Source organism: Canis lupus, chromosome 36, assembly GCF_011100685.1.
Source record: "Canis lupus familiaris isolate Mischka breed German Shepherd chromosome 36, alternate assembly UU_Cfam_GSD_1.0, whole genome shotgun sequence".
NCBI classification, from domain to species: domain Eukaryota; kingdom Metazoa; phylum Chordata; class Mammalia; order Carnivora; family Canidae; genus Canis; species Canis lupus.
This window is the reverse complement of record NC_049257.1, coordinates 29,125,936-29,414,293: the sequence shown is the minus strand read 5'-3', so window position 1 is coordinate 29,414,293 and position 288,358 is coordinate 29,125,936. Positions and strand designations below refer to the sequence as shown.

The 288,358-nt window shown below is 45.9% G+C and overlaps 5 protein-coding genes and 2 long non-coding RNA genes across 19 annotated transcripts in view; 3 read left to right on the top strand and 4 right to left on the bottom strand.

The window, feature by feature from the left end:
- LOC119877903 overlaps positions 1 to 5,069 on the bottom strand; it is an 8,234-nt gene extending 3,165 nt beyond the window's left edge. Inside the window, exons 1-2 of the long non-coding RNA XR_005384893.1 lie at positions 3,461 to 5,069; positions 2,348 to 2,456 (exon numbers count right to left, since the gene is read on the bottom strand). This is a non-coding gene — a long non-coding RNA (uncharacterized LOC119877903). The remainder of the gene's footprint in view (positions 1 to 2,347; positions 2,457 to 3,460) is intronic.
- Positions 5,070 to 7,127: 2,058 nt separating this feature from the next.
- On the top strand, positions 7,128 to 38,009 carry ZSWIM2 (zinc finger SWIM-type containing 2). Its single transcript, XM_038584524.1, has 9 exons — positions 7,128 to 7,280; positions 8,914 to 8,990; positions 11,001 to 11,041; positions 16,696 to 16,906; positions 23,585 to 23,836; positions 27,243 to 27,327; positions 28,006 to 28,118; positions 35,698 to 35,851; positions 36,765 to 38,009. Exons 1-9 carry the CDS (start codon positions 7,128 to 7,130, stop codon positions 37,575 to 37,577), a joined length of 1,899 nt encoding a protein of 632 aa, XP_038440452.1. The 3' UTR covers positions 37,578 to 38,009.
- Positions 38,010 to 66,186: 28,177 nt separating this feature from the next.
- Positions 66,187 to 126,027, bottom strand: FAM171B (family with sequence similarity 171 member B). Of its 2 annotated transcripts, none has more exons than XM_038585062.1 (8): positions 125,811 to 126,027; positions 91,254 to 91,487; positions 84,478 to 84,570; positions 81,113 to 81,271; positions 78,096 to 78,266; positions 74,325 to 74,441; positions 68,573 to 68,696; positions 66,187 to 68,328 (listed from the first exon to the last, which is right to left on the bottom strand). In XM_038585062.1, exons 1-8 carry the CDS (start codon positions 126,025 to 126,027, stop codon positions 66,984 to 66,986), a joined length of 2,460 nt encoding a protein of 819 aa, XP_038440990.1. In that variant the 3' UTR covers positions 66,187 to 66,983. The 2 variants fall into 2 exon arrangements, with proteins under 2 accessions (XP_038440990.1, XP_038440991.1); XM_038585063.1 differs by lacking the exon at positions 125,811 to 126,027 and adding an exon at positions 123,484 to 123,501.
- Positions 126,028 to 138,250: 12,223 nt separating this feature from the next.
- Positions 138,251 to 225,921, bottom strand: ITGAV (integrin subunit alpha V). The gene is made up of 31 exons (XM_038584523.1): positions 225,908 to 225,921; positions 223,009 to 223,161; positions 213,403 to 213,533; positions 192,441 to 192,532; positions 190,780 to 190,894; positions 184,921 to 184,982; positions 182,933 to 182,978; positions 180,071 to 180,196; positions 179,444 to 179,488; positions 178,221 to 178,264; positions 178,064 to 178,120; positions 175,771 to 175,823; positions 175,197 to 175,399; positions 173,175 to 173,366; positions 170,366 to 170,411; positions 169,029 to 169,136; positions 166,740 to 166,798; positions 165,094 to 165,248; positions 157,101 to 157,238; positions 154,920 to 154,987; positions 154,116 to 154,263; positions 153,478 to 153,570; positions 152,545 to 152,624; positions 151,358 to 151,438; positions 150,723 to 150,828; positions 149,949 to 150,107; positions 149,034 to 149,144; positions 143,199 to 143,312; positions 142,987 to 143,094; positions 142,310 to 142,432; positions 138,251 to 142,019 (listed from the first exon to the last, which is right to left on the bottom strand). The coding sequence occupies exons 1-31, from the start codon at positions 225,919 to 225,921 to the stop codon at positions 141,924 to 141,926; spliced, it is 3,126 nt and encodes a 1,041-aa protein (XP_038440451.1). The 3' UTR covers positions 138,251 to 141,923.
- A 17,873-nt stretch (positions 225,922 to 243,794) lies between these two features.
- Positions 243,795 to 263,969, top strand: LOC119867857 (collagen alpha-1(I) chain-like). 12 transcript variants are annotated; one of them, XM_038585060.1, is made up of 4 exons: positions 243,795 to 244,063; positions 249,727 to 249,834; positions 250,309 to 250,491; positions 250,824 to 251,733. In XM_038585060.1, exons 1-4 carry the CDS (start codon positions 243,854 to 243,856, stop codon positions 251,004 to 251,006), a joined length of 684 nt encoding a protein of 227 aa, XP_038440988.1. In that variant the 5' UTR covers positions 243,795 to 243,853; the 3' UTR covers positions 251,007 to 251,733. The 12 variants fall into 12 exon arrangements, 1 of the variants encoding a protein (XP_038440988.1); XR_005384888.1 differs by having other exon boundaries at positions 243,796 to 244,063; positions 250,268 to 251,026; positions 251,337 to 251,733; XR_005384886.1 differs by having other exon boundaries at positions 243,796 to 244,063; positions 249,724 to 249,834; positions 250,309 to 251,026; positions 251,337 to 251,733.
- A 16,738-nt stretch (positions 263,970 to 280,707) lies between these two features.
- LOC119867858 overlaps positions 280,708 to 288,358 on the top strand; it is a 12,093-nt gene continuing 4,442 nt past the window's right edge. The window contains exons 1-2 of the long non-coding RNA XR_005384892.1: positions 280,708 to 280,756; positions 286,348 to 286,416. This is a non-coding gene — a long non-coding RNA (uncharacterized LOC119867858). The remainder of the gene's footprint in view (positions 280,757 to 286,347; positions 286,417 to 288,358) is intronic.
- ZC3H15 (zinc finger CCCH-type containing 15) overlaps positions 284,265 to 288,358 on the bottom strand; it is a 13,674-nt gene continuing 9,580 nt past the window's right edge. The window contains 5 exon segments of the mRNA NM_001114605.1: positions 284,265 to 285,070; positions 286,827 to 286,869; positions 286,871 to 286,951; positions 287,879 to 287,980; positions 288,143 to 288,289. Coding sequence (NP_001108077.1) covers positions 284,880 to 285,070; positions 286,827 to 286,869; positions 286,871 to 286,951; positions 287,879 to 287,980; positions 288,143 to 288,289 — 564 coding nt within the window. The 3' untranslated portion in view covers positions 284,265 to 284,879.

The window sequence follows — 288,358 nt, the reverse complement described above, 5'->3', positions numbered from 1 at the left end:
TTAACAGAGCTAGGGATGCCTGGGTGGCTCAGTAGTTGAGCTTCTGCCTTCAGCTCAGGGCGTGACCCCGGGGCCCTGGAATCGAGTCCCACATCGGGCTCCCTGCAGGGAGCCTGCTTCTCCCTCTGCCTGTGTCTCTGCCTCTCTCTGTGTCTCTCTTGAATAAATAATAAAATCTTTTTTAAAAAATTAACAGAACTAAAAGGAGAAATAAATAATAATACAATATAGGTGAGGATTTTGTATCCCATGCTCAACAATAGATAGTTCATCCAGAGAATCAATAAGGAAATAGTGGATTTGAACAACACCATAGACCAAATGGCCCTAACCAACATATACAGAGCACTCTACCCCAAAATGGCATAAAACATATTCTTCTCAAGAGCACATGGAAGATTTTCTAGCATGTTAGGTCTGTTTTCTAGGATATTTCTAGGCTATGTTAGGCCACAAAACAAGTCTCGGAAAATTCAAGAAGATTGAAATCATACCAAGTGTCTTCTCTGAACACAATGGCATGAAACTAGAAATCAATAAGAAGAGGACAACTGGAAAATTCATGAACTCATGGAAATTAAATAATACTCTCCTGAACAACCAATGGATCAAAAAATAAAGAAGAAATTTAAAAGTTTCTTGAAACAAATAAAAATGAAAACACATACTAGGACTTATGGGATGTAGCAAAAGCAGTTCTAAGAGGGAAGCTCAAGGCAACAAATGACTATATTAAGAAGCAAGAAAGATTCTAAATAAACAACCTAACTTTTTGTCTTAATGAACTAGGAAAAGGAAAACGACATGAGTCCAAAGTTATCAGGAGAAAGGAAATAATAGAGAAAAAAATAAGTGAAATAGAGAACAGAAGAATAGAAAAGATTACCCAAACCAAGAGTTGGTTTTTTGAAGAGATAAACAAAATTGACAAACCGTTAGCTAGACTAAACAAGGCAAAAAGACAAAGGACCCAAGTGCCAAATCAACAAAATTGTAAATGAAAAAGGGGACATTGCAATTGATACCACAGAAATTCAAAGGATCCCAAGAGGCCAACAAATCATACAACCCAGAATAAATGGAGAAGTTCTTAGAAACACAATTTACCAAGACTGACTCAGGAAGAAATAGAAAATCTGGGTAGAATTGGTACTATCACTACAGAAAATCCTCAGTCAGTATGGAGAATCCTCGAAAAATTAAAAGTAGAACTACCATGTGATTCAGCAATTCCACTTCTGGGAATACATCCAAAGGTGACAAAAGCACTAAATTGAAAAATGCACTTTTGTGTTAATAGCATTATTTATAATAGCCAAGACATGGAAACAACCTGAGTATTCACTGATGGATGAATGAAAGAGGTTGAAGGATACAGATACAATGGACTATTATTCAGCCACAAACTGACAAAAAACACAAAGAAATCCTCCCATTTGTGACAATATGAATGGATGGACCTGGAAGGCATTACGCTAAGTGAAAAAGTCAGACAAAAAGAAAAATACTGTATGATCTCACTTGTATGGGGAATCTTAAAAAATAAATATATATCAGACCTCAGACCTGTGGTTAACAGAAATGGGGAGGTAGGTGGATAGGAAATTGGAGGACGGTGCTCAAAAGGTACAAACTTCCAGCTGTCAGTCAGTACTAGGGATATGACGTACAACATGATGATGACAGCAAACACTGCTATATGATACATAGGACAGCTGTTGAGAGAGTAAACCCTAAGAACTCTCATCACAAAGAGAAAACATTTTTTCCCTTTTTTCTTTTTTTTTCTTTTCCTTTTACTGTGTCTATATAAGAAGATGGATGTTAGCTGAATTATTATTGTGGTTATTATTTCAGAGTGGACATAAATCAAATCATCATGGCATATGCCTTAAACTTATACAGTCAGGTATGTCAGTTATGCCTCAGTGAAACTTGGAAAAGTAGAGCTCTGCCAGAAAGAAAAAGAAAAAAGTTGAGGGGGAAAAAATGATGATGGGCAGCCCGGGTGGCTCAGCAGTTTAGCGCCTGCCTTCAGGCCAGGACGTGATCCTGGAGTCCCAGGATCGAGTCCCACATCAGGCTCCCTGCGTGGAGCCTGCTTCTCCCTCTGCCTGTGTCTCTGCCTCTCTCTCTATCTGCATCTCTCATGAATAAATAAATAAATAAATGATGAAAGAGTAAATAATAGATAAGAATGACCAAAATCAAGCAAATAAAACCAGATACAAAATATAGATGATTGGTATTCTTTAAGAAGAATCTGAAGCAATGGAACAGAAACAGTAATGTCACGTACTAAGACACTGGGTTGATCAAGTGCCAAAAATATTAATGAAAAACTCACGAAATGATCCTGGTTGAAGTCTTAACTATAAAGATTTGTTGTTAATGTCAGCAACACATAGAGAATAAAAAATTAGATTCAGGATTATGCCTTCGATATCACAGATCACCTGCAAGATATATAGCAATATTTTTAGAGTTAAAGGAGAAAGATTTTTATCCAAGTATTTTATAGCCAGCCAAACTGTCATTCACCTGTGAAAACAATTGTAAGATAATTGACGTTATTCAAGGCTACATTCCATTCACATTGTCTTCCTGCAAAAAGTATTCAAGAAATTATTCAAACCAACCAAAGAACGAATCAACTACATAAAGAAAACAGAGAAGCTATGTCATAAAAGGACAGGTGTTGATTAATAGGAACCATTTAAGCATAAAATTAAACAAAAAAAAAAAAAACATAAAATTAAAATGACCCTGACTTTTCTGATACGTGTCCTCAAGTTCCTCTCTCATTCATTAATCACGCATGGGCCATATGCCAAGTCCTACTTAGCTTGATATAAATGCAAACAAAAAATCGATGCTTACCTAATTTTTGCCTCTTTGTATCTATATTTTTTTATTATTCTGCAAACAGCGTTTCTCATTCTCTTTAGTATTCTGAAATTTATTAACTACATATCCAAGCATGGCAATAATTGCAATTAATTTCATCCTGTAACATCCGATAAGCTCTTTCTGCTTGAGGTACATATCCCTTTGTAGTGGGAACTTTTTTGTTGACGATAATTTTTAAAAACAAGAAGCTCTTTCCGATTCTCTGCTCCTTTTAGCTGGCCATCTATTTTGACCTCCCTCTCTTAGCCATTTTTCACCCGTCCAGTTTTTGTTTTTAACCATCTTTCCATAGTTCCCAGGTTTTTCTTTCTTTTGGCCTCTAGATTGTAACACATTATTACTAGCTTCTGCCCAGACCTGAAAAGCAAACGCAGAGCTCTTGAGACCATGAAGCCCAGTTAAAAATTCCAGATATGAAGTTCTTTGGTTTTCTGCAACCACAGTGGAGGCACTGAGGTCTGGTCCCTAGCTTCTTGGGTGACTCAGAGGTATTTCCACTGAAAAAAAAAAATCTCATGGTATGAATGAGCAATTTTCCTGAGTTCCTCACCTTAGTACATGGTCAAAGCCTGGTTTCTGTGGTCTTACTGAACATTCTGCAAACCTCCTTATGTCCTGTAGTACATGACTTTATACTTGGAACCAGCCAGAGTGATTCTCTTGTCCAACCCTGTGCTAGCAGATAACAAGGGGTAAAACTTTCACGTTCATATTTTTACTTATTCCCCCGAGACGGTCAGTCAGCACTCTCCATTCATATTTGTTCCTCTAACAGTTTCTGTAAATTTGTCAATGGCCGCATATGCACCTGCTAGTGGCCCTGTATATTCCTTTTCTATTGATATTTTAAAAATTCCCACAAACAGTGACTTAAGACAACACTCATTATGAGGGCACAGTTCCGTAGGTCAGAGGTCAAGGCGGGCCCAGCCGCGCTCTCTGGTCCGGGTATTGTGAGACCCAAGTCCAGAAGTCAGCAGGACCTACTCTTAGCCGGAAGCTCCAAGGAAGAATCAGATTTCAACCTGACTCGTGTCGCTGGCAACATCCGGTTCCCTGCTACAGGTGTACCCCATTACCTTTCTGGTGTCAGCCAGAGGCCACTTTGCTCCTCCTGAGGCCCCCAGCCTCCCTTCCAGGTGGCCTCCTGCACCCTCAGTGCCAGCAAGGAAACTGGGTGCTTCGCTCCGGGCCTGGCCCCCTGCCCGAGCCAGAGACGCTGCTGTGATCTTACAGGAGTCGTGTGTGTAGCTCAGGACGCCCCGACTGACCTCAGCAGCAGAGCCCTGGGCCCGCCCTTGGGTTTGCTTCTGTCGCATGGACACTGCTGAGTCTCCGCGGCCCCAGCCAGACGCCGGGGTGCGGCCTGCGGCCCTGGGCCGTGGACACACACCCCTCTCCGCAGAAGCAGCCCCCTGACCCGTGTGTCCTCAACTGGCCCCTCTATGTGCGCCTCCGGGAACACTGGGCCAAAGGCCGGGGCTCCCAGGAAGCTGCACCGCCCTGACGCCCTTCCCGAAGCAAACATCCGGAGCCACCCGCCTTCCCTGGGTGCCCTCGGTCCTCCCAAACCCGCCTCAGCGTTTCAGTCCGTGCCTGCACCTGCTGCCACCCTCACCCGGCCCAGTGCACCCTGTTGTGAGCAGCGCGACTTCCTGCACCGACCTCTGTGCACCGGCTTCCCGCACCCCACGGCCTTGTCTCCCACAGTCCAGCGACCCGGCATTCCAGGCCCCACTTTTTCTCTCTTAACCTAGGTACTTAAGATTGATTGATAAAATGTATTGGTTCTGGTCTTTATGGTGTATGTCTTTCTGGTGACATACAGCTAAACTGTCTTGCCGAAGGGACAACAACTTAATTCATGAAACTCCAGGCTTAGCAACGACTCCTTTCCCGGTCTCACCGCCTCCCTCGTCTCTGGGGCAATATGCTTCCCACTATGACTTGGAAGGGAGCACAACAAGCTGAAGGGAGAAATTTAATTCCCTGATTTACTATTTGCAAATATTACTCATGTCACACAGTCTCAAGAGATGAAGCAAACATATGGGACAGTCACCTGGCTATGAAAACGTTTGAAAGTCTCAACTGACAGACATAAAAACAAACGTCTTACATCTAGACCGAAGTTCTGTCTAACAATCTGTGCTTTCTCTTTTTAACCTCCATGAACGCATGAATATTCCGACTTTTATCACCCCCCAAAACGGAATTTGTGAGCTTTCCTCTAGCTTCCATAAAGCCTCGTGCGCCTTGAACATGTGGCCTTCCCGGAAATGACGCCTCGCACTTACAGGGGAGCAAGCTGCATCTAATGACAGTGAGTGAGCGTTAACAGGCCTAACAATTATTTGCTATTGTTCACTTCTTAAAGTTCTCTTCAAGGTTAATTCTTTAACTATATACGCTCCATATGTATGGAATGTATAGGGGAATATATATTGTCCATATATGGAGAGAGAGGGAATGACAGTTGAGTGAATGCTTTGCTCTGAAGCCCAACTCGTTCTATAGAAAGTGGAGACTGTCAGTCATTTATCTGGATTTTTTAAAAATTGTAAGTGTGGATGATCTAAGTGAATTCAGTTTATGATTTCTGTGGGTCTGAATATGAGGTTACCGCGGATGTAGGGTATTTTGCCGCAACACCCGGAGCTCACCGTGGCCGGGTCGCGGCCCTAGTCTGCTCGGCGGCCGTCGTGGACGCGGGAGGGTGGAGCCGGCAGGTAAGTGGGCGCCTCGGACCCCGCGGAGGGCGCCGCCCCCGTCCGCAGCCCCGTGGCCGCCGCCCCCCCCCCCCCGCCTCCCACTGTGGGTGCCCCCGGCTCTGCCCAGGCTCGGCGGTGACCCGTCTCGGTTTCTCGGAAAGGCCGCGGGGGCCCCGGAGCGGCGCCCGACAGGCGTCCCCGAGGCCGCGGTCACAGGCCTGGGCCGGCTCAGCCCCGCGGTCCGGGGAGGTTGTCGCCCGCAGCGCAGGTCCGCGAGTGCACGACGCCCAACAGCCGCCAACACGCGGCCTAGATGCTAGATGCGCCTCGCGCCGCCCGGCCTCGGACCCGGGCCCTGGGCTCCTGCGGGGGGGGGGGGGGGGGGGCGGGCGGCACCGGGGGCACCTGGGCACGGCGCCGAGGGAGGGGTGCTGACGGCAGGGGCGGGGGTGCTGGGGCCACGGGGGAGGGGGGAGGCCGCGGGGGGAGGAGGAGGCCGCGGGTGAGAGGAGGCGGCCACGGGTGAGAGGGGGAGGCCGCGGGGAGGCGGGGGAGGCTGCGGGGATAGGGGGGAGGCCGTGGGGGAGGGGGGAGGCCGTGGGGAGAGGCCGCGGGGAGAGGGGGGAGGCCGTGGGGGAGGGGAGAGGCCGCGGGGGGGAGGGGGAAGGCCGAGGGGAGAGGGGGAGGCCGTGGGAAGAGGGGGGAGGCTGCGGGTGGGGTGCTGACAGCGGGGGCGGGGTGGGAGGCCGCAGGGGACAGGGGAGGCCGCGGGGAGAGGGGGGAGGCCGTGGGGGAGGGGAGAGGCCGCGGGGGGAGGGGGAGGCCGCGGGAGGAGGGGGAGGCCACGGGGGAGGGGGAAGGCCGAGGGGAGAGGGGGAGGCCGAGGGGAGAGGGGGGAGGCTGCGGGTGGGGTGCTGACGGCGAGGGCGGGGTGGGGAGGCCGCAGGGGACAGGGGAGGCCGCGAGGAGAGGGGGGAGGCCGCAGGCGGGGAGGACGTGGGGGAGGGGGGAGGCCGCGGGGGGAGGGGGAGGCCGCGGGAGGAGGGGGAGGCCACGGGGGAGGGGGAAGGCCGAGGGGAGGGGGGAAGGCCGAGGGGAGGGGGGAGGCCGTGGGGAGAGGGGGGAGGCTGCGGGTGGGGTGCTGACGGCGGGGGCGGGGTGGGAGGCCGCAGGGGACAGGGGAGGCCGCGAGGAGAGGGGGGAGGCCGCAGGCGGGGAGGACGTGGGGGAGGGGGGAGGCGGGACGCCGTGGGGTCCCGGGTCCCTAGAGACAGGTGTGGGGGGGGAACCCTGACGCCGGGCGGAGGGGGGAGGCCACGGGTGGGGGGCGTTGGCCGCGGAGGGGGAGGCGGCGGAGGGGGCGGCCTCGGCGGCGGTGGGGGCCTCGGCGTCCCGGGCCCTGGAGACAGGTGTGCGGCGCCCTGACGCGGGGGGCGGGGGCTCGGCTGCCGTCACCTGGCCGGGGCCGTCGTCAGGGAGACGCGGGCGGGGCGTGTGGGCGGCGGGATGCTGCGGCCGCGGGGCTGCGGGGGCCGCTCCCGGGAGCTGGTGGGCGGGCGGCAGGACCTGGCCCTGCGCGGCGGCCTCTACCTCCTGCGGCAGATGGGCCCCACCGGCTTCCTGCTCCGGGAGGAGGAGCCCGAGCGCGGGGACTTCCGAGTAATCACCCCCCTCGCCTCCGGTCCCCCTGGACCCCGCCCTGACCCCCGGGCCCCCCTGGCCCACCCCCGACCCTCCTGACCCCCCTGACCCTCCTGGCTCCCAGATCCTCCCGACCCCCCGGAGCCCCCTGGCCCCTCTGACCCCCCTGGCCCACCCCCCTGACCCTCCTGACCCCCCTGACCTCCCTGGCCCCCCCGGCCCACCCCCCACCCCCCACCCCCATGACCCCCTGTCCCACTTTCCTGACCCTCCTGATCCCCCTGACCCCCCTGGCCCCCCTGCCCCCCGGCCCTCCTGGGCCCCCCGACCCTCCTGACCTCCCTGATCCCCCTGACCCCCCTGGCCCCCCTGGCCCCCGGCCCTCCTGGGCCCCCCAACCCTCCTGACCTCCCTGATCCCCCTGACCCCCCTGGCCCCCGGCCCTCCTGGGCCCCCCGACCCTCCTGACCTCCCTGATCCCCCTGACCCCCCTGGCCCCCCTGCCCCCCCAGCCCTCCTGGGCCCCCCGACCCTCCTGACCTCCCTGATCCCCCTGACCCCCCTGGCCCCCCTGCCCCCCGGCCCTCCTGGGCCCGCAGGGGATCCAACCACCCTCAGGATCCCTGCGGATTCTCACTGCCACACCCACGCACTGCGAGTTCCAGCCTCTAAAGACCCGCAGATGGCACAGGGATATAGTATGTGTTAGAAATGAGTGAAAAGTTTCGTGTTTGGAAGTCAGGACTCCAAATTGCATCAACTCTTGTAAGGTCACGGCCCTCGCCTGATCTTTAGGCTTGAAAATATGAGACGTTTTATTTAAATATAGGGTTTGTGTTGCGCCGGTCTTGGGTCCTCACGTACCTGTAACTTACTAAATCAATAAAATCGGTTTTTCTTTCTCTTTAGTTACTCTAAAACTCCAAGGAGATCCTTTGAAAGTGCTGTTTAGATGACAATTCCTTGGGAAGGCCTTAATAAAAATTATTTTTGATTTTTCTGAAAGACAACAATATTTTATATTTGCATATCCCACTCTTGCCCCTCAAAAGTCAGCCAGGTGTTGACTTGGAAAATTTTAATTCAGTGTCCTGCATCTTAAGCACCGAGTACAAATTACTAGCCTATGCTTATTTAAGATATCCTTTTTTTTTCCTTTTACGTTGTCCTTCATAACACTTACTGTAGTTAGTAATTTGTTTTAGTCAATATACACTTGGTGAGTAAAATTATTCTTCTCAAGTAAAATTATATGCCGATTTAAATGTGCAAAACGAAAATCCAGGATGAGCTACTGTATGAAAGATCTTTAGCTCCCCTGCAAGGCAGAAGGAATTTTCAGTAAGAAATGTGTAGATTTTTTTTTTTTTTTTTTTTTTTTTTTTTTTTAGCTCTCAAAAAGTGAGTGTAGGTCACCTAAAAACAGTCTTAGCTGATGATGCGGATCATTAACCCGGACAAAGAATATGAAGAGGCTGGTGTCCAAAGTTAAGATGTCTCCATCCACTATATGCAACCTTTGGAGTCACCTAAACTAAATTACCTCTTGAAAATCTCTTTTAATTCTATTATCTATTAAATTAGTTTTATTCTAACTCTAAAAATTAGCTCAAGAGTTTTTTTTTTTTAAGTATGCATTTTTCTTTTAAAGGTTTTTTTAGGAAATCCTCATGTTTGTAACTGTTCCACATTTCTGAAAGGAGGGGAACTTTGTAAGCATATATGCTGGTAAGTAACTGTAATAAAGGTCGGCCTCAAGGGGACTTCTTACAATATTGCCTTTTTTGTGATTTGAGTACCAGATTAAAGAAATTTGGCATTGGGAGAATATTAAGGTAAAATGGCTGTAGTTTTTCAGTATATTTTGCAGTATTTTATTTCATCTTGAAAATTAAGTAAGGTCTAACTTGAGAAACATATGACCACCTCTGCAACTTTTGAATGTTTATGTTTTTATTAAGAAAAAAATCACTTCTGAGGGTCTCATTATGTACATACAAATGTGAAATCTAACTATAAAAAAGAAAAACCTCCCTGATTCATTCACATCACTACTGTTACTTATGTTCTGACTATAGGATTTCTATTTGTGGTCAGTTAAAAATAAATCCCTTCATACATTTTAATTTTTATTCTAACTGATGAATTGTTTGTTTTCTTTGTAAATACAGTACAACAAATGACTTAAAACAAAAAAATCCATTTTGATTTTTTCATTATGATGTATTTTTAACGTATTATTTTTGTTTTCAATAAGCGTTTACTATGACTCTTTCAAGACGGTAGTAGGACTCCACTGAAGGTTACTTCCGACGAACCTGAAATTTCTCCTCTAGTCTGAGAAGCTATTTGTAGAGGAATCCTAGGAATGGAAATTTAAAGACTCTTTCCACTTAGTGTTTGGAAATAATTTGGAATTTTTTCCATGTTTTTCATTCTTTCAAACTCATTTTGTTTTATTCACCTATATGTACACAAACAAATCATGAAATATACTTTTATAGAAAGTCTGATTGATCTTTGAGAGTAAAACAAATCAAACAAAAAATTGAGAGGAAAGTGTATCCCACATTTTGAGTGCTTTTCTTTATAGGTTGAACAAAACAAAACAAAACGGTGTGTATTTGTCATTTCCAAAACTTTCATTTACCTAGTTTTTGTTGTTTTGATCAGTTTCTATCCAGCATTGCTAACATAATTTGCTTTAGTTAGCATAGAAGATATAAAATATGAACCTTTCAAAACTTGCAGTTTGGTTTTATTATTAAAAATAATTACATTTCGGGATCCCTGGGTGGCGCAGTGGTTTGGCGCCTGCCTTTGGCCCAGGGCGCGATCCTGGAGACCAGGGATCGAGTCCCACGTTGGGCTCCCTGCATGGAGCCTGCTTCTCCCTCTGCCTGTGTCTCTGCCTCTGTGTGTGTGTGTGTGTGTGACTATCATAAATAAATAAAAATTTAAAAAATAATAATAATTACATTTCTTAAAATAGGTGTTTTTTTTTGTTTGTTTCTTCTTTTTTTTTTTTTTTTTTTTTTTTTAGTGCTAGCTTCCTCGGGGCAAAAACCTTCTGTTCTCATTTTTATATAATGTAACTCGTTTTTTACAATACATTAATCAAACTAAATGGAAATATTCAAGTCCTTATTATACTAAATATATTTAATATGTTTAAGAATTTTAAATGTATTTCTCACTTTAAAAAAAGCCATAGTCCTTTTTAATTGGTGATATTTTAAGTATTTTTTCTGTCATATGTTAAAGTGCTATATGTAGGAAAGCAGCCACTTGGTACTCTCCAGAAAATTACTCCATTTCCGGGCGTAAGAAACTTCTAGGGAAGTTGAAAGGAAGTACTATGAATACCTCAATTCCCTCACTAGCCTAACTCTGTGAACATCTGTATTTCCTAGAGAAATACATGGACTGACTGGCAAATCTCTTTATTATAAATGTTTTTATGTTCATTCATCACACTTTTTTCACAATGCTTACTTTAAAACATGTATTTAACTATTATTTTTGTCTGAATTTTTTATTTTAATTTCAGTATAGTTAACATATTTGCCTACTATCATAACAAAATCAGTAAGTGTTAAGTTTATTTATAACGCTGTCAGCAATATAAGTTCTGTAATGCTGTCCCTATCCTAAAATTAAAACAAAATACATCTTTTTAGGTTCTGTCAGAAATAAATGTTTTTGTTTGTTTGTTTGTTTTTGGCCTGTGAATATTAGGGTCTTGTTGAAAAAATTCAAGCTTCCAAGGAATCATGAATGTAAGTTGTGTTTTTTTCTTTTATTATTTTGAAGTTAACATTGTTAGTAATTTTTTGTTTGGACATATTCTAAATTTAAAAAATTATTCTCCTAAACAATCTGACAACTATCTATAGCTCAATTTGTTACATTTAAGACAGTTGGAACAATTTTCTTCCTTAACAAAAAAAATGTAACTTTATCATTTCAAATTCAGTAGGACTTTTTAAAAGGGTGAAACAATGACTAGTTATTCAGAAGGCAAAATTTCCCTCATGCGTTGTAAGCAAAGATTCACAGTGGTTTCTGTATTTTAAATTATTTTAATTACAGGAAAAATAAGAAATGTAATTTTTTAGGTCCCATCAATAGACAGTTGACATGGCACATAATTTCATTTAAAAATGTCTACTGACTGAAACTTGTATGCAAATATGTATATGTAAATCTTTTAAAAAATATACAAGTATACATATTTTAAGGATAAAATATTTTTATGACAGTACTTAAATTGAGTTTAGAGTCAAGCATATAGCTGTGTAACTTTAAGTTCTGGGGTCTATCAAAATTAAAAGAGAAAAATAATTTTGTTGCAGGTCATCTGGATTTGCAGATTTTATAAAAAAAGATATTGTCACGATGGAAGGGTTGCTCTAGTCATGTGCTTATTTGGCCTACAATAAACCCATCTAAGAATTGCAATGACATTTTAAAATTTATTAGCAAATGTTTATAATATTCGTAAAGATTAAAATGATAATAAGTGTTCGATTTTTTTTTTTTTTTTTAGTTCTAAGAGTATTGGTTTTTTTTTTTTTTTTAGTTCTAAGAGTATTGGTTTTATTTAGCCAAGTTAAATTCCCCTCAACTATCACATAAGAATAATTACAATAAACCTTTAAAAGTTGTACTAAATAGTAAATTAATGTCAGTGTTTCACAGAAGTTTATTTTTACTCTTCTCTCACTTGACACTTTCTGAGGAAGGTCTCCCATTTTCCGCATCTGCTGTTTCCTCTGTACCAGTGATTTCAGGGTCTTCTCAACCAAGAGGTATTTCCAGCTGCCTTCGGGGCAGATCCGTTTTAGAGGTTCCAGAGGTAGATATTTAAATATCAAATTTCTTCCCATTTGTGCTCCCATCTTGTACTCCCCACCCCATGTATTGGCTTTGCTGCTTCTTTAGTCTCCAAAACCAGAAAGGAAGGGACTTTTCCTGCCCCAGTTTCTTCCTTCGTATCTCTGGTCGGAGCCAGGAATCCCGTTCACGCTGTATCTCGCCTTCTTCCCCACGGGGCTCTCATCTCTCCGCCCTCTTTCTCGCTTTTCTCCAACCCTCAGGAGCTCTTCATAGTGCTGCCAGTAGCCTCCTCCTCTTCAGGGCCTGCACTTCAGGGCTTCCTCCTTCACATTGTAGACAAAAGGTTCTTCCTGAAGTGTCCCTTAATTCTCTACTTCATCCTCTCTCCCAACCCCTTCATACACCATGATTAGGTTCTATGATCTATACATATTGTTTTCTTCTCTATTCCTTCATTTTATCCACCTGAAGTTAAATGTTTTCATCCTCTCCAAGTCTTATTTGTTCTCCCCACTGTTGTACAAATCATTTCCGCAAGCGTCTATGCTAGCGCTGTCCAACGGAGACATCATGCAAGCCACGTATGTAATTTCCTAGCAGCTGCATTAACAAAAAAAAAAAAAAAAAAAGCAAGAAAAAGGGAAATTTAATTTCAATCATATGTGTTGATTTAATTCAATACATCAAAACATTATCACATCAAGAGGCGATGAATATAAAAATTATGCAGTATTTAGTAGGCTGTCCTCAAAGTCTAGCAGGTATTTTATACTTACAGAGCATCTCATCTCAGACGCTACATTTTCATTGGAAATATTCGCTCTGCACTTAGATTTCAAAAAGTAATCAGTTGGTGAAAAGATTCATATGACACCCAAATTGTTGCAAATATAAATTTTTTAGTGACTATTATCAGTTTTCAGTTTCAATTTAAATGAAGCAAAATTAAAAATTTAGTTTTTCAGCCACGTGAGCCACATGTCAAGTGCTCAGTAGCCACATGTGGCTGGTGGTTGGCCAGTTAGACAGTGCCCCTCTGTACCACCAAAGTCAATGAATATTCACTGTACTGTGCATTAACCAAGAGCCTCTGCTTGGTCCTTTATATAAATCAAAACCTATGAATACTAACATTTCTGGGTGTTAGTATTTACAAAAAATAGCAATTTGATATGGATCAACATAACATTTAACATTGTGTTACCCTTTGTACTTCTTGAGGACAGAAACCATTTTTTGTTCCATAAATATGAGTCTACCATAGTAGGGAATTTTTTTTAATGTTCAATCCTTTATATTCATTTTGAAAAATGAATGCTTCCTACTAAAATAAAAGATCTCCCATGTTTCCTATATTTAAAAGAAGTTTTAGTCAACTTTGAGAAAATCCTATTTGCACACCTTAAAATTTATCATGTAAATGGAAGCTAGAACAAACATCCATGAAAATTAATTTAAAGAAAGCTATAAACAGTTATTCATTAGGATTATGTGACGTATGTGCATAATGGAGGAGATGGTTACTAGTGATGAGGGAAGAGTGTTCTGTTTTGTTTTGTTTGGGAAGAGTGTTTTGAATATCATTCCCAGATTCTTCTAAAACACATCAGAAAACAAATATTTGGACCCTAGTGTTGCATATCAAAAATATGACTTATTTTTGAAGACTTACAAAGATGATTATGCAGGAATTGTATTACAAAGATACCAGGCTTTGAGCATTGGACATTTCTTTTTTCTTATCGTCCAACAAATGTTTTTTTTTATTTTTTTTATTTATTTATGATAGTCACACAGAGTGAGAGAGAGAGAGAGGCAGAGACACAGGCAGAGGGAGAAGCAGGCTCCATGCACCGGGAGCCCAACGTGGGACTCGATCCCGGGTCTCCAGGATCGCGCCCTGGGCCAAAGGCAGACGCTAAACCGCTGAGCCACCCACGGATCCCCAACAAATGTTTTTAAGCAAAACCTACATTTATCAACCTAATAGTTCCTTCTAAATACAATGTCTGCTTTTTGATAGTTTACTTTTTAACAGAGAGCTGAGGGACAAATAACTAAGAGCCAGAAACTTCTCCTCCTCTTCATTTTACAAATGTTGGCATAGAAAGACTTTTAGTCTATCCGGCTCCCCTCTCCTCTTTATAAGGGGGATTCTGAAAGGTCCACTGCTAACAGCAGACAGAATGCAAAGTATAAACCAGACTTTTTGAGCTCCTCTCTTCTCCCTTTCCTCTATTTCTTGTCTACTAAATACCATCTGTTCCTTTTTTAATAAAATATTTAGATAAAGTAAAAACCACATTTAAGGGAATTTTTTAAAATTCCCACTGCAAAGATATCATAAACTTTTATGCTTTCTTATTTCCTTTTTGAGTTTATATTTATGCAAACCCAGTACTCCACGGGCACCTTGTCTTCTGCTTTTTTTATCAAACACTGTTGCTTTGTAAACATTTTCAATGCTGTGTAATCTATGTAATTAAAGTCATCAATGGCTAACATTATTCCACAGAATATAGTAAATCATAATTAGCTAACATTCTTCTACCGCTAGTCATTTAGTTTATTTCTAACTACGGTTATATTCCTGGTACATGAAGCTGTCTCTTCCTTCAACTATTTCTTTAGCCCAAAATCTCATGAATTGGGTTTTAGAGTAGAAGTATTGATATTTTTAAGTCTGCCGCCCATATGGATTGCCAAATCAATCTTTAAAATACTTTTAGTAATTTGCAATTTGAGCGGTGTATCAATTTTCTGCAAGTTTTGCTTTGGAATTCATGTGTTAGGTACATATTATTACTTAACCATAGTGTGAAAGGCATGAACAGAACACTTAAGTCCCCAAAGAAAATAACTTAAAAATACACAGAAATACTCTGAAACATTAATAATATTTCCATAGTTTTAGAAAAAAAAAAGAGGCTAGCCTACAAAACACGAAAAAATGCCAGATACAAGGTCCATGATAATCGGTAAATTTGCATAAGAAAATAGTTTCCATTCTCCCATGTATCTAACACACCCTTAGAAGATCTAGAATGCCTTCATATGACTTTTCTAAATATGAGAAACATAACATTTCATTTATTTGTCATTACTTATTCAGTAGCAATATTCATTCTGTGTCTGTGCCTCATTCTTATTTCAACTCACTTGTCTTTGATGTTTAATGAAATTGAACATCTTCCATAAGGTTAGCTGTCTTGCTCTTCTCTATAAAAGAATGTTCTTTCCTAGTCTCATACATTTATTTTTTCCAAATTGATCTCAGAAGAGTTTGTTTCTCCCTTGTATCTTCCAATTCATATTACACCACATAGGACAGCTTCTGGCCAGCTCCTCTTATGAACTCCTGTATTCAGTGATTCTGCTGCCCTAGAAAATCTCTATTCCCAAAAGCACAATTTTTTTTCTTCTTTTTCCTCCCCATGTTTTGTTGTTGGTGGTGGTGGTTTTTTTTGTTTTTGTTTTTGTTTTTTTGTAGAGAGCAGATGTTGCTCCGTCTCTGTGACAAATAGCCATCATCCCCCAACGTAATGGTTAATTACAGTATGTTACCCTCTTACATTCCACCTGCCACCCCATGGCATGCAAAGAACAGAGATTTCTGTACTGAAACGTATCTATGATGTTTTCAGTATTTTTAGTGTCTAATCAAGAGTCTTTCCAGAAAAAAATGAAGCTTTTCATGACCTTGTGAATGTTTTAAAAATTTATTAAAGGATGTTCTAGATATAATACAGGGTATATAACAGGAGTAGAATTCAGGGCACCAAAAACAGACGGCATTTAAATTATGGCATGTTACAGAGAGAGAAAAGGAAAAGAGCCTGAGATGAGCCAGGGAATGAAGAATCTAAGATACCCTGGTCAAAACCATATGTATTATTAGAAAATAATTTCTTATCAGGACAGCAAGATGGAGAAAATTCATAACTCAAAGGATGCATATCCCCAGGTAATAAGCAACATAGTTCATAATAGATTGTCCTGAGGAATACTGACCAAATCTGTGAAAGATGTGGCTACCAAGATCCTCTGACAGACCCTCTCCCCTCTTAAACCAGGACGGGAGAGTCGGCACCGTCAGCTGAGTCTTGCTCTCCCATTATCCATCCATTCTTTACTCATCCAGCAGATACTAATTTTACTGGCTTCCCAAATATCCCTGTTTCCCCTTTCTGCATTTGTGCCTGTTTTTGTTTTTGTTTTGTTTTGTTTTGTTTTTAATTCTATGTTGTAAGTATGTGTTTATGGAGAAGGTGAACAGGTCAGATTGTAAGATCGTGACACCGATCCAAGGAGGAACACGATCATGTAATCAGTGTAAAACCTTTATAACCCTATATTTGCACTCTTTCCGGTCACAAGGGGAAAAAAAGATAACTTTCATTCTTCTTACAAATGACTCTTTCCTGCCCTTTTGGTTCGGAATAAATACAAAAAGTGGTAAATGTAGGTATAAAAATTCAATCACAACAGCCTTTCCGATATTTGGACAAAAAATTCTAACTTTCAGCATAATCTGTTACATTTCTGTATCTCCAGTTTTGCCACCGAATTTTAATACTTTGGAATTTTTCACTAGCTGCTTTGCGGTTAGGTCTCGTGGAGAGAGAAATCAGTGACTTGCTCCAAGGAATACATCGAGTTCAAACTCCCCAAAAAAGAACAAATGGCGAAGCTGTGCACATTGAGGAAGACGGGTACATCAAACAGAAGGAAATTGGCTCAGATGATATGTGCTCTATTTGTCAAGAGTTACTTTTAGAGAAAAAGCTTCCTGTCACATTTTGCAGGTGACAAATGTTTCTTTCTTTCTCTATTTTATTGAAGTATAATTAAAATACTGCATTTATATTAGTTTCAGGTGTACAATGTAATGATTCAGTAATTCTGTACATTACTTAGTGCTCATCAAGGTAAGTGTACTCCTAACCCTATTTCCCCCGTTCCCCCGCTCACGTCCCTTCTGACAGCAACCCTGACGATTTCTGATCTTGACCATCTCCCTGTGTGTCTGTCACCCTGGTGTGTGACTGCTTTGGAAAAATGTCTATTCAGATCCTCTGACCATTTTTAATCAGATTATTTAGGGGCTTTTTGGTGTTGAATTGTATAAGTTCTTTATATATTTTGGATATTAACCCTTATCAGATAAAGCCCTTGCAGATATCTTCTCCCCTTCCGCAGGGTGCCTTTCGGTTTTGTTAATTGTTTCCTCTGCTGTGCAAAAAGCATTTAATTTTTAGGTAACCCCAATAGTTTAATTTTGCTTTTGCTTCCCCCTTGGCTGAGGAGACAAATCTAGAAAAATGGTTCTATGGATGATGTCAAAGAAATTACTGTCTGTGTTTCTTTGGAGATTTTTATGGTTTCAAGATCTCACATTTAGGCCTCTAATCCATTTTGAGTTGATTTTTGTAAGAAAGGGGTCCAGTTTCATTCTCCTGCCAATAGCCGTCTAGTTTTCCCGGCACCATTCATTGAAAAACTGTCTTTTCCTTGTTGTCTATTCTTGCCTCTTTTGTCGTAGATTAATTGGTCATCTGTGTATGGGTTTCTCTCTGGGCTCTCTCTTCTGCTCTATTGATCTGTGCATCTGTTTCTGTGCCAGTGCCGTACTGTGCGGATAACTGCAGCTTCGTGTGTATCTTCAGATTTGCAATTGTGATACTCCCAGCTCTGTCTTACTTTCTCAAGTTTGCTTTGGCTATTTAGGATATTTTGTGGTTCCATACAAATTTTAGGATTATTTGTTCTAGTTCTGTGAAAAACGTTGCTTGTATTCTGATAGAAATTATATTCACTGTGTAGGTTGCTTGGAGTCGTATGGACATTTTAACAGTATTGACTTTTTTCAATCCTAGAACACGGACTCTCCTTCCACTTGTCGTGCCATCTTCAATTTCCTTCATCGGTGTTTTAGAGTTTTCAGAGTACAAGTCTTTCACCTCCTTGGTTAAATTTATTCCTAAGTATTTTGTTCTTTTTGATGCCATTCTAAATGGGACTGCTTTCTTAATTTCTCTGTCTGCTACTTCGTTATCAGTGTAGAGAAATGCAGCAGATCTCCGTATGTTGGTCTTGTATCCCATGACCTTACTGAATTTATTTATTAGCTCTAGTATTCTTTGCTGGAGTCTGTAAGGTTCTCTATGTATAGTATTATGTCATCTGCAAATACTGAATGTTCTATTTCCTCCTTACCCATTTGAATGTCGTGTATTTATTTTTAGTCTGACGGCTGAGGCGAGGACTCTCAGTAATGTGTTGAATAAAATTGGTGAGAGTGGACATCCTTGTCTTGTTCCTGATCTTAGGGGAAAAGCATTTAGTTTTTCACTATTGAGTATGATTTTAGTGTGTTTTTTTCATATATGGCCTTTATTATATTGAGAAATTATTTCCTCTAAACCTATTCTGTTGAGAGTTTTTATCATGAATGGATGTTGTACTTTGTCAAATGCTTTTTCTGCATCTATTGAGATCACTTTCGTTGGTCCTAACTCTTGCTAATCTGATATGTCTTGTTGATTGATTTATGAATATTGAACCACACTTATATCCTTGGAATCAATCCCATTTGTTCATGGTGAGTCATTTTTCAATGTATTGATGTATTGTTTGATTTGGTTTGCTAATTATTTTTAAAAGATACTATTTATTTATTCATGAGAGGCACAGAGAGAGAGGCAGAGACACAGGCAGAGGGAGAAGCAGGCTCCATGCAGGGAGCCCGACGTGGGACTCGATCCCAGGACCCTGGGGTCACTCCTTGAGCCAAAGGCAGACGCTCAACCACTGAGCCACCCAGGTGTCCCAGGTTTGCTAATATTTTGATGAGGATTTTTACATCTATGTTCATCAGAGAGATTGGCCTATACATTTTTTTTGTAGTATCTTTATCTGGTTTTGGTCCCAGGATAATGCTGGCCTACTAGAATGAATTTGGAAGCTTCCCTTCCTCTTCTATCTTTTGGAATAATTTGAGAAGAATAGATATTCTTTAATTATTTGGTAGAATTCACCTGTGAAGCCATCTGGTCCTGGACTTCTATTGGGAGTTTTTTCATTACTTATTCAGTTTCCTTGCTACTAAATGGTCTGTTCAAACGTTCTATTTCTTATTGGAAGTAGATTCAGTTTAGGAAAGTGTTATGTTTCTAGGAATTTATCCATTTCTTCTACATTGCCCAATTTGTTGGTATACAATTTTTCATAATATTCTCTTTTAATTCTTTGTGTTTCTGTGGCATTGGCTGTTATTTTTCCTTCTTCATTTCTGATTTTATATATTCGGGGCCTCTCTCACTTTTTCTTGATGAGCCTGGTGAAAAGTTTATCAATTTTATTGATCCTTTCAAAGAACCAGCTCCTGGTTTCATTGATCTATTATAATGTCTGAGGAGAGGGTTTTTTGTATCTTTTCATTTATTTCTTCTTTAAATCTTTATTATTTCCTTCCCTTTACTAGCTTTGGGTTTTGTTCTTTTTCTAGCCCCTTTAGCTATAAGGTTATGTTGTTTGTTAGAGATCTTCCTTGCTTCTTGAGGTATGTCTGTATTGCTATAAATTTCCCTCTTTGATCAACTTTTGCTGCATCCCAAAGATTTTAGACCATTGTGATTTCATTTTCATTTGTCTTCACACATTTTTTTATTTCTTTTATATTTTGATTAACCCGCCCATTGTTTAGTAGCATGTTATTTAGCCTCCATTTATTTGTGGTTTTTTCTGACTTTTTTCTTCTGTTTGATTTTTAATTTCATAATGTTATAGTCAGAAAACATGATATGATTCCAGTCTTTTTGAATTTATTGAGACGTGTTTGTGGCCTAACATGCAATCTATTCTGGAGATTATTCCATGTGTTCTTGAAAAGATTGTATATTCTACTGTTTGGGGATGGAATATTCTGAATATCTATTAAGTCCATCTGACCCAACGTGTTGTTGAAAGCCACTATTTCCTTGTTGATTTTCCATCTGGCTGATTCATTCATTGATGTAAATGGGATATTAACATCCTCTACTATTATTGCATTACTGTCAATTTCTTCTTTTATGTCTGTTAATAGTTCCTCTATGTAGTTAGGTGCTCGCATGTGAGTACACAAACATTTACAGCTGTTATATCCTCTTGTTGAATTGTTCCCTATATATATGTAATGTCCTTGTTTTTCTCTTGTTACAGTCGTTGTTTTAAAGCCCATTTTGTCCAATATAAGTATGGCTACTCTGACTTTCTTTTCACTTTCATTTGCATGGTAAGTGGTTTTCCGTCTCTTCATTTTCAATCTCCATATGTCTTTCAGTCTGAGGTGAGTCCCTTGAAGGTGGCATATAGATGAGTTGGTATTTTTTATCCATCCACTCACCCTGCCTTTTGATTGGAACATTTAGTTCATTTACTTTTAAAGTAATTATTGATATTTAGGTACTTATTGCAATTTTGTTACTTGTTTTATGCTTGTTTTTGTAGTTCTTCTCCATTCCTTCCTTCTCTTGCTCTCTTCTGATGTGGTTTGATGGCTTCCTTTTGTGTCATGCTTGGATTCCTTTCCCTTTATTTTTTCTATATAATTTATAGTTTTTTTAAATGTATGATCGCTATTAGGTTCATATATAACATCATGGATATAAAAGTCTATATAACGGGCACCTTGGGTGGCTCAGTTGGTTAAGTGCCTTCAACTCCGGTCATGATCCCAGGGTCCTGGGATGGACCCCCTCTTTGGGTTTGCTGCTCAGGGGGGAATTTGCCTCTTCCTCTCCCTCTGCCTCTGCCCCAATCATGCTCTCTCACTCACCCTCACTCATGCACTCTCTCTCATAAATAAAATAAGTAAATAAATAATATATTTTTTAAAGTCTATATAAAAGTATATATTAGGGCTTCCTGGGTGGCTCAACAGTTGAACGTCTGCCTTCAGCTCAGGGCATGATCCCAGGGTCCTGGGATCCAGTCCCACATTGGGCTCCTTGCATGGAGCCTGCTTCTCCCTCTGCCCGTGTCTCTGCCCCCCCCCCCCCGCCCGTCTCATGAATAAATTTTTAAAAATCTTAAAAAAATAAAAGTATATATAAGTTGGTCACTTAAGTTTGAACCCATCTAAAAGCACTACCAGTCTTGTAGTTGGGCAGTATTAGTGGTCACACTGGATGCCTGCCCTCATCCTACCTGTTGGGACTGCAGTCACACTGAACTCAGGGCACTCTCCTGTGTTGTCACTTGAAAGACTTTCATGGGTGGATGGGGCCAGAAGTCAGACCTCATGCCTGCCCCCAGTCTGCGAGCCAGCACTGCAGTTGCACTGGCTGGCAGGGTGGTGTCTAAGCTGCCTGCTGTAAGGTTTGGCTGCTGAGACTGTGGGTACACTGGTGTGTGTAGTTAGCTGCCTCTCTCCCCAGGGTAGGCGTCACTTTGCAATGGTGCTGGTCCCTGCTGGGACAGCTTGCAGAGTGTGTTAGACCAGGAGCTACTTTGGTGGGACACCTGCTAAGTGGGGCAAGTTGGTTGGTCTGGCTCCACAGGATAATGTGGGGGCAGGAAGCACTGTGATAGCAAAATAGGTGGAGAGTGTGTATGCTGGTTCCTGCAGGTATCTGGCTATCTAGCCTCTGGGATGGGGAAAGATAGAAATGGTGCCCACTAGCTCTTTTGTTCTTGGAGAAGTCTCCTAGTGATCCTTACTCCTCTGAGGCACGTTCTGAAATTAGTAAATCAATCTCCTTCATGATAACCCCAGTGCTTTTCAAACTGCTGCTTTTTTGCTGTATTTTGGCTGGGGCTGGGTTTTTGTTATGCTGCTCTTTAAGGGTGGAGGGTCAGTTTCCTATCACCCTGTGGCTCTCCTGGAGCTAAGCCCCGCTGATGTAAAAACTGGTAAGCCCTACTGGTTTTCAAAGCCAAATGTGGTGACTCCTCTTCCCCACATGTTCCCTGTGCCTTGGGTGCCTAGGGTTGGGGCCCATCCTGCCAGTTGTCCATGCTTGTGGTGTCCCTCGTATTTGTAGTTAGTCTCCCCAGGGGTTTAGTTCCTGAGCCTATCTCTGCTCCTCTTATACTTTTCAATGTTAAATTCCCTCCACAATTAACTGTGAAAAGCCCGTTCTGCCCATGTTCCAGGTGAGAGTTAACTGCACTTAGGTGGCTCTTGTGTCAGTGTGAGTGTCTGTTAGTCAGGACAAGGTGAGCTCAAGATTCTATTTTGCCATCTTCTCACACTTCTACATGTTTTTCCTTTGGATATTTGAAGCTTATGAAAAAAATTCTAATTCAATATGTTTGTAACTGATTCTTCTAAGACGTATTGATAAACAACAAAAAGCTTTACCTATTGCTTATTATTTAATTGTCCTTCTTTTGTTTCCTAACATAGCCATTGTAGAAGGTCCTGTTCTTATTCTAAACATTTCTAGGCTACATTATAAAGGGCGAAAATTAAAGCCTAACTCCACTTCACTCCCCTCTCTACCTTAAGTTATTAAAGTAGGATAATTTTCACATTTTTGTTTTATACACATGAATAAATGTCATGGCTTAGACCAGTTACAAAGAATTTTCTGAGAGTAAAGACAGTACTTTAATATTATAAAAATTCTTTTCAGTTTCTCAAAATTCTATCTTTAAATCTAAATAATTGAAATTTTTAGCCATACAAACATTTGTTAAGAGTGTCATATTCATACTATTCTTTGAGGCACTATAAAGTTGGACTTGGATATTTGGGTAACTATTTACTATTGAACTTTTCATTTTCTTACTCCTGATTATTTGTCAAAATTTTCATTCACGTAGTTTTTTTTTTCATGTAGTTTTTCACATGGCTGCTTCTACTGCATATTTTTAAGTTGCTAACTATTTTCCAAAATATTATTTCTCTCAGTAGATATTTGTCAGGTACTACTACATACTGTGTGATTTCTAGGAAAATAAGGTAATACCCCAATCTCAATGATGCTTTTTATTTAAAAAACAATAATTATTGCTATAATTTTCCTTTTGTTAAGATTATATTTGTTGTCTCTTTAAAAATGAAAAATATTGGGGTGCCTGGCTGGTTTAGTCAATAGAGCATGCAATTTTTGATCTTAGAGTTGTGGGTCCAAGCCCTGCAATGGGTGTAGAGATTACTTAAAAAATAAAATTTTTTTAAAAATGACAAATATTTTGATGATGCAGAATTGTTTACCACCATTTCATCAGAATGGGGGAGAGTTTATTAGGAATCCTAATGCATTAAATTAAAGATGATAGATTGGGTAGGTAGATAAGATAGTGGTTATGTGTATAATCAAGCTTTATTTGGAAAATCGGTTCAGAATCTATTTTTATGGGAAATAATGATGGTAGCACTGAAAGTGCTATATATATAGCACTTATATATATATAACTTATATATATATATATGTATATATATATATATAACTTTGGTGTATACAAATGGTAAATTCAGATTTTATTTCTGACAGGTTTGGCTGTGGCAATAGCATCCATATAAAATGCATGAAGATCCTGGCTAACTATCAGGATCCGATTTCAGATACTTCCATGTTGAAATGTCCTCTGTGTAGGAAAGAGTTTGCACCATTAAAACTTGTTTTAGAAGAATTCAAAAACTCTAGCAACCTTGTGACTGCAGCTGAAAGAGAGCGACTGGACAAACACCTTGGAATTCCCTGTAATAACTGTAAACAATTTCCAATTGAGGGGAAATGTTATAAGTAAGTGTCATCAGTAAAATTATAAACATGTATTCTGACCTTTTTTGAACTTTAGGAAACTTGGAGCACTAGGGTACTAGTCATTGAGACGGCCTCTTTCCTTCAGTGTGTGTGTATATATATAGTATGTTTGCCTTACGTGATGGTTACTTATTTAGGATTTCCAGACTGGTGATTTATGTCAGCCCAGTACCTCCAAAATTCTGATTGTTTTATTTCTTCGCTTACACAAAGACATTGGCTTTGTACTCCAGCGTAGATTGAGAGTCTGAAGTAGCATCCTGCCCTGGAAGCTCTGGACACAGGCCTGTTGCTTTGGCCTAAATGAGTTTCCAAATTCAGAAGCCTCAACTTCCAGATCTCTCAACTTCTATGACTTTCTTTGAACCATCAACTGCCAAAAGCTCCTAGGATTGAACTGGAGGGATATTGACCAGATGGACTGAATATTTAATCAAGTTTCACAAACTCAAAACTGCAATGAGTTCATGCTTTTTTCTTTAATCCTATGCCTCAACAACAATAAGATAAATATTAGAGAAATCAATTTTTGTTACTTTTTAAAGTAATCCCCAAACTTTCCCCCAGTTGCCATACTAAAACAGCAATTAATTGCTATGCTTGGGAGATTGCATTTTAATTAAAATTTTAGCTTAACTGTATGTTAAGAAAATATATTCTTCTTTTTTTTCAGTCTTCCTAGAAAAATACATTAGGATGAGCCCAATTAATATATATTTTTAGAACCCTCTCATAAAACCAAAAAACTGTTTTTATCACTCTCATCAGCAAATGATAACTCTTCTGCTCTGAAGTGTTTTAGTTCTGTTTTCTCTATGTGTCACATGGGATAAAATCAACTGGATCACTATAAGTAAAAGTATTGGAAAATGAGTGGCCTGAGAAGGCTCCAAAGGAGCATTTTAAATTGAGGAAGAAAGGAAGAATTTTGTAAAGGTTTGGCAGGTGTTCAGCTAAAGTCAGGAGTGTTGGTTAAATAGAGTTCTTGACAAAGGAAAGACTTGATCTTCAGTTTTAGCAGCCATTGCTTTTAAGAGGTATGGATTCCAACAGTAAGGAGCCAAGATAACGTGTGGAAGAGGGATTAGGAGGAACAGCTGTGGGGGATAAGGGCAAGAAGCGGCCATGGTGCAAATTTCTCCATCCTCATTGTTGCCTATTCCTCAAATGATCAGTGTGTGGCTTTAGTAGATTATTTCAAGTCTTATTTTAAGTCTTTTGTTGATGGCAGTGCACTCCACCATCACTCTGAGCTCTCTGACTGCTCTTTGTGTCTTAGTGGATGATTCTTCTTACTACCTCTTGCTCAGGAGGAAAAAATTTTCTGTAACTTTCTAGGTTCTTCTTGTTAGTCTGTTACTGTAACTGACATAAAACAGATTAATAGCAGAAAAAAATTAAACTTGTTCCTGTGGGAGCCTCCCATTGACATGAGAAGTTCACCTGAGGCTTATAAGCCATCTGGAGCTAGAAGGGGATAGGGGTCTGAGGCTTCAAAGGGAAAGAAGACTATGGGAAGATGGAAAGAGCCAATGTCTGCCATGCAGAAACAATGGAACACAGAGGGAAATTTGGACAAACAGGTCCTGCTGAGCTCCCTCCAGCTTTCCACAGTGAGCTCACACTTCTTTGCAGTTCTCTCTCCTGAAAGGTCTCTTTCTGCTAAATTCCTTTAGCAGTTGAAGGGGAGGCAAAAAAGCTCCTCCTGAGTCTTTTGGGCCTTGATGACTTCAGCTCAAAATAATCCGCATGCCAAAGTGGCACATTCTGGGGAGAATCGTTCCAAACTCAGGCTTTCTCCACTGTTTTGCTCTCTGCCCACTGCTCTACACCCTCCTTTGAGAATAACTTCTCCTCTCTAGGTTTAGCTCACAATTATTTACCTCTATATCAGTCTTTTTTACAAATTAAAGAATGTATTTCAACATCTGTGACTTCACCCTCATTGCGTTCCCTCAAATACTGACATTTAGTCATTAGACTGAAAAACTATTCCTAGTAGTTTTAGGAATGGATTGAGTAGGAGACAAACTAGAAAGCTTTTCAGTTCCTTCTTCATTAGAGTTTCACAATAGAGCTAGTTATCTTTTAAGTAGCTAATTTCACTATATATATACATATATAAAATATTTTTATAAAAATATAAAATATTTTTTTCTTGCCTAACAAAATTTGGTGTATCAAATAAACTGCACCACTGCTATGATCAATTGATGAGGATTTCTAAGAACTTTCATGGACATATAAATAGTAATAATAAATAAATTCGTGCTTGTGCCTGTAAGATATCTGAAGGATATATTTTCCCAAATTTCTCATGGAAATAGTTTTCTAAATCTCTGATAACTTGAGTAAGAAAATAAGCTCATTTGATTACTGCTCAGAATATGATTTGTCTCATGAATATTGCTGCAAGTAAATTAAAATTATCTGCTTGTTGCAAAATATTTATAAATGTAAGTTTTAGATGGAGCTTTTGTGGAAAGTGATGTTTCTGTTTATCAGCTTAAGAACTTTTTATACATACACCTTTTTTACATGTTGTGAGCAAAGAGAGGGAATATAATTCCTGTTTTCAAAAAGTATTCTGCTAAGTATAATTCTTGCATCCATGAAACAATTGGAAAACACTGGATAATCAAATGATACAATACCTAAGAGGTTACAAATCCTACAGGAATTTAGAGAAAGAAATAAAAGGAAAGCTGAGGTAATAGGGGAACACATCCCAAAGGGGATGCATGGTAGGCAAAATAATGCCCTCCCAAATATGTCGTCTGCATTCTTATCCTCAGAACCTATATATTATGTTACGTGTCATAGAGAAACGAAGATTGCAGGTGCAAATGAGGTTGCTAAACACTTGACCTTGAAATAAAGGGATTATTCTTGATTATCTGGGCCCCGTGTAATCACAAGGGTTCTTAAAAGTGGAAAGGAAGCAGAAAGAGAGTCAGAGGGAAATGTGACTTTGGAAGAAAGGCCCGAGACCAAGCATTCCTTGCTTTGAAGATGGAGGAAAAGGCCACGAGCTGAGCCCAGGAAGGTAGACGGCCTCTAGAACATGGAAAAGGCGAGGGAACGGATCCCCTCTAGAACCTCCAGAAACGAATACAATCCCGCAGACCCCTGGATTTTAGCCCCTTGAGACCCGTGTTAGACTTTTATCCTACAAAACTCTAAGATAATAAAGTTGTGTTGTTTTAGCTGCTAAATGTGTTATGATTTGTTACTGTAGCAGTAGGAAGCCAAGATGGGTGAGATAAAATGGGCCTCGTCCTATTTGCCTAGTTCTCAGGAAATTCTGGCAGGAATTGTTCACCAAAACCACCAAAAATGACTGGATTTGTGTTCTTGTCTATGTCTTGGTCTTCTGTGTTTGTAGGTGTACCAGATGCATAGAGTATCACTTATGCCAGGAATGTTTTGATGGCTGCTGCCACCTTTCTCACCCATTTGCATTTCGTGAGGTACCGTATCCATCTTGAATTTTATATGGCGCTTGTGTTTGTGCTGTTGGAAATCTAAGTGAAGTCAATCTAAGAATAGATAACACTTTCAGTAGAGCTGATTGTTTTTTAATAAAAACCTAAGACCATATTTTTACGAGAATTCTTTTTCATAGGAATGTACAAGGCAACCAGTTCTCACATTGGTAGTTTATAAAACTAACACAGTAACAAAATCTGGTGATATTATACATAAATCAGGAATTACAGCTACTAAGCTGGAAAAGTCATTCAAAGAAAAAAAAAACCTCAGTGTTTCAAATTGATATAACTTATTGACGACCACTTGTGGTTTTAAAATTTCTGACATCAACAACAATGAAATTTTATTACAATCATTTGAACTGTATACTTAGAAGTTAGTATCTCCTGTTGCTGAGATACTATTTGTTACACAAGATAAAACATCCACAATTACCATTGTTGATTAACATTTTTACCTTAAAAGTCAAGTTACAGTAGCTATGCAATCGTATATTAGACTCACTAATAACTTGTAAATTTTTTAATATTGAAAAAGGTATATTTTCAAATGAGTCTTTGTTATTCGCACTATGTTGTTGCTATGCAACTGATTTTAATGCACGAAATTAAAATTTCCGTGATTTGCAAAGTAACACCAATTTTTACCTATTACAGAAGAGAAATCAAAGATGGAGATCACTAGAAAAAAGATCAGATGAAATTGTAAAATGTGTCAATATTAAAAATGAGATAGAAGAAAAGATGCCACGTTTTCAAGGAAAGGAAGGGTGAGATTCTCAGTCAAGCTTACATTTCATTTATGATATGAGACATTTAAATAATTTTTCAGTTTGAATAAGTTTTATTCTTTCCTTTTTCAGTAAGTATGAATCATCTGCTGAGTAACATTATTATACAAGCAAAGATGAAGGCTCTAGAGTCAGATTGCCTGGATCCAGATCTTGTACAAATTGGCTACAAGTGACTTTTGGGCTCATTACTTCACTTCTCTCTGCCACATTTTTTTCATCTTTAAAATGTGAATAATTATAAAACCAGACTCATAGGAAGTTTGTGAATATAAAATGAGTTAATACACACAGTAAATATTCAAATAATGTTGTCTATTATTATTAATCCTATCAGAGATTCTACTAGGTGTTAGGGATATAGTAGTTCCCTCGGTAAATAAATGGTTGTCTAAATAAATGCAAAATTAAAACTGACATAAGTTATTTTTAAAAAGTGCAGGGGGATCTGATATTTGCTCTGAAGTGATTGACCTCTAGGGGAAGCCAGTCTTGCTCCTGATGCCCCCACTGTTTCGCCCTCATGGAGGAAGAATGCTGAGCAGATTGGTTGTATTTCACGACACTGACGGGGCTGTTTATTAGTGGATAGGCCTCCAGATTCTTTTGTCATATTCTTTATTAAAGAAAATTAAATATGCTGTGTATTATTAGCCTATTAGGTACACTATAAAACATATACAAAAGAAGATCATTTTGAAAGGACAGGATAAAATTAATCTTTAAGAAAATAATTTCAGTGAGTTATCCAAATAAAAACTGTGCTTGTTCTCGGAGCATAAAATACGTCGTGGGTGTATAATAAACCTACAGGATAAAATTAATCTTTAAGAAAATAATTTCAGTAAGTTATACAAATAAAAACTGTGCTTGTTCTCGTAGCATAAAATATGTCGTGGGTGTATAATAAACCTACGCAAAGCTCTCCATCTCCATTTCCTCTGGCTCTGGCTAGGTATCACGCCAACCCACGAGAGCGACAAACTGTATAACTAAAGGTTTTGAAGAATTTATAGGTGAAAGTGAGAGAACATTAGGGTAGAAAAGAAAAGCATTCTAGGCAGAGAAAGTAGAATGAATAAAAGATAATTTCAAGATAAAGTATGGTTACCACCTTAAATAATAAAAATATACAGTTCTTTTTGGGGGGGGGTCGACAATTAGACGACCTTGGTAAAAGCAACCGTTGTAGTGTGATGGAAGTATATCTGTAGAGTGATAAGAAATATAAATGCTTCTGAAAAATATAAGCATACCTTGTTTTTTTTTTAATTTTTTATTTATTTATGATAGTCACAGAGAGAGAGAGAGGCAGAGACACAGGCAGAGGGAGAAGCAGGCTCCATGCACCGGGAGCCCGACGTGGGATTCGATCCCGGGTCTCCAGGATCGCGCCCTGGGCCAAAGGCAGGCGCCAAACCGCTGCGCCACCCAGGGATCCCCATACCTTGTTTTATTGTGCTTGACTGTATTATACTTTACAGATATGCATTTTTTTTTTACAAACCAGGGGTTTGTGATAACCCATATCAAGCAGGTATATCGGTGCCATTTTTCCAACGGCATTTGTCTCACTACATGTCTCTGTTAACATATTTTGGTAATTCTTGCAATATTTCAAACTTTCTCAGATAGTTATATTTGTTATGGCGATCTGGGATCCGTAATCCTTGACATTACTATGTAATGTTGTTCTCGTGCCTGCGAATACAACATCCATTCTTCACCCTGTGAATTAATGAATAATTTTGACTTCAAGTCTTATTATTATTTTTTTATTTATTTATGATAGTCACACAGAGAGAGAGAGAGAGAGGCAGAGACATAGGCAGAGGGAGAAGCAGGCTCCATGCACCGGGAGCCTGACGTGGGATTCGATCCCGGGTCTCCAGGATCGCGACCTGGGCCAAAGGCAGGCGCTAAACCGCTGTGCCACCCAGGGATCCCTCAAGTCTTACTATTTAAGAAATACATTTAAGTAAACCTCTGATTCTGGGAGAGTCAACATAGAGCGTTAGCTATGTTAGTTTCAGGTGTACAATAGTCTGCACTGAGCGCTGAGCCTGACGTGGGGCTGGATCTCAAGCCCCTGAGATCATGACCCAAGCAGAAAACCAAGAGTCTGAGGCTCAACCGACTGAGCCACCCAGGCACCTCCTACCCATTTTCTAATTAAATTATTTGATTTCGGGGGATCCCTGGGTGGCTCAGCGGTTCAGTGCCTGCCTTTGGCCCAGGGCGTGATCCTGGAGCCCCGGGATCCAGTCCCACGTCGGGCTCCCGGCATGGAGCCTGCTTCTCCTTCCGCCTGTGTCTCTGCCTCTCTCTCTCTTTCTATGTCTATCATGAATAAATAAATAAAATCTTTAAAAAAATTATTTGATTTGTGTGGAGTTGTATAAGTTCTTTACATATTTTGGATACTAACCATTAATCAGATAAGTTATTTGCAAATATTCTCTTCCATTCAGTAGGTTGTCTTTAGTTTTGTTGGTTGTTTACTTTGCTGTGTAGAAGCTTCCTACTTTGCTGTAGTCCTAATAGTTTATTCTTGCTTTTGTTTCTCTTGCTTCGAGAGACGTATCTAGAGGGGCCCCTAAGTGGCTCAGGCAGTTAAGCATCCAGACTCTTGATTTTTGGCTCAGGTCAGTCCACTGGAAGTTCTCTCTCCCTCTCCCTCTGCTTCCCCCTCCCTTGTGCTCACTCTCCCTCAAATAAATAAACAAATCTTTAAAAAGAGAGAGAGACATATCTAGAAAAAATGTTGTTACAGCCAGTGTCTGAGAAATTACTGCTTATACTTTCTTCTAGCACTTTCATGGTTTCAGGTCTCACATTTAGGTCTTTAATCCACTTTGAGTTGACTTTTGTGCGTGGTGTAAGAGAGTGGTCCAGTTTCATTCTGTTGCATGACGCTGTTCACTTACCCAAACACCGTTTATTGAACAGCCTTGTTTCCAGTGCATATTCTTGCCTCTTTTGTCGAAGATTAATTGGCCATATACGTGTCGGTTTATGTCCAGACTTTCTATTCTGTTCCATTGATCTAGTATGTCTATTTTTCCGCCAGTACCATACTGTTTTGATTACCACAGCTTTGTAAGACAGCTTGAAATCTGGAATTGTGATACCTTTAGCTCCTTTTTCAAGATTGCTTTTGCTATTCAGGGTCTTTTGTGGTTCCATTCCAATTTTAGGACTGTTTGTTCCAGTTCTGTGGAAAATGATGTTGGTATTTGTATAGCTCTATAAAAATCTAGAAAAATGCATTAAATCTCTAGATTGCTTTGAGTAGTGTGGACATTTTAACAATATTTGTTATTTCGTGAGCATAAAACGTCCTTCCATTTGTTGTGTCATCTTCAATATCTTTCATCAATGTTTTCTAGTTTTCACCCCCTGGTTAAGTTTATTCCTAGGTATTTTGTTCTTTTTGGTGCTGTTGTAAATGGGATTGTTCTTAATTTTTCTTTCTGCTGCTCATTATTAGTATATAGAAATACAATGGATTTCTAAATGATTTTATATCCTATAATCTTACTGAATTCATTTATCAGTTCTAGTAGTTTTTGGTGTAGACTTTAGGGTTTTCTGTATATAGTATGTCATCCGCAAATAGTGAAAGTTTTACTTCTTCCTTACTCATTTGGATGCCTTTTATTTGTTTTGCTTATCAGATTGCTGTGGCTGGGACCCTCAGTACTCTGGTGAATAAAGGTGGTGAGAGTGAACATCCCTGTCTTGTTCCTGACCTAAAGGGAAAAGTTCACAGTTTTTCACCATTGCGTTTGATGTTAGCTGTAGGTTTTTCATATATGACCTTTATTATGTTGAGATATGTTTCCTCTAAACCTACTTTGGTGAGAGTTTTTATTATAAATGGGTTTTGTACTTCGTCAAATGCTTTTTCTATATATATTGAAATGATCATATGATTCTTATCCTTCATCTTGTTGATGTGGTGTCTGATGTTGATTGACTTGCAAATATTGAACCACTTTTGCATCCCAGGAATAAATCCCACCCGATCATGTTGAATAATCTTTGTAATGTATTGTTGTAAGTGGTTTGCTAATATTTTGTTGAGGATTTTTGCGTCCATGTTCATCAGGGATCTTGGCCTGTAGTGTTTTTTTGTAGTGACACTGTCTGGTTTTGGTATGTGATTGATTCTGGAGAATGTTCCATGTGCACTTGAAAAGATGTATTCTGCTCTTTTAGGATGAAATGTTCTGATTATATCTATTCGATCCATGTGACCCAACGTGTTATTCAAAGCCACCGTTTCCTTGTTGATTTTCTGTTTGGATAATCTATCTGTTGATGTAAGTGAGATGTTAAAGTCCCCTACTATTGTATTACTACCAATTATTTCCTTTATGTTTGTTATTGGCTGCTCATGTTGGATTCATAAATGTTTATAATTGTTATATATATATTTTTGGATTGTTCCCTTTATGATTATATAGTGTCCTTTGTCTCTTGTCACAGTCTTTGTTTTAAAATCTATTTTGTCTGATAAAAGTACTGCCTTCTTTTCACTTCCATTTGCACGATAAATGTTTTTCCATCCTTCATTTTCACTCTGCCTGTGTTTTAGGTCTGAAATGAGTCTCTAGTAGGCAGCACATAGTTCTTGCTTTATTATCCATTCCATCACACTATGTCTTAATTGGAGCATTGAGTCCATTTACATGGAAAGTAATTATTGAGAGTGTATATTGCTGTTTTTTAACTAGTTTTATGGTTGTTTTGTAGTTTTTCTCTGTTCCTTTGTAATCTTGCTCTCTCCTCTTATAGTTTGCTGGCTTTCTTTAGTGATATCCTTGGATTCCATCCCCTTTATTGTTTGCATATCTATTACCAGTGTTTGATTTGTGGTTACCATTAGGTTTATATATAACATCTTGTGCATATAGCCATCTATATTAAGGTGATGATTACTTAAGTTTCAACCTATTCTAAATGCACTAAATTTTTACCCCTCTCCCCTCTGCATTTTAGGTGTATGATGTCATACTTTATATCCTTTTATTTTGCGAATTCCTTGACTGATATTTATAGATATACTTAAGTTTACTGCTTTTGTGCTTCCTACTTTTATTACTGCTGCTTATGGCCTTTCCTTTTTACTCAAAGAATCCCCTTAAGCATTTCCTGTAGATCTAGTTTAGTGATGATGAATTCTTTTAACTTTTTTTTGGGAAACTCTTTATCTCTCCTTCTATTCTGAATGATACCTTACTGGATGGAGTATTCTTGGCTATAGATTTTTTTCTTTTACCACTTTGAATACATTATGCCCCTCACTGCAGTGCCTGGTTTGGGGCCTGGCCCTTCCCCTCCCCACACTAATGGCATTTCTCCCTCCTGCAGACAGTCTCACAGGTCAGTTTGGCTCCCAACTTGCATCTCTGCCCTCCCTACCCTCTTTGATGTAGTCTTCTATCATTTAGCTGTTGAGAGTCTGTTCTGCAAGTCTTCAGGTCATTTTCTGGGTTATTTAATCTGCTGTCAGTTTACCTAGGTGTAGACATGGGATGCAGTGAGCCTGGGATACTCTTGCTCTGCCACGTTCCCTGGAAATGGAAATTCATTTTGTAAGGCTCTGGTTGTCATAATGAATCTTCTGGTGGATCTGGGCAAAGTAAATTAAAAATCTTCTGGAAAAAATTCACCATTCTAGATGCTATTAAGAACATTATTCAAAAAAAAGAACATTATTCATGGAACAGATCATAATATTAATATTAACAAGAGTTAAGAAGAAGTTGATTCCAGCCCTCACGAATGAGGGATTCAATATTTCAGTGAAGGAAGTAACTGCAGATGTGGTGAAAACAGCAAAAAAACTAGAATTAGAGGTGGGCCCTGAAGATTGACTGAATTGCTGTAATCTCATGATAAAACTTTAATGGATGACGAGTTGCTGCTTATGAATCAGCAAAGAAAGTGGTTTCTTGAGATGGAATCTACTCCTGGTGGTGAAGATGATGTGAAGATTGTTGGAATGACAACAATGGATTTAGAATATTACATCAACTTAGTTAATTAAAGTAGCCACAGGGTTTAAGAGAATTTACAAATTTTGGGATGCCTGGGTGGCTCAGTCAGTTGAGTGTTTGATTTTTGGTCAGGTCATAATTTCAAGGTCATGAGATTAAACCCCATGTCAGGCTCTGAGCTCAGACAGGAGTCTGCTTGAGATTTTCTCTCTCTCCTTCTCCTTCTGCCCCTCCCCCTACTCACACACACAGACACACACACAGACTCTTTCTCTCTCTCTCTCTCTCTCTCTCTCTCTCTCTCTGAAATAAATAAGTAAATCCTTTTTTTAGAAAAAGACTATTGACAAATTTGAAGGAAGTTCTTCTGTGGGTAAAATGCAACCAAACAGCATCACATCCTATAGAAAGGAAGCATCAATTGATGAGACACTAGCTTTGTTGTTGTCTTATTTTAAGGAATTGCCACAGCCATCCCAGCCTACACCAACTAGTACCTTGATTAGTCAACAGTCATTAACATTAAGGCAAGACCAGCAAAATATTACAACTCGCTGAAAGTTCAAGTAATGTTAGCATTTTTTAACAGTACTGTTAGCATTTTTGAACAGTACTCTTAGCATTTTTTAGCAATAAGGTATTTTTAGTTAAAGCATGTACATTGCTTTTTCAGAGATAATGTTTTTGCATGCTTAATAGACTACACTATAATGCAAATATGACTTTTATTTGCCCCTGGGAAACCAAAACATTCACTTGACTTGCTTTATTGTGGTTCTCACTTTATTGTGGTGGTCTGGAGCCAAGCCCACGATATCTCCGAGGTATTCCTGTATTTGAACTTTGCTCTCAATGACTTTTAAATGATAGGAATGTGTCTAAGCTTTAATCAAGTTTTGTTTTTAAATATTTGTTTTATCTGCTTTATTAGTTGTTAATGGCATCAAAAAGCAGTTAATTTACATTAATCTCAATTTGGTTAGTTGCTACTTAATGGTACAAAAATAGGGTTGGTACTTCTAGAGTAATATTAACATAGTCTAACAATACTAAAGTAGTGAGCATATACTCTAAGGGAAAATGAGTTTCCTCCTAGATTCTCATCTACCAATTTATCACAGTAGCCCAGAGTATCTAATGTGGCTTACCATGCACCAAATGGCATCATGAATTGGATTGTATTTTTCTAAACACAAGGCGGAAGTGTTGGGTCAGACTGAAAAAATTTGAGTATACGGTTCTCATTAAAATATTGTTCTTGTTTCATAGACATTAAAAACTACAAATAAAAAAATTTCAGTTTAGTATTTTTATTTGAAATGACTAAATTTTGTTATTTATGAAGTTGGTGTTGAAATTGGATCCATCTTGTTCAACATCAATACAATAGATTTTTTTAACTTCATAATGTATGAGATTTATTACCTTCAGTTCAAGAAAATATTGAATTCATTTACATTATTTATATGGAGGTTATTTACCTGTGCTATTGATTACTTCCTGATCGATAAACACATATAAGTATTCATGTCTTTCTGCTCATTTTCATTCAGCCCAGTTTACACACCAAAACAAGTGGTGAAGTCACTGCCTCTCTTACTTATTACAAAGAATAGTAAGATGCTTGCTCCAGGCTATCAGTGTCGACTCTGTTTGAAGGCATTTCATCTCGGTCAACATACAAGATTACTACCATGTACTCACAAGGTAGCAGTCACATCATATTAGTTTGACTTTCCTTGTAGGGCCAGTTTTTGTGAATTAATTGACAATTTAAGTGTCTCTTTTCACTTTTTATTTGTGTTATGTGCAGAGATGTTCATATTGAAGAGTGTGTAAGGTAGAGCTGCAGCAGAGACCATTGAGAAGGCAGCTCTGTCCCTTATGGATGGATTTCTATTGGTTAGGACTCATTTCTGTATACTCTATCCAGGAAAGACAAAATAGCTCTTCAAATTAGATTATCTACTTTATCTACTTTAGTTACCCACAGAAAAAAAAAAAGCTTGCAGAATAATAAGGTGTTTTTGTGACTCTTTGGATGAAACAGAAATGTTTAATTTGACATAATTATTATTTCAAGTGAACTCACTGAAATTAAAGTCTAATGTTGTTCAATGACTATTGGCAACCAGGTTTTTTCTGAAATAAAGTTACTTTAAATAAGTATTTATAGCTCTAGAGTCACCTTTACTTAAAATGTCTGATAGTTTGCTTTCTTCCCAAGAATGTGATTTATTATTTTACACCTTACCATCATCAGATCCATTTCCAACTCTAGTTGGTTGTGACTATTTTTGTCATTTAATAAATTTAATTCATTAGAAAGGAACAGTGAAATTAATGGCTTGAATAAGTAATGGGATTTAATGAGGTTACAAAAATGATGTCCATAAAAGCCTTTCCATTTTAAGGTTGAAAATGGAGATCAGTCCATAACCCATTCCATTTTTCTCTTCAAATTGTTTCCATAAAACTTGATAAATTATAATTATCTTCCATTCTTGCTAAATAGTTTTAATAGTAACACAATAATGAAACTGGGAGAAACTTGCATAGATAATACACATCATAAACAAGATAATTGTATCTCTGATTAATTTATAACCTTTTTTTTAAGTTTCATAGGAAATGTATTGACAATTGGTTATTCTACAAGTGCAACTCATGCCCTATTGATGGACAAGTTATATATAACCCTTTAATCTGGAAAGATACAGCAGTAAATGGACACGCACATCAGTCCACTTCAAATGCAAGCATCACTCATCTGTCAAAACAGGAAGAACCAGAACTTTTTATTCCTGGTACTGGATTAGGCTTAAAACAAAATAGACTTGGAATTTTACCAAGCATACCTCAATGTAATTCTGGAAAACTGGATACACCTGAAAGTTCAGCAAATACCTATCAGAATATAACAATAGATGATCAATTCTCTATCAAATCAGATGATTCAAAGTCAAGGAAATTAATCTATGAATATAAAATTAGCCAACATTTTCCCAGGTATCTTCAAGATTTACCAACTAGAACTGTTGGAAAAATGTCATCTCAAACATTTCTTCCTTCTATTGCTCACAAGAATATGGTATGTTCCACTGGAATGGAAAGCCCATGTATCAGTGAAAAACACTACACTGGTCAAAGCCAGAAGATGGCCAAAGACTGTAAACGTATTAACCACAATCCAAAGAAGACTCTTGGTACTAGAATAAAAGAAGAGAAGAAGAGATCAAGTACTTTCCTCCCAGAAGATTTAAATCTTGATGTCAATCGGGGTACAACTAAGATTAGTTCGCCCAAAAGATGCAATAATTGCATGGGAAAAATTAGACAAAAATGTAGTAATCTGTCAAGAAGGCCTGAATCTCATCCTCTAAAGACAAAAAGTCCTGAGCTATCTTTAATATTGGAAGGAATTCAGTTATGAAGATGTATTTTTATTAACATCAGAAAATATTTGAATATTGAACATAAAAGTGCTTCATTTGTAGAATATAAATACTGTATACTCTTGACAAATGTACATAGACTTATTTGTCATCATTTTACCTACTTGTCTATAAATTACTAACTACTCTAAAAGAAATGACCACATTCTTTATAAGCCTTTAAGCATTAGGTGTTTTGGTGAGTATATTCGGGATGTTGTTAATTATGAATAATTTTTAGAAATTTTATTTCATATTGATAAAAATAATTATTTTTACTTAAATTAAGGAAATAGATTTTCCTTGCATTGAGCCACTGTTTTTAAATATTCCACTTGATAACATGTAATATAGAAGAATTCTTTTCAAGATCTTGTATATTTTTTGCATCTTCTTATATTAATATTCACCATAAACCTTAAGAAAATCCAGAGGGTAGTTGTCTTTTTCACTTTATTTCTCTAAAGGTATTGCTTATACATTAAATGAAAATAAAGTATTTTATAATGCTATAAGTTATGCCACATTTAGAATGGTTTTGCTGATTTTAAAAAAGATAGAAGTATAACCAAATTTCTACTATTTGTACTATTTTTGAAGCCTGAATACAATTACTTAATCCCCTCACCCCCCTTAAAATATATTTGGGGGCAAGGACCTCATTGTCTAGTTCACTGCTGTATGGTCGACATACAGTGCTTGACAAACATGGGAATTCTATATTTGTTGAACTACTGAATCAAGAAGACAAGTGGCCACATAGCAGGGAGGCAAAATGAAAAAAATACGTGATATTAGAAAACCAAAGAAAGAAAATGTCTTCAACTAGGTCAGGTAAGATCAAGACTGAAGAATGCAATTTTGCTTTAGCAATAAGGAAAATAGTCGTAACCTCAGCTAGGAGAGTTCAGTGGAGTGGTGGGAGCCAAGTCTAGGTCAGATTGCGTTGGAGAGAAAATGGCAGGTGAGCACATGGAAACAGGGAGTATATACAACTCAGCACAAGAGATTACGAAGGAAAGAAAAGTAACTGGAAGATGTTCAGGGTTTGTTTGTTTTTTTGTTTTTTTGTTTTTGTTTTTTAAGCTGAGACTTGAACCCTTTTATATGTCACTAAAAATACAGCCTGTGTGTGTGATAATTGGTATCAGGCAGATAGTGCTGCTGATCATTGGTAATAACAGAAGGGCCCAGAGCATAGGTGTCAGGAGCCTACAGTAGGATGGAGGGACAGATCCACTATAACAAGGGAGGTTGCCGTCTAAGTCAGCAGACAGTGAGTAAAAAAGAAAGAGATTTGAGGTCACTGGAAAAGGACTCAAGAAACTGTCTTCTGAAGGGAAATGGCAAGTTAAACTAGTGAAACATGATGGCAATTCAGGCCATTTTGAAGTCCTTTTAAGTTTGGGGGCTACGGATCTATGTAATGTTACCAATCTGACTCATTCGGATGATGTTTAGCTGCAAAAACAGACTCTACGTCCACGGTAGAGAAGATGGAGCTTTACATTCATCATGGTTGCAGCTCTGGGGGGCAGTCACAATTAAAGGAAAATGAACATGCCAAGTTTGGAGCCTCAACAAGGGAGAGGTCGAAGACTCAAAATAGACTCAAAATCTGAACAAATTAGAAAAGATTTATAGGAAAAGTCTGACTCTAAGGCAGGATGAAGGAGTAAATGAGTCAGAAGACCAAGATTGGCCAAACAGGAGCAGTAGGCAGGCAAGCTGCAAAAATAGGAAGTTGGGGTCAGAGAAAGTAGTACCTGAATAAGAGATTTCAGAGGGGGGAGGCTTCAGAGAGGTTCCGGGCAGGTGGGTGGAATGGCAGAGGGAACCGACGAGAATGAAACGTGAGGGGAAGCGAGAGGCGATGGAATAACTGGGTCAGACATGGACAGTAGCATCCTTCTTCCTAAGAGGGCTGGGGAGGGAAGGAAGTGTGTGGGTCTATTGCCAAACATCCTCCGCGGTGGTGTCTAGGAGGTCTAAGAGGAAGGGGAAGGAAAGGAGAGGCAGCAAAGGAAAGGAGGTGACCAACAAATGGAAATTAGAGGCGCAGTGAACAGGTCATTTCAAAGACTGAGTTTCGGGTGCTGCTTGGCTGTGGCCAGGTGGCTGCGGCCTCCAGCCGAGGCCGCTCCTCACCTCAGCCTCTCCGTGGCGGGGGGCCAGGGTCCCGGCAGCAAAGGCAGACAGTGAGGCGAGTCTTCGTCGCGGGGGGGCTGCTGGGCGGTGGGCTGCCCACTGGTGTAGGGTCACCACAGCTCGGGGGTGGGGGACGTGGCTGGAGGCTTGGGCCCAAGGAGGCCGGAGGCTGGCGGGGCTCGAACCCTTTGTCCATGTCCCCCAGCGCTTCAGCAGAGGCACAGTGTGCAAGAGCTGAATGCTTGGAAATCCTGGGTTTTATCTAAATGAGGAAAATAAAGTGTAAAGGGCTTGCATGTCTCACCCAAGGTGGGAAGCCAAAACAAGAACAGAAATGCACATTTTCTTGCTCCTAGTCTGACGCGAGAACGCAGTGCTGCTCCTTCTCAGACTCTTTCCCTGAATTTCGCTCAGCTCCCCACTGAGGGAGTATCATATCATCCCATTTTAAACCTTTTTTTTTTTTCCTGATTCTGGCTAGAGAATGCCTTCTGGAGCTTGCAGAGGCAGAAGGCTGTTCTTACCAGTGGAGTGTGGCCGCGGAGTTGGTGTTACACTGAGCAGACACCTTCGTGAGTACGATGGTGACTAATCGCCACGCGTGTAATGTGTTGCTTGTACACACGGTGATAAATATTTTATTCAAAGCAGGCATCGTGATGAAATATTCAGAGGTGGGCATTTGCAGGAACATTTTCAAAGGCGATTAGAAGATTAAAAACTGATGAACTGTTTTCTAAGTGATGTCTACTGGGAAACAAGTTCTACTTCTAACACGCTCCTTGAGGAGGAGGAGGACCGATTTTCTTTAGGCTAAAAGGTCATGACGGTTGGATGAGTGAATGATCTGATCTCGCCGGGGCAGAGGCAGCATTTTTCAAGTCGGAGATGGAAACATTGATTAGTGGAAGACAGTCTGGCCTATCAGAGGAGTGTAAGTCACTGGGGAGGCTCTCGTGTCTGAAAGTTGGATTTCAGCTCGTGAATAAATTGTACTGCTTTGCGGCCATCTGTTCCACCCTGGAGCACACGCGCACACGTAAGCTTGTTCAAACGTTTGAGATCCTGAGAGTAAGGATTTGTGCTTAAATCGTGCTTCAGACACAACTCTAACTTGGTGATGATAGGCTAGTATGTTATTCTTAGTACAAAGGAGCAAAGTAGCAAAGGACACTTAAATATTTTAAGCAGTTGCTTTTATTTAAAAAAAATGTCAGCAATGGACCAGAAGTATGTTTCAGTGAGATTTCAGTAATATCTGGATAAGACTAGCACGGTATGCTGACAAAATTTCCTCTTTCAAAAAATACCATCAGGAGCTCCCAGCTGGCTCAGACAGTAGCTCTTTGGGTTGTGAACAAGCCCCACGTTGGGTGTAGCGACTACTTAAAAAAAAAATTAAAATTAGAATTAAAAAATAAAGAAAAATAGATAATATGAATTGAAACTTTCGGAGAAATATGTGCAAGCTAGACATAATAAAATAGATCTTTTTTTATACTTTATAAAACCACTAAAATACGGCAAAGTTAATTTTCCAAAGTTCACACACCCATGTAACTGATTATTTAAAATAAGAATAACAATTTCCTCATTAGCTTTTCATTATTATGGATAATCGATGATTTTGAAATGCTTAAATTCTAGTGTTCGCTTCAGCAGCACGTATATAAAAGGCTAAAATTCTAGATGTTCATTACACAAGAAAAAATAAGACTCTAATGGTCATGGTTATCAACTACAAAATTTCTAAAAATAAGTCATTTTGAAGAAAAATCAAAATTATTAAAATACTTTGATCCTGATTGTTTCAATATATTTCGTAGTATTAAATATATAATTTTAAATAACATAATGAGGGGTGCCTGGGTGGTGTGGCTGGCTGAGAGCCGACTCCTAGTTTTGGCTCAGTTATCTCAGGGTCCTGATCTCAGGGTCGTGGGATCAAGCCCCAGGCAGCACTCCACACTCAGCACAGAGTCTGCTTAAAACTCTCTCCCTCTCCCTCTCCCCCCTCACCTGCTTGCAGCTATCTCTCAAATAAATAAGCCTAAATTTAAAAAATAAAGTAAAATAAATAAGGAAACCACATTAAATGTGGCGTAAGTTTTGAAATTAAAAATACAGTACTAGCGCTGGTTTACATTATTTTCTTAATAAAAATTTTCTTTTAACCAATATAATTTTCAAAAATTCCTTTTCCTAATTTTACTATAGACTGTAGAGGGCTAACAAATCATGTATGAGAAATAAGACAAGAATATAATAATGATAATTCTCAAATGTAATATGTATAACCTTCAATGTATTATTTTTGACAATAGGAAGCTTTAAAATATTTTATATTGTTACCAGGATAAAATTCACTCAAATTCCTTCTGAATAATATTTTATATGATCTTAAAAGAATTTAACGGGCACCTGGGTGGCTCAGTGGGTGAGCATCTGCCTTTAGCTCAGGTCCTGATCCTGGGGTCCTGGGAGGGAGCCCCTCATTGGGCCCCCTGCTCCATGAGGAGCCTGCTTCTCCCTCTCCCTCTGCTCCTCCCCCTGCCTGTACTCTCTCTCTCTCTCAAATGAATAAATAAAATCTTAAAAAGTATTTCAAAATTAAGTCTGAAGTGCATCATATCTACATGTATCCTTTAGCTTTCCAAATGCCTTCGTCATTTCAAAGGATGATATAAAAACCACAGTACCTTATTCCCTAGAAAATAGTCATAGAACTGAATGAGGGTATTCCATAATTTAATGAAAACGAATATTTTCTAGAGAAAAAAAGTGACCAAAAGAATATGAAAGAACGTATCTTTAATGTTCTATATGAGAATTTATACAATTTTTTAATAATTTTTTTAAAGAATCTGAGAGAGAGAGAGAGCGCGCACAAGCAGCAGGAAGGGGCAGCCGGAGAGGGAGACGCACAGTCCCCACCAAGCAGGGAGCCCCGGGCAGGGCTCCACCCCAGAACCCTGGGATCATGACCCAGGCCGACGGCAGATGCTTAACCGACTGAGCCACCCCAATGCCCCCGGCTATATAATTCCCAGCAGATCTCCACACAATGTACTAAAGACTGACTTTTTTTAGTTTTATTGAAGTATAATTAAATGAAACTGTACTTGAATGCGCACATCATGGGGATTTGATACATGCACACATGGTGAAAGGATCCCTCCTATCCAGTCTGCAAGTTCTAGTCTTTGAGCGAATTTCAATTCTGTAAAACAGCGCTACCAACTAGAGTCGCCGCCCCATGTCATCCTTGACGAACCTCCACACTCTTCCATACTGGTTGCACCAACTTCCAAGCCCAGCGTGACCCAGTCTAGTGTTGGTCCCCACCCCCCATCCTCACCGATGCTTATTATGTCTTGTCTTTTTTCCTTTTTCTTTTCTTTTTTCAGTATAGCTGCACATTTGAAGTACGACTCAGTGACTTGACAAGTGTATTCATTATGCTGTGTTCACCCCACGTCGAGCTACCGTCTGTCCCGTCCCATCGCTGTTACATCATTGACCGTTCCCCATATGCTCTGCTTGTTGTTCCTGTGACTTACTCATTCCAGACCTGGAGGCCTGTGTCTCCCTTTCCTCTTCATGTCACCCAACTCGCCCCTGACCTTCCTCTCAGTTCATTCTCTGTATTTACAGTCCTGATTCTGCGTTTTCTGTGTTTATTTTAGATTCCATTGAGGAGTGGAATCACATGGTATTTGTCTTTCTCCGTCTGACTTACTTCTCTTGCCGTGATACCCTCTAGGTCCACCCATGTTGTCCCAAATGGAATGGTCTCACCCTTTTTGGTGGCGTGTATATTCCGTCGTGTACGTATACCACATTTCCTTCTCCATTCATCTATCAGTGGACATGTCAGCTGCTCTCATGTCTTGGCGACAGCAAATCCTACGACAATACACATAAGGAAGGGTGCGTATATCCTTTCGAGTTACTGTTTTCACCTTCCTGAGGCAAATACTCAAGAGTAGAATTATTGGATTATTCTTTTTCACAGTCGCTATACCAACCCACGTTCCTCCCGGCAGTGCACGTGGCTTCCTCTTCTCCACATCCTCACCGACATTAGTTATTTGTCTTCTTGATTTTAGCCACTCTGACAGCTGTGAAGTGATATTGCAGTTTTGATTTGCGTTTCCCTGATGATTAGGGATATTGAGCGTCTTTCCATGTGTGTCAACCATCTACATGTCTTCTTTGAAGAAATGTCTATTCAGGTCTTCGGCCCATTTTTTAATCAATTATTTGATTGTTGGGGTTTTATTTTGGGGAAGGTTGGGGCTTTTTTTGGTGTTGAATTATATAAGTACCTTATATATTTTGGATATTAACCCCTCATTGGATATACTATTTGCAAATATCTCTCCCACTGAACAGGTTGCCTTTTGGTTTTGTTGATGGTTTTCTCCATGGTGCAAAAGCTTTTAGTTTTGGTACAGTCTCAATATTTTATTTTTGCTTTGCTTTCCATTGCCAGAGAGGATATATCTAGAAAAAAGTTGCGAAGGTCAAAGTCAAAGAAATTACTGCCTATATTTTCTTCTGGGATTTTTATGTTTTCAGGTCTCACATTAAAGTCTTGAATTTGGGATCCCTGGGTGGCGCAGCGGTTTAGCGCCTGCCTTTGGCCCAGGGCGCGATCCTGGAGACCCGGAATCGAATCCCACGTCGGGCTTCTGGTGCATGGAGCCTGCTTCTCCCTCTGCCTGTGTCTCTGCCTCTCTCTCTCTCTCTCTCTGTGTGTGACTATCATAAAATAAATAAAAATTAAAGTCTTGAATCCATTTTGAATTTATTTCTGTATATGGTGTAAGAAAGTGATTCTGTTTTATTCTTTTGCAAGTAGATGTCCAGTTTTTCCAACACCTATTTGTTAAGGAGACTATATGTTCCCCATTGTATATCTTGCCTCCTTTGTCACAGATTGACCATATAAATTTAGGTTTATTTCTGGGCTCTCTATTCTGTTCCACTGATTTGTATTTATTTTTGAGCCAATATTTTACTGTTTTGATTACTACAGTTTTGTATATATTTTCAAATCTATAACTGTGGTATCTACAGTTTTTTTTTAAGATTGTATTTATTCATGAGAGACACAGAGAGAGAGAGATCGAGAGAGAGACGCAGAGACACAGGCAGAGAGAGAAGCAGGCTCCCTGTGGAGAGTCCGATGGGGGACTCGATCCCGGGACCCACCCCATTTTTGCAGACCCCAATATTTATTTATATTTATATATTTTTATTTTATTTTATTTTAGGGAGAAAAAGTGTGCACAAGCCGGGGGAGGGGCAGAGTGAGGGAGGAGGGGAGAAGCGGCCTCCCTGCTGTGGAACCTGATGCAAGCTCAATCTCATGACCCTGAGATCACAACCTGAACTGAAATCAAGAGTTGGATGCTTAGGGACACCTGGGTGGCTCAGAGGTTAAGTGTCTACCTTCAGCTCAGGGCATGATCCTGGAGTCCCAGGATCGAGTCCCACATCAGGCTCCCTGCAAGGAGCCTGCTTCTCTCTCTGCCTGGGTCTCTGCTTCTCTCTCTTTCTCTGTCTCTCATGAATAAATAAATAAAATCTTTAAAGAAAAAAAAAAAGAGTTGGATGCTTAGCTGACTGAGCCACCCAGGGGCCCCCTTGTGGACTTTTTAATATTAATTCCTTCGATCCTAGAGCGGGGAATATCTTTCCATTTGTGTCATCTTCAATTTCCTTCACTGGTGTTTTAAGATTTTCAGAGTACATCTTTTTGCTATTTACTCCTAGGTATTTTATTCTTTTGGGTTCAACTGTAAGTGGAATTTTTTTTTCTAATTTCTTTGCTATTTCATTATTAGCGTATAGAAAAACAGCTCGTTTCTGTGTACTGATTTTGTATCCTGCAACTTTGCTGAGTTTACTTATTAATTCAGAAGGTGTGTGTGTGTGTGTGTGTGTGTGTGTGTATGTGTGTGTGTGGACTCTCTAGGGTTTTCTACGTATAGTACCATGTCATCTGTGAATGGTGACAGCTTAACATCTTCCTTACCAGTGTGGATACCTTCATATTTCTTTTTCTTGTCTGATCAATGTGGCTAGGGGTTCTAATATGTTGAATAAGAGTTGCAAGAGTGGGCATTTTTGTCTTGTTCCTGATCTTAGAGGAAACACTCTCAGTTTTTCACCAATGACTATGATGTTAGCTGTGGCTTTTTTACATATGTTACCTTGAGGTATGTTCCTTCTAAACCCCCTTTGTTGAGAGTTTTTATCCTAAACTGGTTATGAACTTCATCAAATGCTTTTTCTGTACCTATTGAAAAAATATGATTTTTATCTTTTGTTCATGTGATGTATCACATTGACTTATTGGCAAATATTGAACCATTCTGGCATCCCCAGAATAATCCCCTTTTGATCACAGTGAATGACATTTTTAATGTATTTTTGAATGCAGTTTGCTAATATTTCGTTGAGGATTTTTGCATCTATGTTCATCAGGGATAATCATATTTTTAAATAAATATTTACTAATATAGTACGATTAATACTATTAGGAATTACTGCAGGGGAATTAAGCAAATTGACCTGGATCAATTCACAAAAGAAGATGACATACCTAAGGTCACATGAATTGATTCTTGTCACCATTACATGTCAAACAGTTTTGACCTTTGTTACTAAAGGGAAACCAACTGACGTTGAGTCGAGGTAGATCACGCACGACGTTAGGAAGTTCAACATGCTGGAGTCTGGGGAACAGGTCGGGAAAAAATACAAGAGGTGAGACTACCAGTGAGGAGAGCGTTGCCATAGCCCAGGTGAGGCGAGAGTCAAGGTACAACATGGCACAATTAGCAAGCCCAGGCACTGGCTTCAGAGCGACTTTAGTTCCGATGTTGGCTCTACCACTTAGCAGCCATGTAGCTGTGAGGGGTTCGCTTCTATTTTCTCAGGGTCAATTTTCATTATTATAATGACCTTCTTTTCTGTTATCACTTTCTCCTAGAATCTCTAAGTATAACCCTCTCAGCTTCCTTCTAGTTTCCATTTGCATGAACAGCTATCTCCATCGTGATGCTTTTAGTCTGTGCGTTCCGTTGACCTATGTATTGGTGTCTGGGCCAGCACCTGCTGTTTTGATTACTCTAGCTCTATGATATAGCCGAAGTCAGGAAGTTGGTGCCTCCTGCTTTGGTTTTCTTTCTCAGGATTTTGTTGATTCTGTCTGGATGATCTTTCCATTATTGAGAATGAGCTGTTAAAATTCATATTATGGTATCACTATTTCTTTCTCCTTCCAGATGTTAGTTTTTGCTTTATATGCTTAGGTGCTTTGTTATTGGGTGCATAAGTATTGACAATTGCCATTTCTTTTTGTTAGTTTGACCCTTTTATCATTATAAAATGACTTTGTCTCTTTTTACCACTTAAAGTCTATTTTGTCTGAAGTAAGAGTACTACCCCTGCCTTTCACTGAAGGTCATTTACTTAAAATATCTTTTTTCCATCCCTTTGCTCTCAGTCTATGAGTATCTTTAAGGCGAAAGTGAGTCTGTCATAAGCAGCATATGGTTGGATCTTATGTGTAATCCATTCTGCCATTCTCTATCTTTTGGCTGGAAAATTAAATCTACTAAAGTATAAAGTACTTTATACTTTATATTAGCAAACTGATACATGTGGACTTGCTGTCGCCATTTTGTCAATTTTTTTCTGGTTGGTTTGTATATCCATTGTTATGTTACTGTTTTGGTCCTGCGGTCTCTTTAGATTTGGTGTCTTTTACTACTGGTATGCTTTAGCTTATTGTGTTCTTTTGTGTAATTTCTACAGGTTCTTTCTTTGTGGTTTTTGTGAGGACTGTATGAAATAGCTTAAAATTGTAACACCCTATGTAAAAATGATAAATTCAATACAATTCCTAAACTTTACACTTTTGCTTCTCTTCCAGCTCACATTTTAGGTTGTTGATGTTACAGTTGGCATTTTTTTTAAAGATTTTATTTATTTATTCATGAGAGACACACAGAGAGAGAGCGGCAGAGACACAGGCAGAGAGAGAACATGGGACTCGATCCCAGGCCTCCAGGATCACACCCTGGGCTGAAGGTGGCACTAAACCACTGAGCCACCCGGGCTGCCCTAGAGTTTGCATATTTTTCATATCGTGTAATAACAGATTATTGTAGTTATGGTTCTTTTTACTATGTTTGTTCCTTCACTTTTAACCTAGTTTCAAATGGACTGCATACCACCATTATAAATTATAGGATCCAGTTTTGACTATGTATTTACCATTATCATAAGTTTTACATTACTTAAGTTTTTGTGATGTGACTTAGCATACTTTTATTTCCATTCCAAGAAATTCTTTTAGCATTTCTTATAAGGCAGGTCTAGTGATACAAACTTCAGCTTTTGTTTGTTCAAGAAAGTCTTTATCTCAGGGCACCTGACTGGCTCAGTTGGAGGAGTATGCAGTTCTTGATCCCAGGGTGATAAGTGCAATCTCCATGTTGGGTGTAGAGGCTACTAAAAACAAATAAAAAAATTAAAAAAAAAAGAAAGTCTTGACCTCTGGACAAGTTTAATGTGTATAGAATCTATATTGATAGTGTTTTTCTTTAATATTTTGAATATATCATCCCAATCTCTCCTGGACGGAAACATTTCTGTTGAGGAACACCCAATTGTCTTATGTGGGCTTCCTTGTATATAATTCCTTTTTTTCCTCTTCCTACTTTCAAAACCCTTTCTTTGTCTTTGTCTTGACAATTTAATTATAATGTCTCAGTGTAATCTTATATGAGTAGAATGTATTTAGGATCCTTTTTGCTTCATGGAACTAGATGTCCATTTCATTCCATGTTAGCGAGGTTTTCAGCTTTAAATATATATTTCTGTTCCTTTCTCTTCTCCTGGAATTCACATAATGTGGTTATTCTTTTGATTGTGTGCCATACATCTTATAGGCTTTCTTCACTCTTTTTCATTCTTCTTTCTTTCTGCTTCTCTGACTAGATAATTTCAAATATCTTCTAGATTATTGATTCTTCTGCATGATGAGTCCTCATGTGAAGCTCTCTGTTTAATTTTTCTTTCCAATCATTGTATTTTTCAGCTCTAGGATGTTTGTGTTTCTTTGTTTTTGATCCTGTTTCTTTGTTGAAATCATTCTGTTCATGCGTTGTTTTCCTAATTCTGTTTAGTAGTCTGATTGTTCTTATAGTTCAATAAACTTCTTTAAAAGGATTATTCTAAATCTTTTGGCAGTTCACAGATCTTCATTTCTTTAGGGTCAATTATTGGAGCTTTATTAGTTCCCTTTGATGCTGTCATGTTTCCCAGATATTTAATGATCCTTGATTCCTTAAATTAGTATCTGCATATGTATGCAGTCTTCTCATCTAGACTTTACAAGTTCACCTTGGCAGAGACAGTTCATCAGTCAGTGCAGTGTGGGTTTCTGGGTAAGTCTGCTGATGATGTCCTTGGTCAGGTGGAGCTTGCTAATCTTGGTGTTTTGCAGGGCAAGGTAACTGCCCAAGTTCTGAGGTTGGAGGAGTAATACTGGCCTAGAACAGTTGGCTAGGACCTGTAGCTTGGTTCCAGCCTATGTGAGGCTACAGCATGCGTTCGGTAGTTGCTTGGGTTCCTCGATCAGGCTTACTAGCTGGTTAGAATTGGTACTATACTCAGCAGCAGGGTTCGGTTATGAATTGGTTTTCTTGCCTTGGCTGGGCAGCAGAATGTACCTCAGGGTCTGCACAAATCTGGGAAGGGTGACCCAAATCTGGCAAGACTGTCTACTGAATCCCTTGGCCATATTGGGCCATCAGTTTTGCTCAGAAGGGGAAAGCCATGGGCTGGGCTCTATTCAAGTGCCACTTGAATGGAAGGCTAATATAGGCTGCAATATAAGGCTGTTAGGGCGGCTGTACGGCCTCCCCAGGGCTCTGATGGGTTCCCTGGCCCAGGTACCGATAGCTATATTCAGCAATGGGTGGTGCTGTGAATTATTTTCGCTGCCTAAGCGCAGTGGGAGGACGAGCTCCAAGGCCAGTAAGGCTATTTGTGGCCTAGACTCGTGCCACTCTGTGTCCTAAGTTCCCTGGCCAGAGTCACTGGTTTTGGTCTGCAGACAATCGTCTCTGCCTGCTGGACTCAATTCAAGCATTGCTGGCATTTTGGCCGGGCTCTTTGGTTGGGTGGGGCTAAAAATTTCATTGAGCATTGGGTGGGAATATGAATTTGTTTCCCACCTGGGTGGGGTTGGGGAATCCTCCATGCCTGCCACTGGCTTTATTGGTGATCAGCTCTGCCTACGCTGTTTGGGGTTTGCTTGGCTGTGCTGCTTCCAAATGTTCCTGCCAGACTTTCTGGTGGGTCAAGCTAGGAGCTTTCCTCAGCAGTATGTGAAGGTTTTGACACAGCTTCCCTGTGGGTGCTGGGGGACGAGCCTACGGGACCAGCAAAACCCTACAGTTGAGGACCAGAATCAGAGGACTGTTTTTGACGGTCCTCTTCTCCGACTGTGCTACTGACGTGGGGCTGCCAACGAGCAAATCTGCTGGTTACAAGTACTGCATGGGTGCCGCAGGTAGGAACTCAGTCTACCAAGATCTGAGTGCTGGCTACTGCAAGCCCCTTCCCTTCTCCATCACAATCATATTCCTAATTTTAAAGCCCTGTGGATTCTTCTGTAATCCTTGTGGGGGAGACCAGAATCGGGGCTCCCAAGAAGTAAGCAACAATGCTGAAGGAGCTGGTTGTCCACCCTGGGCTCTCTTTTCTCAGGGGAGCTGTCTCAGGGTGTTGCTGCACCCTCCTGGGTAGAAGGCAATATAGTCAGCGTGTAGCCACTCCCCTTACCCTTCCAAAGCAGGCTGCCTTGGTCTTTGTGCTACAGGGAGGTGCTTCAGCTTCACCCTGTGTTCTAGGATTCTCTTGGTGGTACCTTGTCCATGAATAATTATTAGTTGTTCTTGTGAGGGTGGATGAAGCCAGGAACAGCCCGTGTTCCCATCTCGGTGACAACACTTTCCTGTTGAGGATTTCTGTATCTGTGTTCATTAGGGATATTGGCCTGTATTTCCTTTCTCGTAGGATCCTTGTCTGTTTTTTGCATCAAGGTAATGCAGGCCTAGTAAAATGAGTTTGGAAGTATTTCTTCCTCTTCTATTTTTTTGGAAGAGTCTGAGATGGATTGGCTTTGTTTCTTCTTTGAATGTTTGGAAAAATTCACCTATGAAACTGGTCCTCGACTTTTGTTTGTTGAGAGGTTTTCAATTATTGATTCAATCTCCTTCCTGGAAATCAGTCTGTTCAGATTTTCTACTTTTTTCATGATTCAGTCTTAGTAGATTTTATGTTTCTAATAATTTATCCATCTCTTTTAGGTGGCCCAGTTAGTTTAGTAGTCTCTTATGCTCCATTGTATTTCTATGTTATCAGCTATAAATTCTCTTCTTTGATTACTAATTTTATTTATTTCAGTCATATCTCTTTTTTTTATCTGGTAAGAGTAGCTAAAAAATTTTCTATTTTGTTTACCTATTGAAAAATCCAGCTCTTAGTTTTATTTATGGTTTCTAATGTCTTCTTAGTCTATTTCACTTATTTCCTCTCTGATACTTGTTTCCTTCCTTCTACGAACATCAGGCTTAGTTTGGTCTTCTTCTAGTTCTTTGAGGAGTGAAGTTAAGTTGTTTATTTGAAATGTTTCTTGCTTCTTAAGGTAGGCATTTATCACTATGAACTTTGCTCTTAGAATCGCGTTTGCTGGATCCGATAAGTTTTGGTATGTTGCTTTTCCATTTTCATTTCTCTCAAGATATTTTTTAAATTTCTCGTTTGATTTTTCCTTGGCACATTGCTTATTCAGTAGCATGTTGTTTAATAGCTACATATTTATGAATTTTCTAGTTTTTTCATGTGATTTCTAGTTCCATACCACTATTGTCAGAAAAGATGATTGATATTATTTCAATCTTCTTAAATAACAAAATGCATGTGACCTAACATATGCTCTATCCTGGAGAATGTTCCATGTGTGTTTGAGAAGAATGTATGTCCTGCTCCTATTGAATAGAATGTTCTGTAAATGTCTGTTAAGTCCATCTAGTCTAATACATCATTTAAGTCCAATGTTTTCTCACCGATCATTTCTTTGGATGAAATCTCCATTGATAAAACTGAGACTGAAGTTCCCCACTATAATTGTATTGCCATTTTTCCCTCCCAGTGTATTAATATTTGTTTAATATATTTAGGTTTTCCTGTGTTGTTGCATAAATGTTTTTGAATATTCTTATTGGATTGGCATCTTTATCATTGTATATTGGCCTTCTTTGTCTCATAACAATTTCTGGCTGGTAGTGTATTGTGGAGAGGTACAGAGATTTACCATATACCTCTTGCCCCCGTGCATGCATAGCTTCTCCAATTATCAACATCACTCACCAGAATGGAACCTATTTTATCAAGATGATCCTATATTGACATATCATAATCGTCCAGAGTCCACAAATCACCAAAACCCATAAAAATGAAATTTAGGGTTAATTCTTGGTATTGTATATCTGTGGATTTGGACAAATTTAATAATATATATCCTTCATTATAGCATAATATAGAATATTTTCACTGTACCAAATGTCTTCTGTGCTCTGCATTTTTACCCTCCTCACCATAACTGGTCTCCAAGGTTTTGCCTTTTCTAGAATGTCATATTTTTGGAATCACACAGTATGCAGCCTCTTCAGATTGACATCTCACTTAGTAATATGCACTTAAGGTCTTTTTATGGCTTGATAGGTCCTTCTTTTTAGCTTTAAATAATATCCCACTGTCCATTTTATCCATTCACCTGCAGAAGCCATGTAGGACATCTTGGTTGCTTCCCAAACTTCCTCTTTATACAAGATGACATTTCCAAGAATTATTTTAATTACAAAATGGGTTATTTGTGGTTACTTTGTTTCTCTTAATTTTATAAAATTTTTGCCGTGGTTAGACCCTTTCTATGGATTCTGAAGGGTTTTTTTTTTTTTTAGAGGTTTTATTTATTCATGAGAAATACACAGAGAGAGAGGCAGAGACATAGGTGGAAGGAGAAACAGGCTCCCTTCCTGGAGCCCCATGAGGGACTCGATCCTGGGATCCCAGGATCACGACCTGAGCCAAAGGCAGATGCTCAGCCACTGAGCCACCCAGGTGCCCTAAATTCTGAAGGTTTAAAGAGTTTCTCTTCTACAAATATTATTCCATTGAAGATCTATTCTTTTTCTTTTGAAAAGGCACCTCAAATCAGACAAAATATTTTTTTCCAAAAATATTTTTATTCAATTTATCACACCTGGGTTCTAAGCTTTTGACACTTAGAGTCCAAGAGACTGTGTGTGTATATGTGCGTGTACACAGGTATGTATCTTTTGAAAACTTTACTTTGAGCTTTCAGGAAATTGTTAGTTTCAAGAAGTAAACGAGTAACTACAGAAACAATTCAAAGTTGATATAATTATTCAGAAAACTAATTACTCACTATGTTTTTGAATTTCTGCTCCAAGGGACAGCGAAGGTCCTCATCCTCCAGAAGCTTAATATCTAAGGTAGATAAGTAGACAACCTAGGTAATTTTAAACATGAAAACGAACAAAACAGTAGGAGCAGAATCATAAGGTGGAAGCGTCTAAGGATTAAGGGTCAGAAGCCAACTCAGATGGGGTAAGAGAAGGTCTAAGGAATTCAGCAGAGACCTTTTTATAAGATTCATTTATTCATTTATTTCAGAGAGAGAGAGAGAAAGCACATGCATGGGTGTGCATGTGTGTGCACAGGGAGGGGGGCAGAGCGAGCCCTCCAGCAGACTCCCCGCTGAGCGCACAGCGGGGCGGGGCCCCATCCCAGGCCCCTGCGACCTTGACCTGAGCTGAAATCAAGAGTCGGCGGCTCAATCGCCGGAGCCACCCAGGCGCCCCTCCGCAGAGACCAATGTTCCAGAGACAGAAAGGCAAATGCAATATTCCAAAGCCAGAAACATCTTAGAAATTTCAAGGAATTAGATAGGGCGGCGGAGTGGGGGGGGGGGTGGACAACCGTGAATTTAAAATACACTGTTCCGGTGTGAGGAGCAGTAGTAGGAAGAAAGGTTTTTATACGGGCAAAGGGGAGGACGGAGCACAGAGGCGCAGCACCTTTTCCAGGTAGTTGATGAGGTTCCCGTAACATGTAGTTCAGATCCTCAAAGATTTTACTTAGCAGAGGTGAGTATTGGGGTTGTGCTTCTCAAGACGCCGGGGGGCTCGGGGGTTGAGCACCTGCCTTGGGCTCAGGGCGTGACCCCGGGGTCCCGGGATCCAGTCCGAGGTCGGGCTCCCCGCAGGGAGCCTGCTCCTCCCTCTGCCTGTGTCTCTGCCCCTCTCTCTGGGTCTCTCATGAATAAGTAAATAAAATCTTAAAAAAAAAAGAGTCCTGCTTCTCAAACTGCATTGCTTACGCATCGCCTGGGAGATCTTATTAAAATGCAGAGATGAGGTAAGTGTGTCTGGGAGCAGCGCTGCAGGGCCTGCAGTTCAGGGTCGCAGGCGCTGCTGGAGCTGCAGGTGTGGGGGCCACATTGCGTCGGGGGAGCGTGAGGTGTTCCACCTGTGAACCCTGCTCATCGTCGAAATCACCCGTATCTGCTGGTGACCGTGTTTGTAGTGGACGTGGACTCGCCCCCTTGGAATTTCTGATAAGGGGACCCAAGAACGGGACGACAGAGACAGAAGTCCCCGGGTGGGCCAGCTGCAAAGCTTGCAGGGACCGACGAACTACGACAGGCCGGGGAGCAGCATCGGTGACGGAAGGTGTGTGCACAAACCGAAGGCTAGAAGCGTCCGTGGTGACAGGCTGCGTCGCCGTGTGGACTCGGTCAGACACCCTCCGGCAGCAGCCAGCCAAAGATTACGTTGAAACGGGACGCTACGAGGCCCTCCCAGCTGCACCAACAACCAGATCGACGTGAGGCAGGTTCACGGGAGAAGACAAGATGCAATGGTGTGCGTGGGGGGCCTGGGCACGCGTGGGAGCTCCAGGCGGTCAGGCAGAGCGAGGCCTACGGTCCTGGACAAGGAGAGCGGCCTGGAGGCCTGGGGCTCAGGGGCAAGGGGTGCACCTCACAAGGTGACAAGAGCAGGTGTCGGGTAGGGAGGTGTCCGTCCTGCCACACAGACGGATCACTCGGGGAAGAGGTGTTTCTGTGCCCAGCGCCCCTCCGGGGAAAGGCCTCCAGCCCTCCTGCCTCTGTGGGGTCAAGGGAGGGACACAGGTTTCTCTTGAGCCCACGAGGCCTCAACCGCCTTCAACTCAATATTTCTGTGAAGACGAAGGGTGGCCCGTTGGGGTCCTGCTGATGACAGTTACAACCCATGCACCCTCCGTGTGTGTCCTCCACTGCGGACATCCCCAAGCTCCGCCAGGGACCCTCCCAGTCCCACCCAACGTACTGGAAGGAAAACCAGTCAAGTCTCCACCAGCACAGAAGGCGACGTGGGGGGACGGCTCCCTCCGCAACCCCCACCCCCACCCCCACCCCCAGAAAGGTCTCGTGTGCTTCCCGGTCTTTCTCTTATATTAGCAGGATCCGGGGCGGGGGGTGAAGTCAGCCCCATTCTGCTGAGGGCAGGGCCCGACGGCTGAGCATGCTGAAGGCACGGGCAGACTCGAGTTTCCGGGCTGGCAGGGAAGCTCCTATATTCCGATACATTCTCTTAGAAGTTTAGAAATATGTGCAAAATAGGAGTAAAGACATCAAGAAGAAAATTCTCAAGGAGTATTTTCTTTGTTTCTGAAGAAAATCATGTCATTAAACATACTTTAAAGTTGTAGGACTTACACTTCGGATTAATAAAAATTTAGAAAACAAAAACAAAAACAAAAACAAAAAAAAAAAGGACTGGGGTGAGGGAATGTCAAAAATTACCCGGGTCTCCCTGATCCCGCAGCCGCTGGATACCAGGCTCCCCGGAAGGTCCCCTGGATGCCCTCGTCCGGCCTCTGGTCCAGCCGTCCTGGAGAGCGGAGCCAGGCCTGGGGCTCCGGGAGGCTGAGCGGCTCCATCCCAGCAGCCCCCCGCATGACACCCATCGACGGACCATGTGTAACTTGGGGAGGCTGCGCTTAGGCCAACGGGCTTGAGCACTGGATCGCAGAAGGGGCCACGGAGCCCCGCTCAGGTGGCGCCTCATCCCCCCGGGGGCCCTCGGCAGCCAGTGGCCTACTGGGCCCGCTCCCCCAGAAAGGAGAGCTTCCACATGCAGCCCTATGTCCCCAGCTTCTCCCTTTAGGAACAGCCCCGGCCCCGGCCCCCTGCAGATTATCCCACTAATTTTATCTCCTTTGTTCGGCCTGCGGTGAATTCCTTCACGGCCTGTGCCACCCGTCCCACTCGATGGTCACCCTCCATTTGGGGCCCCCACCCGATCAAGAGACACCCCCATTCAGGCACCACGTAATCGACTCACAGGAGGATATCAGGCTGCGACAGGGGTCCAGGGGTCCCATAGCGTTGAGCACTGTGGAACCGTCACCCCCGTGGTCCCATTCACTCTCTACCACGTCGTTAGAATACGGCTGGGCACCTGTGCTTCTGCCTGGGACCCCTTCACCTGTCCCCCCCCAACCCCATGCCCTCTGGCTACCAGAACTTGATTCTCTGATCTGTCTCTGCTTTGTTTGTTTTTTAGGTTCCAAGTGGGAGCGCAACTGCACAGCCTTCGTCCCCCCCTCCCCGGGGTGAGAACTCAGCAGAACGCCCCGAGGGGTCACGCGTGCTGTCACAAACGGCAACACGTGCTTCTGTGTCGTGACCCATCTCCCCCCGGGTGTGTACGGATGTCTCTAGCCATTCGTCTAGCGACGGACACATTCCATCAAACCACGGCCGTTGGAAAAATGCTACGGAGAACATGGGCTCCGTGGACGGGTTGAATTAGTGTTTTCATGCTCATTGAATAAACATCCAAAAGTAGATTTCTGGGATTATACGGTATAAGTGTAAGGTTAGTTTGGGATTTTTCTGGTTTCTTCAGCTAGGCCTCTATCACTATAAACTTCCCTTTTAAGAACTGCCACTGTTGATTCTTTCAAGTGTTTTTTTTTTTTTTTTCATTTCAGTTGTGTTCAACTCTGATTGCTCCTTTTTAAATATATTTTCTCTTTGTTGAAGTTCTCACTGAATTCCTCCACTCTCCTCTCCAGTCCAGTGAGCCTAGTTATGATCATCACTTTAAACTATTTATCAGACATATTTCTTATCTCTATTTCATCTAGTTACTTTTCTCATGTTTTATCTTATTCTTTCATTTGTAGCATATTCTTCTGTCTCATTTTGCTTGTTGTTTCTATGAAATAAGTAAAATAGCTACTTCTCCTAAACTTGAAGGAATAGTTTTCTTGATGGTCATCCCCTGTGTATACTACATGCACCTGGTGACTTTGGCTGGCTGGAACTGTGGCTGGTGTGGACTGGGGCCCAGAGTACTTCATGCTGGGGGTGCCCTTGTAGGATGGCTGGAGCTGAAGTGGACATGCCTCAGGTGATCCTGAGGCTCTTCTCATAGAGAACGCCCCGTCAGGACAGCAAAAGCTGAATTGGGTATAAGCCCGGGTCCTGGGGTGATCCACACAGGGTATCCTGGCAGAGAGACTGGAGCCAAGCTGGCATGCAGGCCAGGGGCCACAGAGTGCTCCGTGCAGGGGTTGCTCTGGCAGGGCAGCTGGAGCCTAGGTGGGGCACCAGCCAGGGGGTCCTTGGGTGTCCTATGCAAGCAAGACAGCTGCAGTGGAAGTGGGTAGGGCAGGGCAGGGTGTCCCAGAGTGCTCTGTGCCAAGGGTGCCTCGGCACAGCAGCTAGAGCCAAGGTGGAGCGCAGGCCAGGGTATCCCAAAGTGCTCCATGCAGGGTGTGCGCTGGTGGGACAGCTGGACCAGAGGAGGACACAGGTTATGTGCAAGAAGCACCCTGGCAGCGTAGCTGGATCTGAAGCAGGCATGAGCTAGGTCTCAGAGCACACTGCACTGGGGGTGCCCTACGAGCCAAAGTAGAGCGGGCCTGGAGTATTTCAGGTGCTTTGCCCGCGTCACCTTGGCAAGACGGCTGGAGCTACAGTGAGCACTGACCAAGGGCGTCCCGGATGTGTCCTGCTGAAGTACCTTGGTGGGATGGCTGGGGCTGGTACGGGCTGGTGCCCGGAGCTCACTGAGGCAGTAGGCCAGCCAGGGCCCCCGGCCCCTGCTCCTGTCCATGTCATCAAGGAGAAGAAATGTAAACTGTGGTGTCTCCAACCCCTCCAACCTGGAAAGAGTTCCAGCAGCTTCCTTATCTTTGGGGGGGGGCGGTTCTGGGACATGGTTCCCTTCCTTGCTGTGTCTTTGTCTCTCTTGCCGTCCTCTATCTCTGTGCGGTCTCTCTAGCTTTTGTTGTTCAGAAGCAGTCCAGTCAGCCCTCAGTTCTCCTTCAGGAGGATTGTTCTCTAAGTAAGTGTAGGTTTGGTGTGTCCATGGAGGAGGTGAGTTAATTTACCTTCCAAGATGGAAGCCCACTTCCATCTTGGAGGGGAACCCACATCTTCTACCTTTTATTTTTTTTTCCTATCTTTTAATTTTATGTGTCTCATGTATTCTTTAACTATCATACTTTTTAAACTTTACTAATTTGTCTCTTACCCTTCATACTGGCTTTATAAGTGGTTGATCTACTACCTTTGTTTATTTACCTTAATAAAACTTAATATATTTTATTATTAATTAGCGCCTTTTCTTTTTAGCTTAGCTTTAACATTTCTTGCAAAGCTTGTTTAGTGGTGAGGAGCTCCTTTGGCTTTTGCTCGTCTGGAAAACTCTTAATCTCTCCTTCAATTCTGAATGGTAGCCTTGCCTGGGTAGAGACTTCTCCGCTGGCAGTTGTTCCCTGTCAGCACTCTGAATATGTCGTCTCTCCCTTCTGGCCTATGAATTTTCTGCTGAGACATACACTGACACCCTTATGAAAATTCTCTTAGCCATATGTTGCTTACCTCTTACTGCTTTTAAGATTTCCTCTATCCTTTACTTTTACCATTTTAACTATATCGTGTTTCATCATGTTTCTCTTTGGGTCCATCTTGTTTGGAACTCTCTGGGCTTCCTGGACCTAGATGTCTGTCTCCTTCCCCAGATCAGGAGAGTTTCCAGGCATTATTTCTTCACATAATTTTGCTGGCCCTTTTTCTCTCTCCCTTTTGGGACATCTATAATGTGAATGTTATTTCCCCTTGATGTTGTCGCAGAGGGTCTTTAATGCATCGTCACTTCTTTTCTTTCTTTTTTTTTTTTTCAGTTCGCTGTTCTGTCTGGATGTTTTCCATTGCTTTGCCTGCCAGTTTGTTGGTTTGTGCTTCTATTTCATCTGTTCTACTGTATTTTTCAGTCCGGTCATGACTTCTGTTTGGTATTTTCTTATATTTTCTATCTCTTTGTTGAAGTTCTTTCTGTGTCCATCCAGTTCTTCTCCCAAGATCAGTGAGCATTTTTATGACCATTACTTTGAATCCTTTATCACACAGGTTGCTTATTTCCAATTCATTAAGATCTTTTTCTGGGGGTGTGTCATGTACTTTGGTTTGGAGCATATTCCTCTGTCTCCCCATTTTGCCTGTTTCTCTGTCTATACTATCCGGCAAAATGGCTACCCTCTCTTAGCCTTTAAAGAGTGGTCTTGTGCCGAAGCTGTCCCATGTGGGCCAGAAGTACAATCTCCCTTGGTCACTAGAGCCAGCCATTGCATGGGCATCCCCATGTGTTGCATGGTGGGGCTCAGGATGCTCATCCAGCTCACTTAGGGCACAGGGTAGGCCGACCATGCTCTGGTGCTAGCAGGTTAGAGGGAGGAGAGCGCCAAAAATTATGCCCTTTGGCTCTGTCACCAGCAGGTTAGAACAAGATTATAAAAACGGTATCTTCCAGAACTTCTGTCCCTGAAAGTCCCTGAAGATTCCTGCCTCTCCAGCAGCTGTTTTAAAATTAGTAAGTGGGTCTCCCTTGCTTACGGCTTAGATACTTTTCAATCTGTTGCTTTTGTGGCTGGATCTCAGGGAAAATGAATTCATGTACAAGCCTTATAAGGGTGGGATTTCTGTACCCTATGATTCTCCTGATTTTTATTGCCTGGATTTTCTTTTTTTTTTTAAGATTTTATTTATTTATTCATGAGAATACACAGAGAGGAGAGAGAGAGAGAGAGGTGAAGTCACAGGCAGAGGGAGAAGCAGGCTCCATGCAGGGAGCCTGACGTGGGACTCGATCCCAGGGCCCCAGGGTCATGCCCTGGGCTGAAGGTGGCGCTAAACCGCTGAGCCACCTGGGGTTCCCTGCCTGGATTTTCAATACCAGACATTTTGGGGTCTCATCCTTCCAATACCAGCTCAGCGAGTTGGGTTGCCTAGTGTGGGAAATAGTCCCTTCACTCCTCAAAAGAGAACTACACATTTTGGGGATCCTTCCCAGTTGTGGGGTAGCTACGTCAGCAGTGGGGTCCAGAGCAAGGTCATGTCTTTGCCTCTTTTATTCTTCTTAGTGCATCTCTTGTCTTTTGTTGTGAATATATTGAATTGTTGTAAATACATTGTTCATCTAATTCTCTAGTTCCTCCTTTTCAGAGGAAAGGTATACTATAATTTTCCTTACAAGCTGTTAAGTTTGTTGTGTTCCTGAGAAGAGGTAAGTTCAGGGTCATCCTACACCACCATCTTGGATCCCTTCCTCCCTAATTTTACTGGTCCTCTTTTTTATCCAAAACCTGGTGATCCTAATGAAAAAGCACAACAATAATGGCTGTAATAATTCAGTTATCAAAGGCAGCCTTCAAATGCCAGTTAGTTTGCAGTGCTGATCATGAGTTCTTAAATAGAGATACATTTGGTTAACAAGGTTGAAACATAAAAGCAACCCCTTATCATTTAAATTCATCAAATTTAGTGTCAAAAAACAATAATATTTGCCTAGCCTGTGTTTTTCCTCTATACCACCTTAAGTTTTCCATCAGCCATGTAAGGGAGGTACATGAGAAATCTAGATGCCCCACTGATCCTTAAAATTCAGAATAGCTAAAAGAAAAGGACTGATCTCCCCCACTCATCCCAATAATCAGTAATAAACCTAAATGAAAACAATTAGTAACAATAAATTATCTATTAAAGTCCATGTTAATAATTAAGCATTTCTGTATCTAATGGACAAAAATATCTGGATATTGGGGTAAATTTAAGCTGAATAAATATACTTTTTAAAAATGCTTTCCATGTAAAACAAAAACTTATTTTTCTAGACTAAAATATATAACTATGTAAAATAAAAATTATTCCTAGCTATTTATTCCATGTTGTTTAGCAGCCACAATTACGCTTTTCAACATTGTACGTAAGAAAGGTTTTTAAGCTTTTCAAGTGGAATAAGCCCAGAGACTCCTGGGAATGTAATTATCTGGTTTGTTTTGAATCAGACTGTGTACAGTTAGTCTAGTGTTTTAATAAGGTCTCTAAGGATTAGAATCAGTCAACATATGAATTATGAAACTTCTAGTCAATCTGAAGTACAGAAAAAAAGGCTAAATCATGTAGGAAATTGGGTGTCCCTACAGGACTGTGATATGTTAGTTACAAGTGAGTATAGGTTTGAAAACTAGGAAATGTAAAATTCAATCAGGAAAGGTCACTGAAGGGAAAAAAGTATCATATACTTCTCAACTTGTAAACTTCCCCAACAGAAGCAGATAGGTATTTATCTACTATAGCTAACAAAGTGGAAAGAAGTGTTATTGCAGTTTTGACAAACCCAGGTAACTTTAAAATGTGATCTCTAAGTTTATCTAATTTAAAAAGAAAATTATCACCATTCTCTGCCTAAGAAATTGGCCATATATATTTTAGTGAAATTTTTTTCCATCATTTGCAACTTTTGGTATTTCACATTTTAAATTGATTATAATCAATGTATTTATTTCTAGATGACTTTTTTCTAATCAAACTCTGAAAATGTTTTTATTAAAAAAAAAAAAAAACCCAGTTGGACAGAAGTCCACAGACCCAAAATAAAGGAAAAAAAGAAGAAAGTCAAGGAAATAATGTATTTTGATGGAGCAAACAAATCCAAATTTAAGACAATAGAAAAGTTCTCAAAAGAATTTAACCCCACTGTTGATTCAGAGAGAGCTTACTGATAGAATTAATCTATCTCCCTGGAAACTGTACTAGAGAAATCTACCTATAAAAAGGCCAAAGTGATTTTGAGAATCCTTGATAAAGCAACACTGTGGTATAGTTTTAACTAGTGCTATATCAACAGCATGTAGTTTAGGGAAAGGTCTTTAATTAGCTGATAAGTAAATCGCTTCTGATAAATTCATTTTAAAATCTAGCTCCATCCGACTATCTTTCCTATAGTTCTTTCCTATTAGTCTTCCCCTATTAATTTCCCTTCTGAGATGAGAATGTGATGACTGGTTCATGAACATCATTGTTTGGCAACCATGTTTCTGATCGTGATTTATGAAACCTATTTTCTATTATAATCAGTTCCATGTGAGCTTGGATGAGTCCAGAAACTACATTATCTCTGTCAAGACTCTGGGCTATCCGAGTGGGAGACCAGGCCCTGGAACAGAAGTAGCCACACAGCCTGGCTTCCATTCTATAGGGATCCAAATGGGAGTGTCTATCTCAAACAACAGTGCTGGGGTCATAATCTGCACTGTATCTGTAAGCGGATTCAGGGCCCAATTCCCATTAGAACTAACCACAGATATTTCTACTACCATATTAATTTATGTAAATTATACAAAATGTCTGAAAACACAGCAGCCAAGCTAATGGCTCCAAAAAGTATCCTAGGGGCGCTTGGCTGGCTCAGTCAGTAGAGCATGCAACTCTTGATCTCAGGGTTTTAGGTTCAAGTGCACATTGGGTATAGAGATTACTTGAAAATAAAAAAAATATATGGGCATGTGGGTGGTTCTACTGGCTGTGTCTGACTCTTGATCTCAGCACAGGTCTTGATCTCAGGGCTGTGAGTTCAAGACCTGCGTCTGGGCTCCACCTTGGGCATGGAGCTTACTTAAAAAATAAATAAAATTAAACTAAATTAATAAGAGGTATTCTAAAAGCCCAAAATACAAATTGCCTGAACTTGAGTATGGTTCAATTAGGTGAGCAGAAGGGCTCTTGAAGGAGATCTAGCACTCTAAGTGTGAACAGCCTTTGTGTGATTATATTGTGTTAGGTTTAAAGTCCAAATACTTTAAGTGGAGGTGGGGAGAGGATATTGTATCATTTTCTCACTCAGGTATTTTGAGTACCACAATTTTATTTTACATTCTATCACATTATCTTAACAAGTCTTTTCATTGAATGGAAAAATAATTTGTCTATACTCAGCTTTAACAGTAAAAACGTGAACTTTGGAGAATATGAAATACAGAGAGAAATCAAGTTTATTATATAAACAAAGGGTATGCAAATAATATTCATTTTGCCACCGGGAGTGTAATAATGGAAAAAGTAATCATTGATTATTTATTAGATTAAATGACAGTTTAGGCAGGAATTTTTTGTAGTTTACCCAAAATTAAAGAATATATTAAGGGGATGCCTGGGTGGTGGAGTTGGTTTAATGTCCGACTCTTGGTTTCCACTTGAGTTGTGTTCTCAGGGTCATGGAATCAAGATCAGAATTAGGCTCCAGGTTCAGCATGGGGTCTGCTTGGGATTGTCTCTCCCTCTCTCTATGCCCCTCCCTCCCCTCTAAAATAAGTAAAAAAAAAAAAAAAAAAAGCATCAAGGACATTTTTAGATTTATTATCTTTAATGAACTATGTTTAACATTTTACAAATCTTCAGATTGTTACAGTTTTCAGCAGTAAATATAGTAATAATGGCAATAAATACAGTGAAATGTGAGATTCCTCTGTTGAAATACAAAAGATAGAAATACTTAAAAACAAGAGGGCAATACGTCAACTTAGGGTCTGAGATGGAAATCAGCATGGTCAAATTCTTTACGGTGCCAATACATGGGTGAACGCAGGACTCATTCCCTACAAGTGAATACGAACTTTGAGCTTCACCTTTGTGGGAAGTTTTGAGGGACAGTATTTGACCCACGGATTCCTAAAACTCTGTATGTATTGATATCAGAGGATCCAAACACAGAAAGTGATCTGAAAATGATTGCCAAAGCAAAGAAGTGCTTTTATTCCTCAACATTTGTGACCTTCGTGGTATACTGCATATTATAAAAGGGCGTAAACCCTATACAACTGCATAAATGCCATAAAAATTGATTTTATAAAGTCTCAAGATCATAATATGTATTCAAAAATACATATAGCTGTGCTTTAGTAAACGAATCCATCAGTTAATTGAGGGATAATTTTGCTTTTAAGATATATCCAAAGTATATACAAAGGATCCACAAATGTTAACAATTTGTGATCAAAATTCCCAAGAGTTACATTTGCAAAAAACTGTTGGTTTTCCATTTAAAAATTTAAGAAAGTTGTGAACACCGTCGGCTTATTATTACTTGGGTTAAGAAAAAGTAGATGGCTTCAGCTTTTTAACAGGAAATTTGTGAACTACTCACAAACGAGAAGTTACACATTTTTGATCATTAAAAAAGGTAAATTGCCGATACTTCCCCATTGAGAACAGAATGTGCAGCGTATAAAAGAAAGTAAGATTTTCTCCTGAAACCAAAAAAATTTCTAGCAAAGACCCTGGGGATACATCTTCTCGTTTCCTTTATAGGAGAATGAGTACGTGGCATAGTTGAACGGTATACCCTTCTATCGTGTGTATTCCATTACCGAGCTAAAAGGTGGAACAGTTTTATTTAAAGGTGGGGAAAATATAAACTTAATATATCGAAGTACAACATTTTACTCTATAGTTTCTAGCTTCATTCCACCATAATTCATCAATATAAACTGGATCCAAAAAAAAAAAAAAAAACCCACAAGCGTTACCTGCATGCAAAATTCATTGTTCCAACATGAAACGCGAGGTCTGTATTTTTTAATGAACAAAAACTGCACATCCGCTTAATTTGGCCAACAGAAAGAAAACGCACATTAAAGAAAGATGCTATCATATCCTCCGATAAAGCAAGTCTGTATCAAAGGCACTTCAGCAGAGCACTAACTCCGTAACCTTTTCCAAGTCATCGTCGTGTATGCCACTTTTAATGCCTCTTTCTGTAGACAAATAAGAAACCTCCTCCTCAAAAAACTAAACCTAGGTATTACCCCAAATATTTCTCTCTTCTATGGATTGGGTAAAATATGGCAAACTTTTACCTAGGTTTTTAGGTTCTTTGGGTTAATACAGAAAGGAGTATGATCTGACAGGTTTGGTGTTATAGGAAAAACTGAAGTAATTCTAGGAAAAAACTGGCTGAAGTCTACTATCCTGGGGGGAAAAAAAAAGCTGTTGTCTTTCATGGACTATCCAGGTGTAGTTTGACTAATGCTAATAGGACCGACGTTGATTCTCTCAACTTGTTGATGCGCCTTGGTTGTCTATGTTGAACGAACACGGGTTCCCATGTTGAATAGAAGAAGATGAGAAAGAAAGTCATTTAGTTTTACTTTTCCCCCCAAAGGAAAGGGGAAGCTGCTTCAGATATTTGCCTTCATGGACATTTTAAGGAAAATGGGATGAGTTGATTTTAATTAACAAAGAGCTTTATTTTTAGGACGTATGAATGATGACTCAGAGTTGAAGACAATTATAATTAAAAACAGCTGTTGAGTGTGTTCATTCTGAATCCTTTGCTATGGTGAAAAGGACATGAATATATTACTTCTAAAACTAGGAAGAAATTTGCAAATGCTAAAAGTGATTTTAAAAAGACTTTTTTTTTTAAGATTTTATTTATTTATTCATGAGAGATGCAGGGGGGTAGAGAGAGAGAGAGAGAGAGAGAGGCAGAGACACAGGCAGAGGGAGAAGCAGGCTCCATGCACCGGGAGCCCGACGCGGGACTCGATCCCGGGTCTCCAGGATCACGCCCTGGGCCGAAGGCAGATGCTCAACCGCTGAGCCACCTGGGCGTCCCTTACTTCTCCATTAAATTGAAACATTTTCTAAAACATCTTTTAAGAACGTCAAGAGAAAAACATCTGGATACATACCTAATATTCTGAAGGTGTTTCTGAGTCTCAGGGAAATAGAATTTCTTTTCCTGCTTGTCGACATTAAAAAAAATAATAAATGTTTATTTCCTTTAGTTTCACGTGTTTTGTTAATAAACTGAAAGGTCTTAATGAACACAAAAGTATTAATTTTTTAAATGAAGTTTAAAAGTCTTTAAACAGGTGAACTGGGGGTGGGGGGGAGGAATAGAAAAAAATATCTTAAAGCTGATTTTAGCCTACATGTACCAGTGACTGTTAAATTCAAGATACGGTGTTTGATTGTTGTTTTTTTTTTTTTTTTTTTTTCAGATCGATAAAAGTTTTCCTTGACGGCTAAGCTCATTTCACTATAGAAGCAGGGAAAAATAGAAAATTCAGGATGACTTATAAGTAACAAGTTAACCCCTTATCATTTATCCTGTGAAGTCATATCCCAAACAACCAAAGAGCTGGTGTTTCCCTCTCTGACAACCGAGTTGCTTCTTGCCCATCTTGCAGGAGTTAAGATTCGTTTGGGGGGTGACACACATGCTGTTCACACAAAGCAGGGAATCGTGGTTGGCCTTTACATTCTAGGGCAACATCAATTCAAAACACGTGTGGTTACTTCCACCTGCAGGCAGAGGAGCACACGGGGCAGCGTTTCACGGTGACGCTGCCCGGAGCGCAGCTGCGGTCCCGAAGGGTCCGCGGGGGCAGCATCGAGGCAGAGGCCACCTTGGGAGTACACACTTCACGGTTATTCTTAAGAGAGGGCTACGTTGGCTACGTGAGCAACATCTTCAGAGAACTAACGTCTTGAAACTATTTTACATTTTGAACTCCTGGATCCTTCCAATTCACCCCGCAAAAATAAACGAACAGGCCAGAAAAAGCATCCCTTGGTATCTTCGTCTGTCATCAGTGAACTGCCAGTTTGCTATTTACTCCCCTTGAGACGTGTCCAGGGCCCACGGGACGGCTCGGCCTCCACGTCCTCGGAGGCTCACCCAGCAACGTGCAGGAAGCGAGACCAAGCGAGGCGGCAGGGACACGGCCACCCTCGCGACTGGCTAATTTATGGGAATCAGGGGGCGTTCCTCCCGCCTCTTCCAGATATTAGTCTTGCTGTCTCTTTTGGCTAGTGCTGGTCTGCCCCTTCTTCTGGTGGGGGAGATACTGGCCTCAAGGTCTTCGACGGTGCCTCTCCTTCCCGGAGACTCCTCCCCGGGGTGTTCCAGGATGGCTCCACTCCCTGCATCGAGGATGTGCCTTAACGCTGGGTCCTCGGGGGAACACACGGTAGTCCCACTCTCACTACTGCTCAGGTCTAAATCTTCTAAGTAAAGGATCTTAGGCTGATGCATGCTCTTGATGAAAGTCTTCTCCCTCTCGAGCTTTCTGCTTGAGTGGTGCTCATTCATGTCCACCCCAGAGTCCAAACTCGTGTCGTTGCTCTGGGCTCTCTTGCCCTTTTTCAGGTCTATAAAGGAATGTCTCACTTGTGCGACCGGTTTTCCATCGAGAGACACAAACCACGCTCTGGGATGCGGGGACGGCTTTCCCCTGGACAGCTCCAGGAGGGTCTGCTCCGAGATCCCCTGCAGCTCTGATGAGAAGGGAGTCATCACAACAGCCTCGTTCAGCGTTCCGGGAACAGAAACAGATTCGAGTAAGCTGCTGGAATACCGGCTCCAATCGGAAGTCTGGGATGGCAAGCTCTGCTGGCCTTCCAGTGGGATCTTTTCTTCCCTGGCGTCCGGGGGCTGTGCATGAGAATGCACCGGCATTTTGGGTAATGTCTGTGTGAAACTCTCCCTACTGACCGGTTCCATCAACTGGCCATAGACCAGCTGTCCCTTTCGTGGCAAAGTGGCTGACTTGGCCGTAGGTAACTGCTCAGGAGTGGCGAAAAGGTCCGACGTTTGAAGGATGGCAATGGGTTGGCTGTAGATATGCATAAGCTGTTCGGGGATGTGGGAATGTCCGTATCCCTCTTCCTTACCTGTGAGATACCGCTTTTCCTCCTGAGCCTCACCTAGAGATGAAGCCAGATTGCTGTTAATATGTCTCGGCTGTTTGGACCCTACGCTGGGCTCCAAAGACTGTGCTGGGCTCCTCGAGTAACTGTTTGGATTGGCGGATAGAAATGAAACATCCTCATTGTAGATCTTAAAATTGTCCCGAGTCTTTACCATGGAAACTCTTTCTTCCGCTTCTGCCTTCAATGGTTCCTTTTTCTGAGGGCTATAGGAGGAGTTTTTGGCATTAAATAACTGTGACTTGTCCTCGGCTTTTAACGCGACTTTGACCGAACTGATGTGATTTATGTGTGTTGTTGAAGTTGTCTGGTCTCTCTTGAGTACTTCGAGTTTAGTGATATTTCTTTCTCTTTTCTGTGGAGTACCACACTTATCCCTGGAGTAGAAGAGGTGGCAAAAAGTGTTTAAAACTTACGGTCTAGAAGACTCATTTTTTTAAGAATCTCAAGATACGCGTGTATATAGGCAATGCCACTGTTGAGTCTATCCTCTTTTATTTCAATCTACATCTTGAAAAGATCCAAGTACTGACTTTCATACTTTGTGATTCCCAGAACACACAGACATGAGGCTGTAATTGGATAGTTTTCTGTGTTTATACATAGTAGTATTTTTCTTACCTGCAATAACAAAGAAGTACAGCAAAGAATCCAATGACAATGACGATTGTTCCTCCTAATATGGCTGTGAGAAACACCGTGTGGTAGGCAGTTATGTCCCTTGAGTCTCCATTTATACCTGAACCTAAATATTTCAATATAAACAAATGGAGAAAATACATTATTTTATTTTTTTTAATTTTTTAAATTTATTTATGATAGTCACAGAGAGAGAGAGAGAGAGAGAGAGAGGCAGAGACACAGGCAGAGGGAGAAGCAGGCTCCATGCACTGGGAGCCCGATGTGGGATTCGATCCCGGGTCTCCAGGATCGCGCCCTGGGCCAAAGGCAGGCGCCAAACCGCTGCGCCACCCAGGGATCCCAAAATACATTATTTTAGATCAAATTTTCAACCAGGTCCTATTCTGGGAAAGGCGTATGTGTACACAGTTGTGTTTGGTGGTTCCCATCCCAATGGCGGGCTTCCCTGTGGGTGGAACGTCTGTTCCCTACGTTTTGGGCTTCATCAGTTGACTTGTGCTCAATGAAATGTGAGCACCTTAACCAAGGCTGCATGACACGGCCCTGCCATCTTGCTGAGATCCTCTAATTATGGACAGTGTATCCCAAAGTGCTGCCCTTCCTTCAGCCTATACGTTCTGGAAGGAGAACAAATGATGCACAAAACCAGGCCAAGCCCAACAGTCTTGATATTGGCTTCCAGGCCAGACAGTGAGGGAAATTTGCTTCAGGAGGCAGCAAAACTGACCCAAGTTGTACGGTAGCAAAATATCTGGCAGAATAAAGTAGGAGAAAATATTTCTGTGCAAAGAGGTTTTAGAATAGAATGTTAGTAGGGAGGGTCGACTCATTAGCTATATGCAATTTATTATTTTTTTTAAAGATTTTATGTATTTATTCATGAGAGACACAGAGAGAGAGAGATTGAGAGAGACAGAGAGAGAGAGGCAGAGACACAGGCAGAGGGAGAAGCAGGTTCCCTGCAGGGAACCCAACGTGGGACTCAATCCCGGGTCTCCAGGATCACGCCCTGGGCCGAAGGCAGGTGCTAAACCGCTGGGCCACCCAGTCCTCCCAGCTATATGCAATTTAAAAATAAGTTATTTTTAAAGATTTTATTTGAGAAAGAGACAGACAGAGAGAGAGAGAGCACAAAGGGAGAGGGAGAAGCAGACTCCCCGCTGAGCAAAAAGCCTGACCTGGGGCTCAATCCCAGGACCCCAAGATCATGCCCGGAGCTGAAAGCAGAGACTTAACCAACCGAGCCACCCGGGAGCCCCTAAAGAGATGTTTTAAAGATACATTCAAAACAATTTGCCAAGGTAAGTAGGTAAGAAAGAAAGAATCCAAATGTGGGGGACTTGAAGGATTCGGGGTTTGCTCTTCCTTCAGCCTGGCCTGCAGATGGAGAAGACGCCACGCCGAGGCACAAAGGACCGTCTACCTTCCCGTGTGAGAATTCGGATACACACTGCGGCCGTCGTCTGCCGAACTGCAGTAAAGGCAGGTTAGTGCACTGGGGCGATCAGCTGCAGGCTATTAAAGATTCTGCACGTAAATAAAGGCAACTAATGAGGAGGCAGCCAGTTTTGGCGTCACCAAGACGGCCCCCGTGTACCACAAGGCTACCGATGGTTCTCAGCCCGAGCCTAGGACGTGCTCAGGATGATAAGGTGACGAGAACGAGGAGACAACTGGATTTCTAGCAACCTCTGCCATGAGAAATGTCCAGAATGAGGCTTTCAGCTTCACCAGGGACACCAGGAAAGACTGAGGATCACAAGGTCTTCAGATCCTTTAGCTTTTGCATCATCCAATTTGATAAAAGTAAAGTACTAATGGGAGTTGTACGGGTTTGGGAGAAGCAGTGTTTGGTTATGCAACAAACTCTGGAGCCAGAATCCTAGGCTCACTCTTCTTTTTTAAGAGAAACTTAATAGTAAAGTTTAATTTTCTTTAAATATATACCTTTCTCCCACCTTCATCCCCCTCTGGGGAGGAACAGAAAGCGCCCCCCCCTCCATGCAGGAGACTTCATGTATAAAGCCTGATGTGGTGGGGAGGAAGGAGGAAAATACTACCAACAGAGGGGAAGAAGGTACGTGCTGCTACCTTAGCCTTCAGACCCCCCCGCCCCCATCCCCACGTGACCCTTCAGCGCCTTGAGGAGCCTTTAGGAAACGTCCCTGGGACTTCACGTGAGTGTAGAGCAAGCCCTTCCTCTAGAGAAGCACCCGAACCCCAACATCACCACTTATTTCTCTGTAACTTTCTTTTTTTTTTTTTTTTTCTTGGGCAAATTGGTGTCTCGGTTCCTGTCAGGTCTCACCTACGGGGGTTGTTGCAAGGACTGAAAAGGTAGCACAGGTGCTCAGCACATGAGAAGCAGCCGGAAGGTGTCCGCTGTAGGAACACCACTGCTGCTGAATGAAACTGGGAGGTCATGCAAGAACAGGCCACACTTTCCTACACAGCCGGGAAGTGGTAACAAAGGGCTCATCGTGTCTGATGGACAACCGGGGGCCGCGCTGAGCAACAGGGCATTCCTTCAAAGAGAAAAGAAAAAGGGGAACAGTTCTATCTGCAGATCCTTACTCAGGATCCAGAGCTGCAACGGAGTGAAGTTTGAGAATAAGTGGGTGAAACTCAACTTCTCCTAAGGGCACATGAACATATGTTTCCCCGACAGAGTGACGCTAACAGCTTTTCACTGCACAGGATTCCAATGGAAATGTGATGCTGATACTGTTGGGTTTCCCCCCAAATTTTATATGTATGACAATAGCAAAAAGTACGCATCTCCGTGTGTGTGTGCATGCGCGTGCGTGCCTAAAAAGAGAAAGGCAGAGAATTATATTTTCACTTAAATATATTTAAGTGAAATATATTTGAAAATGTGTATTTAAATGTGTATTTAAAAACAGTCGTAAGTACCTGTTTATTAAAGTCTACTATAGCAATCTATGAAAAACTACTTGATTTTAATTTCTTCTACTTATTTTCCAAGGAATTCTGTTCAAGATTAACTTAAAAAACAGATTTAGTATATTATCAACCGAATTTTAAGTAGCTCTAGCACAACAGACACTAGTCCATCAGAGGACCAATTTTTATTTTACAAAATGTGATTTTACTCATAATCTAAAATCGGGGGGGGGGCGGGGGATATTAGAGATCATCATACGCAACTCCTCAATTTAGAAATAAGAAAACTAATATTAAGATGGGTAAGTACCTGTTTTCAAGCTCAGCCAGATATTTACTGGCAAAGCCAGAGCTACAATAAAGCTACCTATATTTCTAGTATAATGTTCATCTGACCGTGATGCACTTGCAGGTGGATTTTTCAAAAGCATCACCAGAAGCTACTTAATTCACATTAAATGGGAATCCCACACTTGCAGTTTAGTACTCTGATTCACACAAAAGCTCTTCTGACGTATAAGCTAACACAAAACTTCCACCTGCTTTAGAAAATTATTTAGCTTTTGTAATTCATAGTCATCTTTTATAAATTGGTTTCAGGTATATTTATATATATAAGAACTTTAATGTAATTTATATATATATAATGCAATTACATGTAATTTGATAAAATGTAATTATATGTAATACTATTACAGTATATGTATATGCAATAGTATATGTAATACTATTATATGTAATACATTTACAATATATGTAATATGTAATAATGTAATTATATGTAATTTAACTTTAATGTAATTTATGTATGTATATATATAAATTATATATATATATATGAAATGCAAATGTTCCTTAGGTTATTTTATTAGAAGTGAAATCACTTGGATTTAGTTGAAGTATTAAATATTAATTGCTCTTATTCATCAATATTTCATTACAGTTGCAAATCTAGAATGAAATAAGGACAGACAGCTGGCACGACTGCAGGATATTTTGCATCATGAAGAACAAAAGTAACCACCCTCTGGTTTCTGAATAAATAATCTCATAAGCACGAAGTTCAAACAAAAACCGGGACAACGTCCCTGTTATGATCCTTGATCATAATGGTTAAGGGCTCATGTTTCTTCTATCAGAATACTAAATTTTGGTTTCACTGAAATAAGAAAACATCTCATTACCTGGCATGGTTTAAAATTCAGAGGTTGCCAATATAAAATGGAAAAGAAAAGAAACTATTAAAAAAGACATTTTCAGAAAGAACTGAGACCCTTCAAATTATTAACAGGCAGCCATACAGTTAGAGGCTAGAACGCTGCAGAGGAACGAACGTATGTAAAACGTCACCCACATCCTGGGTCAGGGGGTGCAGGGGGCTGTCCCCAACCAGCACAAAACAGCCAGGGTGCAGCTGCCTCTCAGACAGGAGCCAAGACCCTCAATAAACCAAAGGAAATTTCTTGACACGTGATGAAAGATGTAGGAACTGGGCGGCCCGGGGGGCTCAGTGGTTTAGCGCCGCCTTCAGCCTGGGGTGTGATCCTGGAGACCCGGGATCAAGTCCCATGTCAGGCTCCCTGCATGGGGCCTGCTTCTCCCTCTGCCTGTGTCTCTGCCTCTCTCTCTCTCTCTCTCTCTCTCTGTATTCTCATGAATAAATAAATAAAACATCTTAAAAAAAAAAAAAAAGATGTAGGAACAACACACACATTCAACCCTCACTCCCCCAACGCTTCACTAAAGTGAAGGTTTTGCTTTGTTTTGTTTTGATAAATAAACCAACTCACAGGTTAAAGGAGAAAAGGAAAATGAGATAAAAGAGCAAGAAGATGCCGAAGGCTGCAAAGTGGGTTTAGCAAAGCCGGCAACAGGGAAAGCCAAGAAGCAACTCAGATGATGCCTTCGAGCGCCCAAAAGGCCCGTCAAGCGGTAGCAGGCCCGTGCCGTCACCAGTCCACACCAGCACAGGTTAGAAGACCTTACGGCATGCGACGTCCGAGTATTTTGGGAGTTTGAGAGCTTTATACAACTCAAGATGCAAGTGTGATTTCCTTATGACAAATCCTATAGATAATCTGACAGCGTGTTAAATCCAGGAAAAATAAAATATTCATTTGTCCTAGAATACGAACAGATCATTGCCAGCGGACAAGTCTTAGTCTTCGCCCACCTTCAGTTCTGATGTCAGGCCAACCTTCACTTGGGGTATCACATGTCCTATCTTAAAAACAGTATGGGGACACAATTTTTCAACAGCCCCTACCCCAGGGGAGAGCTCAAGACCCAAGTCTAGGCCAACCTAATTCTTCATCCCTAAAACAAGGGAACAGTGTGAGGAAAAGACCGCAAAACGTAGTCAGCCACGTGCACAGCAGCAATCTTGCAAAGACAGTCAAGGAGGCCTGCTGCCTTGGTTCCCTAGGACCCCTGCCTTTTAGAATCTAGTTCTTCAGCCTTCCTTGGGATCCTATGAACTCTCTATATCCTAATATATTTCATGTAATTATCCAAGATCTGTTCCTGTTGCTCGCAACCCAAGGCTCTAACTGATGTGGGTTGAATCCTTGGAAAGTTAAGACATTCGACTTGAACAAAAATCTATACTTTACAGATTCATCAGACATCATAGGTATAAAGGACCTTAGAGTTCACTGAGCTTAATCTTTTCCTAAAGCTGAGATCAAGAGACTAGAAGCTTTTCCTAGCATTATCCGGTTGGTAAGCGGCAATGTTTAGAATTAAAATCAAGACCTGGTGATATCAATTCCAGTTTGACTATGTGGATTTTTTTTTTCAAATTACTTTTGTTTCATCTTTACAGTACCTCTAGTTCCTGGAAGTGGAGCTGCTATCCAATAACCCAAATGTGGTGCATCGTACGTCCAAATTAAGTGATTATTATATGCCTTGACTGTTCCCCGGCCATGATTCACCCAAGCACCTAAAATGGCAAGTAAAAAATACCAATCAGTTAGATTATATAGCTTTAGCGCTGACAGATAGGAGTTTGCTGACGTTATGTATAGAATACTTTGTGGGACTCTTCCAAAAATCATGAAAACTCTGGAAATACATTATCATGGGATAATATACATTATATATTATATCATAATACAGTGCATATTGGGGCGCCTGTGCGGCTCAGTCGGTTGAGCATCCGACTCTTGGCTTTGGCTCAGGGTTGTAAGATAGATCCCCACGTCAGGCTCTGCGCTCGGCGTGAAGTGTGCTTGAGCTTCTCTCTCTCTCCCTCTCCTACCTCTCCCCCATGTTCACACGTGTTCTCTCTCTCTAAATAAATAAGCAAAATCTTCAAAATATACATATAGTGCATATTATAATACCTACAATAGAATGGTTTGAATGCTTGTTATGACTAAAGGAAATAAAATCATTATAAATAAACTAAGAAAGGACACATATTTGGGAAAATCATGATGCTCCAAATAATGTTTAAATTGGGCATATTGGGATAAGTCGTAAGGATGTGTATAGTGAAATCCAAATTTATGAGTAAGTGGTTATTTGTCACCTGTCCTGGAATTCTGATTAAACGCATAATGTTTGCTTTACAGTCTCATTAATTTTTTATTAAATACTCTTCCGGTCTATTACTGTGGGCATGGCTCTTTTAGAACCAGATTCTTAAGAATATTTTTAAAGATGCGATCTGATCTGGGGTGCTTGGGTGTCTGGGTCGGTTAAGTGTCCAACTCTTGGTCTCAGCTCAGGTCTTGATCTCAGGGTTGTGAGATCAAGCCCTGCATTGGCCCAGGGTGGAGCCTACCTAAAAAAAAAAACAAAAATCAAAAAAAATAAATTATATGCTATCTGATCTAATAAAATGCCATCCATAGAGAAAAGAATTCAGTAAAACCCAGATCTTTCATAAAGTTCAGCATGACAAAGCTTTTTAGAAGTTCAGTGTATATTTGTACACTGGTTTATCAATGCACAGTAAATCTACAACATGTACAACAGTGTTTTTAATAAGGAAGACAAACTTGATGGAAATGGATCAACTTATTGGTTTTTAAACAGTCACATTAAAATTCAGCATTACCTATACCTGATAGATGAATTCAAAAAACTTGTTACTGGAAGGTACATTAGAGACAAAGGCCTTTGTCAGGATGAACAATCATAAATCAGAACTCAAAACAGATATTCTTTGAAGTGTTTTAAAACAACTCCTTTATTCAGCAAATTAGGAAACTCAGGCCCAAATAAATGATTTGTTCAGAATCACACTGCTGGTAAATGGACTAGAATCTGGGACTTAGAGCTTTTAATCTAATGATTGTAATATACTGTATGTGGTCGTAGACCCTAGTCCTGGCACAGAGCTTCTAAAATCATTGGAGTTTCCTTGTGATAAAAGATGGAAAGGGTGCTTCTTGTGGTTCCTAACAAGCCACTTTCAACCACATCTGAGTCTATATTAACCAGGTGATTTTTGGAAAGTCCCCTGGGAGGGAGGGGGGTGCTGGTTGCCAGGGAAACCCTGTGTGATTAGAGGGTTGGAACTTTCACTTTCAGCTCCACCCTACACACTCGGAGAGAGGAGGGAGATGGGTTGAAGATTAAGTTCAATCACCAATGGTCAATGACAATGGATCATGTCTATATAATGAATATATAAAATATTATATATTTTATATATATAATATATATAAAAATCCCTGAACTACAGGGTTCAGAAAGCAGTTAGTCAACACGTGGAAGTGATGGGAGGGTGATGCACCCAGAGGAGAGGATATCCTTTTATATCCTTTAATAATAAACTGATAATCTAGTAAGTAAATTGTTTTCCTGTGAGCTGGTCTAGCAGATATCAAAGTTCAGGAGACGGTCATGGGGACCTCCAATTTCTAGCCAGTTGGTCAGAAGCATGGATGACAAACTGGACTTGCAATTGGCCTCAGAGGTGGGGGTAGGCGACAATCTTGTGGGACTGAGTCCTTAACGTGTGGGATCTGATGCTAATCCCAGGTGGATAGTATGTAAATGGAATAGAATTTTAGGGCATCCAGCTCTTGGAGAACTGCTCGGTGTGAGAAAAACACGCCCTGCATTTGGTGACCGGCAGTGAAGTACTGAGTGCAGAATTGCACGGAGAGGAGACTTTTTCCCCTACAACTATCTTTTTTACTCATATAGTTTCCACTCTCTCTTAAAAACGTGTGTATATTATTATTCACTTTTTATAGCGAACATTTATTTGGATTTTTTTTTTTTTTTGGTTTTGGGTTTTTTTGTTTTTTTCTGACTACCCTTCTAATTACAGTGAAATCTCATTCCAAATCTCCTTTAAAGGTTGATGGGCTCCCTATTTTCAATCCCCATTAGTGTGGGGCTCCAACACACAACCTTAAGCCTAAAAACCAATCTGTACCTTTTTTCTTTTCTTTTTTTTTTTTTAATGAATCTGTACATTCTGTTTGCAGAACACAATGGCTGGTTCTGAGATGGGCATGAAAACTCCATTCTAAAACTGCAGTTAATCCAAGAGTTTGTGCAATCGCTACTAGGAAAGGATCTTGCTTTCCACTGGGCTTTAACCCCGGTGGGTATAAAAGCCTGAGCACTTCCACCCTTCTTGCCACTCTGAAGGCAAATCCTATCCCAGAAAGGTATTAACACGGAGGAAACAGATGAGAGGAATCAAGTCCTGTGAAACTGTCTGGGCTCTGTATCTTGACTCACCCAAAACATTTATGGAGCATATCCCTTTTTGGAGGGGGTTACAAGTAACTTAAAGACTCGCATCTTATTTATATAGAGACACAAGAACAATATCAAGAGAAGCAGAGGAGGAAAAAAGTACGTCTACTTAGGAGGCTAAACAACTCAGGGGTCAATAATGGTATCTGGGTTTTTTGTTTTGGATTTTGTTTTGTTTTTTTAAATAACCACTCTGTATCTTAATAACATGATGTTATTTATTTTCATGAAATTAACATACGTTTCTCGGATTGCCTTAACCAACCTTGTAGATACAAGTTCATGTTGCCGATCAAGATCCTGAGGGATTATGAGCACTGGGTGTTACTCTGTACGTTGGCAAATTGAACACCAATAAAAAATAAATTTATTAAGAAAAAAAAAGATCTTGAGGGATGTTTAAAAAGGCATGGAGGGAGGGGGGGGGCTGTCTGGCTTAGTGAATAGAGCACTTAACTCTTGATCTCGGGATTGTGAGTTTAAGCCCCATGTCCAGCATAGAGCTTTAAAAAAAAAAAAAAGGAAGGGAATGTGAGTAAATAATGCTATTTTTTAAATGTAATATAATTAATATCATTTTCCCCACAGTTACATTAATCAAAGCGGGCCAACTTTAGTCATTTTAAAGTGCTTAAAATTGCAACATTACTGATTTAATGCTCTACTGAAGATAAAACATTTAAATATAAATGACACATTTTAACATATTTTAAATAAGACCCCTTAAATTTTAAGGCTGTGATAAACATTAAAGGTTGCCAATTATACCTCAATAAAGCTGAAAAAAAATTAACAGTAATACAGAAACATATTTCTTAGATCAAACATTCAAAAGGGAAATATTCAACACGTTTTCACGTAGCTTACATACCTATGTCCATATCAAACGTCCAGGCAGGTACGTGATCCCCTGCACTTACGCCATTTGTATGTAGAAGCGGGAGGGACACTTGAATAGAGCCATCCACCTTTAATTCTTTTCCTCCGGAATATATTTTCACACATACTGCAGCAAGAGGAGTCAATTCAAGGCTTTCAAAACCTAAAAAGGAAGACGGTTTATTAAAACCGTATGTACAACAGAGGCTGTAGTTACATATTAATAACAAAGCAATACGGGCCTAAGATATCCAATTCCTTTAGTCACCTAGGGTTGCCCATTTCAGTATCACATAGATACTGGATCCTCATTAAAGAATTTTACAACATATCCTAAGTATAGGTTATACAACCCGACAAATCAATATAAGCCTAGAGACCTAATTCTTTCAGAGTCATGTGATTTAAGGTCACTGGAATCTAATTCAACGTTTTAAAAACCAACAAAACAGGGGACCCCTGGGTGGCTCAGCGGTTTGGCGCCTGCCTTAGGCCCAGGGCGTGATCCTGTGGTCCCGGGATCGGGTCCCGCGTCGGGCTCCCTGCATGGAGCCTGCTTCTCCCTCTATCTCTCTATCATAAATAAATAAATAAATAAATAAATAAATAAATAATAGATAGGTAGATAGATAGATAAATAAATATTAAAAAAACAACAACAAGACGAGAACAAAAGCACATCTCACTAGTGTCCTACCCACAGGAAGGTTCTACTGTATCGCGTCCTCAAGGCAGACAGGAGCCTAAAACCCCATCTCTCCTGCCTCCGAGAGCATCTGCTTCAAGTCCTAGAACCCCAGACCGGGCCCTACTCCTCTGAGTTACCTTGTGTAAAACACATTCTCACTCAAAATGCAAGTTTTCATAGGCCTGACAAAAAATGAAACAAAATCAGCGATATCGTCAGCTGGTGTAAAGGTAATAAGCTGTGATACACGTCTGATTAACAGCATCACCAAAAGAATGAATGAAACTTGGACTCCTATGTGTTTACAGCATCACTTAGATTTCAGAGCTTGGAAATTGAGGAAAGTGGGATTAATAGACCTGGTCATACTGTTTGCCTAAGGTCTTATTTAAAGTATGATTATACATATGATTTATAACATGCCTTTTTTTTTTAAGATTTTACTTATTTATTCATGAGAGACACAGAGAGAGAGAGAGAGGCAGAGACGCAGGCAGAGGGAGAAGCAGGCTCCATGCAGGGAGCCCGACGTGGGGACTCGATCCTGGGACCCCGGGGTCACGCCCTGGGCTGAAGGCCACGCTCAACCGCTGAGCCGGGCTGCCCATGGCTTTCTGGGGTGACTGCTTGGACTCCACCCCGACCCCCAGCTCCACGCCGTCAGTGTCTTCACGGGGTCCACGCAGCCGAAGCTGATAAGAGCACCACGCCAACACCACTTGGGATGAGGCCAACTCAACGAGGAAGGAGAGGAGGAGGGTACAAGGGGAAAAGACGACAAGACCATGAGAAGGAGGCCGCTTTAACCACCACATTCATGCTCCCGGAACTCCAGGCCTAAGCCATCCAGGACAGGACCACCTGCACCATGTGCCGCCTTAAACTCCGAGGAAAGGAGTGTTTTTGCTCCTGGGTGCACTAGTCCCACTCCCGGAGCCCAACGGGCACGTGCGGCAGGAGCTGCCATATGACACCATATGTCATAGGTGTCCATATGACCTGATGGACAGAGCACAGGAACACTCCCATCCGACAGCACTGCTCCAGAACTTTTACAATGTCAGCGGAACGCTCGGGATAACAGAAACGTCCCCGAATAAAAGCAGGTGGAAAAATAAAAAAAATTAAAAAAATAAATTAAAAAAAAGCAGGTGGAACGCTGGAAGGGAGGGTATCTAAGGTCCCCTTTTCACTGAAGCGAGAGTCTCGTCCCCATGAAGCCTCCGGGGCAACGTAAGCCTCCTCGGCCACACGGTCTGCGGGTCCCCCTCTCGCACACGGTTTTATTTGGAGCATCCTGTAACTCGCACCTGGAGAACTCCGGCAGGGATCTTCCATGGGCTTCCTCAAGAAGCTGACCCTGAGATGACAGCTTGGGGGTAAGTCCCCAGTGCTGAGGGGGTGGGGGAGCACAGCGAGCAAGAAGGAAGCCAGCAAAGGCTGTCCCAGGGAACAGACGTGCACTCTTTGTGCTACAATATTTACAATATTGTAAGAATACAGTACGTAGCACGCAGGACACCTATAAGTGCTAATCGACTGTCACTGCTAAGGCTGCTGGTCCACAGGCTCTTAGCAGTTAAGTTTTTGGAGAATCAAAATTTAACACCATTTTTTAACGGGGTGGGGAGGCAACCCTACATCGTTCAAGGGTCAACTGCTCTAAAATACCTATGTATCATTTTACTCTCAGGAAATATCAAATACGTCAGAAAAACTTCAAATATCAAATACAAATAGAAAAACTTCAAATTGCTTGACCTATAAACTTTTTTATGTCCGACAATTATTCATTAATAATTGACCCGGGGGGATCCCTCGGTGGCTCAGCGGTTTGGCGCCTGCCTTCAGCCCAGGGCGCGATCCTGGAGTCGCGGGATCGAGTCCCACATCGGGCTCCTTGCATGGAGCCTGCTTCTCCCTCTGCCTGTGTCTCCGCCTCTCTCTCTATGTGTCTATCATGAATAAATAAATAAATCTTTAAAAAAAATAATAATAATTGACCGGGTAAGACTGAATAGAAGGTCGGATTATCAAAACACGTATACGCTTCTTTCAATCAGATTTTCATTTTTTAAATACATCATTTAACTTGCAAAGTTATACAACGTATCACTATCGTCTATACCTCCTTTACCTCCTTTGGAAAGAAACATCCTGCACATTAAACTTTCCATTCACCCGATAGAAGGTATGCAGCGTATTCTGGTACAACTTTTCTTTCATTGGGTAAAAGGGAATCGCCTCCAAACATCTTAATAAGCAGCCCTACTACGTAATCTTCCTTGTGAATACAGAGCAGGTAAAAAATGAGATAATACCTGATTTATTGAGGGTAATTCCAGTTGTATACAGGAAATTGTCCACTTTCAAAAACTGTTGTAGGACTGTGAGATAGCCTGTTACGTTGTTAATGTGGTGGTTGTTGGGTAGTTTAATTAAGGCTTTTGAAAACTGAACACTTGGTTGAGATTTGGCATCTGGAAAAAAGGAAACTTCATTAACAAACAGACAAATGCGTATTAAGCAGAGCATCATTGCTTTAGGACGCCTTCACATCTCATAAGTATCATCTTAGATTCAGAACGGAAATAAATAAGAAATCCTCCTTCCTTTAGATCCCACAAGGAACCTTTACCCGAGAAACCGCTTCATGCTCCTGCACAGAACTTCCCCCTTTTTTGGGGTGTCCCAGTAGGAAACCACATACTGACGTCAGCCCGATGGTTCACTGGGGTCTCATTTCTGTCACAGGAGTCGAGTTAACGGCGCCTGCCAGAAAGGGCTGCAACCGACCAAAAACGGCAGGTATTCGATCCATAAATGTTATTTCACGTTAGTAACGTCAACCATCCTTTAATTGAACTCGGTGAGCATACTGATGCTTCCATAATCAATGCATTCTGAACAATTCAGGGCCAACTCTCAAATCATTAAAACTTATCAAAAACATCAACTATTGCTTTGAACCTAAGGTCACTTACTGATAAAGACAGAAGCAAAAAAAAGAAAAAGAAAAAAAGACAGAAGCAATCAGTTAAATTATTAGAATTTTAAATGTAAAGTTTCTAGTTACTGGACAACACATGATAAATGAAACATAAGATAATTTCTCAAAATCAGCGTATAGTTTACATACGAAGCTAGAAAAATAATACCTGGGAAATAAGGGCTGTAAATAGAAACAACCCATTTATATTTTTCTTGTTTGATTAAACTGTTTGAGGCTATAATCTTATACCTTCCAACCCATCGCTTTACAGATACCAACTATACCTGATCCTTTTAAAACAGGTGTCCTGAGTTTCACATTAATAGAGGCTGAGACAGGGATCCCTGGGTGGCGCAGCGGTTTGGCGCCTGCCTTTGGCCCAGGGCGCGATCCTGGAGACCTGGGATCGAATCCCACATCAGGCTCCCGGTGCATGGAGCCTGCTTCTCCCTCTGCCTGTGTCTCTGCCTCTCTCTCTCTCTCTCTGTGACTATCATAAATAAATTAAAAAAAAAAAAATTAAAAAAAATAAAAAAATAAAAAAATAAACAGATCTATTTAAAAAAAAAAATAATAGAGGCTGAGACATGAAAACGGAATGTAATTCCTGACCTTTCACTGGAATGGGAAAAAAAAAAAAAAGTCAGTGGACAAAACTGGAAGTGGATGGTTAAATTATCCCATCAACATTAATTTCGCTGCCACGGCCTTTTAATATCCCTATTCTTAGGCATTGCTTGCTTAAGTCCTGAGAGGTAAAAGGCCACGACACGTGCAACTTCCCTCCAAATGGTTCAGGAAAAAAACAAACAGAGCCGAAGCACACCCAGAGCACGGATACACACGGTAAAGCAGATGGGATCAAGTGTTCTCAACGGGGGAATCGGAGTAGAGGGTCTACAGGGGTGACTGGTCTCTTATTCTTGCAACTTTTCTGTATTTTGAAATTATTTCTGTATTTGAAGCCATTTCAGATACAAAGTCAAAAACTTAAAAAAAAAAAAAATATATATATATATATATTATGTGCCTTAATTGTGCCGAAGCCCCCGATTTCTTAACAATGGAAAACACGTACACTAAGTGAAACGTGTGGCTAAGTTTCCCTAAGGTTCTGTACGTTCCTGAGGTTTCTGATGTCTCCTGCTCACTTCACCACAAATACACTCAAAACCTAACGCATTTTTCATCGTGCAAACCCGACACCTTTCTGGTCAAATCCTGGAAGAAAACATATAAACACTTTAGGGAAGATGAGGGATTGGGAAGGGGGTTTCCTGCGGGTAGACGGCCCTGCACAAACAGCCCGTCCGCGGCGTGGCTTCCCCCGGGCTCATCTCCCAGGGAGACGAGGCGGGAGGAGGAGGGGACTTGTGAGACCTCAAGAGGACGCACCTCCCCGACAGGTGTCCCCTGTGGCCTCGCGAAATGCAGAGGGCGGCACGTGCACACGTGCGTACCCGCCTGTTTCATATATTCTGGGGGAATCACAGTTGGAAATGGGCTTCGAAGAGGACAGCTCGGGAAGGGGAATGACTCAAAACCGAAACAGACTGCAAGGGGGCGGGGGGGGGGGTTTCCACCAAGGCCCAGCGGCTTGGCCCGCAGCCTCCCCTGCAGCCAGGGGCTGCCTCCTCCTCGGGGCTCCAGGCCCCGGCCCCGGCCCCGACGGCCACCGCCCAGCACGCCCAGCGGCTCCAGGTTCCGTTAAACGCATTAGGCTTCTAGAGCAGGGCAGTCGGTTCCTGTCTTCAGGAAATGACTCCAAAATTAAGCATGCCCAAGTCTAATTTTTTCCATGGGATAAAGTTTTTTAATACTTTTTTTTTTAACTTTTTTGAAACTTTAGAAATAAACGAGATAGCTTCTGAGCACGAGCCTTCCCAAGCAAGTCTTTTGGCCACGACGCTTACTGGACTCCACTTCGAACATTTTCTGCCTCTACCGGTCATTCCTACTATGCTTTAGGCCTAACCATTAATTCCCCAATACAAAAAAAAAAAAAAAAAGAAAAGAAAAGAAAAAAGAGAAATCGTGGCCATCTGTAGAGGTTTTATACAAAGTGCAGTAAGAGTGACACGATGCTAGGGCCCCCCTAAGGACCACCGAGGGGGGCTGCGGCTCTTTCTCGTGGCTCGTAAAGCCAAACGGGAGGCGCGGCCTGAGCCGGACCCCAGGTAAGGCCCCGCTGCCCTCCCTGCGGGCCGTGCAGGGCTGTGCAGGGCTGTGCAGGGCAGGCAAGTCCCACCTGCTGAGCAGACACCTCGAGGTCTCGGGCCTCGGCCACTCGGGCGGCAGGTCTAATGCCAGAGGCAGGGACGTGGTGGCCGCAAATCCGAGCGCCCCAAAGTTTTCCCAACCTCGGTCACCTCTAGAGCCCTGGGAGCCGTGTGGTTTGGAAAGAAGCTGAAGCTGAGCATCTCTGCGACGTGTCCAAAAGCCAAACGTTCCCATTCAGGCAGGGGTGGGAGGTGGCGGTGCCCCAACGGCAAAGAGCGATCCCCGCGACACAAAGCCCCGTCCCCACCCCTTCAGACCGGCTTACAGCGGGGCCACCCAGCCCTGACCACTTGGGGTTTTCTCCGCGTCGTACCCAACACGGACTCGTTCCTGAAGCAGGACAGTCCCGCAACCGAAGGGCTCGCCACGGTCACCCGAAGGTCTTCCTTCCGCGCCCAGGAGTGTCGCACTTACCCGCTAGTTTTCCGGTGATTAAGACGGTGTCTTCAAACAGCCATATGTTTGCTTGGCTTTGCGGGAACAGTGAAAGAGTCACTGATGAATATACTGCAAAACAGAGCACAGTTGGAGTGTTTTACCAAGTGTGGGGGGCGCTGGGTTCAGAATGGTCTGTTCCGCAGCTCGAGAAGTGGGGGCAGGGGAACCTACAGAAACAAGGAAAAACAGGGGTAAAGTATGACAGGGGAGGAAAGGGGGGATACCACAAAGTGAGAACGAAAGGTCAGCCATCGCTCTTTTCTTTTACTAATTGTATTTCACTATTTTCTTTTACTAATTGCATTTTCCAGTAGTTGATAGCAAAGTGACTAACGATGTTCTCTAACCCCAGATATATATGGTCGGGTTAAATGCTCGAATAATCCTGAATAATCCTCTATTTCCTCCATAGTATAGCATGTATAGTATAGTATGATGTAGACAGTACTACATATACTATACTTGGTATTTCTTTCTAATGATTTAAAAAATAATCTTGGGGAAAGCCTGGGTGGCTCAGCGGTTGAGCGGGGTCCCCGGGGTCCCAGGATCGAGTCCAGTGTCGGGCTCCCTGCATGGAGCCTGCTTCTCCCTCTGCCTCTGCCTCTCTCTCTCTGTGTCTCTCATGAATAAATAAATAAAATCTTAAAACATAATAATAATCATCTTGGCTCCACAATCCAAGGCTCCCTGAGACAGACACCACATCCCGGGTTGGCTCTGTCAAACGTCCTGCCGGAGGGTGCACTGGTCTTCATCACGCAGCAGGTGTGCAGGCTCCGCGTTGGCCCAGCGGGAGAACAGGTTAACCCAGAGCGGGACAAAGGGTCCCGGCGACCACAGGAGGCCAGATGTGCCCCCAGAAAGAGGCACCCTCTGGGACCGGGGGGCTGACCTGGAATCACGAAATTATTTCAAGATTCATGAGCAAGAACAGATCATCTGAACTTACTACACGTGGGCTCTCGCTTGCTGGCTCTCCTCCATGCGACGGACGCCTTTAGACTTATTAGCAAGAAATTAACAGAACAAGTGGGTCTTGACCTTAGGACAGGGTAAGACCCACTTGCACGGGAATACTTTCACGCTTCAAGATCCTGCAAAGGGCTGTGAAGGAAACGTGGAAGAGAGGACAAGACACAAAAAGATACGCAGGGACGTATAATGAAATACCCCCTCTTCCTTCAAGGGGCAAAGAGGGCTGCCGAAGCGAAGCGTAATTTCAATTCAGGATGCGTTAGGGAGCCGGGAGGGAGGGAGGCAGTGGCTCGGGCCTCGGGAGGAGGGTCACGAGCGCCCTGTCCCACGCGCGGCCACTCTCTCCGTCACACGTAGCGTAAAGGGGGGCAGCCCTGACGGCCTAAGGTTACTAACCCTACAGAGAATCTTCTGAACCCCAGTAAAACGTACCCGTAGATTTCCCCTCACTGACAAAATGTGCCTCATCATAAAGGGAATAAATGTCCACTCTGGAAAAGTTGAGACGTACAGACAAGAACGCAAAGATAGGGATAGTCGTCACAACCCCAGCACAAAGACAATCTTTATTAAATACATCAGTATATGTTTTTCCTGGATTTTTTCCTGTGATTTTTTTTTAAATAGTCACACTATTATATACAGATATTATCTTAAATGAAAACGGGTGAAAATATCTGCGCATAATATGGTGTCCCTCAATAGAAACTTTTCCTAACATTTGCATGGTCACATACTTCATTTTCTTAAGTATCAAGACTTACTGAACCACTATACTAATATATATATATATTATATATAAAGATTTTATTTATTTATTCATGAAAGACACACAGAGAGAGGCAGAGACGCAGGCAGAGGGAGAAGCAGGCTCCATGCAGGGAGCCTGACGCGGGACTCGATCCCGGGTCTCCAGGGTCACGCCCTGGGCTGAAGGCGGCGCCACCCGGGCCACCCTATACTAATATATATTTAGTGTTTTCATTTTCGCTGTTATGGCAAAAAAAATAATAATATTTGAATCAACATCTTTGTGTACGAATATGTGTCAATTCTAATTATTTGTCGATCTGATTTTAGGACAGAGCCCCAGCAGTGGAATACTGGTCAATGGTCATGAAGATTCTGAAGGCTTCGGACACACATATCTCTGATTGTTCTCCAGGTGCTTTTGCTGACTTGTACTCCCACCAACCCGGCTTGAGAATGCCCATCATACCTCACTTTGTCAATACCGAGTATGTTCAACTTTTCTTAAACTTTTCTAAGGTGAAAAAACTCTAAGAAATAGGTATGTCGGGCAGCCCAGGTGGCTCAGTGGTTTAGCACCGCCTTCAGCCCAGAGTGTGATCCTGGAGACGCGGGATCGAGTCCCACGTCGGGCTCCCTACACGGAGCCTGCTTCTCCCTTTGCCTGTGTCTCTGCCTCTCTCTCTCTCTCTCTCTGTGTCTCTATGAATAAAAAAAAAAAAAAAAAAATCTTTAAAAAAAAAAAAGAAATAGGTATGCCTTTAGTGTACAAATCTGAGACTGTTAGGAAAATAAAACGTTTTGTCACGTTTAGTGACAAATCATTAGTTTTTTCTTGTTTTGAACATCGCCAGGCCGATTTTGTCCATTTATCTCATTTAGCCAGGGCGTTGGGTGTTTTTTCACTAATTTGTATGAATTATTTGCCTATTAAGAATATTACTCCAAGGGGGGCCTGGGTGGCTCAGTCGGTGAGGCATTCAACTCTTGGTGTGGCTCAGGTCGTGACCTCCGGGTCCTGAGATCGGGCCCCAGAGTGGACACCAAGGTCAGCATGGAACCTGCTTAGATTCTCTGTCTCTCTCCCTGCCCCTCCCCCTCCTCCTGTGTTCTCACTCTCAAATAAATAAGTAAATAAATAAATAAATAAATAATAAAATCTTTAGAAATATGTTACTCCTTATTGTTTCATATTTTTCCTTAGACATACTTCCTGAGATATAATTGACATGGAACTTATTAGCTTCAGGGGTACAACGTAACGATTCAATATTTGTATATGTGGCAACATGATCGCCACAGCGTCTAGTTAGCATCCACCACTATACGCAGGCACATTCTCCCCCCGTGATAAGAACCTCTAAGATCTACTCTCTTAGCAACTCCCAAATATACAGTATGGTGTTATTAACTATAGTCACCATGCTACACTGTACCTTTTTTTAAAAATAGTGAAATCTACTTTTTATGATCTCTTACATTGCTTTAAAGTTTAAGTAGACCATCCTAATAAAAAAAAAAACGTAGTTTTTATTTTTCTTATATTTAATATGATTTGATTTTCCACATTTGAACTCTATGAGCAATATATTTAGAATATAAATCCAAATTCATTTACTCCAAATAGTTAACCAAAATATCCTAACACTACTTACTGAATATTGAATTCAGCCTTTTCTCTCTGACTGATAATGGTACCTTATCATAGATTACATTTTCTAAAAAAAAAATATATATATATATATATTACATTTTCTTCTACATGCTACCATCTGATTTGTACCACAGTATCACAGAGTTTTAGTTGTGTAGCTATATAATATTTTAATTACTTGAAATGGCAAATCACCTCTAATAAATATTCTTTTAAAATTATTTCCAGGCATTTTTACACATTTATTCTCCACGGATTATCCTGCTACATTTTATTTTTTTTTAAATGCATTATCTATAAATTAGGAAGAATTGAAACTTTTACAAAATTTGGGTTTTCTAAAGAACTATAACATTTTGCCATTTATTTAGATTTTTAGTTCTTTTTTTAATTTTTTTATTTATTTATGATAGTCACAGAGAGAGAGAGGCAGAGACACAGGCAGAGGGAGAAGCAGGCTCCATGCACCTGGAGCCCGATGTGGGATTCGATCCCGGGTCTCCAGGATCGCGCCCTGGGCCAAAAGCAGGCGCCAAACCGCTGCGCCACCAAGGGATCCCTGTTAAGGTTTATCAGTAACATTTGGTCGTTTTATTTTCCCTAACACATGGTTATTTCACACTTTTTAAAGATTTCCCTGCATATTTTGTTTGTTCTTGTTCTGAGAGGCATTTCATGTCCCATAACTGGTAACTACTTCTGGGATATAAGAATGTGTACTGATTTGTACCAATGCTTATTCCACACTCAGTAATTCTGTCAAATTCCATTAATTTCGGGAGTTTTAAGATTCATGCTTTGTAATTCTCCAGGGATGTGATGATAACGGAAAATAGTAATGGTCTTGATTCTTTCTTTCTCATAGCCATTCCCCTTTTTTGGTCTGTTGATCTATTTTTGCTGATAAGAACTTGTATAATGTAAGATTATACGGACATCTGTGTTCAGCTTATTTTAGTAAGATCATCTCTAACATTTTACAGTTAAGTATGATTTTGAGATATTCGCATGTCAAGGAGATCTTTGTGGTCCTAGTTTTCACGGAGCTTTTTCTTAGGCACAGATGATGAACTCACGAGATGCACTTCAGACAGTTGTCGATGTTATCATCTGGCAGTTCCACTGGGATCTAATAGGGTGTGTAAAGTTAACAGAGTGACACATTTGGCATCCTTATAGTCCTGCAAAGAAGAAAGATCCTACTTGGTCTTAACAGAAAGCTATATTTAAATGTGGTGAGATTCTTTTTTTACTATTCTGTTAAGGATTTTTGTACTTAGAATATAAGTTAGATAGATTGGCCTACAGAGGAGCATTTGTGTATATGACAGAGAGAGGGCACATATGAGAGCATTTAATTTTGCACTACCTTTGTTAGGTCTCAGAATCAAGGCTGCACTGGTTTTATAAAATGATTTGGAGTACCTTTTTTTTTTTTTTTAATAGCCTTTGAATCAAGCTATTTTTACTCAGAACATTTTATCCATGGCTATTGGCCTACCTCATCTAAAAACAACATAGTCATTTATATGATCGCAAAATTGTTTACTAGGTTTTTTAAGATTATTATCATCCAATTTGATAGGGAACCAATTTGATCAAAACCAATTTGATATGGTTTAAAAGATTTTAGAGGGTGGCCTGGGTGGCTCAGCGGTTTAGCGTCTGCCTTCAGCCCAAGGTGTGATCCTGGAGTCCCAGGATCGAGACCCGTGTTGGGCTCCCTGCATGGAGCCTGCTTCTCCCTCTGCCTGTCTCTGCCTCTGTCTGTGTCTCTCATGAATAAATAAATAAAACCTTAAAAAAAAAAAAAGTTTAAAAAAAATAAAAATAAATGAAAGATTTTATATTTTTTCTTCTTGTACTTCCCTATTTGTTCAGATTAACGAGATACACACGTAATTTATTTTATCTCAAAGAACTAGCATTTTGTCAACGATCTCTTCTTTATATTTTCTAATTAATGCTCATCTGCTTTTATCTTTATTTCCTTTTTCCCATCTTACTTTTGGTTTCTTTCATTATTCTTCTAACTTTCATTTAATGAATAATTGTGCTTGATGTCTGTCTTTAAAAAAAAAAAAAAAAAAAAAAACTAAAGCATGGAAGACCACGAATTCACCTCAGACATATCCCCACTAGATTTCTGAGTCATGATTTTATTAAATCTTATTCACATGAAGCTTGGTTTACCTAGTTCACTTTTTCATTTTCTTTCTCATTCTAAACTTGAACGATGTCTCAAGAACTCAAATGTTTCCAATATGAAACCAAATAAAGCATCTAAATCCTAATTTAAAAATGAATTAACATAACTAAACATAATTTAAAAAAATTAACCATCACAATTTTTAAAAAAAGCAAGCAAGCAAGCAAGACTGACTACCTCATGTATCACACTTCCAATCAGCCAGACCTACATTCTAGGATTACAGATCTATGGTCTGTACCTCCCAATATCCAAGCAGTCTCCCTAAGTCCTATTAATTCTTATTTTTCCCTCAAATTTATTGAGCTATAGCTGACATGACAGTGTAAGTCTGAGGTGTGCATGATGATTTGATAAGTGTTTATCCCGTGAAATGATTACACAATAATTACCAATCCTTTCCTCAGTGAGTCTCTTGCACTCACCTTCTCTTCATGCCTCTCTCGCATCAGGCTCTCGTTACCGTCCACCAGGAGCACAAGCAGGGCTTTGGAGCAAGGCTCCCTGACTCCACCGTAGCCCTGCTTTTGGCCTAAATGTCATACACTGTGAAGTAAATCCAATTTCCAAACAACTTACAGTTTTTGCACTCAGGAATCTGTGATAACTGCCTTATTTTTCAGCACATAAATCTAAACTTTTTGTCTCCTCTTTTGAGAACATCCTTTGGTCATCTGGCCCAGCCTGCGTCTAACCCTCCGGCATGCCAAGGCCCCTCCGCCACCTGCAGACAAGCTTTGTCCCTGAGCAGAGCTCTTGCTCAGGATTCCTTCAAGCCTTTGTGGGGAGAAAAAAAAAAAAAAAAAAAAAAAAATCAGGGCCCCTGGCTGGCTCAGTGGGTGAGCATCTGCCTTCAGCTCAGGGCATGACCCCGGGGTCCTAGGATCGAGTCCCACATCAGGCTCTGCAGGGAGCCTGCTTCTCCCTCTGTCTGCATCTCTGCCTCTCTCTGTGTGTCTCTCATGAATAAATAAATAAATAAAATCTTTTTTTAAAAAATCATGTTTTCTTCAAACTGGCTGTCCTTCCAACGTCTCTGTATTGACTTCACATAGGTTTTCTCAGTTTCCGTTTACCAGAATGGAATGTTTGCCATTACATCTACCAGAATGTAAACTCCATTTACATTTAGTAAAGGCAAGACCCTACGTAAGTGCTTACTTGGCATTTTTCCAGTCTTCCAAGGCAGGGGAGTCAACACGTAGCCATCTTTGTGAGCGATAATGGTTAAGCTGAGCCCTAATTTGTAGGGTACTTTAATCAACACTGCTCCATTGTCCGTAGTTACTGCGGAGTTTGTTTTCGTGTAGTTCACAAACACTTCTACGACCGCCTGACTCAGGTACTGACGGCTGATGATGTCATTCACCTGCACTTTCAGCATAAAGACAGACACTGGAAGAGGAAAACAAGCCAGAAATGGCAGCGTGTTAGATCCCAGAATGCTGTGTGCTATCACTCAAGACATCCGAATAACAGCCCCAAACTGCTGATAAAATCTGGAAATCCATATATGTATGGATGGATTGCTAGGACGAGGTATAAAAACATCCCGACTAATTCATTATTCCTCCTAAAACTGAATAAGTAAAATTTGAATTTATTGTTAATAAGACAGTATTCCAATTTTTTTCTACCAATGAAAATTATAAAAATAAAAGGAAGCAGGGAATAAGGGGACCACAGAGGTTCTCTCTTCAGAAAAACACACTTTGACTTGGCCTCACTAATTTTAATGCTATCCATTAACGAACTCAAACTATAGTCCACGGTCCTAGAATAAAATGCAGTCTCCCCAAACCTAGTGCGTGGCTAGCTCCTTTATTTTGTGCTGTTGCCTGGAAAGCAAAGGGACGTGTTTCAAATGACAAGATATCAAAACGACATCGTTAAAATATCAAGAAGCCTTATCTGTTAAATAAACATAACAAAGTGTAGTAAGGTAAGAAATTGAGAACAATCAAAACCGACTTGTTTCTAACTTAAACCTCCAGCTTCACAGATCTTGATAACACGCTCGTGAGTTTCCCAACACTGAGGTCTTGTTATAAAAGAACTTGTGGGGATCCCTGGGTGGCGCAGCGGTTTGGTGCCTGCCTTTGGCCCAGGGCGCGATCCTGGAGACCCGGGATCGAATCCCACATCGGGCTCCTGGTGCATGGAGCCTGCTTCTCCCTCTGCCTGTGTCTCTGCCTCTCTCTCTCTCTCTCTCTCTGTGACTATCATAAATAAATAAAAAAAATAAAAAATAAAAAAATAAAAGAACTTGTGTCACCACGGAGATGCCTTTGCAGAGCCTGCATCACAACACCTTTGCCAAAGATGCCTTCTCTTGCACCATTAATGGTGCAAAAGCCATCCCTATAGACGTGACTTGGGGGCAGCTACTTCTCAAAGGCCCTTTGCTCCTCTGTAAAATCAGAACAGTCAACTACTTTGAGGTTGAAATGAAATCATGCAAATAATGTGCTCAGCACAGTGGTTGGTTGTCACTTAATATCATTATTAATAATGATAATCAGTCCGTAACTGGAGACCCTCTCAACACACATCAGAGGCATCAGTAAGGAATCACGAGGGCAGCCCGGGTGGTTCAGGGGTTTAGCGCCGCCTTCGGCCCAGGGCGTGATCCTGGAGACCCGAGATCAAGTCCCGCATTGGGCTCCCTGCATGGAGCCTGCTTCTCCCTCTGCCTGTGTCTCTGCCTCTCTCTGTGTGTCTTTCTTGAATAAATAAATAAAATCTTTTAAAAAATAAAAATAAAAATAAGGAATCACGGGGGGCGGGGGGAGGGACACCTGGGTGGCTCAGTCGGTTAAGGGTCTGACGCTTGGTTTCCGCCCAGGTCACGACCTCAGGGTCCTGAGATGGAGCCCTGCATCATTACTATTATTACTTTTTATAGATAAATTCAGGAGTATCAGGTATGCTAAGCCTTGGGCTTTAGCACCTGCTGTTCCTTAAATTATTTAGCTATTTTCTCATCATTTTGTAAGTTTAGCCCATTGCTCAAAAAAAAAAAAAAATGTTCGTAACACTTAAAATCAAAATATGAAGAAGGACTGGGGATAAACGCGTTCCTGATGCCAAGCCTCGCAGGTCTGTTATCACAAAAATCTCACTGTACCTGTGACACCTGTGATATCAAGTCCGCTTTGCCAGTGAAAGCATGAGAATCCAGACGGGTCACGCGGACCCACCCAAGCCTCACACATGGTCGAGGCCTTGTCAGCCCTCAGTGTCCCTGCAAACGACTGCGAAGGCATCTTCAGGCCCTGCAACAGGGAGTCCTGGGGTCCCACTACTCAAGTCCATTCACGGAATACAGCGTTGCAGCTGCTGAGCAAGGCTTGCGTGACACCAAGTACACAGGACAAAAGGGCGCTTGTTCCCCAAGGCACAGGCTCAGGCTAACCCGCGGCCTCACACTCCAGTGGGAAACGCAACTGGGGTGAGCGCATCGGTAAATGAGAGGTAGTACTCCATGCCCCACGACGGCTGCCCGGGGCCCAGCTGTGCGGTGGGACGGCCAGCAGCTGCCCCTTCAAAACCAGTCCCCCAGCCATACAGCCCCTGCCCCGGGATGAGGCCAGCAAAGGGGCCCGGGAGCCGCCAGGAGGTACCCCTGTCCCTGGGCGCCCCGGCTGGTGCCTTCGCAGGCCTGCGGGCTCCGGGGCTGCGGCCCGGCCTCTGCCGTGGGGGTCGCCTTCGGGGTCACGGTCAGGGTCACGGTCAGGGTCGCCGTCCAGTTCCTCCCCCCACCGCAGGCCCCGGCCCCCGCAGCCAGAGTCACACAGGGCAAGCACCTGTACCTGCACCCGCACCTGTGCCAGCACCAGCACCTGCACCTGCACCCGCACCCACACCTGCAGCCACACCTGTACCCGCACCTGCACCCTCATCTGCACCTGCACCCGCGCACCCACACCCGCAGCTGCACCTGCAGCAGTGTGGGGGCAGCCACACCCGCACCCACACCCGCACCTGTAGCCACACCTGTACCTGCACCCACACCCTCATCTGCACTTGCACCTGCACCCGCACCTGCAGCCACACCTGTACCCACACCCGCACCCTCATCTGCACCTGCACCTGCACCCACACCCACACCCACACCTGCAGCCACACCTGTACCCGCACCCACACCCTCATCCGCACCTGCACCCGCACCTGCACCTGCAGCGCCGCGGGGCTGCCGCAGCCACCAAAGGCCGCTTCCCGGCCCCGTCCTCCCCGGAGGCTGCGGAGGGAAGGGTGGGCTTGGAGCCAGGACAGGACCCGGGGGGGCGGCGCCCGAGGGCGCGGGCTTCATGTGGGCACCCCCCCCGCCCGCGGCCCGGCCGCCCGGCTCCACAGCACGCAGCAGCGGGAATCCTGAGCTACTCGTCTGCTCCGAACACCCGCTCCCGAAGTTCTCAGCCTCGCAGCCCAAGCCCGAGCGCAGCAACCGGAGCTAAGCGCCTGCGGCCACCCTGCGTACCCGCGGCCCCGTCCCGCAGGAGGGCCGGCGGCCGAGGCCTCCCGAGGGCGGCTGCTCCCGAATGTTCTCGGCGCCCTGTAAGCCCCAGTGGACGCTTCTGCTGCTCCTCGGCAGCCCCATGTGCGGGGCTCAAGTGGATGAGGAGTCGGCCGGTCAAACCCGGGGGCAAGTGCTCTGCAGAGGCCCGCCCAGGCCCGCACAGCACGGCGGCCCCGAAGCGACGCTGGCCCAGCGCGGGTCCCCCCACAGCGCCGGGCCCCGGGGCGGCCGGGAAGCAGAGGCCGCCCTGGCTCCGAGCGGGCAGACGAGGTGTCGTGCTCACGCTCGCGCCCCCAGGCCCGGTGCTGAAATGTGACGCGTGTTGTCCAGGGTCACCCCAAGACAGGCCCGCACCCCCGTCCCCGTTTTACGGCCGGGAAACCGGCTAATGCACAACTCGGGAAGCGTCGGGGCAGGTCACAGGCTCCTGCTACTCCAGGGCCCAAGCACTCCAGGGCCCCAGCCCGGGTGGAAAAGCCTCAGGCGGGGGTGCCGCAGGCCCTGGCCTCCCGGGGGGGTGCACCTGCCGCCCGCGTGGCCTTGCCCCCGCCCCCGCCCCCACCGGCTGTTGGGTCCCAGCCTGAGCAACAGCAGCAAAGCAGCATTTAGGACAACAGACACAGGGGCGCCCGGCGGCCCAGCCGTTGAGCTCCTGCCCCTGGCCCAGGGCGTGACCCCGGGGTCCCAGGATCGAGTCCCGCGTCGGGCTCCCTGCCTGGAGCCTTCTTCCCCCCCCTGCCTGGGTCTCTGCCTCTCTCTCTCTCTCTCTCTGTGCCTTTCATGCATAAATAAATAAAATCTTTGAAAAACAACAACAAAGACAAAAAGCCTCAGCGGGAGGCCTGCCCACTGCAATTCAAGGAGCCCGAACACTTCCCTTTCCTCCAAATGAAGGGAAAAGTCGTCCAGAACCGCCTGCCCGTGACTTAAAGAGGAGGCTGCTGAGTCCAGGAGGCAGACAGGGCTGGCGGCCAGAAGGTATCCACGTACACCCACCTCTTACCTCTCTGCCTCCGTGACGATCCGCACCCCCCCCCCCACCGCCCTGGCCCAGGCCTCTCCTCCAACAGAAACACTTCGGCGTTTAGATGGGGCAGATTCTGTGATTAAATATATAATCCTCAGCCACAGGGGCCCCGGCCTCCATGAGCCACCCACTCTCCACTGCACTCTGCAGCTTTCCGCGCACTTGGTATTTTCCCTGTCACTTAATTATAATCATTATGTGTCGCCCACATAATCTTCTTCTCAATATGTCACTGTTACTTTTTTTTTAAGGTTTTATTTATTTATTCATGAGAGACAGAGAGAGAGAGGCAGGGACACAGGCAGAGGGAGAAGCAGGCTCCATGCCGGGAACCCGATGCAGGACTTGAACCTGGGACCCTGGGGTCACGACTTGAGCCAAAGGCAGATGCTCCACCGCTCAGCCCCCGAGGGCTTTTAAGATTTTATTTATTTATTCATGAGAGACAGAGAGAGAGAGAGAGAGAGAGAGGCAGAGACACAGGCAGAGGGAGGAGCAGGCTCCATGCAGGGAGCCCGACGTGGGAATCGATCCCTGGTCTCCAGGATCGCGCCCTGGGCTGAAGGCAGGTGCTAGATTGCTGAGCCACCAGGGCTGCCCCCCCAGGGCTTTTAGGAGCGGTTCGGTATCAAATGATTCCAGCTGAACACCCAGCAAACACGTGATCTAGATGCTGAGAGAAACAAAGGAAAGCTAAAGTACCCGCGGATGAGGATGAGGATGAGGATGAGCACGGTGCTCGGGCCGCCGGGGAAAGTCTAACCCTCACACGCTCCAAACGCCCGTTAGGTAGTGAGAACCACAAAATCCAAGAGGCTGCTCCACACGTGCTCCTGGAAAAGCACGTTAGAACAAGACTGCATCGGGATCCCTGGGTGGCTCAGCGGTTTGGCGCCTGCCTTTGGCCCAGGGCGCGATCCTGGAGACACCTATTTTCACGTTTCTCCAGGACAAAACTAGCCCTGCTTCTTTTCCATTATATTTCAAGCATCTACAATGACTTCGTATGGAACGATCTTTTTTTTTTCTTTAAGGAATATCATGCTAAAAACCTGCTAGCTTTATGAAGAAGCTTTTGTAGACGGATCACAGATCAAATTTTATCTAGAAGAGACTCTAACGAATTTTAAGGTTTCAGTGAGGTTTATTATGCACGCTCATGAGAACTAGAAATGAAAAGCATAAAAATTAAAAAAAAGAAAAGCATAAAAATATACTGGGATGAAGTGGTTGGTGGGGGACGAGTGGAAATATTCACCTACGGGGTCACCTGGGGGCTCAGTCTGTTAGGCGTCTGCCTTGGGCTCGGGTCATGATCTCAGGGTCCTGGGATCGAGTCCTACATCGGGCTCCCTGCTTCTCCCTCTGTCCCTCCTCACCCAGCTCATCATGTTCTCTCTCTCAAATAAATAAAATCTTTAAAAAACACAAAATATTCACCTACATTGTCTCATCCATCAAATATTCATAGCCCACTTCGGGCTAGATCTGCACTAGCAGGTATTGGGGACACAAACATTAAAAAGACACAGTGTTGGGACGCCTGGGGGGCTCAAGGGTTGAGCATCTGCCTTCGGCTCAGGTCGTGACCCCGGGGTCCCGGGATCGAGTCCCACATCGGGTTTCCTGGGTGGAGCCTGCTGCTCCCTCTGCCTGTGTCTCTGCTTCTCTTTGTGCCTCTCAGATAAACCTCTTTAGATAAAATCTAAAAGAAAATAATAATAATATGTCCATCCTGAAAAGAGGTACCTGTACCCCCAGGTTCACTGCAGCATTATTCAGAATAGCCAAGATATGGGAAGAACCTAAATGCACAACAGTGGATGAATGAATCAAGAAAATATCTATACGTACAGTGGACTATTACTCGACCTTAAAAAAAGAAGGAAATCCTGCCGGTTGCTACAATACGGATGGACCTGGAGGATGTCATGCTAAGGGAAATAAGGCGGACACCGAAAGATAAATAACATTATGATCTCGCGTATACGTGGAATCCAGAATAATGAAGTTGATAGAAGCAGAGAGTAGGATGGTGATTGCCAGGCCTGAGGGGAGGTGGACGTGATGCTCAAAGTACAGTAAGTTCCAGTTTTATAAGATAAATAAGTTCTCAGGATTCGCTATCCAGCACAGTGCCTACTGCTAATGATGCTGTATTACATATTTAAAATCTGCCAAAAGGGTGAATCTCTAAGTGCTCTTACCACAAAAAAAAAAAAAAAAAAAAAAAAAAAATGACAATAATACTAATAATAGGGATGGGAAGAAACTTTGCAAGGTGATGAATATGCGTATGGCCTTGACGCTGGTGGTGGATTCACGGGTGTAAGCCCAAACGCGTGGAGTGTGTACATGGAACATACACAGCTTTTTAATGTGTCAGTCATACCTTGATAAAGGTGGTTTTTAAAAATATCCAAAAACGTGAATTTAATATTTACTTTAAAATCAGTTTGCACCATCATTTCTGAATGGGGACTATGTCAAACATTTTTAGTCCAGCGCCTGCCCATTCACTCTCTCCGGTTTTCCATAATCTGACTTTTTTGGTCCATTACAGTAGAGACTTTGTGGTGAGAACCCAGAAGATGACAAATTTCTGGCCACGGCCCAAGTCAGGCTTTGTTCATTCTTCACCATTTCCCTACAAGATACCCAGTCACAGAAATCTTAATTTAGAGCTGACCATGCAAATACTTTTAAGACATAAATGGAAAACATCCGGCCCCAAACTTAAAGGCCCGTGTATTTAAGACCTTCAGGAGAGACAGACGCAGTCGTCACGGTTGCCTGCGGATGAGTCTGAGGCCACAGTTCCCAGTGAGAGATACATGATCACACCGATTACAACCACAAATAACTATTAAAATTCCTTTTTCCTTTTAGAAATTAATACTTTGCCTTCCTCTTCGTAAGAATATTTAACTTGGAGATTTGGACTAGAGGATAATGCTGACGACGACGACGTAGCAAAACTTGCTAAATAAATATAAGGCAACTGTATTACAGCAAAGATCAAATGTAGAATTTTTACTCTTACTGTTACAAAGCGATACCGACTCTTTCTCCCAGGGTCCCCAGCACCATTTCCCTATTTTAATTGGAAGGGTCGAAAGTTGAGGAAAAAAGCAAGGACGACAAAGAAGCTTATAAAGACAAAGGACCATATTGTTCCATATTCTATAAAGCGGAGCGGAAGGGGCCAGGGCTGCAATGGTTTGGTCTTTACAGCTCTTCACATATGGACACACGGCCTTCTTCCTTTACAGGAACAAAAGAGGATCCCCGGGTGGCTCAGCGGTTGGGGATCGGCCTCCAGCCCAGGGCGTGACCCTGGGGACCCCGGATCGAGTCCCACGTCGGGCTCCCTGCAGGGAGCCTGCTTCTCCCTCTGCCTGTGTCTCTGCCTCTCTCTCTGTCTCTCATGAATAAATAAATAAAACCTTTAAAAATTAAAAAAAAAAAATAAAGGAACAAAAGACGGCTGAATTAAAACAAAACGAAACAAGCAAACCTCGCTAAAATAGAAAAGCCTCCTTTTCATCGCTTAAGTACCAGACTGGGTCCATGATTCTCAATGGCTCTGGAATTGAACAGAAAAAAAAAAAACAGAAACAAAAAACAAAAACAAAAAAAACAAAAACTGTTCCTGCTTGAAGCAGAAACAAATTCGTTTGCAGTAAATTAGTATTACAGAGAAAATGTCGAATCTAAGAAGGAATCAAAGAAAGAGAATAAGGACATTATCTCCAAAGGTGACACATGTTACAAAGCAAATAAAAAACACATTTTCTCCATTACGACCAGAGGCTTATTAAGTGAGTAGGAATCTCCAAAACGAGTGGCGTGGGTAACAGGAAAGAGTCCTTCTGACTTAAGAAGAAGCACACAGCGCGGGCGCCTGGGCGGGCGCCTGGGTGGCTCAGTCGGTTAAGCAGCCGACTCTTGATTTAGGGGCTCAGGTCCTGATCTCAGACTTGTGAGTCCAAACCCACTTGGAGCTTCATGCTGGGCAAGGGGCCTACTTAAAAAATAAAAAATAAGGGCAGCCCGGGGGGCTCAGCGGGTTAGCGCCGCCTTCAGCCCAGGGCGTGACCCTGAGGTCCCCGAATCGAGTCCCACGTCGGGCTCCCTGCATGGGGCCTGCTTCTCCCTCTGCCTGTGTCTCTGCCTCTCTCTCTCTGTCTATCATGAATAAATAAATAAATTCTACGGGCACCTGGACGGCTCAGTTAGTTCAACGTCTGACTCTTGAGTCGGGCTCAGGATATGACCTCGGGGCCCTGGGACCAAGCCCCCCTCGGGCTCCAGGGTCAGCAGGGAGTCTACGTGTGGAGTCTCGCCCTCTGCCCCTTCCCCACTCGCATGCATGCTCACGCTCACTCTCTCAAACAAACAAATCTTAAAAAACAAGAAAAAAAGGGGGGAAAAACAAGAAAAGCAATTATATAAAGATGAGGTTCCACCAATTATTACTCAACTTTACATCATCTGTTGGATAATACTCTCGTTAATTAATCACCAAGAAATCAAAATTGGAGTTGGAAATAAGACTGGAAACACGTAACAGAGATGAAAACAAAGCAAAAGCTGCTATCGGGGAGAAAAAAAAAAACCCATTTGGGAAAATAACGAAACATTTTTAATATAAATAGTATTTTGTGAAATCCACTGCACAAAGACTTGTGTGTCTTGGTGAATCGCTATTAAAAGGAATAAATATCCATGAGGAATCTTTGACTAGTTCGTGTTTTCCCCCGGGTGTGTCAAATATATTGACGAAGGCGCATGGGAGAAAGGGGGGCCCTGGAGAGCCATCGCTGCTGCCTGTCACCGACGTGGCGCCGGGAACTGTGCGGGCCGTGCGGGGTGTGCGAGGCGGGGCTCGGCGGCCGCTGGAGGTTCCCTTCGGTCGCTTCCCTCGGACGCACAGAGCCACAGCCTCCTCTGCCATTTAGCGGCTCAGCGTCAAGCACCCCAGGTGGTGGATCTCCGAAGCCTGGAGGGGACCAGCCGTCCAGGGAGAAAGGGAACCCACTCGGTGCTATGTATAAGCCGCCCGGAAAAGGATTCAGCCACCAAACTAAGAATATCCCCGAAACACCCCCCAGAAGTCCCTCCCCCCAGGCTCCCAGCCAGGATGCAGAAGCTGCAGAGGGCCCAGGACCGCCCCCTGGGCCGCCCAGCGCCAAGCCGGGGACCCGCAGCAGGAGAGAACGCACACGGCGTCCACGGCGCGGGCCCCCAGCCTGGGCTCCGGGTCCCCACCCGGCCCTGCCAACCGCCTGCAACGGGCCCTGGTCCTCGCTCCCGCAGGCCGGGTCTCCCGAGTGCGGCCCTGCGGGGCACCAGCGGGGCACCTGCGGGGACATGCAGGGCACCTGCAGGGCACCTGCGGAGCACCTGTAGGGGACCAGGGGGCACCTGCAGAGCACCTGCGGGGACCAGCGGGGCACCTGCAGAGCACCTGCAGGCTGCCGTGCACCCAGCTGCCCCCCCGGAGCACCTGTCTCTGCCGCTGCCCAGGGCTGCGGGGAGGAGCGTGCACGCAGGCCGGGCCCCAGTAGGGGACCACCCGCTCCAGGGCCACCATCACCCCGGGGCGGCCCCAGCACGGCCTGACACAGGAGGCACCAAACACCAGGATCTGGGCCCTCAGGTCCCGAAGTGCTCCCCGGGCCCCAACAGGCCCTCACGTCTCACGCAGGCACCACAGTGGCATCCGCGGACCTGGCGCGGCCCGGGACCCGGAAGATGCACGGTGCTCCCCTCCAGTCACAGGCAGGACATCACCGGGCGCGGGGGGCAGCGACTGCCCGACACCAAGCACAGGCGTGAAAACGGAGGAGCCCCGGGTCACTGTGCGGAGCCCCCGGGTCACGGCGGGAGGCACGAACGAGTCACACGGGGGCTCTGAAGGCACGCCCTCCTACAAAGGGCCCGCTCCCTGAGTTGTCTTAGTCTCAACACTCCCAGAAACCCCTGGTTTTCAAAACACAAGGGTGGCAAAGCCCCCGTGTCCACTTGCCCCCCCTCCCTGAGCGCGTGGCTGTCGGAACGGACATTGGGTGAAATAGTAAACGAGCAGCCCGCGAAGCCTCAGCAGGGTCAGCCTTCCCAGGACCCCACTCCCCGGGCCTAGGGCAGCGGCTCGCAACCTGGGTAAACATGAAATCATCTGGGGAAACCTTTGCTAGAGCCCAGCCCCTACCCCGGTCCAATTAAGTCAGAATCAGCGCAGATGGGGTCCGGGGAATCACATTTTTTAAAAGGTCCCAGATGATGCTAATTCACAGTCAAGCTGCGAACCACTGACCCAGGATTAAAAAAGCAAGCACGTCCCAGGGGGAGAGGGAGACGACCTAAGGCCATCCTCTTTGGCTCCACTGTCCTGTGTCTTTTAATATAAAAGGATTTAAATTACTTATGTTGGGGCAGCCCGCGTGGCTCAGAGGTTTGGCGTCTGCCTTCAGCCCAGGGCGTGACCCCAGGGTCCCGGGATCGAGTCCGCTGTTGGGCTCCCCGCAGGGAGCCTGCTTCTCCCTCTGCCTGTGTCTCTGCCTCTCTCTCTGTGTCTCGTGAATAAAATAAATCTTTAAAAGACAATCAAAAACTGAAATGTGTAGTTTTTGTAATTAGAATAATTTATTAGGGGATCCCTGGGTGGCTCAGTGGTTTAGCGCTGTCTTCAGCCCAGGGCCTGATCCTGGAGACCTGGGCTTGAGTCCCACGTCGGGCTCCCTGCATGGAGCCTGCTTCTCCCTCTGCCTGTGTCTCTGCCTCTCTCTCTCTCTCTGCATCTCTATGAATAAATAAATAAAATCTTTAAAAAAAATTTTTTAAAATTACTTATGTTGGACGGCAGTGGGCTCGGTGGCGGTCCCCCCTTTGCTGGCCCCACAGGCGCGAGCACCCCAGGGAATCAGAGACGCAGGACCCGGGCACGAAAGAGCCCCCACCTCAGGCTGCATCTCCTGATAGTCGTTGCCACTGGGTCTGTCTGCGTCCTGCTATTTAAAAGGGGTTGAAAAAAATAAAAAATAAAAATAAATAAATAAAAGGGTTTGGCTTCACTCAATATTTTTTAGTAGTTTTTATTTTCTAACATATATAGAAAATTTAGAAAATAGAGGGAAAAAAATAGAAGAAAAATAAAAGCTATTTCCTAATTCAATGTCTCAGAAGTAACTCGGATTCCATGTGGTCCTTTGTTATTTTTTTTTTTTGGTTGTTTTTTTTTTTTATAAATTTATTTGTTATTGGTGTTCAATTTGCCAACATGTGAGACATGTGGTCCTTTGGAAAGCATACTGGGAAAAGGAATAGATTCACCAAACTAAGATTCTGTTGCGTGTACGTGTCACTACGTATATGGTGATGCAAGCGTGACGTTAGGCGGGAAGGAAGGTCAGCAAACTGATACTGGCCCCATCACCCGGGTCGGGGGTCAGGGGTCAGGGCAGCAACAGGACGCGCTCGCTCGCGTTGCAGGTGGGAGAGAAGCGGCCGACGGAGCCGGTCACGAGCTGCGTGAGACCACGGGTCCGTGGTATTAAATACTCGTGAAAACTGCCACATTTTATTACTGAAGAACCTTCTCTGGTTCTTGGACTGTTCGTTGGACCTTCTCCCATTAGCGTTCGCTCAGTCGCTTCTATTTCTCACGTTTGCCAACGATGCTCTACTTAGAAACCCAGGCACCTGCACGCTCCTCTGAAATCTCGACTATTTCCTTGGGAGGAGAAATAACAGGTCAAGAGTATAAACGGTTGAAAGCGTCTCGACTTGTGTCACTGAAACGCCATCCAGAAAGCAATTCCGGTTTATACGGTGAACGGGGCAGCCACGGCGGGCAGGTGAGCAGGTGTGCCCCCACCTGCCCAGGGAGCTCGCGCGGGAAAAACCAACCTTCAGCAAAGCTCCCAAATCATCCCAGTTTCCCTTAAACAACCTTCAGCAAAGCTCCCAAATCATCCCAGTTTCCCTTAAACAACCTTCAGCAAAGCTCCCAAATCATCCCAGTTTCCCTTAAACAACCTTCAGCAAAGCTCCCAAATCATCCCAGTTTCCCTTAAACAACCTTCAGCAAAGCTCCCAAATCATCCCAGTTTCCCTTAAACAACCTTCAGCAAAGCTCCCAAATCATCCCAGTTTCCCTTCAACCAACCTTCAGCAAAGCTCCCAAATCATCCCAGTTTCCCTTCAACCAACCTTCAGCAAAGCTCCCAAATCATCCCAGTTTCCCTTCAACCAACCTTCAGCAAAGCTCCCAAATCATCCCAGTTTCCCTTAAACAACCTTCAGCAAAGCTCCCAAATCATTCCAGTTTCCCTTAAACAACCTTCAGCAAAGCTCCCAAATCATCCCAGTTTCCCTTAAACAACCTTCAGCAAAGCTCCCAAATCATCCCAGTTTCCCTTAAACAACCTTCAGCAAAGCTCCCAAATCATCCCAGTTTCCCTTAAACAACCTTCAGCAAAGCTCCCACGTCATCCCGATTTCCTTCCTGCTCCCGCAGATTCCCGACTCACGCGCTGCCCCGTCCGGCCCACGTCGCAGGCGGGAGGGCCCCGGGGAGGCCACCAGGCCCCGCAGCGGCCCGACCTCGCCCTCTCCTCCCGGGGCCCTCCTGGCAGCGAGGGGCCCGGAGTGGCCGCAGCCCCTGCCCGCCCGGCCCAGGCGGCCCTCCCGGGCTCCGAGGCCAGCCTTCCGCAGCCGCGACCCGCATCTGCCCCACGCTTCTCGCCCCCCGTGGTGGACGCAGCCTCCGTCCTGCAGCCACACCTGAGGGGGTCAGGGGCCCAAGCCGCAGGACACGCAGCCGCCGCGGGCCGGGGAAGTGTAAGCACCACCAGCCTCTCATTAAGTTATGGGGCGGGGGGACGGTGAAAAAGCAGCAGGAAATGGGGCGATGGAAAGCTTCTAGAAGACCTACCGTATGGGAGGATGCGCAGGCAGCAGGGCCCGTAGGAGAGGAAGGTCCGCGGGTGGCGCTGCCGTGGTTCCCAGACGTCAGGGATCGATTCCTTCACTCGAGGAAGCCTCCCCTGAGCACAGGTCACTGATCTGACCTTTCTGGGGATTCTCTTCTTTTACTCTAAGACGCTTACAAGAAGTCTGTTTGTGGGAAACTAAACCGCCTCAAATAAGATATTTTCACGTGAAAGGCAAATTATATAAACATGATGGAATAGAGTAAGTGATACCGGCCAAAGAGTCTTAGAGCAGATTTTGATGAATGATCCACACTTGTGAGTTGCCAATTAGAAAAAAAGACTTCGTTTGTCTTTATCGCTGCTGTTCGGCAGGGGGACGTATCACACATTTTAACCTCCACTTAACGGATCTGGAACGACGTGGGTAGAAAAGGAAGCCCAGTGCAAAGAAGAGACTTCCCGTGTTCAATAAACTGAGCAAAACACAGTCGGCACTGGGCGCCGGCGGGACTGCCCCGTTCTGAGCTTCTTGTCTCTCTCGACTCATCTCAAGTCCCACAAACCCATTTAAAGTATTATTACTCTTCCCATTTTAAGAATGAGGAGACCGGATTTTTAAAAAAGGAAACTGGGGGTTCCTGGGGGGCTCAGCGGTTTAGCACCTGCCTTTGGCCCAGGGCGTGATCCTGGAGTCCCGGGATCGAGTCCCGCGTCGGGCTCCCTGCATGGGGCCTACTTCTCCCTCTGCCTGTGTCTCTGCCCCTCTCTCTATGTCTATCATGAATAAATAAATAAATCCTTAAAAAAATAATAAAATAAATAAAATAAAATAAAATAAAATAAAATAAAATAAAATAAAATAAAATAAAATAAAATAAAGGAAACTACCCAACCCTTCGTGGTGAGAAAGTAGTGAAGACACTGTGGGGCTCATTAAAGATATTATCCTTTCTCAAGCAGAAAGTTGAGGCGTCCAAGAGGTGATATCAGCCATCATGGAAGATTCCAGAACATTAGATGAGCTCATTTGGCCTTCTCTTCCCTACCTCAAGCCATGCCAAAGCCGTACAGAGGAAGATTAATGACCAAACTCGGCACACTGCTTTTTGCCACCCCCAAATCTGAATACACGTTTCCCCGAAGAAGCTACATAACCCAATTTCTGAAGCAGTCAGCGCTAAAAACAAAGCGTACATGCAAGAATAAAAGGGATAGCCTCACTCCTAGGACGGGCTGCTCGGTAACCAGGGTAACAGGTAGACACGACAAGAATTAAATAAACATGCTTAATCGACATCCGGCTCTACGGCCTTAGAACCATAAAACAGGTTCGAACCTCCTTTGACCCATGAATCCCCGACAACCTGCTCACTGCTCTCCTCTCCATGGGGCAACCACTCAGCGTCAAACATCAGTCGCCAGGCGGGTCCCCTGGGCTCACAGCGCCTGCAGCAGCCACCCAGGCAGGTGGCCTGGGCTCACAGGGCCTCCAATAGCCACCCAGGCAGGTCCCCTGGGCTCATAGGGCCTCCAATAGCCACCCAGGAGGGTCCCCTGAGCTCACAGGGCCTCCAGCAGCCACCCACGCAGGTCCCCTAGACTCACAGCACCTGCAGCAGCCACCCAGGCAGGTGGCCTGGGGTTGCAGGGTCTACAGCAGCTGCCAGTCGGGTCCCTGGGACTCATAGGGCCTCCAGCAGCCACACAGGCAGGTGGCCTGAGCTCATAGGGCCTCCAATAGCCACCCAGGAGGGTCCCCTGAGCTCACAGGGCCTCCAGCAGCTGCTAGGCAGGTCACCTGGGCTCACAGGGCCTCCAGCAGCCACCAGGCAGGTCCTCTGGACTCACAGCACCTGCAGCAGCCACCCAGACGGGTCCCCTGGGCTCACAGTGCCTGCAACAGCCACCCAGGTGGGTCCCCTGGGCTCACAGCACTTGCAGCAGCTGCCCAGGCAGGTCCCCTGGGCTCACAGCGCCTGCAGCAGCCACCCAGGTGGGTCCCCTGGGCTCACAGGGCCTCTAGCAGCCACCAGGCGGGAGGTCTGGGCCACCAGACGGGTCCCCTGGGCTCACAGGGCCTCCAGCAGCCACCCGGGTGGCAGAAATCCCAGGAGGCCAGCTCTGACCCTCAGGTCCCCATCACCTCTGCTGAGAGCTCGCTCCCCAGGCTCTGAGCTCAGGTCTCAGCTGGAAAAACTCTCTAAAAGTTCAGCCTCTGGCTCTGCCGGGAAACCTGTACCTGCCAGCCAGGCTGTCCCTACTGGTCAGCAAAGGAGCCCGCACTCGCTCGGTCCTTTGTTTCCGAGGTGAACTGGTAGTGTCCCCCCGACACCCCGCACGCCCCGTCAGCCTCAGCAGACCCGGAGCACAGCATCGCCCACAGTAGAATGATTCGCTGACATCCTTCTAGGATAGTCCTGCGGCGTCCTTCACACCTGTATTACATCGGCAAGGACCATTTTCTTTCTTTTTTTTTTAGGACCATTTTCATCTTAAAAGCTTTGAAAGCAGTATTACTGTATAAATAAATAATTCAGGAGAAAAGAACACGTATTTAAACCAATCTGATGCATCCAATACAAATTCCTGTACATCCTGCATTAAAGTATAGCTACTTTTTAAATGTTCTAATAGTTCTTGAAGCCCACAGTGAACTAAAAACAGAATAAAGAATGTAATGTGTACAGGTATTGAAGGACATTTGAAAAATTGATATTATTTCGTCTATGTCTATACCTCACTCCTTACACAAAAATAAATTCCAGATAGATTAAACACTTAAATAAGAACAGGAAAACTTTTAGAATTAAACTCAGAGGGTTTTTAAAATAACATTAGATTAGGGAAAGAACTCGTAAGCTGGATACATAAATGCGACGAATAAAAAATTTCGCTACGTCAAAATATCGAAAATTTTCCACAAAAAGACTCTAAAGACTCTAAAAAAATATTGGTAAAAGACAAGCCAGACACTGGGGAAAGGAATCTGCAAAAAATATAAACTACAAAGATTGCTGTTCTAAAGATATGGGAAAAGTACAAAATCTAAGGAAGAAAAGGGAGAAAAAGAAAGAAAAGAAAAAAGAAAAGAAAAGAAAAGAAAAGAAAAGAAAAGAAAAGAAAAGAAAAGGGAGAAAAACAGACCATGCCTACAGAAAAGACATCTCACAGAGAAGAAAAGTAGAAGAAAAATTTGGAAAAAAAAAAAATGTTAGGCGCCTATATCCTCAGGAAAATGCAAACCCTACAGCTACGTTCGAGAAGCACTTGGACAGACCTGGAAACAGGGAAAGTGCACGCCCATCCCATGTGGCGATTCGATTTCTCTGCACGAAGAACATATAAATTCTTGGACTCGTGTGCAAGCAGACACCCGCTAGCCTGAGCCCCGTGCGCTGCAGAGACAGCCTTGCCGGGCGCCAGCGTGCCCTTCTGCTACCGCCAGGTACCGCGCAGCAGGTAAGCCGGCCTAATGGTGTTCATGTGCCGACAAGTCCCCCCAACCTGCCGTCACATGAAAAAGAAAAAATCAAACTGCAAAAGATACGTATGTACCTACGCCTGTTACGGTTTTCTGAACAAACAGATGGACACTTCAGGATAATTGTGATAGGACATATAAGACCTGATCATAATTCTGGATAATGTGGATAAAAGGAGGAAAGTGGGGCTTGATGCACCCTCCATTTCTATTCCTTAGAGAGGGAGAGGAAAATCCGAAGCAAGTGCAGCCCAAGGCTAATACCCGGTGAGCTGGGAGGGGAGCGGGACGTGCATCCTACACGACGGCGCGGCCGCGTCTGAAATGGTCCGTGATTAAGATGAAAGTGTCTTAAACCAAAGCGGAAGCAGGAGAACCTATTCGTACCGTGAAGATGCGAGTCACTTCAAAGGCACCAACCCCGGGATCCCTGGGTGGCGCAGCGGTTTGGCGCCTGCCTTTGGCCCGGGGCGTGATCCTGGAGACCTGGGATCGAATCCCACGTCGGGCTCCCGGTGCGGGGAGCCTGCTTCTCCCTCTGCCTGTGTCTCTGCCTCTCTGTCTCTCTCTGTGTGACTATCATGAATAAATAAATAAAATCTTTAAAAAAAAATAAAGTCTTTAAAAAAAAAAAAAAAAAAGGCACCAACCCCAAATCCTAGGCTGTGTGTCCCGCCCCGGGTTCCACGAGCCGAGCCTCCTCGCAGGTGCACGGGGGACGGCGGCCACACCTGCCCGGGCCCGTCTCCGGGGACCCCACACCGGGGCCAGGGCCACCGCGAAGGAGCCCGCGTCCTCCCCTCCGGGCCCAGCCCCTCCAGGGTCCCGGGGGCGCCTTGCGCTGCGCTGCACATGGGGCCCGGCCCGGAGCAGCACCTGCTGCGCAGCCTGGGGGCCTCGGGGGGCCGGGGAGAGCCCGTCGCTGCCCCCCCGCCTCGGGCTGCACCGCATTCGGGCTCCGGGCGTCCCGGACCCAGGAACACCTCGTGTAAAGGCCCATTCGCGCCTGCGGCGGAGCCCGCGAGGCTGGCCCAGGCCGCCAGGCCGAGGGGGGTCCCAGCTGCCAGCCGGCGCCGCCACTCCCGCCCGCCACTGCTGCCCACGGAGGACGGAGGACGCGATGCCCACCTGCTCGCCCCTGTCGGCCCTTGTCCTCCCAACCGCCCGCGGCCGGCGTCGCCAAGGTCTGCACACGGGCCGCCCGTGGCCAGGAGTCTTGGCAAGGCCCCGCAGCGCTCCACCTGCCCTACCTGGCCCAGGGCTCCCCGGGCCCCCACCGGCCAACGGGCGCGGCGAGGACTGCGGAGACTCGCTCCTGGCGTGCGCTCTGCAGCTCCGGCCCAGGGCCCCCGGGGCTCACGGGTGAGCGGCTGCCTTCGCGACCCCGGGGTCCTGGGTTCGAGTCCCGCATCGGGCTCCCCGCGTGCAGCCCGCTTCGCCCTCTGCCTGGGTCTCTGCCTCTCTCTCTGGGTCTCTCATGAAAGAATAAATAAACTGTTTAAAATAAAATAAAATAAAATTCTAGTCCAATCTTTCATCCCATCTTTTAAGGATAGATGCTTAAATGTGTTTTATTCGGGAATGTGGCTGACAGCAGAAGATTCTGAACCTGTGCCGTGCAACTGCCCTACCAACTCCAGAATTCAGTCAGCCTCGGGTTTCACAGAATGCGATCCTCTAAAACCAATCAATAGGTTAATCAATCAGCTGCTTCCATTAGGATTAGGATGTGAATGACCCTCTGTGCTGTGGAGGAGCACCTGGCCTGGGGAGTACCTGGCCGGGGGAGTACCTAGCCGGGGGAGTACCTGACCTGAGGAGTACCTGGCTGGAGGAGTACCTGGCCAGGGGAGTACCTAGCCTGACAAGTACCTGGTTGGTGGAGTACCTAGCCTGAGAGTACCTGGCCTGAGGAGTGCCTGGCCGGGGGAGCACCTGGCCGGAGGAGTACCTGGCCGGGGAGTACCTGGCCGGGGGAGCACCTGGTGCCACTAGAGGAAACACGATTTACGCCTCCTCTCTATAATCAAAAATACATAAGATTTCGCCTGCCTCACAGCAGAGGCCTTTTCTGAGGAGAACGTTCGCGGACACCGTTCGACCGGACAAACACTCCTCCCCGACACCCGCAAAACATTCTCGCTCCTTCCATAGAGAAAAAACACTATCCAGTGAATACAAAGTTTTCCGAAGAACCAGAGCCAGTATCATCGGCCTGTTGCACCTGAGCATATTCTCACTCAGGCTAAGATCTCTGGACGGGAAAAAATAATAATAAAGACTAGTGTGTGAGTTCAGTCTTTTTTTTTTTTTTTTTTTTTTTATGATAGGCACACAGTGAGAGTGAGAGAGAGAGAGAGAGAGAGAGGCAGAGACACAGGCAGAGGGAGAAGCAGGCTCCATGCACCGGGAGCCCGATGTGGGATTCGATCCCAGGTCTCCAGGATCGCGCCCTGGGCCAAAGGCAGGCGCCAAACCGCTGCGCCACCCAGGGATCCCGTGAGTTCAGTCTTAAAAGCCAGTTTGTCTTCTCAGCGGAACGGCGACAATTCGGAGCTCGCGGCTGAACCGCTCGCCAGGCTTTGCCCACTTGCTCGAGGACCTTCAGGGGACACTTGTCGCTCGGCTGGTGTAACGGGAAAGCGGTGACCTTACCCCACGGTAGGCTGCAGGACTTCCCATGACAGAAACACTTAGGCGCGTGGAGAGCCGGACTGACCAAGGAACACGAAAGCCCATCCTGCCTCGGTCGCTAGGCGGGTCGTGAGGGCGGCAGGTCGCCGTCCCCGTGGAGCTGCACCCACGGGAGCACAAACGACAGCAGGCACCCCGGCGGCCCGGTGCTGCCGCTACGAGAAGTGTCCTCCGGGAATCACGCTGCCGGACGGGCACCCGCGGGCCTCCAGGAACGTCGCACGTGTCACCAGATACTTGGCAACAGCTCTGCGGGCGCACCTGCGGCCCGGGCCACGCACACGGCATCCCCCGACAGGGGGACGCGAGGCCACACGCACCCTCTGCCCCAACCAGGGACGCGGGGCCCGGGCGCAGACCCACCCTGCCCCAGCCTCATCACCCCCCGGTCCCAAGGCCGCCCCACCGGCTCTCCGTGCCCGGGATTTTCCAGGGCAGCCCCCCTCCCACCCTCCAGCCGTGAACTAATGTTCAGCTCATCATCCGGCTCTTTAGTGCCGACAAGCGGGTTTGGTGTCGGGCCCTCTGGGACAGACGGCTTCCGCTGGAGGGTCTTCGAGGCCACAATCACTGAGGGCTCTTGTTTGCCAGGGCGACTTAGAAACCTGTTTATCATCAGTGGCCGCGGGGCAGTATTTTGAGGAGATGAGAAGGTCCCTTCTGCAAACCAGCGCCTGAGCGAGGGACGCGAAGGTGGGAAGAGGAGCGGGGGCGGGAGTGAGAGGCATGAGAGTCTCATCATGGTGCAAACTGTGACAAAACAAAGTGTGAGAGACAAAAAAAAAAAAAAAAAAAAAGTAAAAATGGAAGGAAACAGAAATATAGGGCAGGACAGGCCGGCCTCTATAGAGGGCCCAGGTGTAAGCAATCCACTTCGGTAGGTCAGTAGCTTGACTGCGCGACGGCTCTCCATCCTAAAGCATCACAGCATTTCTCAATTCATCCGCTTCAAATTCATTTTAATACCATCAGCATTTATCCCAAACTCCTAAGTCTAAGAACAAACACACACACACACACACATATATATATATATATATATATATATATATATATTTTTTTTTTTTTTTTTTAACAACCATACGTTTTGGGAGTGCCGACTACGTGTCGAGCCCTGTGATGGGCATGAGGAGTAGATACACGAATAACGAAAGATACTCGGATTTCCTTCGATGCTCCTGTCAATAGGTACAGTCAAAATGACACTATGGATCAACACACTTTCCCTGAGCGCTTCCTGAGCACGAGGATTCCGGGGCAGGAAATGGTGAATGCACACATCTGTGCCCAAAGGGAGTTCAGAAGCTCAAGAGAAAGACAAAATAAGCGCACCGGGAACAAGGACAGACTAAAGCACCAGGTTATCAAATACTGTGTCTCCAAATAGAGGCCCGAAGTGATCTAGAAGGAGAAAAATAAGCATGGCCTGGAAGCTCTGTGGAGCAAGTGGAGCTCAGCCAGCTGGGCCTGGGGGTAGTTAGAGGTGACAGAGGGAGGCAGGACAGTGCCCCTGGGGAGAGAGATGCCAACACATTTAACATCTGCGTGGAGCTGGGACTCAGGGCAGGAAACAACATTCGGGGCCTGCTCTGGCTTCTTGGTGATCAGAAACCCAACCAGAGCCTGCTGAGGCAAAAATGGGAATTTATCAACTTACACAGGGAAAGGCAGTGCAAGCCAAACACGAGGGTAACAGCTCTGTGGCCAGGCGCGGGGAACACCTGGACCCGGGAGCTCCACCTCCGTGTACGGCTTCTCGTCTCCGTGCACACGGCGAGGCGCAAGGCTGACGAGAACGCTTAGGCCTCACGTCTTCTCATGCCCACCACCAAACGTGGACGGATGCGGGCAGCGGAAGAAACGGGAAGAGATGTGCCAGAGAATTCTACGTTATGACCTCGCCGAAGTTACTTGTAAACAATCGACTCTGGCTGGAAAGACATGACCAAAGAACAAAATGAACTGGAAGCCTCGTAGAACGTATTCCGGGGAGTCACGGACGACAATGCTACCTTCCCGCGAGGCACAGGCGTAGCACAACGAGGTGCACCTGTAGTGTAAATAGAGCGTTACCTGCACAGATGTAACAAGCCAACCACACAGAGCCCTTAAAACTTTGCCACATACGGTCTATAAGATTCACTCATTCGTTACTTGAAGCCCTACCGTCTCCTCGTTAATTTTTATACAGTTCACTAAAAAGTCGTTACCTATTTTACCATTTCCGAAGGATTACTGCTTGTCCAGTGACCTACATGTTGAGAGAGGCAGGCTGACACTTGCAGGGATCAAAAGTCAAGAGCCACACGGCTACACTTTTTTATTTTATTTTATTTTATTTTATTTTATTTATTTTATTTTACTTTATTTATTTATTTATTTTTATGGCTACGGTTTAATTGGCTCCTCAACACCAAGTGCGTGCACGTGCATGTGGGTGCGTGTGCGTGTGTGCGCGTGCGCGCAGAGATAAAGAAAATTGTAACAGAGATAAAGCAAATACGACAAAATTTTGACAACCGTTGCATGGTGGTGAAGGATACGCAGATATTCATCCTACTATTTCAATTCTTCAGTACATTTCAAAATATTCATTACAAAAAGTTGGAGGGAAGTGGAAGCCTGTCAGAAGACTTCACATTTGCATGACAATACAATGAAAAGCTTAAGAAAGCAAAGCTGCAGGAAGAGGCCCAGCAGTAAGGGATGGTCTGAGTGAGAGGGAGGAAAAGAAGAGGGAGACCTAATGAGTCACTACTACAGACCCAACATATGTGGGGGGGGGGGGGGCGGTGGCGCTGGGCAGAGCAAGCGGCTGTGAACAAAACTGAAGCAATGGATATTAAAGACACTGTGGTGCGTACTTGAAAGACCTCACGGAGTGACAGGTGAGTGTAAGGGGGGGATGCCAGCTTCTCCAGGTCAGGTGATTACAAAAAGGACCGAAGAGATTCAATGAGCACCATGGGGGTGGGAGGGTGGATCTGCTGGGTTAAGACCATGTCTTCCATTTAGTAGATTTATAAGTTGCCTCTTCCATGTAAATATAGTTCACATTCTGAATGGCGAGGCATGTGGCACGATGGGTAAACGAGAGCCCCGAGAGACAACACACCACACAAGAGCCCCGGGAGGCAGGCAGGCTGGGGCTCTAGCCCAAGGGAGAACAGCCACGGGAGGCCCATATGCTCTCCCTGGTGAGCCACCTGTTTCAGCGTCTCAATTCCCCCAGCCTGGAAGAGTGACAAAATTTCAGGAGCTTAAAAAAAAAAAAAAAAAAAATTAAGAAACTGCATTACAGAAGGCTTCAGTGGTAAGAGCAAATTTCAACGATATCCACAAAAATACATCAGTGCCTATAGCTTAAGTCACGGCGAGGCCCTTCCTCCTGCTTCGGTAGACTTCAGCTAAATGGCCTCTTGCTACGAGCACATCTCTAGATTAACCTTAACGGAGAAAAACTCCCTGAACACATAAAATTCCTATCTATTAGGGTTTCATAAACTTTCTAATTTAGCAAGACAACAAGCAGCGGCTTCGTGTAATTACATTTTGTAAAAGTCTCAGTTTGGATGGTCAACCATCGTTAACAAGATATGGGTTAAGTCGCTTTTTTTGGTGGGGTGTGGAAATGGAATTTGGGGCCACTGGAGGGGGAAGAAGAGGAGCCAGGGTGTCTTCATGACAGATTTGGGGAATGGCCACCAGGTTGGCACAGATGGGAAAGAAAGACGTTATAGGAGGCGTCAAGACACATCGGGCCTGGGACGCCTGGGCGGTGCAGCGGTTTGGCGTCTGCCTTCGGCTCAGGGCGTGACCCCAGGGTCCCGGGATCGAGTCCCACGTCGGGCTCCCTGCATGGAGCCTGCTTCTCCCTCTGCCTGTGTCTCTGCCCCTCTCTCTCTCTCTCTCTCTCTCTGTGTGTGTCTCTTATGAATAAATAAATTAAAAATCTTAAAAGAAAAAAAAAAGACACATCTGGCCTGCACTCTGTTCATATTGAGGACGGACATATTAAGAAAACAGCACAATTTGGCCAAGGTGGTGACACGCCATCTGTTTTAATGGCAAAGTATTTGTGCTATCAACATAAATGCAAAAAGTACTGATTCCTAGGTCACGGCAAATCTACACTGGAAGAAACGGGCTTAGGCTTGAATTCTGAATTCCATTCCTCTATTTAAGAGACAAGAGTGTGTCATCAGTCTGGTGTCTTCAAGAAATTCATGCACACTGTGGAAGAACCTGCCTTATTTTTTTTCTCTTTTCTAAAAAAAAATCTCGAAATGATGAGTCATAAAAGCAGGAAATAAAATTCCAGAGAATACCAAAGATAAAAGGGAACAGAAAGGAAAAAAAAAAAAAAAAAGGAACAGAATTACATTGTTATCACAGAAAGAAATGGGGAAAAAAAAAATCTAAATCAGATGTAAGAAAATCATCTCCTTCATTTGCCTTTTTACATCACTTTGAAACGCACTTGCAGAGTGCTTTCTTCCAGGAAACAGACCAAACGATTTCCCCTAAACCTGTGTCTCCGCGGTATCCTCTCCACGCCTGCAACACAGCACTTACCACGCTCTATTCTCATCTACAGTCTCTTGATCTAGTCCCCACTGGGTGTCCTGTGCAATCAGTGGTGAGGGAGCACCTGGCTAATAGTAGGTACTTGGTGAGCTTTATTTTTTTTTAAAAAAAAAGGATGAATGAAATCAGTCACTGTAGGAATCCCATATATTACCTCTGGCCCCATATATAAACCAATATACATTGTACTGAATTGGAGTACACACGTTTCCTTTTCCCATATATATACTTTCCAAAGAGGCACTCTCCTGATCCCAAACGTGTAAACCTTGGCCAGTTCTTTCCAAAAGCCCTACAGCCTCTTCCCTATATGATGCCCTTTCCCTTTATATCCTCTGTAGAGAAGCTACCTCAAGCATGGGAATGAAAGAAAGAATCTAATTAAATATTTCTCTACATGGGGTCATCCGCTTATTCCATAAATATTTACGCGGGACTACAACCCCAACCAAAACAATTATTGCACCTGGTCTCATCCGGCTTCTAATCTGGGGAAGGCAGATATGGAAATCTGGGGTGGGTGCCTGGCTACAAATCAACCGCCTACATTGAACAAGCTTACGAGAGCACATCACCGAGGAACCCAGCTCAGTTTGGAAAGTCTAAGGAAACCTGTTTAGAAGAAGTAGCATTTAAGCTGACATCTGGACTTTGGGTGAATTAGCCAGGTGAACCCCGAGCGTGTGTGTGTGTGTGTGTATGTGTCAGAGGCCCCGAGGTCTCACTCAAGGGGCGGAGAACTACAGCTGAGACTGGAATAGTAAATCCTGCAAAGCTTCGTAGGGCACGTCCAGACCTTTGACTTGGTTCTCAATGTCCTGGGAATCTTGATCAGATTTGTATTTAAAAATAAAACGACCCCTACGGGGTGGGGAGCAGATGATCCCCGTGGTTGCTCTGGGGAACGTGGATTTAGAGCATCAAGAATGGACACTGGAAGGCCATCCGTATGCCGATCTGAACTAAGGCTGAAGAATAAACGGAAGCGGGGCAGGGGCAGGGGCAGTGAGGACGGGGAACGCGACCAGGGGAGGAGGACTCGGAGACAGGCGGGGTCTGGTGACAGGCAGATGAAGGGGGAGGTGCAGGCGACGGCAGGAGGGTACCCCGGCTCTCCCTCGCGGCCCAGCGAGGCGCTGCATTGGTTTTTAATAACAAGAAGCAAGGAGGGAAGGTTGAAGAATGTGGTCAAAGTTAAAAACTCCCACTTCTAAGAAACATAAATTCCAAGGGATTATAATTAAAGAAAAGAATAAAAGAGGAGATTTTTCTATTCTGGAAGGTGTGGGGGGAAAATGCAAGTGTCTAGTTTTAGACGCGCTTACACGGAAACACCTGTGATATACCCACAGAAAGGTCAAAATAAGTGGCCGATATATACGGGGTGAGCTCTGGGGAGTCTCAGCACGGAGATGGCACCTAAAGCAACGTAAGGGGTGAGACCACCTCGTGAGACAGGAGTGAGAAGACCGTGAGAAAGCGTTAAATGAAATGAAACCATGAACTATCTTTTCCTATTGTTGTGTCTTGGGATGTAAAGATATTTTAGCGACCTATATATTGCGGCATCAAACACTTCATGATTGCGATATTAGTCCTCGAGCATTAGTTCTTAAAAACAGCATAATTCTTGCCTAGCAAATCAGCCAAAGCCATAGACGCGATGCTGTATTACCGGTAGGAGACGCCGGCGGAGGGAAGGGCAGTGCATGGGTCAGTACATCTTCGTCCGCCTCCGTCAGGCCGACCTTTAAGCTGCTGGATCCGTGATGCCCCCCCTGCCCCCCCACCCCCCAGCAGCCCCTGCAGAGCTCCGGACCCTGAGCCGGTCCTTACGTCCACGGAGCGGAGCGGTCACAGGGAGACCTGCGTTGGCCAGCGGTGCCTATTTCTTTTTTGCAACACATGCTGCTGTCCCTTTGGAACATCAGAATGTGTTGAAACACAAATCTCTCCAACCGGATTTTCAAATGGAAGGAAAAAATTCTGCGATATAAAGTCGTCCCTCAAAACAAACTCCGCACTCTGCTGACCCACTCTCCGCAGCATCTAAACTTGCCCAATGTAACCAGTTATTCGTGAAAACCAGGGGAGGCATGCGTCAAAAAGGGTGAGTAGGAAAACCAGACAGGTTTCCGCGGGTTTACAAACACTATTAACTCAGAAAGCCCAGAGCAGCTCTGGGAACGGAAGCAGCAAGTCCAACTGCCGGCGGACTTAAGGCATTATAAGCCGAAATGACTATTTTGACCCCAAAGGTGTTTAAAGACCAAAGATTAATACATGGTTTTTTTTTGGTGGGTGGGGAAAGGCTTAGGATTTTATAAATGCCTTCTTGGGGAATTACGAACCACCAGGGTAGGTCCTCCTCTGCTAAAACTGATTGAGGTTTAGAATCAGGCCTAGAGGGATTAGATGACTCACAGAATCATCAGAGCCCTTATTAAGACTATTGACTTAATCTCAGTGACCCCATCCCTCAGTGGAAAGGCTAAAAGCCAAGATGCAGAGGGTTTCGGGGCTGACAGGCAAAGACTCGTGAGCGGAGGATTTTTTCGGGTATAAGGCATCCCACCAGTTGACCATACAATGGAACGTGGACATAAAGCAACGCGGAGCCGTGCGACTCAGCCCAAGGTGTCTGCTGCGCATGGGTGGCCGTTCCCCAAATGGGACGGAGAAGCCAAGGGATGAAAGGGGACTGCCCAAGGCACGTGCATCCGAAGGCACCAGCTGTTTTAAGGGGTAAGGCCTCCCGGCAGGACCAGTCACACTGCCGTCCCACTCACGAACCGGACCGGGTGCAGAGGGCAGTGAGCCCCCCCCACCCCCCGTACACCCAGGAGGAGGGACAGCCACAGCCCGTGAGCACCTTCCACTCCCCGGACCCTCCCTCGTTCTCGTCCTGGGGAGTCAGACCACTCCGGACTCCTTTCTCTCCAGACCCCAGGTTCACACCCCGCACTCACCCAAGCTCGGGCAATCACGACCCCTTCCCTGGTGGAAAGACAGTGGCCCGGAAGCAGCTGTAAACCACACGTTCTCTTGATTCTCCTCACTCAACTCACAAACGTGAATCCGTTGACGGGGAAAGTTTAGCGGATTTAAAAATCACTCATCTTGGTCATATTTTTCAAGGAAATCATCAAATTATCCTTGCTTATCAGCCTTATCAGACTCTGTACCTGCCGGGGGGCACCTCGACGTCTGTTCTAGCTCCCATCATATAGACGTGGGTGGCCGTTCCATCCCCGCCGGGCAAAGCACTGGGGGCCCGGTCATCTCTACCTCGTCCTAGTTCCAAGAGCAGAGGATTTCAAAAGGGCTTATTATAATCTGCAGAGTGAAAAATTCGTATTCTTAACTATCACATATATATTTTTTAAGATGTTATTTATTTATGCATGAGAGACACCGAGAGAGGGGCAGAGACACAGGCAGAGGGAGAAGCAAGCCCAATGCAGGACTCAATCCCAGGACCCCAGGGTCACGGCCTGAGCTGAAGGCGGCACTAAACCGCTGGGCCACCCGGGGATCCCCTACTATCACATATTTTAATTGATATTAAACACTGCTCCACTCTAAATAGCACTGGAAGTTCAGATTAGCTGCTTCATACCTTAGTATTAAACAATTTTCTTAAAAAATAAATAAATAAATAAATAAAATAATTTTCTTGCTCGTGATTATGAATGAGAGTTAAACTGATTAATTTGGGGAGTAGTAAATCATAGCTTTGCTGCTCAAAGTCCAAAAACTAATAGCACAAGTACATTAGAAGTTATACTCTGACAAGTACTTATTTTATGAAGAGACGTCTCTAAATGCAAATATCTGGAACACACCAATTCATTTAAATACAGAAAGCAGATAGATATTTTGCAGTATGTTCAAAGTGTTGAAGAAATAGAACCCCCTTAACGATACTGAGCATATTTTGACAACTTAATTTCTATCATTTCCAAAAACAGGAGAGCAAGCAAGGGTGGAACAGGTCACAGGATCCAGTTAGCCGGCGATTCCAAGACACCTGCGACTTCTCATCAACTCCCAGGCATAGTTAGTCCATCAGGAAAAACAAACCGTCCACGCGTCCATCCTGCTTCTGTGTCTGTTATAGAGCAGCGGACGAGGTGGGTGGGAATAAAACCACGGATGCTGGATGTATTTTATCTCAGAAAATCCAAAGGATATGGAATTCGACAACATCCCCGGAGTACTTGCCCCAGGGATAAGCCAGGGCCCTCACAGCGGGAGCTCCGCGTTGAGTCTGGGCATTTCCCCCAGCTTCCAGCTAACTGGTCCCCTAAAGCCAGCGAGCATTCAGCTCCACACACGAACTGGTATTGCCGTCGCTGAGTAAGCGAGTCCTAAAGGTCGGCAGAGCTAACAAGTCAATGAAAACGACGTCGTTCTTGATTCCTATTTCTTTACTGAACGGAAGCAAACCTGAACCAAGTGCGATAACTGATCGTGCTAATGCATACTGGCCTCTCAATTATTTTGGTTAGAAAAGCTCCTTTGGGGGATCCCTGGGTGGCGCAGTGGTTTGGCGCCTGCCTTTAGCCCAGGGCGCGATCCTGGAGACCCGGGATCGAATCCCACGTCAGGCTCCCGGTGCATGGAGCCTGCTTCTCCCTCTGCCTGTGTCTCTGCCTCTCTCTGCCTCTCTCTCTCTCTCTCTGATTATCATAAATAAATAAAAAAAAAAAAAAAGAAAGAAAAGCTCCTTCGGAAAAGAAGTACACGAGATAGAAATCAAGTTCTCGCTCCTGCAGATTTAAGATTTCATAAATTAAGATTTCATAAATTAAGACTTAAATCTTAATCTGTTTAAGACATAGAACCTTAACATGGAGATCTCTATTTAAGGTTTTTGTATTTATTTACTTGACAGAGAGCGCGAGCACAGCAGGAAGGGGAGCAGTAGGTGCAGAGGGAGGGGAGGCAGGCCCCCCCCCACCCCGAGCAGGGCGCGTGATGCGGGACTGGACCTCAGGGCCCAGGATCCTGCCCTGAGCGCTGCAATGCTACCAGGCCTCAGCAAGCCTGGGCGTGGGTGCAGCGGGACACACCGGGCCCGGGACACTCTGGTTGCCTGGATCCCAGCGGCATGAGACATGGTGGCAGGGACACAAAGCAATTACCTCATCCTGACACAGGTGACCCGATGTGGAAGGAATCCCCTCCCGGGAATCACAGGGCGCCCAGGAGCTCCGCAGGCCTGGGACCTGGGACCTGGGACCTGGGACGCCGAGGCACGGGGATGCTGCTCACGGGGCTATTGCTCGCAGGGTGCTGCCTTCAAGAGGCATCTCCCACGCTCTTTGAAGCCCACAGCAGCCCTGAGAGCTTCCGATGCACTGCCATCAACACCTAGCTTTCAAAGTTCCAGAATTTTCCAGGTAAATACTATGAGGCATACCTCTCCCCGAGCTGATGGAAAGCACCGTACCCACTTCCCAGCCAAGGCCACAGGGTGCAAAGGAAATTAAGACGCATGACACTAAGCCACAGGGATGGGCATGACAGGGCAGCTGACCCAGTTCGCCGGTTGCTGGAGGAGAACCCAGGTCAGTACTCTGAAGGAAAACCTAGTTCAGTACTCTAAAGGAGCAGCCAGGTCAGTACTCTGGAGGAGCACCCAGGTCAGTACTCTAAAGGAGCACCCAGGTCAGTACTCTGGAGGAGAACCCAGGTCAGTACTCTGGAGTAGCACCTAGGTCAGTACTCTGGAGGTGCACCCAGGTCAGTATTCTGAGGTAGCACCCAGGTCAGTAACCTGAAGTAGCACCCAGGTCAGTACTCTGGAGGAGAACCCAGGTCAATACTCTGAAGGAGCACCCAGGTCAGTACTCTGAAGTAGCACCCAGGTCAGTCCTCTGGAGGAGAACCCAGGTCAGTACTCTGAAGGAGCACCCAGGTCAGTCCTCTGGAGGAGCACCCAGGTCAGTACTCTGGAGGTGCACTCAGGTCAGTACTCTGAGGTAGCACCAAGGTCAGTACTCTGAAGTAGCACCCAGGTCAGTACTCTGGAGGAGCACCCAGGTCAGTACTCTGGAGGTGCACCCAGGTCAGTACTCTGAAGTAGCACCCAGGTCAGTACTCTGGAGCAGCACCCAGGTCAGTACTCTGAAGTAGCACCCAGGTCAGTACTCTGGAGCAGCACCCAGGTCAGTACTCTGAAGTAGCACCCAGGTCAGTCCTCTGGAGGAGCACCCAGGTAAGTACTCTGAAGGAGCACCCAGGTCAGTCCTTTGGAGGAGCACCCAGGTAAGTACTCTGAAGGTGCACTCAGGTCAGTACTCTGAGGTAGGACCCAGGTCAGTACTCTGAGGTAGCACCCAGGTCAGTACTCTGAAGGAGCACCCAGGTCAGTACTCTGGAGGTGCACCCAGGTCAGTACTCTGAAGCAGCACCCAGGTCAGTCCTCTGGAGGAGCACCCAGGTCAGTACTCTGAAGGAGAACCCAGGTCAGTACACTCAACTGCAGGCGAGCTAGAGCTTTGTTCCAAAAACCCTATTGGGTCGTTCCTCCTCGGCCACATTAGAAACATTACAAAACCTGCACCGACGCAAACTGAGCTCCAATTCAGCACAGAGGCACGTGCTTCGCAGCCAGTAGCCAAGAGCAAGCAAGAGCTCCCTTGGGTCACTAAGGTCCTGGAAGGAGCCGGGATTGCCCCGCCCGGGGTGATTAGGGGAATTCGAGCAGTAGCTGTGTCTCGCTGCAGGCCAGGGCTGGCCGGGGAAGGAGGCCGGCGGGGACCTTCTACGGCCACGTGCAGGGGGTGGTCACGGAGCCGATCCGCGTGCCAAAAACACAAAGTAGTACAGTTAGGGTGCGTCCACCTCAAGGCTGTCAGTCCTCCCCACCCCGGCCCCCCAGAGCCCGCAGTGGGTCTGGCTGCACGTGCGGGGAGACAGCGGCGCGGGGGCTCCCAGGCGGCGCTTCTAAAGGCTCCTCTACTGACCGGTACATCCGACGGTCTCCAGACCCGAAAGGCCACAACACGGTCAGTGAAGCGTACGAACGTTTCACACCACGCATCTCTGTCTCTCCAGAAGCTTCTTCTGCATGCAGAAGACCTTCACAAAGGTTCGAGGAGGTGCCCCGTGTCTGTGCCTCACGCGGAGAATCGGAAACGGGGCTCGTGATTTTCTCCAGCTCCCCTCGCCCCCCAGCAGGCCGCCCGCCTCAGGGGCCGTCGGAGCGGGCAGGATACGGTTTCCAGCTACCGCCGGCGCCCAACTTAATTCTGCCCCCTGGTCTCTCGGTATTTATTTCTAACAAACGCTGGTGCCGGTGGGGAAACCCGAGCTGCCACGTGCAGCGGCGGAGCCACCGGGCGGCCCCCAGCCCTGGTCCCTGCGCCCACCGCTCTGCAAAGACGGCGTCGTACAAGGTAATGAGAAAACAGACAATTTTTTTAACCCGCTGATTATTGTAATCCCATATTCAACTCCTTCACCCCCACCTCTAACTGCTCAGCAACACGGACATAGAGCACAGGAACCTTGAGACTGCGGGAACCCAGGATACGCAGCCCCGTCAACGCTCAGCTCCTCCACGACGCCCCGACGAGGCTCACACACCGGTCACTTTTCTGAGTTTTGCCCGTGACAAGGCCCGTCGTTCTTCACGTAACACGTCCAGAGAATCAGAAGCACCAAACGGAGTCGAGGAATTAACTCAAGTCCCTGCCAGGTATTTGGAGGTGTATTAATACCTCCTGGGTCAGAAGAGGATTGGAAGTGCCCTCGGGTGAAGACTGGCGACAGGCCGCGCTCAGAGGAGGATAAACACGAAAGTAGCTAAAGATCTAAACTTCTTTTTTTTTTTTTTTAATTTTTTTTTTTAATTTTTATTTATTTATGATAGTCACAGAGAGAGAGAGAGAGAGAGAGGCAGAGGGAGAAGCAGGCTCCATGCACCGGGAGCCCGACGTGGGATTCGATCCCGGGTCTCCAGGATCGCGCCCTGGGCCAAAGGCAGGCGCCAAACCGCTGCGCCACCCAGGGATCCCTGTCTAACATTTCTTTACTTTTACATCATCCCCTGCTGACCCCCGGGACGGAATTTCACAAGCTACCCCAGCAGCACAGACTTGATGCCGGCAGCTGTGCGCGTTCACTTTACTCACTTGTTCAGCCGACTGAGCCGAGCCTCGGCGCAACCCGCGCTCTTCCAAGTACTTGGAACACGGATAACCGGACGGACCGTGAGCAGGGCGCGGGCCCGAGGGCTCCCGACGTTCCGGGAGGAGGAGGCGGGCCCGCAGGACAGGCTGCAGGTAGCCAGGGCCCCGGGAAGAAGCCACGCAAAGGGGTAGCGGCGCTGCTCAGGAAGGGCGACTTCGCCACAGTGACAGCCAGCATGCCCGGGACGTCAAGCCTCGGAATTCCAGAGAAAATGGCAGGTGCAAAGGCCCCGCTCGCAAATGGACCACACGGAGCCCGTGTGCTGTGGCTGTTCCGGACTGAGACCGGGTCAGAGACGGAGGGGGGTGCATAGGGAGGGTCTACGCCTCGGGGCCTGGCATCTGGTGTGAAGGGAAAGGGCGGCCCCTGGAGGGCCGTGAGTGATCCTATGTCCCGTTTCTCAAAAGGTCACCAGCCGTGAGGGAACCGCAGGACAAAGGTTGCAGAGAGACATCTTCACTCGTCTATTGCTTGTATCTCCCTATAGGACTCATCGATGGACACCGCAGGGACCAGAACCCCAATCAACTGAACGGCTCCCTTGTCTGCCCCTGGCTCTGGGGAGTTTGTGGTTCAGGGAAGAGCCCAAGTCACAGTAGGTCACTCCGCAGGCCCTAATGGGATCTACTAGAGAGTGATCCCTTTATCCGGGTTGAGCTAATACATAAATAAGACAAACATTGGGACAAACATTGGGACGCCCCGGTGGCTCGGCGGTTGAGCGTCTGTCTGCCTTGGGCCCAGGGCGTGACCCTGGAGACCCAGAATCGGGGTCCTGCACTGGGCTCCCTGCATGGAGCCTGCTTCTCCCTCTGCTTGTGTCTCTGCCTCTCTCTCTCTGCCTCTTTCATGAATAAATAAATCTTTAAAAAATAAAAATAAAAATAAGACAAACACTGCCAGGCTGTGGAACAAGGACGGTTTCCAGAGACATTTTCACAGGTGTCCTCATCTGCAGCTCGGTGCCACAGTTCTCCCGCCGTCGCAGTTTTTCATGACCCGCATCTGCACACAGACCCGCGGGGTCAGACCCGGGGTCACGGATTACGGTTCCTGGGGGAGGCCGGGTCAACACGGGGTCGCTCAGGGGTGCGGGTGCCTGGCCGGGGTGCCCCACGCTGGGGCTGGGCCTCCTGAGCATGCTCTGGGGTCCTGGGGTCCTGGGATCCGGGCGGGAGACCCCTGGGGGGCTACGGGCCTGCAGCGCGCGGGCGGGGGGGCTGGGTCACCTGGGGGGGGGGGGTGCTGAGCTCTACCCTGCAGGCGGACGGGGGGGGGGGGGGGGGGGGGGGGGGCTGAGCTCAACCCTGCAGGGGGACGGGGGGGGGGGGCTGAGCTCGACCCTGCAGGCGGACGGGGGGGGTGGGGGGGGGCTGAGCTCGACCCTGCAGGGGGACGGGGGGGGGGGGGGGTGGTGGAGCTGAGCTCGACCCTGCAGGGGGACTGGGGGGGGGCTGAGCTCGACCCTGCAGGGGGACGGGGGGGGGGGGGCTGAGCTCGACCCTGCAGGGGGACGGGGGGGGGGCGGGTGGTGGAGCTGAGCTCGACCCTGCAGGGGGACTGGGGGGGGCTGAGCTCGACCCTGCAGGGGGACGGGGGGGGGGGGGACTGAGCTCGACCCTGCAGGGGGACTGGGGGGGGGGGGGGCTGAGCTCGACCCTGCAGGGGGGCGGGGGGGGGGGTGCTGAGCTCGACCCCGCAGGCGGACGGGCGGACTCCACCCCTCCGGCCCACTAGCAGCACCTTGCGCAGGACCAGGCAGCAGGATGTTTGCACAAGAAGAAAGGTGGGAGCGCGGGTCGCGGTGCGGGAGCCGGGGCGCAGCGGCCCAGCCTGCCGGAGCCCTGATGCTCGCTCTTCCTCCTCCCCCCGCGGGCAGGCGGCCTGGGCGGGCCCCCTGCTGCCCCGCAGCCCGCCCCCGCCCCAGAGCCCCGGCACCTGCGCGCTCGGCGCCGCCAGCAGGGGACCAGCAGGGGACGGCCGCGGGGTCCCGACGGCGCTGAGGGACGCGGCCTCGCCCCCGCCCCGCCCCGCCCCGCCCCGTCCTCCATCTCCCGGGCTGTTCCATCGTGTCTCTCGGCGGGTCCGTGGAAGGAGGCCTGCGGGCCGACGTGCAGCCTCCCGGGAGGGGCGGGGGGCGCGGGGGCCCCGGCAGGTGGGCGCGCACCGGGCGGGGCGGGGCGAGGCGAGGCGAGGCGGGCCGGGCTCCCTCCCCCTCCTCTCCCCCTCCCCCTCCCCCTCCCCCTCCCCCTCCCCCGGCGGCACCTACCTGCGGCGGGCGCGGTGGGCGAGGGCGCCGGGGGCCCCGGCCCGTCCCGCGCGGCCTCCTCCCGCTGCCGCTGCCGCTGCCGCTGCTGCTGGATGAGGCTCAGGTCGGAGCGGCCGAGCTCGGCGCGGGCGGCCGCGGGGACCAGGCGCGCGCTCAGCAGCACCGCGGCCAGGCCCAGCAGCACCGCCCCGGGCACGCGCCGGCCGAGCCCCGCCATGGCCGACAGCCCGCGGGCCGCGGGGGCATATTGCGGGCTCCGGCGGCGGGGCCCGGGCTGCGCGCTCCCGCTCCCGCCCCCGCTCCCGCCCCCGCTCCCGGCCCCGCTCCCGGCCCCGCTCCCGCTCCCCGGCTGCCTCGCTCCCTCGCGCTCGCGCTCGTGCAGTCTGCGGCACCCAGCCTCGCTGGGAGGAGGAGGAGGGGCGGGAGGAGGGGCGAGGAGGGCGGCGAGGGCGGGGAGGGGACGGGAGGAGGGAGGGAGGGAGGGAGGGAGGGGAGGGGAGAAGACAGGCGAGGGATGGAGGAGAGGGTCTGCAGGAGGAGGGAGGGGTCCGGGGAGGAGGGGGCGGGGCTTGTGGGAGGAGGGGCGGGGCCCGCGGGAGGAGGGGAGGGGTCCACGGGAGGGGGGGGAGGGGAGGGCGGGCGCTGGAGGAGAGGGTCTGCAGGAAGAGGGAGGGGCCCGCGGGAGGAGGGGCGGGGCTTGCGGGAGGGGGAGGAGCCCGCGGGAGGGGGGAAGGGTCCGCAGGAGGAGGGGAGAGGAGGGCGGGCGCTGGAGGAGAGGGTCTGCAGGAAGAGGGAGGGGTCCGGGGAGGAGGGGCGGGGCCCGCGGGAGGGGGAGGAGCCCGCGGGAGGGGGGAAGGGTCCGCAGGAGGAGGGGAGAGGAGGGGTCTGGGAGGAGGGGAGAGGAGGGCGGGGCGTTGAACGAGACGTCTGCAGGAAGATGGAGGGGGCGGGGCCCGCTGGAGGAGGGGGCGGGGCTTGCGGGAGGAGGGGAGGGGCTTGCGGGAGGAGGTGCGGGGCCGCGGGGGAGGGGAGGGGTCGGGTTCGCAGCGCGGCCCCGGGGTGCGCGGATGGGGCGGGGCGGGGCGCTGCCCGGAGGGTGGCAGAGAAGGGAGAGCCCCGGGGGAGGGGGCCGCCCCGGGGGCGCGGACGCGAGCGGGGCCCCGGGGCCGGGCAGGTGGCTGCGGCGAGCGGCGAGCGCGGCTGCAGGCGGCAGGTGCCTCCACGGGGCCGCACGGTCGGGAAGGGAGGACGGACGAAGGCGCGCGGGGCGACGGCGCGGAGGTGCCGGGGGAGGCGGGAGGCGGGAGGGCCCGCGAGGCGGCTCCAGGCCGCGGGCGCACAGGTGCTGGGGTCAGGTGGGCGCGCGTGTGCAGCCGGGGGCGGGGGGTCGCCTGGACGCCGCCCCGCCCCCCGTAAGGTCAGCCGTGGTCGGTGACAGCCCGTCGTGCACCCTCGGGGCTCAGGTGCCCATTTCCCTGATTGGATCGCCCCTTTGCACGCTCAGCATCTTTCTGCATGTAGCTCGCGATACTGACTCCCTGGGAAAAAACCCAAACAGTTGTCAGTAGCGACCACGTCCGCTGCGCTGCAGGGTATGAACCTACATGACCGCAAAGGAAGCAACACCAGCTGCGGGAGCCACAGGCAGGCAGCTCTGTCCCACCCCCCCCCCCGCCCCCCTGTACCCTCAGAGCAGACCCCACGGGGAGCTCGCAGCGTCCTACCACGTGGTCCCCGGGGAGCAGCGCGGCTGCGGCCTGCCTGACCCTGCCCCAAGTGCCTCCACCTCACCTCTCTGCACCGCTGGAAACGTGTACTCACGTTTGCATTGCTTGTTAGTGATTTTTAGACAAAAAGGAATTACGTGAGCTTCATAGGTTTGGGGAAATATGCCCAGGTGAGGCCCCTCACACTGAACAGCACTGCAGCCCCCCGGCTCCGCCTCGCTTCTGTGGCCAAGAGCTCCCGGGTGGGAGGCTGAGTGCACAGGCCCCTCGTGGGCCCATCAAGCTGTTTCCGTTGCATTTTCTTCCCCGTTGCCTCTGCTCCTGGAGGGAGGAAGGGGGAATGGAGACAGCTCCAGGAACCTGCGGGGCAGACCAGAAGGAAGGGAATGCGGCCAGGATTTCTGTCCTCTGCCTCCGAGTCTTCTGGAGTATGTTAGAAACTGACCTTCCAGAGGCAAAACCGCTGATTCCATGGCCCCAGTCGAGCGTGGACATCAAGTCTTTGGACACTATGGACCGTTTAAAAAAATAAACTTTATCAAGATGGTTTTCAGATGATTTTTAAATGCAACATTACTCATAGAGCTTAGGCCCAATTTCAGTGCAATATGCAAAAGCCGTATTATCTGATGCAACCAGAGCCAGTAGTGAATCCAAAATAAGAGGCCAAAGAAATAAATATATCTTAAATATGTTTTTTTTTATTTTATTTATTTATTCATGATAGAGAGAGAGAGAAAGAGAGAAAGAGACACAGGCAGAGGGAGAAACAGGCTCCATGCAGGGAACCCGACATGGGACTCGATCCCGGGTCTCCAGGATCAGGACCTGGGCCAAAGGGAGGCACTTAAACCGCTGAGCCACCCAGGCTGCCCCTTAAATATGTTTTAGACTGCTTATTTTACCTTAAAGTAGGCAAATGGACATTTATTTACCAAACTTCTAATGTAGGACCAAGGTTTCTTTTTAAGTATCTAGCCACAGCCTAGGGTTTGAAGTCATAAACCACAATCATAATACACCTCTGTGATTTGCAGTTTAAATAGAAAGTTCTTAAAGCCTCTTGACAAGCAATCCGAGGGCTGAATCTGTTGAAAGTTTTCCCCCAAATTTTACAATTTTCTCACCCACTTAATATTAAACTTTGCTTTCATAGAAAAATACACTGTTCAAATTTATATTTCATCCATTCCTTAAAATACATAGAACTGGCAAAAACGACGGACTTTCGGCACACACACAAAGCGACCCCGGCGAGCAAAACCGAGCAAGCATTCAGGAAGGTGTGTCCTGCTAACCGCCTGTGCGTTACCCGCCAGCCAGCGTGTTTTACAAAGGAATGGCGGGTGCCAGCACCATCACGCAGCAAAGCACACCACCGTGTATATATTATGTAATCGTTCTGCCCTCCCTGAGATCTACTGGTACCTCCCAACTGCTCTTGGCACTAGGTCCATCCATAATCCCTGATAGACTTAGAAAGCCATTTACAATCTGTCCCCTAACTACCCAGGCTCACACACACACACACACACACACACACACACACACAGCTCTCCAGAGAGAGAGAGGGGATTTGTTTTATCACCTTAAAGTAGACTTATTTGACTTGCCCCTGGACCTTCACATATTGGCTTTTTGCGCCTGAAACTCCAGTCCTCACCTCATTAATTGATGAACTCCCAGAGAGCCTTAAGGGTTAGTTTACACCACATTAACAAAATGAAGAACAAAAATCATACAATCATCTTAGTAGATGCTTTAGAAAAAGCATCTGACAAAATTCAACATCCTTTCATAAGAAGAAAAAAACCTCTCAACAAATTAGATATTGAAGAAATGGACCTCGATATGATAAAGGCATATATGACAAGCCCACAGCTAATATCATATTCAATAGTGAAAGCTGAAAGCTTTTTCCTCCAAGATTAGGAACAAAACAAATATGCCCAATCTCGCCATTTTAAATAAATATAGTACTGTGGGGGAATCCCTGGGTGGCTCAGCGGTTTAGCGCCTGGATCAGCCCAGGGTGTGATCCTGGAGTCCCGGGATCGAGTCCCGCATCAGGCTCCCTACATGGAGCCTGCTTCTCCCTCTGCCTATGTCTCTGCCTCTCTCTCTCTCTCTCTCTCTCTCTGTCTCTGTGTGTCTCATGAATAAATAAATAAAATCTTTTTTAAAAATTTAAAAATAAAATAAATAAATATAGTACTGGAAGTTCTAGCCAAAGCAATTAGATAAGAAAAGGAAATAAAAACCAAGCCAGAGAGGAAGAGTAAAATTATTTGCAGATGACATGAACTTACATATAGAAAGTCCTGAAGATTCCATCAAAACTGTTTGAACTATTAAATAAATTTAGGAAAGTTGTAGGATACAAGATTAACATAACAAAAATCAGTTGCACTTCTATACACTAATAATGCACTATTCAAAAAAAGAAATCAAGAAAATTCCATTTACAATAGCCTCAAAAACAAAAGCAAACAAACAAACAAAAAACCTTAGGAATAAATTTAACCAAGGAGAGGAAAGATCTGTACACTGAAAACAGTAAAACATTGGTGAAAAAAATTAAGACACAAAAGTGATGGATAGATATCCATTGTTCATGGATTGAAAAAAATTAATATTGTTTAAATGTCCATACTCCCTTCAGCAATCTGCAGATTCAATGCAATACCTAATGAAAATTCTAGTGGCATTTTTCACAGAAATAGAAAAAATAATCCTATAATTCATATGGAACCCTAAAAGAATATGAATTAGCCAAAGCAATCTTGAGAAGAAAAAAAAAAAAACCAACCTGGAGACATAACACTACTGGATTTCAAAATATGCTGTGAAGCTATAGTAGACCAAACAGTGTGGTACTGGTGTGAAAACACACTGGGAAAAGGGAACAGAATAAGGAGCCCAGAAATAAATCCAAACATTCTTCAATAAATGGTAATGGGAAAACCAGTTATCCACATACAGAATAATGAAATCAGACCCTATCTCAGTCTATAAACAAACAAACAAACAAAAAAAAAAACAACTCAAATGGGTTAAAGACAGGGCACCTGGGTAGTTCAGTCAATTAAGCATCTGCCTTCAGCTCAGGTCATGATCCTGGGGTCCTGGGATGGAGCCCTGCATTGGGCTTCCTGCTCAGCGGGGAGTCTGCTGCTCCCTCCCGCTCTGCTCCTCCCTGCCACTCATGCTCACTCTCTCTCAAATAAATAAATAAATAAATAAATAAATAAATAAATATCCAAAATGGGTTAAAGACTTAATTACACTACCTGAAACTATAAGACTACTGGAAGAAAACATAGGGGACAACTTCTTGATATCACTTTTGTCAATGGTTTATTGGACATGACACCAAAAGCACCAGCATTGGAAGCAAAAAACAAGTGAGACTACATCAAACCAAAAATCTTCTGCACGGCAAAGAAAACAATCACCGGAGTGAAGAGACAATCTATAGCATGGGAGAAAATATTTGCAAACCACACATCTTCTAAAGGGCTAATATCCAAAATACATGGGGAATTTAAACAATAGCAAGAAAACAATCCAATTTAAAAATGGGCAAATAAAATAGCCCAGAAATTGACTATGCAAAAATTGTCAATTAATTTATGACAAGAGACAGGAATATGCAACAAGGAAAGGACAGTCTCTTTAATAAATGGTGCTGGAAAGGCTGAACAGCCACATACAAAAGAATGAAATGACTGTTATTTGACACTATATACAAAAACTAACTCAAAATGGATTAAAGAGAGGAGGGGCAAGTGGCTGGCTCAGTCGGTGGAGCATGCGACTCTTGATCTCACGGTTGTGATTTTGAGCCCCATGGTGCGTGTAAAGAGTACTTAAAATATATTTTTTTAAAAAAAAGATTGAAGACTTGAGTATAAGACTAAAACGCCTAGAAGAAAACCTAGGCAATAAGTTCCTTGACATGCACCTTGACAGTGAGTTTTTGACTTCTGAAAGTCAAAAGTCTTGTGAAGTTTTGCTTCTGACTCCAAAAGCAAAGGCAACAAAAGCAAAAATTACAAAAATCTAAGTACATCAAACTATAAAGCTTCCACACAGCAAAGGACACCCATCAGCAAAATGAAAAGGCAATCTACGGAACAGGAGAAAATATTCATGAATAACATATCCAATAAGGAGTTAATACCCAAAATATATAAAGAACTCACAGAAATCAGTAGCAAAAAAATCCAAACAGTACGATTTAAACGTGGGCAGAGGATGTGAACAGACATTTTACAAAGACGACAGGCGGACGGCCACCGGGCGCGTGACGAGGCTCACCGTCATGATCCTCAGGGAGACGGGAGCCAAAACCACGGCGAGCCTTCACTTCACACCTGCTAGAATGGCTCTTCCCAAAAAGACAAGAAATAATACGTGTTGGCAGGATGTGGAGAAAAGGGACCCCTCGGGCACCGTTGGTGGGAATGTAAATTGGTGCAGCCTCTCTGGAAAACAGTGTGGAGGGTCCTCGAAAAACAAAACAAAACAAAACAAAAATAGAAATACCGTACAATCTAGCAATTCTTCTTCTGGATCTTTACCCAAAGAAAATGAAAACACGAATTCGAAAAGACGACCGCACCTCCAGGTTCTTCGCAGCCCTGTTTCGGTAGCTAAGATACGGGAACAACGTGAGTGTCCTCCGGTGGATGGATGGACAAAGAAAATGTGTTACACACACACACACACACACACGAAGTACAATACTTTTTAACCATAAAAAAGAATGAAATCTTGCCGTTAGTGACAACACGGATGGACTCTGAGGGTGTCATGCTAAACAAAAGAAGTCAGAAGGACGAACGCGTGTTTATGGGGAATTCAGCAGGAACAACAACAGGGCGAGCTCTCGGTACAGGGAGTGGGTTGGTGGTCGCCTGAGGCAGGGGATGGAGGTGGGAAGAACAGGTGAAGGTGCCAAAAGTTCCAAACCTCCAGTTACAGCATAAATAAGCTGTGGGAACGTGCTGTAGCGTGGTGCCCGTAGCGCAATGCTGCGTTGCGTCCCTGAAGGTTGCTAAGGGAGCCGATCTTTACATGCACGCGTGTACATGAAGCGTATACAGCGACTGCTCATGCTGACGGCCGTTACCTAGGCCGAGTGCGATGATCATTTTGCAATATATGCAAATATCCAATCATTATGTCATACATCTGCAGCTAATAAACATAATGCTAAATGTCAAGTATACCTTAATTAAAAAAAAAAAAAAAGAAAACACAGAACTTTCCAGACTGATCCACAGAATCAAGGCCATCCTTATCAGAACCCAAGATGACTTCTCTGGAGAGACCGGCAAGCCGATTCTAAAGTTCCCGGGAGATTGCAGGGGAACTGTGACCCCGTTACAGCCGCGACGACAAGCAGCGGCTGGGCTCGCCGGCGTCCCTGCTGCCCGCAGAAGGCCCAGATGGGCCCGGCTGCAAAGCGTTTGCCTGAACCGAGGAGACGTGTCTTCCAGGACCAGCCCCGCAGGACGTCTGACCTGAGGGTGCGCGCCTAGGAGAGAGGAGCAGGGCAAGGCTGGGGGGCCCTGAGAGGCCTGAGCGGGCGATGGGCAGCGCAGCCCCTGCCTGCCGGGAGCCTCACTCCGGCTTTGGGATCTGGCGGGTGCCTTTCAGGGTTGGGGTGTATGGAATTCACGGATGGGTGAAGAGCAGCCAAGCCGAGGCAACGCCCGGGAGCAGTGGGACGGGGTCCCCAGCAGTGCTCTGAGTGTGGCAGTGAGCGGGGAGAGGGGGCACGGCACATGAGCAGGTGTGCTACAACCCCCCTGGGGCACCAGCTACAGCAGCTACGGTGGCTCACAGAGCACTCCAAGCACCCCGAGCACCCCGAGCACCATGAGCACCACTAGCACCCTCAGCACCCCGAGCCCCACGAGCTCCACACATACCACAAGCACCCATGAGCACCCTGAGCACCACGAGCTCCATGAGTACCACGAGCACCCTAAGCACCACCAGCACCCTCAGCACCCTGAGCACAAGCACCCCAAGCCCCACAAGCACCCCGAGCACCACGAGCACCCCGAGCACCATGAGCACCACCAGCACCCCATGCACCCTGAGCACCACAAGCACCACAATCTCCACGAGCACCACGAGCACCCTAAGCTCCATGAGCTCCACAAGCACCCTGAGCTCCACGAGCACCCTGAGCACCCCGAGCACCACGAGCACCATGAGCTCCACGAGCACCCCGAGCTCCACGAGCACCCCAAGCACCATGAACACCACGAGTACCCTGAGCACCACCAGCACCCTCAGCACCCTGAGCACCACGAGCACCCCAAGCCCCACAAGCACCCCAAGCATCCCGGGCACCATGAGCACCACCAGCACCCCATGCACCCTGAGCACCACAAGCACCACGAGCTCCACGAGCTCCACGAGCACCCTAAGCTCCATGAGTACCACAAGCACCCTGAGCACCCGAGTACCATGAGCTCCACAAGCACCCTGAGCTCCATGAGCACCCTGAGCACCCCAAGCACCATGAGCACCATGAGCTCCACGAGCACCCCAAGCACCACGAGCACCACACAGACGTGACGAGACGGGATAGCGCACCCAGTGACCCAGTGCCACAGTCGCCTGGGCTCGGGGGCTGCCAGACGCCCCAGGGAGGGGGGGGGGCGTTAAACCAACGACGCTGGTAATCAGCCGTCCCTGAAACTCTGGCTGTCTCTGCTCTGCTGCGGCCGCTCATCTGACCGAGAGCCAGCCCATCCGAGTTCGAGAACCGACGGACCGACCACTGGCGAGCATCGACCAAGGTGGTTGGTTGCTTGCCCAGTTAGGACCATCCACGTCCTGGACACAGGGACGGTTTAGGATTATTAGCCGAAGGGGATCGTGTGATTGGAGCAATTACTGAATCTGAGGTGTAGAGGCCTCGTCAGGGAACGGGCCGGCAAGTCCCCGGGTGGCCGCCCGCGCCTGGGTGACCTGCTGTGCACGGGAGAGCGGGCACCGTCTCCACGGCATCGCGGGTGGCCCTGTGCGTGCAGGCCCGCCAGAGCCACTCCTGTGTTTCTGGGCCTAAATTGCATACATTCATTAAATAAGTATAAATTTTAAGAGAAAGAGAGAGAGAGAGAGAACTCGGGAGACCGGGGCTTTACGACCTGGGAAATTCTCAGCATCTCCGGGGTGAGAGGACGCCGGAGTGAAGAGGTTCCCCGTCAGGAAGTTGGCTGTGGAGGGGACACGGAGAGCCCAGAAAATTTTCTTTGAAGAGACTTAAATATGTGACTCGCAGATCCCCTCACACATCCCAAAGGAAGCCCCAGGTAGAGACGGGATGGTTGCGGCAAGGTCCGCGGGGCAGCGACCGGGGTGGCGGGTGAATCTGCCCAACACACGCGGGACGCCCGCAAGGTTCCCGCAGGTCCGTTACCAGCAGAAGCACCGTCTAAGAAGGACGGGGCACAACCTGGAAAAGCACCCCGGGCCCCCACACCGGCCGAAATAAGTCAAAAACACCCCTTAACTGCAGACATGTGCTACGTGTCATGGTGGGGGGCTGGGGGGGCGGGTAAGGAAAACTCAGAGGGTGGAACCCGGAACCCCGAGCCACAGGGAGTTGTCGCGGTCTCTGAAACCAGGTGGAGTTTCCCCAGCTGGACTCTGAAGGTGCTTGGGGCCAGTGACTCCTTTTCTTTTTTTCTTCTACTTTTTTATTCCTTTTTTTGAACCAGAACATCTAAAATTATCATACACCCTCCCCCCCCCGCCCCCCACGGCCAAGGTGGTATGTTGGGAGCAGAGGACCCTGTTTCTTTAGTTTCAGGGTCCCCACAGAGAGCGAATCCCAGGAAGGCCTCGCTCACACCTAACTCAGACGATGATGAGATTCGGGGCATTGGCCCTGATGAGTCAAGGAGGGATTTGGGGACTTTGAGTCGATGCTGTGATGGCTTGACTTTTGGGGACTTTGGCGCGGGTTTCCTGAATTTTGTATGAGGCTGAAGTGAATCTCTGAGGGCCAGAGGGGACTGTGGTGGACCTAATGCAGCAGCCCTCCCCCCGCCTGCACACACACAGAAAGGTGTCCTTGACCTCAGCCCCTGGCTCCCGAGGTCACGTTACCCTTCACCGCAAAAGGACCTCACGGTAACGGAAGACTAATGTATCATCTAGGCCGCGATAAAATAATGGGGCTCATGCAGTGACCGAGCCCGAAGGGATCTAGGAGAGGGTGTGGAGCGGATACAGTGAAGAACTGGATTTGAGGGATTTAGGGTGAGAAGAGGAGACCATGTCTGCAGGCTGGGCCCACCACGTTCCCAGGCCTGTGGCTGAATCACGGCTGCTTGTCGTGCAGGCGCTTTCAGGCTCCCCTTGAGCGGCCAGGGCTGCCCGGTGGGAATGGTGTGAAATTAGTTACCACCGTGTCACCTCTGTCACCTGGGGATCACCCAGTACCTGTGAGCTGAGGAAAGGCTCCCGAGGTCCCTTGGTGCCAGTAATGTACCAGCACAGGTGGCAAGTGCTTGGCTTTGGTGTAAGCGGTAAAGGTTCAAGTCGAAGCCGATGCTGATGTCACCGTGAAGGAGGACGTTTGCTTATTCTTTAATAACCTCTTCCCTTTCATTTCCTCACTGACGTGTCCTGAGAAACTCAAAACCATCCACCTGCCTGCCAGCTAGGCGATGATATTCCTGAATTTTGAAGGCATCTATGTCACCCGTCATCTCGAAAACAACTTCAACTGCACTGTTCAGAGATGAGAAAATTTATAAGCCACCAACCCTCCTGTCTCCCACGGGACATTTACCACAAGTACCTTCCACAAGATCAGGAACAATGTCTGTGACTCAGGCGGGACCCCGACTCTGAAGTCGGTACTAATACGTATCATTCAGCACCGTTGACGAAGAACCTTGTAGTAAGTAACGTTCTGAGCACGAAACTGGCTAAAGAGTAATCCCTCAAGATGCCATTTCCACACTCAGAAATGGCAGAGAAGAAAAAGAAAGAAATGGCAGAGAATATTGAGGTTGATTATTTTGAAATCAGTTAGTTTTTTTTTTCTTTTTTTTTAATATCATGAAGGTAAGTCACTGTGTAGAGTTTGTGTTCAAAATCTACACGCTCCTTTGCATAAACAGCCCCAATTTCCAAGTCACTTCTCGGAGCAGGGCTGGCACGGGATGGACCGGGCCGGGGTGCTGAGGGAACCTGGCCAGGGCCCCAGGCAACCGCATGGTTCCCGCTGGACCCCAGTGGTGCTCAGGGGGTCCCCTGTTGCCACGGCTGCTGCTCAGGCCCCGCGGCCCCCCTACAAGGGCATGTCCCGGGCCAGGGGGACGGAAGTGAGCTTGGGACACTGGCCCCGGTCCCGGGGGTGGTGCAGACCCTAGCTCCAGAGGCCCTTGGGGGGGGGGCGAGTGTCCTGTCCAGGCTCCGCTGAGCCTCCAGAATGGCTCGGTTGCTGCATTTACAGCCCCCGGCCCCTTTCTGGTCTGCAGTCAGCCCCCCATTTCTCTCTCCTGCCTCCTTCTTTCCCGCCCAGACTGACCCATGGTTGAGGCTGTTCATCCCGTGACCCGCACCTGCTGCAGTGAATCCGGGGCCCCCGAGACTCACCGGCTCTTCCTTGTCTTCTGTGCACTTGGAACCCCCTCCCATGAGTGTGATGCCAGACTTTGCATGTTTTTGAGTCCTAAGGTTCCCACCGGAGTCCTTTACTCACTTCCAGTCTCTCCTGAAGTGCCCATCATTTTGCATCTTCCTAGAGTCGCCAACATAGTGGTCACGGTGACGTGAAGCTGCGTGTGCTACGGTGTGTGCGGGGCCCTACTGACTCCCCGTCAAGCTAGGAGTACGGTCGCCCGGTCTCCCCATGTGCGCCGACACCCACGTGCACTGTGCGTGGCCGTGGCCGCCCGTGGGAGCAAGGGGCTCCCACAGCAGGACCCGGCGTTACGGCCTGCTCTCCAGCCCGGGGCGGACACGGTGGCGGCCAGCACTTGCCCTCGGTGCGGCCTCCCCGCGGCCTCCTGGGTGACCCTCTGACCCCGGCCCGTGCCCCGGCGGCCACTAGCTGGACGCCCGCCCGGCTCCCCCACCTCCCACGGCCGGTTCCTCCGGGGCTCCTTGGAGTCTCGCTGCAGGACCAGGGTCAGAACAGGGTCGGGGGAGGCGTCCCTCCGGCCCACAGGGTGGCCCCTTCCCTTCGTCGTTCCCACCGGGCGGTGGGCCCGTCATTCCAGGACACCAGGGCCCCTGGGCCCGCGCCCTCCAGCGACACCAAGCAACTCCGGGCGAGAGGGCGCTGCCCTCGTAGTAAGGCTCACATCCCCTCCAGTTTCTGCCAGCTTTGGGTGACCTCAGTGTTTCCAAAAAGGCTTTCTGTGCCCCCTTATTTTGTTCATCGCTCGCCACTGTCACCTGATAAAAGCGGCCCTGCCATTATCGGAACTGGAAACCCCTTTTAAATCTTAACAGGTCTAGGATTCTGGGATTTGTGACCGGTGTATTTTAACATTAGCTTCCTTTCGCTCTTTTTGTATTACTTTTTTTTCAAATAACTATCACTCGTATTTCAAGAACTCAGACATCCAGAGGTACCTCTTTGAGGGCATCCTCTGGGCGCATTACTGAGGGCTCGCGTGATTAAAAAGACGACGTCACGGGGGAAGATACAAGGTCCGCACACGAGAGTGGCACCATATGCTCAAGTTTATTGAACAGACACAAGCTACACAGTGGAAACGAAGCCGTACCGGTTTTCACTAACTCCAGTCAAGTCAGCAAATGACAAGTTTTAGAAGACGCGCGCTTTAGGTCTCACCCAATGTGGGTGATCATAAGAGAAGCTAAACAAAGAAAACCACTTTCTATGTTATTAGGCAGCAAGTTAATTCCATATATATATATAGCTTCCAGGCCACTTCAAGATATTTCAAAAGTGTTTCAAAACTAGTAGGTAATAGTTCATGCCCTGGAATAAAGCGTAGAACGCACCTCTTAGGGGTAAGTAACTTCATTCGTTCATCCATAGCAGAATCACTCCTTCCTACGAACCAAAATTTTAATGAATCTGTTTAGTTTAGGTTTACTACGTTAACAGCGACTCTGAAAATGCACGAGGTTTGGTTATATTGTTATATTGCACTTGAGAACAATGACAACAGAAATCAAGGACTTGACGCCTCCCCCAAGAAGTTCATTACAAATCAGAAATCGCAATGAAATACAAGCGTAGAGGCCTGGGGTGTGTTGTTCAAGCTAGCTGACCGACAAGGTAAAAGGGCTGGTCTCCAAAACACTGAGCATTAGGTTATTTATCTATTTATCTATTTATCTATTTATTTATTTATTTATTTATTTATTTATTTATTTATTTATTTATTTATTTATTTTTGCCTTTTTTGAGCCTATAATCAATTTTTGAATTTCACATTTGTTGTTGACCAAACTAACCGCACATACAAACCACCCAAGGGTACAGACAAAGTGACATTAAGATCGGTGAAGGTCGTACCCGGGTTTCAAGAAGGCCTTCCTCTTCTCCGAGGTTGGCACGCGACACCGGACCGTCTATCACCTCGGAGGTCGCCTTATAAAAAGTAGCTGATCTCTTATATGCTCTACTTTTGCCACTTAACTCTCCCTCGGGGCCATCACTAACCGTCACAAACCTTCCGTGGCCCTCTTAGGAAGCCGGTAGAAGGGCAGTCTCTTCTACAAATGCTTACATTTTCACTTTATATGAAGTATTGGTGAAAATTCGCTACGAAGCAGTAGTTCCAGAACACAGGTAAGACTGTGGGACGCAAGTTTTAACTGTTTTACACTTTGGAATTATGAAGACCTATATGACGATTATAATAATGATTCATTACAAGAGAAAGATAAAGGGGCAAAGAGGGAAAGAGTATCCCTCTCTCAAGCTATCAATTCTGGAATAAATGCCTACGTGAGAAATTGACAAGAGTATCAATATTTCTTACCAATATTACATGCTTTAAATACTGTTTTTTAAGACTCATCAGGTTATTCAAATTTTACTCAAAATGCATTTTAAATCTCAATGAATCACAAACACAGTAGTATTTAAAAATGTTAAAAATGTTTGAAAATTGTAAGTTTTCATAGAACTGTTGCTTGACGTTTTTAACCAAATACGTTCACATGCTGCTTTGGGGTAAAAATAATCCCAACATTTTTTCCCAAACATTTTCCTCGAAGTGTAAGCTTCCAAATCATACTTCTACCATAGTTCCGTAGAGATACACGTTTTCATTTTTTAAAAGAAAATACTATTGCTCAAAACTACATTTCATAAAAGGGAACTTAAAACATCATGCTTCCAACACCAATATCCTTCAGTCTCCCACACATGATTATACCTTGAGCTACAGGCCACAGGAGGAACAGACCGTGCAAAAGCAAACTAACATTTCTTGTGAAGAGTGGATTTCTATCCAACATCTACTTTCAGGGATGACTACCATTCAGTGGGGAAACAGGTATAAAGTGAAAGTCGTCAACTTAGTGACTGTTTGGTGAAGATCCTAGGATAAAAATATTTTTTCTTAAAAAACTTTAGACTTACTGGTAATAAAAATAGTTATTGCATATGACTAAGATCTTTTGAGCTACTAGCAAAACCTATGCTACAAAATCTATTAATTTTGAAATTCATCTAAGCTGAATACAGGGTCTTGTCACGTTCTAACGTATATAACTCACGTTCCTCTGTTTTACAAATATATTCTAGCTTAGCCCCTTGTGTGAGGAATTCGAACACAAGACATGGCACGATAAATTTCAATTATTTTTAAATCATAGAAAAATATTCAATTATTTAAGGGAAATATTTATCCTTGCCTAATGAGGACAGCAGTTAAAAACCTATTAAACTCTCAATTTCTAAAGCACAACATGATGTAATTGCACAAAAATAGGTATAATTAATAGTCGTTCCCAGACCTTGAGGAACTGTGACTAAATCACATTATTCCTCTAGAAGAATCATCACCCTCCAGGCAGATAAAATTACAATGTGCTACCTGTGCAGCTGTTATATAAAAATTCTAAAAAAGTAATTTATGTTAATAAAACTATAAAAGTTTTAAAAGGCTCCCAATAACTTGTATTGCTTATAAAAGTCACTACTCTACGTTATTTTGGTAGCTGAGACTGGTTTTACAGATGATACCCTTGCTAAGCTAAGGTAATGTCCGTGTGAGCATCATGCTATTATTGCCGGAAGCAAACCAGCAAGCTACTTTAAGAATTTCAATTCCACGCATTTCTCATGGGGTTGGAGGTCGGGTGCAGGTTCCTGCACATTATAAAGATTCTTCATTGATCTTAACCCATTCTCAGTAAAGTTTTAGAGATAATAAGGAAGATTACATATATAGGAAGAAAATAAATTAATCTAGACTCAAAATTCTTGCTCTAAGAGCGTACGATTAATAAGCAAGTCTATCAAAGAACTACAGTCTTTTAACTTAAATGATATATATATATATATATTTTTTTTTTGTATTGCAGATAGCCAGACTAATACAATGGAATTTCTGTACTTCAGAAATGATTTCCAAACGCATATGGCTTTAAGCATGATGATGAGTAGCGGAAATTAAAACTATTACACAAAAGAGGCATTTTTGATCATAGAATTTTTAGTATAGGTTGGCTTAAAGGATTTGAAATAGAACCTAAACGTATACAAACTGAAATGTAAGGAAATGGAGTGGATTAAACAAAAATAAAAACACAATAGCATGTACCCAACTTTCATATTAAAATACTATACCTTTGCTATTACAGGAAAGAACCTGGATGGATCATGCTTTTTTTTTTTTTAAAGTTCTACGACACAGGTAATATTAAAATCCAAGTTCATGCAGTTATAAAGTTAGTAGCTTAAAAACTCAACTGTAGTGTAATGTGTATTAACAGTAAGCTCCTGTACAAAAGATGTGGCTCCTAAGGTCCAAATATGGATTGCCTTAAAACCACAAAAGCAACAACACACAAAATCACACAAAATCAGAAATAATCATCGTAGGAGGTCCTATCTTATAGAAAGTGGTAACTCAGGTGCTCCTTGTCTTATGTACATTGAAGAACGACTATTGCTTAAAATTTCATTATTTAAATACCTAAAAACGCAAGTCAGTGGTGTGTATTACACGTACGTTTGAACTTAGTAATGACAAAAAAGTTGACACCCATTGCCCTTGTTGTGTGGTTAACACCAACGGGCACCGTCAGCAGTACAGTCTTGGAATTTTTATTCCTCGCAAAGGAAACTGAAACCTATGATGAAGTCGGAAACTCTGACGGGTCAGAGCGTAGCATGACTTAAAAATGACCGTTAAGTTTCTGAGTTTCCTTCGCCATTTTCATGAGGTTGAAGCTGTTCCCTTTCTTGCTCTTCCTGCGGTGGCCGGACACGTTTAAAAAAGCCCATCTGAAAAAAAATAAAATATAAAAAATAAAAAATAAAAAAGCCCATCTGTCAGTCGAAGAAAAACCAACATTACTGAAGCAGATTACAAGCACCGAGGGCCTGTCCGACCACCGGGGGAACGTCAGTGCACCGTGTGCAACTCTTCTCCTTCAGATACGTGATGCTCATCACGCACTATTAAAACCGCGCCCTCCCCTCCTTCCCTTCTTTTCTGTTCCTCCTCCCTTCCCGTCCTCCCTCGCCCTCTTCCTCGGCTTCACCTTCCCCTGCCTCCCAAGCCCGCCACTTACCCTGTGCATCACAAACACCAGGACAGCCAGCAACAGCAATCCCGCCAGCACCGCTAAAATGATCACCCACACGGGCACGGGCATGGGTGCGGGCTGGATGCCCCAGGTGACGTTAGTGGTAACCTGGTGGGGGGAGGTTCTGAGTTTTAAAAGCAGGTCGCTGACTTACCCGGCAAATGTCTGAATGCCCATTACATTTTGTTTTAACGGTATTCACGTTTTCTTTTCTTACATGTGGTCATTTGTGACGATACACTTGGTACCGACAGCATGCAGCTGCCCAACGGCAGGTGAACGTCAAGGTACCTCTGAGGTGATTTTTAGATAATCAAATCCAACTGCGATGTGTCTGTCCCATTTTTTAATCCTCAAATTATAGATCTTTAAAATCTTTAGCCTTCACCTATTATAGCTCATTTCCAACTTTCTAAACTTTGCGAAGAAAAATTCCCCAAGCTCCCTCCCCTGGAATCTCTTCCATAGGGATGCTAAAGCAAAGGTCTACCTTTCCTAATTGTAGGGCGAGGGAGTAAAATGATATTAAACTAGGTTATAGGCCTGGTAGGTACTAAATTATCAAAATAGTTAAGGTGTCATTATTTAAAGTAAATTTTTAAAAAATATCTACGGCATGGTACTGGGTGTATTTATTCCATTTCCCCAAATCGGTGACTTACTAATGTGGAGTTGAAGATATCCTCAATTGGAAGGTTCTTATAAGGAAATTCAATGACATTGAAAGAAGCAGATGACTTCAGAGAATATGAATGGTTCTGGTTTTCTTTCTGTATGGAAATAACAGTAAAACGATTTCCTAGATGTGAGGCCTTTTTCATGTCTTGGAGAAAATGGATAGACTGGCAAATGCTCTGTCCGTCTACCTACTTACGTTCATAAAGGTCTCCGTCCACAGCAGGGACTTCACATACAAGATGGCACTCTTTCCTCGGTCCAGCCGTCCAACCTGGCAGACGATCTTCAGGCACTCAGCAATGCCACAACCCTGCCGAAACAAGTTTTTTGCTTATAAGAAAAGATCTATCATCTCCTGAACGCAGGAAAATTAGGCATTTTAGTTGTTTTACGGGAAGGCTGAAGAGCTGATAGAGGTCCCTTTGCCTTCTAAGAATAATGAATAGGCTAACCATGGAATCTATGAACGCTTTCTGTGAAAAGCGGTTGCTTTTAGGGGCGTCTGGGTGGCTTAGTCGGTTAGAGCGCCTGATTCTTGATCTCAGGGTTGTGAGGTCAAGCCCCATGTTGGGCTCCAGGCTGGGCAAGGAGCCTACTTAAAAAAATAAAGTCAAAATAAAGGGGTTGGTTTTAACGTGATTTGTTAGATAAGGATAAGATCTATAATATTAAAAGATGTTATTTTTGTGGCCAGAAGTCAATTCTCTTGGAACATTCTAGGATTCTAGAAGTCAACATTCTTCTAGAGGTTGACATTCTCAGGTAAACCCAGAGCACGATGCTACAGTAGGACCGAAAAATCAGATCACAATATACCTGCGAAAAGGAAGAAGAACCAGGATGAATCTTGAATAGCCAATCCAGGTCAGACCTATAGAAATCGAGGGGCATGCTGATGGTCTTTGCTACACTCTGTGTTTTTATCAGTAACTTGAAGGCAGGCGGGTAAAGATAGGAGATAATAGCCACCTTGTATGTGTTGGTCAAACCGTATTAAACATGTCAGTGCTATCTAGTAAGTGGCACTTCCAGTCAATGACAAGGAATAGCCAAGCTTTCTTGACCTAAGGAAGGGCGTCTGTGAACAGCCTGTGACGGAGATCATACTTAATGGTGAAAGGACAAAAGCTTTCCCCTAAGATCAGAAACAAGACAACAGTGCCCACTCATCACGCTATTTTTTTTTTTAAGATTTTATTTATTTACTCATGAGAGACAGAGAGAGAGAGAGGCAGAGACACAAGCAGAGGGAGAAGCAGGCTCCATGCAGGGAGCCCAACGTGGGACTCAATCCTGGGACCCCAGGATCACGCCCTGGGCCGAAGACAGGAGCTAAACTGCTGAGCCACCCAGGCTGCCCCACTCATCACACTTTAATTCAGATTGTTTAGAAGGTTCTAGGGAGTACAATTAAGCAAGGAAAAAGATAAATAAATAAAAAGTATCCCAGTTTGAAAGGAAGAACTAAAACTGTCTGTATTCACAGATGACAGGCTCTTATATACAGAAAACACTAAAGAATCCACAAGAATACTAGTAGAGCTAATAAGTACAGAAAAGGTACAGAATACAAGATTGATATATAAATAACTTGTGATTATTTAAATACATTTAAAGTTATACATATTATATTTAAAGCTATATATTACACATTTATATATATATAAAGTTACATATATTATTTTATACCAGTAATGAAGATTCTGATAATGAAATTAAGAAAACAATTCTATTTAAAAGAGCATCCCAAGTAAATACATAGAAGTAATTTAAAAAAAAAAGAAGTAATTTAAACAAGAAAGTGCAAGACCTGCATACACTTAAAAGTACAAAATATTTTTGAACAAAATCAAAGAAGACCTAAATAAATAGAAAGATATCTCATGTTCAAGAACTGAAAGACTTAATGTTTAGACAATACTCCTAAATTGTTACAGATCCAACAAAACTGCTACCAAAATTCCAACTACCTTTTCTGTAGAAATGATCAAGCTGACCCTAAAATTCGTATGGAATTGCAAAGAACCTCAAACACCTAAGATAATCTTGAAAAGGAAGAAAATATTGGAGGACTCCCACTTCTCAATTTAAAGACTTACTGCCAAGCTATAATAAAACAATTTGGTACTGGAACAAGGATACATGTATAGATCAATAGAAGAGTCAAAAGTATAAAATTTAGGAAACCAAAAAACTTAGGTGTAAATTTTCAGGATCTCAGGTTCGGCAATGGTTTCTTAACTGTGACAGCAAAAGTAGAAGCAACAAAAGAAAAAAAAAGACTTGACAATCTGAACTTCTTCAAGTTTGACAACTTTTTACTATCAAGAAAGTGAAAAGACAACTTACAGAATGAGAGAAAATATGTGCAATAACAGCTCTGAAAAGGGAAGTATCCAGAATATATAAGGAACTCCTTAGGAATTAACGACAAAGGCAAACAACCCAATTTAAAAATGGGGCCCTTGGGTGGCCCAGTTGGTTGAGTGACTGACTCTTGGTTTCAGCTCAGGTCATGATCTCAGGGTCATGGCATCAAACCCCCAGGTGGGCCGAGTGCTCAGTGTGCAGTCTGCTTAGGATTCTTTCCCTCTCTTTCTCCCTTTCCCACTTCTCCCTGCTTTCTCTTTCTCAAATAAATAAATAACATTTAAATAAACCAACAAAAAATAGGGCAGACCCAGTGGCTCAGCGGTTTAGTGCCGCCTTCAGCCCAGGGTGTGATCCTGGAGACCTGGGATTGAGTCCCATGTCAGGATCCCTGCATGGAGCCTGCTTCTCCCTCCCTCTCTCTCTCTCTCTCTCTGTATCTCTAGTAAATAAATAAAAAAATCTTTAAAATAAAATAAAATAAAATACTGGGCAGAGAATTTGAAGAGACATTTCTCAAAAGAAGCTATAACTCAGAAGATGCTCAACACCATTAGTTGAAAATACAAGTAAAGTTACGATGAGGCAGCACTTCACACTGACAAGGATGACCATAAAACAAAGAGAATTTTCTTTAAGGCGATAGCAAGTGACGGCGAACCTGGAGGAACTGAAAGACTCATCCAGGGCTGGCTGAGAATGTCGAAGGATGCAAACACTTTGGAAAAGTTTGGCAGTTCCTCAAAAGTTAAACAGAGTTCCCATATGACCCGGCAATTGCACTCCTAGGTTTGTTCCCAAGAGAACTGAAAACATGTCCACATAAAAACATGTACGTGAAGAGTCCCAGCGGCACTATTCAAAATAAACAGAAAGTAGAAACGATCTAAATGTTTGACAACCAATAAATAGGCAAACAAAATATCACATATCCATAGAATGGAATATTATTCAGCCATAAAAATGACTGAAGTACTACGACGTGCTATGACACGGTGATGCTGAAAAATCACCGCACAGAGTCAAAGAAGCCAAACACGAAAGCCATGCACGTATTGTATAACTTCATTACATGAAGTGTCCAGGACAGACAAATCCTTAGAGACAGAAAGCAGACTGGTGGTGGCCAGGGACTGGAGGCAGGGAAGGATGGGCAGCAACTGCATAACGGGTACAGTATTTCTTTTTAAAATAATATAAAAAATAGATAAAATAAAATAAAATAAAATAAAATTAAATTAAAATAAATAAATAAAATAAAATAATAAAATAAAATAAAATAAATAAAAAATAAAATAAAATAAAATAAATAAAAGAAAAGAAATAAAATAAAATAAAATAAATAAAATAACAAAATAAAATAAATAAAATAAATAAATAAATAAATAAAATAAAATAATAAAATAAAATAAAATAAATTAAAAAATAAAATAAAATAAAATAAAATAAATAATAAAATAAAATAAAATAAAATAAAATAAATAAAAAATAAAATAAAATAAATAAAATAAAATAAAATAAAATAAAATAAAATAAAATAAAATAAAATAAAATAAAAGTTTTGGAATCAGAATGGTGGTGGTTGCACAATGTTGTGAATATACTAAAAATCACTCAATCACACGCTTTAAAATGGTGAATTTTATATTATGTAAAAGTTTTATCTCAATTGTTCTTTAAATGTAGGTTCTGTAGGAGGATAGAGAAGAGGGTCAAAAGGGGGGCGAGGGCTAAAAGTAACTTCAATTTCACACGGGTGGGTTAGGGGAAGTCCTGTCATAATCTGCCATTTAAGGACACTGGCAGGAGATGGGGACATAAGCCACAGGGATATCCGGACAAACAGCATTTCACCTAAAGAGCACATTCCAGGCAGACAGACAGTTTTTGAGGCCTAGATGTAGAAGCACATTTGGGAATGTCCATTCAATGAAAAGTAAGGTGGGCAAAACACGAGGAGCAGGGTAAGGAGAGGAAATGCAGCCAGTAAGCTGTAAGGGCCTAGATGCTGTAGGGCTTCGAGGCTTTGCATGCTCTGGTTTCCTGTGACGTAGACGGGAAGGCCCTGGAGCAACATGACCCGTTCTCTATCTGAAAGGATTACCGTGGCTCCTATGTGCCAAATAAACCAGTGGGCACAAAGGCAGGTATGGAACAAGCGAGAGAGGAAGGTGGCCTGGGTGAGGCTGTAGCAGTGCTACAGCTGCTGAGAAGGGGCCAGATTCAGGATGTTCTGAAAGTGGAAATCGACAGAATTTGCTAATATAGAGGACGTGAAGTTTAAGGGAGAAAGAGGAGTCCAGCACAGTTACCAGGTTTGGGACAGAGAATGGGACTGGTTATTCGCTAAACTGGGGAACACTGCAGAAGGAGCAGGGCTGGGAAAACTCAGGGGTACCTTCTTGGGATTAAGGTTAAGACTCCTATTAAATATTTAAGAGGAGTTCCAGGAGGCAGCTGGATAATGGAGTCCAGAGCTCAATGCATAGGATCAGGTTGGAAATATAAATCAAAGCCATCTCCACAGAGGGAGTATTTACAGCCCGGAGAGTGGAAAATGTCCTCTAGTGCAGCAGCGTCTGATTACAGCTTCCTACAAGGATACGACTCACGAGTACGGAGCTAGCTCTGCTGCCCCAGGTAGCAGCCACCAGCCCCGGGTGGCTCCTGAACACTTGAATGTGTCCGGTGTCTCTAGTATTGGACAGCACAGATCCGGTGAAGGACTGTTCGTGGAGCAGCTAAGAAACCTGAGATGTGAGCCCGGCAACACTCTACAGAATTAAAGGTCTGCGAATGGAGATTAAGAAGTAGCCGGTCGTTGGAGGTGAAAAACCAAGAGAATAGTGTCTTTAAGAAAGAGAATGAGGGGTGTTCCACAGAGGAGGATGTGCTTAATCGTGCCTGACGTCCCTGGGGGTTGAGGTGGATGGAAACTAAGAAGCCCTATGGAATCTGGTGACGGGAATGTAACTGGTATTTGCTAATGAGCATAAACACGACGCCGGATTCTCCACCAGCTGTTGGGTTGCAGATCTGTTAAATTTCAAAAACTTATTTTTTTTTTAAAGATTTTATTTATTTATCTGTAAGAGACACACAGAGAGAGGTAGAGACACAGGCAGAAGGAAAAGCAGGCTCCATGCAGGGAGCCCCGATGTGGGACTCGATCCCGGGACTCCAGGATCACGCCCTGGGCCAAAGGCGGGCGCCCAACTGCTGAGCCACCCGGGCATCCCAAATTTCAAAAACTTAAATAAGCCGCTTGATAAAACTATAGTCCTTACACAGGCTGCCTCAACCAAGGTTGATCATAATGCTGATTATTCTTGTAATATATTTTTGTAGTGGCCTCCTGGGTTTATCTTGCAAGAGTGCACCAAGGCCTCCAGGATTAGGATGAGGTCAGTTAGAGTCCAGCCGGAGAATGAGTGGGAACATAAATATTTTTATCAGCAATCTATAAAGATAGACCATTTGAAGAAAATCTGGTGTTAATTTGACTAAGAGCAAGGAAAGTAAGAGGAGTGAAAAATAGTGTAAAAATATATGTAGCTCTCCCAGGCACAGCTGTTGTTATTTTTGAAATGTTCTCTGGCATCGGTTCTATAATCACATATTTTTAAATGTTGAAAGTGCTTGTTGTCGAGGTGGCGCTTACCAAAGTGTGAACGTCTCCTTCACGGAGGGTGAGATCCCGCTTGGTGATGACATGGTTCCGGTCACCTTGCCCAGCAACGGTGTCATTCTTTTCGGTTTGCGAATTTGAGATCTGGGGAACCGAGAAACGGGTGGGGAACGGTGACGGAAAACATCCTGCCTTGGCATTTTGGCATCGACTGCTATCTCTGATTAACACAGGGTGACTGAAAACGTGTTGTGACAAATTCACCACTTAATTCATGGTGGAAAGTAAGCACAGAGAATAAAGATTCGAGTCCTTAATATGTGGAAAAGGGTCACGTCTGCCTAGCCATGACTTTCTCCCTCGCACAGCCAGAGAGGAATCTGATAAAACACAGGGAAACAGCCTGAAATCTCGCGGTGCACAGCTGTGACGAGTGTCAGTCAGGACTATACACTTTTTGTTCTGTTTTCTTAACTTTCCTTACCCCACATTGGGCAATAGCTTCTTATCCAAATACATGCGCTAGGATGGAGAGGACTTAGGTCCAAAAGTACAAAATTCCACAAAATGACATTTTTCTACGTCGCGGAAGTCAAAAGAGCCAGGTTAAGTAAAATGTTAGATCTTTAACCCGGGACAAAAATTTCAACAACCAAACACGCCTGACACAACGTCGTAGGTGGATAAGCCACAATGCAACAGAACCAACGTCAAACCGGGTCACCCCATAAATACATGCTTCAGTAGGACTTTGCGGGGTGAAGAATTAATCCTCAGTCGTCATACAAACAAACGATTTAATCCTTAGTGTAGTGGGTTAGGAAGTAAAATAATTTCGTAGAGTGGATTTGTATCTTAATTGTTTTAACTTCATGCATTTCTCTCATAGATTTAGAAAGAAAAGAAAGAAATATCATCATAATAAAGAGTTGCTGTGGAGCACCTCACCTTAATTCTCAAAGGGTTGATCTCCATATCCGAAGTGCAGTTCATTGGCCCATCAATATCATATTGAAGGATGTATAACAAAGTGTTATTGTTATATTTGTAAGGCCACTGAAGATTTAGCATTGCCTTGCTGAATGAACTTGGGCCGTTGTTTCTCAGCTAGGGGGGAAAAGAAAATGTAAATACTCTGAGCAAAAATCTATTCCATAATCCTCCTCCTACATCAACGTTAGGAATCACCAGCAAGAGGATGTGAGTAACGGCAGTTTCCATAGTTACTCTGACATTACAACATGATCATTACTAGGCAAAGGAGCTCAAACTCAACATCTGTCTCTAGTGTAGGGCCATATATGTGTCAGGATGAAAATGTGAACAGGAGGGAAATATGAAAAGTTTTCAGTGAAAGATGGCAGAGGCAGAAAATTGGGAAGATCTGCTACAGGCACGTTCCATTTTCAGTCAGAACTGCAAAATGTCCCTAGGAAAATACTCAACGATGGCCTATTGCTTTTATGCAAGTAGAACTCAGTGGTTTTAAGGCAACAATTCGTATAAAGTGCATTCTTTAACCACTTGAAGCTACTCGTCAAAAAAAAAAAAAAAAAAAGGAACTTTTGAATAGGGAAAAAATTCAAAGACATCTCTGATACGTCTTGAAACTATGCAGAGTTTTCATAATCATTGATCAGACTTGTTTTTTTATAAGTCGCCTTGCTGTTCTCCCCTTTAGAGGCTCTCTACCGTGCATCGGTTAAGCTAACAACTGCAAACCTCATAGATGTGCTGAACAACTGGCCCAACATCTTCTTCAGTCTCAGGGTTCTCCTTATGCTCCCAGTTTGGAATTGGAAGAAAGATATGATCAGGACTGGAGACTCTAAACAATGACCAAAGAAAATCGACCATGAATACCAAAATGATATGGTCAGTTCATTTTCAAAAGTACCTGTAACTAAATAAATAAAATCAAAACTATTAAAATACATATATATATATATATATATATATATATATATATATATATAATTTAAAAGAAAAAGAAAAAGCCACCTGTATACATGAACAGGCACATACACCTACACGCAAACTACTCTTTATTGAATCTCATGCCACAGTGAAGGGGTAAATGAATTTGCATAAGAAATCAACACACTTATTTTGTGCCTGCCGTTGCCACGTCTGGTTCATTTCCAGAGGGTTACCAAGTAAAGATCTGGGGGCTCTGGAATGCAGCTACGAGCTTCTTTCCACAGAAGCTATAGCCCTAGCAAAACTACCGTGAAACTCGAAGGGATACTCCCCAAAAACAAGTGACTGGGCCTAGTAGCTGCTTTTAAAAAGTAATTGCATTTTAAAGCAGTTTAAAACTCCCAAGAATGAGACACTCAAGTCATAATCATACTGACCCTCTTATCTCAACAGCAGCTAAGACAGCGAGGTCAACTTTGTAAGACACAACTGGGCTTACTTTGTCAAAGAGATTGGAGCTGAAAAAGAGAAATACATATTTAGGCCTGAACGGAGCATGCTCATCCTCATCATCAAAGACATACAGAGGCAAGTGCAGAGAAACTAAAAATGAACGAATTAAAAGCGACAAAGGAAAAACTTTCTGAAATAACTTTCATTAGCACTTCATTCCAAGAAGATGACCAAATTTTACTTCTTTACTTTTGTTTTACAAGCATGAAACTAACAAATTTTTCTTATGATAGAAATGCTGATTCTAAAAACAGTATAATGAAAAACATATTTTCTACAAGGATATTCATCACAGTTTGAAAAAAAAAATTAGAGGCAGGGGCGCCTGGGTGGGTCGGTGGCTTAAGCGTCCGACTCGATTTCACCTCAGGTCATGATCTCATGGTCACGAGGTCAAGCCCCACGTTGGGCTCTGTGCTGAGCACGTTGTCTGCTTGACAGTCTCTCTCTCTTCCTCTCTCTCTGACCCCCTCCTGCTCATCTGCTTGCTTCCTCTCTCAAAATAAAGTCTTAAAAAAAAAAATTAGGGGCAACTTAAATGTCCACCGATAAGGAAATGGTTAAACATACAGAGATGTGTTCAGGTAAAAAAAGAATTTTATTCTGTAAAAGAAATTGATAATAATAAACAACAAAATGTTCACAAGAGTATGGGTAATTATTACTTTCTGTATGTTTCTAGATTTTCCATATTTTAAGCATTTACTTCGTTAATATTTATACAGAACAATGAATGTTGTTTTATTTTAAAAAATGGTATAATCATGGGGCAGCCCGAGTGGCTCAGCGGTTTGGCACCACCTTCAGCCCAGGGCGTGGTCCTGGAGACCCGGGATCGAGTCCCACGTCAGGCTCCCTGCATGGAGCCTGCTTCTCCCTCTGCCTCTCTCTCTACCTGTGTCTTTCATGAATAAATAAATATTTTTAAAAATAAATAAATAAATAAATAAATAAATAAATAAATAAATAAAAAATAAAAAATGGTATGATCAAATACCAAAATTTTAGCCTATTCTCTTCCATAACATTCAGATTATATTACATTGTATGTTTATGAACAAACAGTATTTCCTCAATAGTTACTACAAGCCAAGAAAAGTCGTTTTCAAACCTTTGGATTTGTAAGTCGAATTTCACGGAAGTATCCATCTCTGATTGCTGGTGCACACTGAAACGAAGCCCAGCTAGGAGCTGCAGGGGGAGGAAGAAATAGTGATGTTCATTAAAACAATGTCCAATCAGTGAAATCTAAATTCCATGTTCAAATTAAAAAAAAAAAAAAAATTTGTTCCAAAATCGGGTTTTTTTGAGTTTGTAATAAAACTGAAAGCACTCCAACAAAGAATTAAATCTGATCTTCTATTGCATCTCTTTAAGATACGTGGGCCAATCCATAAAGGGGCCCTATTTAACAATTATTAACAGATTGTAATTTTATCTCCCCATAATAACACCCCATATTAATTTTATTTAAAAAATGCCAAAGTAAATATTTTTTGATTTAGTGAAAAGTACAGCAATTCTGCAGACTGATTTGGTGACAGGAACTTAACAACTTAATGGAGCAGGAAGGAATAAGTGATTGGGTTTAAAGAGCGAGAGAACCTGGCTACACAAGGCAGGAGAGGAAGGGCTACCACCCGAACGAACCTCTCCACGCCCATCACAACTCTTCCGACCACAACCATCCCAACTCCAGCAGGGGAGAACTGTTCTTAAAGGAAATCACTGAACTAACAGAGTAAGAGAAGGCAGGGCTTCTGGAGGTCATTTAGGAAACAGGATCCTTGTCCTTAGTTTAACCCGTGTTCCCAACCCCTTTGGCAAGTTGAAGACCGTGTAACGGCACAAGCCATCGCTGGATCATCTTAGTCAAAACCAAACAAACTCTGCGAATCATCACATTCTAAACCAAAACCAACTTAACAAAGACATGTTCTGAAGTATTTATAAAGATAATTTCTCTGGACAAACCTATAGAAAAATATGCGGTTTTTTTTTTCTTTAAAAGAAAAATAAAATCCATTTAGTTTAAATGTCTTACTTGAGTTCCAGCCTTCATTGGGTTTCCAAGGTCACATACTACCTGGCGGGTTTGGTTTTCCGTCTTAAATGCGCAGGAAAGTCTCGCTAAGGCCTTTGATAGACAAAAAAAAAAAAAAAAAAAAAGACAAAAACAAACAAAAGATTGAAAGGAAAATAAATTAATGACAAAAAAAAAAAAAAAGAAGAAGCCACACACTATAAAATTCCTAGATAATATAATGCAACTTTATAGTTCAGTTTCTTGTTTTATAACTTCATCCATCTATTAGGGCAAATAGGGGGCAGGTCTGAGAGAAGCCTGAACTGTGTACAGGGCCACATAGGAGGATATTTCTGAGAGATTCCTAGGGGATTTAGATAAATAACCTTATTACTCCTAACAAATTATTTGATGGAGAGGCACAGGGACTTTATCTATCTGACCTCGTTTCAGGCACTTAGCTGGCAATTCTAAAAATGTCCTCTCAATGCATTATGCAAAGTATTAGGCTTGAGAGGAATTAAGCAAGACAGCCACTGCGGCCCAGCTTTCAGCCTTGAGGAGACCAGCGGGCCAGCGGACTCATTAGGGCTGACTCATTAACGTTAACGAGACCCCTGAGTGCATTTCGATTTTTAAAGAGGCAGCCTGCTTACTTCGCTATTGCGGACGACCCCGATGAAATCAGCCTGCGGGGGGATGGACACGATGAGCTCAGCTTCGTAGGCACCTTCTCCTTGATTCTGGGCCTTGACGATCAGGGTCAGAGGATTGTCGTCCCCGATGTAGATCTTCTTTTGATCACTACGAGTGAACACGAATCGACACAATGAAAGAGGGCTGCGCGGGGAGGGCCCGGTTGTTCAAAGAAACAAGAGAAATGCACAGGCAGCACTGACATGTTCAAGATATTTTAAGACCATTTCGCAGCTCAACAGAAAACTGGAAACAGCACGCTGGGTGCAAATCCAACGCTCCTCTCGGTAACAGAAAGCTCTCACGCCACTAATAGAGCAGCCCCAGTCATAGGATGACTCAAGTGATTTTGTATCTCTTGGCAGGTGCTGATTAATTCTCTCATTTTTTTTTTTTTCCTAAAAGCTGAACTAATCCCTGCCATGATTCTCACAATGGTCATGGAGATTTATAAATCATAAAATACTAATCGGATTCCTGTAGTTCACGAGGTATCTACAATGAAATAGGCCTTTAAGAGGATACGACGTTTACTATGCTAACACTACTCACCCCGCATGGAAATGGATCTGTCCACCCAGGCAACGAGTGAAAACAGCGTTTATTTTTCTAAAGTCCAACACTGATAGTTTTACTACTACAGACGTCATGAATCATCCTCCAATAGAACTAGTTCACATTAAAATATACTATTGCTTCGCATAGAAGAGTGTGTTCCTCCATTTAAATCTGTTGGAGTGTTTACTGCTTGGAGTAAGGCTTACCTATCTACGGAAACCTCCAATTTGGGTTTGCAGATGTTGTCCTCACCGCAGTCTAGCAGAATATGGGCCTAAAAAAGAAGAGCATTTGTTTGCATCCCTGAATATAAAAAGTATCATGGCTGCTTTAAAAAAATTTTATTTTAAAGAAAGTGCGAGCACGTGTGGGGTCATGAGGGGGTGGGGAGGGAGGGACAAAATCCTCCAGCAGACTCCCCACTAGGCACAGAGCCCAACGCAGGGCTCCATCCCAGGACCCTGCACCCTGCGATCATGACCTGAACCAAAATCGGGAGTCGGACGCTCAACTAACTGAACCACCCAGGAGCCCCATGGCTGCTTACTTTTGAACAGGCCAGTGCAGCTAGTCAAGAATGGATAAATAAGATGTGGTCTATGTACACAATGGAATATTCCTCAGCCATTAGAAACGACAAATACCCACCACGTGCTTCTACGTGGATGGACCTGGAGGGTATGATGCTGAGTGAAGTAAGTCAATCGGAGAAGGACAAACATTATATGGTCTCATTCATTTGGGGAATATAAAAAATAGTGAAAGGGAATAAAGGGGAAAGGAGAAAAAATAAGTGGGAAATATCAGAGAGGGAGACAGAGCATTAGAGACTCCTAACTCTGGGAAACGAACTAGGGATGGGGGAAGGGGAGGTGGGTGGGAGGATGGGGTGACTGGGTGATGGGCACCGAGGGGGGCACTTGATGGGATGAGCACTGGGTGTTATTCTATATGTTGGCAAATTGAACACCAATAAAAAATAAATTTATTAAAAAAAAGAATGTAAAAGAAGAAAAACATTCATAGGCTATAATGCAATTAGTTGGAACCTTTTAGTTCTACCTCAAATTAAGGCGTCATGATTTTAGAATGAAGTGCCCTATAGACGGGAAACAAAGTTAAGAAATGAGGGTTTAAAAGAAAAAAGAAGAGAAGTGAGGAGTCAGCCTGAACCTGCTGCTGCTAAGTTGTGTGATCTTGGGCAAAACAAATTTCCCTTTTAGAATTTCCTGTTACATACGATGCCTCTGCCAATATCATGGGAATAAAGCTGCAGAGCGTAAAAGAATAAGGAGCAACGGGTACCCAGCAGCAATTGTGCAGGAGGACCAAAGGGAATGGAAACTGGGCGTGAGCCCGGCATATGCAAGGCCATGAGGAAGGCGATGAAGGAAAAGGGACGAGAAGCACTGCAGTCAACCACCCCAGGGCAGGGGAAATAGGCAAAAACCGGAATTTTCTCCCTTTAGATCTGGAGGCTGGGGCAGCATGGAAAACCCAAAAGAGAAATAGTGGGAAGTAGCAGAAGATGTTGGGCGGAATGTTAGAGAAAGAATCTAAAAATTTTCTAAAGAAGAAAGAAAAACGGATGCCTGGGGAGCTCAGCAGTTGAGCATCTCCTTTTGGCTCAGGTCATGACCCCAGGGTCCCGGGATCGAGTCCCACGTCGGGCTCCCTGCATGGAGCCTGCTTCTCCCTCTGCCTGGGTCTCTGCATCTCTCTGGGTCCCTCGTGAATAAATAAATAAAATCTTTATTTAAAAAAAAAAGAAGAAGAAAGAAAAAAAAAAAGATGAGGCCATTCTTGGTTTGTCTATTGTTAATATTCAAAAAGCTTCAAGGCCAGGGGCAGACAACAAGAGAGAACATGATTTAAAGGGGGAAAATAAAGAAAGGTTTAATTTACTCTTCCAAATCACACGGTATATGCAGCTACACTGAGTAAAATTACAGGATACAGATCTTAAATGTCAATTTAATTAGAATGAAATGACGACATACACGAATCGGTTAAATGACACAGATTCAGCAGCTGCGTATGTGCACGCATACAGCGTTCTCTACAATTAAAATGTAAATCAGAGAAAACACAGATATAAAGCTTGTTCATCAAAATACTAAAATACTAGGTAAACACACTGGCACTTTGTTCTCCTTCAACTATGTCACTGTTTCATGTGTGTGAAATTCGACTCTCTCTTCCTCTGCATGTAACTGAGCGGCTTCAAATAACTCTGCCGTGAAAATTCGGATTCCCTCCCCGCGGGCGTCTTTGACCGGAAACCCAACACTGTAAAAGCAATCCCTGACGATACGTAAAAAGATGAACCGTAAGACTTTCAAAAATTAAAACATAAAAGCAGCGGTAAGTGGGAGGTAGCAGAGTACCTGTCGACTGACGTTGGCCGGAGTGAACTGGTTAAGAATGGGCTGCAAGCCTGTCGCATCCGCAGCCGTTCTGTAATCCAACCGGTACTCCATAAAAACAGTAATCGGGGTGAGTTTGTCTCTGAATTCAGATTCATCCTAAGAAACAGAGAAGCTTCCCATCAATGAGGACCTCAATCTATGACGTCAAACCACCCAGAGGAATCTGTGAGCGCACCACACAAAGCCAGCCGCGTTCGGGCCTGGTCCAATTCTACCGGAACCCTGAAAGGCTGCACTTACGTAAGAGCAAGAAGAGCATCCGGAAACGCTGGTTTCTCGGGGAGAACCCTTAACCCATTTTGGTTTATGATAAAATACTTGATTCATACAAAAGTACACAAGGCACGTCAATAAGACGGGCACGCCGCGCTCAAAATAACTAGAACATTCCCCATGATGCTTAAGCTCCCCGTGTTCCCTTCTCGTCTCTTGCCCTGGCCTTCCTTCTCCGGTGATCACCGTCCTAAATTTTAAGTACATCAGTGTCTTGTTTGTTTTCGGTAGTTTTACTACATCATATATTTTTCCTTAATTTATTTTTCAGTTTGCTCTTCCTTTTCCGTGTCCTTCAGAGTGAGGTCATATGTATGCTTCTGGGATTTGCTTTCTGGTCAACACTCTTGTTAAGATCCGTCCGCGATGTTGCAAGCAACTGATGTTTTTACTGTGGAGAAATATTTCATTATATATTGAACCCACAATGTATTTATTTATCCATCCTCCTGTCAAAGGTTATTTGGCTTGCTTGGGGATTGATTTTTACTATTATTAGTAAAAATTTTCCTATTTTTAAAATTTCACTTTTTACTATTATTAAAAAAATAAGAGAGAGATCATTCTACATACTGGTAAATAGCTTTCTGAGGTCTGGAAGATCGCAGTCTTCACGACGTACACTGCCACCAGCAATGTGGAAGAACTCCATTGACTGACATCTTGACCAACCAACAGGTATTGGCGAGCTTTGTTTGAATGTAAGAGGATGGTGTTTGTTCACAGTTACAACTTGAAGCTTGTTTATTTTTTCAAACATTTTTTTAGAATTTAAATTCAATTAATTTAACATTAGTGTATTATTAGTTTCAGAGGTAGAGTTGGAGGACTCATCAGTCTTATATAACCCAGGGATCATCACATCACAACCCCTCCTTAATGTCCACCACGCAGTTACCCCATCCCCCCACCCCACTGGAGGGCCAGGAACACACATTTGATTCCTATGATTAAGAGTTTCTTATGGTTTGTCTCCCTCTCTGATGTCATTATGTTTTATTTTTTTCTCCCTTCCCCTATGGTCCTGCTTTCTCAAATTCCACATATGAGTGAGATCATATGATAACTGTCTTTCTCTGATGGGACTTATTTCAATTAGCATGATACTGGGATGCTTTTGTTGTTGTCTGTCTGATTGCTGAGGCTAGGACTTCTAGGACTGGGCTGAACAGCAGCAGTGAGATGAGAGTGGACATCCCTACCGTGTTCCTGACCTTAGGGGAAAAACTCTGTTTTTCCCCATTGAAAATGATATTCACTGTGGGCTTTTCATAAATGGCTTTTATCATATTGAGGTATGTTTGCTCTACACTGTGAAGAGTTTTAATCAAGAATGGCTGCTGTATTTTGTCAAGTGCTTTTTCTGCTTCTATTGAGAGGAACATACAGTTCTTGTCCTCTCTTTTATCAATGTCCGTGTATCACATTTATTGATTTGCAGATGTTGAACCACCCTTGCAGCCCAGGAATAAATCCCACTTGGTTGTGGTGAAGAATAATCCATTGAACGTACTCTTAGATCCTACTGGTTAGTATCTTTTTTTTTTTTTTTTTAGATTTTATTTATTTATTCATGAGAGACACAGAGAGGCAGAAACACAGGCAGAGGGAGAAGCAGGCTCCATGCAGGGAACCCGACGTGGGACTCGATCCTGAGTCTCCAGGATCACGCCCTGGGCCAAAGGCGGCGCTAAACCACTGAGTCAACAGGGCTGCCCCTGGTTAGTATCTTGAAAATTTTGGCATCCGTGTTCATCAGGGATATCGGTCTGTAATTCTTCCTTTTGGTGAGGTCTTTGTCTGGTTAGGGGATCAAAGTAATGCTGGCCTCATAGAAAAGAGTTTGGAAGTTTTCCTTCCATTTCTGTTTTTTGAAATAGCTTCAGAAGAAGAGGTATTAATTCTTCCTTAAATGTTTGGCAGAATTCCCCTGGAAAACCGTCTGACCCTGGACTCTTGTTTGCTGGTAGATTTTTTTATTATTACTTCAATTTTCTTACTGGTTATGGCTCTGTTCATCAGGTTTTCTATCTTCCTGCTTCAGTTTTGGTGGTTTATACATCTCTAGGAATGCATCTCTTTCTTCCAGATTACCTAATTTGTTCGCTATGTTGCTCAGAATATGTTCTTACAATAGTTTGGGAAGTTTGGCCAGGAGTTTATCCATCTTACTAATTCTTTCAAAAAACCAGCTCCTAGTTTCATCGATCTGTTCTACTTTTCTTTTGGTTTCTATTTCATTGATTTCTGCTCTCATCTTTATTACTTCCCTCTCCTGCTGGGTTTAGGCTTTATTAGCTGTCCTTTTTCCAGCTTCTTTAGTATAAGGTTAGGTCATGTATTTGAGATCTTTCTTTTCTCTTGACAAAGGCTTATATTGCTACATCCTTGCCTCTTAGGGCCACCTCTGCTGCATCACAAAGGTTTTGAATGGTTTTATTTTCATTTGTTTCCATTATGTTTTTTTTTTAATTATTCTTTAATTTCCTGGTTGACCCATTCATTCTTTAGTAGGATGCTCTTTAACCTCCATGTATTTGAGTTCTTTCCAAACTTCCTCTTGCAGTTGAGTTCCAGTTTCAAAGCATCATGGTCTGAAAATATTCAGGGAACGATCCCAGTCTTTTGGTCCTGGGTGAGACCTGATCTGTGACCCAGTATGTGATCTATTCTGGAGAAAGTTCCACATGCACTTGAGAGGAATGTGCATTCTGCTGATTTAGGATGGAATGCTCTGAGTTTTCTGTGAAGTCCATCTGGTGCAGTGTGTCATTCAAAGCCCCCTGTTTCCTTGTTCTGCTCTGATGATCTGTCCACTGCAGTGAGTGGGGTGTTAAAGTCCCTTACTATTCCTGTATTATTATCAGCGTGTTTAATTTTGTTACTAATTGGGTTATATAATTGGCGGCTCTCATGTCAGGCGCATAAATATTTACAATTGTTAGACCTTCTTGTTGGATAGACCCTTCAATTATGACACAGTGTCCTTCCTCATCTCTTAGTAGAGTCTCTGGTTTAAAATCTAATTTGTCTGATAGAACCATTGCCACCTCAGCTTTCTCTTGATGTCCATTAAGATGATAAATGGTTTTCCACTCTACTTTAAATCTGGAGGTGTCTCTGGGTCTCAATGAGTCTCTTGCAGACAGCATATTGATGGATGTGGTGTTTTTATCCAATCTGACATGCTGTCTCTTTTGATTGGAGCATTTAGGCCATTTATATTCAGAGTAACTATGGAAAGATACGAATTTAGTGCCATCACATTACCTGTAAAGTCACTTTCTGTATGTTGCTCTGTTCCTTTCGGGTCTGTTACTTTTGGGCTTTCTGTTCGCTAAAGGATCCCTTTTAATATTTCTTGTAGGGCTGGTTTAGTGATCACAAGTTCTTGTAGTTTTGTTTGTCCTGGAAGCTTTTTATCTCTCCTTCTATCTGGAATAAGAGCCTGGCTGGATAAAGTATTCTTGGGTGCGTATTTTTCTCATTTAGCACCTGAATATATCAGGACAGTGTTTCCTGGCCTGCCCGGTCTGAGTGGACAGGGCTGTTGCCAGTCTAATGTTTTTACCCTTTTACGTTACAGGCCTCTTTTTCCCCTGAGCTGCTTTCAAGATTTTCTCTTTGTCTCTTGAGATTTGTAAGTTTCACTATTCTGTGTTGGTGCATTGTCCTATTTTTACTGATTTTTGAGGGGAATTCTCTGTGTCTCCTAGACTTGGAAGCCTGTTTCCTTCCCCAGATTAGGGAAGTTCTCCAGTATAATCTGCCTCTCTCTCTCTCTCTCTCCTTGCTCTTCTGGGATCCCAATTATTTTGCTTTATGGTATCACTTATCACTCGAATTCTCCCCTTGTGATCCAGTAGTTGTTTATCTGTCTTTTTCTCAGCTTCTTTATTCTCCATCATTTTGTCTTCTAGATCATTATTCTCTCTTCTGCCTCATTTATCCTAACAGCTAGATTATATATTATTGCATCTCAATAATAGCCTTTTGATTTCAACTTAATTGGATTTTAGTTCATTTCTCCAGAAAAGGATTCTCTAGTTCTTCTATGTTTTTTTCAAGCCCAGCTAGTATCTTATAACTGTTATTCTGAACTCTAGTTCCTACCTCTTACTTATGTCCATACTGATTAGGTCCCTGGCAGTCAGTACTGCCTTTTGCTGTCTTTTCTGAGGTTAAGTTTTCCTATCTTGTCATTCTGTTCAAAGAACAGGTGAATGAGAACAAAATACTAAAATGGCAACAAAGACCCTAGAGAAATATACACTAAACAAATGAGAAAAAACCTGAAATCAAAAATAAATGAATAAATAAATAAATATTAAAAAAAAAAAGAGAGAAAGAGAAAATATAGATAGGGGAATGGAACAGAGCAATACACTGGATCCTGTGTGTATCTAGAAAACTAGATCCCAAAACTGTAAAGAAAGAAAAACTTGGGATCCCTGGGTGGCGCAGCAGTTTAGCACCTGCCTTTGGCCCAGGGCGCGATCCTGGAGACCCGGGATCGAATCCCACGTCGGGCTCCCGGTGCATGGAGCCTGCTTCTCCCTCTGCCTGTGTCTCTGCCTCTCTCTCTCTCTCTCTGTGACTATCATACATAAATAAAAAATTAAAAAAAAAAAAAAAAGAAAGAAAAACTTAATATACGTATGAAAATAAAATCAAATACAATGAAAGGATAGAATGTAAGTGTAAACATGAAAATTAAAAAAGACTTAAAAAAGAGTTAGTAAAATAAGAAATTGGTTGTAAAGGAAAGAGAAAAAAAAAAAGAAATTGAGAGTCTACAGAATCATGAGAGTAAAACCCGTGGCTTTTACATACAATCTTCCCCTAGGGCTGGAGTTTTGCAGTTCTGTGGGATCAGTACAGTGAAGCTTAGCCAGATGCCCTTGGTGATCTCCTGGGGAGGGGCCCACTGCGCTGGTTCTCAGACGTCTTTGCCCTGGGGCAGAACTGCACCAACTTTGCCAGGAGGCTCGGCTAAGAGGCCCCAGATTGCTCTAGGTGGCTTTCGAGGATGAGAGTGAAAATGGCAGCCTCCCAATCTGCAGCCCCAAGAGCCCCAACTCCTCAGTGCACCCTCGGGGAAAAGCAGTCAATCACTCCTGTCTCCTTGGTCTCCCTCTGCACTCCACGCTCACCCAGCCTGTGACCGAGCATTTCTGTCTCAGGTCTCCAAACCCTACAGACTCCTGCAGCCTGCACCTGTGCCGTTCCTCTCTGGGGAGGAATGGGCCTCACCAAGGTTCTATGCTTTCTGGGCCTCAGCTCAGAAAGCGGTCGCCTGACTGTGCTTCAGTTCATGGCTCATGGCCACACTGAGCTGAGGGCCCCCTCCTGGGCTCGCTGATTGCAGCTGCCTTCCCCGCTCCAATGCCTGGGAACTCTGCTGCCCCCAGGCACCCCTGTTCTTTCTGTGACCCCAGGGATCCTGGATACCACACTGTCCCACTTACTACTCCATCCCACGTCGCCACCTGGGCAACTTTCAGGCAGGAATGTCCCTCATAGAGCAGACTTCTGAAAGTTCTGGTTTTGTGCTCCGCTGCTCTACCACTTTCTAGGAGCTGGCTTATACAGGCTCCCTCCCCCTGCAGTTTATCTTCCCATATATCACCTCAGATTCCCTTCTCTGCACCTCTGCCTTGCAGAAAGTGGTCACATGACTATTCTTCTCTTGCATCTCCCACTAAGTTCACAGGTGTTCCAAATGACTTGACGGCTACCTAGCTGAATTCCTGGGACCAGACAAAACTAAGGTCTCCTACTCCTCCACCATCTTGGAAAACTACCAACTTGAAGCTTGCTGAAATCATGAAGAGTGACTTAATTCAAATTAATCAAAAGCTTTTCCTTTATTTAAGACGTTCCTATCTTTTTCTTCAGTGTATTCATGTGTTAAGTCATACTTCTATATTTTTAAAGTTAACCCATCCTAGAACAAACCAAAATGGGTCTACTTATTTTATCTTTTGTTTATGAACTCTTAAGATTTAGTTTGCCTATATTTGATTTACTAATTTTACATCTATGTCTTTCTGAAAGACTGGCATGAAATTCCACTTAGACTATCCTCCACCAGTCTGGGTATCAATTACATTGGCTTCATAGGAACAGTATTAAGCTGGACACATTTTCTATTCTTCTACTGCTTCCAAGAGCTTAATATCAGAATATCTCATTCTTCATAGTTTGGTAGATACCACCTATAACACCCCCTGGGACTTGTGTTTCCTTTCTGTAAAGATTCTTAACTGTCAACTTTATTTTAAAATGGTTTATACGGTTAAATGGCTTATTCACATTTTCTATTTCTTCTTATGGCAGTTGTGTTATGATTTTCTAAGAATATCCTTGCTTTGTTTAAGTTTTTCTACATCTTAGCACAAGGTTATTAGAATATTCTATTACTGTAATCTCTTCTTTATGTCGCTATGTCCCTTTCAATTCCTTATTTTGTGGAGTTAAATTTGTTTTGTTTTCCTACAATTTTTTTTCTTGATCTATCTTTCATTGAAGTTAAACAGCACTTAAGGTTATACATTTACTTTACTTTCTGCTTCTGTGATAGCCCACACATTTTAGTAAACAGAATTTTCATTGTGATTCATTTCTAAGTAAATTTCCATTATGATCTCTTTTTAGATCCGTGTTATTTAAAATCACAATTCCTAATTCCCAATTTATCTTTTTGTTATTACCTTCCAAAAATTGCACCATGATCAATGTATCTTCTAAGATTCCAACTTTTTGAAATTTGTTTACGATTCCTTTATGATCTATATATGGCCAATTTTTGTATTCTGTACAGGTCTATCAAGTTGAGGTTGTTATTTATGTTGTATTCTAAATCTTCACTGATGTTTCTGTATTTTATTTAAAAAGGTTTATTCTCTCTTTAAACATTTTATAAAAATTCATATTTTGCAACTGATAATTCAAACATCTAATGCCTCTGCAGGTTTAAAATTTGTTGTTTCTTCTAATGGCTTATTTCCTTGTGTGTTTAGTGCTATTTTTCCCTCATAATGCCTTTTTTTTAATGAATTATTATTTCACTTAAGTTAACCAGTGGAAATCATGAGGGGCCCATACTAGATTATTCCATATAGGCGTAGCATTTTGCTTTTGCTGGAGTTAGGAGACACCTTTTTCCTGGGGCCACTTTAGCCTCAAACAAGTGTCTAGACCTAATGTAGCCATCAAGTCAGACCTCCCAGCTTGCAAAAGTCCCCGGAGGGAGACCAAATCCCTGTGCTGAGGTTGGCAATTACTGCTCATCCTTTCCCCAGCTGCTCTGGCTCACATCTTCGTATACAACTCATAAGTCAAATTTTGCCAATGTAGTTTTTTAACTGATCACTTATTTTCTTGGGCCCTGGAGATTACTTTTATGTCTTGAGAATCTAGCAATATTTAAGAAATGTATTTGTTACAATTATTCTATAGCACCATTTTAGAACAGCCATTTGGAAAATCCAGTTTGCCAGGAAGAAAAATCCATTACTCAGGTTTGATACTTTAAAAAGCCAGATTTCCTCAAGTGTATTCTTCTGTGTTTTCTTTGTGATTTGATACCAAAATATTTATACAAAGTGAAAATCACACAGATTTTTTAAAACATAGCAAAAAGTAAAAGATAATGAAGCAGAAAAGTATCTCTTACCCGCAGATAAGCTACTAGTTCCTCACACTGCATCTGTCCTCCCCTTGAAATAGTCATGTTCTTAGAGTGACCTGGAGACCGGTTATGGAGAAACAGTGCTCGTCGAATTGCTCCTTTTTGCTTGAGTTTATCCAAAAGAAGCTCCACCTGGAAGTCTATACAAACCAAAGGATATATAACAACCTTTATCGACACCTATCTGTCCTAGACACCTAGAGTTTTCATGTAAACAGAGATGTTTATTACTTAGGAAGTAATTTCCTTGCAATTCACTAAAAATGTCTATATAATGTAGTAAGACTACAACATATTAATTATGGATAAATATTTAAGAATAATCAACGATCCCCAAAGTAATGCCATATATTAAGGCAGACAATAGAGAATATAGTAGTAAAATAACTACCAGATAAAAGGGAAATTTTTTCTTTGAAGCTGAGAGGAAGAAGTTTGGGGCATGAAGTGTACATGAATTATGACTTCCACGGTTAATCTGAGTAGCAGCAATTTCTCGCTAATAGGCACCCATGCCATTTTATTAAACACAAGGATGAATAAACAGTTTGCATCACCTGCAACTGCTACTTCTAATGAAGCCACCATATCGGATGGTCAGATAAATATATATGTCCCTCATGAAGCAAAGTTGACTGGATCAAGAACGATCTTAAAAGGAATGTGCAACGCACAGGCTGACGCCATCTGTTAGGGTGAGTTCCTTCTAAGACTCAGTTCTTCTCTAAGTAGTTTCTTCCGAGTGGGTAAGACTGCAGACCTTAAAACCAAGTTTCTCTAAATGTTGGACTTCACGTCAACGTGGGTGAGAATGCAGGGTGACTTTGCTTCCAGCTGGAGTCCACGCCCCCACTCTGCCCTCCTTGTGTTTCTCAAACACACTAAGCAAACGCCTGCCTCAGGCCCCCTGAACTTGCCATTTCCTCCGTGCAAAATACCCTCCAGACATCCCCTCGCTCCTTCAGCCCCTTCAGGTCTTTCCTGAAAAGTCATCTTCCAGTGACACCTTGCCTTGCTCCTCTCTCTGATATTCCACGCACAAACACCCAACAAGACGCAGTCCTCCTCCCTTGCTCTACCGTTACCTCTCAGCACTTGTCACGGACATAATGACAAATCTTGGCAACAGTCACTTAGCTCTCCCACCCTGCTCCCTGGACCACATAAACCGGGTTTTGGAAAGGAGGAGTCAAGTCAGGAGTTTGCCAAGTGGTTTAAATTTAGTGGCCCAAACGTCTTCCACTGTGTCTAGAGCACCCCTCCCTACTCCTGAGATTGCTGGGGACTTCTCCAAGGAAGAAAATACCAACTCTTCAGTAGGGCATCTATTTATAAACAATGATACTCATTTACCCTAGAGTTCATTTATCTCTCATTGTAATTGTTTAACGTTCTGAAGGCCGCATTTACCATTCAGTGGGCTGTTCTGTTCACATTGTCAGTAAATATGTATTGTATCTGAATTGACTTAAGAGTCAACAAGGTAATTATGTTGCAATGTTAAGTGTCTTTAAGCACAAATATCAAAATAAAAAACAACAATAACAGCTATTTGAGTATTCAGGTATCTTAAAACACTTTGAGTGCTATATGTGCAGAATCATTATATGATTTTTCCACAGAATACTTACTAAGCTTCGTGGGAAGTGCTCCTTTGCCATCTGCCTTTAAACAGAACTTGACATTAAAACTGTAGGAAAATAAAAATATATTAACAAATCCTATAATCCAGTTTAGACAAAGTTTTGAATATCACCCCTAAATCTCGCATTTCTAATACACAGTTTACATAGTGAAGCCTTCTATATCTCTCATGTCTTAATATTATTCATGAAATATGAAACTACACAGAATAACCTAACTCATGCTTCAGTAATTTAAGCACATTTCCTTTCATGGTACCTTGATGGTAGAAAAAGAAAAAGAAAAGAAATCTTCTAACCTCTTCTCATGTTTAGAGAACCTACTGATAAATCTCAAGGAGGAAAAGGGCAGACCAGGTTCAAAATAACATCTCATTGGGACGTCTGGGTGGCTCAGTGGTTGAGCATCTGCCTTGGGCTCAGGGCGTGACCCCGGGGTCCTGGGATCGAGTCCCACATCGGGCTCCCTGCATGGAGCCTGCTTCTCCCTCAGCCTGTGTCTCTGCCTCGCTCTGTTGTCTCTCATGAATAAATAAAATCTTTAATAACATCTCATTTACTAAAAAGCCCCATCAAAGCTCCCTTTAATTAGAAAGCTCCTCTAGAAGAGTGTTTTTCACATTTTATTAATGGGTCATGAAATTAGTTTAATGGGTTGGGTTAGCCACTATCTTAAAAAATAAACCAAATAAATAAAATTGACTGAAGCGTAGGATTTCATGGAACTTTTAATTACATACATGTTTTTATTGGCTCATGATGCAAAATATATTTCATACTACGTGCCATAATCAAAAACATATGAAAGCTACTGCTCAGTGTCTTCGAAACCTTTGAATTATTAGCAAAATTTTAAATAACTATTAGCAACTTCACAAGGGTATGCAAAGTAAAGGGAAGAAAGACAGTAAAACTTAAAGCCAAAATCTGAAAACAACTTCCCTGACAATCAATATAGATTAGGATAAAATGTTAGTAAGTTTTTAATGCAAGCCAATGAAAGAAATAAAATTGTGAAAAACGTTTTTAGTAACTATGTAATTCAAAAACAAAATCAGGAAAAATATTTTTTCATTAGTTCCTCTGAAGTAAAATCTCCCCAGCTTCCAATCATTCCACCGTGCATTTGTCAGAAGATCCCTGATTTCTCCATGTAACCAGGAACATAAAGAACCATGTTCCCCACAGTGAGGTACTCATGGCATTTTTAGTAATAAATGGGTCAAGATTTTCCTTAATCTTATCCTTATTTTGACACGTATGAGAAAGATGCTGGGTTTCTCTAGCTTATTTTAAAATGTTTTTAAGTAAAATATGAATCAATTTAAAGAAAAAAAAACTGTAGGGGCGCCTGGGTAGTTTTAGTCAGTTAAGTGTCCAACTCTCGATCTCAATTCAGGTCTTGATCTTAGGGTCGTGAGTTCAAGCCCCATGACGGGCTTAAAAAAAAAAAGAAGAGGAAGAAAAAAACTTTAAAAAATTATACATATAGGTAGGATGAAAATATACTAAAAATCATATAATGTAGCAAAAAATAGCATGCAAATAATGGAGAATTGAGAAATACTGGGCTAGAAAAGAATTCAGACATTACACTTACCAAAAACTTTATATTTTTCTTTAGAAATTAATAAAGGAATAATTGGAAGAATAAGTATATTATACTGGTAATATATTACTTATAATATATATTTAATATATATAATATTTTTCATACAGCTAGCTATTCACAGATACTAAATCTGGAAAAGATCATATCTTTTTTTAAAAGGTTTTATTTATTTATTCATGAGAGGTACAGAGAGAGGCAGAGACACAGGCAGAGGGAGAAGCAGGCTCTCTGCAGGGAGCCTGATGCGGGACTTGATCCCAGGACCCCGGGATCACTCCCTGAGCCCAAGGCAGACGCTAAACCGCTGAGCCACCCAGGAGTCCCAACATCATATCTTTTAAAAATTAATATGTTCATAGGCCTGTTTAGAATTAAATATAAATGAGTTATCAGATCTTATGAGCTTTTTCTTCTTTTTGAATATGTTCACTGAGCATGCATCAATTTTTAAAAATGAAGTTCATACTAGTTTGCAGCATATTTCTAGAGACTTCTACTTATCTACTTTGCAATAATATTTCCATAATCCAACCTACGAAAAGAGAGGACACTCACAGAAACTGTTTTAGTAATGTGTCAGGTCCCCCCCACCCCATTTCCAATTGTTTTCAAAATGACTGCAACAATAATCACAATGATAACTATTATTAGCCCGATGCCCTTACCAGGAAACTTTGAGCTCTGTCCCAGGGAGTGGGCAGGTTTTATTGTCTTGATTTAAAATGCTAGGGTATACTTCAAGGCCAGCATTGACGGTTATAACTGGTCTGGCTCTGTTGTAAAAAAAGAAAAGAAAAGAAAAAAAGTTATTTGAAATGTCCGTTGACCTAAACACCTTAGGTTTACATTCACCGCATATGCAAGTGCAATGTCCACTAAAGCAACTCTTTATCGTAGCAAAAATAAAAACCAGCTACACAGAGAGTGGCCCAGTACTCCTGTCTGCCGGGGCCTGTGGCTTAGCACTGGAAGTCCCATGACCTGGCAAATCCCTCAGTTCCAGGCAAAGCCGGACAACCGGCCACCGGATCTGCGGTCAGTCCGCCCGAGCAGGATGGCCCAACGCGTTGTGGGGCTCTCCGTGACGCAACGCAATCCGGGAGAGGAGAGGAGCGACATACGTCCACCGTGGGGACGTCAGTTCATCTCTAAGATACATCCAACATGTAATTTTTATATGAGAGAAAATATAAACCGCGATGTACAAAGGATGCACACCCCACACATCTACTTTTTGAGTGCACGGACTGTTTCTGGTGGCGTATATACCCGTAAACCAGTGACCGGCATGAGAAAAAGCGTCTTGTTTTGTTTATGCCCTTTCTGTGCTATTTGAGTATTTACAACACACATGATTAATTCTTTGATGACCATTTTGAAAACCCGAAATAATAAATTAAAATAGTCTTCCAAAGTTCAGATGCACAGATTTAAACCCTGTATAAGAAATATACTATTTTCTTCCCAGGATCAATCCTGGAATCTATATGGACACACAGGTGGTCTCGAGCTGACCAACACAAATTCCATTACACAGAACGAATGTTGGTTATCCTGGCACGTATAAACACAGCCCATGGAAGTGTAACCTACTTGGGATTCCAGATGATAGCCTAAAGCATGAGGAATTGGTTAAATATAAATAATCGGGAACATGGATGAAGCTGAGAAATACAGGTATGTGGATTTATACATATTGCTCTAATAATAAAAATATGGATTTGGGGAGTCATTACATACTGCCCCTGTGGTCACAGAATGCTGGGGCATGAACACCAAGTTTATTTCTTGCCTCTTTAGAAGAGAATGTAAACTCATGTAAATTTTAAAGAGAGATTTAAAACAGGAGAATATATTGAACATAATTCAAAGAACCAAGAGGGAAAAATCTGAATGCTTTTCCAAATTGAAAAAAAAAAAAAAATCTCTCCATCTCTCTCCTTTGAGATTTCCCTGTCAATTCAGAATATTCCTATATTACAGGGTATAGAATCATGCTCACCTGTATAACACAGCTCTATCTACACCAAAAGCGCCTACAATTAAGTCTTAAAAGAGAGGAGAAAAACATGTTAGTAATAATCAACAATGCTTTTTTAAATTCACACACCATTCTATAAAACTTTCAGTGTATGCAAGAAAGACTTAGACATAGTTTCAAAACTATTCTTCATTAAGTGGTTGTAAGATTATTTCTATAAGGCAAAAACCTATGAAAACTCTAAATAAGGGGTCATCAAATGGCAAACACTCATCATAAAGATAATCGTTCATCTGGTAGACAAGTACCTTTTTAACGAAAACTTTATAAACATCAACAACAATACGGAAGTGCATAGAACTCAAATACGTATGCCCCTCAAAGGGAAAAGTTTTATAGAGGTGCCTGTAGATTTTACAGTCTCATTGTAAAATTCATTATAAATTTAAATTTCATTATGGGATCCCTGGGTGGTGCTGCGGTTTGGCGCCTGCCTTTGGCCCAGGGCGCGATCCTGGAGACCCGGGATCGGGTCCCACATCGGGCTCCCGGTGCATGGAGCCTGCTTCTCCCTCTGCCTGTGTCTCTGCCTCTCTCTCTCTCTCTCTCTGTGACTATCATGAATAAATAAAATCTTTAAAAAAAAAAATAAAAAAAAAAATAAATTTCATTATAAATTTTTTTCACTTTCTTTCAAAAACAAAACAGAACCAAAAAAGCACATTACATATACGCACAATACTTAGAATGATAGCTGGCGGCATTCAAATGAACAAGAACACAATGCATTAATTTTTATATGTAGCTGGTACAATGGGTTTGCGATCAAGAAAAAAACGAAAGAAGAGCTCCATCTCGTAGCATACCCAGGGTAAGTCTGAGGAAACCCTTTCTAAGCAGAAAAGTACATGAGAAATCATAAAGATCCATAGATTGGGTTCCATAAAAATTAAGAACTCCTTTATGCACAAAAAGCAAACATAACAAACAGAAATGTATATTTATATATATTATATATATATATATGTTAAGGAGTTAGAATCTTCAATATTTAAGGCACTGCCACAAGTTTAAAGAAAAAAAAAAAAAGAAAAATAACATTCCAATAGAAATAAGCAAAAAAAAAAAAAAAAGTAAAAAGAAATTCACGGAATATATATTCACGGAATATATATAAGAAATTAGAAGGGATCCCTGGGTGGCGCAGCAGTTTGGCGCCTGCCTTTGGCCCAGGGCACGATCCTGGAGACCCAGGATCAAATCCCACATCGGGCTCCTGGTGCATGGAGCCTGCTTCTCCCTCTGCCTATGTCTCTGCCAATCTCTCTCTCTCTGTGGCTATCATAAAATAAAAAATAAATAAAAATAAAAAATAAAAATTAAAAAAAAAAGAAATTAGAAATAAGCAAAAAAAAAAGTAAAAAGAAATTCACGTAATATCTATATAAAAATGCTTTTATATACATATAAAATAAAAATGCTTACCCTCCCTGATTAAAACTATGAAGTAGAACAAAGTAACATTTTCCACCTATCATATAATTTAAAGTTATTTTAAAAGAAACAACAGATGATCCTCAGTATAGACACAAATGTCTGGGTGATGATCACTCTGGTGAGTGCTTTAAAAAGTTGCAAAATCTTTTGGAAGTAGCGGGATTGTAACTTGACGATACATTTCAACAGACTTTTTTAAAAAGTGCCTATCTTTGACTCAGGATTCTAGAACTCTGTCCTAAGGAAATAATCAGAGGTATGCACTGGAATTACATGCAAGGACATAAATGCCCCAAAATAAAGTTAAATAAGACACAATACGGACATTTGATGGAAGGGGAAATATAAAACTCATGTTTAGAAGAATCATGAATAATACAGGGGAAGATTCTTGACTTTAAGTGAATAAAATATGCTATTATCGGTGCCTAAAGCATACCTCTATTTTGCTAAAAAAAAAAATATATTGTGTGAATGCATTGGAAAAATGATTGGAAGATACACTTTGTTGTATTTTCTAAAATTTCTAAGACATCTATACTGCATTAATAACCAAAAAAATCTCTTGAAATAACACTAACAGGTAAGAATCAACTTTCTGCCCTATTTCCCAAAGCATTCCCACACATTTGTATATTGGGCTCAAATGAGCGGTTTCAACAATAAACGTAACCCAAATCTTCCGCATTATATTTCGTTGAAAGAATGGACCCGTTCTGATCCAGATCCATCATAATGCGCCAAAGTATATAAGCGCTAGAAAAAGGCCTCCCCCTTCCTGTGCTGGTTCAAACCAACCGGCAACCACCTCGGACAAATCCCCTCCTTCTGTTTCTTTTCTCACCCGTCACAGGGTGCGATACGGAGCTGGGCTGGCCTAGAGTCCTCACCGGCCTTCCCGGGAGAATCACATGCGATAATGCATTTTTTTTTTTTTAAATCACAATGATTCGTCAAGCCCGTGAAAATGCTAGACCATTAAAAACAAACCAACCAAAAAGACACTTTAAAAAGTTAGAATGACTATTCAGCGTTTTGTTTCGAGCTCCTGCGACATTGTTCTCTGACGGCGCGATACAGACTTCAGGTTACAGACTTGAGGACAAAAGGCGAAAGGAAACGTAGAGGGCGTGGGTCACACTGGAAACTCCCAGCAAGTAGACTGCTCTTGGCTTCAGTGATAAGAGCTGGGCCTTCAGCACAGCAGGTACAAACAACACCTGAACTATGTCCCCGAAATGACTCATAACCTCCATCAGGAGAGCGGTAACTACAACCCGTGCTATCAGGCCCGGAAAACCTAAGGAACGCTTATGTGTTCCTAGCAAAGCACCTGGATATCCATTTCTGTCTATGTCCGTGGCTCCTTTCATTGAGTAGCCGAAGCTGGGCGGCATGCTCCGAGCAGCCCACTTCCCTTCCAGGATTTGAGATGGGACTGCGTTCAAGCCTGTTAGTCTTCCATTGAAAATATAAACAAGTCCCTTCTGATCTTCACCCCCATACGGTGCAGCAATCGCAATATCTGTGGGGGGAAGAAAAGGAGGAGAGGGGGGTTTGGAGAGAAATGAGGAGGAGAAGGGGAAGGAGGAGGAAAAGTAAGGAGGGGGGGGCAAGAACAGAGAGAAAGTGGTGTTAGTACTTATTATCTACACGGCAAAGGCCTAAATGCAGGGATCTTCTGCTTTCCAAAGGTCTCCCCCCTACACCCAGCCGCGGTTAGGTAAGTCCTGCATTAGGACCTGTCCTTGCTGCCTGAAAGAAATCTGAAGAGGATCCGCTTTTACCAAGAAAAGCAGAATCAGCGCTCAGCATCTGTTTTTGCAAAAAAATGAACCCCGGTGGAGGCTGTGCGCGCCCGGAAGGGCAAGAGTGGCGCCCACAGGCTCCGTCCCCGGAACTGCACCCAGCATCTCAGCCCAAACCGGCACAGCACGGGCAGCGTGAGCATCTGCGCCGTATCTCAACTTATTTCGTGCAAGACGTGTCCCGAGGTATCACGAGAGCCTGAGAGTTGCTTCTTCACCTTACATCACTTCTGCTGATGAACGTTTTCGGTTTCCTTTTTTTTTTTTTTTAAGTTTTTATCTATTTATTTGAGAGAGAGAGAGAGAGAATGCATGTGCGAGGCGGAGGGGCCGGGGCGAGGGGGAAGCAGGCTCCCCGCGGAGCAGGGGGCCCCATGATGCGGGCTCCATCCCCCGGGGGATCCCCAGCTTGGGAGTTTTCCCAGGAAGGCTCTATGTCCGGTTAGCAGGGGGAAACCTATATTCGTACAGCCCGCTCACCGCAATAAATACTGGTTTAAAGCGTAGTAGCATATTCTTTATTCAAAAGCAACAACCTTGGGATCCCTGGGTGGCGCAGCGGTTTGGCGCCTGCCTTTGGCCCAGGGCGCGATCCTGGAGACCCGGGATCGAATCCCACATCGGGCTCCCGGTGCATGGAGCCTGCTTCTCCCTCTGCCTGTGTCTCTGCCTCTCTCTTTCTCTCATGAATAAATAAGTAAAATCTTTAAAACATAAAATAAAAATAAACTGCTAGGGACAGCCGGGTGGCTCAGTGGTTTAGCGCCTGCCTTTGGCCCAGGGCGTGATCCTGGAGTCCCGGGATCGAGTCTCACATCGGGCTCCCTGCATGGAGCCTGCTTCTCCCTCTGCCTGTGTCTCTGCCTCTCTCTCTCTCTCTCTCTCTCTCTCTCTCTCGTAAATAAATATCTTTAAAGAAAAATAAAAATAAGTTGTTAAATAGGGCTATTATAAAACAATGAGCTCGTATTTTTTACTTGCCCCCCAGAAGGGAAGTTATGGCCTCCTTCTGAATTTCTTAGATGCCACAACAAAGTCAGGGCTTTAAAAGTAGGAACAACAAATCAACAAATCGACAAATCAGCAAATCGGCAAATCGTACCTGTAAGAGATGCAGTTAGGGTCACATGGCCTCCAGGGGGTGCCTGGGTGCATTTTTTTACATTTGCATCCAAATGGGACAGTAGAGGGTGCTGCTGCTACACAGGATGGAGAGAAAAATCCCCACCTGACCCCGGGCTCCCTGGGAAAGCAGATTTCTCTGTAGAAATTAACCACTCACTGCAAGACTCTTAAGATAAGGCTATATGAATAACGATTCATCAGAATCCCTTTTTCTTTTTAAATTTGTTCTGACTTTAAAAAATAAAAAAAAAATAAAAAAAACTTGTTCTGACTTTTAAGGAAAAAGAGCAACTGTCGTTTGACCCGGTGTGTCGCTGCCAATCAAATGCTTCCTTCCAGGAAGATCTGCTACTACGACCTCCCGTCGTCGAGGAGGGTGGACACGAAATCAGGAACCCACTGCTGTCGAACCCGGATCTTACCATTGAAGCCATCCTGGTCCAGGTCGCCCAGAGGGGCGATGGCACTGCCGAACCTGGCAAAGACCTCAAACCCGTTCAGCTTGGTCGTCTGGAAGTCTCCCGAAGCTCTCTGCAGAGACACGGAAACCTGCCCCACCTCTTGGAGTTTGCCGTCAGAACCACGATCCATGAAGAGAGGCGCTCCGATGAACACATCTGCGTAACTGCAAGAACCGGATGCTCGTCACTACGGCAAGATCACGTTCCATCTATGAGCAATGACTTTTCTTATGAAAACTCAGCCTCTCCTCTCTCTCTCTGTCATGACCAGATTGAAGCATAAAGTCATTTCAGACTGAAACCTTCCTCCAACTCCTTTAAGAAACCACGAGTGGTTCACAAACATGACCTTATCCCTTCTTATCGCAAAAGCTACTGGAATCATGAACTTTTCTCGTATTTGTGATAAGGTTGGTTCAAATGGTTTCTTTGAACAGAAAGATCAGCAGGAAGGGGACAAAGAAACAAAAGAAAGACTGTTTAGTTTTAGCAACGCATTTATAAACCGTTCCCGGAAACATCGTTTTAGACTTACTCATCCCCATTAATGTCAGTGGCAGCAACAGAAAATCCAAAATATGCAGCCATCTGGATAAAAAAGAAGAAAATGAAATATTTACTTTTCATTCAACTAGTGTGGACAGTTAATATTCTTGGTGTATTCATCACACAAAAGGGTCTTTTTTTTTTTTCTCTCTCTCTCTCCATACAGAGCGCTTCAATCTTGATTTCTTCTCTTAGGTTTCTTCTCCCAACACAATCCGGTGATGATGCTTTTATATTTTCCTGGATTTAAGGGCAAAATACGTCCCTGCATATCAGGTCAGTGTCTCGCACGCATCCCACTTGGGCCCAAGTGTGATCAATACTCCTTCCCAGGCCTAACCTATCACCGCCCTTCCTCTCCACCGCCCAGCATGCGGCAGACGCAGACACACCACCAGAAGGACAGAGTCACAGACAGTTTTCCACGAGCCCAAGAAGCCATCAGTGGGGGTCTGTGTAGTGAAGATAACAGACGATGATCATTACCAGGTGATAGCTGGCTCTCCCGAAGATAACGGGACGACTGTTAATAGGTCCTCACCGGCCCTCCCTAAGTGAACACGCTGCTACTCTCAAGAAATCACTGCTTAGAAAGACCTCGGAATGACTCTGTTCTTGTCTCACGTCTCAGCTGGTTGGTTGCCCAGGGGCGTTGCTTTTGGATCATACACAGGACAAATGTTTCTGGACGTGTTACAGGATTACGTGGAAGGAGAGAGACGGTCCTTTCCTCCAGGACACGGGACCGCCCCGGACCGAGCAGTCTGGCTGGAAATGAGCGTGAAAAGGAAAGTTCTACAGGTGGCGTGTACGGCGTGTGTGTCTGCAATTTCTGTATTTCCTTAAAAAACGAGCCACGTGCAACGAAAAATGAGCATGCAGAAGCGAAACTGAGAGAGGGGACAGTTTAAGGATGGACCGAGGTGAGGAATGGGTCAACACACCGGAAAGGAGAACGTCTGCAAAGCTTCCACAATGCGATCAGTGGAGCCGCCAGGAGGGAGTTACGGGGAGGCCTGCGCCATCTGGTTTGGGGTGAATGAGCGTGAGGGAAGACAGCGAGAGGGGCCCCTGCACGCCGTGGCCGGGTCCGAGCGGGCGTCCGCCGTGCAAGCGCAGCCTTCGGGCCTGGTCTCGCGGGCCCTCTGCCCCGACGTGCAGAGAGAAGCCGGGCATTTACGGAGACAAGTTTTATCCTGGGCACCAGGACGGAAGTGCCTTCCGGTGGTTGTTGCTACGACCCCATAAGGAAGCCACCTCTGTCCCTATTCTTTATGAGTGACCCACCACATTCACGGTGGCACGTACCTTGTGTTACGCAGTAGGACCGTGAACCCAGAGCCTAGGTCTGTCCTCAAGCGAAGACCGCCCGGCACCCCCCGGCACCCAAAAAAACGGCGGCGGAAGAGGAAGAAAGACAGCATCATGCACTGTGTGCGACAAGATCCAGGGACACACTGGGCATCCCCCAGGACAGGCTGCGTGAGGCCGGGGGGTCACGGGTGCCCGGAGGGATGCGCACCCCCCGCCGCCGCTCTGACCGCCTGTCGGCTGCAGGCCGCTCCATGCCGCGCACCTGCCCCGACTCTCACGCTTGGGGAGTCTATGCCGCGAGCCTGCCGATCCTCCTGCAAAGCCATGCACGGCGTCTCCGGAGCAGGACGTGGGCTCGAGTCCCCGGCCCGCAAACCGCGAGACGCTTCTTTTTCCCGGGCCGCCAAACTTCCCCTTTGTCGTCCCTAAATTCTCTGATGCAAAGAGTAGGAAAGGCCATGAAACGCCTGCACCTGCAGAGAACGTCTGGTACCTGAGAGCACTACCTCCCACCTGAAGAACGCTTTCTCTCACGTCCTCGGGCGAAGTGCGCTCACGACACCCGTATTGTAGGCATCGGCGCCACGCTCCGTTTTGCATCCGGTAGGACTACAAGGCACGGAGGACGCCTTTACGGGGAGTTCAGTGTCATCAGCAAAGAAAGAGGAAGTTTCTGTGCTTTGGCGTGTATGGCGTGTGTGTCTGCAATTTCTGTATTTCCTTAAAAAATGAGCCACGTGCAGCGAAAAATGAGCGTGAAAAACGTGCAATTACAGAAGCCCTTCCTTACACAGAGGACTTTGGCCGGAGGTGAACCCTCTGAAGCCTGCTTTACATTCACCACAGTGACTATCAAACCAATATATCCATCTCACAGTCAACGCAAACCATTAGATCATCCGTAAGTCTACGACGTTAGGAATGCAGATGCTACAATACCAAACGAACAAAGCAGTCTAAGAGCGTACCTGGTCACCGGTGAAGTTGTGCAAGGACGACATGTTTTTCCCATCATAAATATAAACCTGTGGAGGAAAGACAAAAGCATATGAAATACGGTCGTAAAACAGAAGATAACCCAGAATTTTTTTTTTTTTTTTTAAAGATTCCTTTTAATTTTCCTACCATTCCCAAAGTCCTCGCCGCTCTCGGGACACCTGAAACAAAGTCTGAAAGGAAAAACATAATGACTCATTTTTTTTTTAAGACTTATTTTATTATTTATTTATGATAGACATAGAGAGAGAGAGAGAGAGAGGGAGGCAGAGACACAGGCAGAGGGAGAAGCAGGCTCCATGCCAGGAGCCCGACGTGGGACTCAATCCCGGGTCTCCAGGATCGCGCCCTGGGCCAAAGGCAGGTGCTAAACCGCTGAGCCACCCAGGGATCCCCATAATGACTCATTTTCAAGACCAAGTATTGAGAACTGCAAGAAGAAATGGATTTACAGGAGGAGCGTTAGGTCCTGTTTTGTTATTTCAGCAGAAAAAGAAGGTAAAAAAAAAAAAAATCTTTGAAAATGGTACTCCACAATAAAGGGCCAGAACATTTTTTTTTTTTTAACCACAAATATCAAATGTCCACAAAATAGAGAAAGATTCTTGAGAACCTTCAGATAAATGCACGTGCGCCCTTAGGCTTTTGTCATCTTATTAAAAAGAGAAGGGTCAGGATAAAGTGACCCCAGAACAAAACTAAGTTGTATCTACAGTGATGAAAAATAATACAGAGTGAGATGGGGCGGAGGCGGCAGGGACACAGGAATGGGGTCAAGATCAGGGGAGTGTCTGGTTCCTAGACTGAGCTCGGTGGGCGGGGGGCGGGGGGGGGGGGGAGCGGGCAGAGGACGGAGAGAATCGCAGGGCGAGGGCCCAGAAGTCACAGGCGGTGCCTACGAGCCCTCCGACAGGACCCGCTCCACCAGAGCAAGAAGAAGAAACTGAAGAAAAACTAAAACGTCATGGGCTGGAGGGGGGCGCACGGGAAGACGCGGGGCCCCAGCCCGGGCGGCACCGACCCCTCGGCCCGTCCCCGCCACGCTCCACGCCGCCGGCCCAGACCCCGTACCTGCTCGGGCTTCGCAGTGTCGCCTGTCTCAAACCCTTAGGCTCTATCTTTTCAGGACGATCACACAGGGGGGTGCCGGGGGCTCCGGCCAAGCGGCTGCCAGGGCCCAGCTCGCCACCCCGGGGCCGGCAGCAAGGTCCCCCCCCCCAGCCCTGCTCCTCCCTCTCCTCCCGGCGGGGGCCCCCTGAGGCTACCTCTCGCTCTGTCTCTAAAAAAAAGGAAAAACTCTTGGAAAAAAAAGAAGAAGAAGAAGGATTAAATACAGTTTACACGCATCATACCATCTACGCCATCGCCGTTAAAATCTCCGACAGCCACGGAATAACCTAAAGGAACAAAACGGGAACCGCCATCAGGGCACAGTCAGTCCCCTGGCGCGCACCTGCCGAGCAGGCTTCCCTCGAGCGTACTTTCAAGTAGAACAGACTCTTGAACAGGGGCTCGAACTGCACAGGCAGGTTTTTTTTTCAATAAATACAGTATCGCACTGTAAATGCATGTTCTTGATGGTTTCTTGATATTTTCTTTCCTCCAGCTTGCTGCATTGTAAGAGTACAGCACATGATACACACGACACGCAAAATGTGTGTCGCTCCCGCCCTCCGCCTCAACCCGCCCCACCTTTCTCATACACTTTCAAAAAAAAAAAAATTAAAGACTTAAAAATTAGTTTAAAAAGTTATTATTAATCATTGTATAAATAACCACTCTTAAATTTCAACCACTGAAATGTAACCTATGTACCCAATAATAACCTGAAATTATGTGCCTATTCTTTAGATTAAAAAAAAAATTCTTTTTAATCTCTTTCAACATAAATTATTTTCCTGCTCAAAGTAGCATACACAAATACAGGACAAATAACACTGCAACTCCATAAAATGAATCCATATTTTGGTTTAACTCACCCAAATAACTGTCATCAAAAATAGCTTGAGCCGTCCGAGTTGCTAACTGGTTATTATACTTGATGCTGTAAACTTTGGGGTCATATTTAGATACGATTTCTGCCACTTGATCTGAAATGAGCTGACCTGAAAAATATATATAAAATCACTTTTTAATGGGAATTTATGATGCAGAGGATAGACGGCACCTGCACACACACATAAGGATAGCACTAGAGATTAGTGTTTGTAATTATTAGCCTTAAACAACTCTCCATAATAGTAAATCTGAAATTTGATATTTTTATAGTCACAATTACTTCTCTTCAAGCTAGTTCTTACAATTAGTCACAGCGAGGAGACAAAAGTTTTATAAATGCAAGATCTGTCTTAATGCACAAAAGAAATTGATGCTAAATAACTGGAGTAATAAAATCAAGAGCTGTTTCCCAAATAAATCCATTAGAATTTGAAAAACCTACTGAAATGACTAAATATCTTTTTTACTTTTACTAATTCTTTTCCCCCACAAATCATTTGGATACCTTTATGGAAAGGCCTGAATGGGTGAGTTCAATTCTTTTTTTTTTTTTTTTTTCAGAACCTTAAAGTTATCAGGTAGACAAGAAATCCTGAGCAGTACACAAAAATCAGATTGTGTTTCCTACCCCGAGAAAGGCTGGCTAATTTATCAAACATCACCTCCCTACATGAAGAAAATAATCTCTTCATTTCTGCCGTTTCAGAGACAAGCTCATAGCTAATGTTTCTCAGTCTGTCCCAATGGTCCAGTCACAAAGGTTGAGTCCGCAGGGTAGGAACACGCTCTGCTGCGGGCCACTTGCTTCATCCCCTGGGCCTAAACAGTACCTAACACGCAGCAGGAATCCAAAAAATACTTCTTGAATCAAAGAACATGGGAAAATCCCGTCATCTCTTTTGAATAAAATATAACTTTAACTATTTGTACAGAGATAACTCTGAGATCTATGGAAAAGATTCACTCTGACATACTTACTCATTCAGGGTAAAAATCTGCTGATTTTAATATTATTAGAACAAAATATTCTCTGCCCAACCAGTGAGTCTTTCAGTTCCATACCCTAGGAAATTTTTAGGAAAATTCCAATCAATACCGTATCGATTGTCTGCATCTGTCCTAACTTTTAAAGAGAAATGAACAGACACTGTGTAATACTCCAGGTGTTAAAAGAACTAGTGATCTAGGGGCGCCTGGGTGGCTCAGTCCATCAAGCGTCTGCCTTCAGGTCGGGTCATGATCCCCGGGGTCCTGGATCGAACCCGTCTTGGGCTCCCGCTCAGCACGGAGTGTGCTTCTCCCTCTCCCTCTGCTGCTCCCCCTGCTTGTGATCTCGCTCTCTCTCTTTTCTCTCTCACAAATAAATAAAATCTTAAAAAAATAAAAATAAAAAAAGAGGAAGAAGAGGAACTAGTCCTCTAAACATGTTCACAGCTGAGTCTCTGAAAAAGGCAGAGGTACCGAGTGGTCCTGACTGAGGTCACAGAATCCACCTCGGGCTCCCAGGCATTCTCAGCAGACTTCGCCCACCCCCCCCCCACCCCCCCACTGAATGACATAACTAGCACCAAAGGAAAAAAATAAATAAATTTGTGTTTTCTATCTTACTAGAAAATATTAGTATCTTCTATTTTAATCCTGGATGCAATTAGAACCGCTATTTCTGCTTTCATTTTAAAACTGTGAAACCCAACACACTTTTCCTAGATCATTCCATTTTCCAATAGATGTATATAATTTGTAGAAATTCAAATTCTTCTGTTTCGGTTACTATGCTGATCCACCTTTCCCTTAGTTTTCCCTTTTCTTTACTCTCTCCTTTGTCGTCCCTTTCACGTTTCCATTTATTCCCATTTCTCATCCCTTCTTATTTTCTTTACTATTTTCCTTCCATACATCTTTCTTTAGTTTCCCTTTCTACAAAGAAAAAGCAAGCATGGGCTTTCCTACAAAAAAAGCAAGTAAGGGAAAGCATAGTGTAGAATTCAGAAGTAAAATTCGGAATTAGAAAGTACTTGCACATCAACAGGGTCATAGGTTTTTCCAGCTCCTCCAGATACTGGTAATGCTTAAATATCAGAATAACAAGGAGCAAAAGTTCTGACCTTGTAAACAGCACGTTTTTAGCAGGAATCTAACAGGTGAATATACCGACTAAAGAAAATGTGTCTACCAAGTGATAAATGAAGCATAGAGCAAGTAAGCACATTGATTCTCCTGTTTCCAACTGTCCGCAAATAACCAAATAACGATGTTACGCATTTGTACAAACGGTTATTTTGTTGGGCCTCCCAGGATGACCCAGGAACAGGTTTTATTTTTAGATTGATGCCAGTTTAACTACATTCTTTTCTGAATGTATCCTCTGTTTTTAAAACTCCCCAAACACAAAGAAATCATTCTTGATGGCAGTGATTAACAAGAAAATAACCATTTAGCTATTCTAATGTGTAAATCTGAAAAACTTTAAAACCCCGAGCTTTCAGAATACCACAATTTGTGGTATTCCTGTCACTTCCGAATGCTTACATAAAAAGAAATCGTCTTCAATTACTTTATACATTTACTTTATAAATTACTAAAAGCATTGTTTATTTTTCTACTAGGAATATATATTAGATGTATTTCAACACGCCACCTATTTTATGTTCTATACATATTACATATAGGACACTACAGTCCTTTTTAAAAAAGAATACTGTGTAACAGACAGTGATTATACATCGAAATTGTATTTTTTGATGTATTTCTTTACAATAGTTTGAAAAATCTCACAGGCACAGAAGCTAAGTGAACATGAAACACAATCATTACTGAGTGATTTAAAAACTCTATTAACCTACCTTGCCAATAAAAACTACCAGGACCACCAAGAAGTACTCTGTCAGCCTAGATTAAATCAAACAAAAAGGTACGTATTTAAAAACAGGTGGTTTAGAAACTGAAAGCAATGCAATACACAGACAGCTAACATTCAATACACATGAAAGCTATACACACACACACACATATATATACACATCGAAGTCTTAAATCTCAAACACTAACTTATTTTCAGTAAATTTTCATTGCATCCTTTTCTAAAAGGCAAAAAAAAAAAACACAACAAAAATTAAAAAAGAGTTATAATGCATGTAATATATGAAAATGCACACATTGATTTTACAGATGCGGCTGCTGCACATGCTTGTTACGAAGCAAAACTGCGAAATATTTTTGAGGCACAATGAAGACAAAAAGTCATTGATTTTGTGTATTCCCTTTGTGACTACATAGGCAACTTTCTAATAATCATTAAAAATTATTTGGCTAATGAAAAATTATTTTTTTAGTGTCTTGCAGATCTAAACAAATGAAATTAGTGGGTAAAATGAAATTTCAGGGTAAGTTAGATGCACAAATTACACTTGACTAGCTCTTCTTGTATCTGTGACAAACTAAGTATCTAATTCGAGGTAACTGTATTTAGTGTTTGAGCACATTTTGGAAATTTCTTCCTTCTGGATGGAAAAAAAAAAAATTGTTTTCCCCCTTCAAACATACAGATAGCCCTTTCCAGCTTTCAACAATGTCCTGCCCTGACCATGTAAAAGACACTTCTAAGCTGTCTGCTTTAAAGGGAGACCTTTTTTTTCAGAAATGAGTTGAAGAAAGTAAACAGTTAATTTAGCAATGAGTATTCATCGTATGAGAGTATTTCTGGGGCTACAGCGCACAGGCATAGGGACAAAAACCTTATTTCAAAACTTATTTCATATTTTCAAACTCCTATTTGAAAATATGACATGAAAGTGTAAAGCCAATATTTATTAATATACTTTACCTGTTTTGCCTCAAGGTCTGAATTATGAGAAATTATGAGTAAATTCTGAATTATCGATTTCAAACTGAGTGATTTAAATCAATGATGTAGGAAAGTTAACGAGAACCATAGTCCTAGAAAAAGTTTTTTAGTAAAATAAAGATAAAATACAAATTTTTAATAAGAAAAGGCTTTACTGATTTTTTTGAATTACATAATTATACAGATTCTATTGTTTTAATAAATTTAAGGCATTTTCTAAGAAAGTCATAATAAGCTTTCTAAGGAAGCTCCACTTTTAATCAATATATATAAGATTTCTCTAGGAGTAATTAATATTCTCAATTTGAATTCAAAATGTTCACAGATGCTATCCAAAAAAATGCACACACACACAAAAAAATAATACAAAGAAAAGTACTTTAGAAAATTCTCCTTTGAAAACACCGAATTGTTATTTTAGAAAAACAGATTAAAAACTATCCACTCTGGAGGGCATATTAGCTCTATTAAAACTACACAGAGCCGTAGATATGAGGTTCTTTTCTTTTTTCTTTTTTTTTTTTTTTTGAGATTTTTTACAATAATTAAGTTGCTTCAGCTTTACTTGGTGCCTGTAGGCACATACAGGTGGCAACATGCATGTTTCTCAGCTTTTATGTAACTGAACTATGATTTTGTAACAAAGCTCCCATTGACAGAGTTTTGTGAAAAATCACTTTTAGTCAAAAAGAGAAAATTTTAATGCTGTATCAATCTATCTAGCTGGAAATTTTACTTAAGTCATAATGGCTATCTACATCTACAGGAGACTGTCCACTGTCCTCCCTTCCCATTCTGATGTCTATGTGAGATAAGCAACACCTGCTAGGGAGAGAATACAAGGCAAAGAATATCAAAATGCATGGGTCATTTTTATTAGCTGTTTTCATAAAACAGGTAATAGTTACAGAGAAGCAATTAACTTTTAACAATGGTTTAGATAATGAGGTAGATCTGAATCTCATTCAGTCTTAAACAAGGACTTACTTTGGTAAAATCAATGCTGAATCCTCCTTGACAAAATCCCTGTCCATCAGCATCAATATTTTCTAAAATAAAAAGATTGGAAATATACACAAACCCAAACATAAACAAATAACATAAAACAAAACATGAGAAAAATCTGTATCACTATAATCATAAGGCAACGTACTACGAATTGGGAATGTTCATTCACTCAGGCACTTAATGAGTTATTACCATATTCTAAAAAAAAACGAGTATGCATTTTTATCAGCACCATTTTCTCAGATATGGCAAGAGAGATCAAAGTTCCTGGGATGGTCACCAGGAAACAGAAACATCACCTGAAACAGTAGATTCAAAACTTATTTTTAACCACAACCCACAGGCAAGATTATTATATGTCATAACCCACACCACCCAACACGTACATAGTATATGTGTGTATATCACAGATAGGTAAGTAAGATAAAATGTCACAAAACAGTATCACTATTACCGTGTCCGGTATATTCTGATATTTTCCATTTTATTTCGTTCCATTTTTAAAAAATGACTGGTTACGAGCCACTATCCTGATTTTATAAAACGAAGATGAGTTGTGATCTACAAGTCAAAAATTCCAATATCAGAGATGCTTCAGTGGCTCAGCAGTTAAGTGTCTGCCTTCGGTCCAGGATATGATCCTGGAGACCCGGGATCGAGTCCCACATCGGGCTCCCTGCAGGGAGCCTGCTTCTCCCTCTGCCTGTGTCTCTGCCTCTCTCTCTGTCTCTCACGAATAAATAAACAAAATCTTAAAAAAAAAAAAAAATTCCAATATCAAATTACTATTATTGCTGCACAGTTGCCAGCCTATGGTCTTCACGAATTTATTACGAATACTAGTAAAGAGAAATATATATTCCTAATACGTATTTACTACACATACATTCTGTAGCCAACAACTATAAAACGTCTATTAAAAACGTACTTCAAAAAAATAAAATAAAATAAAATAAAATAAAGAAAAAAATAAATAAATAAAAAAAATAAAAACGTACTTCAAAATCTGGAGAGAGAGCTAAAAACCCTGACTTGATGTTTAGCAAAGAGCAAAATATGAAACCATCTTCATGATATATTTAGAACCTCACACAGTCTAATGAACATGAACATCTTCAAACTGGACCCTTTCAATTATTTTCCAAATGATCACAGACTCAGACTCTCTTTAGTCCCCTCTTATTTTGTTGTTCTCACAAAAGGGGACAATTTCTGGACAACCAGCCAATTAAATTAACTCTAATCATGAGTGATCCTGGACCTAGAACACAGGTTAAGGATGAACCTGAAGACTCTCCCTTGATTTATTTATCTCCAGGGTAACAAGGAATAATGAAACGCTCCTCTTCAGTTACCAAGGAATTCTTGTAGCCGATATTACAATATATAAATAATTATGCTGCAGTATTACTGAACCAGCCACCTACACACAGCAACCAAAAATACCTATTTTCAGTACAATTGAAAGAACAATTTCCAAAAAATTTTGTCAAATACTCTACACACAGCAACCAAAAATACTTATTTTCAGTACAACTGAACGGACAACTTCCAAAAAATTTTGTCAAATACTCTACACACAGCAACCAAAAATACCTATTTTCAGTACAACTGAAAGGACAACTTCCAAAAAATTTTGTCAAATACTCCCATCAAAAATTTCTAAAAATTTCAAAAAAAAAAAATTTTTTTTTTGGAACATATTTTAAAAACCTGGGAACTGCCCCAAGATGACACACTTAATAACTAAATTTAGAATTTTAGAAAACAGCCTCAAGAGCGTATTGCTACCCCAATGTAAATTCTCCTTGACCAAGAGGGAATGGGAAAACGTGGGCTGGGGTTTCCAGCGCCTCGTGCATCATACTGAGCAAATCCGCTCTGACCTCAAGTCAGCTGGTTTTTTCCTGCATTCCAGTGGCATTCAGGGGAACTCTTTCAGGCTATTTATAAAGACATCCCCTTTTCGATCATCATACTCTATCTGCTTTATCAGGTTTCCCAGAATGTCCAGCCAGAAAACACGATCGTCCTGTAAAATTCTCTCAACAGGCACGAAGTAAGCCGAATTAAACTCTACGTTTATGCCGACGTCAAGAACTGTACGCTAACGACAGGCTATTTTGGTGAAGGCTTTGGTCTTTATTGCTACACATGAATACCATTCCTCCCACTGGCCAAGCGACAGCGTTATCAGTGATGTTGCCGATTACAGCCACCGGCAAACCACCAAGCCCCTCCTCCGTGAGCCGCGTCCTGCACGGAAACGTTGGTTATCTTTCTAAATCTTTTTTTTTTAAGATTTTATTTATTTATTCACAGAGACACAGAGAGAGGCAGAGACACAGGCAGAGGGAGAAGCAGGCTCCATGCAGGGAGCCAGACGCGGGACTCGATCCCGGGACCCCGGGGTCACACCCCGGGCTGCAGCCGCCGGGGCTGCTCTGTCTTTTTAAATCTTAGACGCGATCCTACCAGAGACACTACTGGTACTCACAATTTACAGGTAAGGAGCTCAGGCTCAGAGGAATTAAGCAACGAGCCAAGCAGCTGGCGAAGAGGAGAGCGCGGATCTGAGCCGCGTGTCCACAGCATCACGCCGCGCGGGCACAAGGACGCCGCACCTTAGCGTCTGAGCACCGGTCAAGGGGAAAGGGAAGGCAACGAGCTTGCACAACTGAGAAGGATCTCAGCGCGAGGAAGGCCCGTCAGGAGGCAGGTGGAGCAAAGGACTCAGCCTGAGCGAGGACCTGGGAGTGTGCGAGCTCTGGGATGTGCGGCTCCGGCACTTTTAGAACAGGACGCCCGGGGGATCCCTGGAGGCCCAGCGGGTAGCGTCCGCCTTCGGCCCAGGGCGTGACCCCGGGGTCCCGGGAGCGAGTCCCGCATCGGGCTTCCCGCCGGGAGCCTGCTTCTCCCTCTGCCCGTGTCTCATGAATAAATGAAATCTTAAAAAAAAAAAAAAAAAAAGAAAAAGAAAGAACAGGACACCTGCCCCTGTGGAAAGCCATCAGGTGGCAGAGGGTTATGAAAACGCCAAAAGCAAACTAACCGACGGCGAGGGTTCAGGCCCAGGGTGGCCCCACGGGCCACACCGAGAGCAAAAGCAACTAAGTGACGGATCCCCACGAACCGCCACGAGCCCACGAGCCCGGGGACCGAGCGAGCGGCGCTTCGGAGCCTGCACCCCGTGCACGATGCGTCGCTGGCTGCCGGGGACGCAGAGCACGACCCCCGGCCTCGGCTGCTTTCATGCAAGTCAGCGTGGCACCAACAGCGGAGCAGAGCCCGGGCGGGCGACACGGGGCCCACACGCGTCCTGCCCCACGCTCGCGCTCCCCGGCCACGCCGCCCTGGCCTTCGGGCAAAGGCCGAGCCGAGGAGCCCGTCCCTCGATCAAGGGCCGTGACCCAGACGGAGAAGGGCGACCGCGTCGGTTCCTGCGGCCAAGTGCTCGGCTTCTTCTGAGGCTTGAGGCTCTGGACCTGATCAGGGGTCAGCGCACGGTTTCCGTCAAGGACCAGACGGTCAATACTTTAGGCCTCGGGGCCGTGTCCCGGTGGCGACCACTCAGCCTCCCCGAGGAAGCAACACGTCGAAGGGGTGGGGGGGAGGGCTGCGTTCTACCGAGACCTCAGTTACAAGAAGCGGCGCCAGCGGCGTGGGCACCTGCTCGGAGGCCACTACCCCAGAAGGCCAGGTCTGAAGGGACCGTAGGGCTTCTGTGCCTAAGCAAGGACACGAGCAGCACGCGACAGGTGGGCCGGCCCGGGTGCGGCAAACTGGACACGGTGCCCCGCGGCCGCCGGAGGGTGCCCGGTGGTGGCCCGCGTGCTGCGCGAGGTCCCCAAGGGCCCCTACGCCTCCGGGCCCGCCCAGACTCGGATTTGCGAAGGGACGACGTGTGGCTGACGGAGAAGCCGTGGGGAACACCGAGGCGACCGAGGCGCAAGGCCCTGCGAGGAGGGAGGCCTGGGTTCAAATCCTCCTTCGACGCTCACTGCTCTGAGAGGGAAGAAACCCTCGGGCTCTGCTGTCCGTCCCGCAGGCGTCGGTGGCAGCGGCCCTGGGGAGCCAGCTCCCGCCTCCACCCTCCTGCACGCACCCCCGGCCACCCAGGACAGCGCCAGGCGGCCTGACCCACCCGTGGACGCCGCCCCTCCCTCGCACGGTGCAGAGCGCCGAGCTGGTGGCTTCAGAAGTAAGGGTCAGGGCAACCATTCGGGATGTCTTGGGGGCTCAACCTCTGCGAGTCTGGAAGACCCAACACTTCCTCCGGCCTGGTGTCAAGTCGCCCGGCGCCGAGGAGACCCCAGCGGCAAAGGTCCCCACGCTCCACTCCTGCTACTAGCTCCCTCCCCCAAGCTAACTGGCTAGCGAAGGAAGATGAAAAGCAACTGCCCTGCCCGAGGGGGCGCTGGGGCCTCAGCGGGGGAGCACCTGCCTTCAGCTCAGGCCGTGATCTCAGGGTCCCGCGGTCGAGCCCCGTGTCAGCAGGGCGTCTGCTTCTCCCTCTGCCCCCCGCCCCCTCTTGCTCTCAAATAAATAAAATCTTAAAAAAAAAAAAAGTAATAGTCTGAAAAATGCTTTATTCTTTTATTTTTATAATTGTATTTTTTTATTCATGAGAGATGCAGAGAGAGGCAGAGACACAGGCAGAGGGAGAAGCAGGCTCCCTGCAGGGACCCGATGCAGGACCCGATCCCGGGACCCCGGAGTCACGCCCTGGGCTGAAGGCAGATGCTCCACCACTGAGCCACCCGGGCTGCCCCTGAAAGGTGCTTTAGATATAAATACCACAACACGTTTCAATAAGCGAGGTTTCTTGTATAAAGAGAATCTCGAGTGGTGGCCATTTAACCACAAAGGAGGGCAAAAGCACTGGTGTCTCCTGGGGCACCCGGGTGGCTCTGTCGGCTACGAGTCTGCTTTAGGCTCCGGGATCTCAGGGTCCTGGGATCGAGCCCCGCATCCGACTCCCTGTCGATTCCCCTGCCGCTCCCGCTCTCTCTGTCCCTCTCTGTCTCTCAAATAAAATCTTCAAAACACAAAGCAAAACAGAACTGGAATCGCCTTTGGAAAAGCAAAGTAAAAGGGCTGAAAATCACCTTTGGCCGCAATATGAATTTCATCTGAAATTTCAGATAATATGAAGTCAACCGAGTGAGAGCCTCTGAACCATCAGAAGAGGGGGGAGCTTGGTAACAGACTCACAGGGAAACCCTGATCTACAAGAAGGAAAATTCAGGAGAAGCTGGCTGGCTCGGTCGGTAGAGCGTGCGACTCTTGATCTTGGGGTTATGAGTTCAAGCCTCAGGCTGGGTATAGACGTTACTTAAGAGTATCTTAAAATTTAAAAAAAAAAAAAAAAGTTTATTTTTTATTTTAAAAAAATTAAAGGAGGAACATTCTGACTCAGAGTCCTGAGCTCAATGTTTCACCTTCTTAGGTAAACTCTGGCTCTTTAAGACACATTTTTTTCTCCTTTTACATTCAGCATCACTATTAATACAAAGCTCTGGTTCTTACGCTCTGGTTTCTGTTAAATCGCCTTGTAGAGTTTCCTAAAAACGCAGGTGCCCAGGCCTGACATGGACCTACTGCGTCAGAGGCTTCTGTTTTAGGAAGTTCCCACATTTATGTGAGAGATGCTCCCTTGAGCATCTTTTGACTGACACACAGTTGTGCCTACACACACACACACACACACACACACACACACACAAAATTCTGAACAAAGTAGGCTCCCCAACCATCTTTTAAAAGCTGGCACAAAAAAAAAAAAATAATAATAATAACAATAATAAAATAAAAGCTGGCACAACTCCCTGCACATACTTGATCTGCACGGAGCGTACTCCACAGTCTTCGCTCCGTCCTGAAGAAAGCAGGTTCCCACGGGCTCTCTCTCCTGTTTCATTTCAGTCCTCCAGTGGTACAGCGGGGCGCAGGCCTGCAACCAGAGGGGGCGGCCCACAGCGTGAAAATCCCCGTGAAACGCAGCGTTTCGGATCATCCATACGACTCCAGAATCCAAAAACACGTCGTGAGCATGAGTAAAGATTAAACCCGTCTTATACCAAGAATTCCCCATGACAACAGTGGATACAGATAAAGAGTACTTTTCTCACATCCTTTTTTCCCCCAAAAATAGCAAAATTATTTCACACGGCAAAGGTCTCACACGTTCCACTAATTCTGAAAATTACTGTGAAAATTATTTTCACTCTTCTTGATGTTGCGACCGTCAGAGATGGAATCGGCCTTTTAACAAAGTAACATTCTCCTGCGTATAGGATACAGGCTACTATGATCCATCATTTATTATTAAGCATATCATAAATGTTTATTTAAATATAAACAGATTCATATTTACTATTAAGCATATAATTTACTACTAAAAGACTTGGCAGGGCTTGTTTTTATCTACTTTCCAGGTAAGTTGATGACCTTTTTGTTTTCAGAATTCTAGATTTCAACACCAGGTATAAGCAGCAGAGGGAGGCATATTTTAGTGACACAGTAATTTAGCAAAATGTGACAATTTAATTTGCTGCAAAACAGTTCAGTGCATTTTCTGTCAGGCTTTTTTTGAAGCAAAACACATGGACACAAACCCCGCAGACATCAACGGAAGGTTATTTTACATTTTCCTGTGAAAAAAGTGGAAGGAGAGGATGATGGCCACTTGTCCGCAGCCGCTGGGTGCTCCAGGCACAAGGGTCCCTCTCTTCCGCAGGTTCGTGTCCCCACCTCCCACCTCCCATGTCCCCCACTCTCAACCTCGTCCTCCACTTCCAGTCGGAGTGGAAGCTCCTCTGAAATTCCAGCTCCCCCACAGATTCTTCCCGGACGGCCCCGTCGGATCATCAGACGACAGCAGCGGACAGGGAAGGGTCCCCGAGGACATGAAATCAGAGCCACAGTCAGGGTGACAAGGAGCTGACCAAGTGACCCCGAGCATGGTGGAGGCAGAGGGGCCAGGGACGCGGAGGTGCCGACCGCGGTGGCCGGTCACAGGGGGAGGAAGGATCCGTCGCTAGAGCGCGTGGGGCGGGGTGACGGGTGCCAAGGGGACCAGGCCAGCGGCCCGCTCACCACGACGCCGAGGAGCCGGCGGCAGCAGGGCTGTCCCCAAGGCAGAGGGACACCCCAGGGAACGGGACGCTCGCTTCGGGCTGGCCCCCCACGGACACGGGTCGCCGTCGGGGCAGGAGCGGGGGACGGGGAGGCCACTGTGGTCGCCCGGCTGGCAGCCCCCCTACATGGGCTCCCAGGTGGGCTCGCGGGGCACAGGACGGGCCAGACCAGAGGGCCGGTTCCCCGCAACAACCGCAGTCCCTGGGCCCAGACTCCCTGCCCGACGGGGGGCACCGCGGGCCCAGGCCCACCCACGGGGTACGGGAGGCGCCCCGCGGCCGGCTCTCCAACACAGCATCTCCCGGTGCCACATAAAGCACCTCAACTCACCTACGAGAGGAAATATCCAGAAGACTTACCAAGATCTTATCCTGTTTCGATCTCACAGATGCTCCAAACCACTGGTGAGACTTGAACTCCAATGGATCATCCTTGGCATAATCTCTATTGCCTAAGAAAAATATTGTGAGGGGTGAGAAACAAGATATATATTCTTCATATAACAGAGTTTATTACAATCCAGCCAAGGTCTAAAAACAGTGTGCTGTTAATTAATCAAATACCACATTAGCTATTTACCTCGTGTACTTTATAAACGTCAGGAACTTTCAACCAACAACAAAAAAAAAAAAGAAAAAAAACACACAGGATGACGAGAAGTGTCTCAGGGTTGTTGTGAAGCCCTGTTAACTATAATAATGCAGATGTGAAAAAGTACTAAGTTTCCTAACTGCTAAACTGTAAAGATCGTTAACTATCAAATACTTATAATTACCTACTGTACTCCCAGAAGTTCCAGGATATAAAGATATTTATGAAAACAAAAGGCCACTGCCTTCATAAAACACCAGTAGTAAGAGACCACAGTAAAACACACCAACACAGGGCGAACGACATAAAACAGGAGTTGGAATCTAGCCGGAGGGAAAAAGAATCAGATTTAGCACACTACGTGCAAATATTTGTTTTCAGTTTACATCATTAAGAAAATCATTCCCAATATGCCAGCCGCTCAGGAAAAGTACTGGAAAGGAAGAAAAGAAGAAAGAAAAGAAAAGAAGAAAAAAAAGAAAAGAAAGAAAAGAAAAGAGAAGAAAAGAAAAGAAAAGAGAAGAAAAGAAGGAAAGAAGGAAGGAGAAAGGAAAAGAAAAAGGAAAAGAAAAAGAAAAAGAAAAAGAAAAAAAAAAAAAGAAAAAAGAAACGGAAGAGAATAGAAAAAGAAAAAAAAAAAACAATGAAAGGAAAGCGAATAGAAAGAAAGAGAATCAGAAAACCAGCAACATAGAAACGACCGACCGCCTCACCCTCCATTACGGCCTCAAACTCCGCCGAAGCTTAATGAAGGTACGTTCCAGTCCTGAGGCATGATCAAAAAAACAAAAGAACAGAAAAAATAAAGAAAAAAGGGAAGAGAAGAGAACAAAAAGAAGGAAGGGAGGAGGGCAGGAAAGAAGGAATCCTTTCCATTGAAAGCTATTAAATTGGTCAAGGAAAAAATTATGGAAACATAACCATAAAGCATTTGGGGAAAGAGAGACTATTTTTTGAGAGAAATAGACTATTTTTAAAGTCTAGTCCATTCCTCTCAACCTATTTATGATGATCATCCCCTATAAACCTACATTCCAAGGGGAAGGCAGTCACTACCCTCCGAGGGGCATCTGTAGTCCCGTCTCCCTGCAGCGCTCCTCCGGAGGGCCAAGAGAGCAACCGAAAGGTCTGCTGACAGGTGAACAGGAAATGCGGTTTTACATCCAACAGAAGAGTATTAGCCCCGAAAAGAAGAAAATCCTGCCAGCGGAGAGGACACTGATGGATCTAGAGAATATTCTATTAAGTGAAAGAAGTCAGACACAAACACTTCATTCTATCCCTCATATATGGACTCTAAAATAACCTACTTGTTAAAAAATAAAACAACAAAAAAAAAGTAGACGTGAATCCTCCGTGTGATTATTTCCCCCCATCCGTGAGGCCGAACGGATGGGGAATTGCATGAATCAAGCAGCTCAGCCCAAGCTTTGAGTCTACAGAAACAGCAGAACGACCCACACTAAACGACAATGAGCAAGAAATGGCCTTTTACTTTTTTCTCTAAGTGAGATTTGGGGTTTTGTTTGTAAATAGAGCGTACCCACTACGGCCTCGGCCCCGCACAGCCTAACACACTCTGCTTTTTCCAGAGGGGCCCGACCAGCAAAGCAGCGTAGCTTCTGGGCCGACCGGGTTCAAATGATGACTCTTCAACGATTTAAACCATAAAACTTCATGGTTACAAGGGACTGAATAGAATCTTTGTATCTCACTGCAAGCGAACGAGGCTCCCGCGGAGCGACAGGGTTTCCAACCTGTTCCTTCCTACAAAGGAAGCGAAGGCCTCTGCTCCTTACGTTGAACACAGTAGGACCGTGAAGCGGCTGGTGCCCGGGAGGACTCGCTCCCGCTCGCCGTCGCCGACACCCACAGATAAACCCAGGTAATCTCAGCCCCCGGAACCGAGCGTACGAGCTAATACTGCATGTGATCAAGAACCGCCACACTCGAACTGCTTTCATTTAAAAAGAAGCCTTTTCAGCAACTCTGAAGATGTCCAAGCAGAACCGAAGCTCTTCTCTATTAGGGGAAATATTTGGCTGTTCCGCATCAGAAAGGTTCAAATTAAGCCTCCATGTATTTCCTCCTAAGCTCTAAAACTGACCATGTGGCAAACAAAATGGCACAGAGTCAAAAAATCACTATATTCTCGCCAATTATTCCTGCCCTACAAGACCTGATACACATTCTGCAAGAATGGCAATGTCGAGAAAGACAACACAGTAGGGAAGACTCGAGGTTGAAAGAGAAGGAGACGCAGGAACCCGACGCAAGATACGATCTTTGAATCTTGTGTCTAAAATTCTTCCAAAAGTTATAAAGGACTTTGTTAGGATTATTGTGGACATTCAACTCTAGACCCTATGGTCACCAATAGTGTTGTCATAATGACATGCTTCTCGACCGTGATAATAGTGTCGTGGTGATGTAAGGGAAGAGCCTGGTTCTTGGGAGGTACGTGCTCTGGTACTTGGGGGTAACGGGGTACCGCACCTGCCACACTGGCTGAATCTAAGGGTATAACGTTCATTGTATTACAGTTCCAAATTTTCTGTAAGTTTACAAATGTCTAAAAAAAAAAAAATGTATAGCGACGGACAAGTCACACACTCTATGTGGCACAAGGCCCCTACGGGGGTATCTTCTATTTCTCGTTATTTGAACTCTTTATAGTATTTACTTTGATGATAAAACATTACAAATTAAGACATAAAACATATAATAAAGCCGCACGTGAAGATGAATCTAAATTCTACAATCCCCCACAAAGAAATGATGTCTGCTAACATTTTGGAGCCGATCCTAAAGACTTGTCTCATGAATACGTGCGTATCCTTTTATTTGTAGAATAGATATATTCTATATAGATATATATTTTATAAATATTTATAAAACGTTAAAATTGTGACTATATATAAATGTACAAACCATTTCCCCCTTAACAATACATCAAATAAAGTTTGACTACAGCATCATAGCCATTGTGTAGAACATCACGATGTAGCCATACAGCGGCTTATTTAACCGATTTTATCTCCCTCAGGTTCAGATTTAGGAATATTTCTATTTTGATTTAAAAGACCTACACATTCCCTCCAAGTCCTCTCTCCTCTCTCTTCCAATATACATAAGCAGCACAGCATGGCGCTATTGTTGGGGTCAGAGACATGGACTAAGTGCTAGATTAACCCGATAAACCCTCCAGAAAATGGTATGTAACGTGTAATATCATCCTAATGGATGAAATTTTTTTTCAAGGTCCCAAGATATACTTACTTTTATTTTTTATTTTTTTATACTTACTTTTATATGTAAGACTTTCCTGACCCTCAACCACCAGTTCCTGAAACAAGTCACACCCACTCCCACCTGCAGCCCTTTGTAACCACATCCTTCTGGCCGGGAAAACCTCATTCCTTCCATTCTTGATTCAAACCCTTAAGTCGCAGTTGTCCATTCACGACCCTAACGCAAGACGAACCCGGAGTTTGACCCTGAAGGAAATACCCAACAAGGAACCATGGCGGACCCATGGCAGAGGATGTGTGAAATGGTCTGGGAAGTCGGGGGCAGAGGACAAGAAAGGGAAGCTTTCTAGGCCAAGGGGAACATCCTGAGGCAAGAAATGCAAGAGCAGATATGCTTGAATTCTTTTAGAAGCCTGAGTCGTTGGCCATGACTAGAGAGATGGGTCACGAGGAGCGTGGTCGCCAAGAGCTTTGCTGCTAAACTTCGCCAAGACTGCGTCTGGTGGAGTCTTTGAATTGCTCTCTATGCGAAGCAATTTTTCTTTAATTCTATTCCCGGAAGGTGGAAGACGGGGTTTCCTCTCTTCTGTAGTATTATCCAGGTCTCCACTGAAAAACTATCTCCATGACCTTTTTTTTTTTTTTTCCTGAAGAAATAGACTTTTCTCTAAATCCGCACGTCGTAGCAACAGGACACTGCTCTGCGCTGCCAGGTGGCATCTGCGTCTCCGTCACTACCACGTTCTAGTTCCTGCTTTCAGCAGGCATCAAGAACATTCGCTGCCACAGTGATTATGACACCTGCCTTTGCGGATAACAGGCTCAGCCTAAGCTAGAAAATGTCATGGAAACGAATTACAAATTTCACAATTTTTTAAATTTTATTTTCACCGTCAAGTATCGTGGAGTGCAAAAATCCACAGTTGCTTCCACGTGGCAAGTGACTTCCGATAGTATTTAATAAGAAGGAAGGACGGACGACCAGTCAAATGTGAAAAAAAAAAAATCAAGCTGTGTGGTTCTTTTTTTTTTTTTTTTTTTTTTAAATTTATTTATGATAGGCACAGAGAGAGAGAGAGAGAGAGAGAGAGAGGCAGAGGGAGAAGCGGGCTCCATGCACCAGGAGCCCGACGTGGGATTCGATCCTGGGTCTCCAGGATCGTGCCCTGGGCCAAAGGCAGGCGCCAAACCGCTGTGCCACCCAGGGATCCCTGTGTGGTTCTTTTGGATTAAAGCAAGTACATTTGAAAAACCTGGAGCTTTACAAAAACTTTGACATGCCCCCCCCCCAAAACACAGTCATGTCTTAAGTAGCACGTGATTAAATGTGTTTTCAATTACGTTGCCAAACAAAAGTAAACTCTATTGGGCCTACAAGGCATTGCCACACACCGGCATCCACGACTGAGGCAAGAGTCTTCAAGGAAACACCTACTGCCCGTTGCTTTGAACGCCGTCAGTTTCCACAAGGTCACAACCTCAGATTACCGAATTTTCAAGAAGTTTCCTCAACAGGAAGTTTCCCTTTACCAACGGGCTGCTCACGCCATGCCCCCAACCTTGAGAATTAGACCCAGGCAACGGCAGGAATTGTAGCCCAGAGAAAGGCCTCCTCGGGCAACAGTCAAGAAGGAGCAACAATTTCATTTTTTCTTTTTTTCTTTTTTTTTTTAAAGATTTGTTTATTTTAAAGGCTGCAGAGGGGCAGAGGGAAGAAGAGTCCTGAAGCCGAGTCCCGGCTGAGCGTGGAGCCTGACACAGGGCTCGATCCCAGGGCCCCAACGTCATGATCTGAGTTGGAACCAAGAGCCAGATGCCTAACCCACTGAGCCACCCAGGCGCCCCAACAACAAAGACTTCTTTTTCCTTTTTAAGTTCAATTCGTCTACATGTAGCCTAACACCTCATGCTCATCACACCACAAAGGTTTCTACCCGTCGTTCCGTAAAACACTCTGGAAGACTCGCTCTCATCTTCAACGTGAATCAAAGGGTCTCACAATTGTAAAAAACGAGAAGACACTGCCCCGCGTCCCATAAAGGAGCATAAAACTCTGTACTGTCACTTTGACAAATTCCTAGAGGAAAATGTTGCTAGAGAAAGTTGATGTTGGTTAGCAAGCAAGTCACTGGAGGGTCGAAAATTTAATGTCTTTTTTTTTTTTTTTTTTTTTTTTTTTTTGCCTTTGCTTTTAATTTGTAAGCTGCCAGTGACATGCGATCGCCCTCCCACGACTGAAGACTTCAGGCCCGAAGCCTACGGAACGGAGCAAAGTGCCACAGCCTTAGACTCTGCCCCCGATGAACAGCCACTCTTCTCGTTTCTTCTCATTTCCTCGGAGCGTTTCCAAAGACACTGTCAAATATTCAACTTGCTCTATGGGAGATTTTTTTTTTTTTTTAAAGACAAGTTACCTTATTACCCTAAAGCTATATTTTTGTTTCTTCTTTTTCATAGCCTTTGGAGCAGCAAGGCTATGTTATCTGTTTTGGAAACGCCAAAGTCATGAAGAATGCCGAAGCACGAGAAAACCAAGGCAGGAAACCTCTATTTGGAGGATACCTGTGTTTTTACTCACTTGGTTCCTATTCATGATTATATGATGCTGTGGATAAAGACGTGAGGTCCGCAGAGCGCTTACCCCTCGTTCAAGTAAGTGATGACTTAAACGGTGTGACCTACGACATCGGGGTGGCTACAGTTCATCATACTGGACTGTGTATATCCAAGCTGCTAAGACGGTGGCTCTTCAAAGTTCTCATAACAAGAAAAAAAAGTTCTGGAACCACGTATAGTGACAGATGCCAACTAATCCTGTTGTGATCATTGTGCGACATAAACAAATACCAAAATTGTTATGTTGTGCATCTGAGGCAAACGTCGTATGTCAACTGTACCTCGATAAAAACCAAACAAAACAGAGCAGCCCGGGTGGCTCAAGCGGTTTAGTGCCGCCTTCGGCCCAGGGCCTGATCCTGGAGACCCGGGATCGAGTTCCATGTCAGGCTCCTTGCATGGCGCCTGCTTCTCCCTCTGCCTGTGTCTCTGCTTCTCTCTCTCCTCTCTGTGTATTCTCAGAAATAAATAAATAAAATCTTTAAAAAAAAAAAGATTTTAAAAAAAACAACAACAAAAAAACAAAACAAAACCAACTCCAGGGTCATTCTTTAATAAAGCAGACCATTCACGAGCGTCTGTGAGCAGCTTTTTACGTGAAACATAACTTTTGCTCGGTCACACTTCATACAACGAATTTGCCTCAAAGAAAAATCTCCCAATAGCGCTTATTTATTTATGTGAAAATTAACAGTCCAGAGGAAGAGATTTCTTTGATCATTCGGTTAAATAAATAAATCATGGGTACTTCCCATATCTAAACGCAGGGAGCATATTGCAGTAAATGAGGCAGATAAGGTCCCTGGCTTTGAAGAGAGAGAAATAATAAGCAAATAATTATAGAAGATATTTTCAGAGAGTCACGAATGCTATAAAATGCTACACTTGAGCGAAAACAATGAAGACGCGGTCAAAGTGCTGGTATTTGTAACCTAATGCTATTGTGAAATGACGCATTTCACTGATTCGGAGCTGCAAGTATTAAGATGCTGTTAACATCTTTGAAATCTGAGTATTACAGTCAATGGTTACTTAAAATCAGCATGTTTCAGTAATACATAGAGTACATTTCAACATCAATGGCACAATTACGTTCACAGCCAATTGAGTTTTGGAAAAGGTGCCAAGAAAATCCAACGGGAAAGAAATAGTGTTTTCAACAAATGGTGCTGGGACAATTGGATATCGTTACACGGGCAAAAAGACCAATGAGGAACCCTATCTCAAACCATACAGAATAAAAAAGATCACAGACTTAAATGTAAGAGCTACAAAACTATAAAAATGCTTGTAAGAAAATAGCAGTAAACCTTCAACTCTAGATTAGACAAGATTCATGAAACCAAAGCCCAAGATAAAAGATTGATAAACTGGACTTAATCAAAATTTAAAACTTTTGAGCTTCAAAAAGCATCATAAAGAAAAGTGAAAAGAGGGATCCCTGGGTGGCGCAGCGGTTTGGCGCCTGCCTTTGGCCCAGGGCGCGATCCTGGAGACCCGGGATCGAATCCCACATCAGGCTCCCGGTGCATGGAGCCTGCTTCTCCCTCTGCCTATGTCTCTGTGCCTCTCTCTCTCTCTCTCTCTGTGACTATCATAAATAAATAAAAATTAAAAAAAAAAAAAAAAAGTGAAAAGAAAACCCACAGAATAGGAGAAAATATTTGCAAAGCTCATATTCAGTAAGAGATCTGTATCCACAATGAACACACACACACACACACACACACACACACACACACAGCCCTCCCTCCTTGCAACTCAAGAATGAAGACACCCAATAAAAACCAGGCAGAGAATTTGAATAGATCTCATTCTGGGGATACACACATGGCCAGTAAGTACATGCAAAGATGCTCAACATCACCGGCCACGACGTCTACACAAATCGAAACCACAATGAAGAATCACGCACTAGGATAAAAGAAGATAAAAAAACGCATGTCCACTAGGGTGCAAAGAACTGGAATCCTCCCATTACTTGCTGGTAGGAATGTAATGGTGCGGCCAGGTTTTAAGACGGTCTTGCAGCTCCTTAAGAAGCTAAACACAGAGCGACTCCCCTCCTAGGTACCCCTCCAAGAGACACGAGAACGTACGTCTAGACAAAGACGTGCATGCGATAGACAAAGACGTGCCCGTGAACGCTCACAGCAACGTTATATACAATGACCCCAAACTAGAAACCAGCCGAAAGTACGTGTGCCGGCGAAGGAATCAACAAGGGCTCAAGGGATGCTGCTGGACGAGAGGAACGGAGCACGGGCACACGTACAGCGCGGCGAACCGCCAGGCGCAGAGGGCGACACGGTGTGCAATTCTATTTCTGCGCGATATCCAGAGAAGGGGAGCTCAGAGACGCGGAGAGTGGATTTGTGGTCGTTGAGGGTTAGGCGGACAAATGGGAGAGTGACCATGAACAAGAGGGTTTTCTTTTTAAGGTGAGGGAAATGCTCTGGAATTACATTATGATAGTATCTGTAAAACCATACTTATGGTAAAATTCACTGAATTGCACACTCAAAAGTTGCACACAGGTGAATTTTATGGCAAATTATGTCTCAAGAAAGCTGTTTTAAAAAAAAAATGACGGGACGCCGGGGTGGCTCAGCGGTTGAGAGTCTGCCTTCAACTCAGGGCATGATCCTGGAGTCCCGGGATCGAGTCCCACATCGGGCTCTCAGCATGGAGCCTGCTTCTCCCTCTGCCTGTGTCTCTGCCTCTCTCTGTGTCTCTCATAGATAAATAAATAAAATCTTTAAAAAACAAAAACAGAAAAAAACAGATGCATTAGTAGGGTAACAGATCAAGTATAAGAACAAATAATACCAAAAGAGCAGAGTAAACATATGAGAAAATCAGAAGTACAAATTAAAACAAGATAAATACTTCACCCGCAGGACGAAGCAAGACTAAGGTGAGTTTGGTTCAGGGACAGGTTATATCATTTTTTTTCCCAGTTAGCAAATGTATATTAGAAGTACGTCAAAAAATACATCTTGTTGGCTTCTAAATTGCATTTTTAGGAATCCTAAATAAATAAAAATATGAACAATGATTGAATAAGCATGCTCCAACCTTTGTTACAATAGCTTTAAAAAAAAAAAAAAGGCAGCAAAATGCCCAGCAGAATAGGAGATGGACTGAGTGAATTATGATTCTCCACATACACACGCACACAGAGAAGTATATACACCAGGTACATACGAAAACATAATATTACCCACGCATACAAATATATCCTATGGCCACTAGTTTTCCCAGTGGTTGGGATTCAGAAGATTTCTTTTCTTTTCTTTTTTCTTTTCTTTTCTTTTTTTTCTTTTCTTTTCTTTCTTTTCTTTCTTTCTCTTTCTTTCTTTCTTTTTGCTTCTTGAGGTTTTCTCATTTGTTCAATCAATGAATATTTGTATATTTTAAAAGATGAGGAAAAAAACCTAGTGTGGATACGTTATCAGCCTTTACATATAAAGGTTTTGGTTAGAAGCTTCTATATATCCTCCTTTTTTTTTTTACAGAGGGAGAACCCAGGCTGGGTAGGGGCAGAGGGACAGGAAGCAAGAGGCTCCAGGCTGTTAATTCAAGAAATTCTGATAGATAATATGGAACAACGGTTAGGTATCCATATTAAAGGCTGATTTGCTCTATAAACTTCAAAATGCCTTTAAAAGTCTCTAGAAGCATGAGGTGCATAGACTTGAAATGACACAAGATAAAAATCCCTAAGCTCAGAGCGTCTGGAGTTGCAGAGACACGAAAAACTAATTACTTGTGACTGTAAAAGTGAGTTCTGAAATCACAATCTATGAACATGAGAAAGTGTCACCAAACCACACGGGGTGTTGAGAAACATCTCTCATGTAAGATTAGATTGTTTTCCAGAAGTAAACAAGGGTCAAAAGCAGAGCCAGAAAGAAATACGATGAAGCTTGTTCCACTGTGATTTTTTAAATTTATTTACTGAGTTCCGACTGCCACAGGGAACAGAGAATGGAAACCTCCTCCTTCCTCCATGAGCAAGTCTGGTGGTTCTGCGGGAGCCGCACAAAGAACACAGGCCCAGTGAAAACATCCACCGCTTTATCAACGCTGGTTTTTTTCCTCCTAGCAATGAGAAGGAAATGACCCTGAACGCATCTCACAGTTTCAGACAAGAACTCTTTACTGAAGATTCAAAGAGGGGTGGGGAAAAAAAAAAAAAAAGAAAAAAAAGCCAAGTCAAAGTTAAGCCTTAAAATACTGGGTATGAATCCGGTCAAAACGGGCCAGGAAAAAGATGGGTTTTAAAGGAACATATACATGCAGTTCTGATGAAACATTTAAAGTGTTAAGATAACAACTACCTGCATGTGGATTAATTGGCTAGTCATAGAGAAACTGGATTAATTGGATTTACTAATTTCTAGGTTGCCTCCTAGCTCTCCAGCTATAGAAAGCAATAAACCAAAAAATTTTTTAAAAAATAATAAATAAATAAATAAATAAATAAATAAATAAAAGCAATGCACCAAGGAATGATGGGTTATAGCAAAAGAAACAATTTCATTTAAAAAACAAAAATTCCTGGGGCACCTGGGTAGCTTAGATGGTTAAAAGCATCCAACAACCGACTTGATTTCAGCTCAGGTCACAATCAGGGTCATGAAATCAAGCCCCATTTGGGGCTCTGTGCCGGGCGTGGAGCCTCCTTAGGATTCTCTCTCTCCCTCTGCCTCTGCCCCCCTACCCGCACCCCCTCTTGCACCCACACATGTGTGATTTCTCTCTCAAAATAAAAAAGTAAATGTCAAAAATTAAAAAAAATTCTGGGGGTGGGGGTGGGGGAGGGCATCAGGCTGGCTCAGTAGTCAGAGCACGCAACTCAAGGTCATCACCTTAAGCCCCACAATAGGCCTAGAGTTACTTAAAAAAAAAGAGAAGAAAAAAAAAAACCACCTTAAAATACATTTATTTTGTATTAACCGGGGAAGAGAGACTGTTTTTGTCATTTTCACTTCCCGATCGGCAGTCGTGTCAGAGCGGTAGACACACCTGGGCACAACTGTGGAAGAGCCGGGGGAGGGCCAGGTCGGACACGGGCTTCGGGGCAGCCGGGCCAGCGCCTAAGCGCAGTGAGGTAGGCGCTGGGCAGCGCGGAGGCAGAGCGGCCAGGAGTCTTCCACATCCACGAATACAAGATGCGGAGGGTCGGGCGAACACCCCGCGGTGCCTCCGGGGCCCAGAGGGCGGCCCCCAGCCCAGCCGAGCCCGTGGGCAGCGGGGGGCAGCAGTGAGCGCCTGCTGGGGGCAGGCCCGGAGGGGCCCGCTTCTCGGGCCGCGGCCTCGGTCACAGACCGACCAGCTGTCCCACAGACCTGCAAATCACGCCAGAAAGCCCATGTCGCCCCACAAGCTTCAGGCAGGGGCTCCGAGTTCCCCGCCCTCGGGGCAGGTCCCCAGTCCAATCTTTTTGGGAAAGACTCATCCCTGAGAAGAGTGGGCAGCCGTCAGGGTGTCGCCACACCTGCTCTACGGGCGGCGAGACCACACTGCAAGGACAGAATGCTCCCGAAGGTCACCACTGGTCACCGCCAGGGTTACAGCGCGAACGCAGATGTGAGCCACTTGACAACGTGTACGATCAGCTCCGTTTCTTTCGCTCCGGAGCCACTCGCCACGCTGCAGTTGTGCCCTGGCCTCCAGCGCCGCCGCCGCCTCCTCCACGAAATACCTCAGGGCGTCATCCCATGTGAGCCCCACAGAAAGTCTGCCTCAGGGGAATGGGCCCTGTTGATCTAACAAATGGGAAAATCGGACGCTGGCAAACCAGCCACTGGCCAGGGTCCTACGCAGCCAGGTGAGCCATGTCGTCTCCGTGGCTCTGCACCCCTCACGCTCACAGGACCAACACGGGAGCGGGGGAGGGAACAGCTCGCTGTCGCCGTAGAGTCGCTCGCAGTGTCGCCCCCGCCCGACAACAGATACAGAGAAGGGTAACGGAGAAACGTCCCTGTGCACAGAGCACCACGGCCTCACCCCCAGAACCTGTGACCGGGCCCCTCCACGGCAGAAGGAAGCTTCCAGCTGTGACCAGATGAAGGATCTTGAGGTGGAAGGTTACTCTGGGTTATCTGAGCAGTAGTCACAGGAGGGAGCAGACGACTTCGCGTCGGATGATGCAGGGTGACAAAAACCAGCGAAGCCACCACCGGCTTCTAGGATGGAAGGAGGAGCCGCGAGCCCAGGAAGTGGGTGGCCCCCAGCAGCTGGAAAAGGGCTGAAAACGGGTTCTTCCGTGGAGCCTCCAGAAGGAAGGCAGCACTGCCAAAACCCTGATTCGAGCCCAAATCACATTCTGGACATCTGCCCTCCAAACTGAAGATAATCAATCTGTGCCACTTCTAAGCCTCCAAGTTCAAAGTAACCTGCTATAACAAGAAGAAACTAACCCGGGAATGGAGACAAAACCAAGCAACATACGACATGCACTGGGCTACTCGAATATTCTCGATACTGTTTTCCATCCCAATACATTTTAGAATATTTTTACGTCCTAAAATACACTAGTCTTCAGTTAAAGTACCTGTTAATCTTAAGTCCTACTTTCCCACCTCCACATTCAGATAAGTTAACTATGCTTTTTTCATGCCGATCATCATCACATCTGGCAAACAAATTACACGCCAAGATAATGTTTTCATTCTCACTGAGTCCATAGTTGCTTAAGTTCCTATTATCCTGTCAATTGACGGAAAAATCCATTTCGGCCATTATGTGGGCCTTGGTTACAACCTACCAATGCTGTGCGGTCATTAGATCAAGGGGTTTTAAAATCCAAGAGGACAGCTACGATTTCAAAGCACGTTGACCTATTAGAGTCATTTTCCAAATAAGTAAACTAAGTCACTAGGCTTTCCCTTCGACATCCCAGCTCTGGCTCTGCTTACATCTAACATCACGGAAATCTGCAGGGAAAGGAAGAATGGAGAAGTCGCACAAAGGGACACAAGTAGAAATCCAATAAAGGTCGTGTTTAGAAGTTAGTAACGACAAAAAAAAAAAAAAAGATGGAAAACAGGAGTCAGTCGCCTGAAAGAAAAATAACACGTGCTTGAGAGCGGAGTTTCACGACTGCAGAAGACCAGAAATTTTAGACTGAGGTGTCCTTCTGCTCCTGCAGGCTTAGCGGGAAACACCCTTCAGAAATCACAGCAATTAAGCTTCCATCTCACACCGAACTTCCTACCCCATTAAACTTTTAATCACAGAACCCTCTATTTTCCCTTATCGTACAGTATTTTGAAGCTGAATCCGTGATGATCTCCAGTATTTCATCGCATGTACACGCTCCCGCTCAAAGTAACGACCAGTAAAATTGATTAATTCGGAGCTGAAAGCGTCATTTTCTCTGTGACGTTCATGTCGAATCTACGTGGTACGGAAAGGACCGAGGTGCATCCACGGAGCCCTAGACTCGTTTATCTCAACGCAGTGCTCCCTGGGGGTTGGGGTCAGTGACCCGGGTTTGGGTAGGCTGCTAGTGTACGGTACCTTTCTCAAATTCACTTAAGATGTTTCTTCTGCTTATTTCCACCTTCGTTTCTTTCTTTCTTTAAAGATGTTATTTATTCACGAGAGACACACAGAGAGGCAGAGCCACAGGCCGAGGGAGACGCAGGCTGCCCGCGGGGAGCCCGATGCGGGACTCGATCCCGGGCCCGGGTCTCGGCCTGGCCCCCAGGCGCCCCGCCACATCACGCCAGGCCCGCGGTGCCCTCCTCGCTCACACTGTGTGGACGCGTGGTGCTCACACAGTCCGTGCCCACGGGTCACACGGAGTGACCTGTCACTGGCCGACCTGGGCGCGTGCTGCGTGTCCACCTGGGCCCCCTCCGCGCGGCCTTCCGGGGGCTCGGGCAGCTGCCACCTGCTTGCACGGCCTTCCCCACGGGCACCGCCTGACTCCCAAAGCCACGCATTCAGCCTTCTGGGGGCCGCACCGGCGCATCTGTGTCCCCTACGTGGAGGTACAGTGACGCAGACTCAGGCGTTTCCCAGACATTCTCGAAATCTTCCCTCCTCCCCCAGGACCCCAAGTCGTGCCTCGGGGAGGAAGGAGCAGTGCTAAGCATGCTCGGCTTCCTCAAGAGCTTCCTTAGCTTCTCAAACTCCACGTTAGGCCGCCTTGAAGTCAGCGCCGACTTCTTGCTTAGCTACTGGCAGCGTCCACGCCCGGAGCCAGCGCCGGGAACTCGGCCTCCAGGGTCTACACAGCCTGACGCCGGCCGTCACTGGCCAACACCAGCGGCGCAATCAGCCCCGATCACGTACGGATCAGTAATGGGCGCACCGCGTACCTGTAGACTGCTTTCTCCCTGTTACCTCATTCTCTGGCCCAAAAAGAGAAAGATGCACCCTCTTGCTCCCCTACGCTTCCTTCTTCTGAAGGGCACTCCAAGTTTTATTTCCGGACACAAGCTGGCGATCTCTCGTTCTTCCGTTGGGCGACGTAAGCCGGGCTTCTCCCAACGGGCACGGGCACAGGCACGACACTCAGACTCAGCCCATCGGAAACCGCCACACGGCCCCGGATCCCTGCGGGGGACGCCGAGGCCAGCAGGCACGCAACCCTGCGCCCGGTGCCCCGCGGATGGTCGGCAACGCCAGCCGCGGTGGGACACGGGCCAGGGTTCCTCTGCGGCCTTCTCTGGCCCAGTTCTCACAACACCAGGGAGTCGCCAATACCCTCCTAGTAAATTCCTGTTCAGCTAACGTTAGCCGAAGTCCGTTTTTATCACTTTTCACAAAGAACCCAACACCTACGTGGAAAATACACGCCTATGGCAGGTGCCTGTCCATGCACTAGCAGGCAACGGGAAGCAGGAACACATTCAGCCCCCGGCTTGGAGAGCTGGGTTAGCTGGAAAACAAGCCTATCATGACACCAGAAGGGAGGGAGGAGGGAGGAAGGAGGGATGGAGGATGGAGGGAGGGAGGAGGGATGGAGGATGGAGGGATGGAGGAGGGAGGGAGGGAGGGAGGGGGGAGGGATGGAGGAGGGAGGGAGGGGGAGGGAGGGGAGAGGGAGGGGGGATGGAGGGACGGAGGGAGGGAGGGAGGGAAGGCGGATGGAGGGAGGGAGGGGGAGGGAGGAGGGAGGGGATGGAGGGAGGAGGGAGGAGGGAGGGATGGAGGGAGGGATGGAGGGGGGATGGAGGGAGGAGGGATGGAGGGAGGGAAGAAGGGAGGGAAGGAGGGAGGGAGGATGGAAGGAGTGAGGGGGGAGGGAGGAAGGAGGGATGAGGAAGGAGGGAGGGAGGGATGGAACAACGTCCTAAATGGATTCCTCAGGACAAACCAAGAGCTGGTCTGTCCGTCTCCCGCAGGTCAGCGTCCACGCTCTGTCCTGGCTCGGGGGCCCGGGCTCGTGGAGGCCGTCACCTCGCGCATGGCCCCCGGTACGGAGCGGGCGGTGCCACCCACCCCAGCCTTCCTCTCGCGTGTTACCGGCACAGAAGGCACAGGAGCGGACCTACCTTTGAAGGTTTCCCAGTTCTAGAAACGGGACACTGAAGAACCGTAATGTCTACGGCCTCGCATGAACCAGCACTAAGTCAAATAAAAAGACTTTAGGGATAATGTTATTAAAAGCACAAGGCGAGAGCCCTTTCACGCACGAAGTCTCTTGTGCAGCCACAAACAACAAAGTAGCCCACTGGCCGCCTGACTGCGGTGCTTGAGGCCCTCCCGGGAACGCACCCCAGGAGGGCGAGGGCGCAGGGGACTCCCCCAGCAGCGCCCGAGGGCCTGTCCTCCTCTCAGGACCATCACAGCAAATATAAAGGACGAGAAAAGAGCCACGGGAGCATCAGGAAGGTCAGGGAGAGGAGCAAATGTGACGGCTCAGGGGGCTGACACTGTTTATTCTAAAGATTTTATTTATTCATGAAAGATGCAAAAAGGCAGAGAGAGAAGCAGGCTCCATGCAGGGAGCCCGATGCGGGACTCGATCCTGGGACCCCGGGGTAACACCCTGGGCCGAGGGCAGGCGCTAAACCGCTGAGCCCCCCAGGCGTCCCCAAGGCAGAGACTTTAAAACCAGGGAGGAACGGTCACTGGGGCGAAGCGTGGAAGGTCCAGTGATGCGAGGGGCCCACAGGATCCACCGAGCAGCAGCCACCGCCAGACGAGGTGGCTGGACCCGGGCACGAGGCCCTGGATGCGAAGGCAAAGGGAAGGATAATGACCAAGAGGAGATCGTGTCCAAGGGGAGGCTTCTCTGGTTCGTTTCTCAGGTAGAAACAAGTCAAATTTGTTTGAAAGTGAAAAAAAAAGGGCGGGGGACAAATGTAAAGCAGAGCCAGAGAGACAGGAGGGTCAGGGGAAGTGGAGGGAGCAGGTGCTGACGCAAAGCAGCTCTTATGTCCGGAGCCACTGCCCTGTACCCAGCACCAAGCACCCAGCAGCGGGAACCCAGCACTCAGTACTCAGCACCAAGCACCCAACACCGAGCACCCAGCAGCAGGCACCCAGCACTAAGTACCCAGCACCCCCAGCAAAGAGCACCCAGGACCGAGCACCCAGCGGCAGGCACCCAGCACCCAGCACCTCCCATGTCTGAACTCCCCCCGTGTGACACACACTCAGGTTTGAGGGGACGCGGCCCCAGGGACAAGGCAGGAACCTGCGCAAACGCCAAGCCCAGCCGGGGCCTCCTGAGGACGCCCTCACCCCCAGGGCTACGGTCTCCATGGGCAGGTGCCCCAGACGGCACAGGGCGGCCAGAAAGGCCACCGTGTCCCTTGAGAGGCCAGGAAAGATACAGACGCCTATGGGGCAGGGAGGCCTCGGCGAGGCCGGGACGGCGGGGCGGCCTCGGGGAAGCCGTGTAGGCCGGGAGGGAGGGGCCTCCATCACAGGCATCGCTTCCTCGGTCAACACGCAGCCTCACGTGCTCCTCCTGGACACGCGGCACCTTGACGGGCTCTGCAGACGACCCCGGCCTCCCTCCTGCGTGGACGGGACTCTACACTGACGTCTTCGTTCCTGTGCTCTTGGCACTACAAGTCTTGGAACTTTCATGAACGATCACAGAAATATCACAGCGAGATAAAGGAATCGGACCGTCCCTGTGGACACGTCCCCGAAGACCTTGGTCCCTAACTGGAACAGGCTGCTCCAGGCCCCGGTCCCCTCGGTGGCCGGCTGCGGGCCTGCTCCAGGCCTGGGCTCGGCGGGGGCCCGCTCACCGCACCGCACGGAGCACGCACCCTCACGGGCAGGCGTTGACCGCACAGGGGACCCCACGCGGCGACGCGCCTACTCTGGGGGAGCAGTAAAGCAACGAGGGGACAGGGCACAGGGCAAACGGCAACGGCGACTACCAGCCAGACGGGCAGGAGGAGATAAGAGACTGGCCAGGCGGCGGCAAAGCATGTGCCCCGCGGGCGCCCCAACGTGAGGCCACAGCGCGGGAGACAGAAGCTACCAGCGGGCCGGGAGCAGGGTCCCAGCGGCCACCGGGGTCCATGCGTGGCCTTCCAGCGCCCCAGCCTCCCGCGGCCCTGCCCTCCGCGCGGGGCGCCCTGGGGCTGTGGTGCCCTCCCGGGCCAGCTGTCCCCGGCGGGGCGACGGCTCCTGGCCTGCGGCTCTCCCCACCGAGCCCTCCACCCGGCCCCACTAAGCGCTCCCTCTCCAACCCCCTCAGGCCCCACGAGGCCTCGCACACATCTCTTCGTGAAGGGTCCCTTTCCTAAAAGCCCCTGGCGCTGCCCCGATGTAAGCTATGTCACCTGTTCCCTGGCAGCGCCCTGCGAGCCCAGGAGTCCAGGCAACAGTCCAGGGGGAGCAACGGTGGCGTGGACCAGGGCGACAAGCAGCAGTCAGGTGTCCATTTGCTGACAGATACGAGCTCAGGCATAAATCCAGATGTGGGCCCAAGAACCCAAGGGGTGGGAGGCCATCAAGGAAGATTGATTTCTTAAAAAATCACAAATCGACGGAAAATGTGCACAAATGCATTAAAAGTGGCACGCAAGGAAAGGGATACCGTGGCTTGCAAACACAGGCAAAGGTGCAGGCTCTTACCGTTAAAGGAACGCAAATTAATACGACCACATAGCACGATGCGACATATATGACACATGATATTTAAAATAACACACGAGGGGATCCCCAGGTGGCTCAGCGGTTAGCGCCTGCCTTCAGCCCAGGGGTGTGATCCTGGAGACCCGGGGTCGAGTCCCCCGTCGGGCTCCCTGCGTGGAGCCTGCTTCTCCCTCTGCCTGTGTCTCTGCCTCTCTATGTCTATCATGAATAAATAGATAAAATCTTAAAAAAAAAAAAAAGGATATACACGTGTGTAGGGATAAGAAAATTCTAGAAACATCTGCACAACTGCTCGCAGCGAGTGCCTCTGCGCAGCCTGAGGTCACAGACTCCTGATGTGCGTACAGACCCTCTGTGGACCGCTGGAGACTTTCCGACCGAGCACACGTGGTATCTCCTCAACAAACAAAATAGCACCTGAAGGTCGAGCTCAAGGACAGCAGCGGACCACCTCATGCTGCATGCAGACCTGGGCGCCGAGCCCGGGAACGTTCCTGAGCGGGACGACCCACCAACACTGACCTACGGTTCCACGTCACTGTCGTTTCTAGTTTGTGAGAAAAACCTAAAAGCCCTGACGGTGGTCAGCGTGGCGAGGCCCCGGGCCTCCTCGGTGCAGGGACGGAGCCAGCCTGCGCGCCCTGGGCACCTCCCGAGCACCAGCCACACGGGGACGGTGGCGACGGGCTGCGCGCGGCTGGCTTCGGATGGCAAAGGCCAAGCACGACCCGACTTTCTACCACGAGTCAGGTTAGTGCCGGACCGCCGGGCGGGCACAGGTCAGGACGCCGGGCACGGTCCACGCCGCGACTCCTGGGCCGTGGCCACCCCTCGCAGAACCGACGCCGCTGGGAGCTGGCGGGACACGACGATCCGGGGGGGACCGGTGACCTCCAGGCTTGCCCTAAATAGTCCGTCAAAGCCCCGTGAACCCAAATCCGTCACAAAAATTTGGAAAGACTCTTTCGCCAGAACAATGCTGCGTTCTTTCTTTCGGGAATTCTCCTAAGTTCTCACAAACGTGGGCAGACACGCATGCAGCCGCGGACGGGGCCACACGCGCGTCCCCTCGTGGACTCAAAGTCAAGCCCCTTAGGTCTTCTGATCCGGCTCACGGGAGCCCTCTGCACCCCACAACTCGGACCCACACAACATTCCCCGCAGGTAAGGCCCGACGGTCACCCAAGCCACAACGCAGGGCTCACTCGATAAACCTAGGCCTAGAAGCTTCCTCCCTTCAGCCCTCCCCCGCCCCCGGGGCAGGACAGACCCCTCGACGGGCACTGGCAGCGCGGCCCAAGGCTTAGATTAATTCACCACCGGGGACGTGATCTACCACAAAAACACCGCAGGCAGATTTTCCCCGGATTTTCCCCGGATTTCTACGGACTGGCACGAGGAGGCGGAAATGGATGCCGTCCCAAACGGAGAGCACAATGGATTGCTGAGGCTTTTATGCAGCACAAAGCTGCGGGGAGAAAGGAACAGGAGCCTTTTGTTCTCATGGAACTTTCCCCGGGGATCTGAGCTGCTCATATACATTGTGTTTATTAAGTAGTTCTGTTTAAGTTAAAAGTTGTTTCAAAAATTACATGATCACGGGGCACCTGGGGGGGCTCAGCGGTGGAGCATCCGCCATGGGGTCGGCCCAGGGCGTGACCTCGGGTCAGGGGATCGAGTCCCGCATCGGGCTCCCTGCATGGAGCCTGCTTCTCCCTCTGCCTGTGTCTCTCTCTCTCTCTCTCTCTCTCTCTGTTTCTCATGAATAAATAAAATCTTTTTAAAAAATTACATGGTATCAAAAAAATATCAAATGGGGGGAATGAAGGGATTCAGGACAGCCCCCCCCCCCACCCACCAAATTACCACTTTGGCATATGGATTATTTTGAGATCCTGCAGGCCGAAGAAAAACGTTTATTCTTCCCTTAACCACACCGAGGCAGCTAAATTGAGGGTCTTTCCCAGAATAACAGTTATTAACAGAAATAAGTTTTAGCTGAGTGACCCATCTCTAGGGTAGGGCAAACATCTAATTATCTAACATCTGCTCTTTTTTTTTTTTTTTTTTTTTTTTTTTTTTAGGGTGTGATTTGTTTGAGAGAGAGACAGAGAGCACGAGCATGAGGAGCGGGGAGGGGCAGAGAGAGAGGGAGAAGCAGAGTCCCCAGCTCTGGGCCGGACCCCAGGACCCTGGGTCACGACCTCAGCTGACTGAGCCACCCGGCACCTCAAACATCTGCTTGTCATATGACCCCATGAAGTGCGTTCCTTTTCCCTGAAACCCCAGACCCTCAGCCCCTTTCTCCTTGGCTCACACGGAGCATCTTTGGAATCTCCATGTCTCCGTGGTTTCCCGGTGTCTACACCTATTAAACCTGATGCTCGGGGGATCCCTGGGGGGCTCGGCGGTTTGGCGCCTGCCTTTGGCCCAGGGTGCGATCCTGGAGACCCGGGATCGAATCCCACGTCGGGCTCCCAGCATGGAGCCTGCTTCTCCCTCTGCCTGTGTCTCTGCCTCTCTCTCTCTCTCTCTCTCTCTCTCTATGTCTATCATAAATAAATAAAAATAAATAAATCTTTAAAAAAAAAAAAAACCTGATGCTCTCTTGTTAATCGGTCTCAGATCAGTTTGATTCTTACCAGCCAGAAGGATCTTCGGAGGAGACAAGCATTCTTGCTCCCCACACCCCCGCAACCAACAGGACGGAAGGGAAGAAGGGGGAAAATATCAACTAATATAAATTGAGGAACGGGACCGGCGCTCCGACCTTTACCTGTTGCGTCAAATTCAATTGGCTGGCACCCGCGGTGAGCAGACCAGTCACACTTGAGGACTTGTCCTCCTTCCACAATCCCAGGCTGGGTGGTGTTCGCTTTGGGCGCTCCCACCAGGAGAAACATCCTGCTAAAAGACAAGACGGAAGAGGAGACTTTAAAATGATGCAAAAGCAAAAACATAAAAAATAAGAAAACTAAATGATGCAAAAGCATAAACGACGACGTATGACCTGCGGCGGGTCATCACTCTCTCGCTTTATCCGCGGCGATGTTTGAGGCGCGGGCCAGAGGGCACACTCCGAATATGAACCGTTCGCCGCGTGTCAATCACATCTCAAAAAGGCTGTAAAAACTACGCTGCCCAGGGTCCGGGGCCTGGCGCTGTGACGCTCGGTTTTGTATTTTGCGTTTTGCGGAGGTTTTTGTTCGCTGGTCTGTGTCTGTCGCCTGCTGTGGACTTCCTAGATCTCGCATGCCAACCCAAAAAATGCACACGTACCTGGTTCTAAAGTACGGGGATGCTAAACCTGAACGTTTCTCCTTTGGGGCAACTTGTCTTGTTTCAGAACCATTACGTCCCATTTTAAGCGACTAACAGATTTCTCTCTTCAGAGGGCTAATGTCATCAACCCCCAGCCCAACCCCCAGCATCGGTCTTCGACCTCTCATCAGAATAAAACGAGCAGAAGACAAAATAATCAAGTTTTTAAGCAAAAGAGACTTTTTCCCTCAGGCTTTGTTTTTCCTGTTCATTCAGAAGAAAGAAGCGGCTCGAGTGTGTCCCGCACAGAGGCGCAGAGCGCAGCGCTGGGCACCGGAGACCCAAGGCGAGCAGCGCAGCCTGGTTCCTGCCTCGGAGGGGTCGCCTGCTGACCCGGAAAATCAGGCTCGCTTCCCGGGCCGCGGAGGAAACCACGACCGCTGGCAGAGGGTGTTGGGAAATAGGGACAGGAAGTCCTCTTTGCACAAGGAAGCGAGCTGTGAGGAACGGAGGGGAAAGGCCTCCCCGGGTCAGGGGAAATCGCAGGAGGTTTGCCCTGTAAAGAATGCACAGCGGTCTCGGCTACATGAAGTAGCACGGGCGTCTCCATCTCAGGAAACGGAGGGACACACGGGGCTGGAGGGGGACCTCGGGGGTTGGCGTGCCGGGGGCGGGGGAGCAGGTGCAGGAGCTCGGCCCCCAGGAGCCTCCAGGAAGGAGGCTCAGCGGAGGCCAGGAAGCCCGCTGAGCGCGACGGGACGAACGTGGGAGCTCGCGGCGCTCCACGGGGGGCCCTGGGCCACGGTAATAAGGTCCGTGGGAAGCCTTGGAGGTTTTTTTTTTTTTTTTAAGCAGAAGAATGACACAATCCAATAAAGAAAAGTAGATGTGGTGCCTTTGGGGGATCAGATCAAGGAGGGAGGGGAGCAAAGTGGAACAAGGAGAGCGAGAGACGGTGGGCGGCTGGGAGGGCGGCGGGTCACCGCAGGTCACCACGGGTCGCCACAGGCGGGGGCGAAGACCGAGAAACGCCAGCGGCCTTTCATTCGGGGGCGCACGGGGCGGGAGAAGCGGCCACTGCACCTGAGGGGGCCCGGGAGCGGGGAGGCAGGCGGCGGCGGTGCTCACGGGACGAGCAGGGGCTGCACGCTGGCCCGGGACACCTGCGCGGCTCCCCGGGTGTCCTGGAGGTCGGTGCTGAGGCCAGGTGGGTCCAGAGGGGCGCCGAGGGGCCTCGGAGAGAGGAGGGCCCAGGAGCGAGCCCCGAGGAGCCAGGGCACTCGGGTCGGACAGGGCGCGTGAAACACAGGTGGGAGCGAGGGAAACACCGAGGTCTGAGGGCGCCGGCGCAGTCGGAGGCACGAGGCCTGCAGCAAACGCCAGCCCGTTATTTCGTTTCCCTGTTAAACACCTGGTCGCTTACGTCCTCGCAAAGGACAGTCTTCGGTGCCTTTCACGGGTCTGCACAGTCGTGAGCGGCCCCGCTCTGGAGCGTGGAAGGCCCCCCTGAGCTCCTGCACCCCGTCTGCGCTGCATGCGTCCTGCGTGGCACCTGCCGAGTCGCTCCAGAGCCGGCCGCCCGGACGGCCGCCTGACCGGGTCCCGCTTCCCGGGGTTGATCACAGGACCCGGGCTCGCGGGCAAGTGTCCCAGGCAGACCCCGGCTCGCGGGCAAGTGTCCCAGGCAGACCCCGGCTCGCGGGCAAGGCTCCCAGGCAGAGCACCGCCTGCTGCGCGAGCGGCCCGCGGCCCTATTCGGCATCAGCGCGACACCCGGGCCGGCGCCCTCTGCTCGAGCTCGAGGCCGACTCGTTTTCCTTCAGGGGGACGAACCCCCCGGCTCTGAGCAGGAGGGCCCCAACCCACGGACAGGGGCACGAAGCTCCTGGCAGCTCCTCCGGGACAGCGGCCACCGCGTTACTCAGGTACATACGCACATGCGTGTAGGCACATACGTGTATATACACAATTTTCCACTTCAAGTCAAAACTTTGGCCCCCGAAATCACACTGCTTCCCCCTCCATCCGGATGAAGTGATTTTTGCGTGCACGACAGAGAAGAGAGGATCTCGGACTCCGAGGCGCACCCTCCAAGGTCTACACCTGAAAAGGCCCCGGATCCGTTCCTGCAACAGTCCTAAGACGCGCAACAGGAGCCCAGGTCCACACGGGATCCCCGCGCTGCGGATCACAGCTGGGGTCCCGGTGAGGACGGGTCGCCTCTGGGGCCGTGGCTCGCAGCAACCCCACGGGACAGCTTGCAGGGGCTTTTGGAGCCCGCCCTCCTGCGCGGCGGCCAACGGCTTCCTTCAAAGCAGGGCGACTCGATTCATCTTCGCCGACATAAGCAGCGTTCAAGGAAAGTCACTTAAGTTGACAGGTAAAAAAAAAAAAAAAAAAAAAGATGGGATCCCTGGGTGGCGCAGCGGTTTGGCGCCTGCCTTTGGCCCAGGGCGCGATCCTGGAGACCCGGGATCGAATCCCACGTCGGGCTCCCGGTGCATGGAGCCTGCTTCTCCCTCTGCCTATGTCTCTGCCTCTCTCTCTCTCTCTCTCTCTGTGACTATCATAAATAATTTAAAAAAATTTAAAAAAAGGACAAAAAAAAGAGACAAAAAATAAAAATAAATAAAATTAAAAAATAAATAAAAATTGACAGGTAAAGGGCAGCCCGGGTGGCTCAGCGGTTTAGCGCCGCCTTCAGCCCAGTGTGTAATCCTGGGGTCCCGGGATCAAGTCCCACGTCGGGCTCCCTGCATGGAGCCTGCTTCTCCTTCTGCCTGTGTCTCTGCCTCTCTGTGTTTTCATGAATAAATAAATAAAATCTTTTAAAAAGGGGGAGGGCCTTCTTTTTCCCGCTTCCTCAAAAGACCACTAATTAACTAAAATGCAAGATCTCAACAGACCAAAAAAAAAAAAAAAGGAAGAAGAGCACCAAACAGGGAACTTGCAACATTTGCTGACACCAGTGAGGAGCTGCAGAAGGTACGGGGGGGGAGTGGAGACTTGCAGAGATTTATTTCACTGCCGAGCGGTGAACACGTGACGCTGGGCAACTCGGGCCCGCAAGCCTGCAGCCTTCTCTGGACTCAGTCCCTCTCCCTCCAAACCGTGGACCCGAGAACGGCATCAGGATCCCCATCCTCACCATCCTCCTCAAATGAGACATTTCCATTACCTGCCCTCGACCTGATGGTCTACGCACACGAGCGCACTGTTGAGGGACATCACGCCAATAAACTCTACAAGCTAAAGGGCTGGGGGCGGAGGGGTGTAGCAGAAAGAGGTAGAGGGAGGGGGCGGAGGGTGGAAAAGCAGGAGGGGAGAGAGGACAGAAAGGGGAGACGGGGATGGGGGAAGGAAGAGGACGGACCGAGACGACCCGGAGGGCGCCCGCGGGCCCGTCCCAGCAAGGTGTGCTTTCTGGAAGGGCAGGTGCTTCGGAGCGTGACCTCACGGCCAAGGGGACGCAACCAAACAACGGCCAGGGCGTTTTTTAAAACCGTCCAAATGAACCAAGTTATTTGGCTGCTTTGGGCACCGACTCCTCCAACATAAAGCAGGTTTTGTGCAGTTGGCGGACCATGGGCTGAGCAATGAATGAGCCTCCAGCAACGTCAACCTTTGAAAAACTATCACATACATCTGTAGAACACAGTGTGTTTACGCAGCACCAGCGGGTTTCCTTGGCTCTAATTCCAGTCTCAGGTTCGCTTTTCATTAAAAAAAAAAAAAAAAAATGAATGCCACAAAGTCAACAGTTCTATGATATAGAACAGGCACGGTAACCGTGACCTCTGCACGTTCTCTCTTTTCGAACGTCTTATAAAGCTCGGGCGTCATCAGGCGTAAGCCACGTGGACGAGAAGGCCGTAGCGTGCACCTGCCGGTCACTCACGGTAAGAGCCAAGGGCCACAGGGCCAGGGCCCCGGGGCGCGGGAATGAGCTGGAGTCACTGCCCTGGAGGTGGCCGGGGCGGAAACAGCGCGCAATGGCCGGGAGCTTGCGGGCCTCAGTGAGCCTCAGTGGGCCTCGGTGGGCATCAGCGGGCCTCAGTGGGCATCGGCGGACACGGCAGGCCTTGGTGGGCATCGGCAGGCCCGGTGGGCCTCGGTGGGCATCGGCGGGCATCAGTGGGCCTCAGTGGGCATCAGCAGGCCTGGGTGGGCTCAGTGGGCCTCGGCGGGCATCGGCGGGCATCGGCAGGCCTGGGTGGGCTCAGTGGGCCTCGGTGGGCATCAGCGGGCCTCAGTGGGCATCGGCAGGCCCAGCGGGCCTCGGTGGGCATCGGCAGGCCTGGGTGGGCCTCAGTGGGCCTCAGTGGGCATCAGCGGGCCTCAGTGGGCATCGGTGGACACGGCAGGCCTCGGTGGGCATCGGCAGGCCCGGCGGGCCTCGGTGGGCATCGGTGGGCATCAGTGGGCCTCAGTGGGCATCAGCAGGCCCGGCGGGCCTCGGTGGGCATCGGCAGGCCTCAGTGGGCCTCGGTGGGCATCAGTGGGCCTCAGTGGGCATCGGCGGACACGGCGGGCCTCGGTGGGCCCGGGAGGCCGCGGGCAGTGTCAGGAGGCATCAGAGAAGACGAGACCCACGAGATGCTTCAGAGAGATGCAGCCGCAGGGCCCGCAGCTCGGAGGCCCGATGAGGCCCCGCGGAAGGAAGGGGGCCCACGGCGAAGTGGGGCGCAGAGGGGAACGCAAGGCCCGGGGACGAGGGAAACTTCTGGGACCTTCTGTCCTGTGACTAATCGCTGACGAGGATCGGGGGAGCACAGCAGAGGCCCAGAGAAACAGAAGACGAGAGGGAGGACGGCGCAACTACTCCCCGGGCGACCGAGAGCAGGCGCTAGCGGCGCAGGGCCCCAGCCGGTGCCGGAGCCGCGGCGGGCAGTCGGCCGGGCGGGCAGGAGCGGGCCGCGGGCCTGAGGCGCAGCGCTAGCTTCCGGCGGAGCCGCTGCCAGGGCAGCTGGGCATGGGTCATGGAGAGCCCCGCGGGTGCCGAGCGGGGGGGGGGAGGGGGTCCCCGACTGTCCTGCCAGGTCCCCCGGCGGCCTGGCCGCGCCCACCCCCTTGTCCCCGTTCAAGGGAGCACAAATAAACTGCAAATAAAGCTCCACTAGCACCTGTTTTTCTAAAGAATTCATTTAAAAAAAATAAAATTAAATTAAAAAATAAAAGTTTCATCTATTTATTAGAGCAGGAGAGCGGGGGCGGGGAGGGGGGAGCAGAGGGACGAGAGCCGCCGCCTGGCCTCCGGGCTGCAGCCCCTGAGACCCCACCCGAGCAGGAACCAGGAGTGGGTGCTCCAGGGACGCGCCCGGGGGTTACCTAACCCCGTGGCGGGGGAGACGGGGGCGGAGGGGGGGGGCAAGAATCCCAACCGGGCGCTGCTGGTCAGGGGGGAGAAGATGCAGATGTAAAACGAGACCGCGAGAACTCGCGTGTGAAGAACGAACAAGAAAATCGCCCCAGTACTTTCTTCCTAAAAATTTAAAACTTGAATAGGAAAATTAAATGGAACTTGAATTCCATGCCCTGACTTGGATCCCGCCCTGCCTCCCACCCCACACCAATCCACCCTAACAAACAAGGCCTGAAAATCCCTGTGGCCTCAGTGACCTTAATCCTAATACAGAGCTGATCCGTCCCTGCTCCCCCCAGGGCTTTGCGCTCCAGAGCCAAGTGTGTGAGTAAAAGGGACCGTGAGTTTCGGGAGAGCGCGGCACGCCAAGGAGACGGCGCTCGCAATTAAAGCGAGGGCGCAATTTTTAATTTCTCCAATTATTCCCCATAAGAAAAACGTTGACTTCACTTCATGGCCTATATGTGATCTTTAAATTCTATGTAAGTTTGGCAATCTAGTCATCGGAAATCAATGTATACAAGAAAAAAAAAATTATGGGACGCTTAGTTTTCAGAATTTTTAAATCGCAATTTTTGTGACTTTTCATTTTAAACCTAGGACTGGAGGAATTTCCTTGAGGAATCCCCTTAATGTTTTTCCTTAGTAATTCACTTTCTGTTTTCTTTAATAAGCAGTGATTCAGGGGCACCTGGGGGGGGCTCAGTGGTTCAGCACCTGCCTCCGGCCCAGGCGCGATCCTGGGGTCCCGGGATCGAGTCCCGCATCGGGCTCCCTGCAGGGAGCCTACTTCTCCCTCTGCCTGTGTCTCTGCCTCTCTTTCTGGGTCTCTCAGGAATAAATAAATAAAAAAATTTTTAAAGAAACACACACAAAAAGAAACAGTGATTCTTTACTTTTCACAACAATATGGAAATAATATCGATTTTTTTGAACAAAAATGAACCTAAGATAATACCTGTGGGAACTTAAATTTTTTAAAGATTTTATCTTATCTTAGAAAAAGTTGGCATGCAAGCAAGCAGGGGGAGGGGAAAAGGAAAGGGAGAGAGCGAATCCCAAGCAGAGTCCCGCACCGAGCACGGGGCCCGACAGAGCGCTGGATTTCACAACCCGGAGATGACGGCAGGAGCAGGAAGCCAGAGCCAGGGCGCTCGGGATACAGGCGCCCCAACGGGCACCAAGGAAAATGAGAGGCCATAGAAGTCTTCGTTACTGTTGCTCCTCATTAATCCAGGAATTCTTCCTTCGGAAGAAAGGAATCTTTTTTTTTTTCTTAAGATTTTATTTATTTATTCATGAAACAGAGAGAGAGCGAGGCAGGGACACAGGCAGAGGGAGAAGCAGGCCCTGCGCAGGGAGCCCGACGCAGCACTCGATCCCAGGACCCCGGGGTCACGCCCTGGGCCGAAGGCAGGCGCTAAACCGCTGAGCCACTCGGGCTGCCCAAGAAAAAAACCTTTAATTAGCAAATACTTTTTTTATGATGTGGATATTTTTTCTTTTAGAAGTTTATCATCACACCAAATAACAGCAACAATAAACGCAGCTGCTAATATAAATGGATGCATCCTCAGTGCTTAAGTTTAAAAGTATCTTTTACAAAATTAAGCATAATTTTACATGAATCTTTGCTAAAATCTGAAAAGCTCAGTAAGCAGAAGTCTTTGTTTAAATGTAAAAAAAAATCTTCAAGATTGATGTGTATTTTTTTAAGGTAGGCTACATCTAGAGCTCAGCTGTCCATCAGTTACAAAGTCATGGGTAAACGTTTCAAAATATTCTATGGGATCAAACCAAGTTCAAGATCACCTTACCCCTGAAGGCCACCCGGAGGTCATGAAACCTGTCGGTTCCTAATATATTCAAGGACCAGAGCGACTAGTCAAAGATCAGGCATCCAGCCTTGTAATCAAAAACAGCACAGGGCAGCCTGGGTGGCTCAACGGTTTGGCGCCTGCCTTTGGCCCAGGGCCTGATCCTGGAGACCCAGGATCGAGTCCCACGTCGGGCTCCCTGCATGGAGCCTACTTCTCCCTCTGCCTGTGTCTCTGCCTCTCTCTCTCTCTCTGTGTCACTCATGAATAAATAAGTAAAAAAAACAAAAAAAACCAGCACACATCTCACCAACAGTGCAACACTACTGCGTTTTCCTTAGCGACCACACTTGACCTTTATCGTGTCCTTATCTTTACCCTGCTGAGCCCAGAGGGCTGCCCAGGATCACTCCCACCATTTGCAAAACATTCCATCCACTAGAGCATGTAAGTGCTAACTCTTGCTAATTTAAGTACCGACTCTTGATGAAACACAAAGCGTATTTTCAAACCTGTAGAATTCCTGCACAAAGTACACGTAAGGGGGCCTGTACCACGCGGGCACACACCTAAAAACAGCTGGAAACACACAGGCTTTCAGGTACCAGGTAAGGCTGACAAAAATGATCAAATCGAACGAGAAGGCTCAAAAATGCTGCCCAAGTTGATTGTTTTTTCCCCCCGTTCTGGAACATGTGCGCTCAACGGAAAGCCCTGAGAATGGGGACAACAAACAAAAAAACTGAGCTCGCTACAGAAAACAAGGTCTGGTTTCCAGTAACCGCTTCCAGCCTCCTCCCTGGTGCGGGGGTCGGCACCGAAACCGAAGGACGATGCACAACAACAGGCCCGACAAAGTGCTTAGATCCTCCTCAAATCGGGCAGGAACGGGTCGGGGGCCGGTGCCCGGCGCGCGCTGAGCATCCAGGCATCCGCCCTCCTCCCCGGAAAAGCGCCGCCTCCACCGGGCGCGGGGAAGGAGGCGGGACTCGGCACCAGCGAGGCCGGAGCAGCTTTGCGGGTGGAGGTGCAGACCTCGCGGGGCGGCCACGGGCAGGGACCGGTGTTCCCCGGGCTCCGGGGGGGGGGGGGGGGCGTGACGTCAGCGCCCGCCAGTGGGGACCAGGTGGGGGCCAGGTGGGGGCCAGGTGGGGGCCAGCGCGGCTCCAGGACGGAGCTGAAGTCTCAGCCCCGCAGGGTCCCGGCGACCTGGGGCGACCTGGGGCGACCCCCCGCGACGACCCCAACCACGAATCACTATAAAGAACACCTGGCACATTCCCTTCGTCGGCTCAGCCCCCCCCCCCCAGGTGTGCAAAGGTCCCAGGTCCCGGGGCAGAGAAGGTACTACGCCAGGTGGGGGGTTGGACGGGAGGGGAGCGGGGGTGGGGGCTCGGAGGTGGGGGGTGCTGGGGGCTGGAGGTGGGGGGTGCTGGGGGAATGGGAGGGCGTAGGGGGATGGAGGTGGGGGGAGGGGCGGGGGGACGGGAGGGGAGTGGGGGTGGGGGGGAGGAGGTGGGGGGCTGGGACGGGAGGGGAGGGGCAGGGGCTGGAGGTAGGGGGAGGAGGTGGAGGAACGGAGCGGGAGTGGAGGTGGGGGGCTCGGACCGGACGGGAAGGGGCTGGAGGCGGGGCCCGTTCGCGGGCACAGGGGTGCAGGCGCGGGGCGCCCCGAGCGGCGGGGCGGAGGGAGGCGGGCCGGGCCGCACCTGGACCCGCACCCGCACCCGGACCCGCACCCGGACCCGGACCCGCACCCGGACCCGCAACCGGATCCGCACCCGCGCCCCAGGTCGGGCCGCAGCGGAGGCGGCGCGGGGTCCCGCGGGCCCGGGCCCGGGTGGCTGCAGCCGTGGGCGCGGAGGGGCGCGGAGGGGCGCGGCCGGAGGGGGGGCGGACGGACGGACGGACGGACGGACCGCGGGCCCCGGCGGCCACTCACGAGGACGCGCTGGGCACGAAGAAGTCGACGGCGAAGCCGAAGTAGCTGCCGCGGGGCCCGGCGAACTCGGCGGCGCCGTCCGCGTCCAGGTTGAAGGCGCGGCCCGGGCGCGGCAGGAGGCCGAGCGGCAGCAGCAGCAGCAGCGGCAGCGGCAGCGGCAGCGGCAGCGGCGGGCGGGGGCGCGGCGGCCGGGACATGGCCCCAGGGGAGCGCGCGGGGCCCGAGGCCGGACGCCCTCCCGGGGCGCGGGGCGGGCGGCGGGGCGGGCGGCGGGGCGGGCGGGGACTGCGGCGTCGGGCCCGCCGGCCTCCCGCTCGGCCGCTCGGCGTCTGGGCTCCGGCTCCCGACTGCGCGGGGCGGGGGGCGCCGGGCGGGCCTCGGGGCGCGGGCGGGGAGGGCCGGGGCGGGCCGGGGCGGGAGGGCAGGGGAGGGCCGGCCCGGGCGACGCGAAGGACGGGGCGCAGGGAGGGGGCGGGGGGAGGGCGGGGCCCGAGCAAGGCCGGGGGGGAGGGCTGGGGGGAGGGGAGGGGAGGGGAGGGGAGGGCCGGCGCGGGGGGCGGGCGCTCGGGCCAGGAGGCGCCGGGAGGCGGGGCGGGGCCTGAGCGCGGCGGGCGGGGAGGGCTGGGGACGGGAGGGCCGGCGGGCAGGGGGCAGGGGGAGGGGCTGGGAGGCGGAGGGCAGGGGCCGGGGGGAGGGGGGGGAGGGGAGGGAGGGCCGGCGCGGAGGACGCGAAGGACGGGGCGCTCCGGCCCCGGGGCGCAGGGAGGGGGGCGGGGCCTGAGCGGGGAGGGGAGGGGAGGGGAGGGGAGGGGAGGGGAGGGGAGGGGCGGGGAGGGGGCGGGCCCGTCGGGAGGAAGCGGAGGAGGAGAGCGCTCCGGCCCCCGGGCGGAGGGGGGGCGGAGGGGGGGCGGTGGGCGGGGCCTGAGCGCGGGAGGGGGAGGGGCAGGGGGAGGGGGAGGGGGCCGGGAGGAAGTGCAGGGGGCGGGGCGCCCGTGGGAGCCCGGCGGTCGGGGCGGCGCGGAGCTGCGGCTGCCCAAGGCCCAGCGCCCGGAGCCCCGGCGGCGGCCGCGCAGTCGGACGGGCCCCGAGCCAGGTCCGGGGGCGGAGGGGGCGGAGGGGGCGGAGGGGGCCCCCAGCACTCCTCCCGCCCGACCCCGCGCCCCCGCCCGCGCTCCCCTCCCCTCCACTCCCCCGCCCCCCGCACTGCCCCCCCTGCACTCTCCTCCCCCCCACCCGCGCACTCCGCCCCGAGCTCCCGGAGGCCGGAGGGGTGGCAGGAATAGGGTGGCAGCAGGGGTCTCCGGCGGCAGCCCCGCCCCGCCCCGTCCCCAGTCCCCAGTCCCCAGTGCACGAGCCCACGTGTGCGCCGCCCAGTACGCGTCGGGGTTTCCACCGAGGGGGGGCACCTGCACCCAGGGGTGCGGCCAGGGCCCTGCCGGGGCCGTGCAGCTCGCTCCTTGCGGTGCGCTCCCAGCTCTCGTTTCCTCCCCGAAGGAACAGGACCAAAAGGGAAATGAAATGCCCAATCCGAACTCCTACTACTTAATTGCATTAAATTTGACTGGATCTATTAAATTCGACTGCCTTGAATTCGACTGAAAGCTGTGCCGCGAAACCCTGGGCCGCGTGTCACAGAGCAGGGCCCGGCAGGCAGGTCCCTAAAGGAGTGGCCGCGTGGCGCCCTGACCCTGACCCTGCCCCATACCCGGGAATGGGGACGCCCCTTCCCGCCACCGCGTTGCAGGTGCACCGGGACGCACCACCCCGCGGGGCTTCTGGTCCTTGAGAGCCGGGTCAGCGCCCTTGGAAGTCGGCCCGCGCAGGAGGGGCCTCACCGCCCCGGCAGGCAGGCCTCGCACCAGGGATTTCTCTGGTCCGCGTGGGCCCAGGCAGCGGGGATGTGCCCGAGACAGGGAAACCCGGGTTGCATTCCATGGGGGTGGAGCTGGGCCTCTCCCTCCATCCGGTGACACCCCTTAACTGCTTTGTCACACTTTCCCCACTTACCAGACCCGGATAACAATACATCTGCTACCTTCAGGGTAATCACTTTCTTACAGACCCAATAAAATATCAGTAGAAAAGGATCCTGACTTGGGGTTTTACCCCCTACCAATGCCGTCCTTTACTTAGAAGCTCGATTCCCTTCGTTTCTGTAAATGCAAATGCCTGAATTCAATTCCTGGGTTCGTTCAGTACTAGCTCTGTGAGCCTCGGTGGCCTTGTCTCTAAAATGGGATGGATGATGGCACCTACCCCTGGGATTGAGCGCTACTCGGCTACTCGTTGCCATCCATACCCCTAGGACTTAGTAGGGCCGTGATAGTGAATGTGCACGACACTAGGCCTGTATTCTCGCTCTTGGAGGCCTAGGACCTACCCAGCAGTTCCTTCACCAACCACAGCCCAGCTGGCCCCCCCGGGGCTTTGTCTCTGTGCACCCCAAAGCACACTCCCATTACTCCAAAATAATGTTAAGAGGAATTTCAAATGTTTATCTCCCAGCACCAAGGGGGACTCGGTTCATGACTCGGGAAGCCCGTCTGCAATCCCGGCTTCCTACTCTCCATCTCCCCAGAGGCTCGAACCCACTGAACTCAACTGGGGAGGGTCCCCCCTGCCTTTGTTGGCTGACTCTCTCCTGCCTCTCCTCCCCCAGCTATTAATGAGGGACATTTACTTGGCTTCTCCGGCTTCCATCCCCACTCCCCCGCCCACCCCGTGTGCTGCATTATCCTATCTGAAAAGATAAGAAAAGATTCCCAGCCAGCTGCGGGGAAACTGGAAGTTTCCCCGAGATTGACATCTTGGTTCACAGCGCTCTAGCTTCCTAGAAAACACTGGCCCTCCTCTTGGACCACTTCCCCAGCCTTCTTCCGCCCGCCACATGCAAACCTACACCAGGTCCTCCATCGAGCTATTTCCTACTTTTCTTTCTAGATGTGTGTCAGGTGTCCTCAGGTCCCCCAGGAAGCCCATTAAGAACCATGCTTTGCTGTTTTTGTATCCTTAGCATTCAACCCTGGACTTAATGGCATTAATCCTACTGTCCAGAGACTTAACAATTGCATCAAGCTTACTCATATGCTGGACACTGTGCTAAGCATTTTGATACGTACTAAATCACTCCTTAGTCATAAAATCCTATCAGATAGGTTCTATTAGTAGTAGCCCAAGTGGAAAGACAAAGAAACTGATTCTCTAGGAGATGGAATGATTTTTTCAACATCACGAATCCTTGTGGACAAGGAAGGGAATTAGTGATGGTCGCCAAGGCCTTCCCCGTGCTTGAGAACCTGGGGCGTCTGGGACCTCCTCAGGCCAGCTGGCGTGGGAGTTCATAGCCCCAGGAAATGAAGTCACCTGGGCCTCATTCAGGTATCTTTCCCGCTGCGAGGCAGAATGAAGATGCCCCCTGAGGATGCACTGGCTCATATCCATGAACATTGGAAATGAAAAGGGGAAAATGGTCCCGGTCCTCATTTACGGGTCTAATCCTCCCCATAACATTTTCATATCAGCAGGAATCAATCATCTGTTGCCTTCAGATCAGACCTCCCTTCCCTATACTAGCAAAAGTTAGCCACAAACTTCGGGTTCAGATAAATGGTGGGGAAAATGTGGAAATATCTTAGTTCTCCTGTTGAAAGAGCAAGACAAAGGTGACGAATCTTTCGAGGTGTCAAAAACAAATACGCGACTCTCCTCCTGTCTTGTGTTTGGTTTTGTCTTTAAATGGTTTAACCTGAAAAAATAAATAAATAAATAAATAAATAAATAAATAAATGGTTTAACCTTTATAGCTTATTGCTTAACAGAAATATTTGCTATCCAAGAAGCTTCTTTTGATTTTTTTATCCCCTGAAGACTGAAAATACTCACTGTCTCGTCTCTAGCTTAATGAATAGAAAACATTTCACTATCTCTTTTCTCTCCAACGTGCTTTTAGTTTTCCCACTTAACCTGGTCCTGATATGTTCATCTCTTCCTTTTAATACCATGGTTTACTTTTACCAATAGTAAAACTGAAATAACCATATTGATTGCTTTTGTTTAAAAATCCTAAGAATGTAATATGTATAAGCACCCATATTAAAAATTACTAATGATATCACTCCATAACCTCAAATGTAAAGAGAAAGTAAGTGGATTAACAAATTATGCATAAAATATATTGTTTCCACTAGAGTCAAACTTACATTATAAATATCCAGCCATGGGCAGCCCGGGTGGCTCAGCGGTTTAGCGTCACCTTAGGCCCAGGGCGTGATCCTGGAGACCCCGGATCGAGTCCCCCATCGGGCTCCCCGCATGGAGCCTGCTTCTCCCTCTGCCTGTGTCTCTGCCTCTCTCTCTCTCTCTATGTCTCTCATGAATAAATAGATAAATAAAATCTTAAAAAAAAAAAAGAAAGAAAACTGAGACTCAAAACACCAAATCAGAAGTCCCAACACACAAAGTTAACTTTAAACCTTGGAAACAGAAAAACAAGCCCTTTGGAATTCTGTGCCCGGAGGGAGCAGAGCTTGGGGGGCAGGAAGCTTGGGTAAGGTAAGGACCCGGCAGGTCTCCTCGGATGCACCATGCACACCCCTTCCTCTGTGCCTCAGGTTCTGGGGTGGTTTTTATTTTTATTTTTATTTTTGTTTTTTTTTTTTTTCAGTCTGGAATACCTTCTTTCACCTTCTCTCCCACCCCAGTTCCACCCAGACCTCTGCGTTCACCTCAAGGCTCATCCTTTCTGGGAAGTCTTACATCGCTTCAGTTCCTCCTTTCTTTTTATTTATTATTTTTTAAAAGATTTTACTTATTTATTCATGAGAGACCCAGAGAGGGAGGCAGAGACCCAGGCAGAGGTTGAAGCAGGCTCCATGCAGGGAGCCCGACGTGGGACTCGAACCCGGGACCCCGGGGTCACTCCCTGGGCCCAAGGCAGGTGCTCAACCACTGAGCCACCCAGCGATCCCCCCCCACTTTCTTTTTAAAATAACTTGTACTTCCAAATCTAATCCACTCACAACTTAACATTTAATTATTCTTGTACTTATTTCCTGGTGTTTCTGACAGCATTCGAAAGAAATCCTATTGAATATTAATTCTTGATGTTTTCAGGCATCTCTATTTTTTTTCTCAGTGAAATGGTCAGTTCCTTAAAAATAAGAGCTGTGCCTTCTTAATTTATATAACCTCCCATAATGTTGGCATTTCAAAGAAACCACTAAGATCCTTGCTGAAGAACTGTCTGTACAATCCCGCGGGGGACGCAGCGTGCTGCCCCCTCAGCCTTACTGAGGCATGCCCCACAAACCTGTAGGGAGCTTGCTGATCCTACCTGCACCCCTAACTGTTCAGAGCCCAGCAGATTCCTACTGAGCTGCAAGAAACCAAGAAGTATTTACTGAAGGAGAGATAAATGAGGGTGAGAGCAAAAAGGCCATGGTCGCCTTGACAAACTGAACACGTGAAGGTAATAAGTGGGTAAGTATTCTTGCGTAAGTGAATGAACGCGTGTGCTTTTCAACGAGTAGAAAAGCCCAAGAATATCTGGTACGGTCATTGCATGGCTAGGGAAAGAAAAGGATTTTAAAAGGATTTTGACTTTATCTAGAATTGTGTTTCTGAGATTCGTAGCTGCTTTTCATTCCCGGTTGCATTTTGGGATTAGGATTTGGGGCTTATGAAGGAGATAAAAATTAATCACGGATGACGAGAAATGTCCTCTGCGTTGCTGGAGTTCTCGGCATCTCGTTGTGAAGCACTACTGCGCCCTCAAGATAGGCATTTTTTTTTAAGTTTATTTATTTAATGGGGACTCACACTCACCACCCCAAAAGCAAGAGTCTCTCGCTCTTATAACTGAGCCAACCAAGCGCCCCTCGGCATTCTCTACTTCTGGTGGCTTTCAGAATTTCCCTTCAAATAATCAACGTGTTGTGAAAATGTAAAAGGAAAGCTGTGTGTGTTATTTTATTTAAATTAAAGATTACAGTGTCCTAAAAAAAAAAAAAAAAAGATTACAGTGTCCTTTTACGTTATAACCACCGAAGAGGATTTCGCTTGTTTTAGAGGCTTGAGGTGTTGATGTGTGCTGAGGGACAGGCCACATTTCTCAGTAAAGCCCTTGTCGTACAAAAAAAATCCATGTTTGGAAAAGGGTAATGCTGTCTAAATTACTCTTCTATCGCTGAAAAGTCAAATTGGAGGCTTAGCTATAGAAAGCAGAGTGTCTGTGATATGTTCAGAATTAGCAGACACATTTCTAAAGATAATACACCGAAAAAACACAGTTTCAAAAGAACACTCTGCTTTATTTATATCATGAGTCATAAAAGGAATCATGGTACAATTTTAAATGTCTCTGGCACCTGATAAATGATTGCTAATACTTTCCTCCTACTAATCATTTTGCGTAAATGTAGCCTTGCCTTGACTGGAGATTATAACTCAAAACTTCTAATTCTTTTTCCCCTCAGATGGATGATAAATATAAACAGTCATAATCAGAAGACCTTTAAGAACTACAGTCCACACACTTGGGCATGTATTTATTTTTTCCTTGGAAAAAAATGGCAAGAAAATATCATTAATGACAAAGCACACCATTTTTAGACTGTGTATGTATATTCTGGGTGTATAGTTCCTGGAATTCTTCTCCTTAGATACATGCTTTGGTCTTACTGTTATTTAGTGATATGTCACCCTAGGATCATCGAAATTTTTTTAGTAAGTAAAAATAAATTCCATATATCGAAAAGGCATAGCTAGGCATATGTCTACAAAACACGAGTTTTCGGGAGAAATTTTGATATCAAGAACATAAGAGGGATCCCTGGGTGGTGCAGCGGTTTGGCGCCTGCCTTTGGCCCAGGGCGCGATCCTGGAGACCCGGGATCGAATCCCACGTCGGGCTCCAGGTGCTTCAGGAGAAATTTTGATATCAAGAACATAAGAAAGTGATATTATCATACCCATGTAATACTATTAAAGTATGATACTGTATAATGCGATCATAGAATCCTATATCAGTGAATGTTACTGAAGTTACAGAACTTAGTATACACCGGCATCCACCCTTACGTGCCCTATTATATAAAGAGCTATGTAAATCTGGTTTTTAACACAAATAAAACATAAATTTATTCCTATGACTATTGCATTGGTTTTCTTTCGACTCATTCCATTTACACTGGCCTTATCAAAAAACATGTTATTTGGGGGCACCCAGGTGGCTCAGCGGTTGAGCATCTGCCTTCAGCCCAGGTCATGACCCCAGGGTCCCAGGATCGAGTCCTGCATCGAGTTCCCTGCATGGAGCCTGCTTCTCCCTCTGCCTGGGTCTCTGCCTCTCTCTCTCTGGGTCTCTCATGAATAAATAAATAAAATCTTTAAAAAATATATGTTATGTGTTCATTTATTCATTGGATCCCCTATATGCCCCACGCTGCCATCAGAGCTTGAATTACCAAGACGAATTACCAAGAAGAATTAGGTATGACACCTGCCAGGAACTTAGAGTAAAGTATGTCCCTTAATAAGTTGAAGCTGAAAAATAAATAAATAAATAAATTGAAGCTGCTATTATTGACTTAAGTATGTGTTTCATTAAACTCTAAGTTCCTGGCAGGTGTCATACCTAATTCTTCTTGGTAATTCAAGCTCTGATGGCAGCGTTTATTTATTTATTTATTTATTTATTTATTTTTCAGCTTCAACTTATTAAGGGACATACTTTACTATGTGCCAAGTGCTCTTAAAATGCTGTATGTGGATGATGCCTCTTCATAAAATGCAATTTCTGCACGTGGGTGACTTTACCTCATTTTACAGATGAGAACATAAGGATGGTGATGTTAAAATACGCTCCCTTGGGGAGCACCGGGCTGACTCAGTTGGTAGAGCATGCAACGCTAGATCTCAGGATCGCGCGTTCAAACCCCACATTGAGCCTGAAGCCTACTTAAAAAAATTAAAAAAAAAAAAAAAAAACAGTTTTAAAAGTTTAAAGTATCCTCCCCTCAGGGCACCCCCCGGATAACTCAGTCGGTTAAGCGTCTCTTTTTTTTCTTTTTTTAAATTTATGACAGTCACAGAGAGAAAGAGAGGCAGAGACACAGGCAGAGGAAGAAGCAGGCTCCGTGCAGGGAGCCCGACGTGGGATTCGATCCTGGGTCTCCAGGATCACGCCCTGGGCCAAAGGCAGGCGCCAAACCGCTGCACCACCCAGGGATCCCAAGTGTCTAACTCTTCATCTGGGCTCAGGTCAGGATCTCAGGGTCCTGCACTAGGCCTGGAGTCGGCTTGGGATTCTCTCTGTCCCTCCACCTCTACGCTGCTCCCCAGCTCGTCTCACTCTTTCTCTCTCCATCTCTCACCCTCTCTTTCTCAATCCCAAATAAATAAATAAATAACATCTTAAAAATAAAATAAAATACGATCCCTTCAAGACGTGGAACAGAACTTCCCATCTCTGGAGCGTGGGCTGGATTTCGTGAAGGGCGTTTAATGCCGAGGGTGCCGAGGCGACCACGCGCTCCTGTGGACTAGGTCAGAGGCGGCACGTGGCTTCCTTTGCCCTCTCTCCGCTGGGCAGCCGGATGCCCTCTGGGAGGGACATCCAAGCCCAGGGAGCGGCCCACATGGCTCCCAACAGCCACCTAAGGGAGTCGTCTTCAAAGCGGGTCCCTCTCCCCAGTCTGGCCTTCCTTTGATCGCACCCCGGCCCCCTCTAAGCTCAAGAGCGCCGGAGCTAGACGTTATCCATCGAAGCTGCTCTTCAAGGACTGATGCACAGAAACCCGGGACTTCCTCCTCGGAGGGAACTTCCTCCAGTCCTTCCAGAATGACAATTCTCCAAGCGTGACGCTGAGCGTGTGATCCCCTCCTCCTCTCCCTCCTCCTCTCCGGGATGCTGACAGAGCCAGCATTGCAGGCAGGAAGATGCCAGAAATTATGCAACAAGAAGTGAGGTGTCATTGACCAGGAGCCGGGGTAGGGGCAGCCCCCTCCAGCCCCCCCACCTGTCCCAATTCTAATTTCATGCAATAAAAAGGCCGAACTTTTTATTCCATAAAACATGAAGGACAAAACTCAAGATAAAAATGTATTTCTTTTTTTTTGTTAATTTTTTTTATTTTAAATTTTTTAGTTTTATTTTTTTTTATTTATGATAGTCACACACACACACACACACACACACACACACACAGAGGCAGAGACACAGGCAGAGGGAGAAGCAGGCTCCATGCACCAGGAGCCCGACGTGGGATTCTATCCCGGGTCTCCAGGATCGCGCCTTGGGCCAAAGGCAGGCGCCAAACCGCTGCGCCACCCAGGGATCCCTAAAAATATATTTCAAGTCCAAAAATTTAAAAAAAAAAAAAGGCGTTTTAGGGGATAATCTGTTGCTGAGTGACATATAACTAACAGGACGAGCTTAGCGAGGTTATGCCGTTTGCCACCATCTGCCATGAGGGTCACAGAGCCGGCAAGTGCGACATACGTCCCCGACGGTCCACATAGCCAAGGTGACCACATAATTTATTACCCAACTGGGACACTGTAGAGAGTAACAGGAATACGGATAAGGATTGTGTCGATAGGACAGTTCTGTCCCAGGGAACGTCTAGGAGCAACGGGCCCTAGGGTCAGCCCCGTCCCAGCCCTTGCTCCTGACGGTCACCCGCCCGCTTTCCCATGTGAAGGAGGGGACCGATGTGACGGGCCAGCCGCAGGCGGAGCACCGGGGCGGGCGGCCGGACTCCCCAGGACGCTCGGGCCCTCCTGTTGCTCAGCAAATCCTTGCGGCGTGTGGCGGCCACAGTGTGTAGCTGGAAACAGAAATGAGCCACTGAAGCCGAAAGCATTGCCCAGCTTCCTTACAGGTGACGGGAAGACGTCGGGGAGTCGTGGGCTGGCGGGGCACCTGGGGCTCAGGGGGCGCCTGGTTTGGCTCAGGCCGTGGGCTCCTGGGCCCCGGGACCGGGCCCCACCGTCGTTGGGCTTCGCCCTTGGGTCCGCGTGGAGATTCTCGCCATCCGGCCTCCCTCCACTTTCTCTCTCGCTTCTGAGTACAGAAACACATCTTAAAAAAAAAAAAAAAAAAAAAGACAGACTGACAGACGGAAGCGTGGTGGCGCTCCCAGCTCTTAGAAGAGGCCCGCGACCGTGGGGCCAGCACTCCTTCCCTGCAGTTTCTGTACAGTTGATGCGGGAGACACGGACGGGCTGCCCGAAGGGACACGAGGACGCACGCCTGGCAGCTCAGGGCATGGGCCGAGCCTCCCAGCACGTCCGGCTTGCTGACGACCCTGAACCCACCAAACACGCACAGTATCCTCAACGGCACAAAACTACGCCTCCCCTTAGTCTAAGCAGGTGCTCCAGGGGCTCCTGGGGGCTCCTGGGGGCTCCAGGGACACCCGGACTAACCTAACCCCAGCAGATATTTCCCACCTTAATGCCTCAAGGAATAAATTTAAATTTTGAGCACCAAATATTTGTGTTTTTACCCGATTTGATAGAAATGATTCTAGATATATTGGCCACTCCTCCTCTTTGTTCAAGGAGCTAAAACAGAAGCGTTGTCTGACAGTTTTCTTTTTTCTTCTTTTTTTTTTAGAGAGAAAGAGTGAGCGCCTGAGGGGGGTGGTGGTGGGTGACGGAGGAAGAGAGGGAGAGGGAGAGGGAGAGGGAGAGGGAGAGACTCCCAAGCAGGCTCCGTCCCGCTGCGGAGCCCGGTGTGGGGCTCGATCGCATGACCCTGAGATCCTTACCTGAGCCAAGGTCCAGAGTTGGACGCACAACCCAGGGAGCCCCCCGGGCGCCCAACAGATTTCCTGGTGATCCAAATCAGTTCACTTTTTAGTGTCTAATAGGGTCTTCTAAGTTCCCGGAAGCTCTGTCAAGTGTGGGTGTTAATAAAGCAAATGTGAGTTAAGGTCTTGTGAGCAATTCTCTGGGATCAGCCGGTGCCTTTACCAGTTTGGTTCCTTTTAAATGATTCATTTGGGGGGTTTTCTAAACTCTCCACTCTTACTTCCTCTAAAAGCTTAAACCCTAATGAAGGATTTCCACCTTTCAGTCATTATTGAAAGGTCTGCCAGGGGATTTTCACCAAATGTTGACTATTTAGATTTAATAGGAAACGATTACATTCACTAAGCAGTCACACGCAGAGCTCTTAATCACATAATTGCATTAGGCCTCACTCGCAGAAACGTAGGAGAGTTAAATAAAAGGCTTGGTGCATGTTCAGCATTGTTGGGAAGCCTAAAGGTATTTCTAGAGGTAGTTGTAGTTGTTTTATTTATTTATTTTTTTTCCTTTTCAGTCTTAGAAATAAAAATGATTACCCTTATGGAGGTGGTTACAGTAATGGTGCTCTGAGCCGAACGAGATTCTTTAGGAAACCAGGCTAACTTTGTTTTATCCTATTTCCAGCCACTTAATCTATTGCAGTTTAGGATTCCCTTATCATCGACCAAATCTTCAAACAGTTACTGTAGGGGCGCCTGGGGGGCCTGTGGGGTGAGCATTCGCCTTGGGCTCAGGTCGGGATCCGGGGTCCTGGGACCCGAGCTCAGCAGGGAGCCTGCCTCTCCCTCTCCTCTCCACTCCTGTTCTCCCCTCTCTCCCTCTCCTTTTCCCTCTTCCTCAAATAAACAAAATCTTTAAAAACTGTGAGGTAGGGGGGTGGGGTGGGGATGGCTTCCCTGGGAGGCCGTGGACGTGTGCAGGGATGGGCGCCTCCACTGCTGGAGCGTCTGTCTCCGCGTGGGCTCCAACCTGCACCAGCTGCGCGGGCTGTGGGGCCCCTGGGCTGGGGCTGGGTCCTGGGAAGGCAGGTGCGCAGGCCCACTTCGCAGTCCCTGGCCTCACCTGCTGCAGCCCCGGCGGGAATGGATAGACCCGGCTTCTAAATGCGTCTGCGCCCGCCACCCCCGCTCTGAGGTCTACACTCCATCCCCGAGGGCATCACAGACCTGCAGGCGCCTAGACCACTGGGAAGGACAGATTCCCAGCGCACTGACACTCGTGGGTGCCACCCCCTTCCTTCCTGCATGAGGCCTCCCTCTATTTTAATTTTTACAAATTTTTTAAAAAATATTTTATTTATTTATTCATGAGAGATACACAGAGAGGGAGAGACCCAGGCAGAGGGAGAAGCAGGCTCCATGCAGGGAGCCCGATGCAGGACTCGATCCCGGGACCCCGGGGTCACGACCTGGGCCAAAAGCAGATGCTTGACCACTGAGACACCCGGGCGTCCCCTTATTTATTCATTTTTAGAGAGCGTGCGCACAGCCGAGGTGGGGGCTGGGAGCGGGGCTGAAGGAGAGAGAGAACCCCAGCAGGCTCCACGGCCAGGATGGAGCCCCCCGGAGCTCGATCTCACAACCCTGAGACCTTGACCAGAGCTGAAATCAAGAGTCGGGCGCATAAGTGACGGAGCCACCCTGTTGCCATTGTGCCCTAAATTCTTAAATTTTGGTATCAGTCAGTTACCTAGATTAAAAAATATTGTCATACCCCTTGGTCCTTCCTACAGTTCTGTAAATCTGGTTTCGTTAGTCTTAGATCAGTTGTGAAAATTATTTGATCGTTAGCATAATTTTTTTTGTGTGTGTAGTCACGATGGGATGTTGGCTCAAAAGGTTTTCTCTGGATGGTACGTGATAAATTTGTCTTTAGATATTGTGGAAACTATGTCAAATGTGACAAGTCATTTCCTCAGTTATGTGACTGCAATGGTCCGAAAATTGCTTCTTGGTTTAACCATGCTTCGGTTGCTACTATATTTAGAGACAACTTATTCTAGTCTCCCCCCCCCACCCCGCACAGAAACTTACTAGTTTTATAGGAATTTCATGGGCTAGAAAGCATAATTTGTGTTATTTTCTGCTCATGCTGTCATGGTATACAGAGAAAGAAAGAAAGAAAGAAAGAAAGAAAAAACCTTATGTTTGCAATTTTTTTTTTTTTTTTTACTAAATTTAGCTCACATGCCAGAAAGTGAAATACAAGCTTTCGTTGGGTCAAGCCACTGAGATTTTTGAGTTAATTTCATACATCCTAGGCCATCCTGACAGATACGGACATGAACACAAGTAATCCCAATTTATAAGCAAAATACTCTCAAAAAAAAAAATACGGGATCCCTGGGTGGCGCAGCGGTTTAGCGCCTGCCTTTGGCCCAGGGCGCGATCCTGGAGACCCGGGATCGAGTCCCACATCAGGCTCCGGTGCATGGAGCCTGCTTCTCCCTCTGCCTGTGTCTCTGCCTCTCTCTCTCTCTGTGTGCCTATCATAAATAAATAATAAAAAAAAAAAAATTAAAAAAAAAAAATACTCTCGCCTTCAGGCTGTAAATATTGTATCTTCTCCTGTTACAATGTGTATGATTTACGTTCTGTGCCAAAACACAGATATATTTGCACGATTTCCCTAACAATGAGCTCATTCCATCGCTTTTCCCAAGAGAAGGGATACAAGCAGGACTCGGGGGGTCCGAGGGCCCTGAAGCCCATAAAGCCCGGGTGACCCCCGCGCCCCCCTCTGCACGCACCCGCGATTTTTTTCTCTTTACCCAACAGCTCAAGCCCCATGAGCTGCAGCCACAACGTCTCCAGGCGGGAGGTGGTGCCGCAGAGGCTCCGCACAGGCCGGGCCCCTGCCCTCGCCCTGGGTCCTCAGGTCCTCAGGCCCGGGGCACCTGCACCTGGGACCCTGGTGACACCTGCCACCCGGCGGCCCAGGCCCGTCAACCCAGCACGATGGATCCAGCGGGGACCTGACATCTGCTTTTCTGAAACAACAGCAACAACTTCGGCTGCGGAGATTTAGTTCCTGTTGCTCCAGACGGTCCTCGGCCTCGACATGGAGGCTGGGGGAGGCCGCGGTCCCCCGGGGCCAGGGAGGCTGTTCCTGGGGCCTCTGGGCCTGTCACCTGGGCCACTGTCCCTGGGCCTCCCCGGGCCTATGGGCCTGTCAGCTGGGCTGCTGTCCCCGGGCCTCCGAGCCTGTCACCTGGGCTGCTGTCCCTGGGCCTCCCCGGGCCTCTGGGCCTGTCACCTGGGCCGCTGTCCCTGGGCCTCCCCGGGCCTCTGGGCCTGTCACCTGGGCCGCTAGTCCCTGGGCCTCCCCCAGCCTCCAGGCCTGTCACCTGGACCGCTGTCCCAGGGGGCCTCCGTGACTGTCTCCTGGGTCGCTGTCCCCGGGGCCTCCGGGCCTCCACGCTCCTCCTCACGTGGCCCCTCAGCCTCCCCCCCGCCCGCTCCCAGCGGGGGAAGCCGTGGGGTCCCCTGAGGCCGAGGCTTCGGGGGCACAACGTCCCCTGTCCCGGCGCAGGGCGAGAGGCAGCTGCAGGGCCGGAGCAGGTGGAAGCCCGGGAAGAGACTCTCCCTCTGGCAGTGGTGGCGGCCTAGGCTGTGTCCTCCGCCCCCCGCAGGGGCAGCTCCGTGCACACCAGGCGCCTAATACTTGCAGCCCCGCCACCACGTCTGCGGACACCGGAGCGCTCACGGAGCTCCCCGAATGTGGCATTTGCGCGCTTTGGCTTCTTTTTCCTTTCCACGCGGTCCCGGGCCTCGGGCTCCTGCCCCCAGGCCGAGGTGGCAGCCGAGCGCCAGGCTCGTCGAGCCCGTGTCCGCTCCCACGTTCGACCAATTCAACCTCGGCCCTGGCGTCATTTAAAGGTCATTAATGCACAAAATCGCTAAACGTTCACGGCTGTTTTGTCTGGATTTTTCTGATTAAAGTTTCCAGATTTAAAAACCAGCAGCGACGACCAATGTGCCCGTGGCCGGCGGCACTGACCGTCCCCCCTTCCCGGAGCTGCGGCCTCGCGGTGTCCCTGGCGGCGAGAGGCCTCACCTGAAGCCGGCGACGGTGCAGGACCGAGGACTCAGGCCCAGAGTCTGAGACTAGAGGACGGCGGCGGCCCCGCCTCGGTGGGTCAGGGACGAGGGGGGCCGCCCCGGCCACGACACCGGCCGCTCGGAGCCGCGCCGCTTGCTCGCAAGCCTGCCTGGGAGGAGGCCTCGACGGGCCCGGGCAGCAGCGACCCTGAGGGAACCCCCGGCGGCTGAGGCAGGCGGCGACAAAGCACAGGGCCCCACCGAACGGTCCTTCGTCCCCTCACAGGCAACGGGGCCACGAGCCCTCGCCTTTGGCTGCGGCCCGGGTGCGCGTCTCGTAGGCCGGAGCCTAGGATTTGCCCTGGAGGCTTCTCCCCTCTGGCTTGGACCCAAGGAAGCGGTTGCCAAGGCTTCTGTCGCCCTGAGTCAGCAAGTCCCTCCCCAGTTCTCCCCCCGGCGCTGAGTCACAGGCCCGGCCGTCTGGGCGTCTGGGCGGCGTGACAAACCCGAGTCCCTCAGTCTAGACGGCGCAGGGGCAGCCTCTTGGCCATCTATGGTCTCATTTCCTCTCCCTCCCTGGGGCAGCCCGGGAATGTCCGCGGGGCTGCCAGACGGCGCCGACGGCGGTCCCGGATGCTTGGTCACGCTTGGATGGAGACTCTGAACGACTATTTTTAGTAGACACCTGTCCCCCCAACACTTCTGGCCCACTTCTACTTTTTACAAAAAAATCGCCCAAAACACCACTTGTCTGAAATTCACGTTCAGCTGAGGCATCCCGGAGTCCCCGCGGGAGCCCCGAGCGCACAAAGCTCCCTTGGCTCCGTCCACCGTGGCCCACCGTGGCGCAGGCTGTCAGGGAAAGGAAAGTCTGTTTCCTGAGTTCTAGCGCCCAAAAGCCGAGCTGTTTTCCTTTCATCCTCTATTAGTCACGTAATCACTGCGTAACACCAAAGAAAGAAACGCTGCCGAAGACCCGCATCCTGCAGAGCCGCTGCCCCAGAGCCCCAGGCGTGAGCGTGCACAGGAGATCCGCCGGGATGTTGGCCAAGGGGAGACTCGGCTGCAGCAGCCTGCGGGGGGGTTCCGGACCAGCTCCCAGCTGAGGGCAGGGGTGCCGCTCCCTGCACCCCCCTTTCCGCAGCCAGGCTTTCAGGGGTTCTCACCCTTGGCTGCATATTAGAATAATTCGAAAGCTCTTGATGCCCAAACCCCACGGCATCCGGCATCCGGATGAAAGCCGAGTTGCTGCAGGTGGGAGCCAGGCTCAGGAGCTCTGAAAGCTCCTCCGTGGTCACGCGGGCTAATCCTGAGGATCACTGGGCTGGGAGGGAAGCGGAGCCTTTCAGAAAAAAAAAAAGATCAGCCTGGCGATGGCCACACCTCACCGATCGTCCCGAGAGACCGAAATGTGGAGGATTGTCTCTTCCCCGGGGCCGCTTTCAGTTGTGCTCCCGACGCGACTGGGAAAAGCGCTAGGGTTTTATTATGTGAACTGTTCGATCGCTAAATATTTTCCAGATTTGGAAATCTCACGTCTGTGACACGCATTTTTCTGTGGGCCTAGAATAATTTACTTCTCTTCACGTTTCTAATGGAAACCAAACAGCCACCCCCTCAGAGTCAGTCTGGCTTGGAAAACACCAGAATTTATCATCTGCGACTCCGTGCGAGGCTTGGCTGGAGTCAAGGAATGTGACTTAAGGAAGGAAAAACATATCTTTACATTCTTGTTGTTTTCCACCCAAAGACATGTCAACAGAAATAAAAGAGTGGCTTCAAAGCTACTGGTCACAATGTAGCGTGTCTCTAGCAGATGTACACAGAACAGGTGCTAACAAAACGTCAGCTACGGGAAATTTCTAAAAAAGCCTTCGTAGCCAAAAACCTCCCTCTTTTTTTTTCTAGTTCTGTCACTTTCGTGTCATCCATCTTTAGCCCGTCTTCCCTCAAATCACAATCTTTTCTGCAGTATCGCTTAGCTTGAAGAATGCTTTTGGGGTATCCTGTATTTTACGCCGAGTCTTATCCTATGGCTTTTTGTTTTTGGGGGGTTTTTTGTTGCTTCTTTTTTTTTTTTTTTTTTTACTTTATCCTATTTTGTTTTGTTTTGTTTTGTTTTGTTTTCCTCTGTGTCATTCATCGTGCGTTTTCTTCTCGCGTCGGTGCCCTCCATCGCGTTCTCTGCTTAACTTCCTACCTCGTGTCCAAACAGTTGAGTCTGTGACTAGACTTTGCGCTTTACCGGGCTCCCTCACCAGCTCCAGAAGGCACCATGCCCGTGGGGCCAAGAAGCTCACACACACCCTTGGCCCGGGGTGGCCCCAGCAGCAGGTTGAAAGGCGGCCAACACCAACAGTTGGCTCCGAAGAGGCACAACAAGACCACTGGGGGGTGGATGGCAGATTGTTCTGCAGACTGTTAGCTGTGGGTTGTCTCCTGAGGGTGCCCTTTCGGGGAACCTGGGGGAGAGCAGCTCTTGGGCAACAGGCCTCCCCCCCGAGGGGGACGTCAACCCGACCGGTCCTGCGTACAGAGCAGCCACCTGAAAACGGCTCTGCTCTAAATCCTGGTAGTTTATTCTGCTGTCCAGAGAGGCTCATGCACATTTTCGATGCTAACTGAGCTAGTATCCACCAAGCACGTGTTTCTATACGCATTTGACCTTTTATTTATCTGTTTCTTTATTTATTTATTGAGATGGAGGGAGGGGGAGGAGGCGCGGCGGGAGAGGGCCAGAGAAGCCGAAGCAGGCTCCGTCTCCCTCTCACCACCCTGAGGTCATGACCTGAGCCGAAGCAGGAGTCAGAAGCGTAAGGGCTGAGCCACCCGGCGCCCTGCCCTAGGCCGGTACTCGTGTCCAACAGCCCCAGTGCTACTGCTCCTCTGACCTTACAGATAAACCCCAGGAGTGCGAGGCTGCCTCAGGCAGGGACGGATCCTCGCTCCCAGGGTCGGCGGTGCAGGCCCTGCGCTGGGCGTGGAGCCGACCGTAAATATACGGAACCGCAGAAGGCCCCCAGTCGCCAAGGCGTTCTCGAAAGAGCAAAGCAAAGCTGAGGGCATCGCGAAGAAACAAGTAATGAGGAAACCGACACCTGCCCACAGCCCCATAGGTGACGGGTCGGGAGCCAGGACGTGAATCGAATCCCCAGGCAAGTCAAGGCGGAGGAGCTGCCTGTGTTTGAGCACACCCGGGCCTCTTGCACTCCTTGCAGGGACTGCCTGGAGCCTAAAGGACTTCGGGGCTGAGCACCAATGACAACGGGGACGCCCGGGCAGGGGGGCGCAGAGGTGGAGGCCGCTTCGGCCCAGGGCGTGGCCCCGGGGTCCCGGGATCGAGTCCCTCGTCGGGCTCCCTGCGCGGGGCCTGCTCTTCCCTCGGCCTGGGTCTCGGCCTCTCTCTCTCCCTCTCCCCGTGTCTCTCCTGAGTAAATAAAATCCTAATAAAAAGAGGCATCAGTGGTAACCCATGCGGGAAGTGTAGCAGCAGAAGCTCCTCACTGAGCTCAGAGCCCTGTGCAGGGACTTCAGCCCTGGATCCCGAGCCGCGGCCTGAGCCCAAGGCAGATGCTTACCCCCGGAGCCCCCCGGGCGCCCCACTAACCTTCCTTTCTAACAAAGAAGGGCCGGCCTTGTATTAGGGATATTGAGTGGACGACGGACGGTATCAACTAAAAATCCAGTGGCATTATTTTATATTCATTCCAAGGTACCTTCCTTTCATAGCCAATGATTCTGTTTCTCTCTTGTTTTCCATTTATGGCAGGAATGTACATGCTCTTATGATAAAACTTAAATCCCCCTTTTTAAAAAGTACATAATAGAGTGGATGTGCCCCCGTGCTAGGAATCACACCACGGGGCCTCGCGGGCTGAAGTCTGGAAGCCTTGAACAAAGTAAGAGAAAAGCAACGCCGAACAGACCGCAGGACGGTGCTCGCTGGTTCCCGGCCCTGAAGAGGACAGGACGAGGCTGCTCCTGAATCCGCCTCCTTTCTAGACGGAAATAAACTGCGGGAAGTGAATTATCCCACGTTCCCTGCGGGGAGCTGCACTGTCCCCTGGAAAGAGCTTTGGTTCCCGGCCAGACCTTCCACCTGGGTCAAAGTCCGCTGCCGACCTTAGGCAGCTTCTAGTACCGCCCTTGAATTCGGGGCCTTCAGCAGGAAAGACAGGCCCGCATTAAATGGTTTCTTCTAGCATTATTATTATTATTATTATTATTATTATTATTATTATTTCAAGTTTTTATTGAAGCTCATGAGTTAACACCTAAGGCAAAGCTGTCCCCTGGGCTCTGGGCCTGCCCCATGCAGGCCTTTGCCCCCACACGGTGACCCGGCACACAGGGAGGTCCCCTGGGGGTTGGGGGGCTGCCGTCCATCCCACGGGGTCGGGGGTGGGGGGCCCTGCTGGGGGCCAACAGGCCAACGTCCCGGTCCCCGGAGGGAGCGGCCACTGAGCAGCTGTCCCCGAGCCCTCGCACCTCTGCTCCCTCGTCCCCTCCGGGTCGGGCTTGCTCAGCTTTGCACAGCCCCCAGGTCCCACGTTGCCATTCCGTGCTCTTCCCAGAGAAGACCTGGTTTTTGGTTTTGTTTTGTTTTGTTTTGTTTTGTTTGTTTGTTTTCTGCCAAAATAGCTCTTGCATTTCTCAGGTCAACCCTTCCACGGTGCTGGCCCAGGGGGTCCTTGCACAGGTCACCTCTGGGTCTGGGGACGGTGCCTCGGGTTCTAGCAAACGTCACCGAATGTGAAGGCTGCTCCGGGTGTCGCCCGTGGGGGGGGCCCGGTCCCACCCACTGTCGCCCGCAGGGGGTGGGTCTCCAGGGCCAGCGCCGCCCCTGTGTCCCAGTCTGTCCGTCTGTCCCGCAGCCCCCAGGTGCTGACCCTTCCAGGCCGGGCTGGCTTGGGGCAGGGAGGCGCCCCGGGATCTGCACGGGATTCCTGCGACCTCTGTGGGGAGCGGCTCCCCAAGGCCCTGCGGACCCAGGACACCCCGGCTTTGCCCCAGCTCCACCCTGATCTGCAGGCCTGCACTTGCCCCCACTCCCGGCCCGGAATGGGGTTGCAGGGAGCTGGGGCCTCGGTGCTCCTCCTCCTGGCCCTGGCCCTCCTCCACCCGGGCCCTGACCCTCCTCCACCGGGGCCCTGACCCTCCTCCACCTGGTCCCTGGGCCCTAGTCCTCCTCCCCCTGGCCCTGACCCTCCTCCCCCTGGCCCTGACCCTCCTCCACCTGGTCCCTGGCCCTCCTCCACCTGGGCCCTAGTCCTCCTCCCCCTGGCCCTGACCCTCCTCCCACTGGCCCTGGCCCTCCTTCACCTGGTCCCTGGTCCTCCTCCCCCTGGCCCTGACCCTCCTCCCCCTGGCCCTGACCCTCCTCCCACTGGCCCTGGCCCTCCTCCACCTGGTCCCTGGCCCTCCTTCACCTGGTCCCTGGCCCTCCTCCACCTGGGCCCTAGTCCTCCTCCCCCTGGCCCTGACCCTCCTCCCACTGGCCCTGGCCCTCCTCCACCTGGTCCCTGGCCCTCCCACCTGGTCCCTGGCCCTCCTCCACTTGGGCCCTAGTCCTCCTCCCCCAGGCCCTGACCCTCCTCCCCCTGGCCCTGACCCTCCTTCACCTGGTCCCTGGCCCTCCTCCACCTGGGCCCTAGTCCTCCTCCCCCTGGCCCTGACTCTCCTCCCACTGGCCCTGGCCCTCCTCCACCTGGTCCCTGGCCCTCCTCCACCTGGGCCCTAGTCCTCCTCCCCCTGGCCCTGACCCTCCTCCCACTGGCCCTGGCCCTCCTCCCCCTGGCCCTGACCCTCCTCCACCTGGCCCTGACCCTCCTTACCTGGTCCCTGGCCCTCCTCCACCTGGGCCCTAGTCCTCCTCCCCCTGGCCCTGACCCTCCTCCCACTGGCCCTGGCCCTCCTCCACCCGGCCCTGGCCCTCCTCCCCCTGGCCCTGGCCCTCCTCCCCCTGGCCCTGGCCCTCCTCCACCCGGCCCATGGGAGTGCTCTGCCAGCAGGGGCGGTGGGGAGGCACAGGAAGAGGATTTCCAGGCAGCCCCACGACTGGTGGACCGGGAGGCGGGGAGGCAGAGGAGGCCGAAGGAGTCCCACCCGCGCTGGCCTCTGTGGAACTTCCAGGCTCAGGGGGACGGAGGAGGAAATCTGGCTTAAAATGTCCTCAGGGCGGGAGCAACAGGCTGGAGCCGGTGAGTCATGGGTTCTGGGGAAGAAACTGCTCTGACTCAGTGGGTCGGGGCCACAGGGAGTTTCCCCCAGGACTCGCTCCTGAATCAGCCTGGTCCGGCTAAGATCCCATATAGACGGTGGGTGGGTGGCGGGGGGTAGATGGGGGGGGCAGGTGTGTGTGGGGGGGAGTCAGTGTGGGGGACCCGGTGGGGGTGCAGGTGTGTGTGGGGGAGTCAGTGTGGGGGACCTGGTGGGGGGGCAGGTGTGTGTGGGGGAGTCAGTGTGGGGGGACCCAGTGTGTGGGGGGAGTCGGTGTGGGGGACCCGGTGGGGGCGCAGGTGTGTGTGTGGGGGAGTCAGTGTGGGGGGACCCAATGTGTGGGGGGAGTCAGTGTGGGGGTCCACTGCACCTGCGCCCATCCTGGGTGTGTGGTGGGTCCGCCCTGGTGCTGGAGGGTCACCCCTGCAGCCCAATTCACCACCTACCGCTCCTCCTCCCCCCACCCCGGGCCCCACTCCTCCTCCCCGGGGGCCATGCTGCTGGTGGAGGCCGCGGGGCTCCAACCTGGGGCACCCACCGTCGGGGGGTGTCTGCAGCTGTGTTCCCATAGCAGCCACAGAGGCCACTGGCCCCTCATAACCGGGGGTGGTGGGTCCCGACCTGCTGTGACACGTGGCTCTCCAGCCGGGCCAACTGGGCAAGCCGCGTTGGTCAGCAAGCTGTTTTTCTGGCATTTTCTCAGCTAAGCAGAGTGTCCTGGTAGCACACTGAACCTGTTAAGGGAAATACCATGAATGGGGTGGGTGAGAGGAAAGAGGCACCTCTAGACCAGACGCTATCACTTACATGCATGTTTAAGGGAATATCCAGGCGCCCCTAGGATTTCACGACTGATGCAGCCGTGTAGGAACCTGGGGACACAGTCCCAGGAGCTCCCACTCACTCGCTACCAAACCCATAACAACCTATTTGTGACACAGAGAATCCCTGAGCTGTTGAAGTCTCTAGGGGTTGGGAGGTGCGGTGTGAGCTGGGGAGGTTTCAATAGTAAAGCAATGCAAAAAGGGTCATGAATACTTTTTGCCTTATGAATAGTTGGGTTCCAGGACCCCTGGGGGCCTCAGCTCATGATCCCTGGGTCGGGGTGGGGCCCTGTATGGGGCTCCCTGCTCAGCGGGAAGCCTGCCTCTCCGGCTCCCTCTGCCTGCCACTCCTGCTTGTGCTCTCTCTCTCTCTCTCAAATAAATACATACAATATTTAAAAAATAAAATAATAAAAATCCTTTTTAAAAAAAATAAACAGCTGGGTTCTAGAGGGAGCCCGTAGCTCTCCTACTTATTAGCTGTGTGAGTTTGGGTGAATTTTTAAAATTCTCCATGTTCCAGTTTCTTTATTAAGTGGAGATAACATTACTTCATGCCTCATAGACTTATTGCGATGGTAACTGAATTAATACAATGGAAAAGTCTGGAACCATGCCCCAACTCAGGGTAACTTCAGTGAATATTGCCACGAGCACTGTTGTTATTGCTGCATGCGTGTACACCCCTGAACTCCTCTAGGTCGGTCACTTTTTCCTCTATTCCTGGTTTCGTGAATTTGGGTGTTAATTGAAGATAGACTGTCTTTTTAGATTTCATCATTTTCATCTTTTTCCAATTGTCACGTGACCAAGTGGGGGGACTTCAGCTGGTCTCCAACACCCCAGGCCTCCGCCTTGTCTCCCTGGAGGGTTTGGGAGAAGGGCCTGTGTGTCCATGCATCCGTCCCAAGCGGGATTGGTCCGTTCTGACCTGGCTCTCCACCCAACAGTCAGGCTCGGCCTTGAGGGGAAGACGAACTGGGCCAGCTCTTCTGTGAGAGGGTAGAAGACAAGCCTACTATTTTAGAGGCATATTATCAGGTCATTTGGTCATATTTTCTAATCTAGTTTTTACCAATAACAAAGCTGATATTTCTCCACCAATATAACCTCAGGGCCTTTTTCTCAGTTGGTTTTGACTCAGAGAAAATAAAACGTTATTTATTAGATCACCAAATTCTCAAAACCTATTATGTAGAAGGTTCCAGGAGGTTACTGTAGGTGATACATTGATGACTAAGATACCGTCTGTTCCTTGGGAAGCTTGAAATCTAGTAAAAGGAATGATGACTTTTCACAAATATCTATCACACAAGATTAATTCTTTAAATAATAAAAGGAAATTTTACAGGCGACTCAAAGGAGGGAGAAATCTCTTTCATCTGGAGATATCAAAAAAAAAAGATCGTATTTAATGTGGTTCTTACTTTGGCGGGGGAAAGAATTTTGAGCAAACAGCAATGCTATGAAGGCGGAAGACGGTGAGTGTGTGTCAAGAGAGGGAGGGTGGTGAGGAGAGATCTGTGGAGAAGCAACGAATAGTTTATTTTGGCCAAAATAGAGTGTAAGGAAGGAAGTGGGCGAGGAGGCTGGGCACGCATGGGCCGTATAGTGAAACCCTCAGGAGGGTTTCCAACGGGACACTAACTCTGCAGATGCATTTATTTTTTTATTTTTATTTTTATTTTCTGCAGATGCATTTAACGGAGATTAATCAGGCAGTGATACTTAAGGCAGGTTTGGGTCAAAGGTTGAAGAATGGGAGTAATTGGAGTTGCGTTGATTCCTTTTTTTGTTTGAACCTAAGCCTCGGTTTCACAAAATGCAGTGTGTAACATAGATTTTTTTTTTAATGCAATTTTCTTTTTTTTTTTAAATATATTTTTTATTTATTTATGATAGTCATACAGAGAGAGAGAGAGAGGCAGAGACACAGGCAGAGGGAGAAGCAGGCTCCATGCACCGGGAGCCCGACGTGGGATTCGATCCCGGGTCTCCAGGATCGCGCCCTGGGCCAAGGGCAGGCGCCATAACCGCTGCGCCACCCAGGGATCCCGTATAACATAGATTTACGTTAGAGGGATAAGCCAGTTGGCTCAGACCCGGATGTGGAGTTTGAGACACCACAGAACCAGGCAACTGAAGAGCTGGTCACTTCTTGCTCCGCTCTATCCTCTAGGTGGAAAACAGATGCCCCCTGCCCCGCCCCCCCCCGGTGGGGAGTGTGAAGAATTTGTTGCCCCTTTTAATCAGTTACACCGACTCTGCAATTTATTAGCCTTGTAAACTAGGGTTTTTCAAACTTTCTCAGCTCTAGTCTCCTAATAGTCACAAGGAAAACCTCACGGACCTCTGGAAGTCAGAGGAGATCACACGTGGGCCTACCTCACACAGGTCCTGGCCTGGGAAGGGTGCCAGGAAATGATGGCTATCGCCGTCGTCATCACCCTTCTGCTCAGGCTCAGCTACTGGCTCTGCCGTTGACTAGCTGTGTGCTTAGCCTCGTGAGCCCTGGTTTGCTCATCTCTAAAATGGGGATCATAAGTAACTACGGTCGTAAAAATTTACGAGGTGATCTATACCCAGGACTTCTCAAGATGACAGTACTAGCAGCTCCCAGCATTGCTGTGAAGGTGTCATAGTTCTTGGAGGTAAAGCATTCAGCACGACAGTTGTCATATAGTCCAGGCTCTACATGTCACCTCCCATTATTATAGGCGCTACTGCTACTGCTACCACCACCACCACCACCACCACTTCTCTAATCACAGCAGGTAGATATCACCTTTCCATCAAATGTGGGTTCTTTAAACAATTTTCTTAATACCTATCTCACTTACAAAATTAGGTAGGTAGATAGGAGGATATTTTAAGTCATGCACCGAAGATATCTCGCAGACAGTTTACCCTGTTTACGAGGGATTCAGGGGTGTTGGGCTAAAGGTACGAATTTTAGAATAATATGCATAGAGATAATACCTAGAGGGAGTATGGGGGGAACCCAGAGGGAGTATAAGAAGAAAGGGGGGCTGTTGGTCCACACTAGGGGTTTGCTTATAGCGCGCAGAGGAAGAAGAGAAGCCGGAAGATGGTGCGTAAGGAAGGATTAGGGATCCAGAAGCAGAACAACGTGACCGGTCACAGGCCCAAGGACGGAGGAGGTCGCACAAAGCGAGGGATGTTCGAGGCTGCTAGATGCACATAAAGGCTTGAGCAAAACGGCAGGTTTGCTACCTACGAGGTGCTTGGTGATGTGAGAATCAAGGGCGGAATCCAAATTCCAAGGAACTGAAGGGCGGCTGGGTAGTGGGGAAAACGGGAAGACAGTGCAGCCTATTTTGAAAGATGTTTTGCAAAGAAAAGAGGGAAAACATAGGGTAGCAGCCTGGGCAGTAGTAAAGTTAAGGGGATGATTTTTTTTTTAAGATTTTATTTATTTATTCATAGAGACACAGAGAGAGGCAGAGACAGAGGCAGAGGGAGAAGCAGGCTCCGTGCAGGGAGCCTGATGCAGGACTCGATCCCAGGACCCCAGGGTCTCGCCCTGGGCCGAGGGCAGGTGCCCCGCCGCCGAACCCCCCGGGAGTCCCATGGGAAAGATCTTTATAAGGAGGATAAAAGGACAAATATTTATAGGAATGTTTGTGGGAATTCGAGCAGGGAGAGTGGGTGCAGACACATGCAGAGAGGCCCGGGGGAGGTGAGGACACGGGCGGGCCACGCGGTGGGCCACGCGGAGCCCCGGGAGGGCAGCGGCAGGTTCTGAGGTGGGAGCTGAAGGGCGCTCTGGGGGGCTGGCCGCAGCCGAGCCGAGGCCCCTGGGCTTAGCCAGGTGGGACGCGTGAGCTGCTGGACACCCGCCCGCTGACCGGCCGCGGAGCGCGATGCTGCTGAGGCACGAGTGGGGGGGGAGAGGCGCGAGGGCCACCGGGCGCTAGCTTGGGGGCCATCGCCACGACAAGTGAGCCCGGAAACGGGAGGAGGAACCCGAAGGCGAGGGAGAGTTCGGGACACACGGGGGTACCACCGGCACTGAAACCAAGGGGGCTCATGGACAAATGCAAGGACTTGCCTTAGGGTCACAACGTGGCTTCTCAGGGTTCAAGGTCAAGTAAGGTGAGGTGCAGGGAGCTTCGGGAGCGGCACCCGGCAGGCGGGGAGGACCGGCTGGAGGACCCCACCTTCTCCCTACTTACGGACCCGATCAAGTTACTAGGCCTTTCCACGTGGTTTCTCACTGGAAAGTGGGGGTCCTGTTGGTGCCCACTTTTAGAATTGTCGTCACGACTAAGTGGAATAATATATATATATAAAGTGTCTCGGGGCACCCGGGGGGCTCAGCGGTTGAGCCTCTGCCTTGGGTCCAGGTCATGACCCGGGAGTCCCAGGATCGGGTCCCACGTCGCTCCCTGCACGGAGCCTGCTTCTCCCTCTGCCTGTGTCCCTGCCTCTCTCTGGGCCTCTCAGGAATAAACAAATGGAATCTTAAAAAAAAGAAAAAAAGTAAAACTTTCCATACTTCTCATCCAAATTCTGATAAAATCAGACTTAAATACTGGCTAATGTAGCTGATGAAAAAAAAAATGTATCTCATGGCTCCATCAGTGTGCATTTTCCCGGTTACAAATGAAGTTGACCATCCTTTCAAACGTTTCTGGGTCATCTGCACTTACTTTTCTAGGAGTTTCCTGCTCATGACTTTTGCTTGCTTTTTTTGTTGGGTTGTTCATGTTTTCTCAATTTCTAGAAAATTCTTTATATGGTCTGGGTACCACATAGCAATCTTTTTTAATTGCTCCTTCTTTTTCTTTTTAAAGTAGGCTCCACACCCAGCCGTGCAGCCCAGCGTGAAGCCCAAGGTGGGGCTTGAACTCACAACACCAAGGTCACGACCTGAACTGGGATCAGGAGTCCGGATGCTTAACCAGGTGAGCGGCCCTGGTGCCCGACGGCTCTTTCCATCCTTGGTCTCCTAGCTCTGTGGAGGGCATCTGCGGTAGGGAGCAGCTTTCCATTTGCACTGACCTCTTTGCACGCGGGGTTCTCCGCCGGTCTTGCAGGCAGAAATTAGTTGGTGCATCCTGCGGGGCAGGGCTGCCCAGGTCCATACGGCAGGCCCCACGCACGGTTGCTTGGAAGGGAAGGTCTCAACTGTGCAGACACACTTCAGCGCCTGAGTCTGATCCCCCCAGGCTCCCCGCAGCCCCGCCGAGTCACCCCCCCCCCCCCGGACTTTCTGGGAACTTGGATTGTAGCCGAGGATGTTACCATCCGGCTCACACAGGCCAACCTCCCACCACGTTGACCCCGAGCGCAGGTTCTGATTACGTGCTCTTGTCATTCTTCCCTGGAGGGGGCCAGGACGACGCTGATTATTCTCGTACTAAAGCAAACTTAAGTAGGCGGTTCCACGGCCACGGTTCAGCAGAGCCCCCCGAATGTTCCCCACAAGACTTCCACCGTGGAGACAATCCCTTGACGTCGAAAATGAGGAGACGGAGCAGAAAGGGGCCGAGAGGGCCGGTCCTCGGCCAGGCGCCAGGCTGCGGGAGCGCCTCCCGTCCGTCCTCGTCCTCGGGAGTGGGGTTCGTGTCCAGAGAGGAAAGTACTCGGAGGAGCAGATGCTGAAGTGCCACGGCCCAGCCCGGTGTCCCTGTCCCCGGAGCAGGGCCCGCGGCCTCACTCGGGCCTCAGCAGGGCCCCGGTGGCTCCTCCGACAGCCCGGACCTGATGGGGGTGGGGGGGCAGTGGGGCAGCTCTCCATCCCGGGGCCCGACGGGGGGCCCAGGTCTCCATCCCGGGGCCTGACGGGGGGCCCAGGTCTCCATCCTGGACCTGACAGGGGGCCCAGGTCTCCATCCAGGACCCGACAGGGGTCCAGCTCTGAACCCGCACACCCTTTCCACTGTCCCCACAGCTAGTGGCCCCCGCGGGTCGCCCCGGGGCCCTTCGGCCTCCTGCTGCCTCCTTGTTCCCGGTTCCAACGGTGGCGGGGCCTTGGGCAGGGAGGCGGCAAGGACACAGGATGTCGGAGGAGCAGGGACTCGACCCCAGGACCCCCGAGCCCCCGGGGCGCCCCTGTTCTAGGCCCTTTGTATGAATCAGCTGGACGAGAAGCCGGTGAAGCGTGAGCCTGAGCTGCAGTCCCGACCCCGGGCCCTCCCGACCCCGGGACCCATTTCTGTGGGACAGGCCCAGGCTCCCCGCGAGCAGAGACAAGCAAACAAGAAGATGGGGCGGGGGGTGCAACTTCGCTCTCGGGGAGCCCCGAGGCGGGGACGTGGGGAGAAAGCTGCTGGAACCACCGGGGTTCACCTGCTCCTTGTGTAATTGGGTGCCGGGGTGCCTGTCGCCCCGGGTACTGCTCTGAACACTTCCAAATATTAATTTGGTCTCCACACTGAACCCTACATTATGGCCCTTTTCCCAGTGGGAGAACCCAGGAGCCTCGGCCCGCCCGCCCGCTCGGGGCCACCAGGCCGTGGGTCCCTCTGCCTTCTGCGGAACCCTCCCCTCGGGGCTGCCTGCGCCTCCGCCCAGCTCACGACCGGCCTGGGGTGCAGCCCTATGGGGCCCCTGCCCAGCGGGTGTTCCCTCCCCTCGCCCCCTCCCCAGCTCCTGCCCTCCCTCTCCCTCTCTCTGTCTCAAGTAAAAAAAAATCCTTATAAAAAAAGAGAGACTCCCTTATTTACATTAGGAAAGGCCCCCCACAGACAAACCTAATACAGCCCCTAACCTGCCAGGAAGGCGGGGGCGCCGCGGGCCTCTCCCTCCCTCTGTTGCTCCCCGCTCCTGCCCGGCTCGCACGTGCTCTCGCTCGCTCCCTCTCTGCCAAATAAATAAATAAATAAATAAATAAATAAATAAATAAAATCTTAAAAATAATTAACCGGGGGACGCTGGTGGAGCCCTGTGTGAGGACAACGAAAGCCGCCTTTTCTTCAACAAACCAGAATGTGCGAGCCCGTTCGCGGCCACTGAGCACGGGACACTGGGGACGAGCACTGGGCCATCGGCCCCCGGACCCCCCCCCCCCCCGGGCGGGCGCGTGAACACAGCCCCAGAGCTGCCCCCGCCGGGACAGGGGGACCGGCAGGCGCCACGGACGTAATCACAGTAGAACCTCGAAGGAGCAGTTTCAGGAAAGGTGCAGAATTTCTCTGCTTTGCACGAAGCGCGTGTCATTTGGTTGGCACCCGGCTGTGCTTTCACCGTGGGCGCTAGGCGAGACGGCCTCACTCTCATCCGGGTTCAAGCCCCGCTCCACAGTGTTCTTCTGGAAGAAGGGGGTGCCCCGAAGTCGAAGGGTTTTCTCGGCTTTAGTCGAGATCTAGAGAGGCAGGATTCCGTCCCCCTCGCCCCCTTAGCAGGCAGCGGGCTCTTCTCTTGCGTCTTCCGCACCCAGCCGTCGTAAGCTCGTCCGCTACCCCACGGCACCTTGGACGGCACGGCCCGGCCCGAGTACGGGGAGGTGGGCAGACCGCGGCCGAAGCCTGGGGAAGTCTCGTCTGAGTCCTTCCTGTCTCCCTCTAAAGGACAAGTAGGCTACACCCGCCTGGCAGGTGAGGAGCCTAAGGCCCAGAGAGGGTAGGCGGTTGGCTCATGAGCCCGGAGCCCATGGACCGAACGGAGCAGCCCGCCTGCGGGGAGCAAGTGCCCGGCCTCAGGCCTCGTGCAAAACTCCCCCTTGGTTAAATCCAGAGCGTCCTGGTGATCCCGCTGACTGTGCTCCCCTCGCACGCGGGCCAAGCCAGAGCCCCGAAGGCCAACGTCACCTCCCAGCCGGTGCACTCGTGGATTGGTCCCTGCTTTCTCTTTCTGCAAAGTTTTGCTGCCACTTCTTCCATCTTTGCTCTGCTGGGGACTTACTTCCCATTTCACTGAGAGCATGGAAACAAGCAGCGGAGAACTCCATGCTGCCCCCAAGGCATCTACTGACCTACAGCCTCGGCCGGTGTACCTGCCTGCGCTGGCGGGGGCTGAGTGTCCATGCTCCCACCCAAACCTGAACACTCCTTGTTGTGCACGGCACTCCATTCCTTTCTTACCTTCTTCACAATGGCTTCTTTCAAAGCCATCCTCTTTACTGTGTCCTCAATTTTCCGACCACTACTCATCATTGCCCTCAGTATACAGGTTATCCTGGAATATCTCCTATATTAAAAGCAAAATCAGACTTCCTGGGTTCCTGATCTGGCATTAGAGACGTAGGTGATTGGGGTGCCCGGGTGGCCCAGTGGGTTATGCGTCTGCCCTCGGCTCCGGTTGTGATCTCGGGGTCCCGAGAACTGAGCTCTGCTGAGCCTGCTTCCCCTCCCTGCTGCTCGTGGGCATGTGCGCGTGCGCGTGTGTGTGCATGCATGCTCTCTCCAATAAATCAAATCTTTTAAAAAAAAGAGGTAGGTAATTGTCAGTCTGTCCTAACCATGAGTAAAAAGCTGAACAAATTGAGAAATCAGCTTTTCTAAGATCCATCAGAGATGCAAGGTCGCGGGCAAACCACTGCCTCTGAACCTGAGAGACAGGCCGATGGAGAGAGTGCGTGACAACGTACTGAAGCAGAAACCAGCATAAGGGCTCTTGTCGCCACCGTAGGAGAACCTGAACGTAAGTGATGGATTACTGGGGGCTGAGGACCGACAAGTCTGAGAGTTGACGCTCCTGGGAGACTCAGTCCTCAGAGGCCCCCCATGATGTTGTGGATTTTATCTCTAGAATCTTGCCTTGGTTCTCACAGTGAATATCGGAGAAAATCCTGCTCGTGCTTCTGACAGGAGGAAGAGAAAAGTATTGATAGTTTTCGAGAGAAAACTATCTCGAAATATGCAAGCGCACCTTAACAAGAAGGTGCCCGACCTAAACGACCGACCGAGATTTTATCAGAAGGGAAACACCCAATTCCAATTCCAGGCAGCTCTAGCCTTCCACACGGGAGGAGGGAAACACCCCACCCCGATCCTTCTGGCCTTCCGCCCCGGGGAAGGGGAGGAGCCCACTCCAGCCCCCACTAGCCCTCTCGTCCCACCTGGGGGGCAAACACAGATGCGACCGTAGCGTTCACAGTTCCGAGGGACTTACTAAAAGACCCAGACCCAGTCATGGGACCTAGACTGCTTTCCCTCCCCGACACGTTACTGCCACATTGCTAACGGCCCATTTGCCACAGTTAATTGTACCTGTTATATCATGTCTGGTTATCAAGGAAAAATTCAGAAGCACACTAAAAGGCAGAACAATACAATCTGAATATGCTGAAGAGACAGCGTGCATTAAAACTAGACTTGGGGCAGCCCGGGTGGCTCAGCGGTTTGGCGCCGCCTTCGGCCCAGGGCGTGATCCTGGAGACCCGGGATCGAGTCCCACGTCGGGCTCCCGGTGCATGGAGCCTGCTTCTCCCTCTGCCTGCGTCTCTGCCTCTCTCTCTCTCTCTTTCTCTCAAGAATAAATAAATAAAATCTAATCTAAAAAAAAAAAAAAAGAACTAGACTCGGGTATTGTAGGGATGTTGGAACTATCAGACCAGGGACTTAACACAATTATGTTTAACATGCTAAGGGCTGTAATGGATTAAAGCAGGTTGGGTGCAGGAAGAGATGGGAAATGTAAGCAGAGAGGCGGAGATTCCGAGAAAGAATAAAAAAGAAATACTAGAGATCAAAAAAATCTGTAATGGAAATGAGGAATGCCTTCGACGTGCTTGTTGGTTGACTGGACACAGCTGAGAAAAGAATCGCTGAGCTTGAGACCTTAACGGAAACCCCTAACAGTGAAAAACGAAGAGAAAAAAAGATTGGGTGCCAGACAATACACAGAGAACCGGGGGACAACTATGGAGGGTGGGATACGTACATAACGGGAATACTAGAAGGCGGAGAAAGAGGGAAATGGAAGAGGGAATGTCGCTCCAGCTCCCAAGGACATTTGAAAGACAGCTGCACCCTTCACAAAAACTAACTCAAAATGGATTATAGACCAAAATGTAAAATACAAAATTGTAGAACTCCTAGAAGACAACATAGGAGAAAACCTGGGTGACCTTAGGTAGCACGATGATTTCTTTTCTTTCTTTCTTTCTTTTTTTGTTTTTTTGCACGATGATTTCTTTCTTTAGGTACAACACCACGGGCGTGACCCGTGAAAGAAAAACTTGGTAAAGTGAACTTCATTAAAATCTTCTACTTTGTGGGGATCCCCAGGTGGCTCAGTGGTTTGGCACCTGCCTTTGGCCCAGGGCCTGATCCTGGGGTCCCGGGATCGAGTCCTAGGTCGGGCTCCCGGCATGGGGCCTGCTTCTCCCTCTGCCTCTCTCTGTGTGTCTCTCATGAATAAATAAATAAAATCCTTAAAAAAAAATCTACTTTGCAAAAGATGTTATCAAGAGAATGAGCAAACGAGCCTCAGGGTAGGAGAAGATATTTCCAAGACGTTTCTGATAAGGGAGTGTTTTCCAAAACACACAGAGGACACCTACAGCTCAGAAATAGGAAAATCAACAACCGCCTTCAATGCGGAGTCAAAGGCCTGCACAGACACTCAATCCAGGAAAACGTAAGCGGCAAGTAAGCGCATAAATGATGACCAAGGTCGTAGGTCGTTGGGGGATTATAAATGGGAACAACGAGGAAGCACTATTGGCCTCTTAGAGCAGTCGGACAAAATCCAGAACACTGGCCTTCCCCCAGGCTGGCGAGGACGTGGAGGACGCGGCGCTGTCGCTGCTGGCGGGAACGAGGACGGCACTTTGGAAGACAGCTTGCTAGTTTCTCACCAAACCAGACGCATCTTATCATAAAATCCAGCAGTTGTTCTCCTTGGTACTTAAATGAGTTGCAAAGTCACGTCCACGCAAAACCTTACCCACAGCGATGGGTGTAGCCGCTGTATCCGGGAGGGCCCGGGCGTGGAAGCAGACGCTGGAAGAGCGCGGGGCTGCAAAGAAATGAGCTGTTGAGCCGTGGACAGCTGGGGGGGGGGGGGCTCGCGGACGCACTGCCACGTGCCAGAGGCCCCCCGGGAAAGGCCGCGGACTGGCCGGCTCCGACCGTGTGGCCCTCCGGGAGAAGGCGACACTATGGAGACGCCGGAAAGGTCGGTTGTTCCCAGGGTTGTGGGCCTGTGCAGAGGCCGAGGCCCAGGAGTTTTTTTTAGAGAATTTGGTTCTGGAAAAGCCAGACTATGGAGAAAGTAAAGGGCTCAACGGCTGTTGGCTTTGGGGGTGCAGATGAGGAACAGTGGGGCGCAGGAGGTGTATGTAGGTCAGTGACCCTATACCAGGGTGTGTGCCCGAGCCCGTGGGGTACAGCCCCTATGGTTACCCCCGGGCGGGCCCGAGCTTGAGCGACCTGGAATGTGGCCACAGGTCCACACACACGCACCGGCTGGCGTGGCCACCCGACCGTGGGGGGCTCTACGGCGGGCTCGGGGCGTCTGGGAAGCCTCTATTTTGCTATAAACCGGGACTCATCTAAAAAAACAAAGTCGATTTAAAAGCAAAGCAAAAACAAAAAACCAAAAACCAGAAATAAGACAAAGAGCCTCCCTGGACCGCACATTCCCTTGCAGCCTCCGGCTCGCTTACCTGCTCCCTGTAGGAGGAAAAGGCCTCCAGGAGCTGCCGGGCTCGCCGTCTCCCCTCTTCCTCCCTCTTGAATCCGTTCGCACAACGTGGTCGGTTCGGTCCTCGGTCCTCGTCCTGGGAACCGGAGCCGCGTCGGGCACGCGATCATTTGTGTTTCCGGATGGACTTAGGGCCCGTGGACCCCGGGTGCCCCGGCCGACCCCGTCGGGCCCCCTCCTCCTCCCTGGGCCGCCCCCTCTCCTCTCCTTTGCTACTTTCCCCTCAGCTCCCCGGGCTGAGCTCAGCCCTTGGTCTTCCCTTCCCTATGGACTCTTGCTCGCTTGGTGATTCCATCAAGACTCCGGCTGTTTGTCACTGTCGATAACTGGGGATGCCCCAGATCAGAACACCCAGTTTACGGGGCTGTGGGGAGGCCGGGGTGAGTTGACGCGTGTCAGGCACTAGGTCTGTGTCTGGAGCCTCGCGTGATCAGCGAGGAACTCGCCAGCGCCTGACAGGCATCACACACGGTACGTGTCCGAACCCAAAAGTCCGGTTTCTCCCCTGTAGACCTTTCCAAACACCCCTCACGTCCTATCATACTTGTCGTCTAGCCTACGAGAAAATCCTGGTGGTTCTACCTTCAAAATATACTCAGGACCCTACTCCCGCCACGGCCCCCTGCACCCTCGGCCACGGCACCATCGTCCCCTCCCATCTGCTCCATCGCGGACCTGCCGGCCAGTCTCCCTGCCTTCTCTTGCCTCCCTTGGCTCTAGTTCAGGGCAGCGACCGCGGCGACCCTCTTAGGACCTAAGTCACGTCGTGTCCCCCTTCCGCCCTGAATCCTCCGAGGGCCGTGCGTCTCACTGAGGGCTGAAGCCAGGACCCGGGCAGTGGCCACCAGGCCTCAGAGGAATGGCCCTGAGCTCCTGTGGCTTCCTCTCTTGTCCCCTCTGGGGTGTCCTTTCCCGGCGACGCCAACTAGCCTCCTCCCTGCTACTTGGGCACTTGGTTCCCCACCGCCGGGTGCGTCCTTCCTCCCTATAACCTGCTCACCCCCTCCTGCCTTCTGTGGTAGCTCCCTTGCAGAACTTTGCTGTGTCTCGCGGCATCACAGGCACCAGGCGAGGACCCGGCCTGTTGGTCCAGGTGACACCTCCAGAGCAGGCCCCTGAGGACACCCGTTGGGCCTGTGGCCCAAGCCTGACCTAGTGCAGCCGAACCCTCGGGCCGCCCTCTGCGGCGATCGCGCCCGTGCAGCGTATTCCCATATCTGGCAAACGACGCAGGACGCACGGGCTGGGAAAACCAGCCCTGTGTATTTTGATCACAGTTTGTCATCGCTCACACTTTAATGCCGCAGAGATGCCCAAGGATGAGCATCAGCAGAGACGAGAGCGTCATTCGTGTAAATGAAGGTTGGACAGATGTGTTGCTTGATCTCTTCTCCTAAAGACACGATGACGTTGTCCAACCTGATGAGGAAAGAGAAAAGACGGGGGAAGGGGACGAAGGGACGGGAGCCGTGCTGGGCCTTCGCGTGCATTTGCTTCTTCAAAACTCAGCGTCCCCAGGGCCAACGGGTTCCTCCACTTTTCACAGATGAGGGAGGGCGGCAGGTTAAGGTCATCCAGCCGTTAAGGGGGTCGTCGGCACTTGTGAGTTGGACCGACCGTGTTTCTCCAAAACCCATCGTTTTGCCATTTTCGCACCTGGGTTTGCTCTTCAAATTTTTATACAAGAAGTTTTATTTATTTATTTATCTATCTATCTATCTATCTATCTATCTATCTATCTATCTATCTATCTTTTAAAAGATTTTATTTATTCATAAGAGACCCAGAGAGAGAGAGAGAGGCAGAGACACAGGCAGAGGGAGAAGCAGGCTCCACGCAGGGAGCCCGACGCGGGACTCGATTCCAGGACCCTGGGGTCATGCCCTGGGCCGAAGGCAGAGGCTGAACCGCTGAGCCCCCCGGGCGCCCCGTAACTACTATTTATTGAGTCCGTGAGTGAAGCCAGAGACCGAGTGGAAAAGAAAAAAATTCCTTCCAGCCTGCAAGCGTCAAGGGTGACAATCCGTGGCTGTGCTCTTCTCAGGGGCTCCGGATCCTGGAACTCGGGCTTCGGGGCAACCATGGGGCACAGAGGAAATCTTCCTTGCAACGAAGTAAGGTTGGGCAGACGTCAGTGCCCGTGGGGCAGCAGCGCACCGGCCTGGGCGCCCGCCCGACGGAGGGGCCTCAGCTCGGACCAGCCGGGGGTGGAAACAGGGCCCCTCTGTGCTCAAGAGAGTGGGGCCGAGCTCCCCCTGGCCCATGGTCGGCGTGCATTGCTCCACGTGTGACCTCACCGGCCGGCACTCGAGCTGCCCTCACTGCTGTTCTGAGCCTTCGCCAACATACTTCACGTGTCCAGTCCTGGGATATGGACAAGTGGACGCAAATGTTTCCCAATAATTCTTATAAAAATATGTGTTTTTTTTTAAAAAAAAATAGCGTCCCCTGGGGTCCTCACGGGGAGGGCCGCCCCAGCCGACTGACCGACGATGCGCTAGCCACGGGGTCTGCGCCTACCTTTCGTGTGGATCCCAGGGGGGCTCACATGCTGCTGGACACGTGCTCACGCCCGGGGATGTTCGGGTGCACGAAGCAGAGGTGCTCTCCCATGTCTGCAACGTCCCGGCCTGGCCGCCGGCGTCGCCCTGCTGCCCCTCGCACCCCGGGGAGGCCTTCGCCTGTCGCGCCCACAGCTCAGAGCTCCAGGGAGGAGCGGGTCCGGGCCCGGAGAGCCGCGGGCGTGCAGCCGCGCAGCCCACGGGGCAGCCACCGGGCAAACAGGAGGACGGAGTGACCTGCCGGCCGCGCACTGTGCTCCTGCACCCGGGAGGGCCCTTACGTCTGCACGGCCGTGCCCTTCGGTCCACTCTGGGCTTCTGAGGACCCAGGTTCAAGGAGCCCGTCCGGGTGCTTCCAGCGCCTCCCTGCACGGCTCCGGGAGACCCGGCGAGCGCCCGGCGTCGGCGCTGTGGCCAGGCTCAGGAGCGGGGGCTTTCAGGGAGCCAAGGAGGCGAGCAAGCACGGCCACCAGCCATTCCTTCCTCCCTCTCCGTCCCGCTCGGACTCCATGGCCTGGAAGCCCGTGGCGGTGCCAAGGGACGGGGGCAGGTGGAGCGCGGCGGAGGGGACCGTCCTCCTGGGCTCAAGCACGGACCCCGGAGCACACCGATGGCAACGCCTTCCCCGCGGTGAGAGGTACGAGCTCGGACGTGACCCGCCACGATTTTTTAGAAAGAAAAACCTACAGCAATGAAGTCCTGTACGGTTGCTAGAAATGACTTGAAATTGGGAGTTAACGCGGAAAATAAGATTGTGTTTTTCATTTCGATGTCGGATATATGAAATAACGCAAGAATTAGTCTTGCATTTTCACACCAGACACGTACAACAACGTAAAACAATCCATTGTTTTAAGATGTTCGTTTATCTATCAAGTTGATTGGACGGCGCTGCTCCTTTCTTTCTGGGTTATCTCATTCAATAAATGTAAGAGAACTTGACCAGTGTCGTCAAATCTAATTTACTCTATCAATGGGCTAGTGTCTACGGAAGTATGACGTATTAGACTGAAATATTAGGAACAACCACGTTTAAGAGTTATGGCTGAGAGATTCATTATGGATTGGATGAAGCTGGACGGTTGGGATTCGCAAGTGAGGGGGGAAAGGCACATTTTGGAGATCCAAACCTGATCCTTTTTGACGGTGTAACAGGTCAGCAGAACTAACTGGGCGTCTGCTGAGGGAGCGCATTTCAAGAAACAGGAGCTGATTGACCCTTTGCCGTGTGGGCTCTTTCTCGAACCGTCTCGGGAATGAACCTTTGTGTTGTCTTCATTCTCCTGCACCAGCCGCCTCGGGGCTTCAACTCAAATCAGACTTTCTGGCCTTATCTAAAGGCCAGCGGTACTAGACTGACCTAAGTCATCAAAAGTTTTGGAAGAAGCCAAGAATTTGATCATTTTGGAAAAGACACCAAGCCTAGTATTTTCCTTTACTTTTAGCAATATCATTTGACTGTGAAAACTCACTTTTGGATTTTTTAAGACCCTGGATCTTAACTATGGTTTTGTTTTGTTTTGTTTTCGTTTTTTTCTTTTTCTCTTAAACTATGGTTTTCTTATGCCTGGGATGTTTTCAACCATGAAATCAGAAATTTCTCATGACTCCCCCTCTCCTCTGATTATACTGAACTATGAGCCCCACTTGCTCACGTTTCTGTCCCTTTGTGCTGCAAGACTTCAAGTATTATTTTCTGTGGGATACTTTCTTGATCCTCCCTGTTTGAGTTAGGTGCTCCTTTCACAAGCTTTCATGGCACACGTGCACATCTCCATGACACTATATTAAACTCATCCACTTATTTTTTCATCTTCCCCAGTGCACTGGGGCCTTGCGAAAAGTTTTGTTTTGTTTGATCTCTGCTATCCCCAATACCTAGGAGAGTGCTTGCACGTGGTACCTCCACAGGTGTTTGTTGAATGAATGAATAAGTTGAGATGCTTAACAAGGGAACAAAATCATGGGGATTTCACTGTTTTTTTTTTTTTTCTTCATGCTTGACGGAATTAGTCATAACTAAGTAAACACAGCACCCAGATGGTCAGTTGCTATACTGATTCCTTCTCCCCTGATGGTTTCAGGTGAGTTACTGTGTGGTTAGTGCCACATATAACAATAGCACGTTGTTACTGGGGACCTTTTGGTTATTCTAATTGAAAAGTTCTAGTTACAAAGAGGATTGTGAGGATAATGTTACACTGAAAAGAAGGGAATGAGTAGATCCAAAAAAAAAAAATGGAACGAATGGATTCATGAAGTGACCAAATTTTTGCCTCAGCAGTTCACTGGTATCACTGCATAATCATCTGGGCCCCCGGGTTCAGCGTTCATTCTGAATGAGTCACTGTGCCTTGGCCCAGTTAATTCATCTTGCAGATCCACTGCCCAGAAACGAGTAGTTGAACAGATTCAGATATTCTTCTAATTAAATCATAGTAATGTTGATTTTTATATTGATAATCACAATAGGCCCACAGTATACTAGCTGAGGTTAAAAATAAAGAACTATTCATAAAATAATGCCCCAAAGACTGACTGAGATTTGATTCTGCTTCTAACACTTAGTGGCTATTTGACCTTGGAGTATTTTCTTCTTCTTCTTTATTTTTTCTTAAGATTTATTTATTTGAGAGAGAGAGAGACAGAGAGAGAGAAAGAGAGAGAGAGCGAATGACCGGGAGGAGCAGAGGGACAGGGAGAGAGAATCTCAAGCAGACTCCCTACAGAGTGCAGAGCCCAATGTGGGGCTCAATCTCATGACCCTGAGGTCATGACCTCAGCTGAAACCAAGAGTTGGGTGCTCGACTGACTCTGCTGCCCAGGTGCCCCGGGGACATTTTCCTAACCTCTCTGGAACTCATTTGCTTTTTATGGAAGAGAGAGGGATGAGTGCTGAGCTCACAGAGTTCTTGTGGGGAATACGTGAGATCAGCACGCAAAGAATTCAGCATGATGCCTAGTACACAGCAGGTGCTCAAGATATAAAGTGCCATCCTCACTATTCCTACTGCTGCTTTTCCATGTGAATGTTATCGTATGAGTGTTATTCCTCCTCAACTCTATAGGGTTTGAGCCCCAAGTAGAGGAAACTCAAATCTAAATTTAGTAATCAAATAGGTTTTAAAAAATCTTTCACAGTATTTTTAAGTATTCGGTAAACGATTCTAGTACCTTGCTTTTATAATTATAATGTATTTATAATAAAATATAAATCTAAATATTTATTCACTTATACACATAGTATGTAAATATTATAGGAATTTAGGCATAGTCTCATGAAAAGGAAACTTTGTGCCACTCAACCTATTAAAATGATGTGAAAACAGGTTTTTTTTTTTTTAAGTTTATTTTTTTAAGTAATCTCTACACCCAACTTGGGTGGCCTAAACTCATGACCCCAGGATCAAGCATTGCACACATTTCTGATTGAGCCAAACACCCTAAAAACAGGTTTTTAGATGAGAAAATGCTTATTTCAGTTGATGCAGAATAAGCATTTGACATAATTCAATACCCTTTCATGACAAAAATGAGGAACAAAAGGAAAGTAGTTCAACATAATAAAAGCCATATATGAAAAATCCACAGTCAACATATTACTCAAATGTGAAAGACTGAAAACTTTTCCTCTAAGATCCAGAACAAGACAAAGATACTCACTCTCGCCACTATTAGCCAGGGCAATTAGACAAGAAAAATAAATAAAAGGTGCCCAAATTGGAAAGCAAGAAGTAAAATAATTATCTCTGTCCTCAGAATGATGTGTACAAATGCATGTACATGTAGAGAATTCTAAATGTTACACACACCCAAACTGTTAAAACTAAAAAACTACTTCAGCAAAGTTGTAGGACACAAGATCAACATGCAAAATTCAGTCACATTTCTATACACTATTAACGATCAGGATGAAGAGGAGATCAAGAAAACAATCCCATGTATAGGAGCACCAAAAAGGATAAAATCTTAGGAGTAAACTTAATGAAGGGGGTCATCAAAGACCTAGATACTGAAAACTATTAAACATTGCTAAAATAAATCAAAGGAGATACCAAAAAAGAGGAAAACTTTGGAAGACTTGACATTGTTAAAATATCCATACCACCCAAAGAATCTACAGATTTAGGGAATCCGTATCAAAATCCCAACGATATCCTTTGAAGACATAGAAAAAATCCTAAAATTCATATGTAATCTCAAGGGATCCTCAGTAGCCAAAACAATCTAAAGGACCAAAGTGGGGGCTCTCACATCTCCTTGCTTCAAAGTAGACTACACAGCGACAGTAATGCAGTGTGTACATACAATGGGCTGTGGTGCAGCCTTAAAAAGAAGAAATATTGTCACATGCTGCCTTCAGGTGACGACCTGGAGGACATTAAGGTAAGAGAAATAAGCCAGTCATAAAAGGACATCTACCGTATGATTCAATTCATATGAAGTATCTGAAGTAGCCAAAATCATAGAAACAGAAAGTAGAAGGGTGGCTGCCTGGGGCAGAGGTCAGGGGAAGGAGGAAGGGGGAATTACTGTTTCGGTTTTTCGAGATGAAAACGTTCCAGAGATCTGTTGGACAACGAAGGGAATATACCACACTACTGAGCCGTTACACTTAAGAATAGTTACGATGGTAAGTTTGATGTTATGTGGGATTTCTGTGCTACACACACACACACACACACACACACACACCCAAATCTGAAAGTCAAGGTTCTCTGACTCCCTCCCTACTATGATTATCCTACATAAACACTGTGATACAAAGACAACTACTGTTAACAGTTATATAGCTTCAACAACTTTTCTTTTTCTTTTCTTTTTTTTTTTTCAAGGTAATCTCTACATCCAACATGGGATTGAACTCACAACTCCATGATCAAGAGTTGCAGTCTCTATTGACTGAGTCAGCCAGGTGCCTTTCTACTTCATTTTTTTTTTTTTAAGATTTTATTTATTTATTTGTCAGAGAGAGAAGGAACACAAGAGGGGGAACAGCAGGCTCCCTGCTGAGCAAGGAGCTCAATGCGGAACTCGATCCCAGAACCCTGGGATCATGACTTGAGCCAAAGGCAGATGTTTAACCAACGGAGCCACCCAGGCACCCCTCTGTACTTCATTCTTTTAAAGAGCTGTAGAGTACTTCATCATATGGATGTACCATACTTGACATATGTAGAACCAGAGGTCTTAGAGACTTAATATTTCCAAAGGGATGAGCCCTTTAATGATAAAAGACTTAATAATGAACCAATATTTATTGCCTAAAAGCATAGCACTGGGGGAAGCACTGAAATTAATGACAGAGTTCCTGTCCTCAAGCAAATACTACTCTATGATGGGAGCAAAGACATATACATTAATAAACAAGTTAGAAAGATTGCAATGTGAATTTCAGACCACCAATTTGGGGGAATCAAAGGTGATTTCAAGGGAATGCATCCTCAGAATATTCAAGGATAGGGAGGATTTAGGAATGTGGCCATTGGGAGACTAGGGAAGAGCGAGAGACTACTTCACAAAGTAGAAACAAGTAGGTAAGACATACCAAACGACAGTATATACAGGGATTATTATGTTATAACATAACAGCTACCAATTCCTCAGCAGCAAGTCCTAAGTGCTTGGTAGCAAGTACTAAGTACCTATGTGCCAAGATACATTCTTTACACATAAAACCGTATTTTAGCTTCACAACCGAGGGGTATTGTATTCCCATTTTATTAGCGAGGTAACTCAGGATCAGGAAAGTTAAGCATTAACATTTTGAGTTACTTGACTAAAGAAATGATAATGTTGTGACAACACAGACGGATCTTGAAGGCATTATGCTAAGAGAAGTAAGTCAGAGAAGACAAATACCGGATGATCTCGTTTATATGTGGTATTAAAAACAACAAAAAAAAACAATTCATAGAAAAAGAGATCAGATCTCTTGTTACAAACTGTGAGGGTGGGGATGGGGAAATTGAATAAAAGGGGTCAAAAGGTACAGATTTCCAGTTAGAAGATAAATAGGTACTAGGGATTTAATGTACAACATGGTACCTATAGTTAACACTGCTGTATATTATATTTGAAAGTTTTAAGATGGACAGCCACATGCAAAAGAATGAAATTGGACAGCTTTCTTACACCAGTCACAAAAATAAATTCAAAATGTCTGAAAGATCCAAATGTGAGACAGGAAACCATAAATATCCTAGGAGAACATAGGCGGTGACATCTGTGGCATCAGCCATAGCAACTTCCTTCTAGATAGGTCTCCCAAGGCAAAGGAAACAAAAGCAAAAGTAAACTATTGGGACTACACCAAAATAAAAAGCTGCTGCACAGTGAAGGAAAGAATCCACAAAACTAAAAGGCAACCTACAGAATGGGAGAAGATATTTGCAAATGACATAAAGGGTTAGTATCCAAAATCTATAAAGAACTTAATAAAACCAAAATGAGTAATAATAAAATAATAATAATAAAACCCCCCAAATGAATAATTCACACAGGCAGAAGACATGACCAGACATTTTTCCAAAGGAGACAGATGGACGGCCAACAGACACATGAAAAATGCTCCACATCACCCATCATCAGGGAAATACAAATCAGAACTACAATGAGACGTCACCTCACACCTGTCGGAATGGCTACAGTCAACAACGCAGGAAACAGCAGATGTGGAGAAAGGGGAACTTCCTGCACTGTGGGTGGAAACCCAGGCTGGTGCAGCCGCTCTGGAGAACAGTGTGGAGGCTCCTCAAGAAGTTAAAAACAGAGCTACCCTACTACGACCCAGCAATTGCACTACTGGGGATTTACCCAAAGGATACAAAATGCTAATTCGAAGGGATCGATGCATCCTACTTTTTATAGCAGCAATGTCGACGACAGCCAAAGTATGGAAAGAGTCCAAGTACCCATCAACTGACGACTGGATAAAGAAGTAAGGTATAATATACATATATATATATATATATATAAATACACACACAGACACACACACACACCCTGGAATATTAGCCATAAAAAAAGAACAAAGTCTTGCTGTTTGCAATGACATGGTTGGAGATAGTATTATGCGAAGTGAAATAAATCAGAGAAAGACAAAGATATGATTCCACTCCTATGTGGAATTTAAGAAACAAAACAGATGAGCAAAAGGAAATAGAAAGAGAGACACAAACAAAGAAACAGACTCTTACCTAGAGAGAACAAACTGATGGTTACCAGAGTGGGGGGGGCGGGTTAAGTAGGTGATAGTAGGTGATAGGGATTAAGGCGTGTGCTTGTTCTGATGAACACCGGGTATTATACTGCTGAATCACTAAATTATACACCTGCAACTAATATTATACTGTATGTTAACTACTGGAATTTAAATAAAAACTTAGAATAGATCCTAAGAGTTCTCATTACAAAAAAAAAAAATTGAAATTTTTAAAGTCTATATAAGATGATGGATGTTAACTTACTGTGGTAATCGTTTCACACTATATTTAAGTGAAGTTGTTATGTGGCACCCCCTAAGCTGAGACAGTGCTGGGTATCAGTTACGCCTCAATAAAACAGGGAGGATAAAAGAAATGACAATATAGGTGAGGGAAGCTGGAACCAGACCAAAGACTTTGGAAGATCGCGTCCAAATGTTTAGATTTCTTTTGTCAGACAATGTAGAGCCGCTGAAGAATTAGGGAGGTGGAAATCTCATGATTAAAACAACGAATGCCTCAAGAAGGTAAGCCTGGTAGAGCTTCGGATGATTAGTTCTAGGAAGGAAAGGAGGGGAGTTAGATTTAATTAGAGCACAGCGACCGTACGCCCAGGTCTGTAAGGGGCGGTTCCAACGTATAGTCCGTGGTCCCAGCCTAAGCATTGAAAGAGTTCTTCGGCTTCCGAGATGTCTCTTTCACACTCAAAAATGTCCTAGTTTGGAAGATAAGTAATATGATGATTATGAAGGAATTGGAGGGCCCGAGTCATATACGTTAGTAAGAGGGGCCAGTGGCTAGAGAGGAGGATGGATGTGCAAGAGGTCTCCGTGGGGTAGGAATAACCAACAGGCGCTTTTTAGTTCAAGTAGATGGATGATAAAGTCTCAGTAAGAAGGAGGGGGAAAAAGAGAGAAAGAAGAAAAGATTTAGGAGAGAAAAATGATGACTTTAGCTTCGAATCTGATGGCTGGCAGGGTAGTCCCCTCCTGTTACCACTTTGTGACGCTGGCTTCCACATTTTCCCTGTGAATGTGAATTCCTCCCGGGGGTTATGTTACAACCGTAACCCATATGCTTGGCCCAGGACTAGGGTGATCGATACGTAGCTGAAGAACCTTCCTCCCTTCTAGGTTCTCTGGCTGGCCTCATAATTAAATTGGCATAAAACAGATGAACAGGAGAAAAACAAATTTAATTTCATACTCACAGGAGCTCCAAAGATAAGAGACTTCAGAGAGTGACCAAAGCAGACAGCTTTTATAGTTTTCAGACAGTAAACAATACTTGTGAAGATTTGACAAAGCAAAGAAGTTTGGGCTCGAGGCAACGAATGAAAGAAGCAGCAACAAAGTTTGCTTATATGAGCAGCCTTCTCAGTCTTGAATCCCCGACTTCTGGTGATAAAGAAGGACACCGTCACCTGGGACATTTGTCTCCTGCTTTCAGGCGGGCAAGTAGGTTCAGGGCATCCGTCTCGAGTACCGGTTCAGGGACTCAATCTGCCGAAGGGGCATGTTTTGGGGTGGCAGGTGTTGCTCCCCTTCAGATGTAAGAAGGCAAATACTGCAGTAAGGTGATGTGGGCCTTGAGCGTCTACATCCTGTCACTCACTTTCGGGGACACGACTAAAGAGCAGAATCTAGCTCTGTGCGGTCAGGTACCTTCAGAACTAAAGGGTGTATGAACGGGGGCGCCCGGTGGCTCAGCGGTGGAGCATCTGCCTTCCGCTCAGGTCATGATTCTGGGGTTCCAGGATGGAGTCCCACGTCGGGCTCCCTGCAGGGAGCCTGCTTCTCCCTCTGCCTGTGTCTCTGCCTCCCTCATGAATAAATAAATAAAATCTTAAAAAAAATAAAGTGTATATGACAAATCCTTTAGCATTCACATGTGAAAGCCCATGATTTACTGTTGACTTATATAGAGAGATATAAATCTCATCCAGGAATGGGTGAGGGACACCTTAAAATTACTATTAGAATTCATAAACACATTAAAAAAGAGGCATTTAATTAAATTTTAAGGCTGTTTTTTAAAAACTGAGAAAAAAGTACACTAAATCTTTTTACATCGAGTAAGCCAAATTCATATTCTTTTGCTCTTGAAACGAAGCCATATGAAAGCTCTTCAAATGCGAAACTTGATTTACCTGTGCAGGAAGTGGAAATTAAACACGAGTACCCCTATGGTTTTTAAGCTTGTCTTTTTTTTTTTTTTTAAAAAAAAAGACCAAACTTTAGTGTCTTAGCAAGTACCAATGACATTTATGATTAACCACAAGTCTAATTGAAAACAGTGACTTAAAAAAAAAAAAAAAAAGAAAACCATGACTTTGCAACCGCTATGGTATCTTCTCCTTCATTTAACAACATTCACTTTTTGGAGTAAAAAGAGTTTTAAAGCAGACCATCTATTTTCCCACGTGTCTGGAAACAAATGGCACAGTCAACTGGAGTTAATTTATGAAGGAGAAAGCAGAGGCGTATAATGAATCTTTCCAAGCAGTTTCAATACGTTCCAAACCTTAACCTACTGTCAAGAAGACAAATAGTGTAGCAACTCTGCTAAGACTCTCTGAAAAGCAATGTGTTTTTAATACCTGCTTGGAGGGAAAAAAAAAAAAATGGATCCAGTTAAGAATTCAGATTCTTTGCCAATGTTGTGAAACGAGTGGAGGCAGTATGGTAATCTGCGATACGCAGAGTTCGGTACTCATCAGCGCAACCAATTTTTCCAGGTTGGTGTTAGGACTTTCACATGTAAAAGCTGAAAATTTTCAATAAGGGTCATCATGGGAAGCTGTGCCCGATGGGAAAACACATGGAGTAGAAAGTTGTAAACAGTCAGTTGATGTCTCGAATCTAGCCAGACGCTATGTTGTTTGACATCACTAATGGCCTCATCTTTTTCTTGGAAAAAGAACATTATTCATAATGAGGCAAATTCTGGAAACCTCTTTTGGCAGGGCGGCTAATGAAGGATAGCCTATGCAGAGGCTGAGAAGTTTTCTCTTTCCCAGAATCACACAGCTAAACGATTATGTCCGTATGCTCAGAGGATGAGGCAACATGGGCTGCTGTCTGCTATGTCCCCTGAATTTCCAGAGCCTGAACGTTAAAGTGGAGACCGCGAACAGATGAGTACTGTCCCTGCAAACGTTGTCCCGACTTTGAGGATGGCGCGAGCTTCAGTCTTTATCATTAACATAAAGGCAAGCAAAGGAACCAAGAAGCCAAAAGTGGTCAAAGGTGTCAAACTATTTCTTGAGATCCAATTTAAACATATGGAAATAAAAACAGAGCGTAAAGATACATATGTATCTTCGCCAAGAAGATAAGCCACGAAGTATTTTAGCTTCTAGAAATTCCAATAGTTTTATATAATTTGTTAGTTATTGTGGGTTTTACTTAAAAAGTGTTAGGGAAGAGAAAGCAGTAATTTGGGGGAGACTTTTTTTCCCACCACATAATTATTTAAATACAGATACATCTTTTTAATAGTGAATTCAAAAGAATTATGTACTATGCCAAGATCATTCTTTTGGCTACGCAGATCTTTTGTTAATTTCCCCTGAAGTTCTTGACATTTGCTTATATCATACCAGTTTCCATGAGATCTAAATATTTCATACTATAGTCACAGGGAGTATTTCTACTCAAATGTTTAACCATTCAAAAGAATCTCAATAGAATAAAGCAAATTGTTGTTTCCTGAATATGAACATTCTTAGTATTCACAGAGCTATTTCTGTCAAGTGGATTTTACAAGTAGTATGGACTAAAAATGTAAGCTACCCAGGTACACAGAAGGATCTGTGGTGAAGAACTGATGGGGCCTGGTGCTTTGTGAACCCCTGCACGTCTGCACGATTCTGAGAGATCAGTATATTTTCTGTATCATAGAAGTAGTGCAAATCTAGATTTAGGCTTCCCTTCCACTTTTGGCCGAGACGTCACAGTGAATCAGATGTACCTCCTGCTTAAACTGCAAGATGAAATATATAAGATAATGGTTTTCAAGACCGTGAACATGACACGATAGATAGTGACCTGAATAGAGAGCAGAGGTGAGCCCTGTGATGGCTGCCCCTTACTGTGTGGCGTTCGCAGGCGGAAGCAAGGAGGGGAAACCGAGGCGGCGGCCAAGGCAACTACAATTTGCGAGACATACCAGAGAGAAGACAGCCAGACACGGAGCCACTCTAGCGCCTCCACCAGTACTACTGACAAGCCCAAGCATTTCAGGCAACTACCCAAGGCTGGAGGAAAAACCCACCTAGAAGTTTGAGAGAGAATACTACTCAGAGCTCGGACAGAGGCGGAATAGATCCTGCTCTCACCAATCAGAGGACAAGCTCTCAATTCATAAGGCACCTGGACCCAGTACTCAGAAACGTCTGGCCTCTTTTTTTGTTTTGTTTTGTTAAAGTCTTATTAAATGTTCATCTTTAGAGTGGCAGACTATGCTTTCGATGTATTTAATTTTATTTTTGTATATATGTTTTTCTTTCTTTACAATTTTGAGATGCAGTCTCTTAACAAACTGACCAAAATACAATCCGGATATAGTGTATTACTCTGTTCTGTTCATCAGTTTATATTCCTTTTTGTCTTATCATTTTTATGATTACATTCTACCCTTTCATTGTATTTAATTTTTTTTGTACATATATAAATTTTTTCTTTTGTTACAATTTTGGGATCTAGCTTTCTAACAAATGGACCAAAATACACACAGGATCCACTGTGCTGCTCTACTCTGCTCACCTGTCCAATTATATATATTTTTTTCACTTTCAGATCTCTTCTCATTTGTTTAGTGTATATATCTCTGGGGTCCTTGTTCCTATTTTAGTATTTTGTTCTCTCGTTCATCTATTCTTCTCTGGACTGAATGACAAGATGGAAAAACTCACCTCAAAAGAGAGAGCAAGAGGCAGTACTGACTGCCAGGAACCTAATCAGTGTGGACATAAGTAAGACATAGGAATTAGAGTTCAAATAACAGTTATAAAGATACTAGCTGGGCTTGAAAAAAGCATAGAAGACATTAGAGAATCCCTTTCTGGAGAAATAGAAGAACTAAAATCTAATCGAGTTGAAATAAAAAAGGCTATTATTGAGATGCAATCAAATATAGAGACTCTAGCTGTTAGAATAAATGAGTCAAAAGAGAGAATAATGATCTAGAAGACAAAGTGATGGAGAATAAAGAAGCTGAGAAAAAGATAAACAACTACTGGATCACGAGGGGAGAATTCGAGAGATGAGTGATACCATAAAGCAAAATAATTGGGATCCCAGAAGAGCAAGGAGAGAGAGAGGCAGATTATACTGGAGAACTTCCCTAATCTGGGGAAGGAAACAGCATCCAAGTCTAGGAGGCACAGAAAACTCCCCTCAAAAATCAATAAAAATAGGTCAATGCACCAACACAGAATAGTGAAACTTACAAATCTCAGAGACAAAGAGAAAATCTTGAAAGCAGCTCAGGGGAAAAAGAGGTCCATAACCTAAAAGGGTGGAAACATTAGACTGGCAACAGCCCTGTCCACTCAGACCAGGCAGGCCAGGAAACACTGTCCTGATATATTCAGGTGCTAAATGAGAAAAATACACACCCAAGAATACTCTATCCAGAAAGGCTCTTATTCCAGATAGGAGGAGAGATGAGAAGCTTCCAGAACAAACAGAAAACTACAAGAATTTGTGATCACTAAACCAGCCCTACAAGAAATATTAAAAGGGATCCTTTAAGCAAACAGAAAGCCCAAGAGTAACATAGACCAGAAAGGAACAGAGCAACATACAGAAAGTGACTTTACAGGTAATGTGATGGCACTAAATTCGTATCTTTCCATAGTTACTCTGAATATAAATGGCCTAAATGCTCCAATCAAAAGAGACAGCATGTCAGATTGGATAAAAACACCACATCCATCGATATGCTGTCTGCAAGAGACTCATTGAGACCCAGAGACACCTCCAGATTTAAAGTAGAGTGGAAAACCATTTATCATCTTAATGGACATCAAGAGAAAGCTGAGGTGGCAATGGTTCTATCAGACAAATTAGATTTTAAACCAGAGACTCAACTAAGAGATGAGGAAGGACACTATATGTCATAATTGAAGGGTCTATCCAACAAGAAGGTCTAACAATTGTAAATATTTATGCGCCCTGACATGGGAGCCACCGATTATATTAGCCAGTTAATAACAAAATTAAACACGCTGATAATAATACAGGAATAGTAAGGGACTTTAACACCCCACTCACAGCAGTGGACAGATCATCTGAGCAGAACAAGGAAACAGGGGGCTTTGAATGACACACTGCACCAGATGGACTTCACAGAAAACTCAGAGCATTCCATCCTAAATCAGCAGAATGCACATTCCTCTTGAGTGCATGTGGAACATTCTCCAGAATAGATCACATACTGGGTCACAGATCAGGTCTCACCCAGGACCAAAAGACTGGGATCGTTCCCTGAATATTTTCAGACCATGATGCTTTGAAACTGGAACTCAACTGCAAGAGGAAGTTTGGAAAGAACTCAAATACATGGAGGTTAAAGAGCATCCTACTAAAGAATGAATGGGTCAACCAGGAAATTAAAGAATAATTAAAAAAAAAACATAATGGAAACAAATGAAAATAAAACTATTCAAAACCTTTGGGATGCAGCAAAGGTGGCCCTAAGAGGGAAGTAAATAGCAATACAAACAAGCCTTGCTCAAGAAAGAAGAAAGGTCTCAAATACACAACCTAAACTTACACCTAAAGGAGCTGGAGAAAGAACAGCCAATAAAGCCTAAACACAGTAGCAAAAGAGAATTAATAAAAATGAGAGCAGAAATCAATGAAATAGAAACCAAAAGAATAGAACATATCAACAAAACTAAAAGCTGGGTCTTTGAAAGAATGAACGACTTTGATAAACTCTACACAGACTTATCAAAAAGAAAAGAGGGAAGCCCAGTGGCTCAGTGGTTTGGTGCCGCCTTTGGCCCAGGGCCTGATCCTGGGGTCCCGGGATTGAGTCCCACGTCGGGCTCCCTGCGTGGAGCCTGCTTCTCCCTCTGCCTGTGTCTCTACCTCTCTCTCTCTCTCTCTCTCTGTGTGCCTCATGAATAAATAAAATCTTAAAAAAAAAAAAAAAGAAAGAGAATGGATCCAAATGAATAAAATCATGAGAGGAGAGATCACCAACATGACACAAATAACAAACAATTAGAATATATTATGAGCAACTATATGCCAACAAATTCGGCAATCTAGAAAAAAAATGGATGCATTCCTAGACATGTATAAACCACCAAAACTGAAACAGGAAGAAGTAGAAAACCTGAACAGACTCATAACCAGTAAGGAAACTGAAGCATCAAAAATCTCCCAACAAACAAGAGTCCAGGGTCAGATGGCTTCCCAGGGGAATTCTACCGAATATTTAAGGAAAATTAATACCTATTCTTCTGAAGCGGTTTCAAAAAGTTGAAATGGAAGAAAAACTTCCAAACTCTTTGTATGAGGTCACCATTCCCTTGATCCCAAAAGCAGACAAAGACCTCACCAAAAAGGAGAATTACAGACCGATATCCTTGATGAACATGGATGCAAAAGTTCTCAATGAAATACTAGCCAATAAGATCCAACAGTTCATTAAAAGGATTCTTCACCACAACCAAGTGGGATTTATTCTGGGGTTGCAAGTGTGGTTCAATATCTGCAAATCAATTAGCACAATACATGACATTAATAAAAGAAGGGACAAGAAACACAGGATCCTCTCAATAGATGTGAAAAGCATTGGCAAAGTTCAGCTTCTTTATTTTTATTTTTAAAAGGTTTTATTTACTTATTCCTGAGAGAGACACAGAGAGAGGCAGAGACAGAGGCAGAGGGAGAAGCAGGCTCCTTGTGAGAGCCTAAGCCAAAGGCAGATGCTCAACCACTGAACCACTCAGGCGTCCCTCAGCATCTTTTTCTTTTTTTTTTTTTATAAATTTATTTATTTATGATAGTCACAGACAGAGAGAGAGAGAGAGAGAGAGAGAGAGGCAGAGACACAGGCAGAGGGAGAAGCAGGCTCCATGCACCGGGAGCCCGATGTGGGATTCGATCCCGGGTCTCCAGGATCACGCCCTGGGCCAAAGGCAGGCGCCAAACCGCTGCGCCACCCAGGGATCCCCCTTCAGCATCTTTTCTTGATTAAAACTCTCCAGTGTAGGGATAGCAGGAACATATCTTGATATCACAAAAGCCATATATGAAAAGCCCACAGCAAGTATCATTCTCAATGGGGATAAAGTGAGAACTTTTCCCATAAGGTCAGCAACACGGTAGGGACGTCCACTCCCACCACTGCTGTTCAATATAGTACTGGAAGTCCTAGCCTCAGCCATCAGACAACAAGAAAGAAAAGACATCCAAATTAGCAAAGAAGTCAAACTCTCACTCTTCACAGATGACGTAATACTTTATGTGGAAACTCAAAGGACTCCACCCAAAAATTGCCAGAACTCACACAGGAATTCAGCAAAGTGGCAGGATATACAGCCAATGCAGAGAAATCAGTTACATTTCTATACACTAACATGAGATGGAAAAGAGAGAAATTAAGGAGTCAATCCCATTTACAACTGAACCCAAAACCATGATACCTAGGAATAAACCTAACCAAAGAGGCAAAGGATCTGTACTCAGAAAACTACACAACACTCATGAAAGAAACTGAAAAAGATACAAAAAAATGGAAAAATGTTCTATGATCGTGGATTGGAAGAACAAATATTGTTAAAATGTCAATGCTACCCAGGGCAATCTACACATTCAAATGCAAGCCCTGTCAAAATACCATCAACTTATTTCACAGAGCTGGAACAAATAATCATAAAATTTGTATGGAACCAATAAAGACCCTGAATAGCCAGAGGAGTGTTGAAGAAGAAAACCAAAGCTGGGGGCATCACAATGCCTGACTTCTAGCTGCATTACAAAGCTGTGATCAAGACAGTGTGCTACTGGCACAAAAACAGACACAGAGATCGATAGAACAGAACAGAGAACCCAGAAATGGACTCGCAACTGTATGGTCAACTCATCCTGGACAAAGCAGGAAAGACTATCCACTGGAAAAAAGACAGTCACTTCAACAATGGAGCTGGGAAAATTGGACAGCCGCATGCTGAATGAAACTAGACCATTTCCTCACTCCACACACAAAAATAGACTCAAAATGGATGAAAGACCTAAATGTGAGACAGGAATCCATCAAATCCTAGAAGAGAACACAGGCAGCAGCCTCTGTGACCTCAGCTCCAGCAACTTCTTACTAGACACGTCTCCAAAGGCAAGAGAAACAAAGGCAAAAATGAACTATTAGGACTTCATCAAGATAAAAAGCTTCTGCACAGCAAAGGAAACAGTCAACAAACCCAAGATAGCTGACAAATGGGAGAAGAAATTTGCAAATATCCTATCAGATAAAGTACTAGTATTCAAAATCCTTAAAGAATTTATCAAATTCAACACCCGAAGAACAAATAATACAATCAAGAAATAAATATGACGGGCAGCCCGGGTGGCTCAGCAGTTTAGTGCTGCCTTCAGCCCAGGGCGTGATCCTGGAGACCTGGGATCGAGTCCCACGTCGGGTTCCCTGCATGGGGCCTGCTTCTCCCTCTGCCTGTGTCTCTGCCTCTCTCTCGCTCTCTCTCTTTCTCTGTGTTTCACGAATCAATAAATAAAAAATCTTAAAAAAATAAATAAATAAATATAACAAGTCAAGAAATGAGAAGACATGATCAGACATTTCCCCAAAGACATACAAACAGCCATGACACATGAAAAAAATGCTCCATATCACTCAATCTCAGGGAAATACAGATCAAAACCACAATGAGATCCCACCTCACACCTGTCAGAATAGCTAAAAATAACATGACAGGAAACAACAAATGTTGGCGAGGATGTGGAGAAAGGGGAACCCTCCTGCACTGTTGGTGGGAATGTGAACTGGTGCAGCCACTCTGGAAAACTGTGTGGAGGTTCCTCAAGAGGTTGAGCTACCCTATGACCCAGCAATTGCACTGCTGGGTATTCACCTCAAAAATACAAATGTAGTGATCCGAAGGGACACCGGCACCCCAATGTTTATAACAGCAATGTCCACAATAGTCAAACTGTGGAAATAGCCCAGATGTCCACGGACAGCTGAATGGATAAAGAAGATGTGGTCTATACAGACAATGGAATCCTACTCAGTCATCCAAAAAAATGAAATTTTGCCATTTGCAATGGCGTGGATGCAACTAGAGGATATTATGATAAGTAAGTCAATCAGAGAAAGGCAATTATTATATGATCTCACTCATATGTGGAATTTAAGAAACAAAACAGGATCACAGGGGAAGGGAGGAAAAGATAAAACGACGAAATCAGGGTAGGAGACAAACCACAAGAGATTCTTAATCATAGGAAACAAACTGAGGGTCACTGGAGGGGAGGGGGGTGAGGGGATGGGGTAACTGGGTGGTGGGCATTAAGGAGGGCACGTGATGTGATGAGCACTGGGGGTTATGGAAGACGGATGAGTCACTGACCTCTACCTCTGAAACCAATTAATACATTATACATTAACTGAATTTAAAAAGTCCAAAAAAAGAACATATTACTCTGATTCCAAATCCAAAGACACTGCAAGAAAACTACAGACTAACTTATCAATTACAAAAATAACCATAAATATTCTAAATACAAGTTTGCCAAATCAAATTTAATAATGTATTAAAAAATACATTAGGATCAAGTAGAGTTTATCTCAGGAATTCGAAGCTGATTTCACTACGTTAACTTGTTACAATTTTAAAAAGCCACAGGATCACTTCAGCAGATTCAAAAGCCAACACTTGTTCTTCATTAAAACAAAACAAAAACCCCTCCAACTCTCAGAAAGTTAGGAAGAGAAGGGAACTTGCTCAATCTTATATAAGGAACCTATGAAAAATCTACAGCTAACTTTACTGAATGGTGAAAGGCTGCAGGCTCTTCACCTAAGATCACGGACCAAGTAAAAATGTTTGCTTTTACCACTTCTATTCAATATCTTACGAAAGGTTTTAGCCAGTGGAATAAGGGAGTTTGGCCTTTTAAATTTTTTATGTTTTTAACGTTTTTAATAAAGGGTCAGGTAGTAAACAAGTCAGGCTTTGTGGGGCCATTTCCTCTTTGTGGCAACTACTAAACTCTGTCATTGTAGCATGAGAGCAGGCAAGGTAATACATAAACAAATGTGTCTGAATAAAACTTCATTTACAAAAACAGGTTTGCTGACTCATGCACAATTATGCAATTATGCAAAGAAAAAGAAACAAAACATATCCAGATTGGGAAGGAAACAAACGGTCTTTATTCACAGAGGCCTCTCAGATGATCATCTATGTAGAAGACTGGGAGATCTACAAAAAGAGCTACTGGAGTGTTTTTAGCAAGGCTGCAGAATACAATCAAGCTGCAAGGATCAACTGTGTTCCTGTATACTAACCACCAAGAATTATAAACGGAAATTTTTTAAAAATGGCATTTACGGTAACATCAAGAAATATGAAATATTTAAGGATAAATACGACAAAAGACATTTAAGAACTGCATGCTGAAAACTACAAAACACTGAAGCTCAAAAAGACCTAAGTAAAAGGGAGATACGTACCATATTCATGGATCAGAAGACACAATACTGAGGTGTCAATTCCTTGCAAATCTGAGCTACAGATTTAATACAAGCCTGATCAAAATTCATTTTTTTTAATCGGCTAGCTCATTATTCTAAAATGCTCATGGAAATGCATAGAATCTAGAGTAGCCAAAGCAACTCTGTAAAAGATGAGCAAGGTTGGAGGAATTACTCTACTTGATTTCAGGACTTTATTACTTTAAAGCGACAGCCATGAAGAAAGTCTGGTATTGATGTAACAACAGAGATAAATGAATTAAAGTAGTTTTTTTAAAAAAAAGTTAAATTGTTGATTGATGGTTAGTGGGTTTTCAACAAAGATGCAAAAGCAATTCAGTGTAGAAGCAGTCTTCTAATAAATGGTGCTGGAATAATCAGGTTGCTCGCCATGTGCAAAAAATGGGACTTCTATACATACTTTGGACCAGATAAAAAAATTAACCCCAATGGATAATAGACCTAAACTGAAACTGACGACGTCAAGTGTTAGGGAGAATGTGGAGCAAATAGAACTTTTATCAATTGCTGGTGGAAAGATAAAACAGTACCACCATTTTGGAAAACATTGTAGAGATTTCTTAAAAAGTTAAAAATATGGGCATCTGGGTGGCTCAATGGTTGAGTGTCTACCTTTGGCTCAGGTTGTGACCCCAGGGTCCTGGGATCGAGTCCCACATTGGGCTCCCTGCATGGAGCCTGCTTCTCCCTCTGCCTCTGTGTCTCATGAATAAAAAAATCTTAAAAAAAAAAAAGTTAAATATATGAACTAGACACTTTTATGTATTTATCCCAATGAAATGAAACCATGTATTCATACAAAGGCTTGTATGTGAATAGTCACAGTACTTTAGCCCCAAACTGGCAATAACCCTAAAGTCTACCAACAGATTAATGGATAAACAAATTGTGTTATATCCATTGTAAGAAAATAATAGCAACAAAAAAGAATGTACTACCGATACCTCCAACATCGTGGATATATTTCCAAGTAATTATGCTGAGTTAAAAAAATACATAGGATTCTATTTACATAAAGTTATAGAAAATGCAAATGAAACTATGGTGATGAATGCTTGCTTGGAGATGGAAGGACTATCAAAGGCGTGAGGAATATCGTGGAGGGGATGAATATATACAACATATGCTGATTGTGATTTCACAGGTATATACATTTGTCAAACATTTTAAATATGCATAGCTTATTGTGTTATTATAACTCAATATATCTGTTCAGAAGATTAATGAAAAGCTATTTAGTGATTAATTCAGACATTTCTATCAATTTACTTCTGAAATTTGGCTTATTTTTACATACCTTTAACTGTTAGTAACTCACGATATAAGCTCACATTTTGAAGAATAAATTTCATTTAAAACTGGGGCAAAAATTTCCATGTCAAGGCCATTGCACAGCAAATTCCAACGTATTAACTCTATTTCTTCTAGAAAAGCTCATTCTCAGTTCTACAGACAAGTATTATAGTCTTTATTAATGTGTGAAATGAAATCAGATACAAAGATGTAAGTACAAGAGTAAACCTGTTAGCAGCCTAAGTTTGTTGGCAAAGTCTCTGAATTACCATTGGCTCACTTTAATTTTTTCCTATGCTTTTATTGTTTGCCTCTGGACAAGTTCTGACAGTCAATTTTGCATTGGTCTTCTGATCTTCAACTATCAAAGGGAAGAGAAAATGAGAAAGGTGAACAGGCTTTTGAAAACTGTTGGCACCATTTGACTCTGTTCAGGAACAATGAGCAGTGAGTGATACCTCACACTATGCAGTTGAGAATCTTACTGAGACTTAAAAAAAAAAATCAGTGCTTAATTTTCATTTCACGTCAAGTAAACTGGTCGAGTTCTAGGCGGCAAATAAAGCCCCTATTAAATTATAACAGGTGCAGGGGCGCCTGGGTGGGTGGGTTAAGTGGGTTATTATGTTCAAAGCTTTGGGTTTGCTTTCCCACTCATGATTTGAGCTCAAGCCGTGATCTCTGGGTCCCCAGGTCTAGCCTTGTGGTCAGGCTCCCTGCTGAACAGGGAGTCTGCTCAGGATTCTCTCTCCCCCTCTGCACACCCCTGACTCTATCTCTAAAATAGGTAAATCTTTTAAAAAAGATAATAGATGCAATTTCCAGTAACTAAGTAAAGGTAGACAAAAACTAAAGTAAGCTGGTGTTATTGTTGTCAACCATACCTCTTAATTTTAAAATGCCAACTGGCTACATGCATTTAGGAAAACTTAAATTCCAATTTTGTTGTTTCTGCTCCTTATATTGCATATTTTGTTTTTGGGTGGCAAATATTTACTATTGTTGCTGTCTCCTTCTCATACTCGTTTCTTCTAATTAAAATTTCCAGAAATGACCTGAAAACCACCTTTTGAAGACTTAAATACTATTAAAAAAAAAAAAAAAAAAGATTTGAAGAGGTAATTATGTTGTTTTGAACATAATAACAAAAAAAATTAGCACACTTTTGTACCACTTCCAGTTTTCCATGAAAAATTTCAGGGTGCTTGCTAAAACTAAAATACCACGTAGCATTTTGGTATGGTTTAACTATACTGACATTCGTTCCTTTGAAAATCCAAACTCAATGATTTCCAAACAGCAGAATGCTACGTGGTATTCTCTCTTCAACAAATGTTCACATTATTTCATCTTGTATTTGAATATGTTTCCACAGAGTATGGAGTGCAGTAGGAGGGAAGAAACGAAGATGTCTGAACAAGGTAAGCTTGGTTCTTTTAATTTTGAGAATTTTATCACAGTTTATTCCTTAATAGAGAGAACTGACTGAAATTGCCAGCGGTCTCTGGTGATATTCTCCAAATTTGAAATATGGGGGACATGGAACTGTGTTTTTTCAAATGTTACATGGTTTGCATTAATGTATTTCGTTTTAAGAGAATTTATGAGGTGGAATTCAACATGCTCATTCATAATAATCAAGACTTTTTCATACCCAGTTTTAGAGACTTTCAGAAATTTCTTCTTCCTTTTATATGTACATGACATGTATAAAGGATGAAGAGTAGATTCATTTCTGCCCAGAAGCCTTTGTATTTTATGCAAATGAATTATCAAGAAAACTGATCCTAAACTGTTTCACATGTTCTTGCATTCCTGTAGTTTTCACCCATCTTGTTTGTGCAGTAGCATGCTGTACATGGACATAGGGTTCTAGGATTAGGGGAAGACTATCGTCCCAGGGAATGCCTTCCCAGCCTTCTAAACACTGTTTTCTTACAGACAAAATTTAGTTATTGCTAATGTTGGATGATTAATAATTAAAAAGAATTCTTTGCTGTCAAAAGTCAGGAGAGAGAGGAGAGGAGAGGGGAGGGGAGGGGGGAGGGAGGGGAGGGGAGGGGAGGGGGGAGGGGAGGGAGGGGAGGGGAGGGGAGGGGAGGGGAGGGGAGGGGAGGGGAGGGGAGGGAGAGGAGAGGAGAGGAGAGGAGAGGAGAGGAGAGGAGAGGAGAGGAGAGGAGTGGGTGTCAAGGATGAATGGGGTCTGCTCTATATGAGCCATTCAACATATCTAAGGGTTCCTGACGGCTGCATATTAGCTAGATGAGGCTTCACCCATCCCATTATAAGACTGCTCTAGGGGAAAAAAGTTTAAAAGACCAATCAAGTAATTAAAAAATAGTATTAATTCTTTTTCAGTCCTCCTTGAAAATAAATGGGTTGAAGCCATTAGCAATTAATTCCCCCCTCTCCCCACAACCGTGGGGGGGGGGCGTGGAAGATAATTACGGAGTATAAAGAAGGTTAATTATTTACTTTTCCTCCCATGGTGGGAATTCAGTGCAAGAGGTATAGGAAAACCTAGTAATTCTTAGCATATTAGAAGAAAATGATCCATGGAGTGAACCACCAATGTAGTTCATTAGCATGAATGCAACTGGATAGGTAAAAGCTGGTATAGTTGTACATTATCTTCACAAATTAACTGGCTTTTTAATCACACGTTAATTCACAAAATTATAAAAAGGATTTAGTAGCTAAATTCAAGGATAAACATTCTTATTAATGCAGCGGATTCTACTTCTCCTACAGTGAACTTTCCTAAGTGAAATACATACAATTTTTACAATAATGCACAATTATGAAGTGATCCACACAATTAGTGTGTTATACACTATTATACTTTTAAATTGAGGTTTCGTACTTTCAATTATACATTCTTTGATACTGTATTTCTATACATGCTATTAACAAAATTAATCAAAAGAAATAATTATCAATTAAATATGGGAACATCATCACAAAATTCTTACAAGATGTAGAGTAGTCAAAGTGGTACTGATGACCTTTGCCACTGAAATACACAGAACCTGAAGACCAGATGAAAAATAGTTTCAAAGATTCACAGGTAGGAAACAGCTGTACATGAAACTAATGGACATACACTGGTATGACAGCCTAGAGAATAACCACCAAAAAAGTGGCAAATAAGATAAAAAGAGCATAGGCTGATGAATATCCTGGATATTAAGGAGAAAAAGAAAAGTTCTTACATTTGGGAAAATAATCTCATTTTACAGACAAGAAAGTAAGTGCAAAGCCACTGTTCTGTGGAAAGCTTACACTGCAAGTTTCTGCATGTCTAAACCATAAACCTTTTAAATGAAGCTAAGTCACATAACTGAAATCAAATTACAGAGCTACACTATGTTAATAATGGGAATTCTATAAAAGAACAATTTGTAAGAAAAAACTAGTTATATGTTAATGGGTTTGAAAAGGAGCCCATTTCAGACTGACTGTACTAATATTATAACTGTACTGCCAACAAAACAAAACTCTAATGGCCTCTGAAATATTCTGTTATTTTAGAAGACTTAATTTTGCATTTTGATTTTCTCATATTAAAATATTTTTGCATTCTCTGAGCATATGTTGATTCTATTTATAATGGAAGTAACTTAAGGGGAAGATAAGTGAAGATAATCTTAAAGAATTGTAGGTATCAAAAATTATCTCCATTGTAGCATTTTCCCTTCGACTTACTTATTAAAGAAAATGTGGGTTTTCAAAATCACAGATTTGCTGTAAGATATTAATACTTTAAAATTGAAAAACTAAAGCTGTCAGTATACTTTTGTTTAAATAGGTCCTTCCATATACATTAAAAACACACACAACTTAGGGTCTAAAGTAAATGGACTAAAAGTAGGGTCTGAACTAAATCCAATTATTTGGAAAAATCTTAGTTTCAAAAGTGAAAAAAAAATGATTGGTTATTGCTTTAGAAAGATTTAAGCTCTTTGGATTATTTTGAAAATGTTTCATTATTAAATAATATAATTAGTAACAACATTTAAAACTTTTTATAAAGACTGAAATCTTTCATACATAAAAAAATTAAGACTCAAGCAGTCTTTCTGTATACAAAGTGTTTAAGTATATTTCACTGCATAGGGAAGGGTACTTGCCTCATGTTCTGCATTTGAAAATTACAGTACAAATACTGCACAGACCATTATCAACTTTGATAGTATTACTTCACAAGATTTACTATCCTGTTTTCTTAGGTTCTACAATTCAGAAGCACTTGAAGTGCTATACACACATGAAGAAACTAAGAGTTGATTTAAAGATCATACAATTTATCTGAGGCAGAAATGAAATTAGGGCCCAGGTCACCTGACACGTGCATACTATTATCTTAGTCTGATGCTTTAAAATCCATTTATACTTGCAGAGAACAAAAGCAGCGCTGTACTAATATTTGAAAGTAAAATGACAAAAAGGTGCTAGCACAAATCTGTCATTTGTAAATTATGCCCATTTAAGATGTATCACCCTAATTTTTCAGGGGAACTCCATGACAAAGATGTTCAGCTGTTTTCTTGGATTTTACACTCTTTCAGAGTAATCGAACTTTAGCAGGTACCACCACTGTAACACCACCATCTCCACGATGATGCTTAAGTAGTATTTAGTTCAACTGGAGGTGGCATTTAATTAGCTGGTTATCTGTCAATGCAGGAAATACTCTTTCCTATAGCATTACCTATAGTCTTTTTAAAAGCCAAACTCATAGTAGTTTGCTCAATTCATAGCAGTGCTGTTAGTATTTACAGAGTTCTGCAACCAGTCAAGAGAATCCTTTAAACGTCTGTGCCTTCTGTGGTGACTTTAAGAGGTAATACTGGTGTTAAAATTCTCAAGCTATAAATTCTAAGAAGATATTCATATAAAGACTTAAAAAAAAGGGGGGCCGTATTTGGATTTTAATGTATGATGGTCTTTATTTACAACTTTATTGGCAAAAAAGAAGAGGGAAACATTTAAAACAGTTTAACACAGGGCATTGCAGCTGATTCTGTGAGGGTAAAGAAGTTTCCCGTTATATGTCCATCTAATTGTCTGAAGATTTACAATACTGAATCTGCATATGCAGTTTCCTTTATGAAATACAGTGTTCATATTTTAGGCAGTCTTTTAAACATATAAATACAAAGGAAATGAAACCACTCATTAAAAACTGCATTAAATGAAGGATATTTTCAATTTAAATTTACGTTGTTCTTATAATACATGCCCAATGAAAATCAAAAGCTGGAAAAGCAGTTACACTTCCTACTTGGACAGTTACAACAATCATTTTCTGCAATGACCATTATATTTTCAATTTATCATCAACTACTCTGAACTTACTATGAGATGTAGCCAAAGTCAGAAGACAAGACGTAGGGAGAATATTCCTTTTTTGGAGGAGAGTAAGCCCTCCAGAATCAGCATGGGAAATAAACATCCTGTTGAAGAATTCTAGGTGGAAAAAAATTACTGTAGTCAATTTCAACTCATGCTGAGCTGGCTTAATTTTCTCAGACTTGTTTGTTGTCATTCTTCTAAATCAAGTGTGTTTAATTCTTCTTCTAGTTCATCCAAATCTTCCCCAGTAAAAAGATTTTCATCAACAGGAACAGCATCGATGGCTCCATTTTCCTGTCCCTCCCCTTCGTTGTCCTCTTCCAAATCACTTCTTTCACCATTTTCAGCCCTACCTCCAGAAGCTTCACTTAATTTGTTTTCTAAAAATAAACACTGAAATCAGTAAGGCCAAGAACAGAAAACACGAGTCTGACAGTCACAGACTAATACTACATTTCTTTTCCTTTTTCCGTGAAAGCCTTCCCTAACATTACCCATCAAGAATTGATGTTTCTAAGCTTATTTGTGCCAATTACCTACACCTAGCATACGTACATACGTACATCTTGCACTATAGACATGGGACTGCTTAACGGTTTATACATTTGAAAGCAAGATTTATCTTACACGCTTTTGTGTTTCCTACATGACCTAGCAATTGGGTTTTTCAACAGTCAACTTCTACATAGTATTGTGTTTGAATAAATGATGGAATCAAAGAACATTTATTAGCAGCTAATCAGCTTTTGGTTTGGGGAACAGTAGGTAAATCACACTAGCTGGCAATGAGTGCTGCAAATTGATGTGAATCCAAAAACATTTCATCTTATCATCAAATTGTGAAAAAAGAACCAAGGGCTATGCGGGTACTTTACAACCTAGGAAAGACTGAGGAAACAAAAATACTGCCTTTTCATGTTCAATGACACCAATATTTACACGAAGACAGTTTTTAATAATCTAATTTGGATTTTAGCTATTTCAAACATCTCTGACGACAAAAGTCTTGAGGATTACAGCCTCTGAAATACTTGCAGTTATGCCTACTGTCACCAACGTCCTACTTCTAAAAGGAGCAAATCCAGTCTTCAGTTTGGCATTAAGACAATAGTCTGACGGCACTCAGATCTCAGGAGCGCAAGCCAGTCTTTCAAGTTACAACTTGTATTCCTTTATTGTAAAAATAAGTTTAGTTTTTCCTCTCTCAATCTTTGGCCTGATTAGTATTCTTCCTTTTTCCCCCCTCCTATCAATCATGCCAAACTTTCACTTCTCTTTAAACTCTTCAGTCAAGGAACCATTAGATGTAAATTTCATCAACAAACCTTAACACCCAGCCTTTCCTTCATTCTCACTTTTAACTCATCATTTGTACTTCGGGATCTTGCTTCTATAACTAATATCTTCCATTTTCCTTCTCCCCGGTCTTTTTTCCCTGACACAGAAGCCCTTCCCACAACCACGTCTCCCCTCAAACAAAGTTTATCCGAGTGGTCCACCCTTGTTTTTCTCATTCCTTGTATCCCCGTAGTCCTGAAGACTGGTACCCTAATTCCTGTAACTCCTTTCTTACTGCAACCGAAGAATTATTTCCAGGTCTCATCCTACTTGATTTTTCTGGAACTCTTCATTCTTAATTTTCCTCTGTCCTTCTCAGGGTCTTTCCCAAGCTTTCCCTCTTTTGACTACAACTGATGTTTGCAGTGTGTTCTACAACGTTCTCATGGTAAGTATGATGCCTGGCTGAGTTCATTCACTCTGAGCTACCAACGAAAATGACTTTCACAAGTTTTCCTCCTAGACAATGCCGCTTTTGATACTTAAAGTATCTCAAAATCATGAGATTCCAGACTTAGTAGCTACATCTCCACATTCATTTTTGTCCCCTACTTTTAGTTAATGGCTTCAATACCCACCTAGCCATCCATCCTGCAGCTTCCAACTACTCACTTTTATTTTTTTATTTTTTATTTTTTTTTCAACTACTCACTTTCATATGCAGCCAGACTACACATATTTATGTTTCCGGTCTGGTACCTGCAGCATCAAAGTTTGCCAGTCTGGTCTAACTGCCCCCCTCCCTCTTTAGACAGCTTCTTAGTTCTTTTAGAATCACACCAAAGTTAGCATACTTACCGTCCTTTTCTGAAGTATATGTGCTGAATCTTTCGAGACTGGCTAACAGTAATACCTGTCTCATCTACATCTCTTGGGATATACAGGCTTAAATCTATGTCATTTACACTCACTGAATCATCAACCTTTAAAAACAGAAAAGAAAAACTGTTACTTATGAGAACAGTTTTCATAAATTACTTACCTTTTAACTCTGACATTTATTTTAGTGAAACAAAATTATTACTAATGCCAAGTGAAAACAAGTAACCGACAACTGCCAAAATTCACTTTCTCTAAACCTGAGAAAAATAATAGCAGCGCCATATTTCAAAATTCTTCTGACACACAGAATATGTTTTTATTTTCAATTCAAAGACATGTTAGAATTTTACACCATATAAAAAATGAACAGTCCACTGTTTGCCTATAACTGATTCCGCCCTCTCCTGCTCCTACCCTGTATTTTTCCCCCTACTCTGTACTTTTTTAGTTTCTATCCTTTCTATCCTAGTATAAAATATTAAACAAACAACAAAAAAATCAATTTTCTTCTAGAGGGAAAATAAAACACATACTTTTTAGCTAACACACATAAGTACCTTAAACATACTCCAGTCACTGTTCTTCTTTTTTTATATTATTTATTTATTTATTTGAGAGAAAGAGTGCACGAGTGCACACACAAGAGAGAGCCAAGCATGGGGGAGAGGGAGAAGCAGGCTTCCCACTAACCAAGGAGCCTGACATGGGGCTCGATCCCAGGACCCTGGGATCACGACCTGGGCCAAAGGCAGATGCTTAACCGACTGAGCCACCCATGTGCCCCTGTTCTACTTTCTTTATAAAGAACTATAATACCATTTTATGGACTCCTTTAGTTCTCACAAGTATATTATCCTTGTCGGGATTATTCTTAAGTCTTTATTACAGGTGAGGGTAGAGACCTACAGTGTAGGTGATTTCTCAAGTTAGAGCCAGGATTTGAACCAAGGCCCTGGAGTTGTACTCTTAACCATGCTACCCTATTGTTTCTCTCCAACATGAGATGAGACGCCAAAGCTGCTTCTTACCTCATCACCACCTGTTCCCTGGGTGTAACGGGTATCATCTGCTTCCTCATCATCATCATCAACCAGTTCAGGACGAAATTCAAATACCTCGCGACCGCTAATCTATTCAGATACACAAATATATCAACTCAGGGCAAAATTCAAACATCTTTTGATCACCGATTTCAGACATAAACATGATTAAAAGATAATAAATTCCTGCATGACAAAAATTATAAAATGAAACAAAGAATAAGAATTTATTTAGGTGAGTATGGGACATACCACTAATGCTTTCCCTGCTTTGAAATCTGCTTTCCTTCTTTCCATATCTTGCTCAAGTTTATCAATCTTCTCTTGTCTTTTTCTTTTCTTCCATGCAAGAAAAGATTCTAGAGTGATCTTGGTAACATTTGGACCTAGGGCAGAACGCTGCAAAGACAAAAGAGTTCATTTTTCTCCCCAAATCACCTATAACAATATTTAGTAGTTTTCTCTTAA

Coding starts and splice junctions, on each gene's coding strand:
- LOC119867857 (XM_038585060.1), top strand. CDS start 243,854: ATGGGAGTGCTCTGCCAGCAGGGGCGGTGGGGAGGCACAGGAAGAGGA. Junction 249,835..250,308: donor GAGTCCGGATGCTTAACCAG/GTGAGCGGCCCT, acceptor AAACTTAAGTAG/GCGGTTCCACGGCCACGGTT. Junction 250,492..250,823: donor TCCTCGTCCTCGGGAGTGGG/GTTCGTGTCCAG, acceptor CTGTCCCCACAG/CTAGTGGCCCCCGCGGGTCG.
- ITGAV (XM_038584523.1), bottom strand. Junction 154,264..154,919: donor TTGGAGGTTTCCGTAGATAG/GTAAGCCTTACT, acceptor GTTCACTCGTAG/TGATCAAAAGAAGATCTACA. Junction 143,095..143,198: donor GGACGGAGACCTTTATGAAC/GTAAGTAGGTAG, acceptor ATTTCCATACAG/AAAGAAAACCAGAACCATTC.
- FAM171B (XM_038585062.1), bottom strand. CDS start 126,027: ATGGCGGGGCTCGGCCGGCGCGTGCCCGGGGCGGTGCTGCTGGGCCTG. Junction 91,488..125,810: donor GCCCACCGCGCCCGCCGCAG/GTAGGTGCCGCC, acceptor TTCCTCTTCCAG/TGTCTGTCTTTATGCTGAAA. Junction 78,267..81,112: donor AATTACCCTCAATAAATCAG/GTATTATCTCAT, acceptor CTTCCTTTTTAG/GTTTTGAAAGCCTTGAATTG.
- ZSWIM2 (XM_038584524.1), top strand. CDS start 7,128: ATGCTGCGGCCGCGGGGCTGCGGGGGCCGCTCCCGGGAGCTGGTGGGC. Junction 7,281..8,913: donor CCGAGCGCGGGGACTTCCGA/GTAATCACCCCC, acceptor TTTCTTTTAAAG/GTTTTTTTAGGAAATCCTCA. Junction 27,328..28,005: donor ACCCATTTGCATTTCGTGAG/GTACCGTATCCA, acceptor TACCTATTACAG/AAGAGAAATCAAAGATGGAG.